The sequence below is a fragment of the Pseudorasbora parva genome, chromosome 12 (genome assembly GCF_024679245.1).
Source record: "Pseudorasbora parva isolate DD20220531a chromosome 12, ASM2467924v1, whole genome shotgun sequence".
NCBI lineage: Eukaryota > Metazoa > Chordata > Actinopteri > Cypriniformes > Gobionidae > Pseudorasbora > Pseudorasbora parva.
Genome location: NC_090183.1, coordinates 22,741,121 through 22,989,354, shown reverse-complemented (window position 1 = coordinate 22,989,354; position 248,234 = coordinate 22,741,121). Strand labels below are relative to the sequence as shown.

Here is a 248,234-nt window from a genome sequence, read left to right as displayed (position 1 = left end):
GAAAATCATTCACACACACACAGAGGCAAGTTTTTTTGCTTGAAAAATTATACAATATTGCCCTCTACTGGTCATTTAAGTGAGAGCATAAGTGTTGAAAAAACAAAAACAAAAAAAACAGTGTGATATAAAGAATAACCAGCAGGTGGGAGTATAGCCTTATTTATGAACCAGGTACTTGTGTCCATATTTTGTATTTTTTAGGCTTTTGCTACGGGAACACCGTTTGAGATATCCAATAACCGTTCGCATTTTAGCATCTTCTGTATATTTACTTCATGTTGTCCGAGTTTGGAGGAGATTGAATGAATCGCTTTTGAGGAGAAGGTAAAAACTCAGAGCTCGCTTTCCACTTTGTGTTATCTTCCAACCAAATTATCTGACTTCCTGTTGGTCAGAGCTAATGACTGTAAATTAGAAAGTTGTCCGGCTCGAAAAGTACTATATATATACCGAGTTTGGTGAATGTAGATAAAACTAACCCTCCTCTTTGGACAAAAGTGACACTTCCTGCTGCCAGTTGGTGGCGCTATAACTTTGACTCACAAAAGTCATATCCATGTGATCGGCCTCTTACAACGAACACACAGCTGAAGTTTCATCAAAATGAATTAATGAATGCAGAAGTTATTACACACTTCCTGTTTCCCTTTTCTCGCCATAAATTCGTCTCTTCGCCACGGCCAAACCGTTTGAGATATCAAAAAGTTGCTCGCAATTTAGCATCCTCAGTGTCTTGACTTCATGCTGACCGAGTTTGGTGCTGATCGGGTGAATCGTCTAGGAGGAGTATCGCAAATTCCACAGCATGCGTTTTCCGAACAACCCATAATAGCTCACTTCCTGTTGTGCTGACGCATGACTTAGAGCACGAAAGTTGTTCGGCCCGATGAGCTCTATATGTGTACCGAGTTTCATATGTGTACGTGCAAGTGTGTTTGATTTATAGACCCCGTTTTCAGACCCCACTTTAGGGGGCGCTGTCGAGCCCCCCTGCCACGCCCGGGTCCCAGCCTCAGCCCGGCCCTGATGGCCGCGCATTCTGATGCGTGTGCAAAGTTTCAAGAGTTTTCGAGCATGGGAAGGGCCCCAAAAATGCCCAAATAGTCGCGTAAAAAAATAATAATAAATAACAAATAATCCTTAGAAGAACAATAGGGCTCTGCGCCCTTTCAGGGCTTGGGCCCTAAAAACATAAAAGTATAGAATATAATGGCATAATAGGTGCTCAATGTAATGCAGTTTTACAACACACCATTTGCAACTTGGATTTAAACCGCGGCTTGTGTCTGATATTACAATAAAATCAGATTTGTCTTATTTTAAATAAACACAAAAACACAGAGATGAAAAATAAATTTAAAGGGGTACTTCAGCGCTGGGAAGATGAATCTGTATTTAAACTGGGTCATTAATGTAGTAGAAATGTGAAATTATTTTTGAATTTGGTGCGTTCTAGACTGAGAAAAGACAGAAAATGTATTTTTGTCTCATGGGGATGAAACACAACAATTCCCAGAATGCTTCGCTGCCCTGTGAGGCCATTCCCAAATGCACCGCTACTGGATTGCAGTCACTGAGTTCAGAAAGTACAATTAAATACTGAACGTGTGTGTTCAATAAAACGATCGAGTTGCCGCGTGAGTCTCACAGCACTAACTCAGATTAGGAATCAGATTACATTTAAGGTCATAAATGAGCTGATGAGCTCTCGTAATGAGAGCTGAGGTAATCGCGACCACATTTGCTGCATACATTTCAGTTAATGCTTTTGGAAGCTTACAATTTCATAGAAATTAATTTGAGAAGTTAAAACACTTACATTGCTCAGCATCCGTTTAAATTAATGCCTGTAGCTGAGCTGTAAGTGTGATCTCCATTCCCCATGCGCGAGTTGAAAACATGTGGAAATGGCTCCCTCTGCTGGCTGTAGTCTTTAGCCTCTGGGCAAACGTTCCAAAAATGACGCAAATATCGTCAAATTGCGTCACGAATTTTTCCAGAAATAAAATGCATAAATCTCTCGTCTCAGGGGGATATAAGAGGGGGGAGCACGATCATTTGAATATACTCCAGGGTTTCTACTGATACAAAGCCATATGCTAATCGCTGAAGTAACCCTTGGCTTTAAGTAAGAAATTTAATAATTTTGCTATGAGTAAATAAATGTTCAGTGATATCTTCAAAATACGTGTTAATTTTTTTATTTTGGCACATTTGTTTTCTCTAAATAATGTTGATATGGCAACAAGTGCACTATGCATGTCTGCATATAGCTTTGGTGTTTGAAAGTTCTGCATTTTTACATGACTGGAGGGATTTATTTTCGTGGTTTTGTAGTACTTGAGACATGTCTTGGTCTTGAGACCGGTCTTAAGACTTAGCCCTCGGACTTAGAGGACTCTGGATATGATCTCATGATCAGTCAAGACCACAACTGCAAGGATATCACTAAATTGTTAGTGCATTGTCTGATTTAACATCATTGATGTGATTTGATGTAAAACTTACTGCTTAAAATGCAATCAATAACTTCTTTGTAATGTGATTTCTTTAGTTACTGTGCCAGGTTCAAAAGCAATGCAGCATTGTCTCAAAAAGGCCCCAAATTTATATAAATGAACCAAAAATTCTGATATAATTTTTTTTTTAATATAACAGAATATAATTAAGCAATATCACAAGAGCAAGACAGCTGTTTTCATGAATATAAGCGTGATTGCAAATGATATTGATTCATATAAACGTTCAATACAAGTTAATATTAAATTAAAACATTTAAACTGTGATAATTTGGCAATGTTTCGTTATTAAATGAATCAGCTGCTTTGAACAAATCGGTCGAATAAATGATTCTGTGAATGTTAAATTATGTTAATGTTTTAATGTTAAATTAATCTTAACATTATTTATGAAGGTAATTGTAACAATTCAGATGCAACTTCTGCGCCATTCATTTTATTGTCAGTGATTTAAATGCTATCAGGGCTATTAGTGTCTTACTATTCTAATTACATTTATTAACTAAATATAAGTAATTTCTCAGATAGCAGATATGGATCTTTTAGATGATTTTAAGGAGTGCTGGTTCGGCCTTGGCCTTGTCTTGGTTCAACCCCACAAAGTCTTGGTCTTGTCTTGGAGGACAAAAAAACAAACAAAACAAAAAACAAAACAAAATTCATCACTGAACAAGAATCACTGTTTAATCCTTTACAATTCTGACATCTTCTGGTCTAATACATGTCACTGCAACAAATGATACAATGACTCAGTTTACATGCATTTTCATTAGATGTCTCTGGGTTGGTTGAAAGTGTGCGTGTGTGTATGTGGGGGGTGGCGGGGGCGGGGGCGGGGGGCAGGGGGGTACATAACTGTAACATTGCTGTACACTAGTCCATCAATCAAGACGGGCAGCAAAAGACTAGACTCTTTGTTTGTCCACTGGATATAGATGAATTGTCACTCACCTATAATGAAACTAATTCATGTCACGGTTTCTGAATGTATGGAGAGAATTTTTTTTTTTTTTATTGTGATTGTAATAGTATTTTTAATGATGAGTTTACTCGTTCTGAATTACAAACGGCTAAATCAAAGAGTACAACACCAGATAAGGTTATAAGTTATAACATCTTGAAGAATTTATCAACAAAAACATTACAAACATTATTGGACTTACATTGTATTGGACTTGTATTTTAATTGTACACCAACCAGGCAGAACATTATGACCACCGACAAGTGAAGTAAATAACACAGATTATCTCTTCATCAAGCCACCTGTTATAATGGGTGGGATGTGTTAGGCAGCAAGTGAACATTTTGTCCTCAAAGTGGATGTGTTAGAAGCAGGAAAAATAGGCAAGTTAAGGATTTGAGCGAGTTTGAAAAGGGCCAAATTGTGATGGACGACTGGGTCAGAGCATCTCCAAAAGTGCTGCTCTTGTGGGGTGTTCCAGGTTTGCTGTGGTCAGTATCTATCAAAGGTGGTGTACGGAAGGAACAGTGATGATGAACCAGCAACAGGGTCATGTGCGGCCACGGCTCACTGATGCACGCAAAGGCTGGACTGTATGGTCCAATCAAACAGATGAGCTACTGTAGCTTAAAGGGTTAGTTCACCCAAAAATTAAAATTCAAAAACATTAATTACTTAAACACCCGTAAAACCTCCGTTCATCTTCGGAACACAAATTAAGATATTTTTGTTGAAATCCGATGGCTCAGACAGGCCTTCATTGACACCAATGTCATTTCCTCTTCTTTAAGACCCATAAAAGGCACCAAAGACGTCGTTACAAAGCCCATCTCACTACAGTGGTTCTACAGTAATTTTATGAAGTGACGAGAATAGCTTTTGTGCGCAAAAAAAAAAAAAAATTTAAATAAAGACTTATATAGTGATAAGCAGATTTCAAAACAAAGTTTCGAACCGTTACGAATCAGTGTATTGATTCATGATTCGGATAGCATGTCAAACTGTCAAACTGCTGATATCAATTGACATTGGTAATCCGAATCCTGAATCGATATGCTGATTCATAACCGTTCTCATTTTTAGAGGAGGACGGAGGAGGATCCAGCCATCCACAGTGGAGCATCCAGTCAGAGTCCTGCACGGGTCCGATTTTGTAAATCTGCACCCGCCCGTACCCGCGGTGCGTTAAACTGCATCCGACCCGTTTTTTCGACATGGAGCACTAATTAAAATCCGCACCCGACCAGACAAGCTTAAAATAGAACCGACACCCGACCTGCAACCGAAAAAGCATATAACATTATATAGGCCTACACATTTATTGCCAGGTCAAAAGTAATTACAGCACCGCGTCACGTCTTTAAAATTTAAACACCCCGCGGGTACCCGAACCCATGCAGGACTCTGCATCCAGCACCATCGCATGGCTCCGTGAGGAAGAGCCTCTTGGCTGACTGAGGACCTAGCGGCAGTGTGTCCAGGAACCAGACCAAGAATTCGTTTTTTTTTCTTCTATCCACTCATCTTTGTCATTCCTTGCACTTCCGTCTCCTTTTCTCTTTTCTCGACTGTTCTTACCCTCAGGATCTGCATCAGTAAAGGACAATGGAGGTATGTGAAAGCAGGGAGGGCGAGACAGAACGGCTGGGCATTACACTGGTTTCAAATCATCTTGTAAAGGAGCTCGGAAGTATAAAAGGGGAGCAACAACAGTGAAGGATGAGAGAGGACATGGCCTGGATTAAGGCCCCGTCCACACGGAGACGCGTTTAGCTGTATACGTATACATTTTGTACCGAATCAGCGTTTCGTCCACACGGATCCGGCGTTTTAGAAGCATGCATCCTTTATATTTTTATATACTTGATATTTTTCGAAACCGGGTCCCAAAGTGGGTAAATCTGAAAACGATCATCTTCCGTTTTCGTGTGTACAGCGAATATTTTCCGAATATTTTATTTTGTTCAGTCCGTATATTTTCTGAAACGTTGTATAATGTCATCACACTACGTCCAGCACGGTGAAAGAGTTGAGGGATACAACTACGGGCACTGGGCATGCGCACATCAATATCGCACCATTTAATTAACGTATCTGCATTGTTGTAAGGGTATGTTTTGGGTTGGGGTAGGTGTAGGCATTAATAAAACACATATGTTAAGTAGCAAATGTATTTATTGTTATTTTATTGTGAGATTTTGCCTCACCTCCGACCACTGCTAGACCCCTGCTAGCCACAACTCTTCTTCTCCGTTTTTAGTGTATTTCTGTGGCAGAATTACAGCGCCACACACTGGCCTGGCATGCAAACTACATTGTTTTTAGTCCGTTTTTGTAATCTCGTGTGGACGCAGACATTTCTTGAAACGGGGAAAAAAGATCGGATTGGGAAAGCGCTGGCTTCGTGTGGACAGGGCCTAAATTGCTTGTTTTGTTTACTGTTTTGTTTTGTTTTATGCTTTTGTTATTTTATTATGTGTATGCACGGAAGTCGTTGGTGAGGAGGCTGGCGTTCTACGTTTAGTTAGTGTTTGTTTATTTATTAAAGTGTTAAATGTTCGCTGCTTCCCGCCTACTTCCCATAACTACGAACTTCATTACACTCGCAATTCTGACATTGTAACTCCCAATTGTTACAAAGATTCTATTTGCTGCATGGTGGCCGACGAGATAGCTTGGTATCGTTTGAGAAATCTGTAAAATATTAGTTCACTTCAAATTCAAAATTTCCTGATAATTTTTCTCACCCCCATCTCATTCCAACATTCCAAGATTTTTCTCGATATAATGGATTTATATGGCAACCAACGGGTTCAAGGTCCAAATCAATGCAGTTTCAAAGGGCTTCAGAGGCGATCCCAGGCAAGGAATAGGGTCTTATCTAGTGAAGACATCTATAATTTTCTTTAAAACATTTTTTTTATATAGGCAACTTTTAATCTAAATTTCTCATCTTGTGCAGCTCTGCAGAACGACATGGATTATGTAATCATATCAGAAAAGTCACGCTAGATGTAGCCAGTACCGTCTCCGTGTTTACAAAGCGCATGTGTAAAGAATAATAAAAAACGCATTTTAGCACAAAAAAAAATGTTAAACAACGATGTCGGACGATTTTGAAATTGGAGAAGTAGTTTGATCTGGTGATTCGATCACAGGGGGGAACTCCCTCGTAAATCCAACTTGCCCACTACAGGTAACCTCTGGGGACCTCGCAGTGGTCTTATCAGCCCTGCACATGACTCCCTTCGAGCCTCTACAAACTGTGGAGCTTAAGTTCCTGTCAATGCTCCTGGTTGCTCTGGTTCCGATTAAGAAGGTGGGGGACCTGCAGGCATTTTCGGTTGATGAAGCGTGCCTGGAATTCGGGTGGGCTAACTCTCATGTCATCCTGAGACCCCGGCCTGGATATGTGCCCAAGGTTCCTACCACTCCCTTTAGGGACCAGGTGGTGAAGCTGCAAGCGCTGCCCTTGGAGGAGGCAGACCCAGCCTCGGCACTTCTCTGTCCAGTACACGGCCTTTACGCTTACGTAGACAGGACGCAGTGCTTTAGGACCTCAGACCAGCCCTTTGTCTGTTACGGAGAAAAGCAGAAAGGGAAGGCTCTCTCCAAGCAAAGGTTGTCTCACTGGATAGTGGATGCCATTGTCCTGGTTTACCAGGTTCAGGGCTTGCCATGCCCCCTTGGGGTCAAAGCACACTCCACTAGGAGCATAGCTGCCTCTTGGGCTCTAGCGCGTGATGCCTCACTGACAGACATCTGTAGAGCTCCAGAATGGGCAACACCTGACACATTCACCAGATTTTATCATCTGTGTGTGAAGCCTGTTTCCTCGTATACACGCCCTAGATGGCCAGTAACTGGACACGCTCAGGTGTCTTTGCTCGCTGCACCATTCCACTCTGCAGACTGGATGTGTGCGCTTATTTGCTCAGGTGAGCCAACCCGAAGGCCCTGAGTTCCTCTATCATTGATGATGCCGGCACCAGAGTGCATGCCCGAATGGCCCCAGCCTCCGTGTCCATGGTTCCCCCGCAAGCCAACCGTCACGTGTATTCTCCATGGTAAGTCTCCTTGAGAGCGTGTCTTCCCTTGGCAAGACCCTTGCCACCCATGAGGTTAAAATTTTCCACCTGCGGCTGGATACTCCAGGCTTCTGCCGTAAGCAGCCCATACATGTGAGTCATACATGTATTCTAAGTCCTCCTAACGGGCAGGCACTGTAGCTGTGTCCCAAAGTGAAGGGTGCGCACTTCGAAGGCCATGCACTTCGGAGGCCAGGTCAGGCCACGCCTTCAAAGCGCACGAAGCGGCACGAAGGGCGAACCGAGACACAGGGTTGCCAGGTCTGAATAATAAAACCCCTCCAATTGTTATTCAAAAGTATCGGAATCACAGGCAGAATGGGCCAAAATATCCCAAAATGCGGGGCGTGGGCGGTAGAAATATTGCTTAAGTAAAGACAACTTAACCTGTGGACTATAGGCTACAAACACCCCAAAGCAACAGTAGCCTAAATGCAACCCTATTCCAGACTTGGCAACAATGAATCAAGCGTCGTTAATGGCAGGTTGTGAAAACTGACAGCGGACGTTCGTGAGGAGATTTTAAAAAGAGAAATGGAGCATAGCCTATATACAAAATGTGTTTTTTTTTTTTTTTTGTTTGTTTTTTAGCTTTTTATTGGATTTTGACACGCGTCAAAGCCTGCGACGATGGGAGACAGGACCATAAGCATGTAAATCTGTAGCGGGTTAAATATTGTCAAATTGCAAATATTAGTTAAAAGTTTATTTCTTATGTTAAATGTAACTGTTACAATATATTTTAAACATTTACGTCCAAGTCTTTCTTTTTTTTAAGTAGGTCTACTTATTTTTCAAAAATATCATGCAATATATTCACATAGCCTATGGGATTTAATATTTATATTTTCCAATATATTGCAATATATTGAAAGCGGCAATCATTTGTATATTTTGCAATATATTTCATGAATATATAATATATTTTATAATACCATCAATATTATTCCATATATTAAAATATATTTCAAGAAAATATATTGGTAAATATATTTTCCTTTCGTAAGGGCGAAGTCCCGCACAGGCCTTACCAGAGTCTGTAATGTGCATTATTCCCCATCCCGGTCCAGCTCCAGCTTCTCCCGCTCAGCGCAATGAAAGTGTATAATATTAAAATTGATAATTAAAATTTCTGTTGTTTATGATGTTAAACTTAAGTTATATTATTGGTCTATAAATAGGCTAGTTGTAAAAAGCCTACTTTATTGTATAGACCAATTTATTTTCGTTTACACATTTTAAATTACATGACAAGAAAATATATGTATAAACATATATAAATGTGTTTAATGTATAGCTACAAATGATAACGTGCATTACAAAAATAAACAATGTAGGCTATAGAACAACCACTTCTCTTTAATTTAGCCTACGCTTGAAGTTAACGAAAATGAACAATAGACAGCAGTTTCTTTGTTTAATTTACAAATAACTTACATAAAAAATAATAAAAAGCTAATAATAGCCTAACCATTTAAATTGTTCTGTGTCGCCACGCATTCAGCCTTTTGGAGGATCGATCTTTCGGTGACCGTCGTCAGTGATCATTCATTCATTCATTCATATAAAAACTTTATTTTAGCATCTAAGTCAGCAGTTTTCGTTTATTTGCATTTTTTCTTATAGGTAGTTCTGAGTGACAGATATCACATTTGATTTAGCCTATATTTCTGTGATATTTGTTTTAGCTACGGTGTTGACAGTAGCCTATAGGCTATAAGAAAAATAAATGATTGCACGGGCAATTCCTATCCAGTGTCTCTCTTTCTGTAAGGGACATTTAAAAGATAGATTCTGGAAGCAAGATCTAAATTTAGCTGGATGAGTCGGGTCGGAAATAAAATAATTTATAGCGGGTGAGCACGGAGTGAATTTTGCGCGAGCGGAATGGAGCGGTAGCGGGACGAAAATTCACCCCCGCGCAGAAGGCTATTTAAAGAAAGTGTATGAAAAAAAGAAAGAAACAGCGAAAAGGGTGAAAATGGACTGATTCCTCTTCTTGAGAGAATGGTAGAGAAATAAATAGCATTTAAAATTTGGGAAATTAAAGTTTATCTTGGTTGCTCAGGGCAGGGAAATGGGAACTGTGCAAATGCAAAACACTTTTATTAACTTCAAGCGCTTGCGCTGTTGTGTTCAATAGTATCCAGGCTACACTTGAGTTACCGACCGCTATACCGTCTTTAACTGGGAAATCTGATCGAGTGCCGCGGGAATGCGGACCAGTCAAATCCTGTAGTCACCAGTGTGGTATGAATTCTGGGATAGGGAAGGCTGCGAAGTTGTGGGAAGGTTCCATCTGCTGTACCCTTCCTTTGCCTGAGAACCGAAGGGCGCATTTTAAAGTCGCTCATGAATTACGGCAGCCTTCGTCGCACCGCTGTGACGCAATTGCACTTCAAATGTGGCCTTCAAAGGTGCAGCTCTCACTTTGGGACAGCCTTCGTAGTGCCGCTGTGACGTAATCGCACTTCAAATGCGGCCTTCAGAGGGTGCAGCCTTCACATTGGGACAGCCTTCGTAGTGCCGCTATGACGTAATCGCACTTCAAATGCGGCCTTCGAAGTGCGCACCCTTCACTTTGGGACACAGCTTGTGATTGCATTTCTCCAAGTGGGATATGCCTCCCAATGAACCTTGGTAGCTGAGACGGCCCCTCGTCATGTCATCCCAGGATGCTAAAAGACAGCCGCTGTGGCGTGATTAGATTGGGACCCCATTTCGTCAGTACTGACGTAACTTGGAGTGTACTGACTGAAAGGGAACGTTTCGTTTACCTATGTAACCCTCGTTCCCTGAAGGAAGGGAACAGAGACGTTAAGTCCCCATGCCGCATCCGCTGTACCACTGGTATGGTCGAGTAGTCGGCCTCGCTCCTCAGCAGGTAACATAAATGCTTGACTGCAATGCAACGCTGTTTATACCCACTCAGTGGGGCAGAGTGGCATTATGCATATTCCACAGACCTATGACATTTTCATGTCTTTGGATAATTTTGATTGAGATTGAAGGTGGGTTTGGGGGATGGGGGGAGTACTTCTGCTTACACAGTGACCTTTCCGATGTGGTTACAAAATCCGTATAGCATTTAGGTTAAAAAGTATATGGCTGATGTTTTCACTATAAGAGCCTATTCCTCATGTGGGATTGTGCAGAACCCTCTGAAGCCATTTCAAGCCCTTTGGTGCTTTACATCCAACGGTGGTTGCCATCGAAGTCCATTATGTGAAGAAAAATCCTGGAATTTTCCCCTCAATTTTTTTTCCTTTTTTCGACTGAAACAAAGACATGAAATTCTTGGATAAGATGGGGTGAGTCAAATATCAGGAAATTTTAATTTTGAAGTGAATTAATCAAAAAATAATAATGATAATATAAAAATAAATAAAAGAATATTAAATATATTTGGCATCTAACTTATAATGCAGGTCCTTATAAAATTAGCATATGTGATAAAAGTTCATTATTTTCCATAATCAGACTATGATATGAAATATACAGCCGCCACTCCTCCCTCTGTTGGTATGTTCCGCAGTCTATGGCCCTTCCCCAATGCTACAAAGCATTATCTATACTTTTATTTACTTTTGTTCTTTAAGTGAATTGACTTAATTGACAGCTAGTCTTAATATATATATATATATATATATATATATATATATATATATATATATATATATATATATATATATATATATATATATATATATATATATATATATATATATATATATATATAGCCATCAAATCCCTCTTGCAGCTTATGTGTATAAAGCGCGCTCCTGGCAGATGTGATCCTATGCGCGCGCCCTAGTGTTATCACGCCACGCTCTTTGCCAAGTGGAATATACATGCTGGCGCTCTTCAGACAACAAGAGCAGCGCGCGGACTGCACGTGAACGGATAAAGGGACGCCAAGCACTCACTCGTCGTGTATTTTCCCACAAAAATAAATTAAATAAATACAAAAATAATTTTAGTTAAATAAAACGTGAAATCTATAGTCATTGTAAAACAATAGTGTCATTGAACTAGTTATTTATTGAAGATGAAGAAAACAACTTCGCATCAAGGTAAGATTTTCAACTTTCATTATGCGTATACAGTATCCTGTGTGGCTAGAGTTTTTAAAGTAATTACTACATTATCTCTGTTTCTTCTTCCTGCTCACGTTATCTTGAGGCTTTATTAAGAGCTCTATAAATATATCCTCAAGCACGAGACCAGCTGACTTCTATTCCTAAATGTAGGAGACACTTAAATCAAATGAGAAAATAGAGCCGCATCAATCAGATCACATGTTGAACCCGAAATTTATGCTCTGTGAAATAGCTGTATGTATAAGCTAATTGCCTGAACATGATTCAGTGAATTTTGCATTATGGGAATATAGGCACAGTATTTCATACAACTCATACTCAATATACCATGATATGCATTTTTAGGGTGCGCATATCTTATCTGAATGTTGAAAGTGATAGTTGTACAATTTATTTATTTATTTATTTATTTATTTATTTATTTATTTATTTATTTATTTATTTATTTATTTATTTATTTATTTATTTATTTATTTATTTATTTATTAATTTAATCTCATGAAAGCAACTGATAGTCCAGTAACTGAAGCCATGCCAATTGAGCCGTTTTGTTAAACACATAAATGGACCATCATGAGCTATTCAAGGGGCCATATAATAGTTAGACATTAAGTCACTTACTCAGTACATCTTTTATATTGTTAAAATAGCCAGAAGGAGAATCAGTGGTCTAGATAGTAATGGTCTTTTCAGGAACTACTTTTATAGAAAGAAATCAATTCAGTTCATTAAAGGTAGGGTAGGTAAGAATTGGTTAAAAAACTGTTTTTCCAAATTTGTTTAAACTTTCTTTATATATCAATACATAATTAAAATGTAAGTACTCTGAAAATATAAATTATAAAAATTGACTGTCTGTAGACCTCTCACGACTGTTTTAAGGATAGCTCATTAATCAATCAATCAATCAATCAATCAATCAATCAATCAATCAATCAATCAATCAATTAATCAACTTTATTTATATAGCACTTTTACAATCATGATTGTGTCAAAGCAGCTTCACAGTGTCAAACAGGATAATATTGCAACAAAATTAGATTTGGCTGTACAGTCGTTCAGGAGAAAACAGTGATGTTATCAGCTTATTTTAATTTATCATATAGTGACAATGTTGGCAGATCTGTATTATAGTTTATAGAATTAAATAAGACCTAATTCATACATTTTATTTGTATATTTAGTTGAATAACTTTGATCATAATTGTAGTGTCCCCAACTGAGCAAGCCAAGCCAAAGGCGACAGTGGCAAGGAACCAAAACTCCATCAGGGTGTGATGGAGAAAAATAAACCTTGGGAGAAACCAGACTCAGTCGGGGTGCCAGTTCTCCTCTGGCCTATTAACACACCATTTATGATTATTATTCTAGCAACCTTACAGGTCAGAAATCATATTAGATCGGAATATTCAAAAATTCAGGGTATCACACAAGAGACGGGTTTATTTAGGATGGTGCGTCGATTACACAAGAGTATGAATACTTGAAAGATTGGAGTTATTGCGCCGGAGAGAGGTTTTTTGAGCATTATTTCCATTCACTCCACCTTCTCCCTTCTGGGCTCCTTCCAAAGCCACGCCCCCAAAATATATGAACGTGCTTAGCTGACCCAAGGGGGTAATCTAGCACTCAGAAAGCGTACCACCCATTGCTAACCAAGCCATCACCTGCTGCTAGCGTCCCATTGACTCCCATTCATTTTTGCGTCATTTTGACAGTGAATAACTTTACATCTGATGCATTTAAAGACCCCATTTGTCCATTGTTTATTCATAAAGAAACACGACAATGTATAAAAGGCTCCATTATCTTGCATCTTACACTATTACCCCGTAGAAGCTGTTTTTGTTAAAACATGTTAACGATTGCGTCATAACCAACGCGACTAGAGAAATTACCGTATAGACAGGAGGAGACGCTCGCAGGTAATCTTTTACTGTCTATGAGGCAGTCGGGGGGACGTGGAGACATTAAGTCTGATAAAGTCAAGGGAGAAGAATGGGGAGACGCCCATAGTGAGCAAAAAGCAACGGGACAAAACATTTAAACAACGTGATTCAGATTTCACGACGCACAACTACTAGAAGAAGACAGAGACAGGTTGCTCACGTCACATCTATGTCGTCAATCTCCGATGCTGCACAGTCCTCTCAACCATCAGGAAGGGAGTGCTTCTAATTGACTTCACTTTTCACCGTTGACGTCTATGGGGTCGCTGTGTCCATTTCTTTTACTGTCTATGAGCCGACCGCTCAGCTGCCAGGAAGACGCAATATTTACCTGAGAGGAGCGGAGTGGATGTAGTGACATCATGTCAGGATCACATGTACCGTATTATCCGGACTATAAGTCGCACTTTTTTTCATAGTTTGGCTGGTCCTGCGACTTATAGTCAGGTGCGACTTATATATCAAATTTAATTCATACTGACTGACAAGAATAAACATATAGCCGGTGTTTATTGCATATTAAAAAGTCTAGAGTCATTCGATTTTTATACTCTCTTTTCAGAGTACTTACATTTTAATTATGTATTGGCATATAAAGAAAGTTTAAACAAATTTGGACAAAAGTGTTTTAGATCATTCTTACCTACCCTACCTTTAAATCATCTAAAGGTTTTGCTTAAGCTAAACGTATTGTGTTAGAATATATGCAAATCACATTTTACTAATCTTTAAAGCTTTAAAATAGAGGTGATATGTGACCAAAACCTCACTCTTAGAAAAGTCTGTAAAAGAGGCCTGGTGTACTGTTAAAATGGTTAAAAAAGGAATTTTCAGTATTGAAAAAAAATATTTCATTTTGAATTAAACATTGCATTGTGTTTAGGGTTAAACACACACACACGCGCACACACACACACACACACACACACAGACACACACAGACACAGACAGACACACACACACACACACACACACACACACACACACACACACACACACACACACACACACACACACACACACACACACACACACACACACAACCTTGAATTATGCCCTTGCAGATAATTGGCAGTAGCTTCTCCATTTTCTTACAGTGTGATGTTCACAGAATTGTTTCCTAATGCCTAAAGCTGCTAGACAAGTTGAGTTCTCCTGTAAAAAATATTTATGAGCATATAATCAGAGTGATTTGATGGTTTACATTATAAGTGTGATGGATTGAGTAATAAAGAAAAGTCTAGATGCATAGATGTCACATGTCAGGTGCTCTTCTATCAACACAAGAATGGGGATGTTGATGTTAAAGGAATAGTTTACCCACTCAAAAAATAAAATTACCCTATGATTTACTCACCTCTAAGCCATTGCATGTATATATTACATTACATATTACATATTTTACTTTATAATGTGTTAAATATGGATATTTTTCGTACACCAACATATTAATTTACTTCAGAAGGCCTTCTTTAACCCCAGAGCCATGTTAAGTGCTTTTGTAATGGATGGATGCACTTTTTTGAGCTTCAAATGTTGGGCTGCCATTATATTGCTTAGATTAGCCAGGACATTTTTAATATAACTCTGATTGTATTCGTCTGAAAGAAGAATGTCAAGTAGACGTGATTATATGTATTGCTGTGGAGAGGCTATGGCTTGAGGGTGAGGGTGAGTACATTTTTGGGTGAACTATTCCTTTAAGTGTTTTTTGGAATCCTTAATAATTTTCAAAGATTAAAAATCTCCTACACATGCAGACTGTATGTTTTATCAAGCAGTTGCTTCCCTCATCATCACATCTACTGTGAAACTTCCCTTACTCCTTTGCAAGAGTGGAATTTACATTGTAACAGGAAGTGATTCATGACTTATTAGCTCTCTGCAGTCCGTTTCCACTGCTGTGAGCTATGAGTTTTCCTGGAATGTCATTTTTTCTACAGTTATGCAGTCTAGACTTTATGCAAATAATTATTTATTCATGAATAATATATTTCTATGAACTAATGGTGATTCTTTTCAGAATAACTTTATTCGCTCTCTCTTGCTATGACATCATATGCTGCTGGCCCATAATGTTATAAATAGCTCTTGAAGCATGCAGCTAATGCATGATGTCATGACTGAAAGAGCTTTTGAACAGATGGAGAAAAACAGGTCATGTTGTTATTGTTTTTTGCTTATAGGTAAGTAATTCTGCATTAACATTTAGCCAAAACCACAAATTCCAGATGCTTGTTAGGCGATTGTTCCTGAGGCTGTTTCCATAGTCCTGTTGGCTGATGGAGCCTTTCTTTCATGATCTCTTCTACAGTATGTTTATCATCACAGATAATCACAAGTGTTGCATGTTCATTAAATTAGAACCAATGTAAAGAACATTTCAGGCAAAGTATGGTCCAGAAATATATCGAAGCTCCAGGCAAAATGTCACCATATTTGCCTGATTAGTTTGATGTTTTCCACCCCATGGAGTTTTTAAACCCTCTAGATTTGTTTTTTATTATTTACCGTATTTGATTACAGGCAATTATGATTCATGGTTTGAACAAAGCTTTACATTTAGATTTACATTCTCATTTGTAAAAACACACTTAAAAGTTACATATAAAAATGGCCTTAGTCTTCAGTTATTATTGTCATAGCTGCCCAAATCATTAGCCATTATCCAAGATGTAGGTGTGTTTGTTTCTTCAGTAGAACACAAATGAAGATTTTTAACTCCAACTGTTGCTCGTATAAGGCATATCAATGGGGTGTTTTCTATGAGAGCCACTATGAGAGAAAAAAACATATAGATATACGGATCCATATTAAATGCTGTGGCGACACATTGATGTCTTAAGACATGAAACAATTGTTTCTGCAAGAAACTGAACAGTATTTATAGTACTTTTACCTCATATTCGATAAATCTCATCTAGTATTCCCAATCCCATTACTTCTGTCGAAGAAGGTCAACAACCTGCCGCGATATATATATTTATATATATAGTCTTTAAGTCTAAACCTTCTGGTCAGAACTGCTGGTAACGTGAAAAGACCTAATGCTTAAAGACTGTAGATTGCCTGGATTGTCATTCTAATTAATAGTTGCGTAACTCTCAAGGTCATGCTTAGTGCTTTCATATTTAAAGTTGTGTGCTCTGCCAAAAAGTGTGGCCAAGTCTGTGGCCAAACTCCACATGAGAGGAGTTTGTCTCAGTCTGCTGCTGTAGATTTAGACATTAGCAATTTGACCAGCTACATGTTCAAAGAAGGACTGATTTTCCAAACTGCACAATACTGACTTAAAGGGGTGGTAAAACACAATTTCACTTTTCTAACTTTAGCTAGTGTGTAATGTTGCTGTTTGAGCATAAACAACATCTGCAAAGTTACAGCGTTCAAAGTTTAAAGCAAAGGGAGATATTTGCTTTTAAAGAAATCAATTTCTAAGGACTACAGCAAATGGCCAGTAGGGAACTACAGCATTTTCCTCCAGGGTTGGTGACATCTCAAGCTCCATTATTTACATAAACCCCTCCTCCGAGAATATTAAAAAAGAGGGACAAGGCCATTTTTTTTTTGCTGTGGAGAAGAGTTGTTGTAGTATAGTTGCCGACGAAATGCTGTTCCGCTTTGTTCAGTTGGCGGGGGAGATACACTGTAAAAAATTATTTAGAAAAAAAGTTACCTGGTTGCCTTAAAATTTTGAGTTCATTGAAATTAAAATTCTGAGTTAATACAATGAACATTTTTTGAGATTCGACAACCTTTATTAAAATATTATTAAAAGATTTTGTAAGCATATTGGGTAATAATGTGTGTGTTATTTCTGATGACGCAGAGAAACATGCCAAATTGTGCTTTTTCATGATTTATCACATTTTTTATGTGGTTCAGATACAAAAATATTTTGAGTTTCTATTTATTAAACTAATTTCCTTCATTGTATCAACTCAAATTTTTAATTTCAATAAACTCAAAATTTTAAGGCAACCAGGTTACTTACTTTTTTAAGTTAAACCAATAAAAAACACCACAAATTTTTTACAGTGTAGGGATCAATGGTTAAAATAGAATGTGAACTCTGTCCCTCATAATTATTACCCAAATCTTGCTCTCTGTGCTGCACATTTTATGGAGGAAAGCTCACAATCGTTGAGTTCAATGCAGGATTAGCACAAAGGCTTGTACTGAAAGATGGAGCAGTTCCAATTTTAAAAACAGAAGCTGTTTACGCGCCACAACCTGTAAGTATTAGAGGTGTCCCCGACTAAGGATTTACACATTCAAATCAGAATTGTCTAATCTTTCCATGTTCGACTGATAGTCAAATCATCTGTGTGTGTGTGTGTGAATGGGTTGGGAGGGGCACGACACTAGTCAGCAGGAGGGTAAAACTATTATTATTTTCCTTTACACACTGCAGCAACAACTTTTGATAAAGCGACCAAAACTGCCTGCCAACTGGCAAACGAACTGACAATGGTTTTCTTATAGGTTTAAATTAAAGGTAATGTGGTGGATAAACATTTTAAAAATACAGAACACAGATATATAAAAGAACAATTTGATAATAAACCTAAAAAAAAAAATACCTGCCTAGAAAGGAAAATAACCCTTTAAATGTGCGTTTACTTAAGCCGATTGTGCCTAAAGGGGGTCGCACACCAGACGTGAAGCTCAGCACCGCTTCTCAGATATCTCACACCGGACGCGCACATTATATGCGCGCAAGCTCAATTTTGAATCGACTTCTGACAGTAGAGCTCCATGATGGGTGTATCTACTAGCACAGGGTGAAATCAGTATGCACTTTGATGAATTGAGGGAAATGTTATATCAATTGAATATAAAACCTTGAAATGGTGCTCTGTGGCTTGCCAGGATTTTAAACAACTTTATGAGTTGCCGAGGACAGGCGCCGTATGCCGCCGCCGGTGTGTGTACACTCATTGAAAACAATATGTTCGAATTTTAAAGGCACGGCACTGAGCTTTGTATTGCGTACGGTGCGAAGCTCGGCACCCTTAAAGGGGTCGCACACAGACGCGAAGCTCAGTGCCCTTAAAGGGATTGCACACCGGATGAGAAGCTCAACATTGCACCACGTCTTTAAAATATTGAGCACTCCTATATTGCCAAAATGTTATGATCCTCGTTTCATAACACCCCCGAAGATTCAACTGTGAGATCGGTGGTCTAATCCGGTTCCGAATATTGATGCGTTGAATTTTCAACTATTCGGGGTCACCCCTAGTAAGTATGATTTATTTTTTGTTTATGTGTTTTCCTGTAATAGTTTGTATTGTTAATTGTAGGTTTTATCAAGGAAGTAAACAAATTAAAACACTGATTGGCTCTGCAAACCAGTTTGTTAACCCTTTGACACATACAATCATATTCTATGCTGGTCCCTGGAGCGTACAATCACATATATGTGATTAGAACGTTCAGTGATTAACTGCCAAATTAAAAAATGTAAATCTGCTTTAGCGCGTTGACTGGCGCTGAGCCACAATGAGTGAGAGACTGAGTGAGTAATAGACTGACTGAGCTCATTGTCTTTTTAATGATTATTTTGGGTTTCATATACTTCAAATTACATTACACAATCATAAAAATGTCACATATATCAGGAGAAGTGGATGATCCTAGGTTGTAAATCCAGCAGGCCCCATCTCCATCAGTGTTGTAAACATATAACGGCGGCGCGGACGCCCACAGCCCATGATAACTTTACCGATCAACTAACATGATCATTTTCTACCCTGTTCCCTCACATAATGTTGAATTCAGGGTGATTGGGACACTTTTCCGAAGTCATCTCAATGCCAAAAAGTGTCCTAATCACCTTGAATTCACCCTATATCAGGAGAAGTGGATGATTTTGTGTTCTAAATTCAGCAGGCTCTATCATTGTAAACATTTTATGGTGATGTGGATGCCCACAGCATAATAACATTATACATAATACAACTAACACAACCATTTTCGACCCTGTTCCCTTACGTAATGTCACATGACATACAGTATATCAGGTGAAGTGAAGATGATCTTATATTGTAAATCCAGCAGGCTCCGATTTCCTGTCAGTGTTGAAAACATATAATGGTGCCACCCCGCCCCGCCCACAGCCTGTGATAACTTACCGATAAACAAACACATTCGTGCAAACACATGCACGAATCACAACGCACTGGGCCAGCTAACCAGTCCCATTGCATATTTTTGAGGGACCGGCTTCTTAGAACACGGAAACGATCAGACCTTTTTTACAAGGAGGGAAAGATAAGTATAGAATAAAGGTAAAATATATGAAAAATAATGCATTTTTTTAAACAAAGCATGAACACGTTACAGTGTACCTCGCAAACACAATCAAGCCTTCAAAATATTGTGTTTTACCATTCCTTTAAGAAGGAGTCAGACTGTCAGTCCCCTGTCAGACTCTCGAAGCCACTGAGGACTCGACTGGATCTGGGACCTGAGGTTTGGATCTAGAGCTCGAGGAAATGGAGAGTGAGCAGACGGGCCTCGCCCTTTCTCTCCCTCCCTCTCCTGAGTATGCGTGCAAGACAGTTTCCTTCAGAGATGGTGTTTACACTGCAGATTCTGACTCTGAGGATTTTGGGCCTGCTTTAGTTGACAACGCTTTCTCACCTAGTGGCCAGGAAGTGCAGCTTTCTGCAGCCAGCTTTGAGCTTATTGTGGTGCTTTTACATGCTACTTGACTAATGCAGCAGCCGCTTACTTCACCAACCTTGTTGGTCCTGTAGAGCAGGGCTATTCCACCATCCCAACGGTCGAAGACATCTTCAGCTTCTTCTTGGACATCTTGCCCCCTCCTTCACACTAAACCCTGCAGGTCTTTGGCCTTACTGGAAAGTCCTACATGGCAACTGGTCAAGCAGACATGACCCTTCATTCTATGGCAATTCTTCAAGCCTACCAGACGGATGTTTTGAAGGAGAAAGACGAGGGCGGTGACTGTCAAGGACATTCAAAAAGCTACAGATTTGGCTTAAAGAGCCAGCAAACATACTGTGCATGCTATAGGACGTTCTATGGTGGGTGTACGGTGGCTGCAAAACATCTGTGGCTCAACTTTAGAAATACGTGATAAGGAGAGGCTCTTCCTTTTGGACACCCCTGTCTCTCAGTTTGGGTCGTTCAGGGAGGCATTCAACACAGTGGTTGACAAGATTCGATCCACCAAGTCCTAGTCAGCAGCTCTCAAGCAGTTTATGCCAAGGAGAGTTAGGGAATATTCTAACCTCCTTCCCCTCTCAACCCAGAGAGCACTTCTTGGAGTTCAGGATGGAGTTAGCCGGTAGGAGGAGTGACCCAGTTCACCCCCCACCAGCCACAATTTGGGGAGCCCACAGTAATCGTCTTCCCTGCCAGTGGACCCATAGGCGTCTTGAGCTGAAGCAATCAAGCAAGATCACTTCAAGCTTCCCCGGCCTTTCATGGTTGAGACAGACGTGGTTTTGTGGTTCTACCCACCTCTCACTTGCTCTCCTTATCCAAACCCTGTCACATTTGCCACCCAGCTCGTTTTGATCTGCAGGGCTCCCCGGCCCCCAGGCGCAGATAGATGGAGACACACTAAGCTTTCTCCCCTCAACTCTGATTGGTTGGTTGCCTGCTGTGGTGGAAGAAAAGTACAAATAACCAGAGCCATATTTACTTTAGTAAAAGTAGAAGTACTACAACAACAACCCTTCTTATGTAAAAGTAAAAAAGTACTTGATTTTAAATGTACTTTAAATATTAAAAGTAAAAGTACTTGTATAACAATTTATTGTCTTAATGTCTATATTCTAATAATTAAAAAAAAGTATAATATCTGTTTTAATTAAGTTAGTTTTGGGTTAATGTAGGCTTATTGTGCGTATCATCTGTTGCCCAGTTTACATTCCGACTCACAATATCAGGGTGATCTAACTTGACAAGCCAGACCCACATCAAGATGTTTGGTCTGGAAACACACCATTTACAGGGCTCAATTCGAGGGGCGGGATAAACGGTTGTCTTTCAAACTACCTCTGCACGCGATAGGATAGCGCTACAACCAACCAGAGCAACCAAGGTGAAGCAGAGCTAGTTGAAATTTAAACTTTCACCGCATCCGGTCGGCAAAACTCCAAACACATCTTCCCTTCTTAAGAATGACTTCAGTGCCGTTCTTTGTTCTTTTCTCAGAGAAAAGCTTAACTCCAAGTCTTCCAGAGTTGCAGTCAAAGCTGATTTGAAAGACCGCCGTTCGCGAGATTCTGAGTTGACTAGAAGCCATAGACAGTAAAAGAAAGCTAGAAGCACGCAAGCGCAACTCTGCCGTCATTATGTTAAGCCCTGCCCACCGACTCTATACACGATGTGATTGGCCCGACCGGAGTTTGGCATTTACAGCTCAGAAGGGTATTGAGAGTTGCTAGACGACACTCGCGGGCAGATTAGATTTGCTGTGCGTCAATATTTCTAGGCTAAGGGTGATCTGCAGAGTTAAATATCAATATTCAGAAGTAACATTTTCATCAGCTTTAATGTATTTAAATCTTCATATTTATGAGGATTAATCTTAAATATAGGATATGCTTCAGCTTTCCTTTTATATTCTTAAATTTGATCAATAAATTAAATTAGAATAACGCTATATGGTTGTTAAATTAAATAATTTACACTGAAAAATTACAACTGCATTAAATAATGTTATGATTGTTTTAAATATATATTTTTAATACAAATAAGAAACGTTGGAAAAAATATTTAAACATGAAACTAAACTACCAGTAGGTGGCGGCAGGTCTTAATGAGTGGTCATTGAGTCGGTTCGTTCAAACAGCTGATTCGTTCATGAATGAGGCAGTCGTTTACGAAACAGGTCACTGAATCTTTGATTCAACCGATTCATTCAAACGCTGAATCATTCACACAATGCTGTGAGATGCGTTGTGGTTCTGATGTGGAAAATGATCTGATCTTGGAAATATTTTCGCTGCTGTAACAGAGCAAAAGCAGTTTATATTGCATCTAAATTGTAAGTGACTAATTTTAATTAATTGTTTATGGAACTGTCATGAAATCTGTCACATTTTCAGTCGTGATGGTATTCAGGAAAACAGCACTCTTGGTCTTGTCATGTGATGTTTTTTTAACTATATTATATGTTATAAAATATAAAAACCTTCACATTTTGAATATTTACTGCAGTATGTTACTGTGTTTCTCTGTATGAGAGGCATTGGTTTGTTTCCATTTCTTCACGAGAGGCTGCACAATTGTCAACAGCGCAACCGTCAGTTCACACATTAGCCTGTTATTATCCATTAATTATCCGAACAAACCTTAATCTCGAGCCCTGAAACTGATCAGAAAATGTAACGAAAATGTAACGGAACGTTGTAGGAATGTAGTGGAGTAGAAAGTAAAATATTTGCTGCAAAATGTAAAAGTAAAAAGTATGCACTATTGATTCTACTTAAGTAAAGTACAGATACGTGAAAAATGTACCTAAGTAAAGTAACGAAGTATTTGTACTTCGTTACATTCCACCACTGGTTGCCTGCTGCTTGTGTAATTGGTGACACGTTTGGTTTTCTACAGGAGCCGGCAGATCCTGTATTGTTTACTCAAGCCGTTGTGGCAGGTGCTCTTCTTCGCGGTTGACCACGCTTTGCAACACTCCGCTTCCTCTATAACATTTCTTTCATGAATGTGCCCCCCCTCCCTACTCCCCCGCTGGCCTGCACTCACATTTGCACTTAACGTACCGGGCCGGAGCATGCTTGTGTCATTCATGATGCAATTTTTTTTTGTTTTGAAGAAGACCAAAAGAAAAGCAGTTTCACTAATAGACTGCCTAATAGATTTATCATTTATGCTGCACAGTGATTTTCTCTTGACTGCACTGCACGTATCAGAAGATTATTATGAAGGCAGCTGTCTTTGATCAAGGAATTTACAGCTTTACTCGCAAACTATAAATTATGTTAATCAATAAGGTTAATCTGTTCTGTGCTCTGGCACACCTCTTCCAAGCGGGCCAAGGCCGACCAAACGAACCGCGCCAGGGCACAGAACGGAGTAACACAGTTCTTATTTCAGGGAAGGAAGGAGGCAGGAACCGGCGAACATTTAACAATTTTAATCAAATAATCAAACACAAACTGAAAGTAAAGGCTCACGGACGACTGCCGCGCAAACGCTTAACAAAACGTAAACAAAACCACAACATAAAATTCAGGCCTGGTTCTGGTCCTTCACTATCGTCACTCCTCCTTAATGATCCCAACACTCCTCCATGAGACAAGACCGGTGCAGCGCGCAGCTGTTACTCATTATGGTAACACTTTACAATACGGGTGCACTAATATGCATTAATTCATGCTTAATTAATGCACAGATAATCATGAGTTAATGTATTACTAATGGTGAACTAACCCATGTATTAATGATTACTGCATCAGCAACTAATGAAGATTCTACATGATTAATAGATTAAGTAATTATTAAAAAGTTATTAGTTAAATGTGTCAGAGGGCCCTATCTTGCACCCAGCGCAATTGACTTTGTACACCGACGCATGTGTCATTCCTATTTTGCACCCGCGCAAAGCGCGCTTTTCCCTCCACAGAAGCACGTCGCTAAACTAGTGAATGAACTTGCGCTCCCTGGGCGGTTCAGCGCAAAAAAGGAGGCGTGTTCCGGCGCAAACAATCCCTGGTGCTATTTTGCTGTTCCGTTAAACAGTTGTGCCTCTGACCAGAAAAAATCTTGTCTAAAGTCAGTGGCGCGTTGCGCGTTTATCCCGCCGGGAAAATAGCAACAGCGCCGAGACCCGCCCACAAAGTTACTTCCGCTTCGCGCTTTGACACTTGCGTTTCAGATCGTTAAAATAGGGCCCATAATGTATTAATTCCTTAATAACATATTATACTAACTAATAATGTAAATTAATGTGTAAACCTCTATTTTGGGTCTCACAAGGAAATGTCTGGCTTGTGCAGAGAGAGTAAAGCATTTATATTTAGATGTCACTTCCGAAACTTTGCAGCTTGCAGTTGGCCTTTGGTCCTCTTAGCAGCATGAAAATCAATAGTTTTATTCAATGGATTTTATAGACGGTATAGCCTCGAGTTTCACGGGCCTGCATTAACTCACCACTGAATAAAAAATGCCATTTTTAAGGGGTGAGATTCTGCTGCAAAACCGCTGCAAAAACATGTTGTAAATAGATGTATTTGGCGCTTTCCAAAGCGTGAACAAATGTGCAAACCTCCCCATCTGTTTCGCCTGTATATTATTACAGTATCAACTGAGGGTGCTTTTGCTTGTATTTGAGGGTACTTAGCACCCTCTAGCACCCCCTTGAAATCGGGCCTGCATCAAACCATGCTTCCAAACAAATGTCATACACTGTTCTGGGCTGCTCCAGGACAGCTATGTGTCTCCAAGCATGGTGCTGTCTGCAGGGCAAAGTAACGTGTCCCTCAGTCACACTGCAGTGTTTGTGATAGCTGCCACCTTCTCCACCCCACGCACAGAGTGAAATTTAGTTCTATGCTATTCATTTTTTCTTTCACTAAGTGAAGCAACACTTCATAGTTTATTGGTAATATACAGTAAATATATGGCCATGTGACTTAGAATTTAAGCCTTATCTTTATCTCCCATGACTGCTGTTAAATCTTCCAAACGTTTTGGCTTGGGGCAGCACATGCGGCAGCAGCTCATTCCACCACACTGATAACATGGGGTTGTCCGCGGGCATCCCTGACTTTAAATTGGCGCTACTAAACACGGATATCGGCCGTTGGAATACATTAAAAAATATCGGCGCAATATATCGGCTGACGTGTATTGTATCAAATGATTAAATGTTAGTACATAGTAATACATATATAAACTGGGTCCACCAAATATAAACTGGGTCCAGGTTTTCTTTTGTGCTTTTCACATAAAAATGACAAAGACAATGTGTAAAAACAATCCCAGTTCACTTCGATGTTTCTTTGTAAAGAAACATCACAACGCATATAGACTGAACATGTAATATGTAATGCACATGACTTTACCTTTTCTAAAAATTCTGAATACGGAAAAAATACCTGACTTTAAAGAATATGCAGCATACACAACAAGAAAATCTGGGTTTTTTTTCCACAACTGGCATTTTCTTCCTATATGCACATATAAAGTATTTTACTTGCCCTTTTTCTGTTCACTGAATCACTCCATCACATCCCTTTATATCTTCTGCCATGACATCATCCTTTTTTTTCTCATATATCATTATTTTCTGACTACTTCCTCTATTTTTATAGGCATTGCTCCCCTGCAGCCCTGCCATCAGACTTGGCTGGTCTGGTGATTAAACACTACATGCTTATATAACAAAATGTGCATGTCTGAGTCATGCTTGTAGGTCAGAGTGTTTGGGGCTGTAAGGCATGTGCACTTTAGTTACACTGATGCTGATGCTATTTGTAGATTTTTCTCCATCTCTGTTTTGTGCATGGGTGCTCTTGCACACGTGCCTGTGTCCATCTGTTTTTCTGAAAAATAAATAAAAAACATAAGCGTGTGTGTGTGTGTGTGTGTGTGTGTGTGTGTGTGTGTGTGTGTGTGTGTGTGTGTGTTTGTGTGTGTGTGTGTTTTGTGTACACACGTGTGTGTGCACATGTGTGTTTACAGGATGTTCATTCATACAAGAGGAATTTGCTTTGATAACAGGCTGCAGGAGATTGTGTCGTGAGCATGTGTGAATCAAGCTTGATGGCAGGGCTGAAAGGTTTGGCAGAGATCTCTTCTGTCTCTTCCATGGATTGATAAAAGCTTGGGGCCTTCCCTATTTCCCCCAGCCTCTGCTCATCCAGCACAGCCAGAGAAGTGTGTGCCCAGAATACAACTTTATAAATATCCCTGTTACTGTGCCATTCATTTCAGTGACGTGTTCTGTCATCATAGCCAAACTTTAAATCCATGCACTATATAGCCCTCTCACTTGTCTTAGTTGAGAGTTTTGCAAGGGCAAAAAGCACACAATATGATTTTAATGTCTCAATCGTTTCTCCTAGACAAAAGTGAGAATGAAGACTAAAGACTTTCTCTCACAGCTCTTGATTTTCTGATCATTTCGGGTCTTCTCTAGTCTGACAAGCCAGACCCACATCATGATGTTGGGTCTGTGAACACACCATTGGCAGGGTTCAATTCGAGGGGCGGAATAAACAGTTGTCTTTCAAATTATATATATATATATATATATATATATATATATATATATATATATATATATATATATATATATATATATATATATATATATATATATATTGGCTATGGGGAAATTGACAAGCAGCTTGGTGAAAAAAGGTCCACTGTTGGAGCAATCACTATATTTAAAACGTCCAGGCTAACGTTAATCCCAGCAGTAGTTGTAGCTGTTTTTTTGCAGCTGTCCGTCAAATAACGTCCTCCACGCGGCTCCGATGGGTTAATAGAGCCTTCTGATTCAAATCGATGCGTTTGTGTAAGAAAAATATCCATATTTAAAACTTTATAAAGGAAACCCGCCTTGAAGTCTTCAATTGTAGCCATGGCTGTTCAAGTATTAAACTATAATATATAAACTATAAAGTATTAAATTATATAAACATGGCTGTTTAAGTATTAAACAGCCACAAGGTGGCACCAGTGATAAGTGTGAAGCTAAAAAAGCAAATTTGTGTCTGAGATTTCTGCACTGTCAAAGAAAATCAGCAAAACGGAGGAGCTAAATTCAAATCTACTGACGGAGTAGCGGAAAGTGACGACGAGCGGCGGATAATGACGAGTGAAGGCGGAAGAAAGTGAAACTCACATGGCAGATGCATGCACGCGCGCACGCGGAATTAGAGTGCAGAGAAAGCAGAAAATGCGATCGCCGCAGTGAGCTTACGACGCGGATTAAAGGCACATGCAACTTCTGCATGTGCATTGATGAATGCAGAACATTTAAAAGACTGCCGTGAGTAAAACAAGACGGGAAACGCATCAGAGATCGGTCATCTCAGGGACACTGATGGTATGAAAATATCTATTTTTGATTATATGAAGGACTGATTGTCACTTAAATCTGTGCTATTTGACTATTATAATGCACAATATAGAGAAGATTAGCTAGATATTTGATGCTGTGGTTATTATTTAAGTGCGTGATGCAGTTTATTATGTGTTTATAAAAAACTGCAACCTTGTGTATTCAGAAAATTTGAAATAGTGACCTATACCACTGGTTTACTTAAATAGTTCATGCAGAATGATAATGTTATGTTTAATAAATATGAAAGTAAGCTCATACATGTAAATTAACAAATTTAGAGACAGTTGTATGTGGAAAAGTCTGTATTTGCATTGCATTTTTCACATTTAAGAATATAATCTTAAGTAATTATGTATTCTTTTCTTTGTTTTTTTTTTTTTTCTTTAAGGTTATCAACCTTATCGAATCATTGAGCCAAATTGTAAAATTACTGTCTGACTTGACAAAATTACCAAATACAAGAGCTGAAAAGTGATTTGGAGTTGTTCCCTGTGTCCCCTGTGAATGGCTGATGCTTTTGTCGAGTTAGAAGCAAATACTGATGTAAAATTCCCAGATAACTCGACAATAAGCATAGAATTAGTACCGGTCAAGATAACTTGTAGAACCCCGGATGAGCGGTTGTTATCTGGAAATAACATACTGCTGGAATGCGTGATTGACCAATCAGAATCAAGTATTTCACAGAGCTGTGTACTATGTACTATGTACTAAAATGTATGAATTAGGTCTTATTTAATTCTATAAACTATAATACTGATCTGCCAACATTGTCGCTATATGATAAATTAAAATAAGCTGATAACATCACTGTTTTCTCCAGTAAGACTGTACAGCCAAATCTAATTTTGTCGCAATATTATCCTGTTTGACACCGTGAAGCTGCTTTGACACAATCGTGATTGTAAAAGCGCTATATAAATAAAGTTGATTGATTGATTGATATATAGGGCTGTCCTCGACTAAGGATTTAGACAATCGAATCAGAATTGTCGAATCTCTCTATGGTTGACTGATAGTCGAATCATCTGTGTGTGAGAAATGGGTTTGGAGGGGCACGACACTTGTCAGCAGAAGGGTAAAACGTCTCGGTTAAGTATGTAACCCTAGTTCCCTGAGGGGAACGCTGTGAGAACGCCTCTGCGTGATTGCGTCGTGAAGCGCGTGTAGAACCAGTCTATTCAGGAGATCGAACGTCATTGACGGGGTGACGTCATCGACCAGAAACTATAAAGCATCCGCGAACACAAACAGAAACTAGCTTCTGAAACAGCCTGAAGTAAGTGATCACGGGCATGCCGGGAGTATGGCCGGGCGACGCAGCGTCTCGTTCCCCTCAGGGAACTAGGGTTACATACGTAACCGAGACGTTCCCTATCTGGGAACTCGAGCTGTGTCGAAACACTGTGAGAACGCTTATACCCACATCGCCATAGGACCAAGTGCTCGTATGTGTGAAACCGTAGTGCACACGACAACGATAACCCCTGTGCCCCAACCGTAGATGCTACATCCAATTTGAAAAATCTTACAAAAGTCAGTGGCGAAGACCAGCCTGCCGCGTTACAAATGTCCTGGAGGGAAGCCCCCGACAGAAGTGCTTTAGAAGCAGCCATACCCCTAGTAGAATGCGCCCGGACAGCCAGAGGAGCCGGCTGTCCGACCGCTTCATAAGCAAGTGAGATGGCCTCGACCAGCCACTTGCTCATTCTCTGCTTAGACACTGGTGCTCCTTTCTTCGTAGCTCCGAAACAGACAAATAGTTGGTCAGTCTTTCTCCACAGGGCAGCTCTGTGGACATATGCGTCAAGCGCCCTAACCGGGCAAAGCAGATTTAACTTTTGCTGGTCTGACGTCACGAAAGGAGGAGGACAGAAGGCTTGCAGAGTGATGGGACCCCTTGGGCTCGTAGGAACCTTGGGGATATAACCTGGTCTGGAGTGAAGGAAAGCCTTTACCATGCCAGGCACAAACTCTAAACATGAGGGCCCTACCGACAGGGACTGAATGTCCCCAATTCTTTTAAGGGACGAAATGGCCAGTAAAAAGATCTTGAGAGTCAAGAATTTCTCTGATACTTCCTCAATTGGTTCAAATGGAGCTTCGGACAGGCCCCGCAAAACAATGGCCAAATCCCAGGTCGGAACCCTCGAATGAACCACCGGCCTCAACCTTAAAGTGCCACGGAGGAAAGGTGTAACTAATGGGTGTCTTCCCAAAGACACTCCACCCAAAGGAGTGTGGAAAGCAGCTAAGGCCGCCACGTACACCTTTATTGTGATGGGGGTCAACCCTGCCGAGAATCTCGCCTGCAGGAACTCCAGCACTGTACCAACCGGGCAGTTAACTGGGTCCAACTGGCATTCTCTGCACCATACTGATAACAATCTCCATTTCAGAGCGTACAGTTTCCTCGCGGAAGGAGCTCTGGAGTGAAGGATGGTCTCCACGACCTCAGTCAAGAGACCCTCTTCTAGGAGCCTAGCCCCCTCAGAGGCCAGGCCCACAGTTTCCATAACTCGGGCGGGGATGAAGGAATCTCCCGTCCGCTTGAGAGAGGAGGTCCCTCCTGGTCGGAATCTCCATGGGAGAGCCTTCCAGGAGAGATATTAGGTCCGAGAACCAGATTCTGGTCGGCCAGCACGGAGCCACTAATAGCACACGTACTCCGTCCCGGTGCACCCTCTCCAGAACTCCCGGAAGCAGAGTGTAATACGGTTCGTAGATGGGAAGGAAGGAGGCGGGAACCGGCGAACGTTCAACAACATTTATTCAAAATAAATAAACAAAACGAAAGGAAAACCGCGGGCAGCCCCTCACGGATGACTGTCCACAAACACACTTAAAACAAAACTAAACATAAACTCCAGGCCTGGTCCTCTCTCGTCTTCCGCTGTCCTTGCTCCTCCTTTTATGCTCCCGTCACATGGCCGCGAGACGAGACCGGTGTGCCACCGCTCTCGTGGTCCCTCGCCCCGCTGCCTGTCACACCACATACCCCCATCGCCCCTCGCAGGCCGGGGGGTACTCCCGAGACTGCGCTCTACCCCCCCCCCCTCTCTCCCGGGGGGGCCGATCATGGCGGCTGCAGCACCTGGGGGTAAGGACAGAGAGGCAAGAGAAATGTAGACGGGAGCACGAGGAGCCCGCGAACGAGAGATGGGAGAGAGGGAAAAAAGTAAAAGAAAGAAAGAAAGAAAGAAAGAAAGAAAGAAAGAAAGAAAGAAAGAAAGAAAGAAAGAAAGAAAGAAATTCTGGTCCGGTTCCCAGACACACTGCCGTCCAGGTTGGAGCTGGAATTATTGTATGCTGAGATGTCAGTTCATTTTGGTGCACACGGCATGCATTAAATTATGAAACTGTTCTTTTTGACATCTTGGACATAAAACAGGCTGAACTTGAGGCCACGTACGGGTGATCTGCCGTAGCTCACACACATCTCCCTCTGCTTCGGCCATCATCTTCTGACTAAACGCGCACTAATTTTATGCGGGTGATGCATATCCACCTCTCGCGAAGCAGCCTCTCCAACGTTTTGCGAGACTTGCGAACAAGTCATAACTTATTTGAAAATATATAATTAATTATCACCATTGACAGTAGAGGAGGAACGCCACCGAATGTAACGCAGTAAAGGTACAGTTTTTTCACAAGAAATGTACTTGAGTAAAAGTAAAAGTACCCATTTTTAAATATACTCTTAAAGTACAAGTTACCCAAAAAATGTACTCAAGTAAATGTAACAAAGTAAATGTAATTCGTTACTACCCACCTCTGTTCTTGTGCCATGACCAGAGCCTGCTCCGGGCCCACCTCTGTGGGTAGGACACAGCTGAAAGGAGGTGGCCGCCTTTTGAACTGAATCGCGTACCCCCTTTCTTATATCTGCAGGACCCAACGAGATATATTCGACAGACGTTTCCACTTGTCTAGAAAATCTACTAAGGGAACCAGCCTCTCGAGGCTGGCCTCTGGTGTACTTTGAGCATCAAGTGCAGTGCTCTGAAACGGCGAACCGGCAGGGAACACCTGACATGACTGCTCGGGAGCCCCCCGAGGGGGAGCGGACCACCCTCGGGTGGCCCGCGGGGAATATCTGCGCCCCGGCATTGCGGCGGGGTTGGCAGCGTGGCCCCCAGAGGGCGCCGCAGGAAGGTGGGTACCGTGCGCTGAGGTAAACACTGCCTTCCTGCGGAGGGGACAACCCTCAGCGTCCTGATGCTTCTGGCGTCAGGAACGCTTTGACGAGGCCTTCTTGGCGATGAGGACTGTCCTCAGATCAGCCCTACCCCTCGAAGGCCTCGTCTGAGAGGGCCGCCCCGCCTCCCAGTCTCTCTGTGGAGGAGTACAGGTGGCGACACTCTGCCTCTGTTGCGCCCTGTGCGAGGAGCTTGTACTCGGCTTTTCTTTGGGATGCTGTTTTTCTGCTGCAGCCCCAGGGACTTGGATTCGGTGAGGGAGAAACTGTTTAAGCGCCGCCGCCTGCTTCTTTGACTCCTGGAACCTCTCGGTGACTGATTGTACGGCGTCACCGAAGAGGCCCGCAGGGGACAGCGGCGCATCGAGGAAAAAGCTCTTCTCCCTCTCCTTGATCTCGGTGGGGTTTAGCCACAAATGCCACCCCGTGGCCAGTCTGGCCGTCTCCTTGGTGGCCCGGAGAGCGAGATCGGCGGATTGTCTGAGCTCATTTATGACTTCACCCCCCACCTCGTCTCTACCATCCAAGTCCCTAAGCAGGTCGGCCTGGTACGCCTGCACAATCGCCATTGTGTGCAGGCATGCCGCGGCCTGACCTGCCGCCGAGTACGTTTTACCCACCAACGCCGATGTTGTCTTTAGTGGCTTGGTGGGTAAAGTCGGGGCCTTTAGGGACGATGCCGACGCAGGCGAGAGACGGCTCGCAAGCGTCTCTTTGACCTTCGGCATCGCCCCATAACCATATTGTTTCAGCCCTACGATGTTACTATAAGTAGAGGTTTGTGGGCTGAAAACTCTATATGACGCCGGTTTCCTCCACGACCTAGACACCTCGAGGTGCAGGTCGGGGAAGAACGGCAGGCCCCAACGTTGAGGTTCCACTGCACGCAGGAATCGCTCATCTAATTTACTATGTCTTTTGCGATGGGATTCAGATCTCTCGGTTGGCCAGTCGATATTTAATCTGGCTACCGCTCTCGTGAGCACCTCAATGAGCTCCTCGCTTGCAGGTGACTGAAGTGGCGAGTCTTCAGTCGCGATGCTCTCATTGTCCACCTCCTCAGAGCTGAATAGTTGGAGCACCGCTGCCCCGCCCGGGCGGGAAGAAACCGCAGGGCGGGCTTCCAAACCCCGAGATGAGGCACTGGACGGTGCAGGTGAGGGCTGAGATAAGGCTGGGCCTGTCTCAAACCCCTCTGCAAGGTCCATTTATGAACCCCACGACTGAAGCCGCCGCTCTGCCTCGGCAGCAGCGGGACCCGAGCCGCGGGGAACACGAGCCGAGGCACCCTCCTCGAAGAGTGCCCGGCGGGAGATCTGCCCAAACAGATTACACACAAGAGAGTGTGTATCCCCACCCGTGATGTAGCGTGGGCAGGGATGAACACACCTCGTTCACTCGCCATTATTTTCTCCTTTTTTCTTTTTTGTTAATATATGAAGTAATATTTAACAAAGGTGGAAATATTCTCTCTCATAGACAGACAAAAACACCAAATAGACAGACAGGTTCACACAGATCGCTTGCTGAAGGCACAGAAGCTAGTTTCTGTTTGTGTTCGCGGATGCTTTATAGTTTCCGGTCGATGACGTCACCCGGTCGATGACATTCGATCTCCTGAATGGACTGGTTCTACACATGCTTTACGACGCAATCACGCAGAGGCGTTCTCACAGCGTTTCGACCCAGCTCGAGTTCCCAGATAGGGAACTTTTATTTTCCTTTACACACTGCACACAAAAACAACTTTTAATAAAGCGACCAAAACTGCCTGCCAACTGACAGACGAACTGACAATGGCTTTCTTATTTAGGTTTAAATAGCCTAAAAGGTAATAAGGTGGCTAAACATTAATAAACTGTTTTCTCATAACATGTTAAAGCCGCGATCGAAATACAGAACATCACACAAATATATAAAAGAACATTTTGATAAATAAACCTAAAAAAATACCTGCCTAGAGAGGAAAAGAACACTTTGAGTGCGTTTACATGCCGATTGTGCCTAAAGGGGGTGAAGACGCACGCGAAGCTCAGCCCCGCGCGCCTCAGGATCTCACTCACACCGCCACCTGACGCGCACATTATATACACGCAAGCTCAATTTTGAATTGACTGACAGATGAGCTGCACGAAAGCGCTCTGTGGTGCAGCAGGATTTTAAACAACTTCCTGAGTGGCCGCGGACAGGCGCTGAATGCTGCCGCTGGTGTGTGTACACTCATTGAACGTGTTCTAATTTTAAAGGCGCGGTCCGAAGCTTAGCGCCCTTAAAGGGGTCGCACACCGATGCTCAGCTCAGCACCGCGACACGTCTTTAAAATATTGAGCACCCCCATATTGCCAAAATGGTATGATCCTCGTTTCATAACACCCACGAAGATTCGACCGTGAGATCGGTGGTTCGAATCAGGCTCCGCATATCGATGCATCGAATCTTCGACTATTCGGGGTCACCCCTAGTAATATATAAATATATAAAGTGGCCACTGCAATTTTTTCTTAAATCAGCATCTCTTCAAGTATGGAAGCCATTCCAGTGTCTGTTGAATTAGGTGATCACCTAAACCAAATCGTATTTAATGAGGGAAAGTATTAAAAAACACTTCTGTGGTCATCACTATCCTCTTGCAGTAGGACCAGCTGGATGGCAAAAACAGTGCTAGTAGTACCTCAAAAGTAATTGGTATAAAATCAAATAAAACTTTGACTATGCCAAAAAGTTGAAAAGGAAAGTTTTGACTGAGGAAAAGAACGGTTCAATTCTGGCTTTACTGGCAGAGGGATACAGTGATCATCGGGTTGCTTCCATCCTTAAAATTTAAAAGACGGCGGTTCATAAGAACAAGGTCAAGCAGCAGACATTGGTTACAACACAGCTACAGACCAGAAGAGGGTGAAAAAGACTCTCCACTGACCGGAATGGCCGCCAACTTATTCAAATGTCACTCAAAACCATAGAATGACATCAAGTGACCTACAAAAAGAATGGCAAAAGGCAGCCGGGGTGCACAGCGAGGACGGTTCAAAACAGGCTCCTAGGGGCAGGGCTGAAGTCGTGCAAAGCCTTTTATCAATGAGAAGCAAAGAAAGCCAGGCTGAGGTTTGAAAGAGACCATAAGGATTGGACTGTAGAGGACTGAAGTAAGGTCATCTTCTCTGATGAGTCCAATTTTCAGCTTTGTCCAACACCTGGTCATCTAATGGTTAGACGGAGGCATGGAGAGGCCTACAAGCCACAGTGTTTCGCACCCAATGTGAAAATTGGTGGAGGATTGGTGATGATCTGGGGATGATTCAGAAAGTCTTTGTGAAGGTTGCATGACTCAAACCACGTACAAGGTTGTCCTGGAAGAAAACTTGCTTCCTTCTGCTCTGACAATGTTCCCCAACTCTGAGGACTGTTTTTCCAGCAGGTCAATGTTCCATGCCACACAGCCAGGTCAATCAAGGTGTGACCCAATCTCCAGACATGAACTCCATTGAAAACCTCTGGAATGTGATCAAGAGGAAGAAGGATGGTCACAAGCCATCAAAAAAAAATACAAGCTGCATGAATTTTTGCACCAGGAGTGGCATAAAGTCACCCAACATCAATGTGAAAGACTGGTGGAGAGTATGCCAAGATGCATGAAAGCTGGGATTCAAAATCAGTGTTATTCCACCAAATATTGATTTCTGAACTTCCTAAGTTAAAACTTTAGGATCACGTTGTTTAAAAATGAATATGAACTTATTTTCTTTCCATTATTCAAGCATTTCTTTACATTTTTTTTTTTTTTTTTTTTTTTTTGTTATTTTGACCAGTTTTTGCTTTTGGCAAATAAATGCTCTAAATTACAATATTTTTATTTGGAATTTGGGGAAAAAGTTGTCAGTAGTTTATAGAATAAAACAAAAATGTAAATTTTATCCAAACACATACCTATAAATAGTAAACCCAGAGAAACTGATAATTTTGCAGTGGTCCTGTATTTTTTATTTTTTTCCCCAGTTTTTTTTAAAATTCATATATTGTGAATTGTTTCAAACTAAAATATAAAAATATTATTAATTTAAAATCTATTATTAATAATCCACATGTATTTTTATACAAATAAATCAATTTTTATTTTATCTTTGTTATCTCTATTATGCCTTTTCCTTGGAAAAAACACATAAAAAAATAAACCTGCAGCCCCCTGGGGTTCCTCTGATGTTAGTTAGAATACCCCTCTATTATTTAACACTATTACATCTAGGGATTATATTGTTATCACCTGCAAATATTTTTTTTTTTTTTGTAACCTGTTGTTTTAGCTGCGTTTATGGTCCTTTAACAAATATGTCTAGCACACTGCTGGGATTTTGCCAAGTGCTTTTAAAAAAAGCACACCCAGCCTTTAATTTAATCTCTGCTGTAAGCCTGTAAAAATACCTTTCTTGTTTGATGTCTTTTCTCCTACACCCTGCTTTTTCATAAGTAATTTGTGTGCTTTTGTAGGATTGAATTGGTTTTCAGTCAATTTTGAAACCTTTCTTTTATGTAAAGTATGTTTCAAAAATAAAGTTTTAGCAGTAGTCAACCACTGAAAATTAGATTGCAGGCATGTCTTTTACCCGGCAAGAAGATTTATATAGAGCAAAAGAACTACTGTATTTCCTAAAAACGCCAATTATTTCTAGAACCAGATTATTATAGGCTTATTTCATCTGCGTCATCGGTGACCCAGAAGGAATAATCATCAGTAGTGATATGAGGCCTTTTTTATCCTTTGGAAATGGAGAAGAGATCTTGTATCCTGATGTGTTGCACATACACTAAACAGAGACCCAGGTACATTTGATCATAGATGAGGTGTAGGTGATAGGTCATCGTGAGTTTGTTATGAGTAAATCTTTCTGCGTGGATTTCACTGTTTGTTGTCACTGACAGCCTTAAAAATCTTAATGCACTGTGATGCATTGAAAATTACAAATCAGTCATTTTTCTTTAATGCTATTTTTACACCAGACCATATTGATGACTCAAACACAAACAGACCATCTGTACAGCCATGGTGATTTGCCAGCACTATGTGATGGACTTAAAGTCCCTGTAAAGTCAAAATTAGGTATGTGTTCTGGGTTTATCACACCACAGAAAATTTTTATTAACAACCCAGCCAAATTTAAATGATAAAAAAGTAGCCAAGTAAATAAAATAAGAGATCAAAATCTTGAAAACATTAGAAGTATTCTCTGCTCTTAAATGCTGGGGGTGTGTCCGCTGGCTGCGCTGAAACCACGCCCACTCGGGGGAAGAAGCTGCCTCCGCCTCACTCAACTGTCACTGCTACAGCCGGAATGGATGCTCCCACAACCTATGTGTTTCACTCGCGCCCTCACCTGCAATGTTTGTGTCCACTCCCGTAAACTTTATCAAGTAAACAGCCGCTTTAATCTTCTTCTCAACTTATTGTGTTGACTCCATTTCTACTACACGCCATTTCCCAATCTCCCCGCGGGTCTCCCGCAAAATATTCTGCCCGTCCACTCCCGCCTGCAGCAAAGGTAAAACCGCCTGCTCCTGCGGGAGCCCAAACCAAATGCAGCCCTCTAACGTGGACTACCTACTATAATTATAACATAAGCACACAAGGAAACTTACACTCATTGGTGGGCACGTAACGTTACTGCCGATGATGTTGGCACCGGCTTATTGGATTATCAGTGAATCTGAGTTGTCTCCGACGAAAGTTTATAAAACTATCCTTTGTAAAAAGATATCAAAGTGGCTCTTCACAAAATGAATCCAGCTCTTCTTGATGAACGGTTTTCAGAAATTTAAATAAGGACACAGATCTGTTTTCAGTGATCACATCCAGGTAATACACATTTCCGCGACGAAGTACTGACAGTAACTCGCGATTGAGCCACAAACTGACGCGGATGTGCTCTAGTTTTAGTGTTAAGGGAGGAGCCAGCCTCAGAGGCTCTAGTGTGACAGTAGGGGCGGGGCCATGCTCAGAAGCTCTAGTGCGTCATCAAGCCACTGTTTTAGCCCCCCAAGAAAATCTGGTACACTGCTATGGTTAAAAACGATTTAACGGTCACACATCATTTATAATGTGTTTAGAATTTTTTTAGACTTGCCTTTACAGGGTCTTTAAGAAAAATGTGCAAAATAAATAATAGCCAATACATAAATAAAAAAATTCTTAAGGGTAGGCAATTTTCGGAGAGGCTAGCAAAACCGACCAGCTTTAAATTAGCTACCACAGCGTCTCCAATGCCATTTCTTTCTTCAAAACAAATAAATACATACAGCAGTCTGCAAAGCATCACGAGAGATAAACTACCTCATGTCTCAAAGAAAATAACATTACAATAAACATAAATAACTGAAAGGGATAGTCAACCCAAAAATTTAAATGTGATGTTTATCTGCTTACCCCCAGTGAATCCAAAATGTAGGTGTCTTTGTTTCTTCAGTAGAACACAAAAGAATATTTTTTTAACACTAGATGAGATTTGTTTGGATATGAGGTAAAAAAAAAAAAAAAGAACATAAATACTGTTCTGTTTCTCACAGAAGCCAATCGGTTTGTGTCTTAAGACATCAATGTGTCCTCATGAGCAGCAGGGTTTTTGTGCATGTTGCCCAAGCATGTTTTTTTTTTAAACTCTCATAGAGTTGTTACCCATTCACATACATTATGACTGGCAGACTGCAACGGTTGAAGTTAAAAATCTTAATTTGTGTTTGTTTGTGAAACAAAGACACCTACATCTTGGATGCACGGGGGGGGGGGGGGGGGGGATGGGGGGAGAGGGGACAAGTAGATAAGCATCACATTTTCATTTTTGGGTGAACTATCCCTTTAAAGATCACTGACCTGTACCACTTGAATGCTGCAGATTCATTTCAGCATTGATATTGCTGCCATTGAATGGCATTAATTCGAGTCACAAACCACTCCGAGTATAACGTTGAGGGTTTCCATCTCTTCCAAATTACAGTAGATATGGCGTGAATGCAGTAAAAGCTCATTGTTTTAGTTCAAGAGGAACTGTGTTGACAGGCAGGTAGGACATCTTACTCTTGCATTCGGCCCAAATGCAATGATTAGACACACATTTAATGGTCCCATGCCTTCCACAGATGGAAAACGAAAAAATACTTTGTTGGTCCCCCTTTTGCTGGCAAAACAGCCCTGACCTGTCAAGGCATGGACTCCACTAGACTTCTGAAGGTGCACTGTTTCTGGCACCTATATATGTTAGCAGCAGACCCTTTAAGTCCTGTAAGTTGCGAGGTGGGGCCTCCATGGATTGAACTTGTTTGTTCAACACATTCCACGGATGCTCTGTAGGATTGAGATCTGGGGAATTTGGAGGCCAAGTAAACACCTCGTTGTTGTGCTCCTCAACCCATTACTGAACCTTTTTTTGCTTTATGGCAGGGTGTATTATCCTGCTGAAAGAGACCACAGCCACTAGGAAATACCGTTTCCATGAAAGGGTGTACATGATCTGCAACCATGCTTAGGCAGGTGTTTTACATGTCAAAATAACATCCACATGGATGGCAGGACCCAAGGTTTTCAAGCAGAACATTGTCCAAAGCATTACACTGCCTCAGCTGTCTTGCCTTCTTCCCATAGTGCATGCTGGTGCCATGTGTTCTCCAGGTAAGCGGTGCACACACACCTGACCATCCATGTGATGTAAAAGAAAACATGATTCATCAAACCAGGCCACCTTCTTCCATTGCTGCATGGTTCATTGCTAATGTTCATGTTTTGGTGCTTTCGGTGGTGGACAGGGGTCACTATGGGCACCCTGACTGGTCTGCGGCTATGCAGCCCCATACGCAACAAATTACGATGCAGTGTGTATTGTGACACCTTTCTTTTCGATCCAGCTTTAAATTCTTGAGCCATTTGAGCTACAGTAACTGATCTGTTATATCAGACCACACATGCCAGCCTTTGCTCCCCACGTGCATCAATGAGTCTAGGCCGCACATGACCCTGTTGCTGGTTCACCACTGTTCCTTCCTTGGACCTCTTTTGATAAATACTGACCATTGTTAACCGGGAACACCCCACAAGCGCTGCAGTTTTGGAGATACTTTGACCCAGTTGTCTAGCCATCACAATTTAGCTCTTGTCAAACGCTTTCCCATTTTTCCTGCTTTTATATATATATATATATATATATATATATATATATATATATATATATATATATATATATATATATATATATATATATATATATATATATGTATATATTTAGACAACTTTACTTAGTGATTTCTATTATGATGTGAAAAGCAAATCACCTATCCTGCCTCTGTACCTTAATACTAACAATAATAGTGTACAGATACTTGCATTGTTTCAATAATGTAATTAACATTGTATTGCAATTCATGTTGTTTCAGCTGTATCAAACCCATTGGTTTAAAGACTTCTCTCATTTATTTTTATAGTGAGAGCATGAGGCTGTTTACACAATCACATGGCTTATCCCCATCTCAGAGATACAATACAGCTTCAGTGTCAAAAGAGGTCAAAAGAAAGACGAAAGAAGATTGAATGAAGCCATATGATCAGCACATGTCAGTGCAGTTCCATTGGATGCAATTGTCAATAAAACACTTTGAACAATTTTAAGATTAGTATCAGGAAGGGAAAATAGAGACAAAAGAAAGAGAGTGAGAAAGAAAGGAAAATAAAGAACAAAGTGAGTGGACAGAGAGAGAAAGAGAGAGAGACAGAGAGAGAGAGAGAGAGAGAGAGAGAGAGAGAGAGAGAGAGAGAGAGAGAGAGAGGGAGAGAGAGAGAGAGAGAGAGAGAGAGAGAGAGAGAGAGAGAGAGAGAGAGAGAGAGAGACTGACTGACTGACTGACTGTGAGAGTGACTAAACTCTCGGAAAAAGCAAAAGGGGAAGTCTGCAAATAAAGGGAGAGGAGGAGAAACGCTAGAAACCACATGTGGCTGTTAGGAACCATAATCCAGCTATGGAGCGAGACAGAATTGCTGGTAAGTAAGCCTATATCTCTCTTTCAGATTAAAAGACAGCTGAGAAAGAGTATCTTTGTAAATCATTTTGAAATGTACCCGCTACTCTGGGTTTGTCTTTAGAGAGATGTATAGAATGTACTGAGTTTGTAATATCTACTTTGTGCAGGTTGGTCAGTTGGTGATCAGGCACAGTTGTCACACTCACTACTCCATTTTCATCTTAGTTTGAATCGAAGCAGTTTGGAAGGATATTGTTGTTCCGTGTAATCTGTACTGTGCCATATGTGTCCATTAAGTGCCCAAATCATTATGTTTGGTCTATGTGGATTATGCTTTTTATTTTTTAAGGAAGACACATGACCATGGGTGTGATTTTATCAATAAGGAAGTGGAACCTGATTTTAGTTTCTGCTTTTTGAGTTTTCTCATAATTTGTACTTCTTTAAGTCTGCCTTTTAAGTATTTTTTTTACTTTTTTCAATACTGTCGTTACCCAATTCATTGGTGAACTGATTGGCACAATAGTTCAATTTAAATGAGAACAAGATAGAAGCATACGTTTGTTGAATGTGGACAACTCCCTAGTAAATTTCAATAATATGTGTATGAGAGTGTCACAGTGAGAAGGTTTACCTTACTCAGCAGAATCTCCCATAAGGATTGTGTCAGTATCACAACGCAGAGCAGCTGTGCATGGAGGGGTTTGCTGTGTGGCATGCCTTAAATCTTTAGAGCTCCTGTAACATCAGCTGTTCGTGCGCAATGCCACACGCCTTGCACACACCCTGATACAGTATATTGTTTGTTTGTTTGTTTTTCATCTTTTCGTTTTGCAATACATAATGCTTTGTGTTGTTGATCAGAATGACATCAAAAACTGAGAATTGCAAATATATATATATTTTGAATGTGTTTTTTATGTGACATCAAGGGACAAATATTGTAGAATTGTATTGAATTTAGTCTGCTGTGCAGTTTAACAGGTGACCACAGAGGGGCGTTGAAGCTTTTCTGCACCAGAATATTATATATATTGTAAATTCAAATACAACTTTTGTTTCTGGTGAAAAAAATGACATGGAAATGGATGGAGTCTGTAAATGTGTCTTTGGTTTGAAAGATGTTCAATTGTGTGCAATAATAATAATAATAATAATAATAATAATAATAATAATAATAATAATAATAATAATAATAATAATAATAATATGTTTCATTTCTATAGCGCCTTTCCCAAGCTCAGGACGCTTCACAATAACAGTAAAAACCAGTAGTTTATACATAGACGAACAGTGGACATTTGCCCAGTCCAAGTAATGAGTGATTGCAGTTGCAAATCGCACTATATTTGCAATACAATATGAAAAACATAGGTAACAAACATTAATTACAGACAGCATGGTGGGCAGTTAGAGTAGAGATGAAACAGATTATTGGTAGAGTGTTAACATTTTGATTGTGTTATGTCAAGTTAACATTTTCATGACTGATTATACTGATTAAACAAATGTGTTCTGAGTTTACATTTAAATTCATGTAACGTGTTGTTGTCCTGAGAGGCAGGGGGAGAGAGTTCCATAGCTTAGGTGCTGTAACAAAGAAAGACCTGTCACCCATAGATGATAAACGAAATCTCCTGTGTAAAGCTGTTTGTGTTGTGGTGGAGTGTGTGTGTTATCAGGGATGGGAACAGATTTCCGAACTGTAAGTTCAGCTTTATCAAGGAAGTTGTGGGCAGAGCTACTTCCTGGTTCTGTGAATCCATTGGTTTGCATATGTTGCCATGGCAATTAACACACCGGATTGTTTTGAAAATGATATGTGGCATAATCCTAGAACTTTTTGACCCTTGAGTCTCCTCTAAGAGCTCAGACACAAGATTGTTACTTGTCAACACTTTAGCATAGTTAAGATAACAAGCACACAGAGAGAAACACGGATCATCTCGTGTGGTGGAATATAGCAGAGAGAGCAAATTTAACAAATTATATGTCTGATGCCAAGTTCACACTGCACGATTGTATCCCCGATTTTGACTCGCCACCAGGTTTTGCGGAATCCTTGACAAATGCCCGAAATCATGGGCAAATCAGTGCTCGTTCATGCGAGTGACAATCACGCAGTGATCAAAGAGGCGATCTGAGAGATTCCTGCTTGTGTGAAATGTGTTTTGACGGAAAATCATATCGGCGATGACCTACAACCAATGAGAGAGCAAGATACAGCGCAGCGGTATATTATATTAAATATATCAGTATATTAATTAAATACTTTTTTTTTTTTTTTTTTTACAATTATATAAAACAGGAACAAAGCAAAAACATTAGTTTGACCAGCCGCAAAACAGCAGCACAGTGCGAAATTATTTATTTACCTCAAACTCTCTTTGCAGAACACACAATACTTGCTCCCTGCGTCTCACCAACCATTTTTTTTTTTTTCCTTTTGGATCAATTTGGATCTCAAGCTTCTTGTGGGCTTACCATTAATAACAATTCCAGTCTTGTGGAAGAACTCCGGTCTGATGTATGATCTTGCATTGTTTCCTTGTCATATCTTGCGTGTGTTTGGTTGTGAAAGTAGTTTGCAGGCGAGTTGTCCACGATTCTTCTTCTTGAAAAGTCATGCAATGTGATCCATTGTGCAGTGTAAGCACAACAGCGACTGAATGCTACCCCAGGTAGTCATGCAGTGTGAAAAAGAAGTTCAATCTGACTACTTGAACTCCGATCTGACTATCTGAAAATCGTGCAGTGTGAACTCGGCATAAAGTGGACTATCGAAATAAAAGTCTGTAACAAGGTTTGTTGATAAGGGAAGGAGGGGGGAAAACCAGCGAACGTTCGTCATAAACTTTAATCCAAAAATTAACAATAAACAAAACTCTTGTCCAAAACTTGGTCCTCTATCGTCTTTTACTCTCAATCCTCTTTTTATCCTTCTGGAGCTCGTTGTGGCTTTAGAGTTTAGATCTTTGTGACGTGTGTGCTTGCTCCGTTCCCGCAGCATTTGGCCACCGCTTGCCACTTCCTTGAAATACGTCTCATAGGAGCGTTTACTAAAGTTGCGCCCCTATCGACAATATTTTAATTAATTAAATCGGACGCACAGGATCGTATTCTATTCTCCTGTTGACAGCAGGACACTTTCATTTTAAAGCATTTTTCCCTTTTATCTGCTGAATATTTCAGGTTTTGCATAGCTCATAGCATTGCACTATACAACAACAACATGTGATCATGCGATTGTGAGTTCGATCCCAGAGAACTCATGTGCTCAGAAAGTGTGTCTGCACTATAAATCACTGGGTAGGTTTAGGGATGGGTGTAGTTGTAAATTAAAAAATATATATTTTTGCTAAATGGAAATAACAAATGGTGGTAAAAAGTCCAGACATTGCATTAAAATGAACACGCATTTTGGTTGGTAACAACAGTCATACGTCATTTCATGACGTCAGACGTAACACGACACTGTCATTATTTTTACACCAGCTAGAGGGTGACGTTAAAACGTAAATATAGGTCGTAATAAGGTGCTTGAAAAATGACCTATAGAGTGATTGGCTTCTGTTGCGTGAGTAGTCAATGAGCTTGCTGCTCAGCATTTAAATACTTGGTCAGTTTTTTGTCAGTTCTTCAAATTATCAACAACTAAGAAAAAATTATGTTCTTTATACTTTTATCACTATTACATGCATTATTACATGGTAATAGCTTTATAATGGCAGTGACTGTTGGGTCATTTTTGAAGTCCATAAAATTTCCATTATAAAACTGTTCCACATGGCTTTAAGCTACGTCTGACGAGCGGAACTTTTTCCGTAAGTTGAATACGGCAATTCGCTGGAATCTAGATAATTTACTTTAGCTTCACTTCAGAAGGCTTTTATATTAAAGGGTTACTTCAGCGATTAGCAAATGGCTTTGTATCAGTAGAAACCCTGGAGTATATTCAAATGATTGTGCTTCCCCCCTCATATCCCCCTGAGACAAGAGATTTATGCATTTTATTTCTGGAAAAATTCCCCCCATGACGCAAATTGACGATATTTGCATCATAGGAGGAATGTTTGGCCAAAAGCTAAAAACTACAGCCAGCAGAGGGAGCAATTTTCACATGTTTTCAACACATGCATGGGGTATGGGAGATTACACTCACAGCACAGCTTGCAGCTGCAGGCATTAATTTAAACGGATGCTAAGCAATGTAAGTCTTTTAACTTCTCAAATTAATTTCTATGAAAGTTAAGCTTCCAAATGCATGAACTGAAAACGACGCACCAGACTGAACACGCGTTGTGATTGTAGGCCGCGAATGTGGTCGTGATTTCCTCAGCTCTCATCACGAGAGCTCATTCAGCTCATTTATGACGTTAAATGTAATCTGATTCCAGCAGCATTGTGCTGTGAGACTCATGCAGCAACTCGGTCGTTATATTGAACAGACACGTTCAGTATTTAATTGTAAGTGTCTGTTCTCTAACTCAGTCACTGTAATCCAGTAGCGGTGGCTTTGGGAATGGCCTCGCAGGGCAGCGAAGCATTCTGGGAATTGTAGTCTTTCATCCCCAAGAGACAAAAATACATTTTCTGTCTTTTCTCAGTCTAGAAGACACAACATTTAAAAATAATTTCACATTTCTACTACATTAATGACCCAGTTTAAATACAGATTCATCTTTCCAGCGCTGAAGTACCCGGCCCTTTAACCCCCCGGGGCCATGCAGAACTGTTTTTGACGGACAGATTTTCAGAATTTACCCAACAGTCAGTGCCATTATAAAGCTTGGATTAGGCAGGACATTTTTAATATAACTCAAACGAATGCCATATACACCTAGGATGAATGTGAAGGTGAGTCAGGGTGAGGGTAATTTATGGGATCATTTTCATTTTTGGGTGAACTGACCCTGTAACATGTCATAACACAATAAGTTTACTTAAAAGTATGACAATTATTATTAAATATTATAATAACAATGATTTAAAATGTTAAAATGTTCACTCTCTTTAAGCACACTTCAGTGCCCTTTTATTTAATTAATATAATATTAGCTGCAAGTACAGTTAAGAAACATTTTTAAGATTTGAAATGCACTACAATTGCACATTTAATAAAGTTCAATAAATAGCACTTATTTTTCACAATGATGTGTATGAACATACATTAAGTACATTTGTGTGTGTTTACAATGATACACAAATGTTGTGTATTCACAGGCAGGATTTGTGGACACATTTTGAATAACTTTGTAACTGCACAATCAATCCTCCAGCAGATTAATCAAATTGTTATGTAATTTCTACAGCCTTTCAAGTGAACATCCTGCGTTCAGTGAACTCCAAACCGGACGCACAAGTAGTGGTCTTGTTCCATTAAAGTGGCGTATGGGATATCCTGAATGACCTCACACGTGTACACACACACACACACATACACACACACAAACACACACACACACACACACACACACACACACACACACACACACACACACACACACACACACACACACACACACACACACACACACACACACACACACACACACACACACACACACACACACACACACACACACACACACACACATAAACCAACATAAAATCAGTAATTATTACTCTGCTATTTTATAACAGAACACGTAAGTCTTACCTTTCAGAAACACTGGTGTTTAAGGGCTTTGGATAATCACAGCTTTGGCACAGAGATTCAGAGAAAGAGTGGCACAATTCTCTTAGTATCATCGTCACTGACCACTGTGAAAATAGTCACTTTAAATAAACAAGGAAGTTCAAGGTTGTTTGTGTGTATGAACAGTATGTGCACATATAAAAGTAATACTATAGTACAACTACAGTCTTGTAGACCCTTTTGAAAATATTCAGTAGCCTATACAGTTTAATTTACACCTTGGTCCCCAAAGATATTTAAACCAGTAAGACTGCCCTGTGTTCTCAGAATTGCACTGTGGTATTAATTAAATGTTATTCCCCAAGGAAGGGAAATTAAATCTCTCTTTTTTTATATCCTACTTGTCTCTAAATGTTTTTTACAGTTACTGAACCTGACTGACTAATCAACAGACTGAAATGGTAATAAGGAAATCTACTAAAAAAGCTGCAAGATCCCTTATGTTGTATTTTAAGACCTGGTCACACTAAAGGTGCTTTCACACTAGCACGTTTGGTGCGCACCCGGGTTCGACTGACGTCAGAGTTCGGTTTGTTTGGATGATGTGAACGCTGTCTTTCGAACTCGGGTTCGCACCCAAAAACTGTACCCCAGTCCACTTAAAAAGGGTGGTCCGGGGATCATTAAAGTGAACTCTGCTACGGTTCGGTGCTGATGTGAACACAATCCTACTAAATTGCGGAAGTAAACATGATTTAATAAATAATGTGTGTTTGTGTGTGTTTCACTCCTTTTCCTGGTGAGCGTGATTGACTTATGTCAAGCAAAGAACTGTAAATCTAATTCCTGCTCACCTTTAGCCTTCTTTAGAGCATTTGCAGTACATTTGTGGCAGATAGACGCAAGTTCCATTATATACGGAAGGTAACAAAACCAATGGTTCAAAAACAAAAATATAAAAGTGACGGGAACAACGCTATGCATTTTGCTGCCTTTATGCTCGCTGTTGTTACTAAACAACCAGGTAAACAGCTGCTGCTTTGATGATGCAAACAAAGCGTGGTTTGGACCCAAATAATATAATATGAACACAGTCCAGGGGGAGGGGGGAGACCATGTTGGTTCAAAAATATATAGATCTGTTGTTAATGATATCACATGCAGATGGTGCCGTAAACTTAGTTGATAACAAGTTGGTAACAAAGCCGCGCTAGCTTTGCAAATAGTCGCTTTGAGAGGCATGTAGGAGATATGGCAGGACAATGCAATGCTCGTTGCCTCTTAAGGGAACCGAGGTTACAGTCGTAACCTAGGCGTTCCCTTTCTAGGTGACTGTCCAGTGTGATTCTGTGGGATCAGCACTAGGACGAGAGCACTTGGGACCCTGGAGTAGAGTCCAAGTCCAGAGAGTAGAACCTGTGTGCGGTCAGGACCACCCTGCCGCATCACAAATGTCTTGAAGAGCACTGGACAGCCATGGGAGAAGGCTGTCCGACCGCCTCATAAGCAAGTGAGATAGTCTCAACCACCCACTTGCTCATTCTTTGCTTAGATGCAGAAGACCCTTTGCTAGGGGGCCCAAAGCACACAAACAATTGTTCGGATTTACGCCACAGGGCAGCTCTACAGGGAAGCATCTAAAGCCCTAAAAGGGCACAGCAAATTATTATTTTCCTTGTCCGTATCTTGAAACGGTGGAGGACAGAAGGCCTGCAGTACGATAGCTCTGGTTACATTCGTAGGGACCTTAGGAATATAACCTGGCCTAGGATGAAGGAAGGCCTTAACCATGCCAGGTGCAAATTCCAGGCACGACTGTTATCGACAGTGCTTGCAAATCCCCTGTCCTTTTAAGAGATGAGATAGCGAGGAGAAACAAAGCTTTTAGGGTTAAAAACTTATCAGGAACCTCCTCTAATGGCTCAAAGGGAGCTAGGGAGAGGCCCTGAAGGACAGTAGCCAGATCCCAAGTCAGTACCCTGGCGTGAACTGCAGGCCTAAGCCTCAGAGTACCATGGAGGAAACAAGATAAAAACAGATCTTTACCCAAAGACATACCACCTACAGGAATTTGGTAAGCACCTATGGCCGCCACATAAACCTTTAAGGTGGAAGGGGATAGACCTGCAGTGAACCGGTCCTGAAGGAACTCCAGCACTGTACCAACCGGGCAGTCAACTAGATCCCACCGACAGTCACTACACAATGAAGTGAAAACATTCCACTTCAGAGCATAAAGTTTCCTCATGGAAGGAGCTCTGGAGTGTAGAATGGTCTCCACAACCTCAGTCAAGAGACCTACTCCTTTGAGCTGGGCCCCCTCAGAGGCCAAGCCCACAGCTTCCACAGTTCTGGATGGAGTTGAAGTAATGCGCCCCCTGCTTGGGACAGAAGGTCCCTCTTGACAGGTAACTCCAGTGGAAGCCCGTCGGGGAGAGATACTAGATCGGAGAGCCATATTCGGCCTGTGCAATGCAGTGCTTGGGGGAGCAGCGGGACCAGAGCCCTGGGGAGCGCGAGCCTGAACGTCCTTGTGAAAGAACGATAGGCGGGATCCGAGTGTCCATAATGGAAGCACTTCACAGCCAGTGCCCTCAAATGCTAGCTGTGCATGCTCCTTTCCCAAACAAGAAATGCAAAAGGTGTGTGTGTCCACTCGTAAGGAAACGCGGGCAGGGATGCACACACACACTGAATTGCTGCTTACTTGCCATAGTGTTTTGTTAACGTTACTTTACTAAGCCAGAAAAACACTTGAAAAACCACTGAACAGATATAACACAGAGCGCTACTGAAGACACAGAAGCTAGGGCGGCTTTGTTTGGGCTGGCTTTATAGCTTCCTGGTTTTTGTGACGTCACCGGCTCTGACATCCTGTCACACCATTGGACTGATTTTACATGTGCTTCAAGACGTCATCACGCAAAGCGTTCCCATAGTGTCATTCAATACAACGGGAGTTCCCTCTTCAGGGAACTGAAAGATTTGTCGGAAGCTTAGTAGTGGTGACGTTGAAGTTGTGGGACATGGTTCGTTATAGCCTACCTTTAGTTTTTTTACTGCATTCAAAATGTATAAAAGTTATGGACAAAACATGTAAGTATTATACATTTTTGTTGATCACAAAATTTGTTCCTGTAATCCAAAAGCCTATGGGAAAATTCTATTGGATTTTGATGAGGGAACCAGTCCAACGCTAACTTCTAGCTGGCCTACAAAATGACTTAATATCTTCACCACTCTATTAATCGATTCAATTAATGACAAATGATTTATTTCAATTTATCATTATTTATATTAATTTACACACACACACAAAAAAACAGAAAGCTGGTCATTTTAAGGGGCCCATTTACACAACAACACGTTCAAATAATAAAATGGAAAACTTGCTAAATTAAATAAAAAATTATAATTTGTGAAAACAATGACGTATTACATGTTCAGTATATAGGCGTGTAGGTTTTCTTTACTAAGTGACTTTGCCAACTACTGGCCTGGCATGCATAATACAGCATTTTTAATAGTTTGTGCAGGTGTGTGTGTGTGTGTGTGTGTGTGTGTGTGTGTGTGTGTTTGTGTGTGTGTGTGTGTGTGTGTGTGTGTGTGTGTGTGTGTGTGTGTTGGTGGTGGGGTGGGGTGGGGGGGGGGATTGGGTCATTTAACAAGTTAGCGTCTGTACATGAAAAACACAAATTAAAAAGTTTCTGTTTTTAGTACATCCTTGTTGTGTAAACATACCCTAAATCATGTGTACATGCAGTATGTAATTTGCATACACTTTTACTCCTGGTTTATTCAGTCAGCACAGCAGCTTTCTCCACTATGTAATTTCTCAGAGTTGCTGCAATGAACATAGCATCTGAGGATTACTTTTATTTTGATCCCTGTCGTTTTGCTTTATTTAATGTTTCATTGCGGGTTCCCTCTTAAGTCATACTCTAGTAGCCTGACAAGCCAGACCCACATCAAGATGTTGGGTCTGGGAAGTCACCATTGGCAGGGCTCAATCCAAGTCCTTTCAAACTACCTCTGCACGCAATTGGATAGCGCTACAACCAACCAGAGCAACGTGAAGCGGAGCTAGTTGATAGATTAAACTTTCGCTGTATCTGGTCAGCAAAACTCTGAACATCTTCCCTTTTTAAGAATTATTTCAGTGCCGGTCTGAGGTAATGTGTGTGGGTGGGTGGGGCTTAGGGTTAGGGTTAGGGTTGGGGGTTAAGGACAAATGCCTCTAGTTGAAGAGTATTTAGCAAGCTATTTCTCCCTGGAAACATCGTCACTGAAGGCTCTTGTTTTGCGATCCAGACCATGCCAGATAATATCTAGGCTGGTTGGCAAATTGCATGTGGCGGCAGGTCAGGCAGGTGGTTAACTGCACACAATAGCGGTGTTGTAGGTGTAACAGAGTTTTATAAATATACACGTATGTGTGTCTCCACTTGCTAAAAATGCGTTGGTAAATAATCACACTGAAACATGATTGTATCAAACAGGGATTACAGGGCTTCCTATTGGCTGGCTGGTTATCTTTGTTGGGTGTGCCCTCTAATGCACTTATCATTTAATGTGTGTAAAGCCAGCGGTAATTCGTGTGATTTGATAGCTCCTTAGTTCTAGCTGCAATTGTCTGTAAATGAAATGTGTGATCTAACTTGAGCAACATCATTTACATATTCAACATCAAGTAAAGTAAAATTTTGATGATGTGTGCAAAATGTGTTTTATCGTAGCACAAGAACGAGGTGTAGAATATGCTGGAATACATTCACTCACCCGCTGTTATGTGTTACAGGTACATGTTATGCTTTTATTTTGTGAGATTGTATTATTCTGAACTGTTCTTTATTTATTTTTTTAATTGTTCAGCTTTGTTGTAATTAGCCGTTTATGTGTGTAAAGCCAGCACACCAGAACGAGGTGTAGAATGCTGGAATACATTCACTCACCTGCTGTTATGTGTTACAGTGAATAAAGTCATGAAAGAAGAGTATTTTTGAAGCACTAGCTTTATTGATTAACAACACAACGCAAGAGAAGAAAAGACTAGTTACATGGGCATATCAGGATCACCCATTCAAAGACCTGGAACAGGGTAAGGGTCTTATCCATTGAGGCAGTCGCCAAACTGTGCATATCCACAGACCTGGTCCTCTGCTCCACTAAAAAGACAGCCCACTTCATTGGCTGATCGATGGTGGCAATGTAAGGACATTTGTGAATGAAAAGACTGTTCTTGTTGCCCCAGTCACTCAATCCGGACTTTTGTTGATATGGTGGTGGGGAAGTTCATGAGGCTAACATGTTTATTAGCATATGTAATTAGTTTCCATTTATTGCCCTACCCGATATTTTTGTAATGAAGCATCATTATGCATTTAGGTGAATTGTCAGTAGAGCTGACAGATGAAACTAGGAAATTAAACAAAATGAATGAATGAAAGAATGAAGCATTTATATAGGGCTTTTATATCTACTGCTGTACACCCAAAGCGCTTTACACTCATGTCAGGGATCTCTCCTCAAACACCACAAGGGCATCCACTTGGATGATGTGACGGCAGCCACAGTACAACGGCGCCAGTGTGCTCACCACACACCAGCGATAGGTGGAGAGGAGAGAGGGTGACATTTTAGTGGATGGGGATTATTAGGCCATGATTGGCCAGGACACCGGGGTTACAGCCCTACTCTTTACGAGAAGTGTCATGGGATTTTTTTGAATGACCACAGAGAGTTAGAACCTCGGTTTAACGTCTCATCCAGGAAAGGAATGATGAAAATCTACTTTTTATTAGTACCCTTCCCCAGTTTTTAAGGTTTTTAAGCAAGGATGCTCTCCTGATGTTGGCTGCGGGGTTGAGCTGGGTAGATGGGGATTTTGCCCCTCAGAATAATTTATTAAAGAAAATGAGATTAAATGAATATAGAATATAATCTATACTATATGTAGAATATAGATTATATTAATGTTAATTAAAATATGAGATTATATTAATATATAATAATTTCCTGTGATTTCTTTCAATCAACTTCACTATCCATCTAATTTAGTATGTGCAAAGTTTGTATTATTAAAAACCAATCATATGATGAATGAGTGTGTCCCATTTGGATTTTTAATTACTGGTGAATTTTCAAAATGTGCTTCCTTACGTACTTTTTGGGCCAATATTGCCCATAACCCTTTGGTTTCAAAAGGTTCTCTGATCTTTTATGTTGGCAATATTTTTATTATTATAATTTTTATTTCAATTATACTCTGTTTTCTGTTGGCTCCTAATTGACACCATATTCCCTTCACTAAGCCCTTTTCTGAAGAGTAGGACAAATGAAAGCTGATGCTTCTTTAGTTCTATGACGGGACTGGAAATATAAGTCTATCTATCTTAATGTAGGGTCTGCCCTAAAGCTGCCGTAAGCCTCGACACAGAGGCCTTGTTAGAAAGCCAAGAAAAATAAAGCTTCAGTGAAGGTTGGCTGCTTTAACATATGCTGGCCTGGTTCTGAATCTAATGACTGTGTGCTGCTCGAGAGAGACTGGAGGACTTCAGGTCATATGATTTCAAAAGTTGAACTTTTTATCATCTAGATGTGTTTAGTTATTTGTTAGTCAAACTGTAATTGCTTATTTCTTTATCTTACATCTGCTGGCTGTCTAAGTAAGGTGAGTTCCCCAAGTTAGCACAGTCAAACAAACAGAGCCAACACATTTCTCCACTGAAAACCATTACAAAAAATGTTCTGATCAATTTTCAGATTTTTTTATTTTCTGATAAAATAATATCAACCCGTGCCTATTTGTGGCAACTTTTAATCCGTTTACATTTTATTGCTTTGGTAATAGTTTTTATAGTTTTTTGTATTAGATTTCAGAAGTCTAATTGTATTAGACTTAGTCCATCCTGGCGTAAACTTCTAAAATTCTCTGAATTGGTTTAGGAATCAGAACAGTAGATTTTAATGGAATTTTTTTCTGTTTGGAGTAAGAGCTTGCAGGATATCAAACAACTACAGGCTCTCATACACATTGCTCTGGCAAGGATTTCCTTTTTGCCGTTCCTATTTTTTCCTCTGTTTTTTACTTTAATTCCAGGTGCGTGGGATGGACAAACGGAGTGCTCCCATAATCCCTCAAAAGCATGTTGGCTTTTCTTCAGAAACTGAAGCCAAAAGGAGCTCATGGGCTATGCTCGACCCAGCCAAACAGCTGTAGATACAGCATCAAATGTCACTCCATATAACTTTTAAAAGAATATTGTTGTAGTACACCAACAGTTACAGAATAATCATGTACTACAATGATTAGTTCAACATGAACTAATCATGAACCAATAAAGAGCTTTTCTTAAAGGGGTACTTCAGCGCTGGGAAGATGAATCTGTATTTAAACTCGGTCATCAATGCAGTAGAAATGTGAAATTATTTTTGAATTTGGTGTCTTCTAGACTGAGAAAAGACAGAAAATGTATTTTTGTCCCATGGGGATTAAAGACTACAATTCCCAGAATGCTTCGCTGCCTAGTGAGGCCATTCCCAACGCCACCAACTTGATTACTGTGACGGAGTTGAAGACACTACAATTAAAAACTGAACGTGTCTGTTCAAAATAATGAGTGAGTCACCGCGCGAGTCTCACAGCACTGAGCACTAACTGCACGAGTGATGAGAGCTGAGGTTATTGCGACTACACTCGCGGCATACATTCACAACGCGAGTTCAGTCTGGCGCGTTTCAGTTCATGCCTTTGCAAGCTTAACTTTCATAGAAATTAATTTGAGAAGTTAAAAGACTTACATTGCTCACCATAGCTCAGTTTAAATGAGTGCCTGTAGCTGCCAGCTGATCTCTCCCTGCAAGCTGAATGTTATCTCCCATCCCCCATGCGCGGATTCAAAACATGCGGAAATGGCTCCCTCTACTGGCTGTAGTCTTTAGCCTTTGGGCAAACATTCCTCCTATGATGCAAAAATCGTCAATTTGCATCATAGGAGGAATTTTTCCAGAAATAAAATGCATAAATCTCTTGTCTCAGGGGGATATGAGGGGGGAAAGCACAATCATTTGAATATACTCCAGGGTTTTATACTGATACAAAGCCATATGCTAATCGCTGAAGTAACCCTTTAACTATGATTGGAGTCATATGGAACTACTTGTTAGTACATGTTTGATAGTTAATGCATTAATTAACATTTAGGGGCAAACTAAATCTAAGGCTAATATTAATAAATGTAAGAAATATTTAAATCAATTTTAAACAATTGACATCTGAAGCTTAGTCAAACATTACTAAATGGCACAGTATTAGTTTTTCATACTTTCACTGATCCTCCTTGTCAAATGTAGAAAATACTAAATCCACAAATATTCAATCTTAAAAGGTCTTAATCTATTTCCCATCAAACTCAACCTACTGCGACTTATACAACTAAATAAAAAATAAAAATTTAAAACAACAAAGAACATTTGTTCAACAGCTCCTGAGGAATCGTTCCCAAAATAATAACTGAACATGAAGCATGCACTGAAGTCAGGGGAAAGTTTGCTGGGATCAGTACAGTTCACTCTCCATTCATTCACTGGCAGTGATTATATTGTATATTGTACATTTACACAGCACTTAAAGGGATAATTCACACAAAAATGAAAATGTTGTCATCATTTACTCACCCACAAGTTGTCCCAACCCTGTATGAGTTTCTTTGCTCTGTTAAACACATAAGAAGATATTTGGAAGAATGTTTGTAACCAAGCAGATAGAGCAACCTTTGACTAGCATAGTATTTTTTACTCCCTACTATGGTAGTCAATGGTTGTTGTATCTGCTTGGTTATTATTCTTATGTATTCTTTTATGTTCAGCAGAACAAAGAAACTCATACAGGTTTAGAAACAACTTGAGGGTGAGTAAATTATGACAGAATTTTCCTTTTTGGGTGAACTATCCCTTTAACTGTGCTGAATTAGTTATACTAGTATGAGTGTATTTGATAGTTTATGATAAAGCATGAGCTGTATTTAGTAAGTAATTAACAGTGAATTAATTATGATGTGCCTCCTCAAGTAAAGTTATGATAAAATGATGCATTAACAGTACATGAGTTGATGTTAGTCTATGGTAAGTTAATAATGAGTTAAGTATGATGTCCCCCCACAAGCATGACACAATAATGCACTTACAAATCACTTACTAAAATATGAATAAACATACTAAAAGTGCCATCCTTATTCCTTTACACCACCTATACTTAAAACAAAGATGAAAAAAATGCAGTTTCTTTATTTTTATTTATATAATTAAGCATACATGAACTCAAAAGCCCAAACATACCTATTAAGACACATATAAGGCACATTTACATGTAAAATAGGGTACATCCATAAGCTAATGATAACTTAAGCATATACAGTAGATTTAATGGCAAAAATTAAGATGCCGATGGCAGATTATGATATTACAGTTTAAATTATGACAGGATTAAATCACATTTTTAATTCAAAGTCAGAGTATTTATTATTTTTTTCTTATAGAGCCTGATTGATTTAGTTTACCCTTACATTTTAATTAAGGCATAAGTCGGGGCGAAGTCAGAAATGATCAGACAGATCTACAGATCTAAATAACCTACATTAATTTAAAACACTTGCATATGTCACCATATTATTAACATTTCACCAACATCAAGCTCAAATGGAGTTTTGAGGTTTTTGAACAAGCACATTTCGCAGAAATCATGTCAGAGATGCATGCTTTGTCTGTCAATAACAGCAACAACCGAGGCAGAAAGTGCATTATATTTTCATTTCAGGTTATAAAGTTTACTGTAGCCATGCGGAATGTTTTTTTCTGACATTTGGCCAAAATCTCATATTATTAAAGATGAAGTGGGGGAGACCGGGGGCAATTGTAACAGGGGGCAATTGTAACATCTCAAATTACATCAATCAGAAATGAGTCAGAATCATGAAACTCATTTTGCATATGCTCAGTGGAGATCCCTTTCTGCTTGCCAAAGGACAAGCTGCTGAGTGATACTTGGTAAATCTGTCTTGTTTTCATGACCATTCTGTTTTCTAACATTTTATATATTTGTCAAACTTTTGCTTTATTGTTTCTAGGGTAGCATGTCATGAGGTCGTACAGTCAGGGGGCAACTGCGTTACAATTGCCAAAAAACATCTTGCTGGGCCCCCGTACCATGTATGTGTATGTATAGAACACTGACTTCTAAGGCCCCTTCCTGCCTCGGGCCCTGGTTACTCGGTACCCTTTATCCCCCCAGTACGATGCCCCTGATTGTGGCAGCAGACCAGTGCTTTATAGTCTTTGAGTGCCTCTTAATCTGGGGACTGGGGTTCAAATCCCACCAAGAGCAAATTTTAATGCTTTCTAATTCTTCAATATCTATGAATTTAAATACTGCCATATACTACGCATTGGTGTAAGATCAACATATTTAGTATTATTTTTGGCTTGTTATACAAGCCTACCATGGAAATTCAATATAGAAAATAGAAGATTTTTTTTTTCTAATGTTGTAATAATAATGTAATAATGTGAAAAGTTTTTTCTGTTCCGTTTAATATTTATGTATAGCCTACGATTTAACTATACCCTATTAAACTATACTGTGTTATCAATATATTTAGTAGCATAGTACAGAGGTTAAAGATTTTGCTTCTCAATCTGGATCCATTTTACTGAGTAAACTCTGTACACACTGTAAACACTTGTTTACAGCATGCTGTTCAGACCAAGAAAAATAGTAAGGGAAGTGTCACTGCCAATATTATAATTGATATTAAATAGTTTAAACTATATTCTCTGAAGTGTATTGGGGTCCTTGGTATTTTTTACAAAGGTATTACAGGTGTTGTTACAATTGCCCCCATATGGTGTTAAAATCGCCCCCGCATGTGCAGATGTAACATTTGACTTTGTTTCAATCAATATTGTGACTCTAACATTGCTTGTAAAAAAAATTGTTGAATGTTAACAAGAAGATAGTTACAAGTTACAAACATCATTTTTTCCCCAAATATTTCAAAAGGTTTTTGAGCAATGACAACATGACAAAAATGTGTTACAATTATGACATATATTTTTTGGTAATGCTGTCATGACCGTCTCTCTTTCTCTCTGCAACCAACACGCATAATCAAATGATACTCCTGCAGATTTAGTATCTGATTTTTTGCCCTGTTTATGATAAGGCAAGGTTGGTAATGGTTTTAGTTTTAATATGTCATGTGGCACAACTTTAAATTATGTAATTAATATTTATGAATAGACAATTCTCTCTCTCTCTCTCTCTCTCTCTCTCTCTCTCTCTCTCTCTCTCTCTCTCTCTCTCTCTCTCTCTCTCTCTCTCTCTATATATATATATATATATATATATATATATATATATATATATATATATATATATATATATATATATATATTGAGACAGCATCAGCAAAAAAAAAAAAAAAGCCCTGCTGACACATAAAATAACTCGGCAGATTAGTAGATTATCTCATGGAAGGTTTCTGACACTCCTATTTTGTGATGAGGCTATTAGTCAGCTGTTGCTTTAGAAGTAGTTGTACAAAGAAATAACAAATACTGACAGTTTATCAGTTTGAGTGACATTAAAATGAAATCATCTGCTATAATGTGCCTTAATGCATATGTTGTGTTATTCATTGCTAGTTTGTGTGCTGAGTGTGAGAAACTCATAAGGGATTTTCTAAGCACTGTAAATATTGCAGGCACTCTGGGAAAGTTTGTCTCGGAAATATCTGGCCCAACTTTAGAGAGATTGTGTTTTCTCTCAAGTCATAAACAACTGGGTGGTGGGATTTTGAATCAGTGGCAGAGTGGTTTGGACATTCTTATGATCTCGTTTATTTTGACCATATTCACATTTTATTATAAAACATATACTGGAAGTGTGTAAGATACTTAAATGAGCAGTTCAGATTTAATTAAACTGTTAAAGTTTATGACAGTCTACTATTCCCTTTACTATCAAGCTGTTAGTGTGAGAAAAGTATACTGTCTTTCACCAAAACCATTTTAATGTCTAGCCATTTATTTAGATGCCATTACATTCAAAGGTCAAGCTAAATGTCACAAGTGTTTTAGCTCTGTTTTCCATTATTATAAAAATATGAAGTATTTTATAGTTTTCCAGTAGAATAATTTATTCCCTCTGCATGGTCATGTAACAAAATCCATAAGGAACCTTATATATTCTTAGGAGAGATTTTATTTTATTTTATCTGAAGCAATTTGAAAGGGAGTAGACATATTTTTTATCAGTGGCAATTTCTATCTATATATTTTTTTTATCAAAGTACCTAAAACTATGCCAACTAACATGCATTCACAAACAGACACAAGTCACTTCATACTAACAGAAAATACTATTAGACTGATTTGTATGCAAGCCCATTTCCACCAAATGAGAAAAGAAAAAAATGATAAAATGGCAGATTTAAGAGACATAAAGGATTATGTGATACATTGGAATAAGAAAAAGGTTATAATTATGATATAAAAAGTAATAGTAATTTATATAACATTTTTTTTTATTTATCTAAAAATTTTTGACTTTTACCTCATAATTTTTTGTCTTAAACCTAGTACCAGATTAAAAAGCATATTTACGCTGCTTGAACTGAAAGCAAATTGCACTGATAATATGACAGTATTTTAAAATATTTCTGTAAGATCTTTCTGTGAAACCAGGCCTTTATGTCATTATTTCTACATTGTATCTCATAGTTATTAATTAATCTCTTATTAATCTCATAATTTAGACGTTTTATGTCATAGTTATGATTGGTCTCATATGTGGTGGAAATAGGCTTCCTTAGCTTTTCTATTACATATGAATTGGACAGCCTGAACTCTATTGTAGTCCATGGTGTTTCTGTCTGCACCAATAACTAAAGAAGAAAAAAATAAACAATGGCAGCATTGCTGTTTTTGTTGCACATATAACTGCACACATGTACAGTATATTAAGCACGAAGTCCTTTGGCCACCGGTTCACCCATCATATCTTAGAAAATGCGTAATTAATTATCAGAACCAGGGCATCTCCTCTGGGCATCCAGTGACCTTAAGCATTCCAGCAGTGATGCTGGCACTGGCACCAAACGGGACATCTGGATTTAGACAAGCATGACAAAACAGGCCACTACTGATATGATTTGTCCTGATATGAATTTGTTTCTTTGGTTAGCCATATGAGGCAGATGCATATGATTCAGTCTACATTTTCTTGTCTGAGATTAATCTGACCATGATGTTTAGTTTATTGGGAGACTAAATAAACTAGGGAGAATAAGTGCATAAACAGTAAGACAGTTGTGGCTGTATGGAAATAAAACAAAATTTGTCTTTACAATAACTTCACATAAAATGAGATTTTGAGAAGCATACAATCATTGAAAGTCAGACATTAAGGTACACAATAACAAATATGATAAAATATAGAGGTGTTACAACACTAGCTGAAAAAATGGAATGTGTTTGATTCAAATAAAAGACAGTAATTGCAACTGTATCTTTAAATAGGGGAATATTCATGTTTTTATCCCCACCCCACACACACACACACACACACACACACACACACACACACACACACAAAATATATTAGTTATATATTTTATTGGAATTATACAAATGTATTTCTGTGTTCAGTTGTACTTATAAATCACTTGCTGGCAGGTGTGACAAAAGAAATTAATAAAAGAACAATGAAAATGATCTGCAATTATTGATCTGCGATGGGCAATTGGTTTGTGACTGCCTTTCAGTCTGCCTGAGATTATGAAAACCTTGAAATTATAAATTTGCTTTCTTTTACAATCACTTATATCTGCAATAAAGTGTATTTATGAACACAATGTTGCTGTTTTGAGCCCAATGTTTAGCCAGAGCACTGAATTTGGCGGTTCCACCCATCAGAAAATTCATTACAAAGTAATATGGTGTTTCATAACTCTTCTGTGCTGATAAGTGCACCCTGGGTACCATGACAAATTTACCATCTGTAGAATGTTTTCTGTGGGTTTGGCCGACCTGCCTCGCAGTCTGGATGCCCTCAGCCTTCCATTACTTTTCTAACACTATAAAATATAATGGTTAGGTTGAGTACAAATGAATGGCTTCTTTTTTTTTTTATTTACATAATTTGTATTTCAAACCGCAGCTCTTTCTCTAGAATTTGATGGTTAGATGTGTTGATGTCTAGGAGTTTTAACACATTAAATTCCAATCTGAAAAGTTTTCTAATCTGACCTTTTCCAACCAGCTCTGAAACGCTCCTTTGAAGTGGAGGATGTGGACTCCTCCTCGCACTCTTCATCACCTCACACACGCCGACCACCGTCCAATGTTCAGCGTTCAGCCATGTCTCCAACCAGTGGGCGGTATTACGAACTGGGCTCCAATGGTACCAAGCCTCCTGACACCTCGAGGCCCAAGGCACGAACTCCTGAACCTGTGTCACGCAGGACAGAGCTAGGCTTTGACATCTCATCTAACAACAACGGCAAAGCTTTTGAAGGCTCTCCCAGGTATAAACTAAAACATGTATAACTGCAATTTTCATGTCACTGTCAGTTATTAGATTTTATTGGGCAGACCAAAATTGTCTTGCGTGGCATCGTTTAGCAATTCCAGTTGTGTGGTCTTGCTGTGAGCACTTTTGGTAAGAATGAGAGCTGTGCAAGTTCTGTGGTTCACAGACAGAATAGGCTTTAGCCATTTAGCAGACTGTTTTCAATAATGCTGAAAAGCCATGGTAGAGAAGAGTAAAAATGCTAAAGTGTTCTCTGGATTTACAGCATCAAAGACAAAGACAGCAGTCAGTTTATTTTGTGTGTTTTAGGTGAGCCATTGAATCATTCACTCAATCAATTTGTTTAAAAACCTTAATTCATAAAAAAAATCACTCTACTGTGCATTGCTCTGAGACACTGTTTTGTATATAACTACATTTGTTGGTGAAACAAAAACATAACTGCAAACATTTTGTCTAAAATGTAACTTTAATATTTTATATTAATAAAAGTAAACACTTTGTGGCAAGTTCATATAATCTCCTTTGTACATTTTTGTTTAATTTGCTCATGCTCCCCTAAATGGTTTGGAGTGGACCTTCATGATGACTTTTACCTACAAAACAATACATTTTTGTACAAAGTAATATGAAATTACCAACTTGTATAATACATCTGAACTCACATCAGACAGTTTTAAAAAACAGAAACTATTTTAGTCACTTAGATTTTAAACACCAGTTTTTTTCTGCTCAGCCAACGAAAATAGTGCTGGACAAGTGAACAGTGAAAAATAGCTACAAATATTTAAAGTGCTGTTATATGAAATATGAGCACTCTTATCCACTCACATCAGAAGACCAGAACTAACAATTGTATAATGCAGATTATGTAATGCTAAACTAAAAGATAACATTGTATTTTGTCCTAGTCCTGGCACAGCCCGGTTTGGGCTGAAGAGACCAGATGTCTTGGGCCACAGTAAGACCCCTGAGATGCAGAAGCATTCAGTCACCTTCAGCAAGACACTGGAGACCATTGCCCCCATCACACGTGCAGCATCTACCATTGTTCCTCATGCCAGTGCAAAACTCCCAGAGACCACCTTTAGAAAGAGCGAGCCACCGAGTCCTGGGGATGGATCAGCAAGGAAGCATGAAATCAGTATGACCAAAACAACAGAAGCCAGAGGTCATGACAGTCTCCACCATCCACAGGTTACAACAAGGTGTCCATCTCCAAATCACGTTGGACGGAAATCCCCTAGTTCTGACGGCCATAGTAAGTACAGTCCAGTTATATTACTGTTATATTACTGTGAGGACCACTATCGTCAAAGATGATTGACAATTAGCATACAGTTTGGATTGGCAGTATGGTTCTGTTCTGGGCAGGAAGAGAGCAGGAAGAGCAGCAATAACAACAAAACCAACATAATGTATTGCAGATAATGACAATATTTAATAGAGGGTAATTTGCTCTGGGGAGCTGCTGATAATACTAAAGGAGCATATATATGTATATGAAACAACAGAAATACATAAATAAACAAATAATGAATGCGAAAAATAAATAATTACATCGATCAATGATTCGGATTGCCAATGTCACGTGATTTCAGCAGTTTGGCAGTTTGATACGCGATCCAAACTGCTGAAATCACGTGACATTGGCAATCTGAATCATTGATCAAGTCACTGATTCATGACCGTTTGAATCTTTATTTGAGGAACACGGAAGAGAAGACAATGATGAATAAAGTCGTAGTTCTTAATATTTTTGCACCAAAATGTATTTCCAGTGCTTCAAGAGATTCTAATCAATCAACTGAAGTCACATATGGACTACTTTGATGATGTTTTTATTAGCTTTCTGGACATGGACAGTACAGTGTGCATAGACTGCATATGCTCTGGGACTAAAATATAAAATATCTTAAACTGTGTTCCGAAGATGAACGGAGGTCTTACGGGTGAAGAACCACATTAGGGTGAGTAATTAATGACATAAATTAAATTTTTGGGTGAACTAACCCTTTAAGAACAGAAATGTATATTTATTTATTTATCACTCTTATTTTTTGTTTATTTATGTATTTCTGTTATTACAGTATTGAGGCTTGACTGCATGAATTTACAAAGCTCTGCAGCTAAACATGACTGTGGCGGAGGGAGCGTGGTTTAGCGAGGTCTGTACGAAAACAGATATTTGGAGAAAGATTGCTGTGAACAAGTTATATTGAAATGAGTTGTTGTGAGTGCGACATTAATTTGTTTGTACCACAAGAGTTCTGAATAAACATGAGTCCCAGTCATGCCAACCATCTTCTTCCTCCTTGTTCTACGAACTTTGCGGCTAACCTACATGATTGGTTACTTTTATGTTTTTCTGTGCTGGCATGTCGGTCAGTGGCGGCTTTCCTTTGACTATTAACGTCCACTTCACAATGGCACAGTGTGCATTTGATATAAATTTATGCTCAATTGTCCATTGACCGTGACGTTTCGGCATGTTAACGTTATGACAGCCAGCACGTCTTGCTCGTTTACATTTTTAGCCAATGATATATCAGATATTCATTTGACACCGCTTTCAGCCATTCGTTTGTTTGACCAAGGATCTTACGGCATTAGACGCTATGCTGCTGTGTCCCAACAAAGATGCTAGAGCGTGTTTTTTTAGGCAGATTCTCCAAAACTCCAAAAAGGAGGACAATTCAGTGTCCGGCTTGAGGCTGCGCCAGATGCCGGACAGGGGGCTTAAAATCTGGACTGTCCGGCCAAAATCCAGACGTATGGCCACCCTAGCTGTGATAGACATCGTATTCCTATAGGTAGACATGATCAGCTGACAGTCAGCGAATGCGCGCTTGACTAACGTGACCTGATGCAACTCATGATTTTTGGTCACAGGTTACAGTATATTGGTGTCTTTAACTACAATGTACTTACATCAAAATAATGTTTGGTGCGGTGTTCTAATTTTTTCATGTTGTATTGCAAAACACATTTGAGGTAGGACACAGTTAGAGACCGTTAGGTTTCATTCTATTTTCAAGGCTAAATTGTGCGCATGATTTACCATTTAGTTTCCTTTGATTTATAAATAGTGCGCACATTTTACTAATTCGTTCCCTCGATTTGCTAAATCATGCGCACGTTTAACTAATACGTTCCCTCGATATATATGGAGCTAGAAATATGACAAAATTATCTGAATTTGAATTGTATAAATCTGAATTATTGACAAGTGTAATCTAACAAAATTGAATATTATGTTGCATTTTACATAGTTCTGAATTTGATTTTTTTTTAAAAATGTTGAATATAGAACCTTTGAAATTGAACACATCTGAAATGTTTTTATGTCGAAATTGTATAGACATGTATTTTCGAACAGCAGATATTTTGTTCTGAATTAATAGACTGGAAATATTCAGTTAGATTCAAGTTTCAGATGAAGAAGAAATTCAGATCATCAAATTCAATATTCTAAAATTCAGATCATCAAATTCAATATTTTAAAATTCAGATCATCAAATTCAATATTCTAAAATTCAGATCATCAAATTCAATATTTTAAAATTCAGATCATCAAATTCAATATTCTAAAATTCAGATCATCAAATTCAATATTTTAAAATTCAGATCATCAAATTCAATATTTTAAAATTCAGATCTGAATTTCTCTTCATCTGAAATCTTGAATCTGTATTTTCAAAAACTGAATATTTCCAGTCTATTAATTCAGAACAAAATATCTGCTGTTTGAAAATACATGTCTATACAATTTTGACATAAAAACATTTCAGATGTGCTCAATTTTAAAGGTTCTATATTCAACATTTAAAAAAAATTCAAATTCAGAACTATGTAAAATGCAACATAATATTCAATTTTGTTAGATTACACTTGTCAATAATTCAAATTTATACAATTTAAATTCAGATCATTTTGTCATATTTCTAGCTCCATAGGATATACTAAATCATGCACACAATTTATAAATTGAGGGAACGAAATAGTAAATCGTGAGCACTGTTTACTTTTTTTTTCTTTCTTGCATGTCATGTAAGGGGCTCTGTACATAAGTAGTGGAGAAATCAATGCAAAAATGAGAGACAGGTGTGTGTGGGAAGAGCTGGAGCACTAATTAGAATGAGGTGAATCTGTGATGGCAGAGTGAGTGAAACTGACAACCTAAAGGCTGCAACATACTCCATAAGAACAGAGAAAAAAGTTCTCGCTCCCAGGGTTGCAAGAACAAAATTACGTCATTTTCTTCTCGCATCCCTAGTTTGGGAGTTGTCACCTTGTTCTTGCCACCTCGAGGTTTCTTGCAGAGCATGTTCCAAGCTTTATACACACACACACACACACACACACACAGACACACACACACACACACACACACGCACGCACGCACACGCACGCACGCACGCGCACACACACACACACACACACACACACACACACACACACACACACACACACACACACACACACACACACACACACACACACACACACACACACACACACACACACACACACACACACACACAAAAGAAAGGCTGATGATCAAACCAGTGTCCTGACAATTATATGACCCCTTTAAGATAACCACATGGCTGGTCAATTGTATTCTCATTCGATAAAAAATTATAAAAAAATCTGTGTTTTTGAACCAGCTGTGGTGCACACACGTTATTTCATTATCGTTCTTTTCTTTGGTGGTCTGTCCAGAGGTACCCTGGTCTATAGTTGTATCCTATTATCTTTTACCTCATCTCTTGCTTTAAAGGTTGTTCAAATACTGTGTTAAACATAAATGCTTGTCATTATTGTTACTGAGGGGAGTTCTTCCAGTCTGCTGCCTTATGTGATTTCGACTTTCTGTGCTTCACCCTCCTTAGCCTGAGCTCCAAGCCTTTCTATCTGTGTTTGATCTCAGCTGGACACTGAACTTACAGTGACTCCGACATCCTGAATGGGCTGTTGAGTTTTGGCCCTTACTGTCCATGAGAAATTAGCAAGATGCAAATGAGCCATGAGTGGAAGAAAGCTGCAAGGATGCCACAGGCTTCTTACTCTGTCTGGACTGGAGCCTTTCAGTCCAGCTGTGCTTCAGACAGCCTTCATACTGAGAAATAAACATACTGTGGTAACTCAGGATCACAAAGGACCTGAGGTAGAGAAGAACTGTGCTGAAGGAGAGGGGAAGTGGTTTTATTTTTAAGTCAGTGCAGCTGTGGAGTATCTGAAAACTTTAATGGCATTTGTAGCTTAAACTATAAAAAACATCCAGAGGCTGTTTATGCCAGACTTCATTTTAAGTTTAAAATTGTTATAATGAAGACTGTTGTTTATTTAAGGAGCATTAAATGTGATGGATGTGCTGTCGGTTTTATTTATTTTATAGGATAATGAAGGAGGAGTGCTTTCTATTTCTTCCAAACTTATGACCACTTTTATGAAAGGTGGAACTATGGCTAGAGGTGTAACCCTATGGCTTAGTAGAGGTTACAACAGGTGTACAACCTACAATCTGCTTACCATGTCTGACTATGATGTAATTTGCAGTCTGAACTTTTCTCTGCCTTTGTGGTTGTGAGATGTTCTAGCAGCCCATGTCACATCGAGGCCACATCTATAGTAAAGACTGTGAAAAAAAAAGGGGAAAAAAATTATATTCAGTAATCTCCCACAGTTTATGCCATTCTACTTTTATTAAAAGTAGGGTAGGTAAGAATTGGTAAAAAACTGTTTTTCAAAATTTGGTAACCTTTCTTTAGATATATCAATACATAATTAAAATGTAATTAAAAGAAAGTAAAATTGAGTGTCTATAGACGTCACAACTGTTTTAATGACAGCTTATTATTTTCATTCACTCCACCTTCTCCCTTCTGGGCTCTTTCCAAAGCCACGCCCCCAAATACATGAATGCACAGACAGCAAGCAGAGTGCATGTAGTGACATCATGTCAGAATCACGTGGAAATTAACTTTTTTGTCCACCGGCCACTGTGGTTGGTGGATTTCAAAATTTCTTGTTTTTAAACGACAATGTGTAACTGCATGTGAAAATTAAAAATACAAGCTCTAAATTACTTAAGCAGTTTATTTAATATCAAGTGTCAATGAAATACTGACATTTTCTCTCTCTTATACATTTGGATGATTTGTGGTCTTTTATGGCTTTCAGTTTAAGGTTTTTAGTCCCAACAATGAAACTATTAGTTTTGGAATCTTCTGAAGCGTGGTGACGACATACCAAGGAGAGCATTGTCAGTAGGGATTCACCGAAATCAAAATTCTCGGCCGAAACTGACAACAAGGAAACCAAGGCCAAAAACTGAAATGCCGAAAGAAATTATGGCAATTGCATACATTAATATTAAAGTTTTAAATAATAAATCAATTACAAATTATGCAAATATTTTTTTAGCACATTGCAACAATGCACAGTATAAAATAAAATGACCTCAAGGACTTGACCTCACTTGTGTGTACATTAAATAATAATATACAGGCCTACTGGCCTGCAGAAAGGTATAGAAATTGAATAAAGTAATCAAATGTAAATACTGCATATTTAACTGTTTAAATTAAAGATTAATCCTTATTAAACTTACAAAAGCTATTTAATCAAAAGGAGTGAGTGATGTCCTTATATTTAGTTTGACATTAAACAGAGCAGTAAAGGCTACTGCCCCTTTAGGACCAAATGCTGTGTCATCATCTTTCTCAACTATATACAGTTCACTTAAGGCATACAGACTGTGTCTGCTAGGGCACTTATCAAGACATACTTCTAGTGTGAGTTTGTCCATTCAAACGCAAGACTTGAAAGAGAATTTAATATTTGCACGTTTTCGGATGATGCACAGGGACAGATCTTCTCACAGCGCATGCGTCCTCATTCGCGTCTTCTGACTCTACACTCGTGTGATCATGGAGAAAACGACTGGTCATATTCAACATACGGCAGCACTCGCATGCATTGAAACAAAGTTTACAAAGAGGTGAAACAGTATGCTACTTTTATTTCCCGGCTGCCACAGTACGCCGGCTTCACACTGCACGCGTAAGCAGGGCGTAAGCAGCGCGTATTTTTTTCGGCGCTCATGTTAACAGATGAGTGCATTCACACCGGCAGCAGAGGCAGCGCAGTGGCGCGTAGCAGGAACAGAGCAGAAGCGTCAGTGCCGCGATCGTTTCGGCGCCGGCTCTATTTTTGACGCGCTGCTCACGATGAATTAAAGCCACAGTACATTGTTCTGATCAAAATTAACCTGGTTAACATTTAACCATGAAATAAATTAGTGAAGTGTTCCGTGTGTTTCTCAGTCACCATATGACATCCGACGCTGTGAAAAAAAAAAAAAAGTTCTACACAAAAACCGAAGTCACTGCCATAAGTTTTTGCCTGAACTACAAAACTAATTTTAAATAATATATGCCAGTTTAGCTTAAATTAAATATGAATAAATTATGTATATATTATAACTATATGCGGGTATAAAAACAGAAACAATAAACAAAAGCACGTGGTGTCACAGGCAGTGTTCTTCAGAGTGCACCTGGAAAGACATGACACTTGTCTCATCGTGAAGGTTGAGAAGCACACAGTTCTCTATGATCCACACAATTTGCTTTATAAAGACTTGCAAGTAAATGAAAAAGCATGGGAGGAATTGGTAAGCGTGAGCGGCTCTTGGTGCTGATGATAAGTCATTTTAAAGTGCTTTTGGATTAAATATGTAATTTTAAACTAAATATGGATAGGTAAATAGAATGTACACACATTAATATAGCACACATACAGTATAGAAATGTAGATAGACTATGATGTGCGTTATTTTGTCATTTTAAAAAAAAAGTTTTTAGATAATTTGCTAATTTAGCCTACAATATATCATTAAGAAGTTTCCTCTTAGTTATTACAGTCATTTATGAATTATCTTTAAGAGGTTTATGATGGGTAATGCATGTAAATTCCAAGACAATTTCCTGAAGTTTCTCTTTTTAGCAGTGTGCTTTTCATGGACATATAGTGCGATTGCCTTTCTTCTATCAAAAACTGGCACTAAACGAAATAAAAAAAACATCAGAAACAAGTGAAACGATTTTAAAAAATAAAATTAGCTTTAATAAGCAATAATTTAATAATTATTGCTTATTAAAGAAGCAATAAATCTTTGCTTTATTTCCATTTCAAATACATTAAAGAGAAATGCAAACTTATCCATTATAGAGTACTCTGTACACAACTGCGTGTGATAACTGCGCGCGACAAACGCTGCCTGTGTGAAAGCAAAAAGTGTGCGCGCTGCTACTGCTTTATACACGCGCTGCTTCGGCGCTGCCTACGCCCTGCTTACGCGTGCAGTGTGAATTCGGCGTAACTGTAACTGTCTAACTTTGTCAGTAGAGAATACAGATAGTGGTAAAGTTTAAAATATATTTTTGTTTGATTTGGTAACAAGCTAGTTATATTTATGAGGCAAAGCTAAAAACGGGTAGCATTGATACATGATTTTCCAATAACATCAGTTATAATGTGATAAAGATGAATTTCGATAAGATTCATACCATATACTATGTTTTGCATGTAATAGTTTCCACGATGAAAGCATTGTTGATTAGTAGTAGCTAAAGCTAACTTAGTTCATAAAAAAGTTCCTGGATGCGGTGTACTAGCTTTTACACATGCCTTTTGTTATCTAAAGTTACATTTTGCGAAATTCAACACGAGAGCGATCAACTTGCGCTAAGCATATTGAGTTTTTAATCATCTCTATTAATGGCTAAGTGTAAAAAATGTAACTTTATGTAATGTTATGTTAGCTATATTAGGCAGCTACATGTGCTAGTGATACATGCTTCATTAAAACATAAACCAAAATGAAAGATTACCTGTCCAGCAGTAATACAGCCAACAATGAGTCGTTCCCTTTATCGAGGGAACTCGCACTCCGTCATCGTAGATGACACTTCGGGGAACGCCCTTAGCGTGATGCCACTGAAGCTTAAATGAAAAAAGGCTAATCCTGATTGGTGTTGCGTCATTGACGTAGCGAGTGACGGCATACCCAGAGGTATAAAGGGATGCCGACATAAGCAGTGTTAGCTTTCTGCTCTTCAGCGTTAGCGCTCTGTGTTGAATTGTTTGTCTATTTGGTGTTGTTTGTCCAGATGAGTTTTATGTGGCAGGCTCGTGAGCCTCGTAGTTTTGTCCTGCATCTGTTGAGGCAGCGCGGCGGCAGATCAGTAGGCTCGCATATGAACTTGTCAGCGGGTCTTGGGGCTGCTGAGGCACTTTCTCAGTCCCTGCTGACAGTTCAGATGTTCTCCGTCCCTGCGTGGAAGCCCGCACTGTGGCCTCTTCCCCCGGGGTGGAGAACCCGATGCTTGAGCTGTCTGATTCTGAGGAATTAGATGTAGTCAGCATCGAGGCGGGTGACGTAAGCACCAAACACACTGCTTCATTCCTCAAATAGGGGTGGACAGTCCCTGAGGGGGCTGCCTGTAGTAACCCGGTGTTCTCTGTCCCCGTGCGGAAGCCCGCGATGCGGCTCTTCCCCGGGGTGGAGAACCAGATGCTTGAGCGATCTGATTCCGAGGAATGAGATGTGCTCAGCGTCGACAGGGTGAAGTAAAAGAGAGCTCGCCACCTCTTAATGCAAGGCTCGATTACAAAATTGAACACACGCTATCGCTGTACATGTGATACTGTTTGGCGCGAGGCATGCAGTCAGCTCCTGAGAGTGCTGGCTGTCTTTGTTGAGAGATATCTTGCAGCGTACAGCCATGCGTTACAGGCAGCGTGTAGATGACGATTCGTTAAATACATATGTAAACAGTATCGTCTGGAGATTATGGCTGCATTTAATTCTGAGGAATTAAAATTAAACATTATCTGACTTTGAGGAGTTGGATATATTTATTCAGTCTTTCATTCAGACCATGTTCACTTGAGGGGTGATTAGGGGCATTTAATTCTGAGGAAATAAATGGGATTTATCTGACTTTGAGGAGTTAGATTATCAGCCTATCATCCAAATTGTGTTCACTGGGCTTTTTCATCTAAGGATTCACAGTGGCCGCCCTAAGCGGCCCTGTCGAGTCAGATGAAGCCCCTCTCCCGGGGAGCGATCAAGGTTGCCTCCTCTGTGGAGTTTTCTGGAAGTCGATGCTGCGATCCGCCGTCTACGACGCTCCAGCGAAAGGCATGCTGCTCTAGCCGCCTCTAGAAAGACTGCAGCTGGGCAGCGAACGCGTTCGCACCCCGAAAAATCCTCCCCGACTTCAGGGGGTCGGGCAGGAGGCTCAGTGGGTACCAAAGACCAGCCTTGAGAGGCTGGTTCCCCTAGTAGAATATCTCGGCGCATGATTATGCTCCCGAATATATCTGCTGGGGCCCTCTGTACCGTGGGCAAAGGGTACAGACTGCAGTTCAGCGTTCCGCCACCTGGGTTCATCAGTGTGGCCTGAATAGTGATGTGCCCAGCCCAGTGGCAGGTTATGGAACAGGAATTGTGCTCCCTAATGGTAAAGGAGGCTATACAGTGTATCCCTTCGCCAGACAAGGAGTCCGGCTTTTACGGTCGCTACTTCGTGGTTCCGAAAGAGGATGGAGGGGTGCGTCTATTATTAGATCTAAGGTACTTGAACCGTTCTCTGAGGAGATTCAGGTTCAAGACGCTCACTATCCCATCGTGAGCAGATCCAGTTCGAGGACTGGTTCGTCACGATGTATCTATAGACGCATATTCCGTGTCCCCATCCTTCCTGCCCACAGGAGGTCCTGAGGTTCGCTTTCGGGTGCGAAGCTTACCAATATCGGGTTCTCCATTCGACCTAGCTCTTTCACCCCTCACCTTCACGAAGTGCATGGATGTGGCTCTGGCTCCGTTAAGACTCCAGGGCATTGTGTACTCAATTATATCAATGACTGGCTCATTCAGGTCGTACAATATGGCGGTTCGGCATCGAGATGTCGTTCTGGCCCATATGAGGTGCTTGGAGGGGGAGACTCGACAAAAAAGGGTGTTAACGCCCTCCCAAGGGACTACGTTCCTGGGAGTCGTATGGGACTCGACAACGATGCGGGCACAATGTTCCCTGCACGTATCGAGTCCATACTGGTGGAGGTCTCCGGAGTAGAGCTAGCCCGCAGCCTCACTGTTAAGCAGTTCCAGAGACTGCTGGGTCTCATGGCAGCAGCGTCCAGCGTGATTCCGTTTGGCCTGCTCCACATGAGACCCCTACAGTGGTGGCTGAAGACCAAGGCTCCTTTGGGCCTGGATGCCATGACACAGATGTGGCCGAGGCTGCATCTGTATGTATTCCCCCAATTGCTCTGCTTCCGGGAGTTCTGGAGCGAGTCCGCCGGGAGGGCGTCAGCCTGCTCTTCGTAGCACCCCAGTGACAATCCAGAGTATGGTTCTCCGACATCATAGACCTGCTAGACGGCCTTCCATGGCAGATCCCTCTGAGGAGGGACCTGCTGACTCAGGCAGGGGGCACGATATTCCAGCCCCCAGCCGGAGTTTTGAACCTATGGGTCTGGTCCCTGAGGGGAGGAGGTAGAAGCTGCTCATAGAGGAGGGTCTGTTAGCAGGTGTCGTTGAGACCCTGCTCAGCTCCAGAGCTACTTCCAAGAGGAGGCTTTACAACCTGAAGTGGAATTGTTTTCCACTTGGTGTAGAGAACGTGAGGCCAGTTAACTGCGCAGTAGCTTCAGTGCTGGAGTTTCTCAAAGATCGTTTCTCTGCCGGGGCTTACCTCGTCCACACTTAAGGTGTATGTGGCAGCCATTGTGGCTTTCCACACACCTATAGGTGAGGGACCACTGGGAAGGCACCATTTGGTTGTACGGTTCCTCCGAGGGACGCGGAGGATGAGGCCTGTGGCTCATTCCAGGGTTCCGACCTGGAACCTGGCAGTAGTGATCGAGGGGTTGGCTGAGGCCCCCTTCCAGCCGCTGGAGCTGGCTGTGGCCAAGAACCCCACGCTTAAGGTGGCTTTTCTCCTTCCATCACTTCTCTGAGGAGAGTGGGGGACCTCCAAGCATTGGCAGTCACGCCAAATTGCTTGGAGTTTGCCCCAGGTGGAGTTAAGGCCATCTTGCGTCCAACCCCTGATAATTTACCCAAGGTACCATCTAACACGGCACGGTCGGTGGTTCTCCAGGCATTCCATCCCCAGCCTCATGTGACGGCAGAAGAGGACAGACTTCACCTCCTCTGCTCGGTGCGGACATTGAGGATTTATTGGAGAAGTCTGCCCAGTGGAGGAAGTCAGACCAGATGTTGGTGTGTTTAGATCCACCCAAGAAAGGGCTGCCTTCGGCAAAACAGACTATCAGTAACTGGATTGTCCAGGCAATAGCCACGGCCTATCAGGTGCGCAATCTGCCTTCACCTATAGCCGCGAGGGTTCATTCTACCAGGGGCATGGCCTCTTCGGTAGCCCTCATTTCGGGAGCCTCTTTGCAGGAAGTCTGTGAAGCGGCCGGGTGGGCCACTCCGCACACCTTCATTAGGCATTACAGTCTGCACCTCCCGGTGACGCCAGGCGCCAGAGTGCTCGCCTCCTGAGTGTGCCCAGAATTGGTTCACACCAGGGGGTTTCGATGGGCGTGGCGTAGTGGGTATTCGTTCCCCGAAGCGTCATCTACGATGATGCAGTGCGAGTTCCCTCGATAAAGGGAACGTCTCGGGTTATGAATATAACCCATGTTCCCTGAGAGGGAACTAGACACTGCGTCTCATAGCCATGCCTATCGTCAGAGCGCTCGCTTCATCACAGCAAGCTAACACTGCTTGTGCCGGCGTCCCTTTATACCTCCGGATATGCCGTCACTCGCTACGTCATGACGCAACACCAATCAGGATTGGCCTTTTTTAATTCAAGCTTCAGTGGCGTCACGCTAAGGGCGTTCCCCGAAGTGTCATCTTTGATGACGCAGTGTCTCGTTCCCTCTCAAGGAACATGGGTTATATTCATAACCCGAGATGTTTTTCAGCCCATTGAGGTCCCTTGTTGCCTTTTCTTGCATTTGTCTTCTTTTTTTTTGCATTGTTTGCCTTCTCTGACTGCAAAACCCGGCACTGTGAATTTTGAATGCTCTTTCTCTGCCATTATCTCTGCGTGTGCGCATGTGGGCAGATCCTGTAGCAAAAGCAGTGGTAGCCATGGTAGCGAGAGAGAGTGACAGTCACCCAAGCCAATCCCTTGTTTCGACCTGGACGAAAATAATGAGCTGTGTTTATTACAGATTAAAAAGTCTAGAGTCACTGGATTTTTATACTCTCTTTTTCAGAGTACTCACATTTTAATTATGTATTGACATATAAAGAAAGTTTAAACAAATTTGCACAAAAGTGTTTTAGATCATTCTTACCTACCCTACCTTTAACCTGATATAAATGTAGAATATTTTCATAGTGTAAAACCTTGCACACCTACCAATATGTATTTTTTCTGTGTACAAAAAAAAACAACCTGTAAAGGGATAGACCTACAGTCTTTAAAAAAAGCAATGTGCTGCATAAAGATCCTATAGATTCAAATCTCACAACTTTCAACTTTTTGCTTACTGAAAGTCTTTTGAAAATATAAGATTTGTCTGCGGAACAATCAGTGTTATTAAACTACAGTAAAATCCATTCAACTCACTGTACTTCCCTCACAGCCTTGTTTTCATTTCTGTCTTAAATATGGGGCCACTCTGACAAAGTTCCCTTTCGAAAGGGAACTTGTGCTTTGTCAGCTGACGCTACAGGGAACGCCTTCAGCATTAAAAAGGTATCTGAACTACTATCGAATCACGGCATCCTATTGACCGGCGACAGCCTATGATGTTATCAAGGTCCGACCAGGAACTACATAAGGGCACTTTGCAAACATGACACCAGCTTCTTCGTCTTAAGGAACTGTTTTGTCTGAATACTTCAAGTCAAAAGGTAATCCAATTAATTTGTTTACTGCCTGGGATTAAAAGCATGTACAGTTATGCTCTTTTGGAGTTGCTTGTTTGTTTGTGTGCAATGTGAGCGTTTTTTTTTCAATCCGAGCTCGGTCCGCTGTTGTCTGGCTCTCTTCTTTAGGGAAGAGGGTTTTTGCATCTGAGACCAGTGATGTGTTCCTGCTCACACCGAGACTGAGCGCGGACACGTCATGGTTTCCTCGGATGGGGCTCGCCGATTGTCACGAGAGGGATGTTCTTTCTGGCGATCTGGCGACTGATGAGATCTATCTGAAGTGCGGCAGTGTCTGAGAACCCGCATACCGGTGAGATCCCGGTCCCAGTCAGGCAGGAGGCATCATGATCATAAGACCGGTGACGGGGCCCGAGGCCAACATCGTCTCTCGTGCGCCTCGCGGTCGAGGGTGGGGTGCAAAAAGGCAGACTCCCAGAGAAGAGGAACGGTGCATCACAACAAGGTTGGTGTGGATGAAAGGGTCCTCCCGTTGTGGGGGAGAAAATAATTACAACTGGCCTTCACTCCTATTCTGCATCGTCTTCCCAGGCACTTCTTACATCCAGCCTAGGTGTGGGCCCGTGATGATGATGCCCCCCTCAGGCAGTGGCGCTCCTAAGCATATATGCTGTGGATAAAGTTTATGCATGGATACCATTGCGCACCGGAGGTGAGCTGGTAAGTCCCCATTGTAAGGGAAACATTAACATTGTATGTTTTGTGAAACTTCATGCTCCGCGGTGAGGTTTCAGGAATCACGGGATCGTTGGAGGACACCATAGGGCCCTGTAGGTCCCTGTAGGGTCTTATGAAGGCCAGCTGGCTGTGAGCAGCCAGCTTTGGAAGTCCGGGCAGTTGACTCTAAGACAGGTGGTAGGCCTCAGCAGGCCTCCTTGAAAGAGAGTCCCATGTGTGCCGGAGAGGGTTCTCCCCAACGATGCCGGCTGCAGCAGAAACCTCGTCAACTAGTAGGCCCTTTATGGCCTCCCTGGGGATGAGTCCCCAGGTGTCTACTGGATATCCAGTTCTTCGTCAGCCAGCCGACAAGCTACTCTCAGCCCGGGGTCGCAGATAGTAGGCTTCTCCAGACCTCCCTGTAGGATCGCTGCCGAGTAGTAGACTTCACCAGGCTTCCCTGGAAGCGGGCTTCTGGAACAGCACGCTCTGGCAGCAGGCACAACTGTAGTCCAGGTAGTATGCCTCACCAGGCCTTCCTGAATGTTTGCCACTTGGTAGCAGGCTTCACCAGGACTCCCTGTGGGAGTTCCCGCTTTTGGACGCTCAGGTAGCTAGCAGATCTTGCTATGTGAACAATTTCCCAGTCTCCAGCTACCCCGACAACTGGTGTCGACCGCTATCAGGTGGTAGGCCTCACTAGGCCTCCCTGAGGAACTGCCATAGCAGGCTTCTTTTGGCCTCCCCTGAGGGGGTGTTCCTAGGCATCAGTCACTGGACAGCTAGCATGCGCTTCTAGCAGATAGTAGGCCTCACCAGGCCTCCCTGAGGGCCAGTTTCCGGTTCCAGTCTCTGTGACAGTAAGCATGAATTGCTAGCAGGTAGTAGGCCCCACCAGGCCTCCCTGGAGGCCAGCTCTTTGGTTTTGGATGTTTGCGACTAGCATGTTCTGCTATCAGGCAGTAGTTGCCTCACTAGGCTTCCCTGAGGACAATTTCCCTGGTCTCAGTCCCTGTGACAGTTAGCATGGATTGCCAAAGGGTAGTAGGCCTTGCGAGGCCTCCCAGATAGCTCGCTGTCAGGTAGTAGGCCTCATCTGGCCTCCCTGAGGGATTTGTCGTTGGATAGCAGGCTTCACCTGTCCTCCCCTGAGGACATATTCCTGGTCTTCAGTCACTCGACTCCTAGCAATGGTCTGCTAGCAGGTAGTAAGCCTCACCAGGCCTACTGGGCCTCCCTGAGGGTAAACTCACCTCTGATGGTTTGCACAAATTGCTAGCAGTCTCCGTGAGGGCGAAACCCCAAGCCTGGACGATCGGCTTGCTGGAATAACATGCTTTCAGGTTGTAGGCCTTATTAGGCCTTCCTGAGGAAACGAGTTTCGGTTCTCAGCTACCTTAACAGTCAGCCTCGACGGTTGTCAGGTGGAGGCCCCTTTTAGGCCTTTCCGGGGAACGGGTTCCCAAGGCAGGAACACATAACTGGTTTTATGCTGACAGCTAGTTGATCAGGGTTCCGGCATGATAGCAGGCAAATATAATATTTGTTAGTACTACCTGTGAAAATGCATTCTGGTATCTAGGAATTGCCTAAGAGTTAATATTTAAAAAGAAACCTCAAAAGTTGGATTAAAAAAAAACTGTTTAAAATGTTAAAATCTAGCATCCTGTCAGTCTTTAACAAGATACTTAATGGAGCTCCATCATTTGGAAGATACAGTGTTGGACATGAGAAAGGGTAAAGGGCCTGTTAAAACAGCTCACACATTTGGGTTTGATTAAAGTCATCCAAACTCCACTTTCTCACCCCTTTAAGCATATGTGCAACAACACACACACCCCTGCACACACAAAAACAACTCAGACATATACGTCACGACCATGTACACAACCAAACATTGACAGAACACACAGAAGAAATGGCACACATCACACATGTGGAAGATCTCTGGGCCAGAGGAGTTCCTGTAAATGGTAAAAAATAGAGGAAAGAACAGCTGCAGCCAAGAATGATCTAATACCTAAAAGACACTGTGTGTGTGCATGCGTGCGTGCGTGTATATATTTTCTATTAGTAAAAATTAGACTGAATTCTAATTACCTAAAACCAGTTTTAGTGTCACAATTTATCTAAATCAAAGATGCTTGGCTTGTGCAGAACCCCAAAGCACATCATTTGTACATCTACCATATTTGCTTTATAGCTTCATTTGTTTATTTTCTATCACTCCGTGTAACACTTTAAACTTAAAGGCACCCAAAAATGGAAATTCTGTTATTTATTTACCCCCGTGTCATCTCAAACATATGACTTTGTGTGAAACAATTATCTTGGAATAGGTTTATTTTATTTTATTTTATTTTATTTTATTTTATTTTATTTTATTTTATTTTATTTTATTTTATTTTATTTTATTTTATTTTGTATTCACTTATCCATAAGGAAGTTACTTTTATGTACAATTACAGTACTATCTAACAGCTGTATATTCTGTAGCTGGCACTATACATACAACTAGTATACTACAATATAGTATAAAGAGTAGAGCTGGGAGGGCAACATCTAACTATAGTTTTGTTGTGAGTGTGACAGATTAGGCTCCTTCCTGTTCATTCAGTTTTTTAGGGGGGAGGAAGTGACCTCACACCAGCTTGTCTCACATCCTTCCTTCCAATTGTTTCTCCTTGATCTGACATTTAAGAGCATGTGAACACTTGCAGAATATTTTGTAGTTTTTGAAGTATATTTTGATTTGCTTGATTTTGGTTTTCTATAAAACCTCAGATCAGGTTAAAACCAGAAATCCCCAAAGAATGTGTGATTTTTTTTATTTATATTTATTTATTGATTTATTTATTTATTTATCTATATATATATATATATATATATATATATATATATATATATATATATATATATATATATATATATATATATATATATAATATTTTTATTTATTATTATTATGTAGCTGATGTTAAACGGGCAACTGACTATCCCCAGTTTTATGTATATCTAAATTTGGTGTTCTGACTTATTGAACTATGAACTTTGTTCATATCCCAATCCCTAGTTTCCTCCTACAGATCATGTGACTCATCCTCATTGCAGCGGTTTTATTTAAAATATTTTCTCTTGGGTCTATAACACTGAAGTAGAGCTATGTCTTCTGCTTCAGTGAGGTCATACCAAGACCACCCGTCCAAACGTTATGCGCAAGAGAGGGGGCTGTCAAAACAGTGATGAATAGATTTGATCTACTAAGCGCCTCCTGCTGGTTGTCTAGACCCTCTGCAGACTCAAAAGACTTGCTCATCCTGCAAGATGTGTGTGACAAAATGTCCTCACATGGATAATAATACCAGACAATTTTGACCTTGCTCATGAGGACAACAGCTTATAAATCATACAAAATTATTATTATTATTATTATTATTATTATTATTATTATTATTATTATTATTTATGTATTTTAAAATGTAAATTTAAAATTCTGTTTTGTTTGAGGATTGGGCTAGTATTAGGGGATAGAATATACATAACAATTCATACAGTATAATAATCATGTCATCATAAAACAACCCTAACCCTCCCTCTCTTCTCACCCAATGTGATAGAGAGAGGGTGTCTGAGATTTGCACGTTTGCTTCTGTTTCTGTTATACACAGTTCTGTGATCTGTGTGTGTATATATATACACACACACACACACACACACACACACACACACACACACACACACACACACACACACTCACATAAAGGATTATTAGGTACACTTGTTCAATTTCTCATTAATGCAATTATCTAATCAACCAATCACATGGCAGTTGCTTCAGTGCATTTAGGGGTGTTCCTGCTCAAGACAATCATTTGAACTCCAAACTGAATGTCAGAAAGGGTAAGAAAGGTGATTTAAGCTATTTTGAGCGTGACATGGTTGTTGGTGCCAGACAGGCCAGTCTGCGTATTTCACAATCTGCTCAGTTACTGGGATTTTTAAGCACAAACATTTCTAGGGGTTACAAAGAATGGTGTGAAAAGAGAAAAACATCCAGTATGCAGCAGTCCTGTGGGAGAAATTGCCTTGTTGATGCTAGAGGTATGCAGCAAAGCATTTATGAAGCCACAACACGCACAACCTTGAGGCGGATGGGCTACAACAGCAAAAGACCCCACCGGGTACCACTCATCTCCACTACAAATAGAAAAAAGAGGCTACAATTTGCACAAGCTCACAGCTGGTGGTGGTGTAATGGTGTGGGGGATGTTTTCTTGGCACACTTTAGGCCCCTTAGTGCCAATTGGGCATTGCTTAAATGCCATGGCCCACCTGAGCATTGTTTCTGACCATGTCTCTCTTTATGAGCACCATCTACCCATCCTCTGATGGCTACTTCCAGCAGGATAATGCCCCATGTCACAAAGCTTAAGTAATTTCAAATTGGTTTCTTGAACATGACAATGAGTTCACTGTACTAAAATGGGCCCCACAGTCATCAGATCTCAACCCAATAGAGCATCTTTGGGATGTGGTGGAACGGGAGCTTCGTGCCCTGGATGTGCATCCCACAAATGGATGATTAACCGCAAGATGCTATCCTATCAATATGGTCCAACATTTCTAAAGAATGCTTTCAGTACCTTGTTGAATCAATGCCACGTAGACGTAAGGGGGTCAAACACAATATTAGTATGGTGTTCCTAATAATCCTTTAGGTGAGTGTATATATATTAGTTGAAGTTGTGGTGGCTAGACGTCTGTGTCAGAGCATCTCCAAAACCGCAGCCCTTGTGGGGTGTTCCCAGTCTGCAGTTGTCAGTATCTAGCAAAAGTGGTCCAAGGGAGGAACAGTGGTGAACCAACGACAGAGTCATTCACTTGGGGAATGAAGGCTGACCCGTGTGGTCTGATCAAACAGACAAGCTGCTGTTGCTCAAATTGCTCAAGAAGTTAATGCTGTTTCTAATATAAAGGTGTCAGAATAAACAGTGTATCGCAGTTTGTTTTTTAAGGGGCTGCATAGCCGCAGACCAGTCAGGGTGCCAATGCTGACCCCTGTGCTCCACTGAGCACCAACAGTGAGCATGTGAGCATCACAAATGGCTGAAGTGACCTCCATTGTAAGTAAAGTACCGGCCCTTGTGGTACAGGAGACTATGGCAACTTGGGGTATTGGGAATGTTACAACGTGCTACCCCCTCTGAAATAGCCAGGACAGTGTCTCAGTCTCATGTCAGGGGGAATGGCATTCAAATGCCACGCACCAATTCTCATTGGCCTTTTAAAAAATATATGAGGTGTTTGGGGCAACCCAAACAACCCCTATTGTCACTACATTGACACAACTTTGAATAAGTGACAAATAGGGAACGTTATTATCATTATAGTCTTAGTTATCATTCTTAGTGTGAACGGGCATTTGATGTCATCTAATGTTCTTTTTAAATGCCTTTAAATTTATGCTGTCAAATGTAACATATATTTATACATACACAGCAGGGATGGAAATTTATTTTTTTTGTCCACCGGCCACTGTGGCTGGTGATTTCAAAATTTACCAGACATGTTTCTTGTTTTTAACCGACAATGTGTTACTAATTAATTAATACTACAAGCTCTACAATATAAGCTGTTTATTTATTATGCCAATTATTAGTACCATTGCATTTATGGCTATGACTGTGTAACTTTTACACTGCATTGCAATTGTTTAAATTAATATTAAAGTTTCAAATAATAAATAAATTACAAATTATGCACATATTTATTTAGCACATTGCAACAATGCATAGTATAAAATAATATTCTGACTAAATTTTTTAACTTGACCTCACTCTTGTGTACATTAAATAATAATGTAGCTTTCCTGTAGCTCAAACAGTAGAGCGTGGTGCTAGCAACGCCAAGGTCATGGGTTCAATTTCCAGGGAAAGCAAGAACTGACAGAAATATAAAATGTGTACCTTAAAATGCAATGTAAGTTGCTTTGGATAAAAGCGTCTGCCAAAATGCATAAATGTAAATGTAATGTAGGCTACCAGCCTACGTATCTGCAGAAAGGTACAGCAACTGAATAAAATAATCAAATGTAAAATAACAGCATATTTAACTGTTTAAATTAAAGATTAATCCTTATTAAACTTAAAAGAACATTTAAACATTTAAAAGAAAAGCTATTCAATCAAGAGCAGTGAGTGATGTCCTTATCTTTTGTTTGACATTAAACAGACAGCAGTAAAGTTCTCATTCGCGTCTTCTGGCAATACAGCCGTGTGATGATGGCGAAAATGACTGCTCATATTCGAACATACCAACACGATCTCATGGAAATGCGTATCAATAGTACGAGTGTGAAATCTTGTGGAATGGATACGCCAAAATGAGTTTTGGCGTGCAAATGCTACGCAGTTTTTCGCGCCTGGTTTCTCCTAAGGTTTTTTCTCCATTATGTCTCGATGGAGTTTCGGTTCCTTGCCACCGTCGTCCATGTTGCCTTAAGGCTTAGGCTTTTGGCTTTCTCAGTTGGGTACACTAAATATTTAATTATATAACTTTCTATTCAATTCTGTTGCATTACTTTCCTTACCCAACCCGATCACACATAAATGCGTATAAATAGTACAAGTGTGCAATGTCGTGGAATGTATACGCCAAAACTCATTTTGGCGTGCATATGATACTCTGTTTTTCGCGTGCATATGATACGCTCTTTATGGCGTATATATGACACGCGCTTGGGTAGGTTTAGGGTGGTGGGGTTGGGGGTTCGTATGTATAATACGCCATAAAATGTGTATCATATGCACGCGAAAAACAGCGTGCCATAGACACGCCAAAATTAGTTTTGGCGTATACATTCCACGACATTGCACACTCGTACTATTTATACGCATTTTTGTGAGAATACCCTGCAGAGTGAGGTGAAAATTAGACTATTAGTCAAAATAAAATTTTGGTAATGAAATATGATGTTCAGACTTTTGACTTTCTTTAATGACTACATAACACAATACTTGTACTTTTACTTTCAGTGCAGTTGTACTGTTCTCGCTGAGGTGTAGCAACTCCAACTAAACAGTGAGCTAAACTCTCTCTATTCATGAACACGAAGAAATCCTGAGTTCCTTGTATGCAGATTTATTTTCTTCACATTGTTTTGAATCCATACATATGAGATGAGTGATGAGAGACGAGAGAGTGAAACTAGGAAACAAACAGCAAGATACTGTAATTAGCTAAGCCACAGAGTTTCTATTAACATTAATTTTACAGCATAAAATCAATATGCTTTAAAGTTAACTCAGTCAGAACAAAGATTATATACATACAAGCGATGCTTCTACTGGGGAATCAACAGGAAGGATGCATTTTCACTGGAGCAATGAACATCTGCATTCATTACAGTCTGCCGTATCTAACGCGATTTCCTACTTCCGGTATTGACTCAGTAAACAAACGTCAAAATAAAAGTCTGCATGAAACTGAAAGTATATCAAAATTAAATGCATAAAAATTATACTTAGATGCCTGAAAGGCAGAACACTCCCCGTCTGACCTTAAAGGTCACTATTAACTATAAAATGTCTCTGAACCTTAGTCTTTGGGCATAAGAAGAACTACTTCTGACACTGGTCTCAAGAACACCTTTGCAGAACCTTGAGCTGAAGTCCTGAGCTCTACTTTCCTTACTTTGCTGTCACTCCCAGGGAAGACAGCTGTGATCCTCGCCATAGGCCACGAGTTACGTGCAGCTTGACTGTCCTTCAGGAGCACAATGTCCCCTTCTTTCAGGTCTCGTTGGGAATCCCGCCATTTCTGGCGGGCTTGCAGAGTGGGGAGGAACTCCTGACGCCAGCGACGCCAGAATCTGTCAGCGAGAGCTTGGACTTGTTTCCATTGTCTGCTGAGAAGATCCTTGTCTGTGAAGTCTCCGTGCGGTGGGGCAACCCCAAACTTCTGGGTAAGTATCATTGCAGGGGACAATATGAATGGTGACTCTGGGTCAGTGGAGACTGGAACGAGAGGTCTGGCATTGATTATCGCAGTCACTTCCATCATGAGTGTGCACAGGACATCATGGGTGAGTTGAATGTTCTCTTGGAGCAGGATTGCATCGAGGATCCGTCTTGATAGGCCTATCATACGTTCCCATGATCCTCCCATATGGGACGCATGAGGAGGATTAAACACCCATGAACACCCTTTTTGACTCAAGAAGTTCTGCACTGTGATGTCAGGTTGTTGTCGGCTCAGTCCCAGTTCTTTTGCAGCGGCTACAAAATTTGTTCCACAGTCTGATCTTACCTGCTTCGCAGGTCCCCGTATGGCAAAGAAACGTCGTAATGCATTAATGCAACTGGACGTGTCTAGGGACTCGATGATCTCGATGTGCACAGCTCGGGAGCTCATACAGCAGAAGAGCATTGCCCATCTTTTACTTTGGGCCTGTCCACCTCGTGTACGTCTGGAGACGATTTGCCATGGTCCGAATACATCCACTCCTACATAGGTGAAGGGTGGGCAAGTGTGTAATCGTTCTGGAGGTAAGTCTGCCATAAGTTGTTCCTCTGTTCTGCGGCGCAACCTTCGGCACACTACACATTTGTGCAAGACAGAGGCAATAAGTCGTTTTCCACCTATGACCCAGAAGCCCGCTGCTCTCAGGGCTCCTTCGGTGAAGTGGCGGCCTTGATGCTTTACCTCTTCATGGTACTGTCGCACCAACAGCAGAGAAACATGGCTGGTTTTGGGCAGGATGATGGGTTTTTTTTCCTGAGTGCTCAAGTCAGCGTGTTTTAATCTGCCACCGACACAAATCAGATCACCTTCAAGAACAGGTCTGAACTTATGAAGGGCACTGTCCTTGGTTACAGCTTGTCCGAGCTCAAGAGCTCTGAGCTCTTTTGCAAAAACGTCTTCCTGTGCGGCTCTGATGATGATGTGTCTTGCCTGAGACAACTCATCTGGTGTGCGTGGGAGGTTGCAGTGGTGCCATCCTTTACATTCACTGGACTTGTCGTGTCTGTAAGCATTGGCTATGTGGATGAGTAGGGCAATAGCCCTGGTGAGGGAGCGCATGCTTGAAAAGCGCTGTAACCGTGTGGTGGTAAGTCCTCTGTTTTGAATGCGAGTAAGAAAACTACTCACTTCAGGTCGTATTTCCATGTCTGATTCTGGGTTAACAAGTTCAAATGTATGGCTTGTATCCGTGTTAGATGGATCTGGTTTGTGTAAAAAGGCTGGTCCAGTGAACCACATAGTCTTTGTCAGTTGGGACGAAGGCACTGACCTGGATGCGTGGTCAGCCGGGTTGTCCTCTGTGTTGACATAGAATCATTGGTCAGGTCTTGTGGACTGACGAATTCGTCTGACTCGATTATGAACGTACACATAGAAGCGTTTTGTCTGATTGTGAATGTATCCGAGCACGACCTTGCTGTCACAAAAGAACTTGATTGCATCAAGCTTCATGTCCAGTTCATCTTGGATGAGTTCGGCGACTTCTACGGCTAATACTGCGGCACACAATTCCAACCGAGGAATGGCAGGTTCGGACTGTGGGGCCAACTTAGCTTTCCCTAAGATAAATCCTACTTCGACTTGTCCCTCAGCTTGAATGGTCCTAAGATATGCCACAACTCCAATGGCCTTTGAGGATGCATCAGAGAAGACACATAGCTCCGTGTGTAAAGCATTGGATAGTGACGTTGTTGTGTATGAACGTGGGATATGCAGCTTGCTTAATTCATGCAGTGACTCACTCCATACTTCCCATTGCTTCAGCTTTTGTTCTGGAAGAGGAGCATCCCAGTCACATGTGTTGACACTGAGTTCTCTCAAGAGACTTTTGCCTTCAATAGTTACAGGTGCAACCATGCCTAAAGGATCAAAGACGCTATTCACTGTTGACAGGACTCCCCTTCGAGTGAAGGGTTTCTTGTGCTCTGAGGCTGTGAATGTGAATGTGTCTAATGCTGTCTCCCACAGCAGTCCCAAACTGCGTTGCACTGGTGTAGCTTCACCGCTAAGGTCGAGGTCTTTCTTAGCTGCTCTGTCCTCAGATGCAAAGGCCTGAAGGACGGCTTCCCTGTTTGAGGCAAACTTGTGAAGCCTCAGGTTCGACTCACTGAGAGAGGTCTGTGTTCTCTGTAAGAGACTAATGGCTTCAGCTTCAGTTGGCACACTGATGAGCCCATCATCTACGTAAAAATGACGTTCGACAAACTGGACTGTGTCTTTTCCATGTTTGTGTGCACCTTCATGGATGGCTCTCCTTAGTCCGTAGATGGCTACAGATGGTGACGGGCTGTTGCCGAAAACATGGACCCTCATCCTGTAGTCGATGATATCTTTAGACATATCATTGTCTCTGTACCACAAAAACCTCAGGTAGTTCCTGTGGTCTCTGCGGACAAGAAAGCAGTGGAACATCTGCTGTATGTCAGCAATCACTGCTACCTGTTCCTTGCGGAAGCGGATCAACACCCCAATGAGTGAGTTATTGAGGTCTGGGCCTGACAGAAGAACACCATTTAGGGATGTGTCAAAGTACTTTGCGCTGGAGTCAAACACCACACGGATGCTTCCAGGCTTTTGCGGGTGGTAGACTCCGAAAGTAGGCAGGTACCAACATTCTTCATTCTCCTCCAGTGGCGGAGCCACTTCTGCATGTTTGTTGTCAAATATTTTCTTCATGAATTCTAGAAACTGATCCCTCATTTCAGTTTTTCTCCACAGCGTTTTCTCCAGGGAGGTGAAGCGAGTGAACACCTGTTCACGGTTGTTGGACAAACGTTGACGGGGAACTCTAAAGGGGAGAGGAGCGACCCAGTTGTTTGACGTATCTCTATACATTTCTTGGTCCATGATTTCCAAAAAGATTGTGTCCTCCATGGAATGGGCAGGTTTGTTGTCAGACTCGGTCTCGTTGAAGACCTTTAGTCCAAGGGACTCTAACGATGCCTTGTGTGGTTTGTTCTTCTGCTCCCTGCCAAGGGACACATCCTCAATCAGCTTCATGAAGCCTTCACATGGTCTTAGAATAGAGGGTCGGCCATTCTCTAGCACACTTGTCTTGAACGCGCTCACAGCTGGCTTGTGTGCATTCCCAAGGCACACGTCTCCTACCAGGACCCATCCCAAATCCAGTCTTTGTGCAAAAGGGGCGTTGTGAGGTCCGCTCACTTGCTGTCGGACTTTATGGACTCTCACAATGTCTCTGCCTAGCAAGATGAGGATTTCTGCCTTGGGGTCGAGTTCTGGTATGTGTTCTGCTACACTTCGTAAGTGTGGATGATAACGGGCTGCTTCAGGCGTTGGTATTTCAGAGCGATCATTGAGAATGTCATTACACTCAATTAGCGGTGGTAGCAATAGGCTAGTCTGCCCATCAAGCGATTCGACCTGGAAGCCCTCTGCCTTTCTGCCTGACGTCTCCACCAATCCAGCACAGGTCTTCAGTGAGTAGGGGAAAGGTTGGCCCTTGATATTGAAAAGTTTGAAGAAATCTGATCGCACCAGTGAACGGTTACTTTGATCATCCAGAATAACGTACATGTTGATTGCCTTCTCATGTTGACCTTGAGGGTATATTCGTACCAGACAGATCTTTGAGCAGGATCTTGCTGTTCGCTCTGGACCACATACCTGGGTGCAGTGTGAGGAGATGGCTGTGCTGCTGCTAGCATGCTCCTCTTCCTCCCCGCCATTGTCTGGTGGGGGTGTAGACCTTCTGTAGACTTGAGGTGGTGGACCTGGATGCATGGCAGCATGATGTCGGTCGCTGTCACACTCCATGCACTTTACTGTTGCCTTACAGTCTCTTGCAAGATGACTAGCTGATGTGCAGCACTTGAAACAAATTCCATTCTCCTTGAGAATACTCTTTCTTTCTTCAAGAGACTTTCTTCTAAATACTCTGCATTTCCTTAGCGAATGTGGTTTGTTGTGAATGGGACAGTTTTTCTCTGGGCCACTGGGATTTCTCTCAGGTGAGTTCGCAGGTGGGTCTTTACTTGAAGAGATGTTGGTCTTGTGAACCGATATTTTCCTTCCATAATTATTTGAGACTACTTTCTCTGACTTCAGTCCATTGTTGCTGGTGCATGGAAGGATGAAACTGGGATCATTCCTCCGGCGTGCTTCATGGCAGATGAAATCTGCAAAGTAATCGAATGGGGGGAAGTGGCCGTTGTTGTCCTCTTTAAATTTTGAGCCAACTGAGAGCCATTTTTCATGTAGCCCATAAGGGAGTTTCTCCAATATGGGCCCAATGCCCCTGGCAGTATCCAGGTAGGCCAATCCTGTGAGGTAACCTTCTTCTCTGGCACTTTGGAGTTCCATAAGAAGATCGCCTAGGTCTCTCAGCTTCCCATAATCTTTGGTTGATATTCTTGGGAATTCATCCAACCTCTTAAAGAGCGACTTCTCCATTACTTCAGGAGCAGCGTAGCACTCTTGGAGGCGATCCCAGGCCTTTCTAAGTGCTACATCTGGGTTTCCGACATGCACAGAGCGAATCCTTCTGATGTGTTTCACGGACTCTGGTCCGAGCCATTTAATCAGCAAATCTAACATTTCAGTGAGGTGAGTCCTAAGCCGGTAGTAGAATTGCTGAATGATGATTGCCATGCTAAATAATTTTCAGGTTTATCATCGTATTGGTAGAGACTTGTACTTACTAAATCACGTCGAGCTAGGTAAAGTGCCAGGTGTTCTGTTTCAGGTGTCACGTTTGCGATGGGTGCTACATACACAGGCATGTATGATGGAGCTGTTGCTTTAAGTGGTGACTTGAGAGGATGATATATTGTCTTGGGTTTTGCGGGGTATCCGCAGTCACTAGTAGGTGTTTTGTGACGTTCGTCATATCTTACCAGACCTGTATAACCTCCATTAAGGGGTGTGCTGGTCTGCTTTAGATCCCTGAATTTAGCATGGTCGCTGAAGAATGGCTTTTCCGGTGCTGTGTTATGCTCAGATGGTCTGTTATAAGTTTCAACCTCTCCTTGCCCTTCCTGTAACTGTAAGTTGCATTCTGGTAGAGGATTCCATGTAGCGTAGCTGCCTTCGGACAATACTGCCTCAGGTAATGTTGCATGGGCAGATGCTTGAGTTCGTGCTATACTATGTACAGCTTGCGCTTCAATATATTCATTAGTGCGTGTTACGATTTCATTTCGTAATTTAGATTGAGAAGATACATCGGTCTTGATTGAATCTTCTAGATCTAGTTCGGCCGCTTCTAATGCCTCAGCTTGGGCGATGGCTGCGGCCGCCTCTCTTTGAAGTTCAAGTGCGCCTAGTTTAGCTTCTAGCTTCGCTTTTCCTAATTGTAGTTCTGCTTCCTTCTCTGCACTTTGTACCTTCAGCTCTGCTTCTTTCTCAGCGAACGCAGCTCGTGCCTTTGCTGCCTCTGCTTTAGCGCGCGCCCTCACTGCAGCGCTTGATGCCGATGAGTGAGAGCTCTTTGATTTTCTTGTGCGTGCAGATGCATCGTCAGTCCTTTCTAATTCCATTTTACTAACTCGCTTCTCAAGACGTTGAAACTCCAGCTGGATTACGCTTTTTCACTGTACTGTTCTCGCTGAGGTGTAGCAACTCCAACTAAACAGTGAGCTAAACTCTCTCTATTCATGAACACGAAGAAATCCTGAGTTCCTTGTATGCAGATTTATTTTCTTCACATTGTTTTGAATCCATACATAAGAGATGAGTGATGAGAGACGAGAGAGTGAAACTAGGAAACAAACAGCAAGATACTGTAATTAGCTAAGCCACAGAGTTTCTATTAACATTACTTTTACAGCATAAAATTAATATGCTTTAAAGTTAACTCAGTCAGAACAAAGATTATATACATACAAGCGATGCTTCTACTGGGGAATCAACAGGAAGGATGCATTTTCTCTGGAGCAATGAACATCTGCATTCATTACAGTCTGCCGTATCTAACGCGATTTCCTACTTCCGGTATTGACTCAGTAAACAAACGTCAAAATAAAAGTCTGCATGAAACTGAAAGTATATCAAAATTAAATGCATAAAAATTATACTTAGATGCCTGAAAGGCAGAACAGCAGTATTTTTTTTAATAAACTAGGCCTACTTGCAATACTTAAGTACAAAAAAAAAATGTTGAACACTTTTGTACTTCTATACTTAGTGTGTATCTAATGAAAATAAATATTTTATTACTACACACTAAACAGAGCTAAATATATTATGTAATGTGATTGTTTCAATATCATGTTAATTAAAGGTGCCATCTGTAAAAATTGAGGTAAAAATATCCAAAAAATGACCTACACGCATCAAAAGAATGAGATGAAATAAGGGCGATGATGTCATTAAAAAAAATGTCAAGTTATAGTGCTGCAGAGATATCAACCTTAAAGGGATCCCCTGGTGTTGAGACTTGTATGGCTTAATATAACATAAATGATGTCTCTTACTGAATTATGTAGTAGAAAACCCATGAAAGATCTACGTTATTTAAAAAATCGATTTTATATTTGGACCATGGGCGGTGCCATTTTGTTTGCGTTCTAGGTTGATGACGTAGAATGGTGGCACTCCTCAATCAGCTGGCATTACCCGTAGCTATTTTTACCACAACGCAACTCGAAAATTGTTTCAGAGTTAAACAAAACCAATGAATTGCTTTGTAATTGTACTTAAAACACACTCAAACATACATGTGCACACAAACTCACCTACACAAGTCACAAACAGATCGGCGGCCGGGCACACACAGCTGACAGACTGCGCTGTCTCAATCGAGATGTTGGGCTGCTCAGTCTCCACGACAGGGGCTGAATCCGAAATCGACCCCCTTTACCTTGAAATAGGGCATTATTTGAAGGGACGGCCATTTGTAGTGTTGTCCGACACCATAGGGACATGTTCAAGTGCAGTCATTCAGTCTCACGTTCACCGCAATAACGAGTGTACAGCCGATTTACAAACAGCTGTCCGACTTCACGCACTCGATCGTCTTCATTAACTCCTTCAAGTTGTATTAGTGAACAAAAGTAGCGAAAGTAATTTGTGTCTTAAAAGTGAAAGTTTAAAGATTGAGGTTAATTCACTGAGCTTGTGCTCAAACTTTAATGCACAAATAATCCCATGCATCATCACCAAAACATCCTGCCTCTCTTCCTCCTCACGTTAACTTATCCCATCATCCTACATAGATATTTCCCTCTGCTGGATACATTAGGCATTACAGTTAATCTACTGCATATCAACAGTCTAGATATCAACACAGGGAATAGTGATTGAGGGTTATGTATGCGCGCACGCAGTGCGTGTGTGTTCGCGCCGATCTGTTGGGGTGTGTGTGTGTGTGTGTGTGTGTGTGTGTTCACGCCGATCTGTTGGGGTGTGTGTGAGTCTGTGTGAGCGAGAGAGTTTGTGTGCACACGTATGTTTGGGTGCGTGAAGTCGGACAGCTGTTGTGTGTAAATCGGCTGTACACTCGTTATTGCGGTGAACGTGAGACTGAATGACTGCACTCGAACATGTCCATGATGTCGGACAACACTACAAATGGCCGTCCCTTCAAATAATGCCCTATTTCAGGGTATAGGGGGTCGATTTCGGATTCAGCCCCTGTCGTGGAGACTGAGCAGCCCAACATCTCGATTGAGAAAACGCAGTCTGTCAGTGTGTGTGCCCGGCCGCCGATCTGTTTGTGACTTGTGTAGGTGAGTTTGTGTGCACATGTATGTTTGAGTGTGTTTTAAGTACAATTACAAAGCAATTCATTGGTTTTGTTTAACTCTGAAACAATTTTCGAGTTGCGTTGTGGTAAAAATAGCTACGGGTAACGCCAGCTGATTGAGGAGTGCCACCATTCTACGTCATCAACCTAGAACGCAATCAAAATGGCGCCGCCCATGGTCCAAATATAAAATCGATTTTTTAAATAACGTAGATCTTTCATGGGTTTTCTACTACATAATTCAGTAAGAGACATCTTTATATTAAGCCATACAAGTCTCAACACCAGGGGATCCCTTTAAATAGCAGTAGCATTACTAGCCCCGGCCCGACAGGTGTCGTAATACCAGTCTCGGCCATGGGAGGCGGTATGCGGGCAACATAACCACCAGCTAACCTGGCGTACTTGAACCTGATGTCAATCGTGCGGAAAGTACAGCCCACTACTTCATTTCAGTTCAGGGAAGAGAGTGGACGGAAGGCCGAAGCCCTTGGCCCCTTAAATGTATCTGATATGATAAAAAATAGCTGTTTATACATGACCGGAAAAAGTGGAAGTGCGGCCGCCCGGCGACTGTGTCCCGTCCCGTCATAATAAAAGTACCGGTACTCACGAGCCGTTTAGAATAGGCGCCCTCCAGTGGACGAAAAGTTGCATAGTGCACCTTTAAATCATTAGGACATCACAGAAAAATGCATTACACACAAATTGACAGTTTGCTGAGAATGACCCTTGCACACGTAATATGTACAGTTTGCTTTAATAATACATTTCTAAGACTTCCGCACCTGACACATACTAGCAGTCTCGTGGAATTCACGTACATACATGCATGAAGTTAACATTGTAATGCTCAATGTAATGTACCTTTGATTTAAAAAAAAAATAAATAAATAAATAAATTCCCTAGTCCAATGATTGAATTCAAAAGCTGTTTCCTGCACATACACTGCATCCGAAATCGCATGCTGTATAGGTTTGGTTTGACGTACTACAACTTACTTTGTGATGGTTAAAAAAGTATGTTCTATATAGTTTGAATTAAATTTTGAAAACTGTCATGTAACTTATGGCGAACTACTCTGTTGGCGTTCTGTTTTACGTTTATTAAAAATATATAATTTCAGGCACAGTGATACTTTACACAGACTCAAAGAAAATGAGGAAAAGTAACAAACACACCCGGTTACACTCCTGAGTGTCTGGTTCAGAAACAAAAAGTTGAGTTCTGGTGGCTTTTATGTTATTTTTTAATAGAGTTGTGTGTAATGTTGACATAGGACCCCTCTAATCCTCTGAAAAGTTGAGCTGAGATGAGTCACTGGAAATATGACAGTCATCTCTTGATGAAATTTCCGGAAACATGTGTTTACTTTATATGGCGAGAGGGAGGTCAGAGGTCACGCAATTTCCCACCAAAGTGCATACTATCTCATCTCAATATTCTCAGTCTTCCCCTTTTGTCTTATATCGTATGTGCTCGATTGCTTTCTAATCTCTTGTCCCTTTTTTATCTCCCCCTTTTTCGTTATTTGTTTTGTCTCTATATAATTATTCAAACAGTTGAGTCTTTTAACTTTTAAGAGGTTGTACAATGTAGCCTTAACCCTCTATGGGACAAGAAAATTATAATGTACAACCAATATAAAAATATATAAATTTAGTAAAATAATTTTGACACCTTTTTTCTCTGTGTAGGTGCCCTTTGACAAAGTTTGAAAGAAGCACATTCAGATAATCTACCCAGTCAGCACGAGATGATGGTTATATACTTGCATCTCTCCTCCCCCTCCAACTCCTCACTCTTGATTATTTATATCTCAGCCAAGGTTTGGGGGGTGTCTGACATAATTTTTTCATAATTGTGACTTTAATAAAAAATGTATTGCGACTTTTTATATCACTTTATAACACCCAATTGTGAGTTTAAATCTCACAGTTCTGAGACAAATATATATATATTTTTTTTTATATATATATATTTAGTAGCCGAAACAAGCTTCAATAAAACACAATGCATTAAGTGTAGGGGGTGAAACTTTTGTCATTCATGTCAGAACTTTTCATTCATTTAGGACTGCCCTTCAGAAGATAATAACTACATGTTTCCCAGATGACAAAATAAGTACAATTTACCCTGTTCATCTAATTCAAAAAGTTTACACACCCCAGATCTTAAAGGGATACTTCACCGTTTTTTTTTTTCATATTAAACTATGTTATTCCCTTGACTAAGATGAGTTGATACACACCTCTCTCGTCAGAGTAATCGCTCTGACGTGTGGTGACGATCTGATAGCATTTAGCTTAGCCCACTAAGCCCAGTTCATTCACTATGAAACCAAACAGAGATCAAGTTAGAAGCGACCAAACACCTCCACGTTTTCCCTATTTAAATACAGTTACACAAATAGTTGAACGATCAAGTATGGTGACAAGGGAGGTGTTTGGTCGCTTCTAACGTGATCTCTGTTTGGTACCATAGTGAATGAACTGGGCTTAGTGGGCAAAACTAAATGCTATCAGAATGTCACCGCGCGTCAGAGAGATTAAGTGCACGCACTAAGACGAGAGAGGTATGTATCAACTTGTTTTAGTTAAGGGAATAACATAGTTTAATATAAAAAAGTGGTGAAGTATCCCTTTAAAACGGATGTTGTTTAAAATATGCAGAGGAATGTCATAGTATTCCAAAGTATTCTAAAGTATTTAGATTAAGTTACAAATCTTGTGTAATCTACCGAAATTCATTACAAAGGACTTTTTAAAGCATATATTTTGTAATCTGTAGTGAAATACGTTTTAAAATAACCTTCCCAACCATGATTAGGTGTGAATTGGAAATCAGGATTCAATGTGCTTCACAAGCTTGCATCAGAAAATGCAACACAACCATTTGATTGCACTTTAAATCCACTCTAAACACTCACCATTCTGTTGTAATTTAGTGATGAAATAATAGAGTAAATAAGCCTGGCTCCACCCTACGTACTTCCGTTCAATTAAAATTTTCCTTCAGTACTCCGTCTGGGGTTGCAGTATATTCTCTGGTTTTCGCCGATCAAATTTTAACTGGTTTAATTGGCGAAAAGAAGGAGTGGCTGAGAACAATGATGTTGTTCGCAAAAGTCTATGGTTTGAGATTATATGCGTCACGACCAAACGTTAGTGATTGGTTATAGCGGATTCAGAGTGGCTCTGTGCAAATCCAATAGTTTTAAACTTTTGTCTCTGTACAAAAAAAGTCAACCAGACTATAGGACCAGACTAGAGAGTAACAGCATCTAAAAAATAATAATAATAATAATAAAATATTATATACAGTGCCTTGCGAAAATATTCGGCCCCCTTGAACTTTGTGACCTTTTGCCACATTTCAGGCTTCAAACATAATGATATGAAACTGTAATTGTTTTGTGAAGAAACAACAACAAGTGGGACACAATCATGAAGTGGAACAAAATTTATTGGATATTTCAAACTTTTTTAACAAATCAAAAAAAGTGTTGTTTAAAGTTTGCCACAAGCCACCTGGGAGACACACCAAACATGTGGAAGAAGGTGCTCTGGTCAGATAAAACCAAAATTGAACTTTTTGGCAACAATGCAAAACGTTATGTTTGGTGTAAAAGCAATACAGCTCATCCCCCTGAACACACCATCCCCACTGTCAAACATGGTGGTGGCAGCATCATGGTTTGGGCCTGCTTTTCTTCAGCAGGGACAGGGAAGATGGTTAAAATTGATGGGAAGATGGATGGAGCCAAATACAGGACCATTCTGGAAGAAAACCGGATGGAGTCTGCAAAAGATCTGAGACTGGGACGGAGATTTGTCTTCCAACAAGACAATGATCCAAAACATAAAGCAAAATCTACAATGGAACTGTTCAAAAATAAACATATCCAGGTGTTAGAATGGCCAAGTCAAAGTCCAGACCTGAATCCAATCGAGAATCTGTGGAAAGAACTGAAAACTGCTGTTCACAAACGCTCTCCATCCAACCTCACTGAGCTCGAGCTGTTCTGCAAGGAGGAATGGGCAAAAATTTCAGTCTCTCGATGTGCAAAACTGATGTATGAGACATACCCCAAGCGACTTACAGCTGTAATCGCAGCAAAAGGTGGTGCTACAAAGTATTAACTTAAGGGGGGCGGATAATTTTGCACGGCCAATATTTCAGTTTTTGATTTGTTAAAAAAGTTTGAAATATCCAATAAATGTTGTTCCACTTCATGATTGTGTCCCACTTGTTGTTGATTCTTCACAAAAAAATTACAGTTTCATATCATCATGTTTGAAGCCTGAAATGTTGCAAAAGGTCACAAAGTTCAAGGGGGCCGGATATTTTCGCAAGGCACTGTGTGTGTGTGTATATATATATATATATATATATATATATATATATATATATATATATATATATATATATATATATATATATATATATATATATATATATATAATAACATTTTTAAGTCATTAACATGCCTTACCAATTAAGTTATTCAGCTTCAGGCACAGCAAGGATCATCACATAGGGATATTATTTGAACCACTACCTCACCCCTTCCCCCGCAGTGGCCAGACTGCATTGTGTTTTCGCGATGGACTCAGATGTAAACATTGGTGTTTGGGGGAGACAAAGAGAAATGATTTAGTCGGTGGGGGGTGCAAAACCACCTTTGACCTGCCTTATGGTCCCTGTGTGTTCTGCACATTATGACCTCATGACTCTCAGCTGTCAGCTTCAGAAATCAGAACCGCAGGGTTCATCCAGCTCTAGGAGGTTTCAATTCTCTAGTGATTCCAAAGATGCGATCAATGAACAACACTATTCATGAGAGTTGTGATGTGGTCCTGTGGCGTGAGTAACTGTAAACATGTTAGAAGCAGTGAAGCAGTGCAGCAAATGACCACACAACTGGAATAAATTAACAAACCTCATTACAATACACTCTCTGTCTTTTACTATACCTTAGAGAAATATGCTTTAAAAAAAAATCACATATTTTCGCTTTTAGTTGTTTTTCCCTTTTAAACTCTTCTGTTCCTGTCAGGGCCTTCAAATTCACCTTTATTTATAACGTGTTTTGTTACAGTGCAGATTGTTCAAAGCAGCTGCACAGTGTTAACAGGAAAATAATGCAACTGAATATGATTTGGCTGTACAGCCGCTCTAGAGAAAACGTTGATTTCATCAGCTCAGTTCAATTATCATATAGTGTCAATGCAGGCAGATTAATCAATCAATCAATCAATCAATCAATTAATCAATCATCTTTATTTATATTGCGCTTTTACAATGACGATTGTTTCAAAGCAGCTTCACAGTGTTAAACAGGACAATATTGCAACAAAATTTGATAAATCAGTAATATAGTTGAATATTTAGTGTCCCCAACTAAGTAAGCCAAAGGGTTGCCGGTGGTAAGGAGATATGACTCCATCAGGTGACAGAATGTGGAAAAAAAAACAGAAACCAGGCTCAGTCAGGGTGCCAGTTCTCCTTTGGTTAATGAACTAACAGTGTATGATTATGATTCAGGCAACATTACAGGTCAGAAGTCAGATAAGGGGCAATATTAGGTGGAGGCTGTCCGAAAGCTATACATTTCTATAAAATTATAATAAAGCTTAACGATAATTTCACACATGATCTATTAGCAATTTGTATGATGTACATATTTGGTGCAGAGGCAGCTTAACTGTAGCCTGACAAGCCAGACCCACATTAAGATGTTTGGTCTGGAAACTCACCATACCAAAGGGCTCAATCCGAGGGGCGGGATAAACGGTTGTCTTTCAAACTCCCTCTGCGTGCGATAGGATAGTGCTACAACCAACCAGAGCAACGAAGGTGCAGCAGAGCTCGCTGACTGATTAAACATTCGCCGTATCCGGTCGGCTAAACTCCGAACACATCTTCCCTTTTTAAGAATGACTTCAGTGCCGTTCTTTGTTCTTTTCTCAGAGAAAAGCTTAACTCCAAGTCTTCCAGAGTCGCGGTCAGAGCTGATTCGAAAGACCGCCGCCATTCGCCAGTTTCTGTGTTTACTAGAAGCACGCAAACGCAACTCAGCCGTCGTCATTATGGCCCCGCCCGCTGACTCTATACACGATGTGACTGGGCCGTCCAGATTGTGAGGAATACTGCTCAGAAGGGTATTGAGAGTTCCTTGACGAAATTTGCGGGCAAATTAAATTTGCTGCCGCTAGGGTGCGTCTTGATTTCTAGGCTAGCTTAACTGCTTTCACATAAGATGCATTTTCTGTATGCCACACATACTGTAGTATTTACAGTAGTATTTGGATAAAAGTTAAAGTTACTGAATATTAATTTGAGTATTCTGTTTTACACAGTACAGTTATAAAATATTTCACATACGTATTTCATATTAAAGCAATACATTTATGTTAAAGCAATACATATTAACAACATAATATTCTATATGTAGGACTTCTATAAAGATTTAAGTTATATATTGAGTAAGTGATCTTACCCAAAAATGTAGTATAATTATAAATAAAAAATTGACCTGTCAGGGTTCTGTCAATACGGTGTGATGTATTCTTGTTTGGTTACAGAGCCCTGATGCTCCTACTGTCTTTTCATTGTTCGGGTCCGAGTTCACATGTTTCGTTTGGGAATGGAGCATGGTGTTCAGCAATGTTCCCTCTAATATCTTTTCTGGCTGAGCAAAACTTTTCTCTATTGAGCCAACATTTTGGTCACCTGAGCAAAAACATTATTTATACCAGAAAGCATACGTAAACACACACACACACACACACACACACACACACACACACACACACACACACACACACACACACACACACACACACACACACACACACACACACACACACACACACACACACACACACACCTGGTTCACTATCTTTTTTGGGACTCTCCATGTTGTAATGTTTTTTATACCATACAAACTGTACATTCTATCCCCTTACACTGCCCTTGGAGCAGGGTTTTTTATGTTTTTTGTGTTTTGTTGTTGTAGTTTTTTTAACTTTTTAATGGCAAGTATCCCTAAATAATCCTCTTTTGAGATCAATTATTTATTAGGCTTACAATATAACATAATTATAAAAGCCTATATTATAAAATAATACTATTTGAAGTATTTTAACTGATATTATATCAGTTTAAATGCTTCAATTTGTATTAAAGAATACAAACCTTTAGTAGTAATTAAATAGATCTAAGAGCTAAAAGAGCTAAGTATGTTCAAGGGACATGGGAACTCTTTTATAATTATTTAAATATCTCTGAAACCCAAACCACACACTCACACATCTATTTAAACTGAAGTGTGACTGAGGTGTTTTGAGTTTGCACGCTACACTTGTGGTGGGTGTATAACTGTAAATGTCTGTTTTGTTAATGTGCAGTGCCCATCATCTGTTATTTCCACCACTTAATCAAGCCACTCTTCTTTAAAACATGTTGACGTTTCATTTCACATCTTTGCATTTCACGTTGCCTCTCACTATTTGGACCACAAACATGATTCGCTGCCGCTAATTTTTGAACATCATTCTCTCTATGAAACCTGTAAACTGCATTCAACTGTTCCAACACAATAGCGATACCATCTATAGCAGTTGAACAGAGCACTGCAATAATTCCTCATTTAAAGTACAATCAAATGGATGTCCCCCCTCATTTCAAGTCTGCCGTCTGTGCGGCATTTTATTCGTTCTTTTATTCCTTTCTTCGCAGTTAAGAGGGAACATTCAGATTCCGCCACTTTGGTCTAGTTTGGTTTCAAGTTCTGTGTCTTGGTTTGGCCATTCATTCTCCATGGGTTTGTCTTTTGTTGATCACTGGTCTCGTTGTGACTGTGTGTGGTTTTAAGTTTGCTCTGGCTGTACGCTCTTCTGTCCGCATATCTTGCTGTGTTCTGTGTAGCATGTGGTTTGTGTTTATAATCAGCCATTTGTTTTCTTGTTGTCTTGTGCTCATAATTTAAGTTGTGTTGTCTTATTTTGTATGGACACAAAGTTGGTGAAAGTGTGTTTTGTTTGGGCACATGGCTTGTGATTGTGCTCTCTGGCCATGTGCTCTTGTTGTTGTCATGTTTAGTGTGAGCACATGGCTTGTCATGTTTGTTGCTATGTGCCATGAGCTCGTCTGCCAATTGTCTTAATCCTACCCTTCTTCGTCATTATTAGTTAATTTGTTCTATCCCTCATGAATCCTTATATTTACCGATTCTCCTTGGCTCTTCAGTTACGAAACAAACAACTTTACATTAGTACCTGACATTTATCAATATGGATGTGAGTGGTGGCTACAATTAAATCTCACGTCAGTGTTTTAAGCAAAATCATTTAATTTTGATTGTATAGAAAATGCATATTTTTTTATATTTAGACTAGAAACCAGACAAAATACTAAGTAACAAGAGCTTTTTTTCAGTGCAGTGTCAGACTGTGTGTTATGGCTTCATTGAACCATTGAGACCCTTTAAGATATTTGAAGGTGACAGCTTTACTCTAACTGCATATCATCCTCAAACTAAATGTCCTTCAGTTGTTTAGGACAAAAAATACCAGGGGGAAAGGAAGGTATTAAACTCAAGCCTTTTCCAGAAAAGACAGAGCTGCAGTCTTAAATCTCTGAGGGCCTTAAGAATGAGTCATCCTCAATGCCTTAGTACAAAGAAAGCTGTGAAATCAATTCCATATGCTGTCATTATAAAGCTTGCCTTTCACTATCATATCAAATCTTGCACAGCACACTTCCTCCTCTACACTCTCTTTATCTTTCTGTCTTTTTGTCACTCTCTAAATGTCTTTCTTTATTTTGCTCCAGGGCAGTGATACACCTTCATCTGCTTTCTGATAACTTCCTGTGAGGAAAACAACATAATAATTCTAGAATAGCAAACAATTCCAGTCTAGAATCGTAGGAAGAGGCTGACTATGTGTGAAGAGCAATAACCGGTTAGTATTTGGATGTTTATGGGGGTTATCATGAACAGGAAGTTATGCTGTCAAAACTCTAAAGACCAATCACATATGTATATGCGTAATTAAGATAAGCATAGAAAACCTACAGGAAGTCCCCCCCCCCCCCACACACACACAGAGTCTCTCTCTCTCTCTCTCTCTCTCTCTCTCTCTCTCTCTCTCTCTCTCTCTCTCTCTCTCTGGGTGTTTCTCAAACGGAAGGCTGCATATCTCGGCTGCCACGTCATCAATCGTGCTGAAGGCTATATCTCCATTTGAAGGATCCGGGGAATCATTGGATGTTTTGCGTCCTTTATTCAGCTTGTTTTGAAGGATACATACATCAGACATATCCTTCATGGCCCATTCATCCTTAAATCACCCATAAGCAATTAATCGCTGAGGCTGCAACATAGCTTGGACACTAGCCTGCAAGTCTCAGAAGGACTTGACTAGGAAAGACACAGGCTGCAGGCTTCCATTTGAGATACACCCTCTGTCTTTCTCTGCATGGTCAAGAGTTCCTGAGTAACATAACCACTTAAACTCCATGGACCCTGCACAGGGTCGGGAATGACATTGTCATGTATATAAATTTAATTTTAATTTTAAATGTCTGTGGAGGAGCTATGATGTCATTTGTGGTACCATTTCAAAGATTAGAGTCTCTACACTTTGGCATTTGTTTCACACAAACTAATGTATTTACACTAAATTACTCTGGTGCCATTTCCGCCTGGATTTGGCCTACCCAAATTGAAAAGCCTCCCATTAACTGTTCTAAGTTAAAAATGTTGGTGGCATTTTACAGGAAACCCTTTAAAGTTACATAAAGCACTGCTAAAAGTGATAAACATGTAAATTAGGGGTGTCCATGGTTAACCGATTGACCGATTAACCGTTAAAAATTGCGTAACCGAGTGAAACATTTTGCTCGGTTAAGTGGCGTCAATGACGTGCCTTGAATTTAGTTGTAATATATGTTTGCACCCCTATAGACCGCCAGAGCGCTCCCAGACATTTGTAGTATCCATAGGGTTAGGGTAGTATCCACAAGAAGAAGTCATGACCAGCTTTCTAAGCGGGCAAAGAAAGCGTGGGAGCACTTTAAAAATGAGAGTGACGGGGCGAAATGCAAGTATTGCAATGCAGTGCTTACCGCATTTTTCAGGCTATAAGTTGCTCCGGAGTATGAGTCGCATCAGTCAAAATATGCGTCATGAAGAGGAAAATAACATACGTCGCACTGGACTAAAAGTCGCATTAGGGCAGAAGCAGAGCGCGAGCCGCGCGCGCTGTGCATAACGGATCAGAAGAAAGAACGTTTGAAGTGAGAAACTTGTGAATGACTAGAGAAAAGCCGACGTTACTTTAACTGTAATGAAGAAAACAAAAAAGCTGATCGCGGACTGAAAGCAAGATGGCCAGAGCTGAAGGGACGAGTCCACAGATGCTTGAATTCTCTGCCGGGAGAGGCTCATCAGCCGCGCGAGTCAAACGTGAATCATTCTCGGCTGCATATTTTACTAACGTTACATGCTCTAATCGTGCAGGCGGCCACTCGCATTGCTCGTGAACTGGAGCGCATCTCATCCTAATTTAACGAAACTCAGCGTACGCCTCGCAGACATGAAATAGATCTTAAGAAACTTGAAATGTCTTTTAACAATTTAAAACGAAAAGAAATAGGCTACTCTCTGATTGTGTAATCCATGATGTGCATTTCTCTCTATAGGCGCGTTCACTACGGAGATGGTGGTCGTCAAATTAATAAGCTAAAAATAACCCTGACGCACACTATGGTTAACTGAGTATTAACCGCTAAGGGCCTCGGTTAACGGTTAATGAAAAACTTGAAAACGTGCAGCCCTAATGTAAATATATGTTGTCTAAGCTGTAATAACCCCCCAAAAAAGTAGGCTTTTTTTTTTTTTTTTTTTTTCATAAATTCATTTTTTGAAAGTGTCTAACTCAGGCTCTGTGTGCTCTAGGACCCTGCAGACAGTTTTGGCTGCTTCCACTAAACTCCAGAAAATAGTGGAAAAAAAGAAGTATGTCTGTGTCATGTTGTATGCAAGATTTATTCAAATGGGTCTGAATGGATGACCCCCCTTTTTTCCCCTTTTCCCCCCTTTTCCCCCCCTCCCCCTCCCCTGACCCTGCTACCCCCCTCCACCACCCCCTCCCACTACCATATACAGTGATATAAATGCAATATTCCAGCGTCATTAAATTAATTATATATGCTGGAAGCAGCCCAAACTGTTTATGACTTTTAGCAGTGTTTTATGTAACTTTAAAGGGTTTCCTGCAAAATGACACCAACATTTTGAACTTAGACCACTGTATGTGTGTATGGGAAGCTTTTCAATTTGGGTAGGCCAATTCCAGGCGGAAATCCACCAAAAAAGGGTCTTGAGGTTTAAGTAGATAATGTAGCTTTTCTCCGATGTATTTAGCATTACACATTAAATGCATCTCAGGTAGACTACTTCATGTGCCCTTAAATCATGGTCTGGCTTCTCTTATATTTCCACTGTCTTAAGAAATGGTTTAAAGTTGTTGCCATCTCAAAAGCCTAAATAAACACTGAACATGTGACTGTTGACATGTTGTATCATTACAATCAGTGTAGAATGCAGTTTTATCATTTCTGATATCAGTCTGGGCTGGATGTGGTGACTCTTAGACACATGAAATCGCATTTGTTTGTCTCAGAAGAATAGTTTCAAATTAAAAATGATACCTGGGCTTCCTTTAACCTTTTAAAAACAGGCTACAGATTTTGTGCTGTTTAAAGACTTCTGCATTTTGCATGTTTACATTCTTGTCCATGCAAAAAACACAGACACACATGCACATATCCATTTGTATACAGATGCACACGTTCATCTGTGCGTTGTACTGCTAACAGAGTGATGGGAAAGTTACATTAAATCACTTCCTCTTTTACTGACAGTTTTTGTTGTGATTTATTATTGTTTTAAATGTATGTCAATGTATTATTTGGATTGTTTGCATTAAAAGCATGATAAACTGATTGTAATGCACGGCATGCAATATTTCGTTTGCACAACCCTGTAACATTCTGCTACAAAATTTATGTTGAAAGAGAAAATTCAGTACTAATATTTTATTTAAATTCTAATAAGATTCACATTGAACAAGTGATGCCAAAATAGCTACTCATTTATGTATTAGAATTGTATATAAATTAGTATATAAATTCCTTAAAAACATACTGTATCAAAATTTAATTTAATTTAATTTAATTTGATTACAAATTAAACCTATAGTTTAGCATATAAGTGTAAGTGGATCGGTTTTGTTTAGAATTCTGTAAATAAATAAATAAATTATATATATATATATATATATATATATATATATATATATATATATAATTTTTATTTTTAATTTATTTTATTTTATTTTTAATTTATTTATTTATTTATTTATTTTTTTTACAGAATTCTAAACAAAACCAATCCACCTACACTTATATGCCACTACTAATAATTTAAGGGCTTCTTATACAGAGACACACAATGTTAGGTGATCATGGGTGATACTTTTTAAAAATTTTACTTACATTGTTTTTATACTGAGCTATGATATTTTCTGTTTACTCTTCCTTTCACCTAGCCCTCACAAAAGGTCTCAGACATTATTTTATGAAGCCATTATCCTTCCCTTGCACTGCACTGCACAGTAAAAGTTTGGTCCCCAAAATGTAGGCACCCCCCCCCCCCCACACACACACACACACACACACACACACATTCTACTATAGCTGAATGAATGGGTGATGAGTGCTGCTTGGCTGCTCTGTGGTCACATGACCCTAGAGTGGGCGTGGCTGCGAGTCCAGCTGGTGTTGCAGGCTGACTCAGGCACAGAGAAAGAGGGACAGAAAGAGAGATAAAGAAAGACAGCAAGAGCTACTAAACAAAGGGTGAGTCACTATCTGCTCTCCATGTTCTCTTATGTTAAAACAGACCTTCTCTGCGTGAGTTTTACATCTCTTTCCGGAGTCTCGTTCAGAGAGGCCATTGATTTTATAGAGCTACAGAGTGGGTGACGTGCGTGCGTGCGTGTGTGTGTGTGTTGCTGCATGCACAAGTTTCCCAGGTGTCCTGTGTTCTTGCCAGTGAGGAAAGGAAGCAAGTGAGAGAGAAAGAGAAGAGGAGGTTTTGGCTAGCGTTTGTGGGGGTTTTGTACTATGTTTTAAGACCTCTCTTTCTCTTGTTTGTCAGTGCATTAAAACAGATGATAAGCTCAGTGAACCCCTCCTTTACTTTTCTTCCACCCCCTCCCTTTCTCTCCTCCTCCTGGCCCTATCCTTTCTTTGTGTGGGGTGTGTGTGTCATCGCCAGTGTTGGGGGTAATAAGTAATTGGAGTTACGTAATTAGATTACTTTTTGAGTAGCCTAACTAGTAAATTAACACATTACTTTTAAATTTACAACAAAATATCTGAGTTACTTTTTCAAATAAGTAAAGAAAGTTGCTTTGTTTTCACATTTATTGACTGACACCTCTCCTGTCCCCATGTTGAAAGAAGTCAGCTGCAGAGGTGTGTGTGTGTGTGTGTGTGTGTGTGTGTGTGTGTGTGTGTTTGCATGCGCTGTATAAACATGATGTCTTCAAAATATTGATCAAATATTGATCCTATCTAACCCTACATCAACAGAAATATTATTTATTCATTATTATTGATGTAACAATCTCAATTTCAAAAAATGTACCCCATGACTGGTTTTGTGGTCCAGAGTCATAACACAAATATACTTTATGTATTAAATCTCACTTTAATAACCAATGTGTTTGCAGTTGACCTTCGATGTTTCAATTCATCAATACCAATAAGCAAAAATAACTTCAGATAAACCTCACATTTGTGTTTCTTTTTTTTAAATGGCTGAAGAGTGTTTAACTTTCTTTTCTTGCATCCTTATCTTCTGCCATCCAGAAGCGCAGCACAAAGGTTTGTTTGACTGCCTGGACCCTTTACTGTAAAGCAGTGAATTTGGGTTTTCTTCAGCCTGAAGCTTATTCATGTTCATTACATTTGCCCAAAATACTTTTGTTTATTATCAGTATTAAAACATAACAAGCCCAGCCTATAGGAAAAAGGAATAATGTAATAGTAATGCATTACTTTTAAAAGTAACTTTCCCCAACACTACTCTGTTTCTACCATCAGACATGTTGATAATCAGTCCTTCTAGTTTACTTTGGGCCCAGCATCCCACATGTTCATACTTGTGTGTCAGCTGTAGACATTCACGCTGAGTTTATTATAAATATCCAATCCCCATTTATTTTAATGGCCTCCTATGTTCATTCTCTTATTTGTGCGTTGCATGACAATATAGTTTCTGTTGTTTCATTTTAATTGTCAAGTTAATGGACCTGTTTGTAATATTCAGCTCAGATCTGTTCTGTTCCTCTGTTTAACTTCTCATTCCATTTGTCAATAAGTGTCAGATTACTTCCAGTATTATTATTATTATTATTTTTTTTTTTTACAGTAACAGCATCTAGCACACAGATCTTTCAGATGTGTTTGTGCTTGGTTAAACCAATTACAAATACTTCTGTCATATTCAGTTACATGAAAAGGTTATACGATACTTGTTCAGCAGAGTTCCTTTTTTTCAGATAAAACACCACATCCTCATATATCGACCCAATTTTTTCACAGCAAATCCTTCCACATCTGTAGACAATCAGATATTTGGATTGACAAGTCTGCCCCTCTCTGTCACTTCAATTTAAGATGCCTTGTTTGGTTTAAAAGTCAGACATTCATCCTCTATTAAGCTTCAGATAAACATTTATATACATTATAGTGCCGTAAATATGCATTGATTTCCTTGTGACGGATCTGATTAGAAATGACATTTTGCAATCTGGGCAAAATCACAATTTTACAGTGTTTTTTCAATCAGCTCTTTTGGTTCTCTGCAATTGTCTTTGCCTACAGCACTCACACAGGCTATTTTTTTTTTTCTAGAATGTTCTCTGTAAAAAAAAAAAATCTGTTTTTTAACACCCTTCGTCACCATCTGCTTGTGGCATGTAATGGCAAAGGTTGAATTATCAAGGGACGAGCAGAATGAAAGATGAGTCCTCCAGTAGCATTCTTCATGCTGAGCACCAGAGTTCAGTCTACAGATCAACATTGTGTAGTTTATGGTTGCATCTGGCTTTTAACAGGACTTGTGAGGTAAACTAGCTGTGCACAGCTCAAATCTGATGGAAAAAAGAATATCTTGAATACATGCCTCTTGGTTTGGTCTGTGGAGTACCTTATCTAGGTTCTGATATGGTTGTGCAATGGCAGCTAGTGTTTGATTCATGCTGTCAAAGGAGTCCAAATTTACCTCATGAGACACTGAAATGAAAAACGACACCAATATTTATTGGATTACAGTACCCTTCTGGTTGTTTCAAGTGCTCAGGAAAGAAACATTCTGTTTCCAAAAGATTATTATACTTGGGCTTCTTTAGATTTTCACAAGGATTGGTGGGGGTCGTGGGACATTATACACATCATTTTGAAATCAATATTTACAATTTACAACAAAAGCAGCCACATACATATTAGCAATAAATGCCTCCCCCAAGCCCCTGACCAATTCTCCTTGTTACGCCAGTCAACAAAGAGACAAAATAACAACTGAATTTTAAAATTAAGTTTGTATAATTTGTTTAATAAATACCATTATTAAATTCTTTATTACATAGAATGTTTTCAAGCCCACAATTTATTACATAAAAAAGTCAGGTTTCCCAGCAATTATATACTTACTTTTATTTATATATAAGGCACTGTTAAGTTATATTTTGTGCTTTTTCACATCCCATATTTTATCTTTTGGATTTTGAATATTTTTTTCTTCCATATTAGACTACTGAATAGATCTACAATGGCGAAGTGTAGTAACTAAATCTGTATTACTTTGCATTGACTTAATTGCTAATTGACTCTATGGGACATGATTTGAACGGGCTTCAGTCCAAATATCCTCAGAGCTGTCCAGTTCATGAGAAACAACCAAATCTTTACATAAATTATAGTTCACTAGATTGTTTTTTAGTGATTGTCCTTTCTTATGAGACCTGGGGTCAATGTTTCGCTCTTTTGTCTGATGCATCTGGTGAACACATGAAGCAATATGAGGATCATCCGTGTCTTCCATCTGGTGCTTTTTACGTGAACGTTTCTAGAAATGCTCCATGTAACGCAAGGCTCCATATATCTGCTTCAGTCAAAGAGAGACATAAAACTTTATTACCGCTTCCTCCAAGTTCATCCTGGATCTGTGGAAATGGCCTCTTGTACTTTCCAACTGATTTTCTAGATCTGGCTATACATTGTTTCATACACTTATTCAGTGTCACAAATTGATGATTTACAATCAGTATGTATGAACTTGAAAAGATCCTACTTCTGCCATGAAATTTTTTCAACACATCTATAGGAGCTAGTGTCTAAAATGTGTAATAGATAATTCAGCATCAGTTCTGCCTGACTTTCCGTGCACTTATTACGGATGTTTTTTTTATTTTATGTCTCTGAATTATTATACATTTGGTTACTCTGTTGGGAGTTTTATGACATATATTGTGGTATCAAAATACGTTGGTATTTAGCTGGTGTATACAAATTGGTATCACTTCCTTCCTCCTTTATTCTGTTGTTCTTTCACTTTTCACTAAGAACAGCCTTAGCAGCATCTATGTTCTTATCCTAGCATAACTGAGAAGTGTTAAATACAAATTTAGGGCAATTGTCAGGACTACTATAGGCTTCATTGGCTGTTGACACTAATTGTTAGTTCTACAAATGCTTTTCATTCAACTGATTTTGAATGTCTGTTGCCAGACCAAAGTCCAGTCACAGGGGCCAATATTCCACAGACAACTAAACATGGGCAAATTCCCAACTGTTCTGGGTCAGAATAAAGGCAGAATTAAATTGTATGTTGCCTGTGAGGAATTAATTGTTAGATGGCCTTGTTTCAGTGTTTGCCTTTTTCTGTGGCTTTATGGTTTCTGTACAGGGTTGGATCAGCTTCAGAAGGGGGACACTCAAACTCTTGGGTTCTTAAAATGAAAACAGGAAATCAACCATGTCAGATTTTCGATTCAGGGGGAGAGAGAGTTCTCTGTGGTTTTACGTGTCTTGAAAAACTCACTGGAAACATGAGACCTGCGGAATACTGAGCTAGAGTTGGGGATTTTCTAAATGTTGTAATTTTCAGAGAGGACAAACCCGGTCATGCTTGCATATTGATGTCTTTGACCAAACGGCAAAATACTAAATTAAAAGCATGTTCCAACTGACAAACTATTCCGAATTTACGATTTGAACAGCTTTATAAAGAAGTGACATAAAAAAGCAATATCATTTCTAAAACAAGAAATACATTAGAAACATAAATGGGATATTTAGCTTCAAAAGCAGAATGTGCATGTAAATTTGCTTGCATGTATGTGCAGGGACACACTTTAGCGGTAGACCCTATTTCCTGTTTGTTAGACACATGCTAGTGAAAAATATAGGCCACAAACTTTGCATGAGAGACAGGATACCTGCCACTGAAGGCACATCTTTTTGGAACTGTCTTGCATTTTTTTTCTGTAAAGCAGCGTTATGGTTTGAAAGCTGTGAAGATTGAGATTAAATGACTGACTGAGGTTTTGGTCTTGTGTATTAGAGTCCAGAGTGGGCTGATCATGATTAGAGCTCTTATGTTGCGTGTGGCATAAACAGGGTCTGATCTCCTCTGGAAATATTTGTCAATACAATATTCTTGGCTTTACAAAATGGTGTAGGTTTTATATTTGGTTTCTGAATTTTGGAACTGAAAAACATTTTTTTTGTGTGATTTCATCTGATTTCAGGTTCTACCACTTAGTTCTCTCCAGCGCTGGAAAGCTTTTCTAAATCTAACATGGGTCCTAAAGCTTTTTTCTGATCAGAGCCTTTGCTTATAAACACTTCCAGTGATATTTTATGAGCTTTTCTCTTTTTTAACGTCTCTCAGGCATCTAACTTTCAACAGTCTTTTTTCAAATCACCCTCTTGCTCGTTCTTCCTCGTCTCCACCATCATACGCCCCCTAATGCTGATTGACTGCACGTTTGTTGTTGTGTCATTCTGACCAACTTTCAAACAGCATTTTTTGCGTTTTTCTTTTTTTCTAATATCGCTTACCCCACCTTTAAGAAACAAAGCTTATTTTGCATACAGATTTTATAATTTAAAGGTGCAGTATGTAATTGACAGCTAGTGGTTTCAATGGGTACTGCAATCCAAATTCAAAATATCGGAGAGTTCCCTCGCCCCCTTCCTCATCAGACTCGATGCTCACTTGGGTTGCCATATTAATCACACACACCAAGACTGAGCGCAAAAGACGATGGAAGGCAAGGAGACTTACACACTGTTATTTGAGGAGATGGTTTGTCCACATTTTAATATGCTCCTGTTAATAAAGAGTTTTAGGGGTATGCCGAGGCTTTTTAGATTGGGTAGAATCTGCAATTTCTGACCTAGTTCGTCTGCTGCCTTCCATGGCATGGCATTAATTTGGCAGTGGTTCATGTAGGTTGTCTACAAACCAGAAGGTTGGTAGTTCGATCCCTGGTTCCACCTCACCAAGTGTTGAGGTGTCCATGAGCAAGACACCCAACCCCAGCTGCTCCCGACGAGCTGGATGGTGCCTTACATGGCTGACATCGCCGTTGGTGTATGAATGGGTGAATGTGAGGCGATATGTAAAGCGCCGGATGGCCATAGGGTCTGTTGAAAGCGCTATATAAATGCAGTCCATTTACCATGGAACTTTGTTTTATACCAACTGATAACCCGAGGTGTCAAAATAATATTGGGTAAATTGGCAGTGGGCAGAATCACACAGACCAAAACAAAAACAGACATTCTGACACAGAATGCACATTTTAAAGCAGAATTATTGGCTGTAGCATTTTGTGTTTTTTATTGTTTTTTAAAAAACAAGTATGTTAACATACCATATTTCATAAATATCTACAAACATATAGTATTTTGATGCTTTAGTTATATAATGAAATACACTTTTTTGCTGGCTGGTAAATCAATTTCAAAATCTGAACAATCTCAACAAAAAATATATTTTTTCTTATCCTAATTTTTTTATCGCAAAATACCTACAAAAAGGCGTGTACAGTTTATCTGCATATTGAGGTGGAAAAGGAGAGGGTTTTTTTTTTTTTTATATCTACCAAATTATTTAAATTTTAAGAGGTCAATTTTACTGTTTTAGTGCATTCTTTTATCTTTATGTGGAGTTAGCTACAGTCTACATATATTATTTTATGCTTACTGAGCATTAATTTGATGAGTTTTGTGTTTGTGGATGTTTGTGTTTTTGAATGTTGAAAAGGCTCTTTTACATATCTTCAAAGGATAAATCAGGACTGACGAGGCAGAATCTTTTAGTCACATCATTTGTCTGAAATACAGTAATATTGACACTAATCAAAATATGGCATTTAGCACTTCGCATTTTATATTTAAATACAAACATGCTTAGTGTGTCTGTGTCACTGTCCCCTTTCCTTTTCATGCCTCATTTTGTTTCTTAGCAGATGGCAAACAACAGGTGCTGGCATCACCTACTTGCAGGGCAGCACAGTCATGTAATCAATGGCTCAAATTATGTTGGTCTGTGTATTAAACCATAATTAACTTGGTTGCATGTTGGGATCACTCTGACCCACCAAACCAGCAAAAATCAAACTGACTTTGGCATACTCTGGACATGCAGTTTGCACGGACGATTTTCCCTCTGTCTTCTCAAAACTACAGGCTAAACTTACATAGATAACATTCCACTTTGGTATTAAAAAAACTGTGGTTTACTCAAGGTTGAAGTGTGGATTTCACATGTGATTAACTGTTGGGTTAACATTTGAAAAATATAGGTCACAGTAAACCATGAGGCTTCCCTGAGGCGAATGGAAATTTCTAGGCCTCAATGGTGAAGCTCATTGATGGGTTAGGTTTACCTAGACCCATCATTTTATTTTAATTGGCTTTAGGAGTTTTGCCAAAACTCCACACAAACTGAAAGACTGCATTAATCATGCAGTGTTTGGAGACAGAGGCTAAGGGTGCTTTTACATCTCTAGTTCGGTTTATTTGGTCCGAACCAAGGGCAAACAATTATACATTGTTGCATTTTTCGGCTTTTTTGGTTCCTTTTCACACCACACTGATTGCTTTGGTCCGAACCAGTTGAAACCATATACAGTAAAAGAAATGGACAGAGCTATCCCATTGACTTCTACGGCATTAAGTGATGTCAGTAAAGGAGCACTCACTTCCTGATGGCTGAGCGAACTGCGCAGGCTCAGACTGAGCTTGACGACGTAGATGTGACGTGAGCCTCCTGTCTGACAGCTGTAGGTCTTCTAGTAGTTGTGGAAAGTGAAAGCTGAATCCCGTTGTTTAAATATTTTCTCCTGTTGCTTTTGGCTCACTATGGGCTTCTCTCCATTCTTCTCCCTTTGACTTTATGTCTCCACGTCCCCCCGACTGTCTCATAGACAGTAAAAGATTGCCTGCGTGCGTCTCCTCAGGTCTATACGGTAATTTCTCAACTGTGCGACAGAGTCGCGTTGGTTATGACGCAATAGTTAGCCTATTTTTACAAAAACAGCTTCTACGGGGCGATAGTGTAAGATACAAGGTAATGGAGCCTTTTATGCATTGTCGTGTTTCTTTAGAAATAAACAATGGACAAATGGAGTCTTTAAACGCCTCAGATGTAAAGTTATTCACTGTCAAAGTGACTCAAAAATTAATGGGATGCTAACAGCTGGTGATGGCTTGGTTAGCAATGGCCGCCCCTATGGGTGGAACGCTTTCCGAGTGCTGGATTACCCCCTTGGTTGAAACAAACCAAAACGCAGGCACTTGACAACATCCACATCACTCATTGGCCATGGCGTATTTCCTAAACTGCTTTTCGATTGGTCAGAATTTATGTGTGGGAAAATTCCAACAGAAGAGGCAAAGCCAGCAAACTATAATAACACTATGGATGGAGAGACGACTGCGCGGGCCAGTTTTGTCCCTGGCCATAATCTACTACACTGTGTGTATTTACCACAGTATGCAAACAAAACATTTCTATAATGAAGCGCGGATGCGACATGAAAACAATGCACTGCAGACGGCGAGCGCGCATCTCTCGTCACTTCAAGAGGAGGCGTGCATTAATTATTAACTCTTGACATGCTCATCTTCCGAAAATATTGCCAACGATCTATCAGGTAATAATATCATGCACACAATGTCAGCGCAGCTAACTACGGCAGCTGGTTCAGTCCAAAACCGGTACGCTTGTTTGGTCCGCTTTTGGTGCGCACCCGAGTGCGATTGCTGCTTTCAGACCTGACCAAACGAACCGCACCAAAGAGGGAAACGAACTCTAGTACGATTCAACCGAACTAAATGAGGCAGGTGTGAAAGCACCCTAAAATAAAGGCAGAGTCTGAGGTAGAAGGTATAGCCTGAGGGGTGTAGTTTGCCTGATTTAGCTCTTGCCTCTTGTTAAGCCAATATGTTTTATGGCTTATAAATTGCATTAATTTGTGAAAAATAAAATAAGCCCCGTCTGTTATTTAAATAAATAACGTGCATGCGTGCGTGCGTGTGTGTGTGTAATTTGGGACTTTTAAAAAAAGATAAAAGAAGCTTTTTCCTTGAACAGGTGGCCAAATAAAAAAAAGATATACTAAGTGGTTTTTTAAAACGATTATTCAGTTCAGCGAGAGACCCTAGCTGCCGCCTTTCGGAGACCACTGACCAGAAAATGTTTCTGATTTTAATGATGAGTAAGACAGAAATCAAAACATGTGAGCACAGCACACCGCATGTTTGTAAAAACATGGCTGCTTGTAGTTTAGTAACTGTCTAGTGTTTTAGGTTGAACTATCAGGCCTATGCCTGTCTTCTAAGAAAAGACTCAGTCAAGTAGTGTGTGTAACTCACTGACAGGAAATACTTTTTTTCAATGCTTTGATACTGTACATCAGCCACAGAGGTACACATGCAAAAGAAATTGTATTTAACTAATAGTTTTTAAACTATATACGCATAAATCATACCTCAAAACATGAGAGTGAAATTAAATTAAAATATAAAAATTCTAAACATTTATGAAGATTGTTCCTCAAAATAATAATAAAACTAAACAAAAATAACTACTGTTTGGCTACAGCCATTGCCATTCTCAGTTTTATATATTATTTAACCCTACTCTTATACTTCGTATTTAATTATATTAACATATGTGTAAATTACAGCATCGTCTGTGTTGGTAAAATCATAGATCAGCATTCATAGTTTCCACCTCAGGCATCTGATGAAGCAATCGTGAGTTTCATAAGTTATGTTTGTACATGCCTGTTCTTTTTTGCTGTTCAGTAAAATCACCTAGCATTATCTTTTGGATATACTATGCTATTTATGATATTGATTTAAGTTGTAAATAAAATATTTGGTTGGCATTGGTTATATTTTCTATTATGTATAGTATGTGTTCTTGGTAAGACCTTTGTCTAGACATTTTTTGAAAAGAGGAAGCCACATTTAGTCGTTATAAAAGGAAAAGCAGCTATCTTGTCCCCTCCCACTCTCACGTATTGTGTGTGTCACTTTTTCACTGTCAGACACACATTTTTCAAGCTACTGAATCATCAAATTCAACAACTTTGCAGACTATCCTTTCGTCTTTGGGTAAGTTTGTGGTTAGCAGTTTTGCTATCTTTGGTAAAGTTGATAAACGATTGATCATTTGCAGAGAATTTAGACATTCTCTTCTCATAAATATTTAGACATTTATGACACTTTTTGCCATTGAGATGACTTGGAAAAAGGGTCTCCTAATCACCCTGAATTCACCCTATAGAATGAGTGCATGCTTGTATACATGTGTGTTTTGTTATGCTGAGGAAACTGTTGTGGGTTTTCTGACCTACTTCATTTCCATGTGTTCTGACGATACAATATTTGTCTGCTCATAAATAATTATCACAATTTCAGTGCAACTAGAAATCAGTTTTTCCCCCCTTCTTCTTCATTTTACATACTATTTGATTCGAAATTTAATTAAAATTAGCATAATTTAAATGTGAATTGACCCATATCTTGTGGACCACTAAACCTCTGGATGCAGTGATGATTCTTGCGTCAAGCTGCCATTGTGCTTCTGGTAGCAATGTTTTATCATAGCAGCTCACAGACAAACCTACTTTACTAGCTCTAAAAGGGTATACTTATGGATATGAGAACACACATAAGGTATTCACGAAGCTGTGATGACATTGAAAATTTCACATGAAAACTGTTCAAGCCATAAATGTTGCAAACCATTTTTAACCTGATCTCTCTCTCTCTCTCTCTCTCTCTCTCTCTCTCTCTCTCTCTCTCTCTCTCTCTCTCTCTCTCTCTCTCTCTCTCTCTCTCTCTCTCTCTCTCTCTCTCTCTCTCTCTCTCTCTCTCTCTCTCTCTCTCTCTCTCTCTCTCTCTCTCTCTCTCTCTCTCTGTGTCTTTCTTTCTGTCTTTCATTATTTCATCAGGACCAGAGGTCATAACAAGTATTTACAGCAATATGGCAGACGTAGGAAAGACGCCTGTGGCACGAAGTGGAGACCAGCAAAAGACCAGCAGTGAGTTTGGCTATGTGGGAATCGATGCCATCTTGGAACAGATGAGGAGGAAAGCCATGAAACAAGGCTTTGAGTTTAACATCATGGTAGTGGGTAAGTACACGTGAGACTGCAAGCAAGTTTTCGTTGTTATGTACAAAATACACATTTAGTATCACTAAATGTAAATAGAGATAGATCATGGGTGTCCAATCCTGCTCCTGGAGGACCACTGTCCTGCACAGTTCAGCTCGAACCTAGAATCTTCCAGGCAGGTGTGTTGAAGTTGGGGCTAAACTCTGCAGGACATGTGGTCCTTCATGTTTGGACACCCCTGTGCTAGATTTTTTAAATAAACATTTGAGGGACAAACATTACATAGTTGAAGGAAGTATATGTAAGTTTGTGGCCAAAACTTGTACTGCAGATGTATTCCCTCTCCCCCTCCCCCCTGACTCAAGGGTGCCAGATAGGCTGCAGGATCCAGCAGGAATGTTTGTATCTGCAGCTGTGGTAGCTAGAGCAGAGTTGGCAACCCGGATGCAGAAACACAACTGACTTTGTGGTTGGTCAGTATGTGGAGGGTGGCACTTCAGGCTAAAACACAACATGTCAACATCAACATCAGTTGAGGGCTGCAGCAACAACTTTTAAATGACAATATCCTGGCCGGACTACTGTTGTCAGTGATATAAATATTTAAAATTAACACGATTTATTAATGTCTATTGACATATCAGGACCATTTTATGATTAATTAAAATACATTTCTTACATACTGTTCCTTTAACATGAAGAACATACACCGATCAGGATTAACATTATGACCATTTTTTCATCCTCATAGTTGTAGTTTTGCACATCACAGTTCGGTACAGCATCAGCACTGTGTCTTCTCGCAGTAGATGTTAGTTTGTGTGTTGACGGAGGGATTCCTGCAATTGTTTTGGCTCATTTACACATTTTATAAGCTGGTCAAAATGCTATCACATGCAGGCTATTCAAATACAGCGAGTGCATTAATCCCAGCACAGAGAATTGTTTTGGATGTTTGGTAAGTTCTGTCTCAAAATAGGCAATATATAATAAAAGCCAGCCAATCAGGTCATGAACGTATACCAGTGCATTTAGGTTCGATATCTTAAGGTGCAGTATTAAAAATGGCAAACTGAAAGCTAAGAGGACCAGAACCTAATTTTTTATTTTAGGGTGTTTTCGCACCTACCTTCTTTGGTCCAGATTTTCTGACTTTGCAGTTTGGTCCGAATCAAAATTACAGGTGTGAAACCTCCCTCGGACCACGGTCCGGACCAAACAGATAAAATTTGGTCCGATCAAAATAGGTAGTCTCGGTCTGGATCAAACTGAACAAAGGTTCGGTTCGTTTCTTGTGTGAAAGCATTTTCTGTATAGTTCGGACTTTCAGACCATTTACAGGAAGTTCTGGTGGTAGGATTAGTGAAAAAACACAGGTTTAACTCACAGCACATGCAGTGATGGAGCGCACAGCATTTTAAACAGAACTGCTTGTGTAGTCAGCACGCGTAAATGGTGTTTTTGCTTGATTTATTTATTTTCGAGCTTTATATATATATATATATATATTATTAGTCCCTGACAAAAGTCTTGTCGCTTGTGTACAAATTGACCTAAAGTGCCGCTGAAATATATTTCTAATCAAGATTTTTTTTACAAGAAATGGCTCATTTTAATCCCAGCAGCTTTTGTGATAATGTTTCAGTGAAAAACTAATCTTTCAAAAAGTATTCTAATATTCACAGCTTGGTAAAGACCATTGAGTCAATTTTTGCAAAGACATAAGTTTTGTCACCTTTTCATATGAGCTTCACCTGTGACTAATAATGGATCAATTAGGTCTCAAATGTGTATAAAAAGAACCCCAGTACGCTAGACCTTCACATCAACTGCAACTAGACCTCTGCAAACATGCCTAAGATTCACCCTGAGACTAAAGTTTTGATTATCAAGAGGCTGAAGAGATTTGAAGAGACTGGAGACGTTTTTGACAAGCCCAGGTCAGGCAGACCCCGCAAGACAACTGCTCGAGAGGACCGTTTGTTGGCTCGAAAATCCAAGGCCAGCCCATTTTCCACTGCAGCAGAGCTCCACAAGACCTGGTCACCTGAAGTCCCTGTGTCAACCAGAACAGTTTGTCGGATTCTGTCTCGAAATGGCCTCCATGGTCGAATCAGTGCCCAGAAGCCAGCACTAAACAAAAGACAATTGAAAAACCGTGTTGCATTTGCCAAGGCCCACAGCCTGCTAAAAGGATGGACGCTGGAAAAGTGGCAGAAGGTGGATTTTTCAGATGAATCTTCTGTTGAATTACACCACAGTCGCTGCAAATATTGCAGGAGACCTACTGGAGCCAGAATGGATCCGAGATTTACCCAGAAAACAGTGAAGTTCATGGTCTTGGAAGTTCACGGAAAAATCATGGTCTGGGGTTACATCCAGTATGGGGGTTTGCGAGAGATCTGCAGGGTGGAAGGCAACATCAATAGTCTAAAATACCAAGAAATCTTAGTATTTATAATACTAAGATTATATCTTATATTCCCAACCATAAAAGAGGCCAAATTCTGCAGCAGGACGGTGCTCCATCACATACTTCCATCTCCACATCAAAGTTCCTCAAGGCGAAGAAGATCAAGATGCTCCAGGATTGGCCAGCCCAGACACCAGACATGAACATCATTGAGCATATGTGGGGTAGGATGAAAGAGGACGCATGGAACACGAAACCAAAGAATATTGATGAACTCTGGGAGGCATGCAAGACTGCTTTCTTAGCTATTCCGGATGACTTCATCAATAAATTGTATGAATCCTTGCCAAACCGCATGGATGCAGTCCTTCAAGCTCATGGAAGTCATACAAGATATTAAATTTGGATCTCACAGCACCACAACTTAATTTGCTGACATATTTTAGTATTTGCTGTAAATTTGTTCAATTTCTGTATAGGCGACAACTTTTGTCTTGCCAAAATTTGACCTTTCCGTCTTGATTAAATGATAAATATTTTTTCTGTGAACATTATTTATTTCAGTGCATTAAACATAATTTGGGAGGGTTTTAGCTTTTCATATGAGCTATTTCTAACACCAATTAATTAATTAAAAGTCAGGTTAATATCAGGTATTTCTGGAAAATAGATAAGCGACAAGACTTTTGTCAGGGACTGTATAGAGTATAGTTGGTACTGCAGATAGTAATGCCATAATATCAACAGTATTGGCAACGATATCAGTCTGTTCATTCATTCTTGTCAAAGTTACCTGCTGAATTGACAACACACTGATGTCAGATGCACCTCCGCTAACAAACCAATCAATGTTAAAGGTGGGGTAAGTGCTATCTGGTAACCGTTGTTGATATTTCAAATCACCACAACAAACACACCCTTACCCCCAAAAAGGGTCTTGCCTCGGCCCTATTTTGATAGCTCCGCTCCACACATATGTAACCCAGGCAACGACTATGGCAGAATCTGTGTGTAACTAATCCAGGTCGAATATTTAATGAAAAAGTCACCCTTTCCATCACAAAAACACAAGCCGTTCTCATGAACAATTTAATAGAACACGAGCCGGCAGTCCAGCTAACGACATATTACAATTATGACAAGATTAGAATTATAGCGATCACAAAACACAAACAGTTCTCATGAACAACTCGATAACGTTAGTATATAAGCTTAATAGTCCAGCTAACGACATATTACAATTATGACCGGATGGGTTATATAGATGAAAAGAGGATACGAACATTATATTAGGAGTATAGTATCTTACCTGTCGGACACATTTTGTGAGCTGACGCTTGAAACCTTGAAACAGTGAGGGGTTTTAGATGCTCCTTACGGTGTGGAAATGAACGGGTCTTTATCATCGCTGAAGTGAGCGACAATACGATCGAAAATGGACAAAAAAGAAAAAAATACAAGTTTGTTATTCCACACGGCCCGAGACCTTTTTCTAAAACGGTTTTGAAATAACGCTTACCTCACCTTTAAGATGCAGCCCACATAGATGATGACGACAGGACACAAGTGTGTCATGCAAAGTTCTTTAGTGCGCTTGCATAACTGCAATGTGAAAGCAAACCAAAACTAACCAAATGGATACAATGTATGAAAACACAAACTTTGGTTCGGACCTTGGTGCAGACTTTTAGGGTGCGTTCACACTTGTAGTTCGGTTCGTTTGGTTCGTTTGGTCCGGACCAAAAAACAAAAACAAACATAATAGTCCTGGTCCGCTTAGCGTTCACACGGGCATTTTTAACAGCGAACCTAAAGTTACCGAACCAAAGGCACAGGGAGACGCTCACAACCTGATTGGTCGACTTATATGACGTAGGAGCTCGCTTACCGAACATTCAGAACAATGCTGTGTGCGGATTACACGCGCGGGCATTTTATGCGTGTACATGGTATTATTTTTTACCAGAGAACTCATGAAGAGCTCATGAAATGTTCAAAACATTCAAAACAACGCTGTGTGCTGGATTAAACGCGATCATTTTATGCGTGTAACACATTTGGCATTATTTCTTACCAGAGAACTCATGAAGAGCTCATGAAATGTTCAAAACAACGCTGTGTGCTGGATTAAACGCGATCATTTTATGCGTGTACATGTGGCATTATTTTTACCCGCTGAGAACTCATGAAGAGCTCATAAAATGTTCAAAACATTCAAAACAGCAGCAGGATTTGCTCCGTTGTGCAGAACAGAGACGGCCGCTGTCGATCTGTACCTGGTAATAATGGGCAACACAGGAACTGTGATGAGAAGAGCCAGGTATGCTTTTTGTGTGTTTTTTCTAGCATTTTCGAAACATGCTCGTCTGACCAAATATTGATGAGGCTCTTCCTCGTTGCTCCACGTTTGCCCTCTAATGTTAAAGTTACTCATTTTGGATACACCGATCTTTCCGCGTCGTCAAATCAGCTGCATTATGCGTCGCATCTTGTGACATTACGTCCGGTTTTTGGTCCGTTTACATGTCTTTGGTCCGTGTTGCGTTCATATATCAATCGAACCGCACCAGAGTTCGTTTGGAAGCGGACCGAGACCCATCTTTTTAGCGGTCTCGGTCCGCTTGTTTGGTGCGCACCAGGGTTCGGATGGCAGCGTTCACATATGCTCAAATGAACCGCACTAACCGAGCAACCGCACCAGGGTTCGTTTTAATCGAACCAAACATGACAAGTGTGAACGCACCCTTAGGTGTGGAAACGTTCTATTTTATTTTTGGGTCAGGACCAAACGAACCAAGCGAAACCGAACTACAAGTGTGAACACCCTTACAAGGGTCTCTCAGTCTGCTTGTTTTGTGTGCACCAAGGTTCACAAACTTGTTCACTAACAGAGCAACATAGCTCATTTTAATAAAACCAAACTTTACAACCCATAGTGAGCAGGATGGTTTCTAGTCATTGTCATTACATCTTGGATTCAAATTGGCTTGGAGTTAGGCAGATCCATTTGAACCTACAACCTTTCGGTTATTAGACAAGATCTTCTGGTACTCTTTGCTTACCAGCAGGCAACACCACCCAGCACTGGTCCAACAATTTCACCTCTAGTGGTTCAATGCCCTGAATGTTCCTGAATGTTCAAGCATGACCTTGGGTCCAGATTCAGACTAGATTATTCCTCTATGTCATTCTCACAGACCCAAATGCATCAGTATGGAACCGCTCCAGAACATGTGGTGACTTGCCTGACAGCAGACCCATTCTTTAGATCCAACTACAAGCTTTTTAAAAATTAATATCTTCCTGAAGATTTATTATTCTCAAGCATTATATATTTTTATTAGTTTTTCTTGGCAGTGTGTTAAACTCTGAAGCATAGAACCTGTAGCCACTTGCAGAGTCAGTTTAAGGATTGTTTTGGGCCAGTGCTGTTTATATTTTGCTTTGATGACTTAAGAACTGACATAAAAGCTTTTGTATCTCTGTATAAACACGTTGATGTTTGTTTTAATTCAGTCCTTTGGTAAGTGACTATAAGGATATGTTGCGGCTTTACAGAAATATCCATGGCTTGTTCATGGGTTAATCTCTCTTTAAAGGCCTGTGTTCTTTTAGCGGTTGATGAGTGATTTTCTCAGTTTGCAGATTGTTTTCTGCTGTTTGTTTTCTAACTGTAATCCTCTAATTATTTTTTATCAGCTATTTTAAGCTTGAAACTATTCAAATATTTGCAAACATCCGAAGGTTGGGGGTTGCTTTCAGGTTTTATATTGTGCATTATTTTTTCAGTATGTTATATATAAAATAAAAAAAGCAAGAATATTCAATCGGACATGGTTAATGCTTTCTGCAGTGAGAGCATTTGCCTGGCTGCTACACCCAACTGATTCCAGCTGCAACCTTTGTTCTTGCTTTATTATGGATGTCAATGAGAGATCCAACAAGCTGCTCCCATGAACTTCCCATGACAGAAGAAACACTGTCTCTTTTATAGTTGTGTGTGCGTGTGCGTGTGCGTGCGCGTGTGCTTGTGTACGTGTGTGCGCGTGTGTGTGTGTGTGTGTGTGTGTGTGTGTGTGTGTGTGTAATTGTTTATATTACATTGTGGGGACCAAATGTCCTCCCATAAGGATAGTAAAACCTGAGATCACCTACATTGTGGGGACCAGCCAACAATGTAAATTAATTTATAAATTTGTAAATTTTTAAATAAAAAACCTAACGTGTGTGTGTGTGTGTGTGTGTGTGTGTGTGTGTGTGTGTGTGTGTGTGTGTGTGTGTGTGTGTGTGTGTGTGTGTGTGTGTGTGTGTGTGTGTGTGTGTGTGTGTGTCATTGAAAGAATGAAGAAGGGCAGGTGGTGGGTTAGCATGTGAGGATGGAGATTATGCTACTCGAACATGCATATTTTAAGTCATTTGCCATATTTAAAGCTACACTGTGTAACTTTTTTTGTTTATTCTTAGCTAAAAACACTTAGTTCTTTCAAAAATATATGTGCTTATTAATGTATATTTACGTCTTTCAAGTAATAAAGTATTCTCGTAAGTTTATAATATGCCATTGAAAATACATACGGGTGAGGGGTTCGAATGCTGGTCGCCATGCCTCTCCATCTTGAAAGTACATTAGCCAAAGAGGGACATACCCACAAATTCAAGCTTCGCCTTTCGCGTTTTAACACTTGATGGCACCGTGTCGAATGTGAAGAGGGGGATTGCCATGTTAATCTTGGACTAAATCGGCCACCGTAGGAGTTAAAACGAAATCAGAATTGAGAGGAACAGAAACTATTATTCACTGGATGGTCATATACCTTTTCACCGCTAGATGGGGGAAAATATCACACAGTGTAGCTTTAATCCACTTAGTAGATGGCTGTCTGTTTGTGTACTTGATTCTGCAACACATTTAGTTATTTTATTGTGGCGTCTAATGAAGTACTCATGTTGTGAGATGCTTAAAAAAGCGATTACTTTGAGAGACGCTTTGCCTCAGACACCAGCCCTGTATCCAAAAAATTTTTTTCCTACTATATAGTGGGCGGGTTTCTCCACTCAGGCCCTTAAAAAGAACCAAAAACACAGCAGAATTTAGTTGCAACCCTGATCAAACTCACCTATCTGTCATTTTCTACTAATCCTGAATACCTTAAGTAGCTTGTTTAGGTGTATTAGAAGCTTTTTCAAGGACAGTTGACCATGAAAATTGAGAAACAGAATAGTAGGTAAAAAGCAGTATATGTAAAGTACCTATAACATAATACTTATGCTTAATTCTTAATACTTATACTTATGAGATTCCAGTGGAGCTCCAAATGTCGTTGTGTATATATACACACATGTATAGGCCATTGAGATGAATCGTGATTGACAGGGAAGGTGCTGACTACAACTGACAATGTAGGTCACATGACAGTGCAATATGCTGAATGTAGTCCATATTAAATTCATACTACACACATGCATGTTGTAGTAGGGTCTACCTCCACAGTGAGTTTTTGCGATTTCAGACACAGGATGAGTTGAGAGAGGAAAGGACAGCCCAAACAAACAAAAGAGGTGCAAACTCTTCCCAAAATTATGCATAGAAAGGTGCAAATGTTGTATGTGACATGTTCTTTTGAGAAATATGGGAGTGAAAGCTCAGACTATAACGTACCTTACAGTAGATCTACATTTGCTCAGGAAAAGTAATACTACTTATAAATTTAAAATATGAAATTTTCATTTTATGAGGTTTTTCAACAATCTCCCTAGAGTTCCCCTAGCCTGAATATTGTTCCCAAGTGGCTAAAAAAATTGATCGGTGTAAACCGAGTTCAGGCTGTCTTTCTCTGCCTTTGAGAAAATGAGAGCTCAGACGAGCTGATCTTGAATTCTCCTGTTATGACGTCATACCAGGAAAGGTTTCCTCCCCTTTTCTCTGCTATGCCCGCCCAGAGAAATAGTAGAGAATTAACTCAGTTTATCATTATCAGTCAGCAGCACAGTTTTTACTATTATGGGTTTGACATCATCGCCACTAACAGTGAGTAACAGTGTTGATTAATGCCTGATCTGGGATCAGTGATTTCTGATGTGTAGCTAATCATTCAAGTTCACACAGACTTTCTTTCTAAATCGTTTAATACTGTCAGTCCCGCTGCTGGCCGTCTTGATGCATCAGTGAATCAAGCCAGTGAATAAAACGATCAACTTCACGTCGTTTCTGTTTGTAGCATGAAGCAAATCTGTTATTTAAATTATTAAACTACAGAGAGCGATCAAAGAACGCACTTTAGAATATCCGGATCTGTCAATCACACGTATATCTACAGTCCACACTTGTCCAAACTGCCGTTATAATGAATGATTCTGTTATGCTAAACAGAAGCTCTTACTGTATTCATGTCGATGTCCTGTTTGTAACAACTAACAAGTTGTGGTGAAAGCATTTTGCATTTTGTGAGAGAAATAACGTTGCAAAATAGGGTTGGTATGACTGGGATTTGTGTTTATTTAGAGCTCTCGGATACAAACAAAATAAACTTGTTCTCACAGCGTTCTTAACAACTCGGAACAATAACACTCTCTCCGTCTCTCTCCGGGCTGGCATTGAAATAGTTTGAAATACGAATTTCAAATGCAAAAATGTCAGCCAATCACAACAGAGGCATTTTCACTGAAGACTCACAGCAGACACGCCCCTTGAAACAGAGCAATCAAGCCAGAGGGCTAATATCAGAATATGAAAAAATGCCTTTTATTTCTAAATTATGACATTTTTTTGATATAAGAACATAATAACATTTTAAGTAGACCTCAGGAAACATTCTAAAATAATAACAAAAAAATCCATGCAATGGGACCTTGTTGTGGATCATCAATATAGTTATTCACTTTATTAGCAGCATTTCTTTCTTTCTTTCTTTAAGTAAACTCGTTCAATACGACTCACTCTATGCAGGGTTATTGTTTTTTTTGTTTTGTTTTTTTTTTAAATATAATTTTAAATAATTGCACTAAATTAACACATTAAATGGACTTTGTTTTGTCTTTCCATTTGTATAGGTCAGAGCGGTCTGGGTAAATCCACACTGATGAACACACTTTTTAAATCTAAAGTGAGTCGCAGATCTGTGATGACAACAGAGGAAGAGCGAATTCCCAAGACCATCGAAATCAAGTCCATCAGTCATGGTAAAAAGTTCAATCTAAAACGTTGACTTCTCTTTATCCATTGAGGGATGGATAAGCAGAATTCTTACTTTAACAGTTTTGACTGTCTTAGATTTAGTTATCCACAGTGATCGTTCACTTCTTCAAACTCACTTTGTATACAGATATTGAGGAAAAGGGAGTAAGAATGAAGCTGACCGTTATCGACACACCAGGCTTCGGAGACCAGATAAACAATGAGAACTGGTCAGTATCTCCTTATTTATCAATCAGTGCTGATACCTGCTATTAAAAATATATCAATATATAAAACATGGAGTATAAGTAACTTAATGCTAAATGGTATTCAACTATTTCTTAGTTTACCTGGTGGTCTTGTTAGATCCCATGTGTTTCTTGGTGAAAAAAAAAAAAAAAAAAACTTACCTTGGTGTCTCTCTGGTCTGTTTGCAGCTGGCAGCCAATCATGAAGTTCATTAATGCACAGTATGAACAGTATTTACAGGAAGAGATCAACATTGACAGGAAGAAGAGGATTCCAGACTCACGAGTCCACTGCTGCATATACTTTATTCCTCCTACTGGACACTGGTGAGACACATACATACACACACATACACAATTGTTTTTGTGAATTGTGGAGACTTTCCATAGGCGTAGTGGATTTTTACACTGTACAAACTGCATATCCCATCTCTAACACAACACACACACACTGAATATATCTTTGGGTGAATCCATACTGTAAGCTGCTGCTGCTCTCGGGACTCAGTTGTGAAGTCAGGGTGAATAACGGGTAGGGTGACCAGATATCAGATTTTTCCCTGGAACAGTCCTGTATTTCAGCTTTATATTTAGTGTCCTGACTTTTTATAAGTCCCTCCAGGATTTCACTATATATTTTTTGGATTTTTGCGATCAAAATTTGCGAAAAAATTTAGCAATGTTTTTTTTTTTTATATAGGATACCACATTTACCATATTATGTACTATGTTAGATGCATAATAAGGTGATCTTAGACTTTTGCTGATATCCGATATGCCGATGTTTTTCAACTAATTTTGGTCGATGCTGATGCCAATTACTGATTTTTTTTTTTTTTTTGGAAACAACACCATTTTGACCAAAGACTTTCATTTTTCATTCTGGATTCAGATTTCTGAGGTATATTTAAGGTAATATTATACTATATTTAGGTAAGAGTATATTTAAAGCAATGTTTGTGCACATGAAGTGGGGGTGGCATGACAGTTGATGCCATCTTTAGCTTCAAATAAAATTCTACAATTATTTTAGAGCTCCTTGGATTATTTTTCATCATCCAATTCATTAACTTTTATTGCAGATAAATAAACGTAATAAAACTTACAAGTGGCATTCTTGTGATTTATGACATCATTACTGTTTTATTTATTCAGAAAAAGAAGCAACTTTAAGTGATTTGTGTATTCTACTTTTTGTTTTATTACTATATTAACAAGATGTACAACATTCTACCAGGCAGGGCACTAGGACTTAGAGCATATCTGCATCATTTGTTTTAATCGGCCAATGCCAATTTTATTTTAAGCTTTTATTGGCTGATTCAGTTGTCGTACTGATAATATCATGCATTCCTAGTGATCATACAAGCCAGTGGTAGTCTTCTGTCACGCGAGAATAGTCTAATCTGCTAATTTTTGACACAAATCACAATTTGTTATCGATTAACTTGAGATATTAGAGAGCCTGTCCATTCCGTCCCGTATTCCACCATGAGAAATCTGGTCCCCCTATTTGCAGGTTTTAGCTCAATGTAGTGTTTTTTGTGTGTGTGTTTGTGTGTGTGTTACAAGTCATCATTGGAGTGATTAGTCTTCTCTTCAGTGCAGTTTCTTCTATTATAATGAGTATACAACTTGTTTGGTGTGTAGAAGTAACTCTATATAACCTTTTCAGGCTGCTCAGCAAACTGCTACACAAGTTATGAACATTCTACAGTGCATCGCTGTAATGGAATTGTTCTTTTTTTTTGACAGCATATACTGCATTTACAGCTGCTAATATGATTTGGTTTGGGTGATCCAGCCTAAGAGGGCAATGTTAAATTGCAGTATAAAAGGGGCCCAAACACATTTCGACACATCCAAAAATGCATTGGACATGATGGTGTAAAATATTAAACCATCTTAATGCATTCTGGACTGATGAACAGTGAAGGACCACCTACTAGCTTGTCTATCAACCACTGCGCTAAAAGTTTTTGCTGTTTTGTCCAAGTTGTTTGCATTTGGAAGATTTAGTTAATACGTATGTTACCAAAATAATTGCAATTTCAGCTTGAAACATTTTTTTATAGATGCCTCCTCATACTGTGTGTGGGTACGTGCCTGTCTGCGTGCGTGCGTGTGTGTGTATGTGTGTGTTTGATGGGGCCAGAAGAAAAATGAGATTGTGTGGTCCTGTAAATGATTTGCTGTCTCGTTTTCTAGGTCTATGTGTATGTGTGTAGGGTCTGCACATGAGAGGAGGGCTTGAGGGGTTAAGAGTATGTGTTGGTGTGCACACTGTTATTAGACACCGTCTCACAGCTGCTGCATGCTTGTAAGATATCTGAACAGCTGCTTGTTCTGCCACATGTCACATAAGTCGCACACAGGCTTCAGTGCCTATGTTTGAAAATTTATCCAGGAAACACCCCCTTTCACCTCAAGAGCATGGGCGGAAATATGGGTGGAGCCAAAGGGGCAATGGGCCCAGCAGAAATCTGATTGGCCCCCTTTCATTTCTCCTGTCTTGGATAATGATTGGTTATAGTAACCCGAAAGGCTCTTGCCAAACATAACTTTCGATACTCAATCTTGTAGTGGCATCAGCCAATCAATGTGCACAGATGTAATTTTCAAATTTCTTATGAGTGATTAGTCACGTGACATTTACTACTTGCAGGAACTTGTTAACTCTTAACTGTTACTTATACTGTTTTCAGAGAATTACAGGAAGTACTTGAACTTAATAATTAATAGCAGTGGAATGTTTTACCATGCAATATTACAGATATTTATTTATGTTGTGAAGTGCCTTCAGGGAAGTTTGAGCATCAGACATCAAGACCACAATACCACTGTCAGCATTTGGCTCTTTGGGTCATCACTTTTAAATCCTCATGTTTTCAGAAAAGCAGAAAAAAGCTATAAACCCTGTAGTTGTTAATCAAATCCCTGAATCGACTTTCAGTTCTGGCTACAAATTGGCCATGAGGTTCATTCTTGGACATTTCACACAGATCCTTTGAGACCTTGTGGAGACTTTTATAATCTCATTAGTGGATGTTGCACTCTGGTGGCTAGCCATTTGAATGTGGTTTATTGGGAAACAGGAAGTGAAATGAGTAGTTTCCACCACAGATGGTGACTCCTTCCTCTATGAAAGAATTAGGAGACCAACAGATGGGAGTATGTGCTCAAATATCAAATTGGCATTACCCCTGCTAGGGCTTCTGCACGTTATGTGGATCTGATAATGCAAAACATTTCTTTTAAAATATACATGAGGATATATATACATTAAATTGAAATGAAATGAAATACACAAGTAAATTAGCTGAAATAGGGTTCACTGCAACCTCCTTGCCAAGTGGAATGTCTAGGAAGGTGTGTTTAGCTCTGTGCCACCATAATTCGGTGTAAAATTAAACATAAAACAGCTGCTATCATAATTTATTTGTGTTCTAGTTAGAACAGATTTAATACATAAATACCATAACTACAAAAAAAAACACATATATCATAAATACATTTGAAATGTACTGTAGCACACAATTTATGCTACCATATATTTGTATGTATTGATATGTTGAATGTTTCTATTCTTATAATTGTATTATTACTTAACATTAATGTTATATTTTGTTTCTGCTATTTTAATTCCTTTGTCAATGCATTTATACTGCGGTATTAGTCTGTGTGAATGAATTGTTTTATAATGCATAATATAATACATCTAGGATGTACAAAACTTTTTTTCTGGAATTTGACCTGTTTTTGCCACAACACCAATGACAGGAAGATTAATTTAAGATATTTAGCACATTTTGTTGGTTCAACAAAATGGGTAAAAACAGATAACTTTTTCCTTGAGCATTAGGTAAATTTGAAGAAAATAATTTATTAAATGCAATAAAATATTTAGATGATATCTAAATTTCAAACCTGTAATAATAATTAATATAATCTAATTTCTTGAAATATCCCATATGCATTATGTATGATGCATGTTCCTTAAAATATACTATTTACAATCTTTTATGAATTTCTTCAGATAAAAATACACACACACACACACACACACACACACACACACACACACACACACACACACACACACATGTTAGTCTATGTGGTTTACAGGGACTCCCCATAGGCGTAATGGTTTTTATACTGTACAAACCGTATTTTCTATCCCCTTACACTGCCCCTGTCCCTAAACCTACCCATCACAGGAAACATTCTGCATTTTTACTTTCTCAAAAAAACATCATTTAGTATGTTTTTAAGGCCATTTGAATTATGAGGACATTTGATATGTCCTCATAAACCACATTTATAGTGTAATACCAGTGTAATACCCATGTAGTTATACAAATTTGTGTCCTCATAAACCACATAAACAGGCTCACACACACACACACACACACACACACACACACACACACACACACACACACACACACACACACACACACACACACACACACACACACACACATATATATATATATATAATTACATTTAATATCGTTCCTTTTAATTATACCTTGTTAAATTTCAATTCAATTTACAATTCTGTAAATACATTCTGTGAACTGCCTCAATTCAAATTTAAGAATTTGTGTTTGAAAGGCATTCACGTTCAATTCTGTATGCCACACACACAGATGCAGCTTCTAGTAATTGTAATGTTGCACCCATATACTTCTCGGTACATAAGCTTAAGCACATACAAAAGCACACGTGTTTCAGTTTTGTTGGCATTCACTTTTTTATGTCCTATAATGTACTTTATTTTTTAACTGTGTAAAGACAATGCTTATATATTCAAAGAGCCATTTAATTGTGAATGCATGTAATTCCTCAAAGCTTCTCGTGCACGTGTATATATTGCGTGTTTTAGTGCTCAGTGGAATATTCAAAGCCCTCAAGCTCTGCGGTCCTTCCCATGTGATAGCATGCAAGCCCAGATTGTGACATTTTTTTGTCCTGCGGACTAAGAAGCTCGGTGCATGTTCATTTTAGTGTCATGTAAGATGAGTGAACCGGATGTTTGGCCATTAATGATGTCAGTGTTGCGAGTTTGTGCCTTGTGGTTGTGAATGCATTACGCTCAAAATCAACCCAGCAGACTTAAATACACATGACAGCTGGTTATTATATGCAAGTTTTTTAGTAAGTCACAAGCACAGAAGAAAGTTCAACATATCCTTAAGGCCATAGGTCACCCAAAAATGTACACTTTGTTATAATTTAAATGTTGTCCCAAACTGATAGGATTTTTCTTTCCACTTTAGACCAAACATTTGTATTATTATTGTTGTTTTATTATATATAAAAGCACCGTAAAAGTGGGGTATACATATGAGCTTTGTGTGAGAAAGTGTCCTAAAATTCATTAAAAGTCATTATTCACTGACATATTTTTACTATTGTGTGTATTATTTTATTTTATTTTATTTTATTTTATTTTATTATTTATTTTATTTTATTTTATTTTATTTTATTTTATTTTATTTTATTTTATTTTATTTTATTTTATTTTATTTTATTTTATTTATTTTATTTTATTTATTTTTACATACTGTATTCAAATAGGGGACATACTCACTGGTTACGAGACAAACAAGAACTAATAACATGCCATAAAATGTTCACTGTTTATTATTGGAAGTCATATAACATCATGTTGTCATAACGTATGTCCATCAAGAGGTGCATAATTGTTGTGCATAAATGCTAGAGTCCGGCACTATTGTCTCCTCCAGCACATCCCAAAGACTTTCAATGAATTTAAGGTCTGGACTCAGAGATGCCATTTCTCCCCCACTTTTTACATTGATGCCTTGAGTATTTGTGCTGCTTTTACAGTATTAGAATGAGATACTTGAGGTTAAACTACTTTTGCACTCTATTACTTCAAATGTTTTAAATAAAGATTCAACATTAGACCAACTGAATAAGCATTACTCAATGATCTCCCATTTGTCCATTTATAGTCTAATTGCCTTGCTTTGTTTTGTTTCCTGTTTCAGTTTGCGGCCAATTGACATTGAGTTTATGAGACACCTAAGCAAAGTGGTGAACATCGTTCCTGTTATCGCCAAAGCAGACACACTGACCCTGGAAGAGAGAGACTTCTTCAAAAAGAAGGTGAGCTCCACAGAATGTAGATAATGGACCTCTTCCAACTGTATGAAAAGAGGTTTTATAATATCTTTTCAATTTCTCACCTTGTAAAATGCTGGGTCTTTTCCCTATTGTCTATATCATTCACCTGGGTCATAAAATGAATTTATTTGGGAGCATCTGGCATATGAAGCATCCATTCATTTGAAGACTTTTTCCTCACTCATCCAAGAGTCTACACCCCTTGTATAATGATTTTTCTTTCAAGCATTTAACCTCATTACAAACTGTCATCACACAATGTCTGTGAGAACCTCTGAGGGTAAATATCTGTGGGAATCGCTTTCATGAAGATGTGAGTTGGTGCAAAACTACTCCCCTGTGAGGAATACTCAAGGCACTTCCTAAACATTTCCTTCTGTCTTGTTGGCATATTGAGTTACAGACTACACTGTAGGTGTTGTTTACAGTATAATGACACAATACTGTTACAGTTCTAGATGCTGATTAGTTGGTACAGTGTTCTAGCATTTTGAAAAACATGGTACAGTAAACGTGCAGTCATTACCATTGTTCACCAAAATTTCACAAGTAAAATCTCAACAGAAATCAATATGATTGAGAATTTTGCATGAGGGCATAATATCTCCCTTTGTAGATTTTTTTAACAGATTCACTGCATTGACCTACAGACCAGCTTGGTATCCAACTGTCCTCTGTGTGAGCTTTACTTCATGCATTGTTGTATGCATACTTTTTTTGGCCACAAAATTTTTACATCAAACAACTGGGTGTCCTTTACCTGTTCATAAGTTATTTATTTAATTGGAACACAGTGTCCACAGCGGGGGCTTATTAAAGGAGCACTAGGTAACTTTTCAACCTTCATAATATATTTTTTAAGACTCTTGTGATGATAAATCGACTTACAATAGGTTGAATGACACGTCTGCCATAGCCTGATGGGGTCTGTATCGTTTTTAATCGTACTTTTAAACTTCGCGTTTCGGGTAGTAACCCGAGAACAAAAAGAACTACAAAATTCGACTGCTTTACGGCATATACGTTACTACCACCAACACCCACACTTCCTTAAATTCGGACGTGCGAGCCCAACTTTGTTCGTCGGATAATATAGTCATGTCCGAAGCAGCACAGACACATAAGAAAGAAAAGGTTTTGTTGGAGGAAAGCAATAAGAGGAAACGAAAAAGTGATGTGATTAAAGGCAGGACGAGGATCAACATTGGACCAGCCTTTGCTCGTCGGCGTGAGCTGAAGGAGGCGTGCCCGACCGATGCTGTCATGCTTGTTACGGTGAGCTACCACTCAAACATTGAACTGAAGTATCATATAGATTCTGTAAAACGGTAACCAATAGACTACTATAATGACGCTGGCTTGTAAACGTGAGCATCGTGATTATTTGGCATTTGAAAAAAATAAAAGCCATGAAATTATATTCATATGACATGCTAAAACATATGCCACTGACTGTAACGTTACCTGGGATGAAGACATTTCACACGCGACGCCAGAAGAACTCGAACTCCTCTTGCAGTGTTCAGGGGAACTGTTAGTGCTGCACCGACCCGCGGGACGCTTTTATGAAGTTATTTGGCCCGCCCCGCACCACTGTATATATTTTTACAACCCGCCGCGCACCCGCGACCATTAAATAGACATACGGGGTCCGCGGGTTATGAGACGAGCCACGCATCACTAGTTCAGGGCTATCAGGGTTGTCATGTCAACAAATGCACGCGCGATGGCATCCCCTGTTGTAGGATTACAGAGCTTACGACAGTAGTTGAGGACATTATTTTTTCCAAACTGTAGGGGGACCCCGAGAGCAAAAGTAGCCAAGTGCGGCTTTAACTTCTAGCTATTTTGTAACTAACTCCTAACTCATCTACTTATGCACAAATTATTATTATTATTATTATTATTATTATTGTTATTATTATTATTATTATTATTAAATTCATGTGCAAAATTAAACACCTTCTCATCCTTGCAATGGCATCTCTTCTCTTCTCTGATGAATGATGCAGCAAGGCAAAGTTGTAACTTATGCACAGCTGGTTCAACCGCCCCCATTCACCAATGCCGTTTACTTTATAAAATGTACTTTTTAAATAAAATATGTGGCACATGACTAACAACACTCTTCAGCTTTTCTCTATATTCCCAATATAATATAGTCTGGTATTATTATTTTTTTGGTTTTGGTTTTTTAAAGGACCTTTAAAAGCATAATTCCCATAATTTGGATGGAAAATATCTTTGATCATGCCTGGACATTCTTAATTATGGAGGAAAAGCCCTAGAACTGGTTGAGTATTTTTGAGTTTCTGGGTTCAGGGGCTGGTGAGGCATTTTATGCTTTGTTTGACCTTAACTTAAACTGTAACTCGGCAGAACTTCAAAGGCTGGAAGAGGCCGTTCACAGGCCAGATCCAGCAGTGGGCAGCTGGAGTTGGTACAGTATATATGGAGGTTTGCCATAAAACCAGCACAAACATGTGAGCTGATGATACTAGGTTGTCTAATAATAGGTTGGTCAAATGCAAGCTCTTTAGTATGTTAATTTTCAATGAAGCGATTGGCTGGCTACTGAGTGAAGTGATTAAACTGCATGAATCATTTGTCTTACTAATGTTTTTACTCAATGAACCTGATTGCTTGTTCTCTTGTAGTTGGTGAAGTTAAAACATTTCCTTCACATTCTTCACCTCGCATAACGTCTGTTGGTTTTTCAAATGTAAAAGCTGCCAGAGGAAACTCAGTGGGCGTCCAAGCTACCGTTTCCTCCTAACATTTGCTTTACCTGCCAAACAGAACAAACCGTAGGCTCCAGAAGCTCTTCAAGCTTCTACGCAACTGTTATGTTTGGCTGTGTGGTCAGCGCACAATCCTTAGATCCTTTTCCTTAACCCCACACAGCCTTTGACCTGAGAGGAAAGTGGGGTTTCTCTATTTTCAACCTTGAGAACATTGATGTGGACTTGCTGAATTTGTCTGGATTATTTGCTTTAATGTTCAGCTCAGGACATCAGGCACATGGAAGCAAAGAATCAAAACAAACACCAGCTCAGAGTGGATTCTGTGTAGTTTTGATTCTTTGTCATTGATTAAAGCCTCCCGCAGGCTGAAAGCTCTCTCACTGTTCTTTTCATTATGCTCCCAATGTCCAGTTTAAATCTTCACTGCCAGAGGTCTGAATGCATGTGGGTTACGATTATCCAGTGTGACATCTGAAAAGCGTGGTGACCCTTAATGTGCACTAGAGAATGCATCATCAAAGGGAAAGTTTAACCACGAATGAAAAGAATCATGTCATCCTTCTACTCTTCTTCATGTCGTTCCAAACCCATATGACTGACTCTCTTCTGTGGAACACAAAAGTAGAAGACATGAATTACTGGTTGCTCTTTTGTTTATGATGAAATTGAAGGGGGATGCAGGCTGTTGAGTTGCAAAATGACCAGGAAAGAAAAAAAAAAAAAAGAAAAAAAACATTGAAAGTTGGAAAGTTGTCATAAAAGTTGGAAATATCAGTGTTAACTAGCACTGTTAACAAAAAATAAAAAATAAAAAAATAAAAAGAATAACGCTGAAAATTATTAGTTGAAAAATGTAATGTACCTGTACAAAACAATTTACTAATGAAAATTAGAAATGCTGTTTTGGCTGCTAACTGAAAAAAACAGGTTGAAGTAAAATTACGTAAAACATTTGTTTATTTTCTTATAAAAACACTTTTCTGCTAGAAAACAAGTGCGGCCCAATGAGTTGCACAAAACAATAATACAATCAAACATAACACAATAAAACAAAACTACATTAAAATCTTTTATACTATAATGGTATATAAATAATTTGAAAACAACACTGTACCATATGAGTCCTACACAATTTTTGTTTTTGTTTTATGATGCTTTTGTATCCTTTTTGAAGCTTGAACGCTCATGGAAGAGAGCTATCGGGACATTTGTAAGCTTTTATTCTGTGTTCCATGCAGGTTTGCAACAAGTTAATGATGGCAGAATTAGCTTTTTCACAATGAAGTATTCCTTTCATTTCATGTATTTTTTCCTTTACTTGTTAATGTGTTTAGTAAGCGTTGAACTCTTACTCATTTTGAAATCATCTGGAATCGTCATATTTTTTGACACTGACAGAAGATTGTTAGGCCTCTTTTTGTATAGGATGCCTCATAAATAACTACAGTACATGACCTAATGTTCTGTGCACATTCACTCATGCATGTCCTCCATAGATGAACGAAGAACTAAACAATGATTCATGGATTTATTTCGTGTGTGTGTGTGTGTGTGTGTGTGTGTGTGTGTGTGTGTGTGTGTGTGTGTGTGTGTGTGTGTGTGTGTGTGTGTGCGCAGATCAGAGAGGACTTACGAGTTAATGAAATCGACATCTATCCTCAAAAGGACTTTGATGAGGATGCAGAGGACAGAATGATTAATGAGAAGATCAGGGTATGTCCACCTGTCACTTTATATCTCTGTCACTCCTATTGGGGTATGCGCTGAAAAGAGCTGTCTTGTTTATGACTATAATATGCTTTTGAGTCTTCAGTTTCCTCCTGGATGGGCTGTATATTGTTATTACAAGTGTTGCTTTTGTATATTGAGGGTTTCCAGTTGATTTGTGTTTTAGGAGATGGTCCCATTTGCTGTGGTGGGAAGTGATCAAGAATATCAGGTCAATGGAAAAAGACTTCTGGGCAGGAAAACAAGATGGGGGACAGTAGAAGGTAACACACACACACACACACACACACACACACACACACACACACACACACACACACACACACACACACAACACAAACTTTTTTCTTTTTTAGAGAAAAAAACAACAACACTGTTTATATGCTTTTTTAAGCCATTTGGTTTACGAGGACACATGAAGTCTCCTCATAAACCATGTTTACATTGTAATACCCTCATTATACACATCTGTGTCCTCATAAACCACATATACCTTTACACACACACACACACACACACACACACACACACACACACACACACACACAGCCTCTCTCACAACACTTTCTTTAGTCATACTTTTTTTATTGCCCAAACTCACATCTGCACATCCTCTCTGGCATTTAGCTTTGTTGTTGAATTGGTGTCTTGTGCCTTGTTTCTTGTTTTAAAAACATATGGTTGTGTGTGTAAGGACATTTATGGACTCGTGTCCACATCATCCTGCATTGCTGTGACTGTTTTACAGTATTTAAACAGATTTAAAACTGTGATATCCTCTCTACAGGGTATCTTGGAGACATTATAAGTATACACACTATAGGGTTAAGTGAACATATCTGATTACCTGTAAATATTGTGTGAATGCAGTTCATATTTTTTATCTGTCACAGTGTTTATTTTGTAATGATAAATTATCATAGAGCTTCAGCAAAAGTGAAATGTCTAGAGCGAGACGCGCAATAACAAGTCAACAAGAAAGATTAGGATTTTCATAAAGTGTGTGAAAATGTAATCTAATTATTGTAGTTTAGTTTTTAAAAAAGTTGATTGCATTTAATGCTGTTTTATAAATGCAGAATATTTTGTTCTTAATCGGAAAGTGCTTATTTTATAACTGCTTTAACTTTGATACTGGTTTATGTATTTCGAGACATGATGTGAGAGGAATAAAATGGAAATGAATGAGACATGTTAACTACAAAATATATTAGATCTGGGGTTTTCAATGTTTTAGATGCCACAGTCCCTCAAATATGATCATCCCTTTGTGAGGAACGCCCATCCAAAAATGTATAAGGCATCTTTCTATGGTTTTCATTCTTACTACCAAGAGCAAATCAAGTTTCTGTACCCGATTTGATTCTTCCCACAGAAATAGTTACTGAGAATTCAAACTACTCTTTCACCTAGAAAGCATTTGATCAATAGCAATTAGAAAAACTCAATCTTGCATTGAATAGAGAGTGGTAAAAGCTAACTGATTGGAGTAGAGAAAGGTCTTCTAGCAATAATATATGAATAGTGTGCAGTCTTCTTAGTAAGACGCCTTTGAATGTTAAAGTCAAGTGGCATTCACACACTAACAGTGATTTGCAGTGACCGGTGGACAAATGTGATTACCAATAGGAGCACAGATCAGCTCATGTGCCTTTTTTTGGCAATCAGTATTCAGAGAGTCAGTATATGTGTAAGAGTTGACAAATAGAGGAAGGAAACAGTGCTTCTGTTTTTCTAATCATTCCATATCTAGTTACTTTCTTTTTGTCTTTCCCACTACATTCTTCTTCCCACACTGCATGTTAGGTTTTAAGTTTTTAATGGGGATTTTTAAATGATTATGTTCTCTTAGTAGATTCTTCTTCTTGTTCAATAAAGACCAACTCATTAGGAGCGTTATCACCACCTACTGTACTGGATGGCAAATTAAATTTGCATGGATGATGAGTTTGAAGATTAAAATCTGAATGGATGATTCATTCTTCTCTCAAATGGACCATTGACACTCCATCTATAATTTCTTGTTGAATCTTACTCTTCCAACCCACATACAACCCACTTGATTCTTATACCTGCAATATCAACGTGATGTTACATTAAGAAGCTTTTTGCTGCTCAAGTAGCCTCACTCTTGTCGTCTGTTTTACTGTACTGCCATCTAGTGGCAATAAAATGCCACCACACCTCAAGCACATTAACAAAAATAGAAACATACAGTGGCAGACTGTTTATACAGTGTTATATGAAATGTGTTAATTGTTTTGTCATGACTGAATTTCTTTCTAAAACCACATTATCTTCCTTTTTCTAATTATTTTTGCAGTTGAAAACACTGCACACTGCGAGTTCGCCTATTTGCGGGATCTGCTTATCAGGTATTCTACTATTCAAAATGTTTGTTTTTTAGAGTGTTTGTATAAACTAGACTGCAGTTCATTTGTTATTTTGTTTATTATTTCAATATAAGTGCTCACTCTGTGTCTGTTTTCCCTGTTCTAGAACTCACATGCAGAACATCAAAGATATCTCAAGCAGCATCCATTACGAGATGTACCGTGTACGCAGACTCAATGAGAACAACACGCAACCAAACGGGCAGCAAGCAATCCACGCCAATGGCGAGCATGAAGTCCTCTCCCACGAGATGTAGATGTCTGTCTGACCGTCCAGCCATCCATCCATCAGTCCGTCCATCTATCTATTTCTCCTTCAATCTCCTAATTTTCAACAGTCTCTCCTTCGAGTCACTTCGAGTCATCGTTCTGTCAATTTTATACAAAAAAAATATTTCTGATCTGTGGAAAATGAATCTTTAAGTGTGTAGCAAAATGTGATGTTCTGTAATGAGAATTTTATTAGAAATGTGTTCCTGTCCCCCCCCCCCCCCCCCCCCCCCAAATGGTCCCATTTACGGTAACTGTCAAAAGTCCAACATGCCATAATGCTTAATATTATCTTATGTAAGCATTACAAATAACAAATTAAAGTGGTTAAAATACATACTGTATGGCTATTGGTTATAAAAAATGAGGGGTTCTACACCATAAAAATTCAAATCAATCAAGTTTTTGACTATTTGAGAATATAATGGAACAAAAACAAGTGGACTTTTGGACAACAGGACTTCTGACTGTGCATTCACACACTTTTAGACAAGAGCTTTGTTCTTGATTGAAGCAATATATGAATTACATTTTTGTCGAGTGTAAGCATAATTCATAATTCATCGCCCTTTTTGTAGTGACTGCCCTGTGTTGTATCTTTACTGGTCTATGAAATTCTAGTGCATTTTGTGCCATGTATGCATTTGTGTGGGTTTTTTTTTTTAAAGCAAGTGTTTTGTCATTCTAAATATTGTGTTTTTCAATTGTAAATGCTTTGACATACTTATGTGAAATTAAATGTTATTTTTGTTTTAAAGAAAGGTAAACATTTTTTTAAGTTGTAAAGAGTTATGTATTTATATTAGCATCATGTTACCCGTATGTAATAGTGTGGCTTTTGTAGGTCAAATCTCCAGACTTCCAGAACTGCACCACAGTGACCCAAAACACCTGTACTTTTTTGTTTGTTTGTTTGTTTTCTTTTGCAGCTGTCAGTATTCAGTAAAGCAAATCCTGAGCCATTCTGTTCTCTGTATTCTGTAATATACATGTGACCATGATTTGATAATAGATGTATTTCATGTTAATGATCTCATGATTTTTATTCTTAGTGACCCCGAAAAAGTTTGGACACTTAAGCCACACTTAAAAGTGCATTGATGTCTTTGCATTATGTATGGTAGGAAAATATCAAAGCAAGTGACATCTCAACCACACAAATTTATAAAGAAATTGTTTTTGTTTTTTCCTACATCTGTGTGAGCTAGAGTAGAGCAGTTTTTATTCTTTCACTAAAAATACCTTGACATCAGTTCATTTTTTTTACAGATGCCATTGCTTTAATATTTTGATTTGATAATTCATAAAAAAAATAAAGTGTGACATAAAGTGTACACAATTGTACAAATATTTTCTGCGCCAATATATGTACAAATACAGGAGAAGTTGTTTCATTTTCTTAATAGTTAAACTGGACATATGCTGACATTTTTTCTATTTAAGAAAACATTTCTTGCCATTCAGAATTCTTTTTTTATTTCTCCATTTGCAGATGATCTGTACCATATTTTGCACATATGAACCCTGATCCTAAAGATTTTAATTGAAAAGACAATGCATACTGCTTACAGTGGGGACAGTTTTCCTACCTAGTGATTTGCATAATATTTGAAACATGACACCAATTATTTTGCAGCCATAATGAACAGAAACCAAATATCCCCAGTCTTTTATTGTTCTATTCAACCCATATTGTGTCATTCATGTATGTCCAGACTGGCCAGAAATATTATATACATTAAAACAGGTTATTTTATGAATATTGCACCCATTGTATGTTGATGTATTATACGGTCAGATTTATCTTTAAAAAAATAAAATTGCTATTTTTATTGTCATTCATTTTGCATCTGTTTGTTTCTTAGTTTTAACAATGACTTGGCTGAACAAATTTGTTCATACACTTCAGGTTGTAAGATTAAATTCATTATAGCCAAAATAACAATGCCGGGCTTTGTTCTGTAATGTTGATGTAAGTGTATAAATCAGAAAGTAATATGTTTCTTGTGTAAGCTCTCTGCGGTAATGATCATGAGAAAAATTATGCTAAACTAAAGGTAAAAATGCCACAGTGAATATGCAATTTTAAAACAAAGAGATGAAACAGACTATATACAGAAGCCTAATGAAAATGGGAAACATTTAGTTAGTACTTTATTTACCCACCTTTGGAAGTTATCAAAATGTAATTTCTCCAGGAGTCTCCAGCAGAGGGAGAAAGAAATTGATAGAAAATGAAGTAATCTGTATCCTTGGGCATGTGTGTAACCTATATTCAGTAAGTTACAAGTGGAAAGTGGAAAATATGCCATTAAAGATTATTTCAATAGGAACTGAAAATGCCTTTGAGATTGCATACCCAAGGTTTATATCTAGACTATAAGCCTACAGTATATAAATCTTAAATATAATTTCATAATCTGATCAAATATAAGCCTATTATCAGACATAGTGATGGACCCCATTTTTTTTTACACATTTTTCAAGTTTTGTGTAGTGTATAATACAAAATTATGAGCAAGATATACATTTGCATCTGTTCATTTACAAGAACCATTCGAGTTAACCAATGCACAAGAATGAATCGGGCTTTTCAAAGATAGTAGGGTCTGTTTAGGACTACCCAGCTTTACAAAGCTTTTTTAAACATGAGAGAAACCAATCTAAAAGAAGAACCAATCCACTCAAATGAATCTGATTTACGAAGCTTAGGCAGCTGACTTGTTGCCTGTTACCTTAATGGGCAGCATAATAGTCTAATGATATACAACAAAATAGAGGGAGCTTTAGTGATGACTAAGGGAAGGTTTAATAATGACAATACAAATTTATCACTAGAAATTAAAATAGGATTGAAAAAGTTGTTCAAAAACATACATTTACACAAATTACACAAATTACTAACATTATTCAGATGCTATTAATTTATTTATTTATTCAAAGCTCAAATGTCACAAAATCAATTAGAAAACTATATATATATATATATATATATATATATATATATATATATATATATATATATATATATATATATATATATACAGTCTTGTTCAAAATAATAGCAGTACAATGTGACTAACCAGAATAATCAAGGTTTTTCGTATTTTTTTATTGCTACGTGGCAAACAAGTTACCAGTAGGTTCAGTAGATTCTCAGAAAACAAATGAGACCCAGCATTCATGATATGCACGCTCTTAAGGCTGTGCAATTGGGCAATTAGTTGAATTAGTTGAAAGGGGTCTGTTCAAAAAAATAGCAGTGTGGCATTCAATCACTGAGGTCATCAATTTTGTGAAGAAACCGGTGTGAATCAGGTGGCCCCTATTTAAGGATGAAGCCAACACTTGTTGAACATGCATTTGAAAGCTGAGGAAAATGGGTCGTTCAAGACATTGTTCAGAAGAACAGCGTACTTTGATTAAAAAGTTGATTAGAGAGGGAAAAACCTATAAAGAGGTGCAAAAAATGATAGGCTTTTCAGCTAAAATGATCTCCAATGCCTTAAAATGGAGAGCAAAACCAGAGAGACGTGGAAGAAAACGGAAGACAACCATCAAAATGGATAGAAGAATAACCAGAATGGCAAAGGCTCAGCCAATGATCACCTCCAGGATGATCAAAGACAGTCTGGAGTTACCTGTAAGTACTGTGACAGTTAGAAGACGTCTGTGTGAAGCTAATCTATTTTCAAGAATCCCCCGCAAAGTCCCTCTGTTAAAAAAAAGGCATGTGCAGAAGAGGTTACAATTTGCCAAAGAACACATCAACTGGCCTAAAGAGAAATGGAGGAACATTTTGTGGACTGATGAGAGTAAAATTGTTCTTTTTGGGTCCAAGGGCCACAGGCAGTTTGTGAGACGACCCCCAAACTCTGAATTCAAGCCACAGTACACAGTGAAGACAGTGAAGCATGGAGGTGCAAGCATCATGATATGGGCATGTTTCTCCTACTATGGTGTTGGGCCTATTTATCGCATACCAGGGATCATGGATCAGTTTGCATATGTTAAAATACTTGAAGAGGTCATGTTGCCCTATGCTGAAGAGGACATGCCCTTGAAACGGTTGTTTCAACAAGACAATGACCCAAAACACACTAGTAAACGGGCAAAGTCTTGGTTCCAAACCAACAAAATTAATGTTATGGAGTGGCCAGCCCAATCTCCAGACCTTAATCCATTTGAGAACTTGTGGGGTGATATCAAAAATGCTGTTTCTGAAGCAAAACCAAGAAATGTGAATGAATTGTGGAATGTTGTTAAAGAATCATGGAGTGGAATAACAGCTGAGAGGTGCCACAAGTTGGTTGACTCCATGCCACACAGATGTCAAGCAGTTTTAAAAAACTGTGGTCATACAACTAAATATTAGTTTAGTGATTCACAGGATTGCTAAATCCCAGAAAAAAAAATGTTTGTACAAAATAGTTTTGAGTTTGTACAGTCAAAGGTAGACACTGCTATTTTTTTGAACACACCCCTTTCAACTAATTGCCCAATTGCACAGCCTTAAGAGCGTGCATATCATGAATGCTGGGTCTTGTTTGTTTTCTGAGAATCTACTGAACCTACTGGTAACTTGTTTGCCACGTAGCAATAAAAAAAATACGAAAAACCTTGATTATTCTGGTTAGTCACATTGTACTGCTATTATTTTGAACAAGACTGTATATATATATATATATATATATATATATATATATATATATATATATATATATATATATATATATATATATATATATATATATATATTTATTTTTTTTTTTTTTTTTTTTTTTGTGCATCTTGAGACAAAATGGTAGTAACATATTGATATTTCAGTGTAAGTTGCTTTCAGTTAAAAAATGCATTTTAGTCTGGGACTAGTCTTAAGGCTTAAGCCTTGAGCATTTTAGTCTTAAGGCTTATGCCTTGTCTGTAAAACTGGGGGTATATGCTCTTGCTGAAACAATTGGTTATCTTTAAAAATCCATATAGTTTTTTCCTAGTTGCATCATTGAGTCTGTTGTAGAAGGGTCTGCGGACATTGGCTGCATCCAAAAAACCGGAAATTGCTGCTTTCGGAGGACACATTTCAAGGTCAATGTTAGCTTCACTTCCTGTCTCCTGAGATATTTTCCTTTGATCGATTGTTGAAGGCAGCATATATGTATCATTTTCTGCCTTTGATATCCCACTACGTGTTCCATTCCATGACAGCTAGAAAAAGAAAGATGGCGTCTGAAAGTTGCGGTTCCTGTGGAAACGTTTTCCACTTCTACTGTAGTAATTATATATTTCTTTAGTTCTCACCAAAGCTCACTTAATTTTGCTGTAGATCATTAAACCATTAAACTTCTACCTCAGAAGTCTATCTGAAATCAGTTTTGTGAGGTACCTTTGTGCGCTTACGCTGCCTTACAAGTCATTGTCTGATAAGGTAGTGAGGCAACAAGTCATTATTTTTGTTTTTTTTAGCCATTATTAAATAGGAGAGCAGCCTCTAGAGGCAAAATATTGACACCACATGGAGTTTGTTTTTACATGTGAAGTTGCACGCTGCACAGAGCAACTTCAGATGCAGATTTAAAACATAGAGTTCGAAACTGTACAGTAGTATCACGGGGTGACACAACTATTGTTGCCCAATGTGTTTCCCTGTTGGAGCGATTTCGGTGCAACACCAGGCTGGTTCCGGGTTCCTCCGTGTAAACAGTCCGGGCGGGCTTAGTTGATGGGGAAATGAGGAAGGGGAAGGGGAAGGGGAAGCAGGCAGAGCGTGGAGAGATCGCATTTTGGGAAGAAGGAGCCTTAAATCAGCGGTTTGATAAATCTGGATCGATAAAGGGAGACAATACTAACTGAGGACGAGAGGCAATGGATTTAGATGACTTCGGCAAGCAGTTAAGTGCCATCTGGAATCCTTATTAAGAACCCTAATGCTTTCAGCACTCACTGTACACAATTGTTTGGTAAAATGTCCCTGGAGTTCGTTGAAACCTGGTTTAAAGCCTCTGATGCCAGTTGTCTGTTCATAGTATACTTCCCACACAGTTTGGATGTACAGTTTCGTCAATTTTGAGGAGGGAGTCAGCTGGGACTGCGAGTGGAGACCTTATTCACTATGAGTTGTTGTGAGCTGCAGTGCTTAGTGTGAAGAGAACACGTGTGACCATTAGAAGTAAGTGATGCACGTACAATTGTGAACATTATAATTTTGTGTCTGACCGTGTCCCCAGTTGGCCTACTCGTTTATCTAGAGTGCTGAATTGAAAATAATGAACTGCTGTATGTTGAATTTATGCTGTACAGGAGTGCAGTTCCACTCTGTCCAATTGGAAAACGATTGGTTGAGTATTTCTGCATTGCTGTTTGACTCCCTGATCCGAAGAGGAAGCATTATCTGTCTATTGAGTGGTTCACACTGAAGGAGATTCCTGGCGTGAGTATCTGATTATTGTTTGACAAGAAGAGGATTTATTGAACATGCATGCATTGCTGTTTGACTCCCTGACCCGAAGAGGAAAGAATATCTGTTTAATGGGCTGTTCACACGGAAGGAGATCTCTGGCGTGAGTACCTGATATTTGCTTGATTTATTGAACAAACATACATTGCTGTTTGACTCCCTGACTCGAAAGAGAACTGTTGTGTGAACCCCTTATCAGTGTCTGCCTCACTGCTTACCTCTGTCTGCCAGAGAAGAATCGCTATGCAAACCTCTTAACTCTGATTGTCTGAGGAGGACTTGTTTGTGCAATCCCTTACCAGTGTCTGTCCGAAGAGGAATTGCTATGCGAACCCCTTACCTCTGATTGTCCAAGGAAGAATTGTTGTGGAACCCCTTACCAGTGTCTGCTCTCACTCCATACCAGTGTCTGCCCGAAGAGGAATCGCTATGCGAACCCCTTACCAGTGTCTGTCTGAAGAGGAATCGCTATGCAAACCCCTTACCAGTGTCTGTCTGAAGAGGAATTGCTATGCAAATCCCTTACCAGTGTCTGTCCGAAGAGGAATTGCTAAGCGAACCCCTTACCCGTGTCTGTCCGAAAAGGAATCGCTTATCAGTGTCTGTCCAAAGAGGAATTGCTATGCAAACCCCTTACCAGTGTCTGTCCGAAGAGGAATCGCTATGCGAATCCCTTACCAGTGTCTGTCTGAAGAGGAATCGCTATGCGAATCCCTTACCAGTGCCTGTCTGAAGAGGAATCGCTATGCGAATCCCTTACCAGTGTCTGTCTGAAGAGGAATCGGTATGCGAATCCCTTACCAGTGTCTGTCCGAAAAGGAATCGCTATGCAAACCCCTTACCAGTGTCTGTCTGAAGAGGAATCGCTATGCAAACCCCTTACCAGTGTCTGTCTGAAGAGGAATCACTATGCGAACCCCTTACCAGTGTCTTTCCAAAGAGGAATCGCTATGCAAACCTCTTACCAGTGTCTTTCCAAAGAGGAATCGCTATGCAAACCTCTTACCAGTGTCTGTCTGAAGAGGAATCGCTATGCGAACCCCTTACCTATGTCTGTCCGAAGAGGAATCACTATGCAAACCCCTTACTTACCAGTGTCCATCCGAAGAGGAATCGCTATGCAAACCCCTTACTTACCAGTGTCTGTCTGAAGAGGAATCGCTATGCGAATCCCTTACCAGTGTCTGTCTGAAGAGGAATCGCTATGCAAACCCCTTACTTACCAGTGTCTGGCCGAAGAGGAATCGCTATGCAAACCCCTTACTTACCAGTGTCTGTCTGAAGAGGAATCGCTATGCGAATCCCTTACCAGTGTCCATCCGAAGAGGAATCGCTATGCAAACCCCTTACTTACCAGTGTCTGTCTGAAGAGGAATCGCTATGCGAATCCCTTACCAGTGTCTTTCCGAAGAGGAATCGCTATGCAAACCCCTTACTTACCAGTGTCTGGCCGAAGAGGAATCGCTATGCAAACCCCTTACCAGTGTCTGCCCGAAGAGGAATCGCTATGCAAACCCCTTACCGGTGTCTGTCCGAAGAGGAATCGCTATGCTAACCCCTCACCAGTGTCTGCACGAAAAGGAATCGCTATGCGAACCCCTTACCAGTGTCTGTCCGAAGAGGAAACACTATGCAAACCCCTTACCAGTGTCTGTCTGAAGAGGAATCACTATGCGAACCCCTTACCAGTGTCTTTCCAAAGAGGAATCGCTATGCAAACCTCTTACCAGTGTCTTTCCAAAGAGGAATCGCTATGCAAACCCCTTACTAACCAGTGTCTGGCCGAAGAGGAATCGCTACGCAAACCCCTTACCAGTGTCTGTCCGAAGAGGAATCGCTATACGAACCCCTTACCAGTGTCTGTCCGAAGAGGAATCGCTATGCGAACCCCTTACCAGTGTCTGTCCAAAGAGGAATCGCTATGCAAACCCCTTACCAGTGTCTGTCTGAAGAGGAATCGCTATGCGAACCCCTTACTAGTGTCTGTCCGAAAAGGAATCGCTATTTTTATATTTAGTCCCTGTTAATGATTCATTGATTCACTGAGTTGAAAACCCAGTGTTCTTCAGAAAAATCCTCCAGGTCCTGCAAAGTATTCAGTTTTTCAGCGTCTTCTGCTTATTTGAACTGTTTTCAGCGGTGACTGTTTGATTTTGAGATACATTTTTTCACACTTTCAGGATAACTATGGGACTAAAACAAAACTATTAAAAAAATGTCATACATTCACTGATGCTCCAAAATAAAACACTATTTCTGCATTAAGAGCTAGGGGGTAAAAACGTATTGAATTTGAAGATCAAGGTAAATTGTACTTAATTTGTCTTCCAGGAAACATGGAAGTATCTTCTGTTGCTTCTGAAAGACAGTTCTAAATGAAAAAAAAAAATCAACTTTCCCTTGAGCTTTTTATATATAAAAGATCATGGTAATATGGGAATATCCTCTAAGTTTCAGAGTTGAAAAGTTCCTTGTTAGTCAAAGAAAAGCTTTTATAGACACATAAGCTTTTATAGACGCGAAGCTGCCCACCGACTTGAGGAGGTTCTCGTGCTAGCTGGTCAACAACAATAAACATGCCGAGGAAGATTAAGATATTGCGCTATTCCTGGTTGTGAAAGAACACAGTCGCTGCATAAGCTTACTTTGGATCCTAATATTAGGAATGAGTGGTTGAACTTTATTTTTTTAGGAAGTTCCAGCTCACATGGGGAAGACATATTCACTTCAGTTCACTGCAGAATCATTTGTAAACAAATCTCCAGTCGTTGCTGGATTTGGCTTCAATAGGAAGCCAGCACACCAATGTGAGTAAAACATGTTTTTATATGTGATAGTATTGCATTATAGATCGTTTTGCTTATGTACGTGTCTAACAGAACATATCTTTAGCAGAGTCCTGCACGGGTCCATTTTTGGAGACCCGCCCCCGCCCGTACCCGCAAGGTTTAGCACCAGATTCGACCCGTGACCCGTGAAAATATCAAAATTAAATCCGCACCCGCCCAGACCCGTTAATATTTGGCCCGTTACCTGACCCGTGCCCGCGATAAATCACACACGCTACAACATTCAAATTAAAACATGCTTTATTTTTTATCCTGCACCTCTCTCAACATCAACAGCATCATGAATGGGCTAATGAAACAGGCAAAAGTGCCTTTAAAGACTCATTGTCAACAATTTCATATAGCTACTCCACTCACCAACTTTACTTTTACTTCATCCATTGCTACTCCTGCAACGCTCGCTCCATCTGCGCTACGAGAGGCATCAACAAAAGTTTCAATGTCGCAGTGGTGGTGACGTGATGGGTCAAATGGCATATCGTTGTTGCGTGTATGTGTAATGGTAATTTGGACATAGAAATTGTAATAGCCTACAATGTGTTCAATGGGGGAAGAAGGAGGCGGGAACCGGCGAACATTTAAAAGACTTTAACTAAACAAAACGAAAGTAACGTGGGCAGCCCCTCATGGACATCTGCCAAGCGCACACACATAAAACGTAAACACAACTCAACGTCAAATCCATGTCTGGTGATCTCTCGTCCTTATATGCTTCCGAGCTCCCTCAGAGGACTCGAGACCGGTGTGGCTCGCAGGTGACGCTCATTCACAATCACGCCCCAGTCTCGCTCGCTCTCTCGCTCTCTCGCTCTCTCTCTCTCTCTCTCTCTCTCTCTCTCTCTCTCTCTCTCTCTCTCTCTCTCTCTCTCTCTCTCTCTCTCTCTCTCGTTCACTTTGCCACAGAAAAATTGCACATATTTTTCCCGCCCGTGAATTTTATAAATGTCACAATCCACCCGTTTTAGCCACTTTTATGCGGGTACCCGCGGATACCCACTGGTACCCGACCCGTTGCAGGACTCTGACCTTTAGTACGCTGGACTCAGACACGTATGGGCCAAGGCTCGCAAGGCCCGGCAGGCTGATGAATCTAATTATATTCCGTTCTTTTTCTGCTATTCTCTCTCTCAAGTTGACATCTAAAGGGTGGCGCGTGAGTGGTATGTGGTATGTGTGTGTGCGCGGTTCGCGCTTATATCTTCCTAAATAATAGTCCAATCAATCGCAGGTTGATGAAATATAATTAAATCATTGTGTTTGTTTGATAAAGATGTTTATGAGCCCTGTGATCGAGAAAATCATTCCGGTTGCCGCTTCTCCCTCACTCTCTCCTCTCTCATGTGAACTGAACTGACAGCGGAGCTTAAGCTCATTAAATATGGAAATCTTCTTCAATCCTAGCCGTGGGCGTTTATTTCCAAGTCTCCAGTGCAGCACGCCCACCAAAACCCAACGTTTTGGAGAGAGCCTCAAAGCCAGTGTAGAAAATAGCCTATTACTTATTAGTTATGATGTTTTTGAATGTAAAAACCACACGAACATCATTAGTTGACCTCAGATAACAGTATAATTTTTTTTTTTAAAAAGCCAGTTCATCACCCCTTTAACTTTTAGCCTTCCTACTAATATTTTTCTTTTCATTTTAACCTTGTATCTCTTAACATTAATTCACTATATGAACTAACATGAATGAGTAAGGTATAATTAATATGCTAATATTTATTTATTTTTAATTTAATAGGTACAGTATATTTTTATTGTTCAGCACTGTTTTAAGTTTTTTTAGTTCAGATTTAGCAAGTCTGAACGGCAAAAAAATCACATGAAATGCATATGTGGTGTACAGTCAATAATTTTAGATCAGATTCCAATCGAGAAAAGAGTATTAGTTATATATGCGAAATACAATTATTGTGTTCTTATTTTGCAGTTTACATTTACATTTATGCATTTACCAGACAGTTTTATCCAAAGTGACTTACAACTGAGTTTCACAGTCCACACTATTTCTAACGTCTAAATATAAGTCCTGCCAGTCCTACAGTATGGAAGTATTTAACTTGAATACCAATTTTATTTTGAATTCTAAAAATGTGTGGATAAAAGTAATGAATATTGGCTTTATTTGACAATAGAAGAAGTAACCATTTAGATGGCTATAGTTAGCTAGATAAGTGTGCGTGTGCGTGTGTGTGTGTGTGTGTGTGTGTGTGTGTGTGTGTGTGTGTGTGTGTGTGTGTGTGTGTGTGTGTGTGAGCCTGTTTATGTGGTTTATGAGGACACAAATTTGTATAACTACATCGGCATTACACTGGTATTACACTATAAATGGGGTTTAAATGTCCTCATATTTAAAATAGCTTTAAAAACATACTAAATTATGTTTTTTTTTTTTTTTGAGAAAGTAAAAATGCAGAATGTTTCCTGTGATGGGTAGGTTTAGGGGCAGGGGCAGCGTAAGGGGATAGAAAATACGGTTTGTACAGTGTGTGTGTGTGTGTGTGTGTGTGTGTGTGTGTGTGTGTGTGTGTGTGTGTGTGTGTGTGTGTGTGTGTGTGTGTGTGTGTGTGTGTGTGTGTGTGTGTGTGTGTGATGATGGCAGACAGTCATCCAACTCAAGTAATTAGTCTCCCTAAGAAGTCATCATCTGCTCTCCTTTCCCTTTGATCCTCAATGTCAACAAGCTCCAAAACAAAAGCTTGTCATCCTTCTTAGATCAGCTAATCGGTGCAACGCTGGCATGTCTGTTCAGACCAAGGTAAACCAAGGTAATTACTGATAATGGATTGCTTTTTATTAACCACTTTGAAATATTAAATGCATTTTTGTATACTTTCAATTTCTTTTAATTAACCTGATGCAATTCTGTGATGTTGAGGTTCCTGTTTGAATGGCTCGGTTCACAATACCCTTGAGCCAATTTTGCAAATGCCCACGTTGTTTGTTAGTCTATCTAAATTGCTAACATCAATTTGTGCACTTGCGTAATTTTGATTCCCATTCCACCTCATCTGCCTTTCGTCTGCCTTTCGTCTGCCTCCACTCCCCCATCCTGTTCAAATGAATACTCACATGCACACGTGCTATTCTCACACTGAGACACTATTCTCTGACTGTCTCCTGGCCTGATGCCAAGCCTTTTTACAAAGGAAGGTGGGGCCGTTACCCTACCCATATGCAAATGAATCTCATTTTGATTAAAAGACAGCTGCAAATTTAATTAGATTCTACAGCAGAGAAAAATATCATGCCAGTGCTCTCTGGAGGGGAGTGATTTGCTTGAATTAATGTTTGCCAGTCTTGCACTTGCACAAGTAAACACAGGGATAAAGAGTAAGGTATGTTGTTGCAGATCTTTTTCGAAGGGCAATGAAGCGTTTCTATAGAACATCACTGATGAAAAACACTCTTGCGTCGTTTAATGAGGTTTGTTGCATTAAAGGCCCAAATAACATGACAAAGAGCTAAAAGAGCTGTCTTAAATAATATGCACACAGATTCTTTAAATAAGATTCACCCTCACTCCCTCTTTATGATTCGATTAGTTATTTTACAAATGAAAACGCATATGCAGGATCAGCATTTTACTTGTTAAGATGTTTAAAACCACAGGACCATAGGAAACCAGAAAGGTTGCTTTTTTCTCTCTCTATGATATCAGTATTTTGTGTCTCCCAGTTTACACCATTCATGTTCAGCATTAAATAGCATGATCCCACAACATCTTCGCCTGGTGTCATTCACAAAACTGTTTTTTCACCTTGCAAAGGATTGTAGAACTTAACAAAGTTTAAATGTATTTTTATATTTTTCTTAGCAAATGTTGTAATATACAGTTCAAGCTGAGAGAATCTAAAGCATTCACTCAACCCAAATTGTGATGGTCAGTCATATTACTTTGTCACCCAATTTTTTAAAACCATATGTGGTTTTTGTTAACACAACACTTTATGCTATCAAGAGAACTGTCCCGAGCTTAAAGCAGTGCATCTCAAACGTTAAGCCTGTTTGTGCCGTCAAAGATGACCCATGCTTTTCTGTACAGTGTATGGAGAGGTCACTGCAGTTCTCACTGTGGTGAAGACTCATCCTAGCCTAGAAATCTAGACGCACCCTAGCGGCAGCAAATCTAATTTGCCACGAGTGTTGTCTAGCAACTCTCAATTCACTTCTGAGCTGTAAACGCCAAACTGTCAGTTGGGCCAATTACATCGTGTATAGAGTCGGTGGGCGGGGCTTAATATAATGACGGCCGAGTTGCGCGTGCGTGCTTCTAGTAAACACAGAAACTGGCAAACGGCGGTCTTTCGAATCAGCTTTGACCGCAACTCTGGAAGACTTGGAGTTAAGCTTTTCTCTGAGAAAAGAACAAAGAATGGCACTGAAGTCATTCTTAAGAAGGGAAGATATGTTTGGAGTTTTGCCGACCGGATACGGCGAAAGTTTAATCTATCAACTAGCTCTGATTCACCTTCGTTGCTCTGGTTGGTTGTAGCGATATCCAATTGCGTGCACGCCGTGCAGAGAGAGTTTGAAGACAACCGTTTATCCCGCCCCTCGGATTGAGCCCTGCCAATGGTGAGTTTCCAGACCAAACATCTTGATGTGGGTGTGGCTTGTCAAGCTAGACTCATCCCCAACTTCCTTTGAATTTGTCGCAGAGATTATCTCCAGACAGGGCTAGTTTACTCGCTGTCTAAATCCGAAACTCCGAGGTTCAATGAAATAGGCAGCGATAACTGAGCCTGTGCGACATGTATCAGCGGTGCTTGCGCTATCTGGCCTCTTCTTCGCCCTCCATGCTAGCTCTGAACAGTCTTTCAGATCCAGAAGATCGTTTCCAACGACAGTTGAACGTTAATCCTACTTTTTCTTGTATGTGTTCATCCTCATCGCCATTTATGTTGTGTTGTTCTTCTCAATAGCCAGTCCTTATCATTGTTATCTCAACTTTTATTAACACACTCTCAACTATGTGATCACTCTCTTTTTAACTCTCGTGATCACCCCCCGTTCTCGCGATATCACTACACTACAGTTATCTTAGCTTTGTAACATTGCTGCAAATCTACATAGTCCCTTCATTTGTAAACTTAATCAAGGTGGGGGAAAACTGTGAATACCTGCTTGGTAAGATCCAGGTTACTGCTGTTGTGTCCTTTTGGGTCACTATGGCCTGAAAATTAGGGATAGCACCTTTGTCTCCTGGGTGGGTGAAAATCGTTCTATGATTTGCACAGCTAAGTTTATCTGAATGGCAGGTGACATTTCTCTAATTTTCAGGGAACTTTTTTATTTTTACTTATAGATGAATGCACTCTTTTTGAATATATGCCTTTGTGCACCAGTGACATTACTGCTTTATGTATTTCTCACTGTGGAAACAATTCAGTCTAGACAGAACAGAATGTTGCCGGAGAGTCTGTCACTGATCCGTGTGGCCTTACTAGTCTGCAAAAAAAAAAAAAAAAAAAAAACATTTTAAATGTTGTCATAAGCTGTCTTTTAGTAGGAGAACCTGTGGTGTCTCCCAGTTGTTAGAGAGCTCCTTGCACAAGTGAAGAATATGCCTCAAGGTAGTTGGAGGAAAACAGTGATGTCATAGTTCAGCTAAGTTCAGTTTTCTTACAATTGTCAATGCAGTCAGATCAATAATATTGTTGAATATTAAAGGTGTCATGAACTGGCTTTTAAATAATGTTTATACTGTTATCTGAGGTCAACTAATGACATTTGTGTGTTTTTTTATATTCAAAAACATCATAATGAATGAGTAATAGGCTATTTTCTACACTGGTTTTGAGGCTCTCTCCTCAACGTTCGGTATTAATGGGCGTGCCTAACTGTAGACTTGAAAGTAAATGCCCACGGCTAGGATTGGATAAGATTTGCATATTTAATGAGCTTTTGCTCCCCTGTCAGTTCACATGAGGAAGGGATTGTTTTGAAAGCAGCAATGTCCGAGTCTGATCCTGAATCGCAATGAACCAACAAATAAAGGATTCTCTAGCCTGTGACAGTGTGCTAAGGTATGTTCTATTAGACACATAATCAAAACGATTTGTAACAACGCAATAGACAGACAGACAGACAGACAGACAGTGTCAGGGTTCTGCCCTGGCAGCTCTGTCTGTTTTGTCTTTGTTTAATGTCTCTATTTTTGTGTTGTGTCTTAGTACTTGGATCTGTCTCTCTTTGTGTGTCATGTGTTCCTCTTGTCCTGCCTCCTTGTTTGCTGTTACCACGCCCCCTTGTTTAGTCTGGTCTAGTCCTCGTTTCACTAATTGTGCTCACCTGTTCCTCATGTGCTCTGCTCCCTTTATATTGTGCTACCTTCCCTTTTGTCTTTGCTGGTTCGTTGCATTTGTGTGCGTTTGTTTGTCCGTGCAAGCTTCTAGCTCAGTGTCAAGTCAGTTCTAGCTTTAGATTTATTTTCAGTTTTTTCTTTGTTCCTGAGTTTTTTTTAGTCTAGTGAAGTTTCTGTCTTTTATTTTGCTCGTTTTCTCCAGGTTTTATTTTGGGATTTTTCTCTAGCCTTATTGTTTAGTTTTCTTGGTTTTGATAGCTTACCTTTTTATTTTATTTTTCCTGTTTTCCACTTTTATTTTCAGTTCAGTCATTTTATAGAGATTGGTTTTTGTTTTATTTTTCCATGTTTTCTAGCTCCAGTTATTATTTTAGTTTTTGTTTCATTTAGTCATAGTTCTTAGTCTGTCTGTTGTTTCTTGTTGTCTTGTCTAGTGTCTTGTTGTGTGTGTGTGTCCTGTGTTTTCTGTCCTAAGTTTTTCCCTGGCCGCTGTCTCCACTGCCTGTCAGCCAAGGAGAGAGCTGCTTCTGTGAGAACATCAAGCCTCTGGTTCCTGCCTGGACTGGTCCACCATCGCCCTGCCTGGTGTTGCCTCTCTAGCTGTCGTCAAGTTCATTGGCTGCCTGGACTGGTCTCAGTGGTCATCCTCCCCTGCCTGTCGTCGTGGTGTCTGTCCCCTGCCCTGGTGTTTGGACCGTCACTCATCCACCACCCTCTTGTCTTGTTCTTCTGTCTTATTAATAAACTGTCCTTGTTGATTCACTCTGCATCTGGGTCCTCCACTTCCTGATCCTTGATAGATAGATAGATAGATAGATAGATAGATAGATAGATAGATAGATAGATAGATAGATACTTTATTCATCCCCAACAGGGGAAATTCGAGTGTCGACTAGCATTCCATAAAAAATAGACACAATAAATACAAGAGTTAAGAACAGATAAAAACAGACACACTCTACACAAACCAAACTTATAACAATAAATAAAAAAGTTTAGAATTACTATCGATAATAATAAAGTGCACATCAGCATGTTCATTGTAAAGTCTTATAGCAGCTGGTATAAAGTATCTCCTGAATCGTTCAGTCCTACAGCACAGGGAGAGAAGTTGATCACTACGTTTGCTCTTCTGAGCCACCAGAAAGTCATAAAGGATGACTGCTGTTGTTAAGGATGGCCTGTGTCATGCTCATCGCTCTACAGCTCCCACCGAGTCCACGCCTCTCCCCATGACCGACCCACATTTTATGACCAGTTTATCTAGTTGTTTACTGTCTCTGATAGTCAGGCAGTTCCAACACTGAAAAATATAGCACTGGCAACAACAGACTGATAAAAAAGGTACAACATATTATCCTCTCATCGTCATGTATATACTTTCCATTTTAAATGTTTGTGGAGGAGCTATGATGTCATATGTGGCACCATTTGAAAACTTAGAGTCTCTACTTTCTGGAGATATGCATCACTTTGGCAGGCATTTGTTTTACACAAAGTAATGTATTTACACTAAATTACTCTGGTGTCAATTTGAGTAGGACAAGTCCAGGCAGAAATCCCAAAAAATGGCAAGGAGTGTGAGAGGTTATTACAGAAATCAAATGATTTGAGTCTTCTGAAAAAGAAGAGTCTGCTCTGACCTTTCTTATATGCACTGTCAAGTTTGTTGTCGAGATGGACGCCTAGATATTTATAGGTAGGGACCACCTTGATGCTTTCTCCACCAATCAACACAGACGGATGTGTACTCCACCTCGTCCTTCACACATGCCACCACTGCTGTATCATCTGAATATTTTTGGATGTGGCAAGAACTAGACTTATAAGCAAAGTCAGTTGTATATAGGGCCAAGAGGAAAGGGGAAAGTACTGTTCCCTGGGGAACTCCGATGTTTGTCACAACAGTTCCGGAAACAGCATTTTCCATTCTGACATACTGTAGCCGATTTTCTAAGTAATTCGATATCCACTCAGTGAAGGCAGAATCCACACATCCAATACTATCACATATTTAAAAAAAAACTCACATAAATGTGTTGCACCACTCCTGTCGGATTCAACATAGAAGGCACAGCATTGTGTTTAAAACTAAATATGTCTGCAAATCCGGTATCGACCTGTGTTTTATTTACAAACGAATCGTTACAAACGAATAAGTGAAATTAAGCAAACAAGGCACAGTGCAATATCTTGCTATCTTCGGCATGTTTATTGCTAGCGTGATCCGTTTAGCTTCATGAGTTGGTGGGCGGGGCTACAGAAGCAGGCGTACATATTTATCTGTTGAGGCGGCGTTTCCCCGTTCTATTACGCCACTGATTAATATATATTTTAGAGCTCCCGTTTTCTTGGCATGGTGTCAATAAAAGCTATTCTTTGACTAATAAGGAAGTTTTCAGCTCCGAAACTTATAGGAATTTCTTATATCACAATAAACTTTTATATATAAAAGGCTTAAGGGAAAGTTGATTTCTTAATTTATCACCCCTTTAAGTGTTCCCAGCTACGCAAGCCAGAGGTGACAGTCGCAAATAACCCACACTCCATCAAGTGACAGAATAGAGAAGAAAAAAAAAACTTGAAAGAAATAAGACTCGGTTGGGGGCCACCTCTTCTTTGGCCAACAAACGAACAGTGTTTTATTATGATTCAGGAAACATTATAGGGCAGAAATCAGATTGGATCAGAGCATTCAAAATATTGAATCCAGTTCCATCTGGTTGAAGATTGGATTCATCACCAGTATGGAGACGGGTTTGATGAGGATCAGTGCCACTGCCTCCTTCATTGAGGAGAGTCTACACTGTAAAAAAAAAAAAAAAAAAAAAAAAAGTTAGTTAGTTAGTTAGTTGCATCTTATTTAACTTATTTATTTCTTTTGATGAGTTAAAACAATGCGAAAACACATCTTGTCATAACTTATTGAACATAGAATTTTTACAGTGTAGTTGACACAATCTCTGCAGACACTTCAAGGATGTGATGTTGTGGTCATGTCTAGGAGCAGGTCCTCTATCTTATCTGGACACAGATAAACAGACAGACTAATATTAGCATAGATGTCTTTCTTCTTCTTAAAAAGAAACAAGTGCCATGGGTGTTTCGAGTTCCAGACCTAATTTATGCAGCCTAATAGTCATTCAATTTATTTGACTAATAGAAATTGAGAATGTGTCATGTGTATGTATGCTGTATTTCCTACCTTTTGAGAACAGTAGCAGCATAATTTTACTGTACGATATTCACAACACACTGCCTCTTATGTTCTTTCACCTACTTGATGTATGTATTGAAGACCTGGTGCGTTCAAGGTAAATATGTTACTAGTATGTGTTCCCTTGAAATCAAACCCATGACCTTACTAGCGCCATAATCCAGTTGACATACTGTACTACATGAAAAAAGTGTCTAATTTCCACAATGATGGTATTGATTTCTGACCAAATAAAACAACCTGGTCTCACAGAATTCTGTGAAATCAACTCAAAACTCAAAAATCCGTGGTAGTATCACGTAATCGCCGAAAATTCCATGATGGGTCCACGGAAGTGATGCCTATGTAAGTCAATGACAGTCAGCATCCGTGGTCCACACACGGATTCCCAACACACATTTAATTATTTGCATTTGTAAAAGTAGACATGATTTTATGTATATTTATAGCCTATATTTCGGAGCTACTAACTCCACTCAACAATATAAAACACATAACAGGAAAATAAATGTGCAGTCACAGTTATTTATTGCAAAATCGGACCAGAAACAGAAGTATTAACTCATGTAGCATTCCAAGTCTTCTGAAGTCATTTGATATCTTCATGTGAAGAACAGATTTGATCTTAATGTTTTAATCATTGAAATGATGATCGCGCTCCACACACGCACTTGTTATGATACAGACGACTCTTCAGCATGACGCGATTGGTCACGAGACACACGAGAGCCGATGGCATTTTACAATCAAAACTGACGTAATGGCTCAGTTGGTCACGCGACATACAACCGCCAATGCTGTCAAAGCTGTTGTGACGTTTCTTCTGGCGGCAATAGGCTTGTTTGAGATGAGCAAAATCTGCGCAGAACCAAGGGGGTAATCTAGCGCTCGGAAAGCGTTCCACCCCTAGGGGCTGCCATTGCTAACCAAGCCATCACCTGCTGTTAGCATCCCATTGACTCCCATTAATTTTTGAGTCACTTTGACAGTGAATAACTTTACATCTGAGACGTTTAAATACTCCATTTGTCCATTGTTTATTTCTAAAGAAACACGATAATGCATAAAAGGCTCCGTTACCTTGTATCTTACACTATCGCCCCGTAGAAGCTGTTTTTGTAAAAATAGGCTAACTATTGCGTCATAACCAACGGGACTCTGTCGCACAGTTGAGAAATTACCGTATAGACCTGAGGAGACGCTCGCAGGCAATCTTTTACTGTCTATGAGACAGTCTGGGGGACGTGGAGACATAAAATCTGATAAAGTCAAGGGGGAAGAATGGGGAGAAGCCCATAGTGAGCCAAAAGCAACGGGAGAAAATATTTAAACAACGTGATTCAGCTTTCACTTTCCACAACTACTAGAAGACCTACAGCTGTCAGACAGGAGGCTCACGTCACATCTACGTCGTCAAGCTCAGTCTAAGCCTGCGCAGTTCGCTCAGCCATCAGGAAGTGAGTGCTCCTATACTGACATCACTTAACGCCGTAGAAGGCAATGGGATCGCTCCGTCCATTTCTTTTACTGTCTATGCGCAGAACCGATCACCGGTGATCAGCGCGAGATGCATGCCGGTTAGAAATGTGTCCGAGGGCGGTCCGCCTTGCTCTGATGTCATGCTGACGTATGTCAAAAATCTCTCGCGATGGCAAGGCGGATGTGTCGGATTCTGCAGTCGAGCGCAGTTGCTCTCCACCGACTGCGCTAAAAGCACGATGGGAAACGACTTGCTGACGACACAGCTTAATGCTTATTGGCTTAAACAACCGTGATGTATTTTTCTTTTTTTAAATGTTTGATTTTAAAACTCTGATATCATGTTTTAATGTGTATAAATTATGTGTGAATATTCCCAAACTCTCGGACAGTGCGATCTCTCTGTTGGTTATGTGATTGTTGTCATATTTATAAAAATATATAAAAACATGTATGTAATTAAAGTAAAAATAGTTGATAAACAGGTCTTTCGAATGGAAATAAATAACAAAAACTTTGGGTGTCTTGTTCATAATATTTATTTTCATATAAAAGCAACAGAACTTAAATTACATCCACTTATCAGCACGAGTGTGAATCCCGCGATATCCGCAACTGATCTCGCAGGTGTCTGATCCACTACGAGAAGAGTGAACTGTCCGGCTTGCCTGAACTTTTTTCACTCCTCCCCTCACTGCAGCCGCCTAGTCTCGCCTTTTTTTCAGGCGAGGCAAGGCACATCTCAAACAAGCCTAATATTTGAAATGAATTATTCGCCGAATGCTGATTACTGATCGTTTTTGGGGATCTTCTTCACACAAATCAATCGTTTGGCCTCGGAACACTTGGAATATTTGTGGTTTCTGAATAAATTGTGCCTGCAGTATCTGTGTATCTGCCTGTTATATCCTGTTTTTTATAATACACAAATGGGTAGGTTTAGGGAAGGGATGGAGTTACGTGTTCTAAACGTTAAAAAATAAAAATATAAAATGAATGTAAATAAATGATGCGGACTGAATCAGGTGAAAAACTAAAACTAAAAGTTGTTGGAACAGGGAATCTGTGTGGACCACAGATGCTGCTGTCATTGACATACATAGGCATTTCTTCCGTGGACCCATCACAGAATTTTCGGCGATTCCATGAAACTACCACAGATTTTTGAGTTAAGGGTCCATGTTCAGTTCATGGAAATCTGTGAGATCAGGTTGAATAAAATGCTCCTAAACATAAAATTCTAAATAGTTTCAGAGAATTTACAGATTACAGATTTACAGTTGCAGATTTAGGCGTACTGTATGGGAGAGAGTAGTTTGGATTGGACCAGTATAACAAAATAGGACAATAATACCAGTGGCTGCCAGCCATGACTGGTTGTGCTTTAAAAGTGGGTGAAGATCCTCTCTAAGAAAGTGAGTGATTAGAGATGGGAGTCTTTATTGTCCTTCCATTCCAATATGCTTAACATGATAATAGTGAAATTAGTGAGTGTGCAATGTAAATAAAATATACACATCAGTGTAGATTGTCACTTATATCACGTTTCAATTGTTGGATGAGTCAGAATAAAAAATAAACGTGTTTTAGCTACTTTTAATAAACATCATTAAAAGTTTCCATAGACTCAGACAGGGAGGCAGGCACATCACCAGTGGGAGAAAAAAACCTATTTCCAAATATATTTCAACATTATTCATTTCATAGCAAGTATACTACAAAACCATTAACATATTTACTGACATATTGCTTGAGACTTACTGATATAAATATTGTAATTAAACCTTTTTTTGGAGTACTTTTTTTTTCCACAATGCACATTTATTCATATTAAGCTAAGCCTAAAATGTGTTTTATATCACTATGGATAGTATGATCTCTGTATTACATCGGTCTTTAAATGCTACCTAAAGTATACTTGCAATAGTTCTGGCAAACTATGTCTTTAGTTGGAGCTCAGCACTATTTCCGAATAACTAAAGAGCATTAAAGTGTTACTTCAGCGATTAGCATATGGCTTTGTATCAGTAGAAACCCTGGAGTATATTCAAATGATTTTTTCACTAGGGCAGTTATTAAATAGTACTGGACTTTTCTTTCTTTCTACTTATAAAATGTATTACAAATAGGTATTTAAATGTTAATATGATGTGCTTCTTAAATCCATAATATAACTTTACTATAAAGACATGCATGTTATAAAATCTCTGCTGCCCCGTGTCTTGTGCTGCTGTGTGAGACATGGAAAAATGATAATTAAGTCTGATGTCAGATTCACAGTTATAGTGCCCTCCAGCCCCCACACCATTTCTTTCTTTCCTTCTTTCACCCCTTACTACGTCACTAATGCACATGCCCACGCATTTGCAGTTTTCAACTTACTCCTATATGAAAACTCACTTAAATCTTTCCTTATTTACATTTATATGATCAGATTTACTCTCCTGGTAGCTATGCAAATTTGCCCTTTCTCAAAAAGCTGTTCGTTGAGAATACATTTTCAGCGGCCGAAAAATAATAACATTGCCCTCCAGGAGGAATCCACATCTAAGTTGGTTTCTTTTTCCCTCCTCATGAATTTGGTAATAACAAATTTGTTTATGTAGACCCATCCGAAGGCTTATTGGGGTATTTTGAGCCTTATATCCTTATAACAAAATTAACTTTACACGGAATAAGCAGGTGGGGTGCCTTTGAATTCCAGTGGAATCTAATTTTGGGTCTCAATCTTCAGAAAACATAAATTATGTCCAAAAACTCCTCAAATCCCCAATAGAACCATATGAAGGAAACATATGTGTTTTATTTTCTTATGTTCAGTGCTGCAAATCGAATCATTGATCGTAATGCAGGAAATCTGATCAGTTCATTCAGTCTTGGTTAATTGAAGGACCTGGTAGAGTAATATGTGAGTGAGAAGGGGCTGGGCAGCACACTTATGGTGTGGTAGAATTGAAGATAGAACCCACTTCAGGTGCAAATTGCTTTCTAACAAAAGATTGGCAATGCCAATCTTTATTTCTGAGACGGAGGAGCCTTGTCTCCAGTCATTATATTCATTCCAATTTGTGCATATGGGAATGTGACACTGAATGAACTACAGATGGAATATTTTAAAAGACTTTCCAAGTGAAACCTGATACTATAATAAAGGCAGTAAAAAAATAATTACTCCCCCTGGTTGCCCTTTAACTTGTAGATTGGAGGTGGAGGTGGGCTACTAGCCACACCAAAGATATCTTAGATGTTTGCTTTTATGCTGCTGTCCTTGAAGATGGTAAACTTTACAAGAAATATACATAATCATACTTACACCCTAACACACACACACACACACGCACACATGTCGTGTTTCCATGTTTTATGGGGACTTTCCATAGGCGTAATGCGTTTCATACTGTACAAACTGTACATCCTATCCCCTTACACTGCCCCTGCCCCTAAACCTACCCATCACAGGCATTTTTACTTTCTCAAAAAAAACTCCTTCTGTGTGATTTATAAGATGTTTTCCTCATGGGGACCTAAAAATGTCCCCACAAGGACAAGGATTTCGGATATTGCCATCTTTGTGGGGACATTTTGTCCCCATAACGTAGGGATTACCAGGTCGCACACACACACACACACACACACACACACACACACACACACACACACACACACACACACACACACACACACACACACACACACACACACACACACACATACACACACACACACACACACACACACACACACACACACACACACACACTTATCAACTTCTCACCTTTATAATACTTGCTGACACTCCCTCTGGACTCTATTGACTTACTTAGAAAGGAGTTCATAATATGGCAATTAACCCCCTAACATCATGGATATAATGTAGCATATTGTCCAACAAACTTACATTGAATGAAGAACATAAAATAAAATAATATTAGATGACAACATTTAACCTTTTTCTTTTTTAAGAACGTTTAAGTTAATGTAGTAAAATTACTAAAACTAAATAGACATTTTAGATCCAGTACATAACCAGCCAGTGTTCAAAACTATCTCCTTACCTTAGCCAAATTCACAATAGTAAGCTTGTAGAAATATGTGAGTGGACATTTCCAGGGGAAATTTGAGCATGGCGCGCTCGTCTTTGCATCATTACATCACATCCATAAAGGTGTAACATATAATCCACTGAGGTGAGGTTTAGACAAATTTCACCTATATAACGTTAATTACTGCTGTAATAACGCCTCATTTCAAATGTTTAATTGTTTTTCTTCTCTTTCTCTTTTGAGATGATGAAAGATTATCCTGACAAGCCAGACCCACATCAAGATGTTTGGTCTGAAAACTCACCATTGACAGGGCTCAATCCGAGGGGCGGGATAAACGGTTGTCTTTCAAACTCCCTCTGCACGCGATAGGATAGCGCTACCACCAACCAGAGCAACGAAGGTGAAACAGAGCTCATTGATATACATCACCGTATCCAGTCGGCAAAACTCCGTACACATCTTCCCTTCTTAAGAATGACTTCAGTGCTATTCTTTGTTCTTTTCTCCGAGAAAAGCTTCGCCAGTTTCTGTGTTTACTAGAAGCACGTAAGCGCAACTCTGGTATCATTATGTTAAGCCCCACCCACCGACTGTATACACGATGTGATTGGCCCGTCAAGAGTTTGGTGTTTACAGCTCAGAAGGGTATTGAGAGTTGCTAGACGACACTGGCTGGCAGATTAGATTTGCTGCTGCTAGGGTGCGTCTAGATTTCTAGGCTAATGAAAGATATTCTTGTAAATACTTTCCAGCATTTCAGTAAAATAGGCTATAGATCTTTAAAATGCATCCAAATTACAGGAAAGTGTAACGATACAATGCTCCGCAGTGGTCAAAAAGGATATAAACAGTTAATTTTGAAGCAATCTCTTCTTGAAAGCTCAGAGATGTGAATTTGGACGGCAATTAAATCTAAACTAAACTAAACTATTAACTAACTTATTAGTAAGTAATATGTTTCAGTTGGATTTGTACACATAATCAATACGATCTGTAACAATGCAATAGTCGCATTTAATAAAACATTTTTCACTTACATTAGTCTGTTGCTTCATTCATTCAGGTAATCTCATCCTGTCTGCAAATTCAGTTTCTTGTTTACAAACTAATCCGTGGTGAAATGAAGGAACAGGCTTTCCCACGTGCTGGATATTCATTAAAAATAAAGTTCATCCATGCATTCATAATATTAGGATCCAAAGCTTATGTGGTATGTTTACTGCATAGAAATTTGATCCAGTTAAGCTCCATTAGCATATGTCATGTTAGTGGCACGAGAGGGGTGGGCAGGGCTAGAGAATAAGGCGTTGTTGTTTTTCTTTTGAGGCGCTGCTTCACAACACGATGACGTCAAGGTGTGGCATATTCGGAAATTGATCGTTTGCTGGGCCTAGTGCCAATAAAAGCTTTTATTTTATTATAAGGAAGTTTTCAATTCTGAAACTTACAGGATATTATATGACCTTTTATATAAAAAATAATACAGCTCAAGGGAAAGTTGATTTCTCAATTCATGACCCTTTTAAACCTGCAGTCCATAAGTTTTGCCTTTTTGTCGCCATCTCTGTTTGAAACCTGCGATTGCAGTTATTATTTTCGGAATTATCGTCTTTACGTGGGTTTTGCATCGGCTCCTCAAACGTGGATCAATCTTGAGTTTTGAGTAGTATGTCATTCATTCACCGCACCAGTGTGAATACTGTACTCTGGAATCACATGATATATAGTGAAATAACATTATTTTATTGATGTACATTGTTCACTCTCTTTACTTGAAATTTGAAGGGTGCGAGCTGTGTGTGTGTGTGTACGTTATATTTATCAATATGGCGGGCCAAGTAACGTTAATAAAAAAAATAACATTCCAATCAATCGCGGGTAGATGAGAGATGAATCACTGTTTCATGAATCATTTGTTTGATAAAGACATTTTGCTAGCCTTGTGGGCGTCTGGGTAATTCCTTAAGTTGCCGTGTTCCCACTGACCACAGGGGAGCTGAATCTCATTAAATATGCAAATCTTATCCAATCCTAGCCATGGGCATTTACTTCCGGCACGCCCATTAAAACAAGCATTTCTTAAGAAAGCCTCAAAACCAGGGCAGAAAATAGCCTATTACTTATTCATTATGATGTTTTTGAATGTAAAAACCACAGAAACGTCATAAGTTTACCTCAGACAACAGTATAATTTTTTTTTTTAAAAATCTGTTCATGACACCTTTAAATATTGAAAACTCAAAAGTAAATAAAATAAAATACTTATTTAAAATAAATAAAACCTGATCATATACAAAATAAAAGCTAATTTTAAATGTTAAACTAAAATAGTAACTAATACTAAAATAGCACTAAAAATATAGTGGAGTAAAAGAATATAATGCTTTGTATGTAGTGAAACTAAAGTTTCCCAAACATGTAAACATGTCCACCATTATTTGGAACACTTCAAGGCACGGCTTTCAACATTTGAAATGCTATAATGGAAGAATGAGAGTGGTCCTCTAGCCTGCTCTTTGATCACAGAAGAATATTCATCTCAACACCCAAACTCTACACCTCCCCCAGTCCCGCTGCAACGCCCTGCTTGCGTTGGGCATCAACATTTATTACTTGCACACAAATACACACACGTGCATTACTGCTTGCTGCCCCACCTGAGCACATTAGTCATCACCGTTCCACATTTGTTCCCTCACTGATGGAAAACTTGCACCAATATGCAAAAAAAGACAGAAAAGGTAAACGTGGGTTGCCTGGGTAACAGCGAGGTTATTTCCAAACGCTGATGGAAATCAATGTCATGTGCCAGGCTGCTCTGTCCTCAGGAAAATTAGAAAAATAGGGAGGGGGAATGTGCATACAGTGTGTGTGTGTGTGTGTGTGTGTGTGTGTGTGTGTGTGTGTGTGTGTGTGTGTGTGTGTGTGTGTGTGTGTGTGTGTGTGTGTGTGTGTGTGTGTGTGTGTGTGTGTCTCTGTGTGTGTGTGTGTGTGTGTGTGTGTGTGTGTGTGTGTGTGTGTGTGTGTGTGTGTGTGTGTGTGTGTTTGTGTGTGTGTGTGTTTGTGTGTGTGTGAGAGAGAGAGAGAGAGAGAGAGAGAGAGAGAGAGAGAGAGAGAGAGAGAGAGAGAGAGAGAGAGAGAGAGAGAGAGAAGAACAAAGAGAAAAGAAAAGAAAGAGCAAAGGGAGGAGAGAAATCACATTTCTCCTTGTGTTCCTTAAGGGCTTCTCGCTGTTCTTCAAAGGAGGCAGAGAAATTCGCCATTTCATTAGGCTCTCTGTGCAGCCCCCATCAATTTCCTACCTTATTTGTTTATGCACAGCAGGAAACATATCCCCCTGGATGGGCCACAGTATGAATAACAAGCAGTTTGATATTGTTTTTCCCCCCTCTCTAATCTGCTCTCCTGCATGAAATAACATCTCACAGCCATTGTTATGTTTTGATCTTGTGAAATGTAGAAATGTTGTGAATAAATAAAAATCAGTCGATTGAACATTCACATATTAAACGAGTCTTAAATGTATAATGTAATAATAATAATAATAAGATATTTTATTTGTAAAGCCCTTTTCATAGTTAAAACAATCCCAAAGTGCTAAATGTACTGTATGTACAGAATGTATGTACCAAATTGACTGTTTATTCATTTATTTTGTAATTTGCTTTACATTTACATTTACATTTAATCATTTAGCAGACGCTTTTATCCAAAGCGACTTACAAAAAAGGGGAGCGTAATAGAAGCAACGGAACGGACAAGGCCAAAAACCTGTAAGAGCTGTAAGAAATCTCAATTAATTAGCACAATACACAATTTTTTTTTTTTTTTTTTTTTTTTTAAAGACAGACATCTACAACAAAAACTCACGTCCGCACAGTGCCGAACACTGGATTTTGATAGCTAAGATAGCTACAACCCATTAGGACTAAGGCTGTTGCCCCAGCTGTTGTCGTTAATGCAGATTCAGTGGCCCAATGGGTTGGTTTTGTATTGTAGCTAAACGCGCAGCAATAGCCATCTACAACAAAAACTCACGTACGCAATATACAGAACACTGGATTCTGATAGTTATGATTACTATGTAACATACCCGCCTGAAGGCGCAAATCCGGATGAGAGACGTTAGATATGATCCCGGAGTGTACGCTTTTGGTCGTTGCTGTGGTGATCAGTAAGTGCTATTCTGTATTGGTCAAGTGCAAATGGAAAAGATGTGTCTTAAGATGTTTTTTAAGAATGGCTACAGACTCGCAGCACGAATTGAGATCGGCAGGTCATTCCACCAAGTAGGAACGGTCCAGGAAAATGTCCGTGAGAGCGATTTCAAGCCTCTTTGGGATGGAACCACGAGGCGCCGCTCGTTCGCAGAACGCCAAGCTTCTGGAGGGTGTGTAAGTCTGAGCAAGTGAATTTAGGTATATTGGTGCCGAGCCAGAGGTTGTTTTGTAGGCGATAACTAGTGCCTTGAATTTGATGCGAGCAGCCATTGGCAACCAGTGCAGTTTGATGAAGAGAGGCGTAACATGCGCTCTCTTCGGCTCATTAAAGACCACTCTCGCCGCTGCATTCTGGATCAGCTGCAAGGGTTTGATAGTGCATGCTGGAAGCCCAGCCAGAAGAGCATTACAATAATCCAGTCTGGAGAGAACAAGAGCTTGAACCAGGAGTTGTGCAGCCTGTTCTGATAGGAAGGGTCTAATCTTTCTAATGTTGTATAAAGCAAATCTGCAGGACCGGGCTGTTGCAGTAATGTGGTCAGTGAAGTTTAACTGGTCATCAATCACAACTCCAAGGTTTCTTGCTGTCCTTGATGGAGTTATGATCGATGAACCAAGCTGAATGGAGAAATTTTGATGAAGTGCTGGGTTGGTTGAGAAAACAAGTAATTCTGTCTTTGCAAGATTGAGTTTAAGATGATGCTCTTTCATCCAGTCAGAAATGTCTGTCAGACAGGCAGCGATACGAACACTGACTGTAGGATCATCTGGTTGAAATGAGAAGTAGAGTTGAGTGTCATCCGCATAGCAGTGATAGGAGAAGCCGTGTTTCTGAATGACAGAACCTAATGATGACATGTAGATGGAGAAGAGAAGTGGTCCAAGGACTGAGCCCTGGGGAACCCCAGTAGCTAGATTATAAGACTTAGGACACTTCACCTCTCCATGACACCCTGTAGGACCTACCAGAGAGGTAAGACCTGAACCACTGGAGAGCAGATCCTGAGATCCCGTCCTCTTAAGTGTTGACAGGAGGATCTGGTGGTTAACTGTGTCAAAAGCAGCAGACAGATCCAGCAGAATGAGCACTGAGGATTTGGAAGCTGCTTTTGCAGTCTCAGTGCCTCAGTTACCGAGAGCAAGGCCGTCTCAGTCGAATGGCCGCTTTTGAAGCCGGATTGGTTGTTGTCTAGGAGGTTGTCCTGTTCAAGAAACCTAGAGAGTTGATTGAACACAACTCGCTCAAGGGTCTTTGCAATGAAGGCAGAAGGGATACCGGTCGGTAGTTTTCTAAAAGTGCTGGATTCAGAGAGGGGTTTCTTAAGCAGTGGGGTTACCCGAGCCTGCTTAAATGCTGTGGGAAAGGTTCCCGTGTGAAGAGAAGTGTTGACAATGTGAGTGAGTGCAGGAGTGATTGAAGAAGAAATAGCCTGAAGGAGGTGAGTGGGGAATAGGATCAAGTGGACAGGTAGTAGGGTGATTGGAAAGGATGAGTTTAGAAATATCTGCCTCGGAGGTGGAGAGAAGGATGGAAGCGTGTTCGTGTTAGTTGTTGAGATGTGCGTGTCAGTTAGTTGATGAGGAGAACTATGCTTTATTGCATATTGTTTCATGTGTGTGTTAGGGGTTAACAGCTTATGACCCAGAACAGTAGTGAAGAAATGAAGACAAAGAATCAGGATGGCAATTAATTAAAAGAAAAATTTAAGCTGATAAGCTGATAACGTCTAGCCTGACAAGCCAGACCCACATCAAGATGTTTGGTCTGGAAACTCACCATAGACAGGGCTCAATCCGAGGGGCTCCCCCTGCACGCGATAGGATAGCGCTACACCAACCAGAGCAACGAAGGTGAAGCAGAGCTTGTTGACAGATTAAACTTTCGCCGTATCCGGTCGGCAAAACTCCGAACACATCTTCCCTTCTTAAGAATGACTTCAGTGCCATTCTTTGTTCTTTTCTCAGAGAAAAGCTTAACTCCAAGTCTTCCAGAGTCGCGGTCAAAGCTGATTCGAAAGACCGCCTGTAATACAGTTCGTAGATGGGAAGGAAGGAGGCGGGAACCGGCGAACGTTCAACAACATTTATTCAAAGTAAATAAACAAGACGAAAGTAAAACCGCGGGCAGCCCCTCACGGACGACTGCCCGCAAACACATAAACAAAACATAACATAAAGTCCAGGCCTGGTCCTCTCTCGTCTTCCGCTGTCCTTGCTCCTCCTTTTATGCTCCCGTCACATGGCCGCGAGACGAGACCGGTGTGTCATGCAGCTGGCACTTGTCAACACTAATCACCGGCCCGCTCTCCCGGTCCCTCGCCCCGCTGCCTGTCACACCACACCGCCGTTCGCCAGTTTCTGTGTTTACTAGAAGCACGCAAACGCAACTCGGCCGTCGTCATTATAGCCCCTCCCACCGACTCTATACACGATGTGATTGGCCTTACAAGAGTTTGGTGTTTACAGCTCAAAAGGGTATTGAGAGTTGCTAGACGACACTCGCGGGCAGATTAGATTTGCTGCCGCTAGGGTGCATCTAGATTTTTAGGCTAGATAACATCATTGTTTTCTCCAGAATGACTGTACAGCCAAATATAATTTTGTTGCAATATTGTCCTGTTTAACACTGCTTTGAAACAATCGTCATTGTAAAAGCGTTATATAAATAAAGTTGATTGATTGATTGTCATGCTAATCCGTGGATTTATTAAGCTTAGTTGATTTCATAAATGTTCTCCCATTTCTGTCTATAGCTATGTTTCCATCCACCTATTTTTATGTGTATTTTGGGATATCACATAAGAGCTCAACTGTGTCTGATACATTTTTATCTGAAAAAAGCTGACCTGTGCATAAACCACGATAGCAACACATTTAACAAATAAATTATTTGATGCGCATCAAATAAAAAAATTAAAAAAAAAACTTCATGATGGGATGACATAACAGCAGGCATCTGCTTAGATATTAATATGGGATATTTTTGTTTGTTTGTTTCTAAACAAGGCACACTTTTGGGTTCTTCAGACTCTACATAGTAGAGCTAAAAATGTTTGCTGTGGGTGGGATATGATATTAAAGCACTCTGGAGTGTTGGAGATTTGGCCTTTTTTAGATTTCCATTAAGATCGATGGATCAGGATAAACTACAAAATTTGACAATTTATGAGAGTTCATGATCCCAGTCATCCCTATTTCCTTGGCTCTAATAAAACCCAATTTTCCCAGCAGCAGCTGTCAGGAGAATTGCATTTCTCAGAGGCATCATACAAACCCTCAAGTTGCAATGAATGGCAAACAAGGCTGAATATTAGTGGACTTATATATTGTCAGCACCAAGTCGTTTACTGAATTTCCGTGAAAGTATATTTGAATAATCACTGTGCAATGCTGATAGAATTCTTTACATGAAAAAGTTAAAATTGTTTTTGTCATAAGCCTATAAACCTAAAATGTACCCCACTCACCCCTGCGGAAAATAAAAATCATTATCAAATTACTAAGCAAACACTGAATGGAACAACACAAAATAGCTATCATTTGAAAAGCTTAGACACACAAGAATGAACCTCATTGGTTCTCACACGTTAGGCAAGCTTGAGCTTCTGTTTACCATCACTGATATGTGCATTGATTAATGCTTATATGTGAAAAAAGCCTAAATTAAAACTGTTCATCATATAAAGCGATTGTCCCTTCAGAAAATTAAATTGGACTAGACTGCTCAATTCATTAGTTTTATGATCTCTTTATACAACTTTTAAAGCGGCAAAGTGGTAGCTACCAATGGATGGACAGAAATCTCTCAGATTTTATCCAAAAGATCTTCATTTGTGTTATGAAGATGAACTAAAGTTTTGCGGGAATGACTGAGGGTGAGTAAATTAAGACAGAATTAAAAAAACATTGGGTGAACCTTTTTAAAAAAAAAAAAAAGTCTAAGAATCATATATTACCATTTTGTATATATTACCAAAATGAATAATTTACAGATTTCATCCAGTGTGAAGACTCAGCAGTGATTGTCCTGTTCCATTTGTTGTTATATTGTTGGTTCAGCATATGTGAATTTAGAATGACACACTGATTTGCAGTCAGAAGTCTCAACTGTAAAACTCATTATCCAGCTGCCCCCTATATGGATGCTTGTTGTGTATGGGTAGAAGATTTGTATGTCTTTTATTGCTTACATGCACACTAGAGAAGGGTCAAATGTACAAATGTGTTTCTGTGTAATATGCAAGAGAGCATGGGTACAGTGTTTTCGAGGCACCACACTGGTTTGGTGGCTGATGCAGTGGAGTGAAAAGATGTGGCATAAGTGAAACCTCCAGTTTCATTTGCATATTTAACACTGTGTTCACACTTTCCTTGCCACATTTGCAAAGCCCCCATTTATCCTATTAGCTTCGATACATGACCATGTTTGCTGTGTCTGCATCTACATATTCACACTAGCACTATGCACATAATTTAGTATTCACAATGCGCCTCAAGCAGAACTTGGCTTACACTGCAGGGTCCGTTTTTGACCTCTGTTAAAACAAAAATAATACTGAACAGTCATTCCTTTTAGTGCATAAAACAATGACTACAATTAATAGCAATTGCCCTATTTACAAAGTATAGGAGAATATCTTCTGCCACCACCAGTGTGCAGCATCCACCTAGAGGAGATTATATATATATATATATATATATATTAGGGCTGTCAATCGATTAAAATCCTGATTATTCACATATTGTCATGAGTTACCTCGCGGTTTAATTGCACATTTTTATCAGTTCTAAATGTACCTTAAATTAATATGTTTTTAGGTTTTTAATACTCTAATCAACATGGGTATGGACAAATATGCATGTTTTATGCAAATGTACGTTTATTATTAGTAAAACCATAATCAGAGCATGAAGACTAGACATGTGTCAAAGTTCACAGAGGTTTTTCAAAGAACTTGTTCATGTCTCTTAAGCCTAAGCTTAAAAATTCTGAATAAGCAGTGATTACTCTCTGTGGTGTGGCAAGCAGCGGGGCGAGGAACCGCGAGAGCGGGCCGGTGACGAGTGGTAATGAGTACCAGCTGCGTGACGCACCGGTCTCGTCTCCCGGTCCCTTGCCCCGCTGCTTGCCACACCACACTCTTCTTTTTAAGAATATTAATAAAGGGAGTTTTTACACTGGTAGTTTAATTCAGAACAGGGCACAGTTCGTATAAAAAATTGGTCATGTGAAAGCTGTCATGCAGACCTGAGAGTGCACCAGTACCAGACCATACTGGAGGAGGTCCATATTCCATGAGTAGGAATATAGTGCGGCCCCTTTAAGAGCTTCGCGCTATCTATTGAACTGCTGGTATTTTGTGTGTGCGCGCCAAACTGTGCCGCGATTCAAGTGAACAGTGTGAAGATTGAAGAACAAGGACTCGAGAGCGCTATTGTTCAGAAAAATGACCTGCGTATTCGTTTTAGCCGATTGTAATGTATTTAGTTCAATACATTTTAATAGTGTCAAGAAAACACATGTAGTGTAAGTGGTGATGGTGTTAAGGATTTACCTGAGCAAGAGTGAGTTTGCAGTGCAACGCGCTTGGACTGCAGAGAATTTGTTAAGTGAAAAAATGCACTTTACTTTCGACCTGGAGTCTAATGAAAGTTAAAGGGTTACTTCAGCGATTAGCATATGGCTTTGTATCAGTAGAAACCCTGGAGTATATTCAAATGATTGTGCTTTCCCCCCTCATATCCCCCTGAGACCAGAGATTTATTTTATTTCTGGAAAAATTCCTCCTATGATGGAATTTGACGATATTTGCATCATAGGAGCAATGTTTGGAATAAGGCTAAAGACTACAGCCAGCAGAGGGAGCTATTTCCGCATGTTTTGAACCTGCGCATGGGCGATGGGAGATTAGACTCACAGTCACAGCTCAGCTGGCAGCTACAGGCACTCATTTAAACGGAGTTATGGTAAGCAATGTAAGTCACATATATGTATATAGTGAGTAAAATAAGTGAACACCCTGCTGTTTTGCAAGTTCTCCCACTTAGAAATCATAGAGGGGTCTGAAATTGTCATCGTAGGTCCATGTCCACTTTGAGAGACATAATCTTAAAAAAATATCCAATGTATGATTTTGTAACTACTTATTTGTTTGATACAGCTGCAAAAAAGTTTTTGAATTTTCATTTTAATATTTGGTACAGTAGCCTTTGTTTGCAATTACAGAGGTCAAACGTTTCCTGTAGTTTTTCTCCAGGTTTGCACACACTGCAGGAGGGATTTTGGCCCACTCCTCCACACAGATCTTCTCTAGATCAGTCAGGTTTTTGGCCTGTCGCTGAGAAACACAGAGTTTGGTTATCCTGGAGCCACTCCTTGGTTATCCTGGCTGTGTGCTTTGTCATGTTGGAAGACCCAGCCTCGACCCATCTTCAATGCTCTAACTGAGGGAAGGAGCTTGTTCCCCAAAATCTCGCAATACATGGCCCGGTCATCCTCTCCTTAATACAGTGCAGTAGTATGTCCCATGTGCAGAAAAACACCCCCAAAACATGATGCTACCACGCCCATGCTTCACATCAGGAATGGTGTTCTTGGGATGGTACTCACTATTCTTCGTCCTCCAAACACGTTTAGTGAAATTATGACCAAAAAGTTCTATTTTGGTTTCATCTGACCACATGACTTTCTCCCATGACTCCTCTAGATCATCCAAATGGTCATTGGCAAACTTAAGATGGGCCTGGACATGTGCTGGTTTAAGCAGGGGAACCTTCCGTGCCATGCATGATTTCAAACCATGACGTCTTAGTGTATTACCAACAGTAACCTTGGAAACGGTGGTCCCAGCTTTTTTCAGGTCATTGACCAGCTCCTGTGTAGTTCTGGGCTGATTTCTCACCTTTCTTAGGATCATTGAGACCCCACAGGTGAGATCTTGCATGGAGCCCCAGTCCGAGGGAGATTGGCAGTCATGTTTAGCTTCTTCCATTTTCTAATGATTGCTCCAACAGTTGACTTTTTTCACCAAGCAGCTTGGCAATTTCCCTGTAGCCCTTTCCAGCCTTGTGGAGGGGTACAATTTTGTACAATTTTGTACAATTTTGTCTTTGGACAGCTCTTTGGTCTTGGACATGTTAGTAGTTGGATTCTTGCTGATTGTATGGGGTAGACAGGTGTCTTTATGCAGCTAACGACCTCAGACAGGTGCATCTGATTTAGGATAATAAATGGAGTGGAGGGGGACATTTTAAAGGCAGACTAACAGGTCTTTGAGGGTCAGAATTCTAGCTGATAGACAGGTGTTCAAATACTTATTTGCAGCTGTATAATACAAATAAATAGTTAAAAATCATATATTGAGATTTCTTTTTTTTTTTTTTTTTTTTTGTTTGTTTGTTTGTTTTTTTAGATCATATCTCTCACAGTGGACATGCACCTACGATGACGATTTCAGGCCCCTTCATGATTTTCAAGTGGGAGAACTTGCAAAATAGCAGGGTGTTCAAATGCTTATTGTCCTCACCTTATACGTAATATTTCCTTATACTGTATATGAACAATCAGAATAGGAAATTATTTAATGTATATTGCTCACAACGTGGGGGAGAGGACGCTGGCGTTGTCTGTTCGCCGCTTCTCCACCCACAAATCATGTTAATGTACTATTACATTTAGATTTTATTTTATTTTCTTATGTTTGTGACTAGTCTAACAGTCAGAGCTACAATTGGGACTGTTGCTGATTGCTGGCAGCCACTGAGAGGACGTTGTTCGTCGTTTCGCCGTTTTACAACGCCTCTCTGATGTTTATGTTTGAATTGCTGCGGTTGGTTCTGGTTTGGAGGACATTTGATGTTGCTCGCCGCGGCTGCTCACTGGTGGTCTCCCTCGGGCTTAAGCTGCATGGCTGAAGTTTGCACCGGGCTAGCGTCATCCGGGCCAGCGTCATCGGCATCCGGCATGATGTTGGGATGTTCCGCTTCTCGGCTGCGCCGCTGTTCCGTCTTGCATTGTGGCCGTGGAGCGACTTGGACTTCTGCGCCGACCCCGGTGTGTCCACAGAAGTGCCCGGAAAAATGTTCTGCCTCCTGCATGGTGCTGCGGCGATCCCCATCGTCTGAATCGTCATGAAGACCCATCATCTGGTCTTCAGCTGTCATGCCTCGACGATGTCATCAGGACACTGCCGCTGGGAGAAATTTAAAACATGGAGTGGACCACAGTGTGCTGCGGAGCTAACAGAGACTTCCACCATCAGCTCTGTTTCTGTTCACCATCAGCTCTGTTTCTGTTCACCATCAGCTCTGTTTCTGTTCACCATCAGCTCTTTCTGTTCTGTTTTCTGTGTTGGCTGATTGTTTATAGTATTAATTTTTACTTGTTATTTATTTTTTTGTTTTGTTATTTTTTCCCCTTTGTTGCACTTTGAGATTCTTCGGAATGAAAAGTGCATTATAAATAAAATCTATTATTATTATTATTATATTGAAAATATATTGAATAAGTAATTGCCACTTTTCATACATTGAAAAATATGTGACAATATATTTACTTATATGTTGCAATGTGTGAAATTCTTATATTCAATAATACACTTCATAAAATACAGTGCATCCGGAAAGTATTCACAGCACTTCACTTTTTCCACATTTAGTTTTGTTACAGGCTTACTCCAAAATTAATTAAAATAATAATTGTTTTGCTCATTTCTACAAACAATACCCCATAATGACAACATGAAATACGTTTGTTTGAAATTTTTACAAATTCATTAAAAATAAAAGTAAAAATGGGGGGGGGGGGGAATCAAATGTCCATAAGTATTGTTCAATTGGCACCAATTACATCCTCAAGTCTTTTTGAGTATAATGCTCTATGGTTCACATGTGCATTTGATTTAAAAATGAGCTAATCACTCATTATAAACAAGGTATGGACAAAGGAAATAAAACAAGGGCCCTTTTCTAAAATACATAACACAGTAATTCAATTTGAAAATGACCATATGCCTATATTTACACATATTGCAGAAGTAGAATGGGTTGTAAATGCAGTTTCATGCTTACATTAAAAGGAATTTTTGGTGCTGTAAACCTGACTACTGGACCTAGAAATTCCATCTAAATTATACTTTGAGAGAATTAGGAGGAGGTCAAAGAAGAAAGATGGAAAGAAAAGACAGAGACAGACTCCATGAAATCCTGCCTGGACAGTCTGATGGCATCGCCAAGGCTTTTTTACAGCCTGTTCAAAGCGTCATTCCTCACATCTTTTGACATTTTCTATTATGTCTTTCACACATGGGTGAGTCTCTGTTTTTTTTTTCTTCCTTTACCCCATTTTCCAGGCTATCCCGCTATTCTCTTACCTTGACTCTGTTTTATTTTTTCCAATGCCCCTCTCTCTCTCTCTCTCTCTCTCTCTCTCTCTCTCTCTCTCTCTCTCTCTCTCTCTCTCTCTCTCTCGCTCACCCTGAATTTCTAAAGGAACTCATCAATCTTCACACACACATACATATTCAGGGAAAAGGAATGAGATAGAAAAGGTTATCAAGTGAGTCTGCTGACTATGACAGTTTTATAACGCTTACAATTTACTTAATTAAAATTAGAAAAATACAAAAACATTCTTGAACATTTTGTCACAACAAAATTTCATTTTATGCAATCTGGTCAAATGGGAAAACATCCTCTCTAAGCAGACAGCAAGCCAAACTTTTTTACCATGTATACTTACTCTTATCGATTATATTGGTTCACAAACTTGTGAATCTGTTGTGTAAAACTTTTGTGTGTGTGTGTGTGTGTGTGTGTGTGTGTGTGTGTGTGTGTGTGTGTGTGTGTGTGTGTAAGCCTGTTTATGTGGTTTATGAGGACACAAATTTGTATAACTACATGGGTATTACACTGGTATTACACTATAAATGGGGTTTATGAGGACATATCAAATGTCCTCATAATTCAAAAGGCCTTAAAAACATACTAAATTATGTTTTTTTGAGAAAGTAAAAATGCAGAATGTTTCCTGTGATGGGTAGGTTTAGGGGCAGGGGCAGCGTAGAAAATACGGTTTGTACAGTATAAAAACCATTATGCCTATGGAGAGTCCCTGTAAACCACATAGACCAACATGCCACAATATCCTATACACACAACAGCCAGGTAAACGTTTTATCACTAAGCTTATGTGGTTGAAACATTTTTATTTTGAGCTCAGTTTCTCTTTCAATGATAAAAAGGTTTATTAGACTCGGTCTTATGTCTGTGTAGATATTACCTTATGGCACATATATTAACACAAGTCTGCCCTGAGGTAGTGGTTGAGTGAGTGAGAGAGTGAGTGAGAGAGAGAGAGAGAGAGAGAGAGAGAGAGAGAGAGAGAGAGAGAGAGAGAGAGAGAGAGAGAGAGAGAGAGAGAGAGAGAGAGAGAGAGAGAGAGAGAGAGAGAGAGAGAGGGGTGGTGTCAGAATTCTGATTAACGTGAGTTTAATTTAATCAGCACTTCCCATCTCTGTAGTGGCTTATTATTTTTAACAGGTCTCTCTCTCTCTCTGGAGTGCCCTGTATGTGGTGATAGTGAGTGAGTGAATAGAGTTATGATTAATGGAAATTCATGGCTTGAGCAGTATGTCTCCTTTGACTCCATATCTCCTCTGACTCTCCCCCCCCCCCCCCCCCTTTCTTGAACAAAGCTGACGGCTGCAGTGCCTCTGCAGCACAATGGCTGTTGTCTGAAATAAGAGGAGATGAACAGCATGGAAACGATTTGAGAATATGCAAATGCAGCACTGCCAAATCACTATCATCTGACTTTATGTGTGGTGTTTTTTTTTTCTTGCACTAGTGTAGGTTTTGTGGTCATTTTTTTTCTTGTCAAAGCACAGAAAGGTGTGGGAGGCATTGGAGACAATGACTCATTAAAACAATTTGGCACATATTATGATGCATGACATCAAACAGAGTGTGCAGTACAACACTTGTTTTTCAAATGAAATCCAAGAGCGGCACCAGGGTATAGTTTCAGGAGAGACAGTGTTCTCACTGAGCTCCTAAAGCAAAAGACATGAATGTGCAAGATGTAATAAAATGTGGATGAAAAGTGAGAGAAGACATTGTCTACATGGCGCTCTGATTGGCAGATTGTCCAATCAATATGATAGTGGCCATCTTTATTCTGGAAATGGCCCTGAAGAGATTTAAATGATGGACTAATTACAGAGTAAACAACTCACCCACTTAGAGATCATCATATTTGCCCAGGACTGCATTGAAATGAACTTGAAAGAATGGAAATTAACTGGACGGAAATGATAACATGGTTAAATTAACTTCATTATAATAACCCAAAAATTCTAGCAGTAATAAATAAACATGAAATAGGCTGTTTACAGAATTATTGTAGTTCATTGTTGAGGCAATATATACATTTTCCATACTATTGTGGTTAATAAATAGTATGGAAACATATAGACAAATATTACAACAAACATTTAAAATGTATACAAATATGCTGGGAAAATACACTATATTGCTTAAAGTATTGGGGCACCCCTAAACATAATTGAATTTAGGTTTTCCAATCACTTCCATGGCCAGAGGTGTATAAAATCAAGCACCTTGGCATGTAGACTGCTTCTAGAAAAATGTGTGAAAGAATGGGTCACTCTCAGGAGCTGAATTTAAATGTGGTACCATGATAGGTCGCCACTTGTGCAATAAGTCCTTTCATGAAATTTCCCCACTACTAAATATTTCACGGCCAGTTATTAGATTTACTATAACAAAGTGGAAGCAATTGGGAACAACAGCAACTCAGCCACAAAATGTTAGGCCACGTAAAATCATAGAGTTGGGTCAGCGCAATTTGGGATGCACAGTGCACAGAAGTCACCGACTTCAAAATCCAACCTTCGTGTGGCCTTCAGATTAGCTCAAGAACAGCGTGTATAAAGAGCTTCATGGAATGGGTTTCCATGGCCGAGCAGTCGTTATTTAGTTCTTCTTGTTTTTTGCGAACAAAAACTATTCTCGTTGCTTCATAAAATTAAAAAAAAACGTAGTGTTTTGTCGCATGATAAAAAAAAAAAAGCAAACTCTACAGAACATGTAAACCAGTAGCCCCGCCCACCTACTCATGGAGCTGTTCGGATCACTCGCCAGCAATTACAATGTGGAAGAAGATAGCAAGATATTGTGGAAGAACACAGTCGCTGCATAAGCTTCCTTTGGATCATGATATTAGGAATGTGTGATACTTCATTTATTTTTAAGGAAGTTCCAGCTCATGTGGGGAAGACCGTACGTGTGTTCACAATCACTTAATTTCACTGCAGAATCGTTTGTAAACAAGTCTCAAGTTCTGGATTTGCAGACACAATGTTGTGCCTTCTTCTATTATGGATCCGACAGGAATGGTGCAACAAACTTATGTGAGTAAAATGTCTTTTTATATGTAGTAATAGTAGTCCGGGGGCTGTGTGGTTTCCAGACGGGCTAACAAAACGTACACCCATCGCCAGAAATTCTTTCTTGATCTGGTTGCACACGTGTGTGTGCGCACGCGGTTCACACTTATATCGACCAATCGTGCAGGCCATGTAATAAAGAAATAATATTCCAGAAATAATATTCCATCTATTGCGGGTGGATGAGAAATAAATAAGTGTGTTTGCTTGATAAAGACGTTTACGAGCCCTGTGGGTGAGATAATCTTTGCAGTTGCCGCTTTCAAAATAATCTCTTCCTCATGTGAACTGAACTGACAGCAGAGCTGAAGCTCATTAAATATGCAAATCTTATCCAATCCTAGCCGTGGGCGTTTACTTCCAAGTCTCCAGTGCGGCTTGCCCACCAAAACCCAGCGTTCAGAAGACAGCCTCAAAACCAGTGTAGAAAATAGCGTATTACTTATTAGTTATGAAGTTTTTGAATGTAAAAAACACACGAACATCATTAGTTGACCTCAGACAACAGTATAAAAAAGGGAAAAAAAGCCAGTTCATGACACCTTTAAAGGGTTAGTTCACCAAAAAATTTACATTTTATTTACTTATCCTCATTTCGTTTTGAACGTTATTTACTTACACTCTAAAAAATTCTGAGTAAAAAACAACCCAATGTTGGTTTTTTACTGCTGGGTTAGCAGTTTGGGTTTTTTTAACCGAGCGATTGGGTTGTTTTAAGCAAATATTTAACCCAACCGAAGGATTAAAACAACCCAGACGCTGGGTTAAAACAACCCAATTGCTGGGTTAGTCCATATTTGACCCAACCGAAGGATTAAAACAGCCCAGTCGCTGGGTTAAAACAACCCAATTGCTGGGTTAGTCCATATTTGACCCAACCGAAGGATTAAAACAGCCCAGTCACTGGGTTAAAACAACCCAATTGCTGGGTTAGTCCATATTTGACCCAACATTGGGTTAAAACAACCCAGCATTTTTTAGAGTGTACCCTCAAGACCTCTGTTCATCTTCGGAACACAAATTAAGATATTTTTGTTGAAATCGGATGGCTCAGAAAAGCCTTTATTGACACAAATGTCATTTTCTCTCACAGGACCCATAAAAGGTACTAAAGACGTCATTACAAAGCCCATTTCTCTCCAGTGGGTCTACAATGATTTTATGAAGCGACAAGAACAGTTTTTGTGCACGAAAAAAACGAAATAACGACATATAGTGATGGGCCGATTTCAAAACAAAGCTTTGAACCGTTATGAATCAGTGTATCGATTAAGGATTCTGATCGCGTGTCAAACCGCCAAACTGCTGAAATCGTGACTTTGGCGATCCGAATCATGAATCGATACACTGATTCATAATGGTTTGAAGCTTTGTTTTGAATTTGGCCCATCGCTATATAAGTCGTTATTTAGTTCTTGTTGTTTTTTGCGCACAAAAACTATTCTCGTCACTTCATAAAATTATTGTAGAGCCACTGTAGTGAGATGGGCTTTTAGCAAAGTCTTTAGTGCCTTTTATGGGTCTTGAGAGAGGGAATGACATTGGTGTCAATGAATGCCTTTCTGAGCACAACCCACATAAGAGAGGACTTTCTCACAACCTTGTGTAACATTCCCTAAAAGTTCCAGAACCTAGAACATCACGGACGTTCTTAAAACGTCTTTTGCTTATGTACATTCGCCAGTTCAAGGTTCCTAATATAACTTTAGCGGGACGTTCCATTTTGGTTATTTTATGGTCACATATCAATATTACAAAGATGATATTTGAGACATTAACAGAATGTTCCCACATGTTCCTCTGTTGGTCATATAATAACGTTCCTTATATGAATTTAGATGAACATTTCATTTGGTTATTCTATGGTCACATTGCAAAATTACAAAGAGGACATCTTGGGACATTAACAGAATGTTCTAATACGGTTCTGTGCAGTGGTCTCTTCACTACATTCCCATAATGTTTGCAGAACCTTTAGGGGACCAAGACCAACCTATAATGTTATTTTTTGGTCCTATTTAGGTCCTCCCATCACGTTTGTGTGAATCAATGTACACTTGGCTGCTTTGCAAATGAGGGTCAGTAAAACACAGGATTTGCACAAAAGTCGCTTCTCAAAGATGGATCAATGCCAACGGTTTGTCCAAATTCATATTCAGAACATGTAAGTACCGCACGTTATAATTTCTGAATGTACGCAAATCACCTTTGTGAATATGCTTGTTAGCATGCTGAAGGCTAATATGGCTAAAGTTACCATTGCCTCTGACTGTATTCACAGAGATCAGAGCTATGTCATTAGGGTTTTTATTTTTAAGAAGAAGAAATAAAAGTATGCTTCGGAATTGTACCTGACAGTATAAGAGACAATTGTAACTTTAGCCACATTTGCACATTCAGAAAGGCGATTTGCAAACACGCACATTGTAAAGTGCAGTAATTGCGTGCTGTAGATTTGAAGCTAGATCACAAAGAGTTGGTATTGATCCATCTTTGAGAAGCATCTTTTGTAGAAATCCTGCATTTTATTGACCCTGCATGGCAAAGCAGTCCAGTGTACATAGATTCACACAAACATGTTCTGTAAATGTGATGGAAGGACCAGATAGGACCAAAAAAAATTACATTCTAGGTTGGTCGCCTAAACATCCTGCAAACGTTATGCGAATGTAGTGGTCCTCTAAACATTCCCAGAATGTCCTGAATGTTCCCAGCAAGGTCCGCCAAATAACATCCCTAAACTCTTTAAAGAACACCACATAATGACCGTCTCGGAACATTCTAGGAACATTAGTGACGGCCTTACCAGCGGGGATGTTCTGAGAACATTCTGGGAACATAACATTTCTAGTGGGGAAATGCAAAGGATGGTCAAAAATTCTTAAAACCTTGTGGAATGCCTTCCCAGAAGAGTTGAAGCTATTTTTAAGCTGCAAAGAGTGGGCCAACTCCATATTAAAACCTGTGGATTAAGAATAAGATGTAATTTATGTTGTTGTTTTTTTTTTTGTTGCAAGTAAAGGCAGATGTCCCAAAACTTCTGGCAATATAGTTATATATACATTTAATGTACTGTTGCTTTGGATAAAAGTTCACACATGTAAATGTTTGTAACTAAAAACTGGGTGAGCATCAAAAGGAACAAATTTACATTGGGCAACAAAACAAAAACAAATGTATGAAAGCTGCCTCATTTCAGAAGTGTGTGTGTGTGTGTGTGTGTGTGTGTGTGTGTGTGTGTGTGTGTGTGTGTGTGTGTGTGTGTGTGTGTGTGTGTGTGTGTGTGTGTGTGTGTGTGTGTGTGTGTGTGTGTGTGTGTGTGTGTGTGTGTGTGTGTGTGTGTGGAGGGGGTTTGAGGGGAGGAGGAAATATTTCATGAAGTTGACCATCTGTGTTTGCTTGTGTTTAGGCTTCTAACATTTACACTCCATTTGGAAGCTGATCTGAAATTGCAGTTTCTGTTTCGGCATAAAAAAGATCCAACACCTCTGATCCATCCAGAGAAACGACAACACGTTCATGGTGTGAGAGATTCTTACCATAAAAACCCACACTCTATTCTCAATGGAAATGTTGAAGTTTAAAAAATGGCTCATTTTCAAAATGAATCTGTCTCTCAGCACTGAGACCGAGATGTGTCTATACATAGACACATACATACATACCCCCTACTCATAATCTCTTTGCTCTTTATTTCAGCATGCTGGATGTGGAAATGGCCTCTCCATAGAGAGATAACTTCTGCCTCTTTATTGATGTTTTAAAAGCACTTCACCACAGAGTCTTTGATTGATAGACAGGATTCTTGCAGGCCGATCACTTTCATTAGGTTTACAATATTACCTTTGTTCTTTCAATACGTTATGAGAGTCACCCAGTCCTTTCAAGAGCAAAGCAGGGGATACTGGACAAATCCTCATCCACAGGGGACGTTATTCCTCCATTCAGATGGAAGTTTTTTGTTTTTGTTTTTGGCTAGAACATGAAATGTGCATGTGTTTGTGAGGGAGAGAGAATAAATTGAAAGAAACAATTTTCCAAGGTGGTGTGTTGTGTCCTGTGTCTGTTTGGCCAAAACAGAACACTGGGTTATGTATACTACATCTGCTTTATTTTTATATTACTCCTGCTACTGCTGCTGCAAATCACTGTCGGGCTGAAAATTCACCTAATTCCATGAAATTACAGTCATCCCTCAAAATATCCCAAAAAGGGATAGAATATTGTATGTAGAAGAGAAATGAGATTGCTTTTGCAGAGGTTCCGTGCATAAAAAAGAGGTTTCAATATCTCGAAAATCAGACGCACTATATTGAAAGTGTCATCTAATTGAAACAGATTTAGGGCCGCAGGCCTGTGTTAATGTACTGCTTTCCTCTCTGCTCTCTGTTGCTTTATGATTCATATTCACGGAAAGGCTTATTGAAAGCACTGTTTATAAACCATACAAATGACGCAGAATGCTGTAGGAAGGGGGATTGGTTCTTCTTCTTCCTCCCAGAAGCAATGCACATAGATGCCTTTGTCCACTTCTTTTTTGCTGAATTTTTGTTTCCCACTCAGTCCCTGTGTTTCATATTTAAATTATTCCTGCCTCTTCTTTTTCTTTATTTATGTCTTTTTTACTATTTTTCTTGCCTCAGTCTGTTTATTGATTGCTCTTTGTGTTTTAATAATGAATAATAATAATAAATTGTATTTGCATTGCACTTTACATTTGGAACAAATCTCAAAGTGTTACAGTTAAGATCATTTAAACCATTTAAGGAGACCTATAATATATGTGGAAAGCTAAATCTATAGGCACATTAACCCATCTTTGTTCATGGGCACTCATATTCACATTAAGTTTTTTTTTTTCTGAGCTAATCATATACACTGTAAAAAAAAACAAAAAAACAGGTGTAAACGGAATATAAAGCATTTTGTGATTGTATCACTGAAACTACAACAAAGCAATAGCACAACAAGTCAATAATGCATGATACCACATGTGTAGTGTAAACATCCATCCTGGTGAGTCCCGGACAACACTGAGGATCTGCCTACTCGCCACCCACTCACCTAACATGATTGTTCTGGGACGTTTTGTGAGGAAGCACTCCAAAACAAACATTTAAAAAAAAAACATGTAGCTGCCCTCCTTATCCTTTCATTCAACAACTTTCCTGTTCAGTCTTAACATGGGTTTCACAAGTTCACACTTACATCAAATTAAATAGAGTAAATTTAAATGCGTATTTGGCATGCTGTGCAGGGGGAGAGATTTGACCTCGAACTTGGCCCGAGAGTATGTTAATGTTAACAACTGAGCCAGATATAACGAAATGCCAAATGTTATAGCCATAGTTATTTTTTTATGTATTACAGAGAACACAAAAAAGCAAGCTTGTCCATTCTCATGCAGTCCATACCTCCTGCGGTCTGCGAATGGTCTCAAGCAACTGACTGCCTGGCTAATAAAGTGCATGAATAATGGCCTTGAATGACATGGTTTTGAACAAATGTTGCATTGCTTATCAATAAGTTAATTAAATGTTATTTTAACCCTCAATCGTTCAGGTCCTCTGGTTGTGAATAAAAAGCAGATACTGAACCACTGAGTCAAAAGTTTGTATTAGCACATTATGCTCATTAACATTAAAATTACTTGCTGGTTGACGTTAACTCGTATATCTGGCTCAGTTGTTAACATTACTGATTTGGTCGACATTGCTACACATATGATAACAGAGCAGTTTAGTTCTAACATAACTAACTATAACATTACTTTCACACGCTAACGTCGTCTAGCACTAGCAAAAACAATAACGTCAATGAGATGCAGAAATGTATACCATTATAAATTGCTATGAAAATAGTAAAATCGTATAAAAATGTTGAATAAACACGTTATTTACTTTACCTGTGATAAGTGTTTTAAATGAACTTTTTTGATAACCAGCCAATGTGAATTAGAATCAGAATTTTCACTAGCCATTGTTTCCCCCAGTAAAAATAAGAGAAATTTTGAGTCCCACTGTATGCATTTGATCATTGTATTAACATTTTTGGCATGAAAAACATATAACAGAGGTAAATTAGAGTAGCCTATACACTCTAAAAACTAATACTATGATTTACTCAATTTTTTTGGTGAAACATTTTTACACTAAAAAAATTGAGTAAATTTTAAAACAGTGAAATCAATTATAGATACTATATGAACTGAGTAAATGTAAGTAAAAAATTAAGTAGATCTGAGTAACTGCATTTGTTACATTAGCAAATTCAATTGAGTAGAAAAAATTGGGTAAAAAGCATTTTAAAAACCAATATTTATGACTAATATGAACTGTTTTTATTTATGAGTATTACTAACTTGTATAGTATAACTTTAATTTCCTCTAAACCTTTGTAAAATACTCCACAGTCCACACAAACACACTTATACATGACATGGCCTTTATTGTGGAGTACAGCAATAACGTTACAGCATATATTACTGTTTTGAGATGTAAAGAATAACAGTTATTTTACAACATTTAAACTCATGTAACAAACATTTTAAAAGTAAAAATTAAACATTTAAAAGTAATTCAAGTGTAATCAACCGGTCTGTCATCCCATTTCCACCCAGCGCTGTTTCTCGAGCCTGAGGTGGACTAACGTAACGGTCTGCGGGTGGACTTTGAACTTGAGACCTGTCCTGCGTTTCATTTGTAGCTGAAAGATGCTGCGAGGCGCCAGACTCCATAACCTGATAATAAACAAACAGTGCCCAGTTTTAATAAGATTTTATCATCCAAATTCATTATATTCATTATCTTAACGAATAAAGTTGTGTGTTTTGAGCAACACAGCAGGCGTTTCAAAGACCAACGCCACACGTTAACTTAAGGTGACTCACACTGTCCCTGTATGTTGTTTTGAATTAAATAAAATGCCTTTTAGCACAGTAATGATTATATAGATTTTTTTTTAAAACATACAAACCTGAATTTCACAGAGGAAATGCCCCAATTCTGCGACGCTGAGAAGAAGAAACTGCTCTGGTGACTGAGGAGAATTCAAATTTCTGCACTCACTCAACCGTTGAGCTGTCGTCACGTCAGCGGGTGGGGGAGGGGTGCATTGTTTTAATCGAGTAAATTTACTCAATTTCTTCAGTGTGTGTTAAATATTGATAATCTTGATTTTAATTAAGTAATATTTGTGGTTCTTGAAACAGATCGGTTTAATTCTCCATTCTCAAATATTTTGAAATAAATTTCGCAAATGTATTAAGTATATTTAAAATAAATAATTGGTTATTTGAATACTAAATTATTTTAGTGAAAAAAACTTAAATATAACTATACATTTTAGACAAAATTAACTGTTGGATTTTTAGTCAATTATTTTGGTATGTTTGACTAAAACCATCAAGTAAATGATATTGAGAGATTTTATTAAGTTAATAAAGTTAATTATTACTGTGATATTTACTAAGCCACTGAATTATTTTTTAGAGTGTACTAAACTAAATAACAAGGCTCGTAAACCTTTTCACGTGTTTGTCCTTCGGACAAGTGAATGACAGATTTGCTCGTAAAAAATAAGCTCGTAAAAAACGAATCTATTGAAGACTTGAAAATATATTTTGGTCCAAAAATAACAAAAACTACGACTTTATTCAGCATTGTCTTCTTTTCCGCGTTTGTTTTCAAACCTCAAATAAAGATTCAAAGGTCATGATTCAGCGGATTGATTGTACAGACTCTTTCCGGAAAAAAACGAGCGGCTGGAGGCGTATCGAGTGGGCGGAGCTAAAGAATGACGATCGCGAACAAAGCGGTGACGTCCTCAAGCGTGGAGAAACCCATGGCTATCTCAGCTTATACAGATAATGATCCAGAATCAAATCTGAGGCAGAAATAAATTTAACAGGAGAAACAGCAACATCAGGACGTCCGCCTCTGTGGTATGTACTGTATTTAGTGGCCTGTCAACATTTGTGTGGGTTTACTCGCAGTTTATGAGGACATGATTCGGTTTATGGACTATTGTATGCGACTAGACCTTAGCAGTAGCAAGCAAAACGGTTTTGCACGTCAGACTAGTGTAACGTTATACAGAGAACAGCAATGGAGTAACCGTTAGCGCATTTGAATGACGAAGCACGCGATCGTGTCGTTTACTGATGTTTACTCACGCGACGGTAGACAACAGCAGAGACATTTGAAGCAGTTTTACTCACCAGCTGCTTCCAAAGCAGGACCGAACCTTTATCGCTGGGACCGCTCCGTCAAAAACACACTTCTTTGGTATGATTTGGTGAAGTCCTGTGACAGCACTGACCGTGGAAATCCACTTTGAGACGCGACTGAAGCGATGTTGTGAAGCTTCCCGTCATTTCTGCGTTCAAATCGGTTCAAATGCAGCGCTGCCTTCCCGGAATGCTGTGCTGAAGCGTTGAAGTCACTCGACGTCAACCATAGGAATAAAGTGGAGCGCGGCGCGGACTATAACCGACATAAGTGTTCACGGACGACTGGATCTGCACCTGAGAGTGTTTACGGGCGTGCATTTCCTCTCTCGCTCTAGTCACACGCGCGCACACCCTACCGGGAGAAGAGCCCGTACGGCCCATACAAGGACCTTCCGTTCTATTAACGTCAAGTCGAGCCATACTCGAAAAAAACTCTCCGAAACTTGTGAGAAACCGGAAGGAGTATTTTTGACACAGAAATACTCTATCAAACGTCCAACATTAGTTTTTGAAACTTTGTCTATGTTTAGGACGGGAATCCAAGTCTTTAACAGTGTAAAAAGCTCAGTATGCATGAAACAGCATTTAACCCCCTCTTTAATGACCGTTTGAATCTTTATTTGAGGTTTGAAAACAAATACGGAAGAGAAGACAATGCTGAATAAAGTCATAGTTTTTGCTATTTTTGGACAAAAATGTATTTTCGATGCTTCCCGAGATTCTAATCAACCAACTGATGTCACATATGGACTACTTTGATGATGTTTTTATTATCTTTCTGGACATGGACAGTAAAGTGTGCATACACTTGCATATGCTCTCAGACTAAATATAAAATATCTTAAAAAGTGTTCTGAAGATGAACAGTGGTCTTACGGGTGTGGAATGACATTTGGATGAATTGTGAACTAACCCTGTAATTGAATATATATATATATATATATATATATATATATATATATATATATATATATATATATATATATATATATATATATATATCACAGGGAGCTGCTTTAGGGTAGAAATTGAAGTTGTACACTTTCACAATCTATGAGTAATCTATTGTATAAAATAAAAGTGAAGTGACATGACTTGACTAAAGTGCCGAATTGCTGAGCTTGAGCAAACATATTCGCATTACTATCATCAGATGCTTTCTCAACTAATGTTTTCTCTGCTTTGTTATGTGTTTATTTTGTTATTGACAGCAGCACATTTTTACGTTTTCATCTAAATGCCACTCCCAGCAGGCATGTTCCCCAACAGTATGCCACTACAATAAGGTATATGTAACTTATTTTTACCCTCAGCAAAGTTGAATATATCATGCTGTGATTATATTAGTGTCTTAAGTGTGTGAGTAACTGAGACTAAAGTTAAAGGGGGGGTGAAACACTCAGTTTCAGTCAGTGTCATGTCAATCTTGAGTACCTATAGAGTAGCATTGCATCCTGCATATCTCCGAAAAGTTTTTATTTTTTTAATAATTATATAAGAAAGATGCGCTGTTCCGAGTCTTTCCGAAAAAAGCCGAGCGGGTGGGGGCGTGTCGTGTGAGCGGAGCTAAATAATGACGTGTGCAGCAGCGCGCTGTGTGTAGCAGCGCGCTGTGTCTTGAGTCGAGCGTCATCCCTAACAGCGGAAAAAAACTTTATTCAAAATAAAAATATGGCTTTTAATCAGATACAGCCATACATCTATGATCCGGAATCAGACCCAGAGGCTGCAGTTGAACAGGAGCAGCAGCAAAAACGACTAGAGCAGGACGTCTGTATGTGGTAAGTTACAAGTTATACACTAACTATATAATATGCTTAGCGGCTTGTGTTATTTACATATTTATACTTGAATTATATCGTCGTATTTTTGTCTTTGAAGGTGTACATGTGGGAAGTGCAGTTGTGCACGTGTGTTTGTGTGTTTACGCGTGGTTTGTGTAGACAGTAAGCGGACTAAAAGCAGTCTCACTCACCCTTCTAACGTTGGGACTGCTCCATCCTTCAGCATTAGGCGATTGGGAAAATTCGGCGTCGAGCTGGGCCTTGTGAAACAGTCGGCACCGAAATGCAGCGAACAGATATAAACATTCGCGCAACTCAGTTGCTGATCCGGAAAAGCAAATTACATCCACTGTTGCCTTAACGCGGGGTTTTTGGCGAATCTGTGCAGGACTGTCTTGGTCTGGCAACCAAAAACGCACTTTTTTGGTGACATTGTTATGTGCTATGTGTAATTGTCACCTGTCCAGCATCCTACAAGCCCCGCTTTGATGGGCGTAGGCTGTTGCTTTCGCTCTCTCCCTCGCTCTCTCTCACGCGCTTCCGGTAGAATTGTCCGTAAGGCCCATACAAGGAAATTCCGCCCCCACTAACGTCAATGGGGACGCATGATCTCAAAAAACTTGCCGAAACTTATGACTAACCGGAAGTAGTATTTTTGACAAAGAAATACTCCCATCAAACGTCCACCTTAACTTTTGAAACTTTGTCTATGTTTAGTATGGGATTCCAAGTCTTTAACAGTGTAAAAAGATCAGTATGCATGAAACAGCATTTCACCCCCCCTTTAACAGATTCAGTAATATTGAAAGATTTTCTTCATAAAAATGACTCCTCATTAACGTAATATTCTGCTATTTAAAATATTTAATCAAGGGGACACTGATAAAAGCAGCTTGTAGGATTTAATAAAAGCAGCTTGTATGATTTAATTAATAAAATATTTGTAACAATTTGCACTCAATTTTTTTTAGCAAATGTTACTGCTGTGATATCAAGTACACATTACTTGCCAGTATCAAGTAAAATGTACTTAACTATAAATGTAACATTTGTGAAGACATTAAGTAAATGTTACTTAATTATATTTTAACTTAACAGGTTGTATTTAATTAAAGTAATAAAGAAAATTTAATTTTAAAAGGTGACCTGATTCATGCCACAATGCATTCTGGGAGCCATGGATGAGTTTTGCATGATGCACCCAGAATGGATTGATGAAGCATGTCACCATTGTTGAGATAGGCTTATTCTTGATGTCTGTGTGTGAGTAAAGCTCGCAGGAGTTCAAAGTGCTTAGTGTACAATCTGTTATAAAACTTATTCAACTTTTCTGGTTAAAACCATGCTGGATCTTTTCTAGAATAAAACAAGGTTAATAGTATATTGCTCATTCTCAGTCATAAGATTGGTGAATTAAGCCACTACACAATGATCATATTTTGATCATCAAGCAGCCGACAGCATCTGCTTGTGTTTTCTCTTGCTTTTCTTGCCATAGAAAACCCAGATACAGCAGCCAGAGAAACACTAACATTAAAAAGTCGTCAAACTGCCCAACTAAAGAAAACACTGATAACCATAATGGTGACATAACAAAAAAAGAGCTTATGTAGATGTATAACAGAAATGAAGTCAGTCTGTTAGCAATTATTATTAACAGCAGGTTATTAACAGCAGGTGTTCATCATTAATGCTCAATCATCACTTAATTATCTCATTAACTCCAACACTGATTCGGTATTACTTTTAACACTCTGACTCATAGTGGACTCATATGAACACCAGCAGTGTTCATTTAACACTGAGGAGAATTTTGCATGTGCATAATGACATGGATATGACATAGGTATTACAAGGAGAGGGTGAAATATGAGGACATTGGCCATGTCCCAGTTTTTCAAGTCATACAAGATGTTTTTGAAAGTAAAAATGCTGAATGTTTCCTGTGATGGGTATAGGGGTAGGGGCAGTCTAACGTTGGGTTTTATAAAACATTACATTTTATTTTTATTAAAAACATGGACTTTCATATTGTTAGCTCACTAAAATAAAATGACTGACATCATACATGCACTAGCTGCTAACGTTAAACATGAATGTTTATTTGGTATCCAAGTTTACCTGACATCCTAACTTTCCTTCTTTGGCGCAGACTAGCTTTGATAAATTAATTGCCGCAAAATTTCCAGTGGATATAAAAACAACTAAACGCATTTAAATAAGGCTAACATTAGCTAGAGGACACACACACACAGGCAGCCAGCACAGCACTTACATCAGGGCCAGCTTAAATTATTTTGAAGTTAACCAGACTGGGTGACTTTTTCTACAAGAGCGCGGCTAACTACATTTAATCCCCTCTATTTTTTATTAACCACCAGTCTCAACTTTATAGAAATGGATAATGCCGGCACTTTAGCTACCGTTATTGTGATTAAAACCCACGTTCAGTTAAAAGTCAAAACTTATTGAGAATAAGTCAGCCACATAAAAACAACATCCCAAAACGGCCGTCTCTGCCACCACTGAACAAGAGGGATCTTTTTGTAAAAATAAAATAAAAATAGTGCGCATATTCAAACACACTTTGCTTTTCAGATTAAAATGATCTTAATATTTTTAGGTGAATGTGCTGTGACTATAAAACATTAAATAGTATTTGTAAATATACGATACAATTTACTCTTTCTTCTCAGTTAATTTATTACATGATTAATTTTTTGTACATTTTACATAAGATATATAGTTACAACTTAATCTTGATTTTACAATGCATAAATTACATGAATTCATGTAATAGATTTTACCATACCACAAAGTCATTATTTTCAGTGAATGCCCCATACTAATTCAATTGTCTGGGTCAATTTCCAAATATCCACTCACCCTAATCCCTGACTACCATCAGCACATTAAAGTTTAAGTAAACACACAAAGAATATTTTACTTTTACACACCAAACTCTGAGAGTCATTTAAGAGTCCAGAAAGCTATTTATGTTATGTTCTCCTTCATCAGGTTACTGTATATCACACCCATGCATCATAGCAGCCTTGAAGATTGAGTCTGACACCTGTAAGTGGTGAATCAGCTGTGGCTGGAGGCTTAAACTATTAGAGAAGAGTAGAACCACAGTGACTGGGGCCATTACTGCAAAAACAAGTGGAACTGGAGTTATTACACACAAAGCCAATACACTATGATTGATGACATCCTTCATAATAGTTACGAGGGTTTTTCTCTTCTGAGAGCGCACTCTGACACTCTTAAAGCTGTCTTTGTGTGTGAGAGGCAGAGAGTGGTTTAAGCGTGGTATTGATCTGTAAAGCTACACATCTTTCCAATGACATGTTTTTCAAAATCATATTCATCCTCAGCTTTCATCTATCAGATGGCCGAGCATCTAATACGTCGGCTTGTTGATACATCTCTGTTAAGGATATTGAGACGCAGCCATCTTCCAGGAGATCCTGCTGTTCTGTCTCTTCATTCCAGTCATAGCACACAAAAGCGCATGGCACTGGAGACCCAGCCTGCTTATTGAGTCAATGGAACCCTTCACAAGCCATTTAGCTGGATGAAAAGGCCTGTCCTTTTACACCAAAGTGAATGTTTCCAAAGAAGCTATGGGGGCTTTTGCATCCTGACAGCACAGTACACTCATGATTAAGACATCCGTAACAACACACACCAATGAGTGAATACTTTCCTCCCTTTGTAAAGGCAAGGCTGCAAGTGAGTGTGACATCAAATTCTGGGTCCCAGGAGCGTCTGCTCTTGATGTCCTGTTTTGATTAATTAAACTGAAGCTGCATAGTATCTCTTAGCAGAGACAAACGCACCAGTTCACTTTATCTCTGTCCAACTAGCAGCCATAATAAGGGAAACGGCCTTCACAAATGCAGCATGCTGGTCTGTGCTGTAATACCAGTCCACTGGGACAATTAACAAGCTTGATGCATGGCACTTCACAACTAATTGTGTCTCTGTCTAGTGATACTGTATGTATATATTCACAGAATCTCTTTTTGAAGTAGTAATAACATTATAATTACAACCTAGAAAATTGAAAATAATTGTTGCTTTAAGGCCGGGGACACACTGCAAGCGTGTCGTGAGCGTCTCGGTTGCGTGGCGTGTCCGTTTTTATTTCGGCTCCCATGTTAACTGGTTAGAGCTTGCATACTGCCTGCGTCACACGCGCGGCTCACGCACGGTCCGAGCCGCGCGGAAAACGTGTGCATGCTTCAAATAGAAGAGACGCCTATTTTTCACGCGACACGCAAGCGTGTTGGAAGCGTTTCTAGGCAAAATAGCATAGGAAAAGATGTTTATATGCCATTTTGACATGAATACATATTAATAAATGACATTTTCATGTTTGAAAGTCTGTAGGTTAATATAAATGCAGATATAGGCCTAATTGTAATAATAAAAAAACAACATCATTATCGATTTTGAAATATTAAACCTGTCAATACAGAACGAAATATTCGGTAGCCTATTTTGCCGTCAATACCATATATATGTATGGTCAATAGGCTACCGCCGACATTGTCTTTGCTGTATCAATAGGCAATATATTTATGTTTAACATGAAGTATAGGGCTTCCCTGTAGATTAATAGCAGCAGCAGCGCCGCGTCAGACACACTTCTGGTGTGCAAAGACAGAGAAAATGCCAGGCAGCCGCCCCGCGGCTGACACGCAGCAGAAACGCCACGCTTGCAGTGTGTCTCCGGCCTAACTATTTCAAACGTTTCAAAACTTTTCCACCATATGTCAAATGATGTATTGTGCTAATGATAATTTAAACATATTTTTTTATCAAATGGCAGACTTCTGAATAAGGATATTTAATTTATTTTAAATATCCAAATTGCACAATATTGATTCTCATGACTGAATAACAGTCATGATTTGTGTTGTACATTATTTTTTACAATTCACACAATAAACATTTGTAATGCTCAGGTTCAAGAAGGATGAAGACGATGATTGAGATAACAAAGGGTGTATTAATAAAATCTAAATAACAAGCCAACATGCAAAACAAGGCTTGGTCACAAACAATACCGGACCCTGAACTGAAAACAAGCAGGAACTTAAATACACAGCTGATTAACTAACAAGACAAACAGCTGTGATGAATGAGGTTAGTGTCCATAGTGACAGATTGTAAAGGGAAAATAGAACAAAGGAACAAGTTTGACTGATGAAAACATATCCATGAATATCCATGAGAACTAAAACAAACTGAACATAACTGTGACAACATGCAATGCAGTTTAACATAAAAATATAATGGTATGTTTATTTCAACCTGTCCTTAAAAAAAATATCTCTACATGTCGTTTTTCAAGCACCTTATTACGACCTATATTTACGTTTTAAAGTCATGCGCCCTCTAGCTGGCGTAAACATAATGACAGTGTCTTGCTACGTCTGACGTCGTGAAATGACGCATGACTGTTGTTACCAAATAAACATGTGTGTACATTTTAATGCAATATGTCGACTTTTTACCGTCATTTGTCATATTTCCATTTAGCAAAAATACTTCTTTTTTTTTATTTACAACTACACCCACCCCATCCCTAAACCTACCCAGTGATTTATAGTGCGTGCACACTTTATGTGAACAGCACGTGTTCCCTGGGATCAAACTCACGATCGCATGATCACATGTTGTTGTTGTATAGTGCAATGCTTTACCAAATGAGCTATGCAAAACCTGAAATATTAAGCAGATAAAGGGGAAAAATGCTTTAAAATGAAAGTGCCCTGCTGTCAATAGAAGCACACATTTAGAAAACACTCCTATGCATCATATTTAATTAATTAAAATATTGTCGATAGGGGCGCAACTTTAGTTAATGCTCCTATGGGTCATATTTCAAGGACGTGACAAACAACCTATGCGTATTGGTTGGAGGATATGTTGGTTTATTTAATAGTTTTTCATTATTTTACTATTATAAGATTGAAAATTGTATCTGACGAGGGTAAAACAATAAAATATATACATCAATGACATTTGAAATAGCAAAATAAATAATGAAACATTACATAACAGTTTTAATGCAACCTTTATATAACAAGAAAAAGTTGAGGGAGCCATCGCTCAAATTTTAACATCCAGTTCCCACCACACCTGTTCTACAGAGCCCTGGTCTTCCGAAGTCTTGTTCATCACTATTGTTGGCAATTCTATTTTATATTCCTTTCTGTGTTCTGACCTCTGCTGCTCATCCATTTTGTTTCTCTGCCTGTCAGTTTGGATTTGTTTACTTGGACTGTTTGACTCGTGTGGTACCAACCTCTGCCTTAATGTTATTGTCTAACCCACCTACGAATCCAGCTTCCAGCCCAAGCTACGTTTTCATCTCAAGCAGCCATGTTGATTGACATGAACATCCATTGAACTGCCTCTCTTTATGGGTAAGGTCCTCCAATGTCAATAATTCTCTGTCTTCAAACCTGCCTCACCAGCCAACAAAATGGTACCCAGACACGGCACCATTATGCAGGGGCGTCAGTTTTCTATACATACATGCCTTAAAAGTCAGTTTTCTATACGTACATATACATGCACTAACATTTGTATAGAATTTATGTACAAATGGCTTATTTTGTTTACATTTTAAGTGTTTTTATGATAAAAATGCAATACCCCACCCATTGGTATCACTATGGTTTTTGGTACGGGTGCCCAGCAAGATGGTTTGTACCCAAGGCCCAAAATTTGGTGCCACGCCGCTGCCATTATGGGAACTCACCTGTTTGCGCTATATCAAAACAATGGTCAACTTTTGGTCATTGATGTACCTCCAAACCCACTTATTTGGGGATTTCCCTGGTTAGTCCATCATCACCCTGTCATCTTCTGGAGGACATGGGAGGACACTGTGAAGTGGAATCACTCTGATCACAGTAGATGCTTCAGAGTGATTCTTTTAAATTACAGCTAAACTATTATTTGCTGCACATACACTTCATTTTGCACTTGCACTTCCAGGGAAACAGGAGGACTATTGGGTACTTTATTTTCTCGATATGGTTTCTGTGATTTGAAAATAACCTGGACTCCAAGCAACTCAACTCAAGACAATCCAGGACACCTCTACTTTTTTCATGATTCAAATGTTTTGCCCCATATCACCCAGGTTCCAAATATGTAAAGGCCGATGTGCTGTCCGGGATTCATTCCTAGGATAAGCAACAGGAAATGGCACATCCCAATCTAAATCTCGCACTGGTTATCAGCCCAGTTTCATGAGATCTCGAATAAGAAATGGCATGAATAAGAAATGGCAAGCTCAGCTCCGGGATCCTACACTCTTAAGCCGCGTTTCCACCGCAGGAACTTTCCCCAGGAACTAGGAACTTTGAGGTGGTACTCATTGTGTTTCGACCGCAGGAACCAGGGTCTAAATGAAGTTCCGGGTAAAAATGTAACCCCTCCAAGGTAGTACTTTTTTAAAGTTCAGGAACTTTCAAGGGTTGGATTTGGGTGCTGAACATGCTGATTAGTTAAGCTCATGCAGCATTTTATTTCAATCTGCATTTTTAATAGTCTTTTATGAGGTTCGTTCTGCGTTCAGTAGCCTAAATATCAGTCTTGCTATTTCTGTCAGATGGTGCGCATACGTCTCTGCCATCTCACGGTCAATGTCCATAATAGCTGATAATAAAATACATTATTGTCATTTTAAATCTAGCTTTACAAGCTTTTAGAATACACCAGTGCTCTTTTCCGCCGTTTTTGCTAATTACCTCTTTAGTAAACCAATACATAACCAGCAAAAGCAGCAAAGCTTGAATCTCTTCCATACTCGTCATTAATTTCACCATTTAAACAACCTGACCCAATTACTTTTGAGTGTGCATCCTTACATGACGTGACAGTGTGCACCACGCTCATACCAGGCTAAAATGTTTACAAGAGAGGAAAGTACATTTTTCTGAGGGGTAGGCTTTTTATTTCGTAAGAAGTCATGAAGATAATGTTGGAATAATGAAACAGACATAGCCTGGCTACACCCTCTCATCTTGACAGTGTATGTTGTCCAAGGCAGTTTATACTTCAACTGTACCTGACAGAAGATATAATAGAATAATTTTTTTCTGAAATGATTATTACATTTTACAACAAATAAATCCCTTATATAATACTGTATTAGTTCTGGTGGCTGTTTAGAGTTGCTATGGCTACAGTTAACACATTCCGGTTGGTGGAGAGGACAGCATCGACATTTTTGATGCGGCAGACAAACAGGATGTCACAAAATGATTGCAATTGAAAGTCAGCACATGTAAACACCAGATCGGTTTAGATAACGTCTCATGTAAACAGTCCAATAAATCTTTCAATCCAAATGATTTTAATCGGAATTAAGATCTTATTACAGGAACAACCAACAAAAATATTGTAGATATCTTGTATGGGCTAAATATGTGCAGAAATCCCTTGAGAAACTCTCCACGAGCTTGAACCCTTTTGAGTGTTTATCAACCTATCAACCTCCCTCATTCCCTTATTCTGGGGAACACTCTAACCTCCCAGCAGTCGATCACTGGTTTCACAGGAACAATCAGGTCTGGGTTGATGCTCACGTCTATCTGTACAAAGGGTTGTGTGTGACATCAAAAAATTCCTCACTCACAGTTTCCAGATCTCCATACTGGACAAAGGGTATGGCTGTCTACCCAGGATTGCCGGCTCCTATGAAGAGGCAGTATTTTTACTTTCCAAGTAATTTTGTTTTTCAAGTATATGTACTTTATCAGTGTTCTTCTTTGGAAAACTTTTACTTCACCACATTCCAAAACATAATATTGTACTTTTTACTGCAACACAATTCATATTGAATATCATTTAATACTTAATTACACACAAAAAATTAGTACTGTATACTTTTACTCAGGTAAAAGTAATTCAAAGTTTTAAGTAAGAAAGTACTACATTTTTAATGTAATTAAGTATTAAAAGCAAGAAAACAACAACTTTTATTTATGAAATGTAGTGCAGCAAAAAAGTATGACATTATATATGCTTTAGAATGTAGTGAAGTAAAAGTTTTGCAAAGAAAAACTCTGATCAAGTATACTTAAAAATGTACTTGAGTAGAAATTAAAATTACTCCAATACTGTCCGCCTAAGCTGGTATGTAGGTACGTCGTCCCAGCTATATAGGCCCCTTCAGAAATATTCAACAAATAATTCCTGTGTCATAAAATTTGCAAATCCCTACTCATTACTGCATCTTCCCTGTTTTCATTGTCCCTCTGCTAAAACTGGAGAGTACAGGGGTGACAGAGAATCCCACACTTCCACCAGACAGCTTACCTTGCTTAATTCCTATCGAAGGGGCCAACGACAGTATGTACTACCTGGTCGACTTGGAAAGCTACAGGTTGGCTTAACAATCCTGAGTCTCTGCAGAAGATTTCCTGAATCCCTCTCTCATCACAAGCTTTCATGCCAATCAACCGCACCACAGACTTCAGTGTATACCCCGTTCCAATCCCAAAACACCCTCTCAGAGGAGGCCAAAGGAAGGGGGGAGTAGTGTGATATCGACTATACCTACCACTCCCTCCTCCTGCCACACGAGAGTGTCACTGACCGAATTTTAACATCCAGTTCCTTCTACACCTGTTCTACATTCGTCATTACTCAGACTTTGTATAAATAGCCCTGGTCTTCCACTATACCTTTGCGACGTCTTGTTCATCACTATTGTTGGCAATTCTGAGCGTTCTGTATCTTTATTCACCTCTGTTTTTTGACCTGTGTTGCTTACCCGTTTTGTGCCACTGCTTTTCAATTTGGACTTGTTTGCTTGGACTGTTTGTTTGTTGACCCTGCTTTTGTCTTGCTAAATAAACCTAAACCTGTAAATGGAGTCTCTTGAGTCTCCTGGGTTACACGCGTTGACATTCTGGTGTCCTGCTGCTTTTTTTAATGTGAATGTGCAGGAAAAAATTATTTTCGAAGAATGAGTGACTCACACTTGAGTCATCCTGTGTATTCTGTAGGGGAACGCGGGGCACAACCCAACGCAGTAAACGTTAGCTGTAACATGCAAGGTTTAAACATTTCCACATGTGCCAGGATGATGAAACTTTGTGTATTTAGTTGCCATATCAACATTGTTTAATAAAAATTTTGTTTAAATTAAAACATCTTTGGACGATATCACTGAACATTTATTTAACCATAGCAAAAGTAAATTTCTTATAAGTACAGTATATTTTTCATCTCTGTTTTTTATGTTTATTTAAAATGAGACAAATCTGATATAATTAAAATATCTATATATATCTGCCATTATTTTATTTTAAAAAGTTAATTGTAGGCTATATTATTGACAAAATATTTTAGTTTGTCTTGGATATCTATTATGATTATTATTATGATTATTATTATGATTATTATTATTATTATTATTATTATTATTATTATTATTATTATTATTATTATTATTATTATATCGGGTAACATTTTAAGCTATCATTTGGTCATGTAACAATGTACCCAACCTATGGGGCATGTTGTCACATTTCACTTCACTTCTTTTGGGGGGAAATCAAGAAAAAATTATAAACTGTATTAATTAAACAAAACCATATAATTGTACTATTACAAAAGTCTATTGTAATAGTACAATATACTATTGTACCCAACTCTCCTGGTGAACACCTGATTTGAAAGTGAGTAAATTATGGAATCATTTTTGGATGAACTATTCCTTTTACTGAGAATTATTTGGAATTTTTGTGCAAGACTCAAAATGCTGTTTATTTGCTAGGTTATAGTGGAAAATGGCTTGAGGATGCTATTCATATTTGTATGTGTAAAAAATGTGTATTTTTTAAATGTGCAGACCTTAAAATCTCCATTGTAAAGGGTCACTCTCCCTCATGTAGTGATTTGGCATTTGCAGGAACTGTGTCTAGTGCATTAATAACAATAACAATAAAAAAGCAATCAAATCTTTAAAGACAATATGCGCTTAATGTTTACCCAGAATCCCATGCTTGAAGCTCACCTCATCAGATGGGAGATTAGTGGCAGCTGTAACTTTATTAGAGGCAGAGCAGGCACAGAGAGAACATAAATAATTCAGTGAGCAGTCTGTTGGAAACCACTGTGATTTAATTCTGCAGAATGGAGTTTGCGGCTACGTCGACACTACTGTATGAAACAAGAGATCCCCTCATTCTTCCTCTCTTTCACTGTCGCTTGTGTTATACATGGTCTCTCTTTCTCTTACTCACTCACCTCCCCAAACCCCCCCTCTCTCTTACTCTTTCACCCCCCCCACACACACACACACAAACCTCTCTCTCTCTCTCTCTCTCTCTCTCTCTCTCTCTCTCCCTTTGCACACCCTATGTTCACTTTATGGTTCATTCCTTATCGTCAGGTAGCACCATGGCAACACTATTGCCAACTACATTAATCTCTCAGGCATGTGCCTTCAGCAGGAAGCGTGAGAGAGGAGGGAGGAAGAAAATGAATCTGAAAGGGAAGCTTGTTTTCCTCTTCCTTTTACACTATTAAAGGAATAAGTGACAAAATATGCAATGTTTGACTCGTCTTTTTTAAATATTTTAATAATTTCTATTATTTTCAACCCAGTAAACACAGAACGTTTCCCCTTTGTTATTATATGGATCACATTTGGTTTTTTCTTTGGGAAATTAGACTGAATATAATATATATTGAATAGACCTATAATTGAATACACAAATCAGGCATAACATTATGACCTAATATTGTATTGGTCCCCCATTTGCTGCCAAAACAGCCCTAACCCGTCTAGGCATTGGGCCCAACTAAACCCCTGAAGGTGTGCTACAGTGTGCGGCTGCATGATGTTAGCAGCAGATCCTTTAAGTCCTGTAAGTTGCGGGGAGGGGCTTCCATGGATTGGACTTGTTTGTTCACCACATCCGACAGATGCTTGATTGGATTAAGATCTGGGGAATTGGAAGTCCACACTTCAAACTCATTGTGCTCCTCAAACCCTTCCTGAATCAATTTAGCTTTGTGGCAGGGTGCATTTTCCTGCTGAAAACAAGACCACACGGGCCAGCCTTTGCTGCCCAAATGCATCCGTGAGACTCGGCCACACATGTCTCTATCACCAATTCACCACTATTCCTTCCTTGGACCACTTTTGATAGATACTGACCATTGCAGACCCTGACCCAGTCGTCTAGCCATCACAATTTAGTTCTTGTCAAACTTGATCAAATCCTTACGCTTGCTCAGGTTTTCTGTTTCATACCCATCAACTTTGAGGAAAAGATGTGCACTTGCTGCCTAATATATCCAGCCCACTAACAGGTGCTGTGATGAAGAGATATACTGTTATGCCTGATCAGTATAATTTTATGTATCCTAAATGCACATTATTGACAATGTTATTGAAATGATGATGACATGTCATGATTTGTAAAATCATTTTCACAATTCACACCATAAACATCCAGTGTTGTTTAAAATAAAAAAATATCTAAGGTTTTGTTTGTTTCATTACTTTTGATGAATATTTTCCACTTGCGAGGTTCACGTCATAACCATTTTTCTTATTAACACAGCTTTCTTACCTTCATCTTAGTATACACAGAACTCTCCCCCACCATTATTGTATGGTCCCCAATTGATTATTTCTTTGGGAACCAATTCCTAATGTTGTATGATTTATTTATTTTATTTTTCAGTTTTTAAAAAATGGGCACCAATGTTTTTTTGTTTTGTTTTTTAGCTCAGAAGAGGTCATTTCTATTTGAGGACGCAGTAAATGCTGGATTGACTGGATATCATACATACTCTATATGGATAGTTACCCATCTCTTTCTGGACCCAAGTAAACTTAGCTCTTATGGGTTTGTTTGTGTTTCGTTTCGATTTCTGAGCTCAGATGGGAAGTTAAAAACAGAGAGGGAGCAGGTTTTGACAAGAGAAGTGAAATAGCTTTCCCTCCCATGTGTCGCGCTGTGGATCCTTAAGGGGCAGCTGCCATGACTGATGTAATGGCAAGGCAATATCAGCAGCAATAGCAGCGAACTGAGACACGGCTTATAAGAGCAGGACCTGGGGCTTGGAGTAGGGTGGGGGGTAATAGTGTCAAGAGTAGCAGCAGTCACATCGCAATCAGTTCCGCTGCTCTAACTCGCTCTGTCACCTGGTGGCTTGTCACCACAACCACCGTTGCATTTCGATATGTGGGAGCTCCTATAAAATGATATTAATGGCAGGATGAACCCAGAGTTAGTTATCTGCCCCTGAAACACAGCCTCAGACAAGGGGAGGGTTCTTTCCTCAGCAAACTGCTGCAGATATTATATAGTGCTGAAAAAAGCAGACACACAGCCTCCTCCAAGGCCAGAGCAGTCAGACTCTCATTTAATCTCTTCCTTGTTTTATTTCAAGGTTTTTCTCTGTTGTATATGTGTGTGTGTGAGTTTTTTTTCAAGGATAAAAGGAAGCGAGATTCACAAACACCTCTGCAATGGTTGGGAGATTTTAATGGCTCTCTTGGGGAAGCCTGTGGTCTGTTTTGGTGAGATGGAAGACCTGTTGATGTCTCTACTGGGATGTTTCTGCATTTCTACTTCTCAATGTCTTCAAATTGCAAACACTCTGACACTGAAAGGCTTATTTACAGTTTGGCTAGCAAGCTGTATGCCTGAATTTATCTTCAAATGTAAAGAGACGTTTCCTAAAGGTGTAGCAGTGAAAATTGGCCAGAGAAAATGATTTGGTACACAAACTTTACTATCATTGTGGACCACTAAAGCAAAAAATATATGCATTGTTTTTTTTTTTTTTTTTTTGCCACTAATTTAGTAATAGGTTGCTCTGCCTTTTAGCAGAAATGAGCTATTACTGATTACTAGTACTCATTTTAAAATGTATATTTACCTATTAAGGCCATAACATGATGTTTAGACCAAAAAGTTAAGCTTGTACAATCCAAAGACTACAGGCAATGGCCAACTAGTTGACTAAGAATGTTCTGCGCTTGTGTGCATGTGAGATTATAACTCTCCATACCAGCAGGTGGCAGTAGTTTGCATTTGTCATTTAAAAAAGAAAACGGTATGTGCTAAGACTGTGGATATACAACCTATAAATAAAGCAGTGCTTGCTTTACCACTGCAAGCTCTCAGTGCGAACATGGCTTTAGTATTAATTTAATCCAGCGGTCAGGAATCTATAGCTTGTGAGCCATACCAAGTCTCTCAGCTTTCTGCAGAAGAAGCAGCCAATTACAATTGCTTTGTTATACAGCCAACCGACATTAATAAAAAGTTTATGATAACAATAATATATTTTTAAGTTGCACCAGCCAATATGTGTGTTCAGTGCAGTTTGAAATGTCTTAATGGCCTGAGAAGGGTGAGAAAAGATGCGGCGACCACTTCCTCAAGAGGGGGAAGACTCTCATAAACGTTCACCTTTGCGCCATGAGTTTTGAGAGCGCTGAAGAAGCAGAGGATTTGAGATGAGCTAAAATAGACACCTTCCACGATTTTGTTAGCACGTCGTGAACTTCAGGGAAAAGATTTGGGTGGGCCTCTGCAGAGGGGCATGACGGCGGCCTTGAAGAAACCACTCATCCAGCCTGCTTCTCATGGGTTCCTCGGGATAAGACCAATCGAGCCTAAGGTCTCAGATGGCCCTGGTCAATGAGCTCAGCGTTGAGGCCGGCTCTGAAACCACCATTGCTGTCTTAAACAGAAGGTGCGGGACCAGCTATGGAGCCTCCTACAACGCCTCAGCGTAAATAATCTTACATTTAAACTATTAATACATTGTCATTAGGATAATTAAAGGATATGTCACAGGTCGGAGGGGACCACCACTAGCGCGCGTCTCGCTCCTCCCTAAGTTTCCACCCCGAGGAGGTCCCAGAAACACCCCAATGACCGGACAGACGAGGACGGGTAGGTTAAAACAGTGTTTATTGATTTAAAAAGAATTTTAGGAAAGGGGAGAAAGGGATACTAAAAAAAGGGGAACCGGCCCTCTAGGACTGGGGCCTTGGGATCTGAGTCACTTTTGACTCTCAACGGATCTTCCCAGCTCTCTCTTCCTCGTACGAGCCTAGGCTTACAGGTGAGTATACAGGCGGTACACTGGGCTCTTAGCTTTGGACGTGCAGGTGAGTATACAGGCGGTACTCTGGGCTCTTAGCTTTGGACGTACAGGTGAGTATACAGGACAGTACACTGGGCTCTTAACTTTGGGCGTACAGGTGAGTATACAGGACAGTACACTGGGCTCTTAGCTTTGGTCGTACAGGTGAGTATGCAGGCGGTACACTAGGCTCTTAGCTTTGGACGTGCATGTGAGTATGCAGGACAGTACACTAGGCTCTTAGCTTTGGGCGTACAGGTGGGTATACAGACGGTACACTGGGCTCTTAGCTTTGGGCGTACAGGTGAGTATGCAGGCGGTACACTGGGCTCTTAGCTTTGGACGTACAGGTGAGAATACAGGGCGGTACACTGGACTCTTAGCTCTGGACGTACATGTGAGTATACAGAACAGTACACTGGGCTCTTAGCTTTGGGCATACAGGTGAGTATACAGGACAGTACACTGGGCTCTTAGCTTTGGACGTGCAGGTCAGTATACAGGCGGTACACTGGGCTCTTAGCTTTGGACGTGCAGGTGAGTATACAGGCGGTACACTGGGCTCTTAGCTTTACTCACAGCTCCGTAGGTAGACAGACGTCGGCTTTAGCGCTTCAAGTCTCAGGTGGCCGGAGAGTGCGTATTTACACACAGAGGACTTCCAGCCTTCCTCACTAGGAGAGACTTCTAAGGAACACGTTAACGTTGACTTCCCACACGTAGTAGAACAGTCCCACGATGACGCAGAGCCCTTGGCTCAGTCCTGAAAGCACTTCACAGACATAGGGTCATACAGAGACAGCACATAAGCTCCTTCTACACAGCAGCCAATTCAACTTCCCTTCCTATTATACTCCACACACTATTCACCGCAAGCTCTTACTTCATACCGTTGCCACACCACCACCAGGTGGGGGAAAGAGGTTGACGAGTCACAGTCGGGTGTATATACATATGCAACATTTGCCCATCGTCACCAATTCACTTCCTCTAATGCAGGGCTTTCTCTTCGGCCTGGAAAGGGATCACTGACAGCATTTGCACAGCACAACACTACAATTCTTCAGGTGTACACATATCAAAAAGACTCACCCACTGTACTCCACACACTCACGGTGAATTAGGGTTAGAATCACTACGTTGGGCCAGGAAATAGGTCCTGGATAGTAGAAAGGGTCAGTGCAGAGGATGACCATATGAGAACGTCAAGACTACAACCTTTCAGCACACTCCTTCCTCTTTTCAATGCGTTTCCGGGGACTTCTCAGTGTAAACAATCTCTTCAAGGCAGTAATCATACATATCAGCACAATCACTCCAAAGGGAATTCTTCATACACTTAACTCTGTGTTTCCTTCAGCCCAGTGCTCTGTTTTGACTTCGCCCAGTCTGTACCATCCGCCTCAATACGTCCCTCCAACACCGATCAATCTGAAGTTGATTTCGGCAAACGCTGTGGGTGAGACGGAGGTCTCACCCACAGCGTTTGCCGGAATCAACTTCAGATACTTCAACAAATTTAAACAGCTTTAAAGTGTGGATCCCATGAATTAAGGACAAAGCTTTTTTTATATATATTTTATTCATTTTTTGTAATAGATCTAATAAAATTTAACTAAATGTTATTTCAATGAGCACCTCATGATATCAGTCTTACATAAATTATGTGTTAACTCTTGAAAAATATTATTGTGAATAATAAGGGCCCGATGATCACGGGCATCCAGTATGGTTTTCCAGCCTTGACCCTTACGCACAGAGATTGTTCCAGATTCTTTGGACTCTTTGGATGATATTATGCTCTATAGATGACGATGACTTTTTGCAATTTTTCTCTGAGAAACTCCTTTCTGTTATTGCTCCACTATTTTTTGCCACAGCATTGGGGGAATTGGTGATCCTCCGCCCATCTTGACTTCTGAGAGGCACTTCCAATCTGAGAGGCTCTTTGTATACAATCATGTTGCGAATTGACCTAATAAGTTGCAAAAAGGTCCTCCATTTGTTCCTTATATGTACATTTAACTTTTCTAGCCTCTTATTGCTACCTGTCCCAACTTTTGGAATGTGTAGCTCTCATGAAATCCAAAACGAACAAATATTTGCCATGACATTTCAGAATGTCATTTGATTCATTCACTTGATTCATTCACTTTTAACATTTGATATGTTATCCATATTTAATTGTGAATAAAATATAAGTTGATGAGATTTGTAAATTATTGCATTCCTTTTTTTTATTTACAATTTGTACAATTTCCCAACTTTTGTGGAATCGGGAATTTATTTTAAATAATTACAAACCATTTTGTCAAAGTTAGTATTGTGGCTTTATGTATGGTCAGATACTTGCAAGTGTCAGTTTGAGGAGTCACTGGAGTTGCGATGTTTAGTCACAAGCTCTTTTTTACATAAAGTTTAATATTAATATATTAAAGCTAATGTGTAAAGTATAGACAAAATCTTTTTGGGAACGGTAATGTTACAGAAGGAACAAAAGAACAGAAATGTTAAAATATTGATACTGCTTAAAGTGAACCGATTGATTTTTTTAAGCCCTGCTTTTAAGGGTGGGTAAAAGGCACAATATGTAAGTATCCAAAAACCACTTGTACAGTGTCATAAATTTCATGCAGTTGTGTACTTACATTATCCCAAAAGTTCCCATGGATTTGTAAATGCAGAGAAGTTCTTATTTTAAAATATGGCTCATCCCTTGTTACCTATAAATTAAGTAATATCTGCAGTTTCCGCTTGTAGAAACCATGGAAACACACATGGACAAATGCGAAACACAATGCTGTCGTCCAGTCATCATGGATCGCAATTATCCATTGAAGAGTACAGGGGGGGAAAAAAGTAAACCTAGATCAACTGAACTGAAGCTCCAGGTATACTTCACTTTCCACAGATGCACGTGCAAGCCTTTCAAAGTATACTTCTTTAAATGTGGACTTGCGCATGCGCTGTTGTACAGGCATGAGTGGTCGAATTGTATTTTGGCCTTGAAAAGTAGGCTTTATGACAAACTGAGAAATAAAACAAGCATCAATATCAGCTTAGCATTTTTGAGATGGAGGGAGCTTTGTGACAGACTTGAACTTGACAGTGACGCTTACATGTTTTTTAATAAAAATAGCACTCCTGTTTGTATTTGAGTTTGTTATACTGTGTATATATACTGTGTATTTGTTATACTGTGTATTTATACAGTGTATTTGTTATACTGTGTATTTAAAACCTTCACTTTCCTTAGTTCATTGTCTGGTGTAGCCTAGCAATGTAATGTAAATGTAATTTGAAACCAGGGTTGTCTAGCAACTCTCCATTGGCTTGCAAGCTTGAGAAACCAAACTCTAGGTCAAACACATCATGTATAGAGTCGGTGGGTGGGCTTAACATAATAACAGCAGAGTAGTGACAGTTCCGCATGCTACTTGAAAACAAAGAAGCTGGCAAATAGCTTTCAAATTGGCTTTGGCTGCAACTCTGGAAGACTTGGAGTTAAGCTTTTCTTTGAAAAAAGAACAAAGAACGGCACTGAAGTCATTCTTAAAAAAGGAAGATGTGTTTGGAGTTTTGCTGACCGGATACGGCAAAAGTTTAATCTATCAACTAGCTTCGCTTCACCTTCTTTGTTGCTCTGGTTGGTTGAAGCGCAAACCTATTGCATGCAGAAGGAATTTGAAAGACAAGCATTTATCCAGCTCCTCGGATTGAACCCTACCAGTGGTGTGTTCCCAGACCCAACATTTTAATGTGGGTCTGGCTTGTCAGGCTATGTCTGGTGTTGTTTAAGTGCACACTCATTGGGTGCGTTTACATGCATGTTCTTAAGCCGATTATGCCCAATAAGCCGACAATGAACATGGTCATGTAAAAGCGGTAACCTGTTTTCTTTTATCGGAGTAATGTCATAAACGGCATAAGCATAAACCGGTCGGGACAGGTAGTTTTCTTCCACTTACCTCAATTTCGCGCTGCATGTAAACGCATTAACCTGCTTTCTGGTTTTGTGTGATAGGTGAGAAAAATGCAAACTTAGAACAGATTTAAACGCATCCAGACAGAGCAAGCTAGCGTTTTGCATGAAAATAAGGGCATATATCATAAACGTAGACTCGTTTAAGACCCAGAAAATTGTAAAGAGGTGTTCTCTTTTCTCATGCAGCAGAATTAGCCTAGAAGAGGTTCTTTATTGCGAGCTTACAATATGTTAGGCTATCGTAGATGGTCTATTTCCCTGTTATCTAACTAAAAAAAGGCTATGATCGTTTTCTGTTGCTCGGTCAGGGTCGGATCAGATGGCACAGACGTGAGCTTCTGACGGTCAAAAAAGGATAGCGTGCTGTAGACTAGCGCTACTCCGCTAACGTTAGGCATTCACTCAAACCAAACTCGTGGTGATGAAGAAGCCATTAGTGGTACACGCATCAATCTATAACTATGTTTTGCTTTTCCTATTTCTTCCATTGACATTCGATCAGTAGCCTACATGACACTAGAAGTTCTGTCTTATCCTATTTTTACTTCAGGCAGTGACTGGCAATGAGTACGATCTTTAAAAGAGATCTAAAGTTTACTAATATTAGTCTTGAATTTCCAAAGCTGAAGATAATTATGCTCTGCTATGATTTTGTAGATGGGCCATTTTGAGAATACTTCTCTGTAGCGCCACTTTTGACGACGTGCACTCGCTTTAGCCTCCTCACCCACGGGTTTTGCTGGATATATTTACTTTTTTCTGAAGGAAATCGATACAGTCCTACACCTTTTGCTGTATATCGGACGGCGCAACCCCAAACACAACACGTTTTTGTCATAGTTTCAACTTTAATCAACAATAATGTTCTTAACTATGTAACTGTTTACAGTAGCTGGCTGGATCTCTTCAGTTTGTCAATAGAAGCCACTCGCGTTCTGCCACCCGAAAGTATCCTGGTGCCCATTGTTTACAAACATTCTGAAATGGTCTATAAAATAACATGTAGCAGCTAATAATGTTGCCCCGACTAAGGACTACTAACGGACATTACAGGGCCATTATTTTTCATTTTCAAGGAGACCATGTAATCAAAGAATATGTGGAAGAGTTTACAAGTTCTCGCATGTCAAGCAAGCAAGCTTGAGCTTCCGTTTGCCATATCTGATGTGTGATTAGATGAATGTTTATATGTAAATATATGGCTAAATTAAATCTGTTCATCATGTAAAAGAGATTGTGTCTCTTCAGAAAATTTGGACAAAACTGCTCAATTCATATGGATTAATTTTACGATCTCTTTATAAAATAATTGCTTCTAATAAATCTGTTATTGGATTACCTGTTGTCTTAGTCTGGTAGCTTGTTCTCTTTATTAGCCTACTGTGTGCCCTAGTGTTAGATGATTGCATAGTGTGTATTTGTTTTTATGTGCTTATCTCAGTCCTGAATAAATCAGTGGTGTAAAACAGTTGGCAGCTCTTTTATAAATAAAATCTGCTGCGGATTAGGTTTCATTTGTTAGGGTTGCTTTTTCAGAGCTTGTCATGCACAGAACAATGAAATATCTTATTTCCATAACTATCTGCTCTGGACCATTGGGTTCAAATGATATCAAACAGATACAGAGGTATAGAAATTAGAACAACAAGAGAGAGGGAACATGAAGAGTACAATTCTGTTTGCTCCCACTTATATCTGGTAATTAACACTATGTAACACCCAGTCTTGCATGAAGAGAGTATGTTGCTATGATACAGTGTGGTGTTAATTAAGAGGTACTGTGGAAGTGGCTGCATGGTGGGTTGATTTGGGCCGTAGGGGTAAGACAGGCATTAAAAGTGAATGGGAAAACCAGTTTCCATAATTACCCAGTAATTGAGGTTTTTGCTGTGATTGGTTTATTTATGAATAAAAGAGGAGAAGCAGGTGAAGCTGATTTTTTTAATAATGTTTTGACTGGGTATTTTCAATTGTGTTTTCAATTTACAATTTGTTATTGGTATGATTGTTTTACAAAAAAAAAATGGAACCAAAGCATCAAATGTGCACTCTATAAAGCACTGATGGGGAAAAAAATTAAATATGTAACACTGACGGTAATAAAATATCAATAATAATTGCATTATTTATACATACAAATAAAATAAAATAAAACTGTTAAACAATGTTTTTAAAAAGTTGTATTTACATTCATATTTAGATGTAAATAAAGTGACTAGTCATTTTGATGTTTGATTTTGTTTTACCTAATTCAACTGCTAAAAAGAAATTTGCAGATAAATTGAACTTTTGTTAAGGAATAGAGATAATTCTTAAAGTGTTAGTTCACCCAAAAATGAAATTCATGGACTACTTTGATGATGTTTTTATTACCTTTCTGGACATGGACAGTATAGTGTGCATACACTTTCATACGCTCTCGGACTAAATATAAATATCTTAAACTGTGTTCCGAAGATGAACGGAGGTCTTACAGGTGTCGAACAACATTAGGGTGAGTCATTAATGACATAAATTTCATTTTTGGGTGAACTAACCCTTTAAGCTAAGAGAAAGGGTGGGGTTGACCTCATTGCTATGGATGATTTCATCACGCTTACTAACAATGCCCACAGTGAATGGATGACAGCGGAGGGATCTCTGTCAGTGATTTGATTATAGAAGTATTTTGTTGAACGAGGTTTCATGTTGCTATATTCAAATAAAATGTTTAAAATAAGAATGTTGCCATATTCAAGTAAAGATTTTAAAAAGTAGGCTACGTGTCACCAATTAAACTAGTATACAGTATGTTCAGCTAATTGGCAGCCTCGTATATGTCTGCATCTGGAAAGATGCCTTTCCACCTGTGTGTTTCTGGATGCGTCTGATATCTACCATCCTCAGATGGCCACAATTTCTGCCTCATGTGTTTGGGTCATGCCCACGCTGAGAAAGCTAGACCTGCCATGGCAAACCTTGCAGGTACACCAGGCCAAAGCAATAAGATATCTGCACAAGGGTAGTTCTGAGCCAGGATTGATGCAGTAACTGTGCTCAGCAACCATGGTGTACACCATGGTGGTACAGGAACGGCATCTCTGTTTAAACCTTGCTGAGATGAAGGAAGATTTCTTGATGCCCCCACCTCGCAAGGCAGCCTCTTCAAGGCAAGGCAAGGCAAGTTTATTTATATAACACATTTCATACACAATGGCAATTCAAAGTGCTTTACATAGAAAGGAATTAAAATAGGGATAAAAATGCATAAGAAAAAGAATACAATGTAAACAGAATTAAAAATAATAAAATTATGATAACCAAAGAAAAAAAACAGGTAAACTAAAACTTTAAAAAATGATGCATAGATAAGGTGCAATCAGTCGGACATACAGTGCTCAGAGCTCATTCAGTAAATGCACAGCTAAACAGATGTGTTTTGAGTCTGGATTTGAATGTGGCTACTGTTGGATCACATCTGATCTGTTCGGGAAGCTGGTTCCAACTACGGCTGGCATAATAGCTAAAGGCAGACTTTCCTTGCTTTGAGTGAACTCTTGGTATTTCTAACTGATTTGATCCTGTTGATCTGAGTGATCTGTTGGGTTCGTATTTAATCAGCATATCTGCGATGTATTGAGGTCCTAGGTCATTGAGAGATTTATAAACAAGTAGTAGTACTTTAAAATCGATCCTAGATGTAACTGGAAGCCAGTGTAAAGACCTGAGGACTGGTGTGATATGGTCATATTTTCTGGTTCTGCTCAGAATCCTGGCAGCAGCGTTCTGTATGAGCTGCAGCTGTCTAATGGTCTTTTTGGGAAGGACGGTGAGAAGGCCATTACAATAGTCCACCCTACTGGTGATGAAAGCATGAACAAGTTTCTCTAAGTCTTGCCTGGAAACAAAGCATCTAATTCTTGCAATATTTTTCAGATGATAGTAAGCTGATTTAGTTATTGCTTTGACATGACTACTGAAACTCAGGTCTGACTCCAAAATCACACCAAGATTCCTGACTTGATTTTTTGTTATCAGACCTTTAGCCTCAAGATATGCATTCACCTTGAGAATTTCATCTTTGTTTCCAAATGTAGTGATTTCAGTTTTGTCTTTGTTTAACTGAAGATCACTGGCACATCCAGTTGTTAACTTCATCAATGCATTTGCACAGGGAGTCAATGGGGCTGTAGTCATTAGGTGATAGTGCTAAGTAGAGCTGGGTGTCATCAGCATAGCTTTGGTAAGCAATATTGATATTTTTCATTATTTGGCTCAGTGGCAGCATATACAGGTTAAACAGGAGTGGTGCAAGGATCGTCGGCGTGATGACATCATCGACCGGAAGCTATAAAGCGTCCGCGAAAACAAACAGGAACTAGCTTCTGTGCCTTCAGTAAGCGATCTTTGTGAACCTGTCTGTCTATTTGGTGTTTTTGTCTGTCTATTTGAAGAGTTTTTCCACCCTTTTTGTTAAATATTCCATATATATTAACCCTTTCGCACGTACGTTCTTAAAAATAAGACTGGCAGCCTGGCGTGAGTTTTTTTATTGCGACCGTTATTATGCAATGACATGCGTTCTAATTTCCATGGTAACACACATCAACCTTGACACGTGAGTTTTTGCAGTGACGCAGTCACAATGGCGCTTGTGGTGGATGACCGCGTGCAGGTGAGCGCTCTATGAATGTTTTGCTTTATTTTTTAAATTCAAAACCTTTCACATTATTTGTTAGCGTGTACACACTATGGTTGACATGTTTATGTTGCTATTTTTTCCCCACTGCTTTGAATTTCGCTTGCACACGGCATTTTGCATCTCCCTCACAACATCCGCGTGTCAAATGGTGAGTATATTTTAGTTTTTTTCCTCCTATTTTGGAGCACATATAATTATTTACAAACATGCAATAAATATGAATAAAGATATTTAAAAAATTCTCTTGTAAAACGAACAGTACTCAAAAATGTGGACGTTCAAATGTCATGTTTGTCGTTTTGCACCTTGCAAATATGCTCCGTGCATTCGGTAAAGTTATTAGGGTTCAGTTGACTTGATACGTAACATGAATATATTATTTATGTTTTAGTGTTAATATTGTTACTGAGTTTTATATTTCACTAGCAAAGCAGAGAAAAGCTATATGGTCACGCCTCACTGACTATTAGCTTGCATATAGTTTAAGTTACATGATGTCAAATGCATACATGATGACCTTTTCTCTGCTTTGCTAGTTAGAATGTGTTGTATTAGTTTAGCATACTTCAAACGTATGTCATTTCTTAAAAAGAAATTGCAAAATGTACACATTTCATTCATGTTTTATTAAATCTCCTCAATTTAAGCTAAATGTTTTTTTGTTTAGACTATTATACATATATACACTTTCTAATAAAATTACAAAACAAATTATAAATATAATTGCAATGAACAACAATCAAAATAGTATTATAAACAAAACAATAAATATACTGTTCTCCAGCAGCCCTCTCATCAGGTTCGTCTTGAATTGCTTGAATGAACTCTGTGACATTATTCTGAAGTTTTCTCTTCTCCAAATCACTAAACACTGTCAACACAACCCGCTGTGCAGTCTCTGCTCCTTATCTTCATCCAGATGGAGAGAACGTGACGACAACGTAGGCCAACCCGGCATTGTGATGTTCATCAGGGTGCTGAATAATATCTTGTACAGCCATAAAGATGTATTTTGAATTGCTAGCAGATTTAAACAATGGCCAGTAACATGCATAATGTATGCCTATATGAGTGTGGTATAACTTATTAGCAAATAATAAAAACTATTAGAAGAGAGATTTAAAAAAACCCTGTTATAATTGAATTAATGCTTTATTTAGTTATAATTGAATTAAAATATTTTAGTTATAATTAAATTAATTTATGGACTGACACAATCTGTTCAGTAAACCACTGTTTAAAAAAAAAACTATTTTATATTTAGTTTTCTCTCCCCTGCTGTACCGAACCGTGACTTCAGAACCGAGGTGCATACCAAACCGTCAGTTTTGTTTACCATTACACCCTTAGTATATTGTATTTATTTAAAGCATTCACAGGCAAATTTGATTTATGTATTTTACTGGTGTCAAAATCAGGCATGTAAAAATGCCAGGAAATGTTCTTGTCAATATCCATGGATCACTGGATCTTTGGTAAGTTTTAAGCACCACTATATCAAGTCTAAGCTTTAGTTTAAACTGAAACTTGTTTACTCGTTGTTTACACCGGTTCCCCTATTAAATCCAGTCACGCAGCAGCTCTTTTGCCACTCACTCAGGAAAGTGACATCCATGCATACCCTTTATAACACTTTTGTTTACATTAATTGAAAATGTGATCAATTTTTTTGTCTTGTTTATATTCTTTGATTTATAGAAATATCTTACCAGTAATTTGCCGGTAGACAATGTGGCTGTTCAGTAAAACTGTGTCAAGTAGGTGAAAGAAGATATTTTTGTACCACTTGGTAGACTTTCTGGTGCATTCAAGAAAACCAGTCATCATGTCCGCTTTGTCAACTGCTCCCATCTTTTTGTTGTACTCCAGCACACAGACTGGCTTCATCTTGGCTTGCCCAGTGATGTGATCCAGCTTCCCTGTGGCTGCCATACCAGTTGGGTGGACAATGGTAAGGACATGGACATCTCTCTTATCATGCTATTTGACTGCCAACTGTGATCCATTTTCTTTGAATTCCACATTACCCTTTGTCATTCTACAGGTGAATGTTGGCATCCCTTTGCGGTTTGCACACACAGTCCCACAAGCTCCAGTGCCAAGAGACAAGAGGTTCTGGAAAAGTGTGGGACTACTGTACCAGTTATCCACATAAAGGACATGACCCTTTCTGAGGTAAGGTCCTAGTAGTGTCATTACAACAGACCCAGAAATCCCAAGTCCTTGGTGGTGTTTTATGGCACTGGTAGATCTGGAGTAAATGATCATGTCCTGCACATAAACAGTGAGCACATCACACAAAACAAAAAACTTGACCCCAAATCTGTGCCATTTAGATGGAATGAACTGACGAAATGCCAGCCTGCCTTTCCACTTCATCAGAGATTCATCAAAACACAGATCCCGGTATGGCACAAAAATGCGATGAAAGGAGGAGGTGAGAGCAGTAAAAATATTTCTGATTTTTTTCAGAGGGTCATTTAAAACTGCTGTTGCATTGTTTGAACAGTGAAGATGGCAGAGGAGCAGAAGGAATCGGTCCTGTGAAAACAAAGACCCGAAAAATGGTGTCAAGAGCATGGGGTCTGTGCTCCAGTAATCCTGAGCTTCAAGGTTCGGGGGAAGGTCTTCATCACTGTCACTCTCTGCCTCACTGTCAAAATTCTCCTCATCAGAATAAAAAAAAACTCCTCTATTTCCTCACTTGTCAGTTGTCTTCTTTTGAAAAAATTGTCTGCCATTTTCTCTGAAGTAGTTAAAAACTGGTAAATTGTATTAAAATTGTGTCTGCAGTGGGTACCAACTCGAGCGTGAGGTAACAGTGACAATTTGTCAGCGGGAAAAAATGCTTGCAATGCATGTTTTACATTTACATTTATGCATTTGGCAGACGCTTTTATCCAAAGCGACTTACATTGCATTTTAAGGTACACATTTTACATTTTTTCAGTTTTTGCTTTCCCTGGGAATCGAACCCATGACCTTGGCGTTGCTAGCACTGTGCTCTACTGTTTGAGCTACAGGAAAGGTTTTATTTTATTATTTTTCATTAAAATATTTTCAAACTTGTTAACTAAATTTAAATGGATGCAAGTTAACTCCTTATGGTTTATGTACTTATTAAAAATATATATGTTAGAATAGATGTTCTGTAATTTATCACTAGCTGTGGGTGTGGCGCCGTCATGTGTTTACAACAGTACCAGGGAGGCAGTCAGCTGGATTTGCGACACAAGATCACCCACTTCTCCTGATTATGCAACATTACATGAGGGAACAGCCCTGGACTGATCATACACATGAAATGGTAGTAAATGATTGTGTTAGTTGATATGTAATGTTATAGCGGGCTAACGTTATGGGCATTTGTGCCGCGATTATGTGTTTACAACAGTGCCAGGGGGGCACAAGATCACCCACTTCTCCTGATATATGTGACATTACGTAAGGGAACAGCCTAGACTGATCGTTCACGTCAAAGGGTAGAAAATGATTGTTATTTGATCGGTAATGTTATCACGGGCCATTTATAACACTGATATCTTGCTGTTATATATATTAGTATGCAGTTACAAACTATATTTAGTGTTTGCTGATATTTTTGTGGTTGTGTAATATAATTTGAAGTGTATGAAACCTAAAATAAACATTAAAAGACACCGAGCTAAGTCAGTCTTTCATTCACTCAGTCTTTGGCTCAGCGCCAGTCAGCGCGCTAAAACAGATTTTAAATTTTGAATTCGGCAGTTGATCACTGAGCGTTCTAATCGCACCGGTATGATCGTACGCACCAGGGACCAGCACAGAATGATCATACGGGTTTGATCGTACGTGTCAAAGGGTTAACAAAACAAAGAGAAAATAAAATAGATAGAGATTATGGCAGAGTGAAAGCAGTTTCAAGAGGTGTGTTCATCCCTGCCCACGCTACATCACGGGTGGGGATACACACTCTCTTTGTGTTGCCTGCTTGGGAGCGCAGCATGCCCAGGCAGCCCTCGAGGGGGCTGCTTGTGAGCATTGTGAAAAGTTACCGCTGAGAACGCTGCGCTCCCGCCGGGCACTCTTCGAGGAGGGTGCCTCGGCTCGTGTTCCCCGCGGCTCTGGTCCCGCTGCCGCCGAGGCGGAGCGGAGGCTGCAGTCGTGGGGATCACAATTGGATGTTGCAGAGGGGTTAGAGACGGGCGCTGCCTTATCTCTGCCCTCACCTGCACCATCCAGCGGCTCTTCTCGGGGCATGGAAGCACGCATGGCGGTTTCTTCCCCCCCGAGAGAGTCGCCGGTGCTTCAACTGTCCAGCTCTGAGGAGGTGGACGTTGAAAGCATCGAGACTGAAGACTCGCCACTTCAGTCCCCTGCATGTGAGGAGCTCGTTGAGGTTCTGACGCGAGCTGTGGCCAGGCTTAACATCGACTGGCCAGCTGAGAGATATGAGGCAGGAAGAAAGCGTACGAGTAAACTAGACGAAAGATTCCTGCCTTCTCGCGCTTCAGAACCTCAGCGACGGGGCCTGCCGTTCTTCCATGACTTGCACACTGAGGTGGCAAGATCATGGAGGAGACCGGCATCGTATCGTGTTTTCAGTAATATCGCCGGGCTGAAACAGTACGGTTATGGGGCGATGCCGAAGGTCGAAGAGACGCTCGCGAGCCATCTCTCGCCTTCCTCGGCGTCGTCCCTTAAGGCCCCGACTTTGCCCACCAGACCTCTTAAAACAATGCCGGCGCTGGTGGGCAAAGCGTACTCGGCAGCGGGTCAGGCGGCGGCATGCCTGCATACGATGGCTATCGTGTAGGCATATCAGGCTGACCTGCTGAGGAATTTGGACAGCAGTGATGTCGTGGGGGGTGATATAGTAGCCGAACTTAGAACTTCCACTGATTTAGCTCTCCGGGCCACCAAGGAGACGGCCAGATGTGTTGGCCGCTCTATGGCAGCCTTGGTGGCCACGGAGAGGCATCTATGGTTAAACCCCACTGATATCAATGAGAGGGAGAAAGCCTTTCTGCTTGATGCGCCGCTTTCTCCTGGAGGCCTCTTCGGTGACGCAGTCCACACTGTCACCGAGAGGTTCCAGGAGTCGAAGAAGCAAGCTGCGGCGCTCAAGCAGTTCCTCCCTCTCCGTGTCCAGGTCCCTGGGGCTGCTGCTGACATCAAGCAGCCCGAACCGAGTATGAGCGCCTCGCACAGAGCAAAACAAAAGCAGAGCGTCGCTACCCGAACTCCCCCTCAGCGCGGGGACGAGGGGCGGCGCTCTCAGACGAGGCCTTCGAGGGGCAGGGCTGATCTGAGGACAGTCCTGATCACCAAGAAGGCCTCGTCTAAGCGTTCCTGACGCCAGAAGCGTCAGGACGCTGAGGGTGGTTCCCCCCGTAGGGAAACGGTGTTTACCCCTGCCAACGGTACCCGTTTCCCTGCGGCACCCTCTGGGGGCCGTGCTGCCAACCCCACCAAAATGCCGGGGCGCAGTCGGTCTCCGCGGGCCACCCGAGGGTGGTCCGCGCCCCTCTCGGGGGGCCCCCGAGCAGTCAAGTCAGTCGTTCCCTGCCGGTCCGCCGCTTCAGGGCACTGTGCTTGTTGCTCAAAATACACCAGAGGCCAGCCTCGAGAGGCTGGTTCCCTTAGTAGATTTTCTAGACGAGTGGAAACGTCTATCGAACATATCTCGTTGGGTCCTGCAGATTATAGAAAGGGGGTACGCCATTCAATTCAAAAGGCGGCCACCTCCTTTCAGCGGTGTCCTACCTACAGAGGTGGGCCCGGAGCAGGCTCTGGTAATGGCACAAGAAGTAGAGACACTCCTGCAAAAGGGGGCTATAGAAAGGGTTCCTCCTCCCGGCAGGGAGTCTGGGTTTTACAGCCGTTACTTCATCGTGCCGAAGAAGGATGGGGGCTTACGCCCGATATTAGATCTGCGTCTATTAAATCGCTCAGTGGCCAAGCTCAAGTTCAAGATGCTCACACTCAGACAGATTGTATCGCAGATCAAATTGGAGGATTGGTTTGTCACCATAGACCTCAAAGATGCGTATTTTCATGTCTCCATCGTTCCACATCACAGGAAGTTCCTGAGGTTTGCCTTCGGGGGCTCATGTTCGTCGCGTAACGCTAACGACAGATGTCTCTCTCACGGGCTGGGGGGCGACCATGAGTGGTCGCTCGTCCCAGGGTCTATGGCAGGAACATCAGCGGCACTGGCACATAAATCGGCTAGAGATGCTCGCAGTGTTTCTTGCATTGAAACAGTTTCTGCCCGACCTCAGGGGCCACCATGTGTTAGTCAGGACAGACAACACATCGGTGGTCGCCTATATAAATCATCAGGGGGGTCTGAGGTCCCGTCCGCTGGACAAATTGGCACATCGGATCCTCCTGTGGGCCCAAGGGAAATTGCTGTCAATCAGGGCGGTATATATCCCGGGGGTCCTGAATCAGGAAGCAGACAGCCTGTCGAGGCAGGGGCCGAGGCCCGGGGAATGGAGACTCCACCCAGAGGTGGTGGAGCTCCTATGGAAGGTATATGGGAAGGCAGAGATAGATCTATTTGCTTCGGCGGAGAATTCCCACTGCCCGCAGTGGTTTTCTCTGTCCCATCCAGCCCCGCTAGGGTTGGATGCCATGGTACAGGAGTGGCCGAGGCTACCCCTGTACGCCTTCCCCCTGATTGTCTTGCTTCCAGGAGTTCTGGAGAGGGTACGCCGGGACGGGGCCCAAGTACTTCTAGTGGCTCCGTACTGGCCGACCAGAATATGGTTTTCGGACCTGATATCTCTCCTGGAAGGCTCTCCGATGGAGATTCCGACCAGGAGGGATCTACTCTCTCAGGCGGGCAGGAGATTCCTGCACCCACGCCCGGAGATGTGGAAACTATGGGCTTGGCCTCTGAGGGGGCCAGGCTCATAGAGGAAGGTCTCTCGGCCGAGGTTGTTGAGACCATCCTTCACTCAAGAGCTCCGTCCACGAGGAAGCTGTACGCTTTGAAATGGAAACTTTTCTCAGCACTTTTCTCAGAGAACGCCAGTGGGACCCAGTTAACTGCCCGGTTGGTACAGTGCTGGAGTTTCTGCAGGCAAGGTTCTTGGCAGGGTTGACCCCCTCCACAATAAAGGTGTACGTGGCGGCCGTGGGTGCTTTCCACGTCCCTTTGGGTGGAGTGTCTTTGGGAAGACACCCTTTGATTACACGTTTCCTCCGTGGTACTTTAAGGTTGAGGCCAGTTATGCACTCGAGGGTCCCAGCATGGGACTTGGCCATTGTCTTGCGGGGCTTGTCCGAGCCTCCGTTTGAACCCTTGGAGGAGGTTTCGGACAAGTTCCTCACCCTCAAAACTATCTTCCTTTTGGCCATCTTATCTCTCAACAGAATAGGAGATATTCAGTCCCTGTCAGTAGGGCCCTCATGCCTAGAGTTCGCGCCGGGTATGGTAAAAGCTTTTCTACAGCTTTTCTACATACAGGCCGGGTTACGTCCCCAAGGTTCCTACGAGCCCACGGGGCCCCATTACTCTCCAAGCCTTCTGTCCTCCTCCGTTCACGATGTCAGACCAGGAAAGATTAAATCTGCTGTGCCCTGTTAGGGCGTTAGATACATATGTCCACAGAGCTGCCCTGTGGAGAAAGACCGATCAGCTGTTCGTCGGTTTCGGAGCCCCTAAGAAGGGGGCTCCAGTATCTAAGCAGAGAATGTGCAAGTGGGTGGTCGAGGCCATCTCACTTGCTTATGAGGCGGCCGGGCAGGCGTCTCCACTGGCTGTCCGGGCGCATTCTACCAGGGGTATGGCTGCTTCTAAAGCACTTTTGTCGGGGGCTTCCCTCCATGATATTTGCAATGCGGCCGGCTGGTCGTCTCCGCTAACCTTTGTCAGGTTCTACGAACTAGATCTGGCATCTACTGTTGGGGCGCAGGTACTCTCGTAATCGTGTGCGCTTCGGCTTCACACATACGAGACACTTGGTCCTATGGCGATGTGGGTATAAGCGTTCTCACAGCGTTTCGACGCAGCTCGAGTTCCCCGAAAGGGAACGTCTCGGTTACGTATGTAACCCTAGTTCCCTGAGGGAACGAGACGCTGCGTCGCTCTGCCATACTCCCGGCGTGTCCGTGATCACTTACATCAGGCTTTATCAGAAGCTAGTTCCTGTTTGTTTTCGCGGACGCTTTATAGCTTCCGGTCGATGACGTCATCACGCCGACGATCGATCGATTTTCCGATGGAATGGTTCTACAGGCGCTTCACACCGCATTAACGCAGAGGCGTTCTCACAGCGTTTCGACGCAGCGTCTCGTGTCCTCAGGGAACTAGGGTTACATACGTAACCGAGACGTTTTCCAGCCTGTAGTATGTTGAAGAAGTATGTTGTGGTCAACAGTGTCGAATGCAGCACTGAGGTCGAGTAGAACCAGAATTGATGTTTTGCCTGTATCAGTATTTAAGCGAATATCATTTATAATCTTTATGAGCGCTGTCTCTGTGCTGTCTCTATGCGGTCGGAAACCAGATTGAAAATTGTCAAAGAATCCGTTTGAGTTTAAGAATTTGTTTAGTTGATTGAAAACAACTTTTTCAATGATTTTGCCTATGAAGGGGAGATTTGAGATTGGTCTGTCGTTGCTCAGTATGGAGTTATCTAGATTTCTCTTTTTCAGAAGAGGCTTAACTATTGCAGTTTTAAGGGCGGTTGGAAAAGTCCCATAGAGAAGTGGGGAGTTCACCACTTCTAGGAGATCTGCTTCTAAACAGTTAAACACACTTTTGAAAAAAAGAAGTGGGGAGTGCGTCAAGGGCGCAGGTTGATGTTTTAAGATGCTGTACTGTGTCTCCTAAAATTTTACCGTCAATTGTTTCGAAATCAGACATAGTAATTTTCTGAGGTTTTGGTCTGATCTGTCTGACCCCAGAGCAACTCAAGGATGTGCTGATTGCCTTTCTGATATTTTTGATTTTCTCTGAGAAGAAGGAAGCAAACTCACTGCATTTGCTGTCTGAGAGCATTTCTCTGGGAATGTGACTCGAGGGGTTTATTAGTCTCTCGACAGTAGCAAAAAGAGTGCTCGTGTTGTTTATGTTTCTGTTTATAATATTTGAGAAGAAGGTCTCTCTAGCTTTGCTTAGTTCAACATTGAAAGCATGAAGGCTGTCTTTATAGATGTCATAATGGACTACAAGTTTTGTCTTCCGCCACTTTGGTTCAGATTTTCTGCATTGCCTTTTCATTATTTGAACTGCTGTTGAGTTTCTCCATGGTGCCTTTTGTTTGCCACTCTTTTTCCTGACTTTCAGAGGAGCAATATCATCAATTACACTCTTAACTTTTGAGTTAAAGGAGTCAAGGAGAAAATCAACAGAGTCTGCAGATATGCTTGGTTTTAGAGATAAAGCCTTCATAAACAGCACATTAGTGTTCTCATTTAAGCATCTCTTTTTGACAGAGACAGATCTAGCTTCAATGGCAGGAGAGATTGATATGTCAAAGAAAATACAGAAATGATCAGACAGTGCCACATCCTTAATAACAATCGATGAAATGTTTAGACCCTCACTGATAAGTAAATCTAGACTGTGTCCATGATTGTGTGTGGGTCCATTTACATGCTGTGTCAAATCAAAAGTGTTAAAAACAGTTATGAGCTCTTTTGTTGTACTGGATTCAATATTGTCTATGTGAATGTTAAAATCCCCAGCAATAGCAAAACAGTCAAACTCTGAGGAAATTATTGATAACAGTTCTGTAAATTCCTCAATAAAGGCTGGAGAGTACTTTGGAGGCCTGTAAACAATGATAAGCAGGATGCGTGAAGAACCTTTTAACACAATACCCAGATATTCTAGAGACAAATATTCACCAAATGACACTTGCTTACATTGAAAGACATCTTTAAAAAGAGCAGCAACACCCCACCTCTCCTAACTGCTCTGCAAATACCCATAAAAGTAAAGTTAGGAGGGGCTGCTTCATTTAGGACTGTTGCACTACAGTTTTCTTCTAACCACGTTTCATTTAGAAGCAAAAAATCTAGGTTGTTTGTGGTTATTAAGTCGCTGACTAGAAATGATTTGTTCTTAAGTGAACAGATGTTTAAAAGTGCTAACTTAACAGTGTTCATTTTTTCACCCACATTAGTCTTAGTTTGACAAGTGACAGGCAGCAGATTATATTGGTTTGTTAAATGGCCTGACAGGGCCTTAGACTTTCTTTCACGTAACAGAACTCGGATAGATAAAGAGGCAGGCACACTGGGTTCCCACTTGTTTTGTAAACATTTGATAAAGTTACTGTTATCATAGCGGACCCAAAACACATCACTGAGAGCTGGAATCAGTTGTTTTTGGTTCACCCACAACAGATGGAGTAGGGTGTGGGCCCTGGTGTTGTGACCGAAGAAATCTCACAGGAGGAGGGGGAGCTGGGCCCACAGGCTTTGGTGGTTGTGGGGCTCGACGCTTTTTGGTTGATATCTGGGGGCTCGCAGCAATTGAGTGTGATAGTCTAGTTCCAACAAAAATCAGTTCCTCCATTTTCTCTGAGAAGCCCAGATGCGGGGATGCTGGAGAGAGGAATGACATGTCCGGTGAGAGGGGCTGTTGCTCTGGTGTTATCGAAAGCTGAAGTATGTTGTCCTGGCTTTGCTGTCCATTTTCAAGAAAGTCATCTTTGGGTGCTGAATCTTGGAGCAGTTCTAATCCATCACAGTCAGTCTGTGGTGAGCTCTGTGGGCAGGGCTCAGCTGGGAGTGTGTCCATGAGCAATTGGTGTGGCTGCGTGGTTTTATCATTGTCCTTTTGGGATGTGTCAACCGAATGTCCATTCAGGAGCTGAAATGAAGTCCTGTGGTCTCTTGCACCTCTTTTTCTTCAGCTACACTGTTGTGGACTTTAACCACTTACGGGCCACCGAGGTCACCCTCGTTGTCTGCTCTTCACTGAGAGCATCCACCTGTGGCTGCCACACCCACTCTGCCACAGCACAGGTCAGGAGCCTTGCCGCAGTGTCTAGCTACCCGCAGGAAAGCAACGCGGCCCGCTTTTCAGGTGAGCACTAAGAACCCAAAGAAGGCCTGGGTTATTCCTGGGTTAGGAATACCTGAGACATGTGACCCAGGGATGGCGAGAGCTGCTTTTCCTCAGGAGATGGTGAGCACATCATTCCTTCCCCGTTGGAGGGCCTGGTGAAGAATATTTTGTTTCTTTTGTTCTGCCCAAATTATCAAAGAAAAGCAGCTTCCTCATTCCTTAGGTCACACAGTCTGCAGCTCTGGCATGCTGGATGCAAGTTTGCTGTCTCCTCATGTCTGGCTGAGATTCACACAAAGTCCCACACAGGTCAGAGTGTTCAGAGGATGTGCAGCTTTCTCATCATCATGATGTGCAACTTCCCCAGCCAGTTCCAGTTCACCCACAGCCACAGAATGGAGGCGTGCAGCTTCCGACATGGTTGCCAATGCTTTGTTTCGCTGCCATTCATGCTATTCATACAGATGCCTGGCTAGAACTTTAAAGCAAGTCATGCTGGCATCAGGACAGTCCGACTCGGCTATAAGATTCAGTTTGCCAGTTTTGCAAAGACGCCCTGTCCTGCAAGCAAAAATTGCAGTACTCTTGGAGTCCTTTTGCAGATGAAGATAGAAGTTTACAGTCCTTATATTATACCAAAGAAAGGTGATGGGTTATGACCAATTTGAGACTTGCAAGTTTTGATCCGTGCTGAGGCTCTTGCAGAGGCTGCCGTTGTTCCATTAAAGGAAGTGGGTATCCGCATTCTCAGTTATCTTGATGACTGGCTGATGACTAGCTCACTCTTGAGATCTATTGTGTGTGCTCAGACACCTTTGCTGATTGGGGCTTCAGAGCAACCTCTTCCCAGTGCAGAGCATCTCTTTTGGACTTTCTATAGGCAGGGGTTCCCCTAAATGACCAGGCATGTTGTTGTCACAATAGAACTGTCAGTCATTGATCCAGTGCAATCAAGTGTTGGTCTGGATGGACAACACGGCAACATTTATGTCCATGTCACTCGTAACAACATTACACTCATATTGCATGCCCTCCATCTCCTTCTTTGGAGTCAGCAATGGCCACTCACATCACGAGTTCAACTGTGCAGTCATGTACTGTCAAGACACTTGACACTCCAGAACTGACCAAGCACCGGGTGTACCACTTGCACACAGCGCCTTTCCCCTCCCTGAGGTGATTGTGCACTTTTTTGTCCACATGAATTCCCTAGGCTGGCAAACCCTGGACATATTTCATTCTTCAACACCTTGTGGCAGTCAAAAAGGCCCAGTACTCGTGTAGTATGCCCTTTTTCAGGTCAGCCCATACACTTGGGCTAGGTGCTCCATGTGTAGTGATTCACTGGTAATCCCCTATGATATTTTTTTCCATGGTATGTTTTTTCTGTCAGTAAACTCGTGTATTCTCCTAGCCAGAGCTCTACCAACAGTCACTGTGTGTTCAGGTAAGACCTACCGACTTCTTGTCATGTGTACTTCCCAGTCTTGTATGATGTATCCTCAGGACATTATTCTCCCCTCTGGTAAGATTTGGTCTTTGTAGAGTTTATTTTCCTACTTAGGAAGAAGAGTGCTTCCTCAGCACTAACATCTGGTTTGCACAACTGTGAATGTTTATTTAAAAACAAAATAAAATAAACAGTGCCACAACACTAAATTGCCCACTGAATTGACCAGGAATCTGTCACAGCTCATTGGTACAAACCAGGGGTGCGTTTCCCAAAAGCGCTGTAAGCCAAATATGGCAACAAGTACCGTCATTATCAAAATAGTTCAACGGGTCGGTGTTTTCCAAAACCATAGTTCCAACATTCGCAAACAGCATGTGCAATGTCCAAAATGAATAGGTAAAAATCTAGCATTAATTAAATCTCAAAATAATTAATTAAAAGCAGTTATTTCTCCGCCACCTATGTGACATTATTAACCAATGTAGTTGAATGACAGATTTGCAACAATACGGTTCTGGGAAACAGTCGTGACTAGCTACACTGTAAAAAAAACAAAAACACGCCCCAATTAAAAAATGTTCTAGTTCACATCTAAATTGTTTACTTGGCCAAGTTGAATATATGTGAATTGATGCAATTTAATTTACAGAAATTCAATTTGGCCAACTAATTGGGGCTTACAGTGTAGTTGATATCTTCAACGATGCAAAGTACTATGGTGGTTAACAGTGAGTTACATCATTCTATGGGAAATGCACACCTGAGTAATTAGATGCACGTGTTCTCCAGAGGTTACAATATTAACTGAGACATTCCATTTCTTGTGTTTATGTATTGGTTTGTTAATTTACAGTATTGTTCAAATAATCAAATATTTTTAAAGCACGTTGTTTGACTATAATATTTGCAGTTTGTCTTAAAGGGATACTTTACCGCTTTTTCATATTAAACTATGTTATTCCCTTAACTTAGCAGAGTTAATACATACCTCTCTTGTCTCAGTGCGTGCACTTAATCTCTCTGACACGCAGTGACATTCTGATAGCATTTAGCTTAGCCCACTAAGCCCAGTTCATTCACTATGGTACCAAACAGAGATCAAGTTAGAAGCAACCAAACACCTCCACATTTTCCCTATTTAAATACAGTCATAGTGAATGAACTGGGCTTAGTGGGCTAAGCTAAATGCTGTCAATCAATCAATCAACTTTATTTATATAGCGCTTTTACAATCACCATTGTGTCAGTCAGCTTCACAGTGTCCAACAGGACAATATTGCAACAAAATTAAATGTGGCTGTACAGTCGTTCTGGAGAAAACAGTGATATTTTCAGCTTATTTTAATTTTTAATATAGCGACAATGTTGGCAGATCTGTATTACAGTTTATAGAATTAATTAAAACCTAATTCAAAAATGTTATTTGTATAATTAGTTGAATAACTTTGATCATAATTTTAGTGTCCCCAACTGAGCAAGCCAAGCCAAAAACTCCATCAGGGCATGATGGAGAAAAATAAACCTTGGGAGAAACCAGACTCAGTCGGGGTGCCAGTGCTCCTCTGGCCTCCTCTCGTGTATGATTATTATTCTGGCAACCTTACATGTCAGAAAACATATTAGATCTAAATATTCAAAATTTCAGGGTATCACGCAAGAGACGGGTTTATTTAGGAGGGTGCGTCGATTTTGGAGGAGTATGAATACATGAAAGATTGGAGTTATTGCGCCGAAGACGGGTTTTTGAGCATGACGTGCCGGTGAGGCAAATTCAGAGGAGACACCAATTGACACAGTCTCAGCAGACACTCCAGGATGCGTTGTTCATGTCCAGGCGCAGGTCCAGCATCCGATCTAGACACGGCCCGGATCCGGGGTAAACCTCGGGATAAACAGAGAGACTAACATTAGCGTAGATGCCATTCTTTTTATGATGTAACGAGTACATCAGTTGTTATGGGAGGTGTTCCCGGTTCCGGCTGAGCTAGTTAATGCAGCCTAACAATCAGTCAATTGATTTGAATAATGAAAGTTAAAAATGTTCTATGTGTTTGCCATAGTAAAGAGATGTGTTTTTAGTCTAGATTTAAACTGACAGTGTGTTTGCTTCCCTAACAATGCTAGGAAGACTATTCCAGAGTTTAGGTGCTAAATAGGAAAAGGATCGACAGCCTGCATTTGATTTAGATATTCTAGGTAAGACAGCAATAGACGTGATGGAGTATAATGTGTTAAGAGCTCGCTTAAGTACTGGGGAGCTGAACCATTTAATGCTTTGTAAGTAATAAGTAAGATTTTAAACTGTATGCGATGTTTAATAGGGAGCCAGTGCAGTGTTGACAGAACTGGACTAATATGATCATACTTCCTGGTTCTAGTAAGAACTCGAGCTGCTGCATTTTGGACTAGCTGGAGTTTGTTTATTAAGCGAGCAGGGCAACCACCCAGTAGAGCATTACAATAATCTAGCCTTGTGCTCATGAATGCATGTACTAACTGTTCAGCATTTTGCATTGAAAGCATGTGCCGTAATTTAGATATATTTTTAAGATGGTAGAATGCGGTTTTACAGATGCTAGAAATGTGGCTTTCCGTGGCTATCAGAATGTCAATGTGCGTCAGAGTGATTAAGTGCACGCAGTGAGATGAGAGAGGTATGAATCAACTTGTTTTAGTTAAGGGAATAACATAGCATTTAATATGAAAAAGTGGTGAAGTATCTTAACATTTGTGTGTGTTCCAGTGATATCTGTAAAAACTTTTAAATTGAGTGTTGTTTTCACACTGTTTTATTCCAGCAGTCTGTGAGCCAAGTTTTAATGGCGTCTCTCTCTCTCACACACATGCACGCTGAAGAGCCAATGTGACCTTCAGCAGACTCTTTTGTGTTGTGTTTCTAAAAATAAAGCTGTGATCAGTGAAGAAGAGGGGCGTCTCTACCCATGGGCACACGCTCAAAGAGAGAGTGTGAGAGACGAGCCTAATTAACTCTTTCACCATTAAAGAGACAGGGGGTAGGCATGAGGGGGGAGTGTGTGTGAAGACCTTACATGGGCAGTCTAGTGCTGGCAGTGAACTGAGAAAAACTAATTGGATGAAAAAAAGCAAAGCGTGTATGCTGAGAGGAGGAAAAGAGGTTTGAAGATTAAGTGAATGTGGGAATGGAGATCGATGGGCGTTTGAGGCCATGGTACTGAGTTATGAAAGGAAAGATATAATTTTCAAAAGAAAATGGTTTAAATGAACAAACACAATTAGCCATTATCCATCATCCATCATCAAGCCATTAGGCAAAAACAATTAATCAGAACAATACAGACAAATGACAGCTTTAGATTACTGTGGGATTCTTACTGATGCAGTGATTAATTGTGTAATCATAATAGGCTGTTCCACACAGTTATATTTAGAGTTTAATAATAAAACAATTATTTTGTAGTACATTATATATATTTTTGTCTTTAAATGTGTGTTTAAAGGTTGTCATCTGTAATTCTACAAAAAGACCCCAAATCCCCACAGGATTTGTAAATAAACAGGGTCGTGAGCCCTGCTTATGTGCTTCCTCATGTCAACCACAACCACTTTCAGAAATTAAATGAGCTCCTAACAAGACAGGACATTGAGGATAACTGACTACTGTCACATTGCATGGACTTTGGTCCCCTCCCACACGGAGACGCATTTAGCTGTAATTATATGTAAAAAAATATATATATTATTTCACCATTTCATCTACACAGATCCGCCATTTTGAGAGCCTGAAACCGCTATTTTTTAAAACCGGGTCCCAGAGTGGATCAATCTAAACGTTACAACATTGCGTTTTCGTATGAACAACAATCCATATATTCTGTTAAAAGAATATGACAATAGCTGTGTCTAATTTTGTTACATTTTGAAGGCTGCGTCTTCCGGAGGACACATACACTAAAAAAAATTTCTCTTTAAACTTACTTAATATAATTATGGACAGTGGTTCCACACAAGCTAATTATGTTTTATTAACATTAATAGATTTTTTTGAATCTATGCAAGCTCCTTGTGTTGTGACAACACAATTGAATGAGAGAGAATCTAAGTGAAATTGTACTGTCCAACAAAATCAATGGTATTGCTTCCATGTAACTTAAACCTTTTAAGTTCAGTGAACTTGCTTTAGTTCATTTAAAACTGGCTAAATATGTTTCACTCAACCAACACAAGGAGATTTGTCTCAAATAACTCATTTAAATTATGGACAGTGGTTCCATCCAATTAGTTTTTGTTACTTTAACTCAATGTTTTCTATTTAAAGTTATGCCATTCAAATCAGCATTTTGTTTGTGTGTGTTTGTCTTCTAGAGTCATAAAAAAGTCAAGATGCGTAACAAAGAATCAAACTGTATTTGTTAAAGGGTTGCAATTACATTCAAGACACCTGTGCAAATGCATTAACATTAGCTAAATGACTTTTACAACGTCATACTGTTAAGAGTCGAGTCATTCTTCAGCAAAGTCACTGAAAGTAAAAAAATAAAATAATAAATAACCTCTATAAAACTTGGTAAAGGATAAATACAATTAAATTAAAGGGTTAGTTCACCCAAATATGAAAATAATGTAATTTATTACTCACCCTGATGCCGTTCCAGACCTCTAAGAACTTTGTTCCTCTTCAGACACAAATGAAGATATTAGTGTTGAAATCCGATGGCTCAGAAAGGCCTCCATTGGCCACAATGTCATTTCCTCTCTCAAGACCCATAAAAGGCACTAAATATGTCTTTACAACGCCCATATCACTACAGTGGCTCTACAATAATTTTATGAAGCAACGAGAAGAGTTTTTGTGCGCAAAAAAAACCCCTAAATAACTACGTGACGGCCGAAAACATTTCTTCCTGAAGCTTCGGAGTGTTATGAATTAGCGGATCGATTCAGCGGTTCGGATCGCGGGGTTTTAAAATCGCTGACGTCTTTAGTAACTTTTATGGGTTTTGAGAGAGGAAATGTCATTGCTGCCAGTGGAAGCCATTCTGAGCCATTGGATTTCAACAAAAATATCTTCATTTGTGTTCAATGATGAACAGAGGTCTTACGGGTCTGGAACATCATAAGGGTAAGTAATTAAATTACATTATTTTCATTTTTGGGTGAACTAACCCTTTAAATGATTTTTACAAAATTTAGACAGTTACATTAACATTTTGACATTCCAGGAAGTCCTTACGCAAACATATCAGAGAAGAGCTTGGTCTTCAGTGTTTAACAGCTTGGTCTTCAGTGTTGCACTTTATTGGATAACTTGTTGACATCCAGCTCCAGAACTAACTTTTGCAGTACATTGAATGTGTACCTGAGTTCAGGAGGGTAGCTCAAGTTCAGTCCATATATCAGTCATGGCTGTTGCATATGGGACACTGCTAAGATCCTGAAGAAATGTTGACCCTCTAACACCACTCCCACATCTGCTGGGCTGTCTTCTATGTATTGCACCTTCAAGTCTTATTACATAAATTCCCATCACTGTCTTCTGGATCGCCTCCTCAGTGCTGGCAATGTCTGCATCCTAGAGGGGACATTTAAAAAGAATACAATACTCTTAAATTCTTGTGTATTAACTTTAACAAAGCATTTAGCATCCTGAAAAATGCAGAAAACATTTAAAAAGCACATATACTCACAATATACTCCCAAATCAGACTGCTAGGGTCTTCATTCAGGTAGACACCGAGAGATTCGATTATGCATTCTCTCTTCACTTCAATGTCATCAGTCTAAAGATACAAATAAGAACATTAACAAAATATAGTCTTTACATTCAGCTCTCTACCACATGTAATTGTGTAAAACATTCGAACGATCTAATTTAGGAAAACTGATGAAACTGCATTTTGCACCAAATTTTACACACACACACACACACACACACACACACACACACACACACACACACACACACACACACACAATATATATATATATATATATATATATATATATATATATATATATATATATATATATATATATATATATATATATATATATATATATATATATATTAACCCATTTACTGTCAAGTATCGTTGATGACCCCAGATGGTTAATCAACATTCACTGCTCGTTAAAACGCACTCTCATTAGACAGATTAAAGTAATATTTGACCACAGTTTGATAAAACTTGGTTGTAGTGAAATTATTTTCCTAATTTATGTAAGGAGTGCAAAATAATTGATCTGTAATTAACAATTTTTCTAATGCACTAATTGATACAGTCTGCTCACAGCTAACACTATATCAGTGCAATACGTACTGTAGCAGAATTCATAAAACTTTAGGCTAAATACTATCATTGTGCCAAACCATAGATTGTAACAAAAGTCAGCAAAAATATTACTACTTTTTACTTAAAAAGCAATAGAGTGCTTCACTTACCTTAGCCAAAAAACGTAGCTCTCTATCAATGAAGTAGTGACATTTCTTCATTTCACCATAGGTACGGATGAACTGGAAAAGCCATGATGAAAAACATACTGTCATTCATTCATATATATATATATGATATATAATACATATTTATGGGAGGAAAATGCTTAGAAATTACAAATTTTTTATATATATATATATATATATATATATATATATATATATATATATATATATATATATATATATATATATATATATATATATATATATAAAATTTGTAATTTCTAAGCATTTTCCTCCCATAAATGCTTAAGGTGGCTAATAATACTGAGAGGGTAATATTACAAGATCAAATTCTTATTAATAAACCACAGGCTGTGCGCAGATAAACAGATTAACCAGAAAATGAACTCTTAACATGATGTGTAACGTTAATGTTAAGTAAACTGAATGTGTTGCAATGCATTCATATGCTAGCAGGCTTAATCTGCTTATCTGCATGTAGTACGGTTTATTAATAAGGTGTACACTAACTTCATAGTTATAAACTTCACACACACGTCCTTCGAAGTCGCTTATTTCAACGTAAATAGCTAATAACCACGACATCAGAAATGGGAATTAACGTAAAATAATACATTTACGATAGCACGTGAAGGCAGCATGCATGCCACGTGAAAATGCCTGTAACTAAACGCGTTGCATTCATATTTCTATGCTTTATTTGTATGTTTTCCCGGAGTTTGATTTTTATAGTATTACAGTCTTAGTACATTAAGCCACTTTAAATGTTTTTCACTTCAAGCGTTTTTGAATGCCTGATAACTTAACTGCTCGTTTCATTAACTTAAAACTAGGTTAACTGAAAACTATTTAGAATTTTAGTATGTTGCCCAAACATTTTTTCCACGTCCATACATAACGTTACATATATAAGTGTTATACACTAACGTTAATATACGTTACAGAGAATCACATGCACATTAAACTCACCTTTCAATCGCATGAATGAACTCCCAAAAACGGCACAACATTTCCCACAATACTTGATAGTTAAACAACAGACATCCCAGAACAGACTTAACGAAATATTGACAGAAATAAAAGACTTTGCCTTTAGATAAACTTTATATTTTCTTACCTTGCCACCTTCGTGCTGCGCGTCGTCTTCAAGTTCATCCAATACGTTGGAAATCGTCACATCCGGGTTTTTTTTTTTTTTTTTTTTTTTTGAATTGCGAAATGAAACCGTTTACATTACTTTAACGATTGATAATTAAGTATAGTGGAAAGTGATGCAGGTTAAGTTAATTTAACGCAATACAATAGTGTTTTGGTGGCAAAATAAATATATATGTGTTATTTTAACAAAAAATATTTGGGTAAAAGGAACAGTGCCACAAAGTCATTTTTTTGAGTGTACTGTGAAGGATTCAGTATACGGAGTGTCCTCAATCAGAATTAAACGAGACGTCCTTTGTAGGACACACATGCAGGAAGTATCACGCAAACTCCGAATTCCTGTGAAAGAAGGGCGCATTCGAAGGTCGCATTTAGAGTGTCCTACTCACTTTTTTGAATTTAGACAGCCTCATGACGTATGCAGCCTTCAAATGCGACCTCCGGAGGATGCAGCCTTCCGAAATGAGACGCAGCTGTCATCACCAAGGGGGTAATCTAGCACTCGGAAAGCGTTCCACACATAAGGGCGGCCATTGTTAACCAAGCCATCACCTGCTGTTATCCCATTGATTCCCATTCATTTTTGAGTCACTTTGACGGTGAATAACTTTAATTCTCAGGCGTTTAAAGTCTCCATTTGTCCATTGTTTATTTATAAAGAAACATGACAATGCATAAAAGGCTCCATTACCTTGTATCTTACACTATTGCCCCGTAGAAGCTGTTTTTGTAAAAATAGCCTAACGATTGCCTCATAACCAACGCGACTATGTCGCACAGTAGAGAAATTATCGTATAGACAGGAGGAGATGCTCAGAAACAATCTTTTACTGTCTATGAGGCAGTCGGGGGTACGTGGAGACATCAAGTCTGATAAAGTCAAGGGAGAAGAATGGGGAGAAGCCAATAGTGAGCCAAAAGCAATGGGAGAAAATATTTAAACAACGTGATTCAGATTTCACTTTCCACAACTACTAGAAGACTTACAACTGTCAGACAGGTTGCTAAGGTCACATCTACGTCGTCAAGCTCAGTCTGAGCCTGCGCAGTTCGCTCAGCCATCAAGAAGTCAGTGCCTCTAATTGACCTCATTTTCCGCCGTTGACGTCTATGGGAACGCTCTGTCCATTTATTTTACTGTCGATGGTCATCACCCCACATCTGGCATAAGCTCCAAGTCTTCTTCTTCGATTTAGTATATATCTGTGGCAGAATTACAGCGCCACATACTGGTCTGGCATGTATACTACATCATTTTGAGTCAGTATCAGTGATTTATCAGTGCGCAGATATTTCTGAAGATGGGGGGGGGGGGGGGGGGGCATTGGATAGTGAAAGCTCTGGCTTTGTGTGGATGTGGCCTCAGTTTGTGTTTCCCACTCTTATTTGTTGTTGGTTATTTATTTGATTTCATTATTATGTTTAGGTGTGTGTCTTGTTATCCCCGCTACTTAAAGGTGCCCTAAAATAAAACATTTAATTAGAATTGAATTAACCTTGCCATAGTGAAATAATAAGAGTTCAGTACATGGACATCACATACATACTTCTTATGTAAATCTCGTGAATCAAAAACAAAGTACTTCTTAACATAAACCCAACCGTGACGCAAGCGTTGGGGATAATTTATATGCACGCATGGCGGAACTGAAAAAGCCGAATCATCAAACAACACTTGAGGATAGCAAAAACGGCAGCTCGGACACACATTATGATCCAGGCTGTGCAGGAGACATGAGGACTTTTCATATGTCAACAGTCATGGTTGAGTTTTTTTATAATCGGATACCACAACAAATTGTTCATTTGTTCGGCCCATTTCAAGCAAGCTTCAATCAGCGTCTTAAACTGAAGAAAGGGGCAACTGTATTTCTGCAAGTATATGTAATTTATCCACTTATTGACTAGCTGTTTAAACAATTTCTTATTAAATTGAAAGTTTCTTAGAGAGACCGCATTGTCCAGATGACGCAAGATGCTAGTACAGTAACAGGGAGACTCCAAGTACCATACAAAACTAAATAGTGTCTCTAATGACAAAGGGTAATATTATTTTGTATTACAAAATACAAACGTAGATACTTTGCTTAGATCGTTCACTCGATCATTCTAGCAAACGTCACCTTTTCCACCATATAAGTTAAAACAATAGTCATTTGACAAGGCTATTAATTTTGTAAAAATATAAGTGTAGTGATTTTTACTTTTGTCCACCCAAGGACACTAAGTAAGGTAGTGATTGGTACTCACGTCACCGCTGGCGTTGTGAATTTGGATCACACGTCACTTAAGGTGTGGTTATGAGTACATCAGATGACCACCTTCCCCCCTCTTAGTTTGGGACACTAGTCAAGGCCTTTTACCTTGGCTGTATGAGAACACTCCGCACAGGAGGCTGCCCAGTCATGTATAATGAATGTAAAGGGGGAGGAGTTGGTCAGCTGATTTATCTGAAAGATTGGTGAGATTTCTAACTTGTAGAGCCTTTTCTGCCTTATCAGTACAAGGAAGACACAATTGTAATAAAATAGATTTTATTAACAAAAGATAAACATAACAATTAACACAAATTAACTAAATTAATACAATGAATGATAAAGGAATAAAGTGCGTAAAATGCATAAAATACATGTGAGTAAGTTAAGTGTGGCTACAGAAGAGTTACGTTATCTCATGGAAAGATAAACTGTTGTTTCTCTGAAACTAAGGTAAAGAACCTTATTATGCATTAAACAAATAAACGACAGATTATTTGTTATTAACTAGCATCAGTTATATTACCTCTAATGTAAATTAGAAAATCATATACTAATAATATACAACAATGCCAAGGTCTCTAGAAAGAGGTTTGGTTAAGTGATATTTACGTTCCACGTGGTTGAGCAAGGAGTCCGATGGTGATGACTTCTTCCAATGATTTTGCTGGGAGACAATGCAGTGAAGAAAGGAGCTGGAATCCATTTCAACAGCCTTAAACACGAAGATCTGTGGGATGCTGATCTCCTGGGGCACCAAAGGGTCCTAAAATCTGGAACACGCAGATGAGGCCCTGAAGTAGGTGCAGAAGGTCCTTAATCTGGAACACGCAGACGAAGGAACCTTGAAGTGAAGGTTTGCTCTCCTGAGCTTAACCTTGTTGCAAATGTCTCTGTGTGTCTTCTGCCTCTTTGGACCAGACACCCAGAAGTTGGTCAATCTGCTCTGGTCTCTTTAGCATGGAGACTCGGGACGTGCTGTAGTCATCTCGCTGGACTAAAACTCTGAACGTAGTGTTGGTTAATGTCTCTTTCCTCACAGGCTGGAGGCTCAGAACGTTGTTGTACCTGTCACTGCCTCACAAGCTGTAGATTCAGATCCTCGGATCTTGTGTTGTCTCTCTGGTTAAACCAGAGGCTCAGAACTTGGTTGCTCTGTCACAGTCTAATCCTCAGCGGACAGACTCAGAACTTGGTGAACTGTTTATCTCTCACATGGAGAAGACTCAGAACAAGGAGTGTCTATTGAAAGGGTACCTTTATCCTTTTCCGAATAGGAGGAGATTGCAATTTGGCGCTTCTCCATTCCAGTGCTGCTATTGGCTGCTGGCATCAGAGAGGGCACACAGTGTGGCCCACCCTTCTTTCCCATGTGGAACTCATTTGCATACTGTACACAGTTAGAAGTCTTTAAAGTGTCTTTAAAGTTCATCAATGCATTTCTCACTTTCCAAACCACCATCAGAATACCCTTGGCAATATACTACACAAATAGACACCAAACATGCTGGAAAAAGATTGAACTGTCATGTGTTCATTCATCTGTTCATTAACAGCTGAGTTTGTGGAAGATGTTGCATTACAAATAGCTGTCACTGAGAATACTTATTTCTCTGAATAAGTATGAAATGGATGTGTGTAGTTTGCATCAGTCTAAAGGTTTCCAAACATAGTTGTGAATGGATTTGGATGGATCAGTTTTGGTCTTTCTTTGTTTCACCCACTACTGCTGAAGTCCCGAGGAATGTTTATGGCCGTCACAAATCAGGTCATTAGGGATCCATCTCTAGATGGGTGAAGGGCAGAAACTGCATGTGGACCAATGAGAAGTCCTGTCCTTCCTGGGCTTGGTACTAGAGGTCTTCTTCTTGCCCTCAAAGAGGTTTCTGGATGTTGTCCAAGCATCTTTATCTGATGCCGTTGGACATTTTGTTTGTGCTAGTCTAACAGGATCCAATCAAAATGGAGCAAACCTTTGTCCACTGTTACGGGCAAAGAGGGGCCCGGCCATAAACTGGGCCCTGGAATGTGCTGTCCACTACATAAGTTATATATTTCTCTTTTTGAGAACTGAAATAGGCCTATGATATTTTTGCATGCTTGTATTAAGAGTAGCCTATAGCCTACATTGTGAATAACGTTATATAAACATGCAATATCTTTGACGAAAAAAGACAAGTCTAAAATGTAGACTGGATGACACTTTAAGCAGAACATGGAGATTTCTTAAATGCAGCGTACTTTTTTATTGGTGTTTTCAGATCATCCGCGCACGAGAGAGAGCTTGCGTGTATATGGTTGCCAGATTGAACATGTTTAGATAAAACACTGGATGTGTTCTTTTCACAGAAAAGCTCTTTTTGGGGGATTTAAATTACTGATAATCTGGCAATTGCACGAACGCAAGCTCTTTCTCTTGCGCGGATGATCTGAAAACACAAATAAACAAGTAGGCTGCATTTTATCCGTCTTCATTTGAGATATTCTGCTTAAAGTGTCATTCTTTAATGTCTGTGTTCTGTCAGGACGGTCAGGACTCACGAGCCGCTTCGCTGAACAGCTGAACTGCAGTGAGCTGTGAGCTGCTGAAATAAGCCAATCAGAGCAGAGCTCAACATTATTATATTATGACTCTTCCAAATATAAGGCAAAAACAGAGCATTACATCCTATGGATGATTTATAGGGTTGTAAATGGAACATGTAAAACTGTATCTGGACTATTTGTGCCCTTAAATAAGCCGCATGCCCTCTATGTACATATCAGAGAACAATTTAACATATTGTTTCAAATCATTCTATAGGGCACCTTTAAAGGATTAGTTTACCTTAAAAATTAAATTTATGTCATTAATGATTCACCCTAATGTTATTCCACACCCGTAAAACCTCTGTTCATCTTTGGAACACAGTTTAAGATATTTTATATTTATAATTTATTTTATAAATTATATTTATGAGTGCTTTTCTGTTCCTTAAATAAAGTGAATGCACACTATACTGTCCATGTCCAGAAAGATAATAAAAAAATAACCAAAGTAGTCCATATGTGACATCAGTTAGTTCATTAGAAATACATTTTGGTCCAAAAATAACAAAAACGACGAATTTATTCAGCATAGTCTTCTCTTCCTGGTTTGTTTTTAATCCTCAAATGAATTATCGTATTCATTCATGATTTGGTTAGCCAATGTCATGTGATTTTATCAGTTTGGTAGTTTGATGCCAATAAATAAGTATGAATCGTATTCATAACCGTTCAAATCTTTATTTGAGGATTGAAAACAAACCAGGAAGAGAAGACAATGAGTCTGTGATTATGTGTTGTAAGTCGTTCTCTCTGTTGGATTTCATGTTAACTTATTTCAACAAATTTCTGAAGTCTTTTGGAGTGTCAAGAGGATTTCAATTAGAAGGATGAGATATCTATGTAAGCTGGAATAACTTCTGAAGAAAAGCAGACATGGTGTGTTTGCAACTTTGCAGAACATGTAATGTGTGTTCCTGTTGGTCTCCTGCTCTGCGTTGTACTGAGCCTGTGAATGTGTGCATACATACATGCATGCTCTTATGAACATGATGACAGCATGTGTTTAACAGCTGGATGGACAGATGTTTTCCATCAGCCCTCATGTTGTGCCGTGTGTGATGGCCAATTCAATGGCTGATGGTGCATTGCATTTGGGCCATCTTTTCTCTTTTTTTTCCCTCTTATTTGCATTCTTATTTTCGTCTTCCACATTTCCCAGATCTTATGGACTCCAACAGATAAAACCAAATCTGAGAATTAGGCCTAGAATAACTAGCCAGCCGAACTTAGCCCCGCCCACAACATTTTTAGGTCGGGCGGTTCGGTCTGGACTCAATCCATTGAGGAGTAATTATACCCAAACAGAAACTGTTCGGACCAATGAAATTATCAGGGTGGGCTTTAGACGATGACGAACAGATGATAAACAGTAACGTAATCATGCACGTCATCAAAGGGGATTGAATTATATTTGTTAGAATCCTAAACGGAGAGCTTGTTTGTATATGCATTCACCTTCACTATTTCTCTCTAAAATGATTATCATGTGGGGTAAGTACTCTGTGTATCATTAAATTCTTTTTTTTTTTTTTTTTACAACTCCGGAATAGATTGTTTATTCCAGCGAGCGTGCAAACAGGGTTGCCAAGTTTTTACAACAAAACCTGCCAACTACTAGCCCAAAACAATAGCTTCTCGGGGGGGTTCTCCGGGGAAAAAAAATAGTTTTTCGGGGGTAAAATGTGTGTTATTTTGGCAAGGTTGCCTGCTAAAATTCCCACTCATTGGGTCTATATCACATAATATTCGCTTCAACCCGCGGAAATAGAAAACAACCCACGGAAAAAAAAAACGCGGACTTGGCAACACAGTGCAGTTGACTCCTCAGTGCTCTGTTGACATTTGACAATGCGTCGCTTCGTTGCTCTGATGGGTTGTAGGTCTATCCAATTGAGGTCTTTCCTGGTTCAGTTGAAACACGCCCCATAATCACAGCCCAATGGAGCAGTTTCAGACTCATATTCTGACTAGAATTGAGTCAGTAACTATATAACTTTAAGAATACTGGTTAATGCCATTATATTGTGTGTATATTCTTGTATTATCTTGGAAGTTCATTCCAAGGATGTTTGTTGCGCATCAAGCAGATACTTTTCCTTTGGTTCCATTTGTAGAATCAAATGTAGCAGAATGTTTACCCAGAAAATCAAGTGTGTGCGTGTTTACTTAATGCTTTCCATTATGGCTGGTGAGTCTAACGGTAATCCTGTTCTTTTCTTCAGCCCTTTCATTTAACTCATTACTCGTGCAACTAAATGGTTTTTAGTGCTCAATTGTTCTGCAGGCTTAATTATGAGCAGGGTTGAAAACCCATCAGTCAGTTTTCTAATGGAGCACAGACACTGACTTCACATCCTCTACAGCCACAACCAAAACATCAATTACTCTCCTTCACGCCTGTTTGAATGGTGCTCTTGAAAGAGGGGAAACGGTTAAGAGACTCGTTTTCTCTGAATCTCTTCTCATTTCTCTTGGTCTATTTACCTTATTAGGATCAGTCTCTCTGTTTTCTTGCTTTCTCTCTATGTATCATCCTGCATTTGTTTGCTTTCTCTTCTGTTTCATCACTTTGTGTCAACGGGGCCAGAACTTTTTTTCAGAACGAAACTTTTTTTTTCCTGCACTTATCTTAAAGGTGCCCTATAATGATTTGAAACATTGATGTTAAATTGTTCTCTGATATCTACATAGAGGGTATGCGGCTTATTTAAGGGCAAAAATTGTCCAAAAACAGTTTTACATGTCCATTTACAACCCTATAAATTATCCCTAGGATGTAATGCTCTGTTTTTGCCTTATTTGGAAGGGTCATGAATATTAATGTTGAGCTCTGCTCTGATTGGCTTATTTCAGCAGCTCACAGCTCACAGCAGTTCAGCTGTTCAGCTTGTGAGTCCTGACCGTCCTGACAGAACACAGACCGACTCAATGACACTTTAAGGAAAACATCTCAAATGGAGATTGATAAAATGCAGCTTACTTGTTTATTGGAGTTTTTAGATCATCATCCGCGTACAAGAAAGAGCTCGCGTTCGTGCGATTGCCAGATTTCAGTAAATAAATCCCCCAAACAGAGCTTTTCTGTAAAAAAACCTGTATGATACCATATACCTGGCAACCATATACTCTCTCTCACACGCGCGCCAGTGAACTGAAAACACCAATAAACAAGTAAGCTGCATTTTATCAATCTCCATTTGAGATGTTCTGCTTAAAGTGTGTCATTCAGCCTACATTTAAGACTTGTCCTTTTTCGCCAACGATATTGCATGTTTATATAACATTAGTCACAATGTAGGCTAACGTTGCGCAGTGACTGTGATGTAGCCTAATCTGAAATACAAATATGCAAAAACATCATAGGAAACACCATACTTCAGTTCTCAAAAATATAAATATATAACTTATATTTTTACAAAATGAATAGCCTTGTCAAATGACTTTCGTTTTAACTTATATGGTGGAAAAAATGATGTTTGCTAGAAGGATCGAGTGAACAATCTAAGCAAAGTATCTACAGTTGTATTTTGTAATACAAAATAACATTACCCTTTGTCATTAGACACACTATTTCGTTTTGTATGGTACTTGGTGTTTCTTATTGTTACTGTACTAGTATCTTGCGTTATCTAGACAATGCGATCTCTCTAAGAAACTTTCAATTTAATCAGAAATTGTTTAAACAGTCAATAAGTGGATTACATCGCTACTTACTGCTTGCAGGAATACAGTTGTAATTGTCACTTTCTTCAGTTTAATAAGCTGAGCGAAGCTTGCTTGAAATGGGCTGAACAAACGAATGATCTTGAATTGCTCTTGATTAAATTGTTGTGTATCGGACTATAAACATCAACCATGACATTTGACATTTTTTATCTGTGGAAAGGATAGAAAAGTATCCTGCACAGCCTGGAACATGAAGTGTGTCCATGCGAGCAGCTTGTTTTGATGATTCGCTCCATTTCCGCCTGACAATGCACATGTTTGGACAGATGCAAATGTTGGGGGCGTGCATATAAATGATCCCCATTTCTTGCATCACTGTTGGGTTTATGTTGAGAAGCACTTCTTTTTTTTTTTCATTGTGTTATGGATTCACGGGATTTACATAAGAAGTAGGAGGCAATGATGTTTGAGACTCACAGTATGTGATGTCCATGTACTGAACTCTTATTATTTCACCATGGCAAGATTAATTCAATTTTAGGGCACCTTTAAGCACAAATTGAACCTTTTAAACTGAGGTTTTATCTGATTAGACTATAAGAACAAAAGACCCAGATCCATTAAAACTGCAATGAAAAATTAAATCAGAAAATTTTGAAAATATTAGCCTGGTTCCAAAGACAGGTCTTAGATTTAGCAAGGACAGCATTTAAAAACATGCCTTTATGCATTCAAATTTATTTGTATATTACGTTTTTACTCTAAATATTATTCACGAGCAGTTAATTTTACAGCCTGTCTATGATCTGTCCTGTGACAAATAAGTTTGGCATAAATACTATTTTAAAATGATTGAAACAATTAATAAAAAACAATTAAAAACAAGTCAAGTTATCTTACAGAGTTTTACTTCTCACATAAATCTTGTTTAAGCATGTACAAACAATTTTGCTGTAATTGTTTTATTTTTATTTTGTAGTGTACATCTCTGCTGTCCCCACCCCCCATATCGTAAATCGCAAATGATGCCATCCTCCCCATCACCTTTCTATCAGAATATTTTCCTCTACAAAGAGATGGCAGGTGGTGGACATCCCCTGCATCTTAGGAACAAAGCCTCTCTCCTCATCTGAGCAGAAAAAGCAATTACTGTGACCTCCAGAGCCCACACCGAGGTAAATAACTCACCATCAGCGAGCGCTGAGAGTGAGGCAGAGTGTGACGGGCGCACATACACACTCCCCTCTCATATGCCAGCCTTTAATAAGAAACTCCTTTCTCCTGTGAAACATGTGTCCTCTCCTTTGTAGCCCTCTCCATCTCTACCCTTCATTCCCTAACCTCCATTTCTCATGTCTATGTACATTATTCTTCGTTCTCGCTCTCTTTTTGCACATTTTCCTCCTTCTTCAATCTCTAATGCAGCTGAGCTCCATCACTCTTCCCTGGGCACCTCACCCTCTCTCCCTCTCTTCCCCCTCATCTCTCTCACACTCTCTGTGATAAGAAATAGGCCTGTCTGCAGCTATGTGGATTTGTCTGCTGTGAGCTGGGGAGTGATTGTGTAGTTGTCAGTGAGTACTAGGCTACTGATATAAATCTTAATATCCTACTTAAGGCCTTGATTCATCATTCAGCTGATTTATTAACTAGACCTCTCCTCTAATTCATCAAATAAATACCAGCTCAAATACAGAACAGCAATACAGCCAATTAAAGCATTACCTAGACTGTTAGGAAATGTTTTTGTTGTCTCTATTTATATATATGATAGTACTCGCCTGAGAATATGAGCTACAACACTAAAACCACAGTAAACATCCTCATATATATATATATATATATATATATATATATATATATATATATATATATATATATATATATATATATATATATATATATGTGAAGTTTTTATTAACAAAATTTCGGGAGGAGCACGTGCAGATAATTAAACCTGACTAAACACAAGCGGAGCACGCTCATATAATTAAACCTAATTAAACAAGTGGAGCACATCAAGCTAATCAACGATAAGAGGGGTGTATAAATACAGCTGATTTACCTTCTTTCATTGACCATTTTCATTTTAGCATCCCTCCACCACCCCAGCTCCTCACTTGATTCTAACAAACTCTTATTAGATGTCAACTCAATCTATAATATACTCCAGTCCAGTTCTAGAGTATCTCTATCACGGGGGGGGGGGGGGGGGGGGGGGGGGGGGTACTCTGGGTTCGGGCGAAATTCCGAGCCCGGCGCCCTCCCCCGGACAGCACGCCAAATACGCATAATCTTTACTCTATTTAATTTGATGTAAGTGTGAACTAGTGAAATATATATATGCTTTTCTCTCTTACTTTGGATGTTTACTGTGGTTTTAGTGTTGTAGCTCATATACTCAGGCAAGTTGAGACCCAAGTGAACCTGTTAAATATCAATGAAATGTACTATCAAATAGCTTCATGTACTTTATTAATTTGTGTAAATATGCCAGAAAGTCACAAGTGAAATTGACTTGTCTGTTGGATGTCTAATATTTACAAGTAAAAATTGAGTACATGTTTAGATTTTACTTAAAACTCTAGAGTTTTCACTTTTACAAGATTATTCTAAGCAAAATATGCATCATTTTTCCTTTTTTATTTACTTTGCCATAAAATAATTTTTTACAGTGTACATTGTGGGGAACAGCCAGCGGTCCCCACAATGTAAATGGGTTTATAAACATACTAAATTATGTTTTTTTGAAAATTTTAAAATGCAGAATCTGTCATGTGATGGGTATGGGCAATGTAGGGGGATAGAATGAACAGTTTGTATGGTTTAAAAACCATTACGTCTATGGAGAGTCCCCACAAAGACAGTGAACTGTGTGTGTGTGTGTGTGTGTGTGTGTGTGTGTGTGTGTGTGTGTGTGTGTGTGTGTGTGTGTGTGTGCGTGCGTGCGTGCGTGCGTGCGTGCGTGCGTGCGTGCGTGCGTGCGTGCGTGCGTGTGCGTGTGTGCGTGTGTGTGTGTCTAAATAAAGCAGAACGTTTTATGTGACGGCTAGGTTTATGATAGTTGGATAGAATATACTGTTTGTAGCTACAGTTTAAAAATCATTATATCATTATGTGTGTGTATGAAAGAGTGAGCGAGAGAAAGATCTGAAGGTTGATTAAATCAGTGTTATCAGTAGCTTGCTAAGCTGTATCTGTTTAGAGAGAGAAGCCAAGTGGGAGAACCTTGACAATAATCTCACACCTCCAGACATGCAGCCAGCATATGAGAAACCTTTATTGCCTGAAAGCCATAAAGGAACCAAGCAATCCCATTCCTCACTGCTTGCTTATAAGGCTGATAACAGACCCTGCCGTGGTGACCTTTTGATCAAAAAGGAGAGCAAGTCTCTCTTGGACTTCCTACGAGACTGACCTGAAAATGTCAGTGATTTTTCAAAGGCTGCAGCAAAGAGTCTTACATGGAATTCTCTGTTGTGTGAGAAATTAAAACTTCATGGGGCATTATCTTGATTGACCTTATAAAGAGCAGCTTTCTGAATGGGTTGAATCACATAATCTGACTGGTATTGACTGCAAAAAATTTGTTAGCTTGCGATCGATGTCCATGTGAAGAGGTCAGTTTTAGGTCATAACCTCTCACCCAGAGTGCTCTTTTGGGAGTCTGGGTTTCAGACAAGAAGTGAATTAATCACCGGTTATTTGTCTGGTATACTCAGGAAACAAAATAAATCTTCACAGCACAAATAGAGTCACAGATGGCCAAACACAATGTCGTTCAAAAAATACCCATTCTTGTCAAAGCCAGTTACTGCACGTACTTAAGAGTTAAGCAGTCACGCTATTTTCCTTTCCCTCAGAACAATCAGTCCGCTCTGTATTGTTTCTTAAACATTCAGTGTTTAGCGAAACAAACTGGGGACCATTTCCTCTCACCCTTAATGTAAGATCTCATTGCAATTGAGGCATATTAAAATGAACAGAGGTGAAGAATGAAGAAGAGTCAACTAACCTCAAATCAAAGCCTTCACCACCCTATGCCTGCTACTACATCTCTTGACTCGCATAACCGCTAAAGTCCAGTGACACCTCAATCCGATAACAAGTGATATCCATCAAAGTCTTTATGAAGGATCTTTATGTGAGTATGAAATATAAGTGGGATGAAAGTTCAAAGGTGAAGGACCTTGCTAATAACAGAAGCTCTGTGGAGCTCTTATGCATCATTCAGTAGTCATATGCGTAATGAAGGGTCACATATGCTAATGAAGGCCTTTGTTTCATTTTCCTGTGGGAAATGGATAGGGCTGTGAGTGACACTCCTTATATCTCAGTGCTTTTTATTCACTCATATCTATTTGCAGTCCTTTGGACCACTGAATATGGAGGAGCATTGATCTCAATATTTAACCTTTCAGTAACAGTCCTATGAAATTAAGGCATGTTGTCCTATTTTCAGCTGGAAGTAAAAGTAGTTGGATTAATTATTTTGTGCTTTTGTGTCCTTTGTCCAAGACAAGACACATGGAAATCAGTGGCTCTATAGGCATTTAAGTCAGGAATAATTTTTATTTAGTTTTTGTGTTTTACAAGTTTCCTTGTCTATAGACTGAAAAAGGACTTTTGATCTTACTTTGTTTTTGTGAATCTCAAAATTGATTTTAGACAGACATTTTTAGTTTAATTTAATGTTTTTAGTTACTTAAAATCAGTTATATTTAGTAGATTCCAATCTATTTCAAGTCCGTGTTGAGTGTGTTAAGACCGTATTATATATATATATATATATATATATATATATATATATATATATATATATATATATATATATATATATATATATATATATATATATATAATACGGTATGTATATATTAATTATATATATGTATGTATATATTAATTATATATATGGTGGTCCACTCAGCTACTATTTCAGAATTTGTAGTTTGGATATTCATGTTACTCCAGGATCACATGTCCTTTAGTTGACATCTCAGAGCTTATGTCTATGGCATTTCTCGTGTTTGTGCATGAAGTCAAACAATGCTAAGTAATGTTTGCTTTGAGGACTTTGTAGTCGGTTTGCTTCTTGCAATATTTTGGTTAGCTTATTTTGGTTAGCTTATTTTGGTTCATTCTACTAACTATAAGTAGCTTTGTGACTACATGTCAACTAACTTTCATTAATTTTCATCAACTTCTGTGCATGTCAACTAACTCTCGTTAGAGTATTAGTAGACTGTTCGGGTTAGGGTTAGTACAATAGGTTGACATGTAGTTGCAAAGTTAGTTATACTTATTAGAAAGTCTAAAGTGGACTGTCAAAATAAAGTGTTACCAAAAAGTGTTACATTACATTAACCCTCCTGTTACCCTCAAATCTGGTAAAATTTTTACATATTTTATATCTCAGGTAATTTATGGCTGACAGCATGTCTGGTGGGCCCTGGAACCATTTTGATGACATTAGCAGCCCTATGTCGACCCTGTCGTCAGCAGAGGTTCTGAAAAAAAATATGCAGCTGGCAGCAGGAAGTGCCTGCCAATTGCAAGCGAAAGACAGTTGCTGAACCAGACAACCTGCCAAAGTAGGGCGGCACCTGTCACTTCTCGATCTCCAATCCCTAGCAACCAATCAGATGATGACTGGTTGACAGCAGCATGTAAACAGTGTTGATGTTGGCAGAGCTCAAATGAGTAAATTGTAACCTGCCATTCATTCAGAATCGGTATGTTTGTTAATAACTTTAATATCAACAAATGCAAGTACCGTTATACCTATTGTAGTTAACTGTTTAAAGAGCCACATCTTGTGTAACATTACCGTATTTTACATTTATAATTAGCATCATTGGCCCCAGTATTGTCTCTCAAACATTAACTTATCAAAACAGAAGATTCAAGACTAGACACTGTGGAATATGTACATCCTTCTCAAAAAATGGTATATTGTGATAAAAGTTCATTATTTTCCATAATGTAATGATAAAAATTAAACTTTCATATATTTTAGATTCATTGCACACCAACTAAAAATATTTCAGGTCTTTTATTGTTTTAATACTGATGATTTTGGCATACAGCTCATGAAAAAATTAGCATATTTCATCCGACTAATAAAAGAAAAGTGTTTTTAATACAAAAAAAGTCAACCTTCAAATAATTATGTTCAGTTGCACTCAATACTTAACTGCTTCAATGCGGCGTGGCATAGAGGCAATCAGCCTGTGGCACTGCTGAGGTGTTATGGAGGCCCAGGATGCTTCGATAGCGGCCTTAAGCTCATCCAGAGTGTTGGGTCTTACTTCTCTAAACTTTCTCTTTACAATATCCCACAGATTCTCTTTGGGGTTCAGGTCAGGAGAGTTGGCAGGCCAATTGAGCACAGT

At 39.6% G+C, this 248,234-nt stretch overlaps 1 protein-coding gene and 1 long non-coding RNA gene across 15 annotated transcripts; both read left to right on the top strand.

Moving 5' to 3' along the window:
- The first annotated feature begins 11,453 nt into the window (after window positions 1–11,453).
- septin9b (septin 9b) lies at window positions 11,454–138,610 on the top strand. 5 transcript variants are annotated; one of them, XM_067459504.1, is made up of 12 exons: window positions 11,454–11,645; window positions 60,840–61,104; window positions 62,021–62,370; window positions 115,103–115,285; window positions 124,731–124,859; window positions 125,003–125,084; window positions 125,292–125,429; window positions 131,123–131,240; window positions 135,620–135,715; window positions 135,897–135,993; window positions 138,054–138,105; window positions 138,230–138,610. In XM_067459504.1, exons 1-12 carry the CDS (start codon window positions 11,621–11,623, stop codon window positions 138,378–138,380), a joined length of 1,686 nt encoding a protein of 561 aa, XP_067315605.1. In that variant the 5' UTR covers window positions 11,454–11,620; the 3' UTR covers window positions 138,381–138,610. The 5 variants fall into 5 exon arrangements, with proteins under 5 accessions (XP_067315605.1, XP_067315606.1, XP_067315610.1 ...); XM_067459505.1 differs by lacking the exon at window positions 11,454–11,645 and adding an exon at window positions 40,766–40,903; XM_067459509.1 differs by lacking the exons at window positions 11,454–11,645; window positions 60,840–61,104; window positions 62,021–62,370 and adding an exon at window positions 75,045–75,063.
- Window positions 138,611–213,067: 74,457 nt separating this feature from the next.
- LOC137093556 (uncharacterized) lies at window positions 213,068–216,497 on the top strand. Of its 10 annotated transcripts, none has more exons than XR_010908501.1 (6): window positions 213,287–213,416; window positions 214,967–215,025; window positions 215,138–215,219; window positions 215,313–215,443; window positions 215,605–215,674; window positions 215,778–216,497. It is a non-coding gene; the product is annotated as an uncharacterized lncRNA (long non-coding RNA). The 10 variants fall into 10 exon arrangements; XR_010908500.1 differs by having other exon boundaries at window positions 215,741–216,497; XR_010908496.1 differs by having other exon boundaries at window positions 215,605–215,705.
- The last annotated feature ends 31,737 nt before the right edge of the window (window positions 216,498–248,234 follow it).

Excerpts from the sequence above, each read along its gene's own strand:
- septin9b (XM_067459504.1), top strand. The coding sequence starts at position 11,621 with ATGAAGAAAACAACTTCGCATCAAG. Across the intron at positions 11,646-60,839 it reads GAAAACAACTTCGCATCAAG|CTCTGAAACGCTCCTTTGAA; the intron begins GTAAGATTTTCA and ends TTTTCCAACCAG. Across the intron at positions 138,106-138,229 it reads TTGCGGGATCTGCTTATCAG|AACTCACATGCAGAACATCA; the intron begins GTATTCTACTAT and ends TCCCTGTTCTAG.